The following is a 268,688-nucleotide window of genomic DNA, read 5'->3' as shown; positions in this document are numbered from 1 at the left end:
AAACACAACAGCATTTCTATTTGATGACCAACAAAAAAATCTGTACTTACTCCATGCCCCAGCTGGTACCCCAGGAATTCTTCACGATCCAGTAGTCGCCACCTGTAGTATCCGTCCCATACCCCACAATCAGCACGGCCGTGTTAGGACTGTCCGAACTGCAGGTGGGATCGTAGAAGACCCCGGAAGAATACTGCAGGAAAGCCGCTTTGGCATCGATGAGTGCCGTAACTGGTCCGATATTGGCCACTGCAGCTTTCAGTTCCGTCTCCGTTGCACCAATCATCTGGTAGCCACTGATGATAGCCGCCTGCTTGGAAGGATCGTATTGGCATTTACCGGTGCCTCCATCGTCAGGATAGTCCTGCAGGCTCTCAATGCCGTTTTTGACGATGTAGTTGTATGCTTCATCTATAGAGCAAGAGCTTCCACCTTCGCATCCAGTTTGGGCTGAAATTGATGGCATATTATTATGATAACCAAGAAATAAGCGCGCGAATACCTAGTACTTCTATTTAAAAGGGACACACTTGGATTCCTACCCGGTGCTAGATTAGGGTAAAGCAGTGACCTTAAAACTAATGTAATTTCAACACCTTCCAAAGTCATCTTTGGAAGGTGTTGCTGTAACTGTAAATTTTGTAAATAACAACAGCTGTAAATTTTATGGGTGTTATCAGACGAAATAAGATCTGGATTCGCACAAACAAGTAACGTAACACGCTTCAACGTGTCATAATTTGATAACGAGGCAATTATTTCGTCCAGCACGTCTTAACTAATTCGTCCAGCACGTGCGAAACACTTACGTAAACCAACTAATCACACTAGCCAGATAAAGCCCATAATTATACTTACGTGTTCCACAGCAATCCATAAGATTCTGCTCGCTTAATGGAATCAGGTTTTTGGTTTTCTTAAACCACTGTCCTTCCACTGCTCCGGTTATTGTGAAATATAGCGAGGGGGCACATTGTCCCTGATTTTTCACCGGTGTGACGTAGCCCTTCTGCCGCCAGTCAACCGAATCCGGTAGCGTGGTTAGGTTGAACGACTGGCACAGTTGTACGTTATTTTTATGGTGCCGAGTGTGGGCCTTCCTGTTCGTTTTACCGGAAATTTGTGGTTCCTTGGTTAATTCATTGGCTTTCTACACAACTGTTAGGTTAATCAAACGTATGCTGCATCACTCTGCAGCAATTACTGTACTTGCCAGATCGGAAAATCCGTTTACGGCTGTTCTATATGTGGTCTTTCCCACATCAAACTGTAGATTATGGTGGGTAACCTTCTGCACGTTCTGTTCCCAAATAGCTCTTCGAATGCTTCTTCGTCCGAATCCTCATAATTTTTGTCTGTCAGCAAAAGCCGTATGCAATAAGCTTTCTAAACTAGGGATTCCACAGTAATCAATTTCCAAATGTTTACCAAATCGTTCTTTCCATGCTTCCCATTCTTCTTCAAATTCGCGATTCAGCGCGAACGACGCAGAAAGAAATACTGCAACGATGACGAGTATACCGAAGTGGCGCTGCATTTTAGAAAACTGCTTTTGCAGTATTATTGGAAACCATTTCGACAGCAAAAATTTCCGGCGTATATGTAAACCTGATTTATTTTGACAAACAAACGTCTGCGCCCGATAAAGCTTGTGCTCAACTGATAAGCCGCTGATAACGACCACGTGAAAGTTACCGCCGGTGTCACATGCAGTCAGACGATGGAAGCAAAGGTAATTGCACTCGGAAGAGGATCTCGGTTTTCGAAAATCCTTATCTACATTGTCAGCTTCTAGAAATAAATCACTAACAGAAACAACTTTTTTAATTGGCATCCAGTTTAAAATAAAATAATAAATAAATAAATAAATAAATTAAGTGTTGCCGGAAGTGCTCGAAATTGCATGCGAAAGAATTTCGATACCAATTCCGAGTACTCGGAATTCAAATACTGGTATTTCCAATTCCAAGTAATCTAAATGAATTTTTTTAGATTTTCGAATACAATATTCGAAATTTGAAAGACCGTAATTTGAATTCCGATTACTCGGAATTCAAAATGCGGTAGTTTGAATTTCGAATACTCGAAATTCAAATAGCGATGAAATAAAATCCGAATATTCATAATTTAAACATGACTGTTTTGGATTTTGATTATTGTAGTATGCTACATACCGTAATTATCGAATTATTGCCCCCCCCCACCTTAACGTTGTTCGAAAATTATAAGCTCACCTAAAATAGATGCCCATGGGATATGAAATGAACGGAAAAATCAAATTTCTGAGCACCGGCATCAGCATGTACCGGTACCTAGCATCTATCATGCAATTTTGATTTTTACCCTATGACTGCGAGTGCGAACCGATAATTCATTCTTCACAAACACCTATTTCCATTATTACTATTGCCCAACTTGGCTGCCTAAGGCTATATTAAAAACAAAATCTGCTCGCATGTTTGCAGGCTGTACGGTGTAAGGAGCTAAGGGGTAATTCAATGGATGCAGTAGCGGTCATTTTTAGGGGGCTTATTAATGCACCTTTCATAGTAACTAATGAGCTCTTACTGCTACTGGCGCGAGCCGAGACGAGCCGAGCGGTCGTTTATCGATGGGTGAGCGAGCCGAGCGAGCGGCAATCGGAGGTCACGAGCGAGCTGCGCACTGCTTTCTGTCCCGTACTATTTTTTTTATAGAATTTATAGCGACTTTCTTGCAACAATGCGCGTAGGCTTCGCGCTTCGCACGAAATAAATTTGCTTAAATTCATACAGCGGTGCTGCCATAAAAAAAATCACAGTACGTTTTTACAATCAATTCGCATATAACTTTGCTCGCGAGCGGTCTGAGCAAAGAAGCTTGAAATTGTCTACGAGCCGAGCGATTCGAGCAATAAGAAATCTCGACACGTGCCTAGCGAGCGAGCAGACGATTCAGCACGAGTGAGCTGAGAAAAATTTCACAATAGTTAAATTAATAGTTTAATTTGACACGAGCGAGGGTGAACGAAACATTTGACGCTCGCGCAGGGCTCTACTTGAATGTTACAGTTATGCAGTTTATGAGAAGTCTTGATCCAAGAAGGAAGTTGCTTGACGCACCAGACGCTTTGGGCAAGATGTGAGTGATCAAACGGAAGAAAGAAAGGGACCATTAGTAAACCGCGATACTACTTTACCCTGTCTCAAATTTAAACAGTTTTTAAAGAATTATCGAATGAACATGATTACGTTTTGATTAGTATCGCGAATTTTGCGATAAAAATTAAACCAAACTTTAGCTCTCATCTCTTGACCTTTAACTTCTGCATAGAAACACAGTTATCAAAGGTGCATTAGACCAAGAACTCTCGCGCGAAACAGAACAAATAAGTTGAACTAGATACAGATACAATGGTAAAGTTGAGGAGTTTTTGTTACTGCCCCAACTTGGCTGTGTTCTTGTACTATCTAAGTCTAATATAAGACTGAGACGATACAAAGCGCGCATAGGTTCTGATGGTGCTTTGTCTAAACAAATTTTGCCTTCATCTAGACAGCTTTCGTTTTATACAGCCTTTCGTTTTTTTTTCGCTTTCGTTTTTATATTTGCGAACGGTGAATGCCAAAGTAGGGGTAACCTCAAACGGAAACCTATCTTTTGTTGTTATTTTCGCTCATGTATAGAGCTGTGCGCCGAACTGAAAAATGCATATCAAACGCTTAATGGTCACGCCCTAGAATTTTCGGAGCGCTAAAATTTTAAAAACTCTACTGTCATTCAATTATTAAAGTTAATTCGCTCATAAATGTTCAGTAATACTATATTATAATGTATCGCAGTAATACTATATAATGTATCGCAGAACAACACCAGTTTCCGTAGTGTTAAATTTGATGATAAGTACGTTATAATGGAAATTTAAATAAAAATTTTTATAAAAAACCGATTATTTAAAACGGAATGGCCCCGATAAACCGGGCGCATAGAATTTAGTTGTGCGCCCGAGTGTTCGGCGCACAGAATTCGTGCGCCCCGAATGTCCGGGCGCAGAAAAATCAAAAATTTTCATGTTTTTCCGGCAGTTGAATGTCTTAACCTAATTTTTTTACTCGATTTATCCTTAAGGTTGCAGCCTTGCAGGGAGCAGAAGCTGAGAGAGAATTGCAGAATTTGAGAGCCCTTAATAGCTAACTTTTTGTTTTGTTTATCTCCTTTTTATCGCCTGGTTTATTGGAAAGGTTGTTCAAAACATCACGGAATCAGTCTGAGAAATCCTGATTTTCAGCTTTACAGCAAGCTGATAACGCTGGTTTATCAAATTCTGTGAGTTAAATTGTTATAGGTCATCTAGAGCGGCACGGAAGTTCACTCCATGCAGAAAACTGTAGCAAACTAGAATTAGCAACGCTAATTCCGGTTATCCCAGTGGAGTAAGCTGCAAGGCTAGACGACTTGGTTAACCAGTGTCCAGCCGAGAAAAGCCATTAGGGTGTGTTGTTGGGATGTACATCCCGATACCGGAGAAGCAATGCAACTCTGATTGACGATTTCGCATAGCGAATGCACATCTGTGTTTAGTACATTTTTGTTGCTATTGTGTCGAAGTAAAGTTGATTTACATGTATCAAGTCGTTCTTCCCTGCTGACCACCCTCTTTTGCGAGGACACGGGGTTGTTTCAGGTAGGACGACGCGGACGGTTGCGCCGGTGACCCGTGTTCCGGTGCTAGTGTCTTCACCCAATGCTCAAATACCGATAAAGCCTAATCATTACGCTTCGTCGCTGTTGTTGCCGTAGCTGTGCTAACGCTAATAAATTCCCAGGTTGAGGCATATGCAAGCTGTCCTGCTTTCATGCCTGCTACAACCTTTACGGCTGTACTGTACTGAACTGCTACTTCAGGACAGACACGATAAAGTTAGCAACTTTCCTATTGCTTCTCCAGATTTTTTATGGAAAGCGCATACTACCCAAAGTTTGGGTATGGGGTGTGCATTCTGGTATCATACCTCTTCAAGTAGTCTAGCGTATTCGACAATACAACAGGAAAAATGAGCGGTTAAATTAATAAAAGAAGCCAAATAAAATATAAATAACCTTCGAAAAACACGCAAATCGCCCATATTTCCGCGATCGGAAATTCGGGGGCAAAGCAAAATTCTGTGCGCCCAGACATCGGGGCGCATAGCCAAATTCTATGCGCCCGGTTTGTCGGGACGCAAAGCAGTCGCCAGTCACCTATTTAAAATTCATATTATATGCGTTGCAATTCCGAATACTCGGAATTGGAATGTCGGAAATTAGATTTCAAATACTCGCAATTAAAACAGCGCCCTTCTAAATTGCGATTACTCGGAATTGGAATGCATGCAATTGCAATTCCGATTACTCGGAATTCAAACGGTAGTGTACTTGAATTTCGAATATTCGAAATTCATTTTTCATGCAGGGGAAACAAGGAAAAGTGCTTCGACTTCCTGGACATCACTAGCCTGTGTGCAACGAAATTAACATTCACAAACATTAGAACGCAGCAGGCTACTACAACACTGCAGTAAACAGAGCAGCGACAGAGTTAAAATATAGTTTCTGGATATCAATGTTTAGCAAGTGTAGTAAGGAAATGTTGTTGAAGATGCAATACCGCAGTTGTTGTTCTTGTTGCGCGCCATAAGGATGTATCCCCTGAAAAGACAATGCAGTAATTCGGCATTCCATTTTCCGGTAGGTACATATTATGTCACACTAGTACACTTACTCCATGCCCCAGTTCGCACCCCATGAGTTCTTAACAATCCAGTAATCGCCACCCGTCGGATCCGTTCCATATCCCACAATCAGCACATACGTATCGGGATCATCGGGATAACAGGTGGGATCGTAGAACACTCCGGAAGAATACTGTTGGAAATCCCCTTCGGCATCGATAGCCGCCGTAACTGGCCCGATATTGGCAACGGCCGCTTTCAGTTCCGTCTCCGTGGCACCAATTATCTGGTAGCCGCTGATGAAAGCTGCTTGCTTGGAGGGATCGTACTGGCATTTTCCGGTGCTGCCCTCGTCGGGATAGTCCTGGAGGCTCTCAATGCCGTTGGTGACAATGTAGTTGTATGCGTCGGCTACTGAGCACGATGGTCCGCCTTCACACCCTCCTGGGGCTGCAATAAAGAAAGTGTCAGTTTATGTACATATGTTCGAAATATTGTACGAGTTTGTGTATATACTCTCGTAGCCGTTTGTGTGTACTCGTATTTATGAGAGACACGTCTGTTGTACAGGTGTACAACAAAGCGTCGGAATACACTGTAGTTCTTTCAAAGTTACGAAGTAGATTGGATTTGAAGCAAAGTATAGTCAGTCCACTAAGCAACTGCTCCCAGAAGAGTCATCACGGAATTTTGACTGCGAAGAAATTAGCGCTGAACTTGGCATACGTTTATTATATTCTTCTTACTCACGCGTGCCGCAGCAGTCCATCAGGTTCTGCTCGCTTAACGGAATGAGGTTCCTGGTCTTACTAAACCACTGCCCTTCGACTGCTCCGGTTATGGCATAATAAATTGAGCCGGCACACTCTCCCTGATCCTTCACCGGCGTGACGTAGCCTTTCTGCCGCCAATCAACGAAATCCGGCAGTGTGGTCAAATTAAAAGCGTGACACAGCTGCAATCCGTTTCTGTGGTGGCGTAAATGGTTCTTCGAACGCGGGTTCCCGATAGTGCGAGATTTCTTGAATAGTCCTCCAGGTTTCTGTGTATAAACCACTGTGTTCCTCATTTAATCTGGTTTACTGTGAAATGTGCTGTAATGTTTCCTTACAAGGTCGGAAAATGCGTTCAAAGCCATTCTGAAAGAACTTTCTCCCGCATCAAACTTCAGGTTGTGATGCGTGACCTTCTGAACATTCTGCTCCCAGATAGCTCTTCGAAATGTGTCAGCATCGGCATCCTCATAGTTTTTTCCTGTCAGATGCAAAAAAGCATACTTTACCCAAGATTAACAATTCACAAAAGTATTGTGCAACATACGGATGAATTCGTGTTAGGTGCTACTGCTGCCTACCAAACTGCCTTTTCCATGCCTCCCATTCATCGTCAGGCTCGCGTTTCAGCGCAAGGGCCACAGAAGTCGAAAGTATGACTATAATCAATAGTTTGAAATGCAAATCCATTTTTGGGAAACGTTTTTCTGGTGTTGTGAACCTCACTGCTAGTAACGTTTGTGGCTTTGTGCAGTATACGAGCATCAAGACCTGATTTGTTGTAATCAAGGCATACGCCATACAGTAAGTACATGTAGGTACAATACTTGCACCTGATAAAAGCATAACATTTACTGGGGCGTAGATGATAAGCATTACACATGTAGAATAATTTAGTAGGACATTTGATATCACCGGCACTTTAAAACACACTAAAAATAGATGGAGACAGTGCTGTGCTTCTTTTCCATGTTACAATCTGTACTTTGCCCATTACAACGTTAATTCATTTTGCTTGTTGCATGCTAAAAGAAAATTTCTAACTGATCTTTTCCGGAGCGGACTGACACCAGTTGGCAGTCGGTTAAACTAGAATAATTACAAAGACTACCCGTATGGTCGCTTAAGTGAAACACTATGATAAGTGAATGGGCGATGGTCGTTTAAGTGAAACACCCGAAATAACATTTTCCACAAAACGATTTTCGTTTGGATTTTTTTCTCATACGATTAAACAAGATGAACCCTTTACAGAGTACTTGAAATTTTTAAAAAAGCTTGAACCGTTTTCTTGCAAATGTCTCGTAAAGAAATCAGTGACGAAAGCGTTTTAGCCACGCCACGACTGCCACTGCACTACGCTCAAATATTTGCCATCACCGCCATACATGGGTGGCTGTACCATCGCCGTGTAAGAAGTTTATCTAAACCAAAATAAATTTAGTTTGAAGACACCAGCTTCAAAGAACGAAAAAAAAATTCCGTTGAACATAAATTTACCTGAATCGAATTAACAGCCGCAAATGCGGTGATGGTACAGCCCGCAAATGCGGTGATGGTACAGCCCGCAAATGCGGTGATGGTACAGCCACCGCAAATGCGGTGATGGTACAGCCACCCGGAAATGCGGTGATGGTACAGCCACCCTTGTATGGCAGTGATTGCACATGTTTGAGCGTAGTGCAGTGGCAGTCGTGGCGTGGCTAAAACGCTTTCGTCACTGATTTCTTTGCGAGACATTTGCAAGAAAACGGTTCAAGCTTTTTTAAAAATTTCAAGTACTCTGTAAAGGGTACATTCTGTTTAATCGTATGAGAGTGAAATCCAAACGAAAATCGGTTTGTGGAAAATGCTATTTCGGGTGTTTCACTTAAACGACCATCGCCCATTCACTCATCATAGTGTTTCACTTAAACGACCATACGGGTAGTCTTTGTACACTATTTAGTTTACGGCTTGTTTTCGTCCGGTCTATGGAAAGTCTGCAACAAAAATGTTACACGATTCTGATTCGCACATTTTAGGGGGGTGGTTTAGCACAGCACAAGCATCAAGTTACACAAAGGGAGATACTGTAAGGGACTATCTATAATCTACGTTCCGAAAATTCGTTCTGTACATAGTTTGTGTATGGTCCCTAACTATACCGTTAATTACAAATTTATAGTACACGAATAATAATACGTAATTTGCACAGCGAGTCCGCGACGGAATGTTTTCGCTGACTGCGAAGCAGACAAGAAAACGCCACTTCGTGTTTTCTTCATATAGATGGATATCATATATATACGTAGTTTAAAATGGGTAACAATTATACCAATTTCTTGGTCATGGTCATCTGTCTTTAAAAGCGAGCGAAGCAGCAAATGCAGTAAATATAAAAAAAATTGTGATTTCAAAGTCCCCTTATGAAAACAAAAATTTAACCCAATTAATATCACGCATTTGGCAGAGATTCGTTGCATAAAAGGCCGGATTAGATATTCGTGTTACCGCAAAATGCTACTTTTGTAGAAAGTTTCAATGTTTTGATCAAACAAACTTCTAAAAATAATATTTTTGAAATACGATATACTTAACTGACTTGATCGAACGTTATACAGTCCTCAGGTAACGGAGTTTAAGAAGAATTTCTCGAGACTGGAACACTTGTATACTTTCACACATGATACCACAATCATTCAGCAAGCAAAGAGTGGCATAATATAAGGCGTTTTTTTCGTTTTGTCGGAAACCAGTCCTAATTATAACACGTTTTGTAATCAAAACCCACGTACTGCATATCTACATATAAAATTTTTACACGCATCATAATATCGATAACTCTGTTATTCCATCACCGTGCATTGTTTGCTTAACAAATACCGCGGTACATGGTACCGAATTTATGCACATTTACGAACATTTTCGCTTTTGCGCACTGTTCTTTGCATAGTTGTACACGTATTACTCTATTCTTCGTGCAGCACAGGAATTTTTTGTTCTGTGTGTTATGGAAACGGGGTAAATAAAAAAACGTCATGAAGTTTCGAACGAACATGCACAGCATATAGTGTGATAGGGATTAAGGATGTCACTAATGTCATCACACTGGCCACTTTGATAAAAGACCGACTAACACTCGAATGTTTAAAATTTTGAACTTTCTCAAATAAAAAAAAACTTTTATATGAAAATAAGAAGGGAAATTCATACAACACCCTGCCAAAAAATGTCTAAATTTCACTTGAACGGAGATCAGGCATCAAGCATGTCGTTTTTGAAAATTAGACAACAGCTGAAAAGATTTGGGGACTGTACGGATTGTGATGCATGCGTACAGCTGTTATGGGTCGCATTTTTTATGCACCCCGGTCCTGGTAACTGACTAACATTTGGTTCAGGGACTGTCCGCAAAGCCACTAATCCCTGATTACATGCAGAAACCGTTGCTTAACAGCTTTGGTATAAGCGTGAAACTAGTGTTAAAGTAAAATCCAAAAATTTATCCATGGTTCTAACAGGACCGCAAACAAATAAAAGACATTCGAGTAAACGGAAAGATGGCTTCGGTGGCGGAGGTCACGGATACCGCCTATTTGGCAGCGCAAAATACAGATTTAGATGATCCAACCGCCAACGTGTTACTTAAGTATTTAAGTTTTTACTTTTAATCATTACTTAATTTTATTTTGATACAGCAAACCGAATATTGGTTTTGCCATGAATGAAATTCCTAAATATAATAAATAAGCCCAACACAAAATTATTAATTCATGATATTCGCGTTGACACGCTAATCACCGTGAACGTTACAACCAATTTAAAACAGCTGCAACAAAGCAGAAAAAATCTAGCAACGCATCCTGGGATGCTGGAACAGCAGTCGTTTATCTTGATATTCCGACGACACCAGCGGACTTCTCAGCCATATCCGCCCAATAATCTCCTCTCGGCTGTTCTCCGTCGCCTTTGCCGCTACCGTATACAACAGCGACTCCGGTCGAATCCGGTTCAAATTCAACCGGAAATCCGCCTGACTACTGGGATCCGATCCCACCGCGGGATTGGGAATAAACTTCAGTACCGTCGGCGCGTTGACCCGGCGCCCGGCATACGCCGCCGCCACATCATACACCGGAAGACGGTTTTCATCCAGCGGCCGCTGGCACTCTCCGCCGGACAATTTCGTCAGCAGCGCATCATGGAAGATCTTCCCGAATTTGATATTATTCGCATCCATCGGTGCCGGGCGGAAATTGGTGAAGGTCTTGGAGAAGAAGTTCCGGTCAGTTCCCTGTCCATCCGGATTATTCATCGCCACGATGTTCACGGAGGGTCGATGATCGACAAACAACTTCAGCGCAAACGACGGTCCGAAACTCGCCGCGGTGATATCGCCCAGGGAGAACCGGATGATCCCGGGGTTCATCGAACCGGCGGCGAACATCCCGCTGTACGAGGAGTTGCGGAAGATCTCGAGGGTGACCTTTCCGGTGCTCCCGTAGGTGTGGATCAGTTTGGGCCTGTCCACTGGGAATTCGTCGCCGGTCAGGGTGAAGGCTTGGATGATGAAGCTCTGGTTAAGCAGCTGATTGGTCACCGGCACCTGGAAGTTGATCGTGGGCATGGCGTTGGTCGGATAGGGTTTGGCGGCGATGTTCCTCCAGAGAATATCCTGTTTCACGACACAATCTAACGATTCGTAGTCGCGGGGAAGTGGTGCCGGGAATTGGGAGGGTCCGGGTGGGCCGGGACGGTTGAAGGAGTAACCCTGGATTTCCGGTTCGAAGTCAGTGTGTTGACTGGCCGCCAAATTGACAAAGCAGGCAATGACACATAAAAATGAAAACATTTTTGACATTCTATTTACCGAAACGGTACAAGTATGTCACAATTAAAATAGAGAGGAGATTCAGAGGAAAGCGATTGTTCTCGGAATTGTGTGATAACTGAAACATCTGCGCTTTGTTTATATACAACGTGCATAAGAAGGGAGCCGTACAGTTGTCTATGTAAATTAAATAATTGCGCATGACTTGGGAGAAATGCGCCGACAATGCAGAAACCGCTGAGTGCCTGCTGAGACACAGGTTAACAGTATATATGAAGTGATCTCATTGAAGGTTGCGGTTTTGATTATTCGGTACAATTAAAGGTCTGTACTGTCGTCACTCCACAGGGATCGACACTTGTCGCCGGTACAGCGAGCCCACTTTACCTCTTTGATAAGGAAGCAAATGACGCACTCTGCTGCATTTTAACGTGGCATTTATGCAAAATTTGTTACTGCGCAAAGAATTTCTGTTCACCGTTCCCGAGATAATGCTGGGTACCACGTCGTACTGGTAAAAATGAGTCTGTACATATTTCGCGCAATACTATAGTTACTTTACAGCTCACGATTCTTCTCGTTATCCCTATATTAGAATACAAAGATGATCAATTTGCTTCCGTGCGTGAATTTTCTGATCTTTTTATGCCCTTTAATATCATGTCATCTTGAATGCATATGAACAATGATTTATCGACAAAAATGTGTTTTGGATTAATAATTCTGCAGAAAATACCACGTACGCTTAAATTATGCTTTAAAATACCAAGACATTTAGTTATTACGTGAGTATGAGTAAGTTAGCGACTTTACAGAGTAAGCCACATGCAGTCAGCGGTGTCCATATGTGTGCACAATTTTTTTATTCAATTTGCTGCCGGTGTTCGTCTAGACAGGAATAAAGGCCGCTAACACGCCCACAGTGGATTTTATTGCTCATCATCCAAAATCATTGTCATCATTTTGTTTATCATCCAAAATCACCTACTGTAATGTACCTCCGATCTATAGATATGTACTAACATATCGGATATCCCGCATCCGAAAATCTGTCCCTGAGAAGTACGAGATAATACAACTATATTATTGATTAACTATGTATGTAATTCAGAAAGAAGGCACAGGTTGGCTGTTGCAGGCACAAGTTATACAAGTATACTGTAATTGCATATTATTATATATGCTGACGGATCAGTATTTCAGGCCGCATACTCATAATGATCCGTTATCGAAGAGCACATCGAACTATTCGCAATCCCAGCCGTATCCTTTATTAGTTTGCGGTCCTGTTAGAACCATGGAGAAAATTTTTTGGCTTTGCCTTTCACAATTTCATGCATTGTTTAGAGCTGTGAAGCCCCCCAACTTTGCATGTGTGTATTTGGATAACCGTCAGCTTACGTCCAGTGGAGCAGTCGCAGAACCGAATATTTGGTCGGTGTCTGGACCGGGGTGTACCATGATACGACCCATAACGCAGTCTAACTTATATTAGAAGCCATACATGCAACGAATCTTTTCAGTTTGGGCGTTATACACGAAAATGAAGTACTTGCTGCTTGACTCAGACTCCAATTAAATACTGGCATTTTTTATTAAAGAGCTCAGCAAATTTGTCTCCTTTTTCTCTAGTGAAGAATTTTTATGTTGGAAAAAAACTGAAAATTCTAGCGTGGATCCGAGTTTCTTGAAATGCCGTGTATCCAAGTGTTTTATTTTGCGACATGATTTTTTCCAACGGAAAAGGCATTTGCATAAGCGCAATAGAAAACAAAATTTAAGAGTAAAACAACCCCATAATATAACAATCGGAAACGCTGACAACAGTATTCTTGGAAATAAAAATGTACCCGACACTTATGAAAATCTGTGAATACACCCCACAATCGAACAAAATAATCACAGCAATAGAAAATTAAATCGCATTTTCAAATTCCTTACACAATATATAGCTTTATTATCAATATAAATTAATCTCCAACATGTTTCACGGAAATTACAGAACTAACGATGCTTCACCGTTACAAAAATTCCATCTGATACATAAACCCCGGTACCACCCAATCAAAATAATTAGATGACTGCACAGTTATAGTAAATCAAAGTAACTGTTTTATGCTCCGCACTGTTGAATTCGGGGATGTTGGAAGAACAGTCTGGTATCTTGATAGGACGACGCCACCAAATTGCTGCGCAATATCAACTTGCCGACCGTGATGTCCTGCGATGTCTCGGTATCGCGCAACGCCACCAGATAGATCGGCTGGCCGACCTTGTTATTAAGGGTATTAGCCAAATCCACCCGGAAGTCGTTGGTACTGGCCGCGTCGGTAGACACCAGCGGGATAAAACGAACCTCCAAGGGATTCTTTACCAGGTTCTTGGGGGTATCCACCGCCGAGGCCGTGTACAACGGCAGCCGGTTCTCATCCAACGGCTGTGTGCAAACCCCGGCCGGCGCCTTATTGGTGCCGGGCAAATCCAGGATGGCGGCGTGGAAGATCTTCAGGAAGTCGATATTCGCTTGTACCAGCGGTGCCGGGCGGAAGTTGGAGAAGGTCTTGAGGAAGAAGTTACGGTTGGTGCCCTGGCCGTCCGGATTGTCCATGGCCAAGATGTTGACGGAGCGTTCGAAGTCTTGCAGCAGTTTAATGGCGATGGACGGACCGAAGGCGGTGCTCTGGCTGGCGATGCTGCCCAGGGAGAAGCGCATCAAACCCGGGCTGACCTCTCCGGCTTGGAAGACACCGGTGTAAGTGGAATTGCAGAAGATTTCTAAGGACACCAGCGCAGTGGTGCCGTAAGTGTGGAGGAGTTTAGGGCGGAGCGGCGGTTGTAGTTCATCCCCGGAAATCAGGAAGCTGCCCTCGTCGAAGGTGATATTGACCAGTTGGTTGACCACGGGAGCGCCGGTTAAATTCGTCGGGTAGGGGGAGGTATACGGGCAATAGTTAACATTACCCCACAAATATCTAAGTTTGTCCACCGCCAAAATATTTTCGGGATAGATCTGGTTAGGGGGCGCTGGAGCATTACAGGGAATGGGGTTGGAGTTGAACGGGAAGCTCATGGGGATGCCGCCGTTCTGGAGCGATTGCGGGCATGGTCTGGGGCTTGCCCCACCGCCGCCTCCACCCCCTGAGGGTGGCGGCGATGCCGTTGCCGGTGGAGGTGATGCGGTCGGCGGTGGCGGTCCCGGTGGTGGTGGTGGTGGTGCGCCGCCTTGCGGCGGCGGTTGCGCGTGAGTGTTCACAAGAACCCAGGAAGCTAAGAAAATGCTTAATAAAGGCAACATTGTTTCCGGCTTGATGATGTTCTTCTGACAATTATATACTTATATACACGCGTCGTAAAGTTCGTCTACGAGTCGTATATATATGTTGTAATAAATGCAAATTACAATTTTTGTCCATGTAAATGTTCGGCTATATATAGTAGTGGGTTGCCGGTCAAGTGCAGCCGGGTTGTAATGAGTGGCACGTGAACATATTTCGGCATTTCTGCAGATTAAGTTGCTTTTCGAGTTGGACAGTTTTGCTGGTCAGCATTTCCGGATGGCTTCTGTGGAAATGTAGGCCTGGATCGACCGACCTGAAACCGGATGGGTGTCCACTTAAGAACTGGAACGATCGCTGTAGCCTGTAAGATGGCACAGATTTCCTGTAAGTTCCCTTTATGGGAATGGACTTTTGACGTAACATTATGACACTGGTGCATCCATTTTTGCAGTTTCATGTTTTGGTACATATTTTGAATGTAGACGGAAGTGGGATGTCGCACAGGATACCGGTACATGGAGCGTGACCGGGCAAATACAGATATACCGTACATATGCCACGGCCCACGGTATGTAGATTGCAGATTGTTTACTGTGTTATAATGCTAAGCCAGTTTAAACATCCAAACACACACAAGCGTCACACAGCATCAAAAGACAGCGGAGACATGCGGCCGAATCACAGAGAACATTTGATCTAAATTAGCCGAGGCTGGCGTCGTTCCCAGGATGGATGCCGTTATAATGTGATATTGTACCGATCTGTACAAACTATTTGCTGCGTCAATGATGCACTTCATGTCTTCGTTCACACCGGACTTTTATTGTACCTTATCAGTATTTTACCGCTCTTTTTTGTTTTACAATATTATACAGTACTGTAAATCATTCAGTTAAACTTACTGCAGTATTTATATACTATAATACTGTGCATTGTAATGGTACGCACGAATTTCGCTTTAGCAATTACGATTGCAGGTATTGCAGTGAAAGATCCCTAGACTTAGAGTAGTACATACAGTATTATAGTTTCATATTAATTATATGGTTAATCAAAACACAAAGCTCACACACATTATTAATCGCTATTTTGTTAAAAATTATATACTTCTTTGTACTTTGTACCAATATTGATATCGTACCGTACCAATACCCATGATATCGTTCCAGATGCCCAAAGTTTTTCCAAAGGTCTCTATAATGTTACGAACATTTGCACTTCTCATCCACAATCAGTATGGTACAGTATTTGTGCCATTTATCTGGTAAAAAGTGTGCATTTATTTAGTCTGATACATCTGAACCTGTACAGGTACAACACATCGATATTGCATTTTCACGGCAGTATCAACAAGCTGGTACAATAATACAATAACTATCATTGTAACACAATAAAATCCGATATACCGATCAGTGACAGCATCGCTCCTTCAAATAATAGCAAACATTTCTCCTATTCGATTATCGGAATAATAAAAACATTTCCAACAAATCGGCTTCCCCGCGCACGATCAACGGCCTCCCGCTCAGCGCCGCTCCAGCGGCTCGGCTTCCTTGACCTTTACATATCGACTCTGGGTGGCCTGGAAATAACACACGGCACACATCCATTCTGTCACGCACAGCAGGATCAGCGCCACGAACGACGCCCCGCCAAACACATTGATAATCACGACCCGGTCGTCCTCCGTCGTGCCCAGCGCGCGGGCGGTGACCTCGGCGTCCGAGTGCGTGGCCACCGTGTCGCGCTCGGCGAAGGGCCCGAAGCTGACGATGCGGCGGGTGATGGAGGACACGTGGGACGGCGTGAACTGGTACAGGTAGAAGAAGATGATGATGGTGTCGAAGGCCACGCCCAGGGTGTGGTCGCGCAGGACGCGCAGCATGTGGCTGACGCGGGCCGGTTTGCCGGGGGAGGGCAGGCGGAAGAAGGTGGTGATCTCGGTGAAGGCGATCAGGCCCCACATGGTGGCGTTGAAGAACAGCATCCAGAAGTAGTTGTCCACTTTCCACATGGCGACGGCTGAAAGGGCCGGATGTATTACGGTCAGTTACACATGTTGTAACATTGAATTTAATATTGCAACGGATGAACAGTGAATACTACAGTTTGTATTATTTTTGTATACACAAGGCGTACGATGAACAATTCAAATAAGCAAATGATAGGTCACATTTGCACTTTCTTTGATCCGGTTTTTATATCAGAAAATAAAAACACTGTGTCTGATATAGATAGATGTTCGGGTGTATCTTTTTACGAATTGTGGGGACGATTTTGGCAAACGTCTGTGCTTATTAAAAACAAGGGTACGTTGCTGTTATCGGCAAAAGTGTTCTGAAAACGATAACCGGAAACACTCACACCAGCAAATGGAGGATCTAGTATAACGCGGGGCCGTATGGGCGCCACGCGTATCCTCGACAGCGAACAGCGGTGAACCCGGATGAGGCTTTATTGCCGAATCTAATGCGCACCGTGGCGCAGCAACACCAGACTAACAAGGAAGGAATCTGCAGCCAGTGCAACTGTGCTGCAGATCCGTCAAAACAGCGCAGCAATGTGCGGGGTGGAAATCCCCAGAAACAGCGAATAGCTACTCAGGAGGGCGGAGCGCCCCGCCCTTACACTAGGAAACAAATTAAGAACTAACCGGTAAGTGCATATTATTTGAACTTAATAAGATTTCGGTAAGCAAACCTGTGTCAATACATTTTAACACTGACAACCGTTGTATTACAACAACATAAAATGATGATACAATATTTATACTACAGTATATACAGGACCCTCTGCGTCATTCGTGCACTACATTTTTTTGAGTTTCGTTAATTAGTGTTTGGGCATGATGTTTATCATTAATATCAATCGATAATACGTGTTACTTACGATTAACAGATTTTAAGCTTTCTTTGCTTCGTATAGATCATCTAGCCTCTAGGCTTTAATTTGTTAATTTGGTTTGCGTAAAAGGTAAAACCTTGCTCGACATCCAAAAGTTTTATAGCATAATAATATTATGTACCTAGCAAACTGCTGAGGGTGGCGAAAACCACCCCAACGGATCCAATTAGATGCGTCAGCGCCCGGAAGGCTTCCAGACTTCGCGCATCCAGTCCGCTGTGCGTTTTGGAACGACATAGACTAGCCCACGCGTCCGGATCAAATAAGGTTTTCAGAAATGATAACCGTAACGGCATTACTGGAAAAACACTAATGGACGCGTCGAGTAAGCATCACAAACTCTTATGGGAATCACGGGAACATAGTCTAAAGAACCTTCATAACACTGAGTGCGATGTATCTGCAGTGGTACATTTGCTTTAGCAAAGAACAATCCACACGCATCTTCAAGCAGACGTGTGATTCGAAAGCCTGGAATTTACGGACATTATTAATAAAAATGCTCTAAAATTTTCGAGAAATACACAGTACTAAACTCTAGAAGGTTTTTCTTAACAATTTAGCAATATTCGATGCAGCACGACAAGAGCGATCTTGGCGTGCTATAGTGCTACCGTGGATGCGATTGCGGTAGCATCATCGCGTACACATTTGCTAATCGATGCCGGCGACAGATCTTCCTATGCAAACCATATAAATAACTGGTACAGCTGGCGCGTGTCCAGCTCTTCCACATGGCACGCATACCGGCTTGCTGCCGTTGCGCTTCCAGACCGTGACAACACATCCGGCGCTACGCTGTATATCTTGAACATTATAAAGAATGATTGAAAGAACATGTATGTAACGTTAGACACCGACAGTGGGACTTTGTGCATACAACAGTACAAAAATTATTTGATATAGGATAATTACCTTGCACGAATTTAACTAGAAATTTAATATAGATGTCGACTCGGTTGATACTTTACTTGTATACAGTACTGTACTCAATAAATTTCTTCCGATATATAACGTACGGGTATATGGTACAATTTAATTACGCACTGCACGTTTTCTTAAGTAATGGGCTATCCAGTTTCCGCAACGGTTATTACAGTAGTTTTACCAAAAATGGCTAAAGATGCCAAATATGAGAATATCAGATATTAAATAAAAAGCACACATTTGTTCGCGTGTGTTGGTCTAAGTTCTAAAATGGGTAAAATTATAAGGGGTAATTAATGTACAAACGTCCTTAACATGTGATTAATAATTACTTAACAACACCCACATTACTTAATTATACGTCAAAATCTGAATGCTAAAAAGACACGAAATTGATCTCTTGCTCGCGTGTTTCCAATTCCTAGAGTAATCTTACTAGATAGCGTTTTACGAATTAATTACTCAGTATTGTAATAGGCAGATACCGAAAGCACGGAAAGCACTCTGCCCATTCTGTGGATTGATTCACTTCCGGGAAACATGATCGCGCAATAATGTTTTTTTAATTTCAGTTTTGAAATTAAAATCGCTTATTAATTTTTTGTCTCTGTGATGTATCACAATCACACGAGCAAAATGCACACGTGAGGGAGAATCAATAAGTTCCGCGCAAAGGTCATTTAAAGCGTTGGTGTAATACGCGCCTGGAATAACTGCACAATATTTCCGTAATTTTCACCCGTCCAGAGATTAGCTTCATAAATCCGTGATTAAAAGGAACGTAACATTGTATGTAGTCACATTTTTTAAGCGGAAATGCCATTATTTGTCGGTGTCTTTCCCATTTCGTATTCCGTTACAATCTTAATCGTGTCGTCTCGTATTAACAGCGACGGCCGGCATAGGCGCAAAATGCGGTACAGTACGCGTTTAGCGGCACTTCGATATTCGGCGTTCATTGTTAAATAGATGACCTGGAATGAAAAAGCGTTGTTGTATTACATAAGCACGTGTCGAAGTCATGCTATCATGATTACAAAAAGCAGGAAAATGCATTACAACGTAAAATAATAAAAATCAATCTAGGTAAAAAAATTGATTGAGCTTGTTTGGTTGGTTGTACGTCACATCATGATTAGCAGAAATCAAGTCCGACAAAAGAGATTTCGGCTTACATATTATTTTGCGTAATGCATCGTGCGGAAAACGTTTCGGTTGACTAAACAATACGTGGTACTGTGCAGGGGAAAACCGAACCACCTACCGGGCTGGTTGCATAGCCGATCTCCAGGAGCATCCGCAGGAACAGCGACACCAGCGGACTGGTGCCATAGAGCACCGGCGCCACACTGGCCGTCACCGGGGCCGGCATGTAGCAGACCGTAAACCAGATGTAGGAGACGAAGAGCATACGGGCCATCTTCAGGCGCTTTTGCGTCATGGCCTGCGCCCGTTGATTCCGCGCCACGGCCGCCTTGTCGGTGGTGTCGATCTTCCGGCGAAAGATCAGCGCCCGAATGATGACCAGGGTAAAGATGCTGACGTAGATGACTCCCAGTGCGACGGCCGGCGCGGTGGTCCCCACGGTTACCAGGAAGTTGTATAAGTAGCCGGGCTTCTCTTGGCGTGCGCCACAGGCATACCAGGGTTTCGTCGCCTGAAAGTGGTACGAATTCTTTTTATTAGGGTAATTTTCTTGGCTCTGCTAACAATCAACACGTGGGGCGCAGTGAATAACGACCTTTTTCGTGTAATTATTATACATATATATCGCTACCAAAACCAGGTTTGTATATATTGAACAATGTTTGTATGTATGTTTGCATTTATACAAAGTTTGTAAATATTGAAGGTCACGTGTATGTATGGGCACCATAAGTTACAACTTAATGTACACCATAAGTTACCACAGTGAGCGCTGCTTAATCGCTGATATTAAGATTATCAGAAACGTTTAAATGAGCGTAAAAATTGATGTTTATTTTGTCTTACTAACGATTGCATTACAAGCGCCTATCATTTGTACGAAGACAACAGTACTGTCGATCAAAGCGTATATGTGGCGTAAAACGATTAACGGTGTGGGTGCAAATACACAAAGGTCATTCAGAAATATTATGTGGGTGTGAATCTAGCGGTCATTGACGGGTGTTAACAGTTGGATTACGTAGTATTAGCATTAAAAGAATACCACTTTCTAGCATTGTACATAGTGTAAATTAGCACTTTATAACACCTTTTGAAACAAGTGCAATAGTCGCAACATACACTTCATTCCATAATGCATACTGCGCGGATTATATAAACTGGTACAGTGTACAGTATATCTAAGCATACTTCTGTAAAAAGTGAAGTACTATTTGACATTGCATTCTCGTTATTATTACCAAACAGTGGTGTGCGGAGAGAAGCCCATCCCAGTATTATTTGCAAAATTGTACCAACGGTATGCAGCGTGTTATATACTCAAGTGGGGATACAAAAGGCTCAACCAGTAATTAAATTAAAAATTCTGCTGCGCTTCCTCTGTCTAACAACAAAAGAACGTTAAATCTACGCGTACTAAAACTAACGCCTCCACTGTATTGTTTTCGGATTGTTAAGGAGTCAAACAATACCGCGTACTGCAAAATACCATTTTTTTTAAATAACAAAATTGTAAACGGATCTCTTGACGCTTAAGCCCAAAACGGTGAATAGCAAAACTCAATTCAGTAAAATAAATGTATTTCATATAATTAACCATACGATGATAATATATTAACAATCATATATCATAATTATATTATATCCATATATTATGTAACAATTGTATATACTGTATTAATATATTAAGTCTGTCATTTTTCTAACGTTCCTGTTTTTGTTAAGCTTTGAAGAGTTTACGATAAAAGATAATTTTCTCGAATTCGGTGTTTTGAGAACCACCGCACTCCGATCACCGGCGGAGATTATTGCAGTGACGTGCGTGGCAGATTAGTGTTACCGCAAGCCGCATTAAAGGTAATAATGACGTTGATTTGTTGTTTGCTCCATAGGCGACACAAGCGCTTCGCTGCATTAGGCACATTTACGCTACTTGTGCAGGTGAAATTGATAGCTAGCATACGTCACCAAGAAATGATTACAAGTAAATCGAAGCAAGATGTTTGAGGAAAAGTCTGTTATCGTAGCTGTTTTGCAAAAAACGTCAGTTGCTAATGTACAAGTATTTCCCATCGATCTGCTTACGAAAGTGGCAGAATGCAATATTTATTTATGACCATAAAAATATTATATGGAGCAAAACAAATGGATATTTGTCGTTATGATCGGCCTTGCTTTGCTGTTTCGATCATAGTATCAATAATCTTTCAACAAACCCTAATTTGTGGCACATATTTATATTTCGATTTTTAAGAAACACGACACTCCTATCAAATATTTCACGAGAATGTGAATGAAGTGAAAATTGTTCAAAAATACGCTTCATCTCACTGCCGGTGCGATTACTTCCGTAAACTGCTTTATGACGCCGATCATGGTGACGATAAGGCGAAGCCTTACGGTAATGCTATGCAGATTCCCGGTAATACTATATTGCTAATACGTGTTATCGACGCTGCAGGTGCCAATTGTTGCATTACTGCAGAAGCTTTATACGGCAAGTCTACATATTTTAATTAAAGGGCATATTGTTTGCCGACTGGCGGTATTCCTGTGGATAGTATGAATACAAAAGCCGCGCCACCGAAATTCCGTAGCTGACAATTATAACTTTTGTCTGACCGTGCTTAGTACACAAGATTCCTTTAAACATTAAAGCTGTATTATGTACATAGAATAATCATGATAATCGCGTAATTACCGGTACGTACTAAAAAGTACAAGGAATGTGTAACGTAGATACACTATCGTGTATTGTAATATGGTGTTGTACATCATCGTGCATGCCTACGCAAGTAGGAGCGGCGGGTTACAATAAAAACATTAACCCTTCGCTCGGAAATTAATAGTAATTTGCACTGACAGCATAAAATAATTATGTAGTAACGAGAAACCAACGGAACAATTGCAGATAAATGAACGAATTTACAAAATGTGTAACAAATTACCCCAACAGATATTCCGCCGGCTTCGAAGAACATGGGCACCGAACTGGCCAGCGCCACCGCCCAGCCCAGGGCAATAACCAGCGCCAACAGCGGCGGTGTCGTCAGTTTGGAGTACACGTGCGGGAAGAATATCGCCACGAAGCGATTAATGGCGATCAGCACCGACGCCCACGTCCCGGCAAAAATCGGTCCATAGAACAGCAGCATCGTCCACTTGCACATGGTCTTCGAAGGCCAACCAAACTGCGGCATATACGTGGACGCCATGATCAGCGGCACGCCGATGACACATAGAAACGCCTCAATCAGAATGGAATGCGCAATCAACGTCCCCGACCCTTTGCGCAGCTTCCGCGAGGTCACGATCGCCATAAACAACAACGAATTGGAAAAGGCGCCCAGAATGCATAAGAAAATCATCACAATAAACCAAAAGGTCAACCAGCCGGGGTACGTTATGTACGCCTTGATGTCGGTTGTGTTGGGCCCAATCCGTGTAAAATTCGTCGCATTACCGGCATCCATGTCGCAAAACTATAATAAAATTCCCCCGAGTGGTGATAAAAACCGTGGATTCTAGAACAAGTAGTAAATAACGGCTTGACGGGACATATTGCGGGAAGTAATAGCCGGTGAGTGTTTGCGGATGGAGTGACTCGGGCCGGAGCCTTGTCGCGCGGTGCAATATTCAGCACTTTGATTGAATAAATGCTGCCTTATATCAACAACTTATGCGGGGACACGCGTTGAGCTGTACCTGCCCCAGAATCGACCCACTGGATCCATTGTGTATTGATTCTCATTCAGTGATCGGATCAAAGGGAAGGAAAAACAGACTTCCGCCTAATTGAAACAGTCCCAAGTGCCGGTATAGGTGTACACCGCATATACGGTCACAGGATCGATATATATGGGCACCAGAAGGTCAATCACAACCGTAGTAGATAATTACTCGAAAATGTCGGTCGCTGCTTATTGGATGAAGGTTGAATAAGTCGATATAAACGTGCTCGAAGGATTTTGTATACAGATCGAAGATTGTAAATTAATGACCACAAAAAATCCAACGATTAAATCGAATATTTAGGATCAGTAATAGTGCGCTTGCGCGTGTACCATTAGGAAGTCAAACGGCAAAACCGGCAAATGTTTCTAAATAATATTATATAAAAGCACAAGAAAACCTGTAGCACTTTGTTAACAGTACTTTTTATGGACACTTCGTCTAGACAGCTATAAAATCAACTGACAGAAATTAATGTACGGTTTCTATACTGATGAAAACCTGCGTCCAACGTACAGTAATTAGAAGAAAGATCATACAGTAAAAAAGACATCACCGGCAAGTACATATTACGTATTAGTCGCTACGGCCGTTAATTTGATGAAAACCGCTGCAGTTTATACTGAAGCTTTATGTGTATAGTTACGCAGTTATAAACACAGCTTACATGTAATACTGGGCTGAATCCCGCAAACATGGGATCCGGGTAAAAAGACCACATCAATCAGATGATTCGGATGCACGCGACAAATCGTTAATTAACGTACGACACGTTAATATCTGCTTTGAGTGCGCCGCGCACGAGCGTGCCGGCTGATCAATGCCTTGGCGATTCTTCAGTCTTCAAATCAGCCGACAAGGTAAAAAAAGCTGAATTACAAGCGTGTTCTGTATAGTTTCTTCCCTAACAATAAATTGACAGGGCATGTACACGACCGACTAAGAAATTCATTTTCTTAGATGAATGTACCCAGGTAAAAGCTCCGCACATGGCCGTGTGTATTAGGTGTAGTGCGCCACGATAGTATTCCACAGGGATGATAATTTCCGCGCTATCGTCTCTTCAAATGGTCTGCCTTTCTTATCATGATGGATAACAAGGTGAACATGTAGCAGGAAACCATTAAGGCGAAGTTAAAAACAGTTATGCGCGGGCGACGATGACGGAGATGTCTTGCTTCGAAAGGGCACAATTTTATAAGCTAAAATTGGCTCCAGTTATGGCCCTAAATATTTATGGGCATCGGCCCGCGCAGGTCATTTATTGGATGCCCGTTAAGAAGCACACAGAGAAACAACTTAATTTAATATTCCGTGGAAACTAAATTTGGTTAGGGTGACCTTTTTTTAATCGGTAGGCTGCAATCTGGTGGAAACTTCCGTACTAAATTGCTGCCTAAAGTTTAGGAAAAGGTCATTCTGATTACATAAATGAAGGTGAAAGGGTTGTACGCACTACGAATATTTTCTTATAATTTCCGTTGCCCTATGTGTTGTTAATTATTCTGAACGTTCTTCGCAGTAATTTTGATAAAACCTGATTGACCGAATAAGAGCAGCAGTTACAAAACCGGTTTGATTTCTTAGATTAAAAATTTCCTGTACGTAAGAATAAACAGGTTCTTTTCGATTCTGGTTTTAGTATAAAGCTGGTGCGTTTCAGTATGTGCTTTTCTTATAACTTTGTGTTCGGTTCTTTTGCACTTCGTCTTTCTGATAGTACATTTACATAGATTTTATTTTTTATATTTCTTCTTTTTGGTATTCATTTACACGTACCTAGGTACAGTACAATACAGTACAGTATGTATATACAGATACTAGTACTACGTACTGTACTGTACCTAAGTATGTGTACACAGTACAATTCCTGAATGCGATACAATTTTGTTTTTTGTTCTATAATGTTAAGCTGCAAATTTTCGCTTTACCCAACAATGCTGTACGCAATTACCTCGTACTCATTTGACCCGTCGCGTTTCGGGCAAACAGTTGCCAACTCAGAATTTTACGCTTACCGGTAAGAAATCCGACCTTTGTATCAACATGCCAGAATCAGTGTGGTGCAGTGGTTCCGCTGTTCATAGTACTGTAATTATTTAACGTCAATATATGCGTAGTCCCACGACCTGTCTGTCTGTATACGCTGCTCACAGGACGTGGATGGCGTTTCGATTTCCTTCGCGGTATGCCATTTTTTCGATCTCTTATATGGTAAATAAATTTATGAGTACTTGTAACGTAATACGCCGCTCTTGACTCTCTTCGCCGATTAAACCGTTCCTGAAATTTGTGCTTTCGCCAAAATTCTGCATGCGCATATACCTGGATACATCAGAGACGGAATCGGCTAACCGTTTTTTTGCTATTTCCAGGTTGGACGGTATCCGTATAACAGAGTGCTCGGCGCCAGATTTTTTTGCGGCAAATGATTCTGGAAAAGTACCACATACAAGGCATATGTAATCTTCCGATTCGACATCCGACACCAGGCTACTGTATGTCGATCTGTTTGGTTAATCCTTTGATGAGTTGCCAGGTGTTGGTAAAATGCAAGCATACCTGCTCACTTGTGAATTAAAGGCCGCAATAAATTGTCATAAATTTACAACTGCTACCGAGAAATCATAAAAATCATACAACTTTGTAATTCAATACGCAGTTTTGCAGATTCCACTTTTTTCAGTAAATCGTAGGCGGTAGAGTGCTCTTCAAATTTTCAAAATAAAAATACATGAAAAATAAATACAGTAATTTAAAGCAGGCACAGAAATAAAAATACTGTACCTATGCGTACAAAGCATTCTGTGTAAAATAGCGGCGACAGCTGCACCACCTCCAGTCGGCGGTTTAAATCATTTCCGGTCTTGTTTCAGCATGACCGAGCGCAAAAAATAACTTTGACTGAATCTTGTGATTTCCACTGTTGAAGTCCTGTTTTTTTCCGGTTCTCCGTTTTATCTTCTGTTTTCTCCTTATCGATATTAATTTATTTATCGAACTCGCTGCTAAGCATCAGTCCTCTGAAATTCCCTGCGTACCCAGTTTATTCCACGTTAACGTAGCGCTTGTTTACTGTGATTTCGAAACGTCGATTTCCTTATACAGCATAACAGGCTTACACTGCCTTACAGCACACACATGTTTCGAAACGATATCTGGCGCTACGGCGCCGTCGACGTGAAAGACGCCAATGGACTGGTGCGCCACGGCATGGTCATCGACGTTCACCGCCCCCACGGCCTCATCGTCGATTTCGGCTACCCCGCGCACCACGCCGACCTCATCCCCTTCGCCAGCTTCGTCCAGGGCCGTCTGCCCGCGGGGCAGCCGCCCCCGGGGGTGGGCGGCCCGGCGCAGGTCCTCTACCAGTTGAGTGCCCACCACCCCTGGTGCTGGCACCCCGCCACCCTCCTGGCGGGGGGCGCGGAGTACGCCTACGCCTTTGTGGAGATCCGTCTGGAAGAGGGGAGCACGGTGCGGGATGTGGTGGGGTGGGGGCGGGTGCAGGCCCCGGGGGGTATGCCGGCGTGGGGCTGGGAGAAGGACAGCAGTACGATGCCGTTTAAGAGGTGCTGCGTGGATCTGGGCCGGGCGGGGGATCCGCATCCGGCTATGGACGCGCTGATGCGGCGGGCGGATTTCGCGCAGGAATGGCAGCGGGTGACGGAGACGATCGTGGTGCGGGTGGTGGGGCGGCAGGTGACGTGTTTGGCTACTTCGGTGGAAATACCGCGATTAATTACAGAGGTAATGGAATTATTTAAAAAATATTTAATTGATTAGTGTTTTATTAATAAATATTTATAGCAGGTAATAAATAAAATATTTATTATTGTTTAATGTTTATTAATGATTTATTTGTAATTTATTCATCTTGGGAACTTAATACTGGAAATAAAAATAAGTAAAACAGAATGAAATATAAGGATTTAGATAAATAACGTATTGTGTATTTTTATGGATTTTTATTATAAGAAAAGTTAGAGTGCTGTCTAAAATTTATTTATTATATTTGTGAATTACGATTATATTGTTTTATCATGTATACCGTAAGTTTAACCAGTCATGTGTGTTAACGCTCTCGGGCTGGTGCCAGGTATTGTTGAAATTTTGCTGATAAATCGTTTTGATTTCAGGAGACATTTCTCACGCGTATGGGGATTTTGAACCTGGAGCGTGGACGAAAGCGTGGTCGGAATGGAGAATGTGATTGTCGCAGTAAACGACGGAAGGGTGCATCATCTCCACGTGTTGTGGTAAGATCAACTACAGTAACTGTAAGATTGGTCGCATGGTCTGATTGTGCAGATTCTGTGAAGATGCACTGTCGTTACAAAGCCTTGCAGGGATTATCTGTACATTCGCATGTTTTTCTGCTTTGCCTACAGTAGGAAAATTTAAAAATATTTCGTATGTTAAGCGGATTTTTAATGCCTGATACGGTAATAAATTTGAAAATACTGTATATTCAAATTTATTCCCGTGAGCGGGGGGATTTGTTTTTTCGAACGTTATTCGAAACTTGTGAACCGGCAAAACTAATTTTACAAAATACGAGGAGTATTTGTTGTGCTAATTGTTATTATTTTCTGCCCTTCGTTCGGTTAAAAGACGTTGAAGTCGAAGAGCTGTTTAAGCATAAAGAGAGTTTAAAAATTAAAAAAAAATATTCTAATATTGTCATTGCATTAAAAAATAATAGTTGCATTTAATAGGTGCAGTAATTATATTCGGTTTTCAGCGACACAGTACCACCTGCCTGCCGACGACGGAACCGACTCAGGAGCAAACTACGGCCACACCGGCCGACACAACCGGGAAATGCTACATCCGCCGGCTCCCGGTGGAGCTGTTGTCCCGCATCTTCACCTTCCTGGACGTCAACGAACGCGCCGCTGCCAGCGCCACCTGCTACACCTGGAACAGCGTCATTAAGTCGCCGCAGTTGGCCCGGCGTCTGGAGATCGACGCCAACAAATGCAGCGGCGCGATGCTGGCCCACGTGATGCATGCCCTAGTGACGCCTTCCACGAAGACTCTGGTCGTCACCAATCTGCACACGGAGCGGGGATGGTTCTCCTGTCCGCTGCATATCATGGCGGATATCCTGCACGCCAAGAAGATGAAACTACCCCGAATTATTGTGGCCCGTTCGCGGATTTACCTGCGTTTTGCGCTGGGCTCGGAGCGCTGGCGTCCGGAGATGGCGACGCGGTGGGCGGCGGTCTGTGATAACTTGGTCCTGGAGGATGTGACGGTGGCGCTGTCGTGGCTGGACAGTAAGAGTCTGTTGACGGTGGATATGCTGGATGATTTTCAGTGGATGATGGATCTCTGGGTGATCACGAACCACCGCATCCGCCACAAAATTATCAACACGCAAACGAAGAATCGCCTGGCCGTGGCGGACATTGTCGACACTGCGAAGTGAGCTGTTGCTTTTTTGTACACTGTACAAGCCACTCAAACGGTAACTGTTCGTTCTCAGTGCTCGTGAATCTGGTGTGTATATTTTTCTGTATGGTTCAGATTTAGTTTATTAAGATAATTCAAAATTTATTTAGTCGCGAACATAGCTTTATGAATTTCTTCAGTTTTCGTTCCTTTTTTTGTGGTGGTATTACTGGTCTACAGTATTGGCTATTATTGTTCGCAATTGTGCGAATACGCCGGAGAAGTGGAACTTCCTCGAATAATTCGGTCGTTTCTTCGCTTTTCGTTCCTTTTTTTGTGGTGTTATCACTGGTCGTACAGTATTTGCTGTTAACTCACTGGTTCGTCGAAATGTGTGAATACGCCAAGACGTGGAATGGAAACGGCTGTGATTTTTTTTAAAAACGGTTCTTGTAATTCTTATTCAGACTTTCTGGAATTAAAAACGATAACGGTATTTTGCAAGGTTTTTTTAGCGGTATTTTTATTGTTCGTACACGGTGTACGGGTCTAACTACTCACCTCCTTTACGAACTCGATTATAACATAATTTAGCTAACTTCCTAGATAACTTTCACTGAATGTTTTTTACATGACGCTGTTATTTTAAGAATATTGTGAATATTTTAAAGGCTCTTTTATACCGCATGAAAATACCAAGAAATTTATACAAAACCTGTGATTATTTTAATGAAGGTTAACTCCGAATTCCGCTTTTGCACAGCACATCTGATAAATAATGCAACGACACCAATATAATAATCAAGATTCACAGAATTCGAGAGAAATCCCCATAGAAACCTTGTAAAGCGTCAAACCAAAAAGCTGAAACGTACCAACAAATCTAAGGACATCATGGAACGTCTGTGATTCATATCAAGCGCGATGAAAACCGTCATTTAAACAAGGAAAACCGCAAACCCATCAACACACATACACATTCCAGTTTCCACAATCTACACACACACAACAAACAGGGCGATAAGGGCCACGAGCGCTGCCTGCATTCCGAGACCCGCCGCGGCGCTCGGCTGTATTTCCACGTTGACTCCCGGGACAGTCGGCACGAGACCGGTCTGGCCAGCGGGCGGGTGGACGGCGTCCATGCTGGTAGCCGTTCTGACGCCTACAGAAATGACAAATGATGTACCAGATTTTAATTCATTTCCTGTTATGTCGGCATTAAAAATTCCGATTTCTTACAATCATCAGGAAAAATAATCTCGTAAAAATATTAATTAAATTTCGAATTATTTGCATGCTTACGGTACAAATTAAATTATTAATTACTTTACTAATCAAAGAAGTTAAAATCAAGACATTCTTATCAGCACGATGGACTCGCCGTAATGTGATACCGAATTCTTTATGCAATAAGTAAGAAAAATTCTCATAATTAGTAATAATGTGTTAAAAACTGAGCTTAAAATTATCATTCAACAAATTTGGCTTACCATCGATGATTCTGAAGGCTTTGGACGCTTCACCAAAAGCATTCGTGGCTGTGCAGCGGATATCGTCAAACAGCGAATGGTCCTCATTGAACGGAATGGGGCAGCTGCGGTGTGTGCAGGGCGGCGCGTTCTTGTCGTCCAGTTCGCGCAGTTCCGTTCCGTTGCGGGACCAGGTAAATACGGGATCCACCGCGCCGCCTGTGACGGCGTCGCACGTCAGATTGACCATATTGTCGGCACCACGCTGTACTTTGGTCAGGGATTCAAAAAACTCAGGAGCACCTGCGATAAACACTCCAATCACCATGAATTTCTCGAAAAACAACTAAGTAAAATAATCAATAACTGTAATAAATAGAAATAACCAGCTAAATTAATAAATTATATAAGTGTGTAAAATTGAATTTTTAAATTCTTTCAGATTAGAAGCGCAACCACTGACAACAAATCTGCACACAGAACAACGAAGAAAAATTAAAACTAAAAATGGATAAGCGAGTATTTCACCACGTACGTTCGACGGCCAACGTAATCATCCGCGACGCCACATCGATGTGATCGCTGCCGTCGTCGCTGGCGTTGGGCACCACCTGGTAGGCGATACACTTGTACGCTCCAGCGTCGGTCCGCGACACGTTGGTGATGGTCAGCGTCAAACCGTTAGCGGCATATTTGGGGACCAGTTCATGAGCTGCAAATTAAAATTTCAAAATCACTTCTCCATCTTTCAACGAGCACAAGAGACAACAACAGAGAGCGAAAACTAACAGAAAATGCAAAGACAACGTACTCGTGGTGATGTTGGTCCCGTTGGGAAACTGCCAGTACACGGTGACCCCGCCCGACGCCCAGTGGGGCACCGTCGGCGTGCTGCACACCAGCTCCACCATGTCGGCTCCGAGATGACTAGACACGACTTCCGGTGTTCCAGATAAATTCAGGCTGGCTGTAAAAACACCGCGGTATTTTTTAAATTATTTTTCATGCATCTTTTCAATTAATTACTGACGATAACATCAATCTTATAATATTATTTTACGTTAAAACAGGCGTAACGTACGGAAGTAATTGATGAAGACACTTCGGTGGCCCTCGACTTTCCCGGCAATCGTCACCAAGCAGGTATAATTACCCACATTCTCCGCGCCAAAATGTTCAATCTTGGCGGAGGCCATCGGCGAGCAGCGGTGCGTTTTCCCGTCATCACCCGGCAGCTCCATTGAAGGCGCATCAAATCTGTAAAACAAATCGGCGGATATTTTCGCGCAAAGGAATTCGATACTATTATTCAAAAAATAATACGGTAACTAATTTTACAAATAAATAAATTAAATCATTCTTAAGCATAATAAGACCAGAAAATAGCTTACCGGAACTTAGCGGTGCTATTACTTTCCAGAGTACTATTGGCGACAAATAACATCCGATTGCTCATGGCTGAACATTTGACTTCCACGGTGGAATTCTGCTGGACATATTTTATGCCGGTCGGTGTCCAGGGTGTGAATACGATGTCGGTATCCGGATTAAATACCGCGGACACTGCAAGAATTGACAACTCATCTGACGAAAATACGAGTTCCTCAATCTAACGAAAGTAAATCACTTAAAAATTAATAGTTATTAATTTCTACGTCATTGATGCAACATCAAGGTCAGAGAAAAAATAAGTCGCCCAAAAAGTGACAAAATGGAAATTCATTTTTATTTTTCAGTACGAAACTCCCACATTTCATTTTCTTTTCCTTATTACGGAACGTCCAAGGTAGTGGCGTAACTTAACGATTTTTTAAGAATTGAAGGCATTTATCATTTAATATTAAATTGGGTTAATTTAATATTACTCTGGGTTAATATTCTAGTGAATTAAAATCATATTATCTGTGAAATTTTAATCGGATGCGGCTGTAGAGAAAATTATTCGCATATTTTTGCAGCAATTGTCCTGCACTCCAAATCATCAACATCGAACTCGTTTGCTACGTGATTCCGCATAAAGACTCAAACGCAGCCACTCCCTTTCAACTAGGATGCGCTCGATAAAAATTTACATATTTTAGACGAGCGCCCTAACACGCGTGTTTACCAACAAATCTCGAAATTAGATCAGATAACTGCAGAATTCGAAATTACGGTCGCGCAGCAAAATTTATTGCCCGTCTGGTTAAAGAACGATTTATCGGTCAGAAATTTAACACACACACTATTCTCAATCGTGCAAAATACGCTTCGCTCCAACGGAACGGACGAAAACACGCAAACAACAATTTAAAATTTCCAAGAACGACAATTCGACCGCAATTTTCCACACAACTAATTTGCAGGGAATTTATTTTATCAAATTTCAATCGGGAAAATGGCCGATTTACGACTAGGCTGGGTAATTTCTGGAATTTTTCCTGCCTTATCGTGCAGTGTAATCTGCGGTCATGCTTTATTGCCGGCCACAGGACCGGTAATAATCAAACTGACCGTTCACGCTACGCTGCACCGCAGCTGGGCTGTGTCGCTGTGTGACTGACACACGGCTCAGAAAATTCGCCGTACATGCTGCCTGTCTGTCTGCGCTCTGCTACACTGGTCAGTTAATTAAGCCGGACGCGATCCAGTGATTCACGTGCGAATGAATGGGCCAAGACCGCGCAGACAGGCTTTTTGGCTAAAGCCGATTGCATAATAGAGAACAATCAACGGCTCCGAGCGTTCGAGGAACCGCGCATGGAAGTCACAGTAAACAGGCATTTCTGACGATTTTCGGCTCGGAATAGTTTAACAGCCTGTTACAACCGCAAAAAGTTTCATAAAAATAAATTAATATTATTCATCTTCAGAACAAGGGTAAAAGATAACTGCTGCAGGAAAAATACTTTTATATTACAGGAAATTAATTCTTCGTTTTATTTGATAAATTATGAATTACTTCTCGATAAAAATCTCAAGTGAGTTTAATTCAAAACCATCCTGATCATGACTTGTCTGCCTAATGATAAATTTTCCCTCAATTTAATGCTCACGGAGATTATTTCCATTTAAAAATCAAAATCAATAAAAAATCAGAAAAAGTCGACACCAATACACCATACACATTTTATGCCTTGCAAAAGTTTTTACATTACAAGAATATTATCATTTCTGCATTTTTCAGCCATCGGTTTCCACAGATGAACGACTCGCGATTAACAATACGAAACGAATGATTCCAATTAATTTCAAATTTCCGCGTTGGTCCCACACGCTTAAGAAAACCAGGAAGTTCAGGCAGGAGTTTTCAAAAATTCTGATTTTAAATCAACCCTTCAGCTCTTTGCGCACCAGACAGACAGGAAAAATCCATGATTATTAAAAATAACTCACCTGTTGATAGGAGGAATCCACCGACTAGGATCTTTACCAGATCATTCATCTTTAAACCGGAGAACGACGGACGGGATGGATAAAAACGACAACGCAAACTCTTTTGAGATTCCAGGAGAATGGACGAATTTCGCCGACACACTTTATCTCAAACCAAAAGGTTTAGAGATCTAATCAAGCGAGCGAGCGAAGTGAGCGAGCGTTTTTAATTTTAATTCTACTAGGATCAACAAATCATGACCAACTCAGTCTCAGCGAATAAACCTAACTGAAGCGATGGAAGTCGCTAAACTGGCTGACACTTTAATTTCAAGAACCCACAAAAGGATCGACTGATTAAAATGCGGCGTCACGGCGGTCTCGATGTGCCAGTGTGAATTCAATGGACTTGGGCTAATACCCAATGGTCACAGCTGCCTACCGAAGTCCCGCCTACTGCGAGGTTTTGCTGTCTTAACGGGACAGCGGGGGCGCTGCAAGCATTGATTAAATTCCCATTATAAATTTCCATTATTTTCCATTGATCAAATTTCCATATTGTGCTCCCATTATAATTCCGATGTCCCACAGTACAAGTACACGCACAAATTAATTTATTACTTTTTCGTAAGTTTGTCTTTAATCTCCTTATCGAGTTTTACTGTGTACTGACTGGCGTCTACTTCGACGAAGGTATACTGCATATTGAAACAGATTTTGATGTGCAAGAGTTTGATGTTATTTTACATTAATTGTAACGCCAACTGTATGATATCAGTCTATAATGATTATCAATAAAGAAGGATAGTCATTCTTCCCATTATCCTGTAAGTTTACTAAATTAAAATAGATATGTCAAAAAATATAAAAAAATTAAGCGCTTATCGTACGATTACTTAATGGTGCTCGTTGATTATCTTTTTTTTATCTCCGGACTCCGGCATACTTCTTTCTACATATACGAGTACGGAAACTGCTCATTTGACAAAGCTTGATTATGTTAACTTATAAAACTATTTGATATTCAACGTCATTAATATCTATACTTGTATTTATGGAAATGTGCAGACGATGGCACTTTGGCTACGAATACAATACACTTAATACTTTTACAGTTATACATAATACGAGTACGTACTTCACTTAGTCTTTATATGGAGATTATGGTCTGCATGTGCCTTTTAAATTTTCAATCGTTTTAATTAGTTTCTACCAGCGCAAGCTTATTCTTATATGAACTGGCTGCTGCCGAAATAAAGGAAAAAAGGTTATGGTTTATTTAATGCGAGTGCATATATGATATATCTACATACAAAGTAGTATGCATATGACTGACTCTGGCTGACGACTATAATTCCCGTGAGCTGCATGAACTGATTTATACTGTATATTATACACTTGTTACAGGCTGTATGTACTGTACACATTATTCTAAGATCGGTCCGCTTACAAGGCTATGTATGGAAAATGGAACTTTTTCAGAAACTCTCATATTTATATGCATGAGCGTTTTCTTTGCAGTCTAACTACGAAGTAAATACTACCTGGTTAGATACACGGCAACACGGTGTATATTCCTGAGTTTCCGGCATGTTGCTGAATCATGAAGGTTAGAACCTTACCGCGTTCAGCAGTTTCACCCACTTCACACTTCTGCTGCGACGGCAAAGAAAATTTCGGGAAAAACGTGAATCCATTGATTATGAGAAGTTCAATAACGAATAGGACATTTTCTTTAGTTGAGTGTTTCTGTAGTACACGTTTCTCGATACTGGCCGGAAGTAACTGAGTGACAATATGGTGCGCAGTACCGGAGTGACCTTTGTATTTGCTCTGACTTTAGCTGGTTTTGTGCCAGTGGCTTCACCGGCATGTACAGATCCCACTGTTGTTATCAAGCCACTCAAAGTCGTCACCGTAGCGGTACGCAAGCGTAATTATAATGTTAATAATTTTAATGTTAATTATTATTACAGTTAAATTACAAAATAATTATAATTGTAATTGAAGTTGTAACTAATGTATAATAACTGCAACTATTTTAATTAAAGTTATCAGTTTTACTTTGACAGAAAAACTCAGACGGTATTGAACCGCCAACCTGAGTAAATAAATCAGTATAATGTTTTATTCAAAATTGTCAGTGTCTGGATCGTGATTACAGATCGATGATTTATACAACAATGTGGGTATGCCTCCCGGATACTTCCAAAATATTTTACTGAAAATCGCAGGCCCGGATAATCCCATTGATCCAGTTCCCATTTATGCCAGCAATTTTGACGATGCCGTGAATGCTTTGGAAAACGGCGTAAGGCACACATTTCATTTAAAAATTTGTGCATTGCAGATGCAAACTTTGATTCGAAGGGCAATTCAAGACCATATAAAAACATAAATTATTTGTAATGTACTGATACTTACGGTAATTATTTATTTTATAATATCGGGTTTGTTTGGCGGTTCTTAGTGGAAGACTCTCACAATAATACATAAATAAAAAAACATTATATGTTAACAAGATTCTGTTACGGTACAGTCATTACATAAACACAAATAAGTCATAATTTTGTCGTTACTTATATATATAACTTATATATATATATATATATATATATATATATATATTAAACGATACTTAACGGTGTGATGTCAATGTGTAATAGGAAATAACTATATACTATATAGTTATTTGGGACCAATTTTTCATTTGATTCTGCTTAATGAGTGGTGTTCGCTGACATTGTGAATAAAGAAAAAAATACGATCCGTATTATAGGAGTATAGTGAGAACTTTTAGTATTTTGACTACAGCCCTGTAAAAACTGTCTGTTTATTAACTCCATTTTGGCGTAGACGGCGGATGTCATGGCGTGTGCCGTGGAAAGCGACGGAGTGTACAAGGACCGGAATGTTCTGTTTAGCGTCCCGTTCTTCACTCAGAACGTCACACAAATATCCAGCCTGAATAAAGCGCTGACGCCCAAAGGAGTTAGTACATGGTCCATCACACCGCAGCTGCAGAGCATCAAGGTATATCTATATTTATGTAAAAAAATTAATTAACCACCGATCTACCGAAATTAATTTAGATCATTTATTATTAGCAAAATCTGGACCAATATACGTCCAAATCGGACATGATCAGCTCCGCTTCATCCGACATCCGGGATGCGGGAGCGACAGGGGCGGCATTGACATCGGCGATTGGGAAACTGTTCCCGAAATCCGCACTGGACGACGCACTAGCACAGGCTTTCGATGGGACCACGGTCTTCATTGGACGCACACCGGTGACCGATAACAAACTGACCAAGAATCTCCAGTACAATAATCCTCTGACCGGCCTCAAGCAGACCGTCCTGAAAACGGTCACACCGTCCTGGGCTGTCCGAAACAGTAAGGTCACCTTTATGGTACACATATACGCCTCGTATTTGTGGGCATAAATTTAGCAGCCGAAAGCGTACATTAATAGGTTATTATAGTTATTCTAATAATTATTATATAAATACAGTGTATAATAAGTATATATTGTACAATAATATGGTAGTAATGCACAGTGTAGGCTACAATATACAATTGTAGATATGCACATATAATATGTACAAACGTTACATACACCGCAGTCAAATGTACACTGTATATCTATCTGTCTATATGAAAAGTATCAAATTTTTTGCTTAATAATAACAGCGTATTGTGTACATGTACATGTACTAGGTAGTGGTACTGTTAACTGGACATCGAAAATTAACCAGAATTACCTCTTTGCCTTTTTATAGATGTTATTATTCAGCTACGAATTAATGCCGGTCTCCTGAAACTCCGCGGTGATCAGATGAAGCAGATCTTTAAAGCCACATTCCCGCTTTCCACATTTGAAGAGCCGGCCATCACAATCACTTTGCAAGATGTCGTCACGGAACTCAACAAACTGATGCAGGAATGCACCGCCTCATCCACGACGACTTCCACTACACAGTCGTCCACCTCGGTTGACACAACCACCGGATCCGCCAACATATCACCACAAACCACCGCCGATGGTCTGACAACACCGGCATTGACGTCCGGCGCGACCACCGCGACGGGTGCACCGGCGTCGTCCACTTCGGCACCTACGACAGCATCTGGCACAACCGCTAATGTAACGCCAACCTCCGCTTCGGCCACTACTGCAACATCCACCGATACCACTACTGACACCGGTTCTGGCACATCACTGGCGCCGACCGGTAGTGTTACTTCGGCAACAACATTGACTGGCTCATCCGGAACGAGTTCGGCACCAACCGGAAGTTCGGCACAAAGCGGCACATCCACGGCATCCACCACAACTTCCGGCCAAGTAACTTCGTCCCCTTCGACTGCATCTTCGACATCCGGCACAACCGGTACCGGAACATCGGCTTCTTCGGCAACTACTGGAGCTTCCCAATCGACTACCGGTTCTGGCACCTCATCAGGGTCGACTGCTACTTCGGTAACAACATCAGCGGGTTCCTCCGGAACCGGCACGACGTCCACCGGAATTTCGGCACAAAGCGTTACGTCGACAGCAACCAGCACCACTTCCGGTCAAGGTAGTTCACCCACTTTGGCCGCATCTTCGGCGACAGCGGGTACAACCGCTACCGGCACACCAGCGCCCTCAACGGCAGCTACTGTAACGTCCGCCGGTTCCACGATAGCTGCGCAATCGACTACCGCTTCAGGTACATCAACAGCATCGACTGTGACTTCGGCAACAACATTAACGGGTCCTTCCGGGACAGGTTCCACACAGAGCGGCGCATCAGCCATCACCACTTCCGGTCAAGGTAGTTCGCCTACTTCAACTGCATCATCGACTGCGTCCGGCGGAACCGCCGCGGTAACATCAACGTCTCCATTGGGAGTTACTACGACGTCCCCAGGTGTCACTGGAAATACCGCTCAGTCGACCACGATTGCTGGAACATCTTCGACGTCGAGCGGTGCTAGTGTTGGCACTTCGGCGACGGCATCAACGGGTTCATCTGGAGCGAGCGTGACGCCGACAGGCAGTTCGCCACAAAGCAGCGTATTGACCACGCCCACTGGTACCACGCCAACGTCCGCAACCACTACCGCCTCATCCACGACGTCCGGAGCTGGCGCATCTTCACCAGGAAGTACAGCCGGCAGTTCGGCGTCGACCACTTCCGGAACATCGTCGACCACTCCCGCACCGTCCACCACTTCCGGAACATCGCTGACAACTCCCGGAGCACTGTCGACCGAATCCTCTGGAACCAGATCCACATCTTCCGGGAGCACGTCCGCCGTTACCGGGACGACATCAGCCATCAGTACAACGGGAGGATCAGGATCCACGGGGATCAGTGCGGGCACTTCCGGAAGCACTACGGCTGGCCCGATGTCCGTTGCTCCCACTGGTTCTGTAACAAACCCAACATCGACAACCGATAACGAAGAAACAACCACCTCCCTGGCAAATAGTGGATCAACCGGTAATTCCGATTCCGACATCACGCCGGTGGCCGGCGGAACTTTCGTCACAACGGGCGATGACGCAGTATCCACGGTGTCTTCTGGAACAGGGGCCACTTCCTCCGGAAGTACATCGAATACCGGCGCCTCGAGCTCGGTGACCGATTCAGCGTCGACCGTCGCCGACGGTGACGCAACTTCCGGAACAGGTTTCACCACTGAAAGTCCTTCCGAGGGTGCTTCAACGGTGGTTTCAACCGGTAACACAGGTGATAATGAAAACACACCGGTTGTGTCCATCACAACGATGTCGTCAACCGGTAGTACATCCGAGGACGGCGTTTCCGGTTCGTCGACAAATGACAACGATGGTGCGGTAACACCGACGAGCAGCGGTGGTGTGACCTTTTCAAGCGGCACCACTGGAACCGGCGCTACGACGTCCAACCTACCGAGTGGTTTGACAACGGACGGTTCGGACATTCTGGACTTCGACCCGACCAACCAACCCAGTCAGTCCGGTGGCACTGTACCACCGGCATCAACGGTTACGGGTGGCACAATTACCACACGATCAGGGGTTCCGGTCACTGGCCAGTCGGATAACCAAGACGAAACAACGACTGCTCCCATAATGTCAACGACTGGTGGTAACGATGATGGTGCAACAAGTGCCGGAGCCGTTACTGGTTTCACCATAATCACGTCTGATGGTGGCGATAACGATGTAACCAGTAGCGGAGCCGTCACCGCCATCGTTACTACTTCCGACGGTAACGATAACGACGTAACCAGTGTCGGAACTGTTACAACTGGTGATAACGATGTAACCAGTACCGGAAGCGTTACATCCAATGGCAACGATGTAACCAATGCTGGTACCGTTACTGGCTCCACCGTTACCACAAGTGCCAGCCTACCATTTACTGGCCAGTCCGATAACCAAGACGGCACAACTGTTGTTTCACCAACCGCAACATCGGACAGTAACGATAACGATGTAACCGGCACCGGGTCGACACTGACCACTTCCGGCTCCGATCAAACAGATAACAGCGCCACCAACAGCGCAACCGATAAACCGGACGGTGGCGGCTCAAGCGGATCACCGCAGCCATCGACGGGCGATTCCGAGTCATCCACATCCGGTTCCAGCACAAACGGAAATAGCGATGACCCAACCCCGTCATCTGTCCCCGTAACCGGGCAGTCTGATAGCGACGGGTCCAGCGTATCACCACAATCGTCTACACCCGACGATTCAGATTCGTCCACTTCCGGTTTAAGCACAACGGCGGACAGCGATGGCTCGTCCTCCACTTCCGGTTCCAGCACAACCGAGGATAACGACGGTTCTTCCACGTCCGCAACCGATAAACCCGACGGTTCCGACTCTAATTCATCTTCCCAGTCATCAGTTACCGGAGATACCAATGCGTCCGGGGGGTCCACCACTTACGGTGCTAGTACAGCGGGAGGTGACGACGGTTCGTCGACCACATCCGGAACCGGTAAACCTGACGGTTCCGACTCGAGTGCATCGTTTCAAACGACATCTACCGATGACTCCGATTCTTCTAGTAAATCAACGACTTCCGGTTTTACTACTACCGCGGGCAACAACGACTCGCCGACGACCTCTGGAAGTGACCAACCCGATGGTCAAGAATCCGGTTCTTCACCACAGACATCGACGGTTGATGCGGATTCCAATGAATCCACGACACCCGGCTCAACTACTTCCGGGGATACGAATGACCTTTCAACACAACAGTCGTCCAATCCACAGACCGATCAAAATGAAACCGGCGACCCAACCGGACCCAGCACGACATCCGTTACCGGTTCCGAGACGCAGGACGTCTCCACCACGGAATCCTCCGACGCCGGCTCCACGTCGCAAGTTCCATTCACACCGAGTACGAACGGCGAGTCGACCAGTGCCGCTACGGGAAGCTCATTCGGGATCTCCGAAGCTAACGGTAACCCGGCAACAGGCTCTGGAGACTCGTCCGCAACATCGTCAACGCCATCATCCGACCAGAACGAAACCGGCGAAACGACCGGGTTCAGCGTGTCACACAGCGGCTCGGAAACACCGGACGCCACTGCAACTACCGGTGCCGGTCAGTCCAGCGAGCCTTCCGGTGAGCAAACCGACTCACTGACTTCGGTGACGACAACGAGTTCGAACGAAAATGATGGAACAAGTGCCAGCGGGAACACCGAGTCGGAAGACAGCATAACTTCTCCAAATCCAGCGTCAACGTCCAGCGCCGGTGATACTGATGGGCCAGACGGCACTTTCACCACAACCGGAAGTGGATCCTCGACTACCGGTCAGGAGACTTCCGATGAACCAAGCACCGGATCACCGGTGTCCTCTGCTACGTCAGAACCAAATGAAGTATCAGAATCGACTTCCAGCGGTAACAGTGAAGGCCCGGAGCAAACCACCCAACCAGCGGAAACTTCCGGTACGGATCCAACCGATTCGCCAAACGAACAAACTGACGCACCGATTTCCGCTACCACAGGTGGTTCCCCTACTACCGCATCCACGGTGCAATCCACTTCCGGCACCATCGGGAAGACCGCCGCCCCCACTTCTGCACCGGCTTTGACAACCGGGTCCCAGGCTGCGTCCACTACGCGCGCCTCGTCGGTCGCCTTCACTGCACCGGCCTCATCGGCCCCTTCCACCGCGTCGCACCGACCGTCCCGCACCCGCCGCACCACCACGACCACCACCCGTCGGCCGCGCCGCACCCGCTCAACGACCACCACCACCCAGCGCACCACGACGCCGACCCGCCCGACCACACGGCCACACCCACCGCGCCCCACAACGCGTCCGACACCGCCGCCGCATCCGGCGTTCCCGTTCTACCGGCCGACGACGCACGCCACGACCCGTCCACCGAATCATAACAACCAGGTGCTGAATCAGCTACTGCAGTATCTGATGCTCATGCAACAGTTTATGGGGGGACGCGGCGGCTAAACGTAGAAATTATATAATTTTAAGAGCAGATATCTGTGCAGTCGTCAGTGACGCTTTATTCAAAAAACAGAACCATTGATCTTATAGTTGTGTATGAGAATTATATTGAGAAACTTCCTACCGGTAGAAAATCAAAAGAATACTGAAAGCTGTTTACGTCAGTGCTGTAATCTTATACTCAATACATATTGAAAAAAATTGATTTTGGAGCTCTCCCATGTTCCTCTGTGCACGTTCGTATAAGCTAAGGAACGACCGTCCAAGGAAAATGGAATTCCACGGAGGGAATCCAATTTCCAAATCCGTGCTCCTCGCGGGCGGCTCGGATTTGAAATTGGATTCCGTGAATTCAATGAATTCCAATTCCTGTATTTGGAATTCCAAGCGCATAGAAATGTCAGGGAAAAACAATGAAAACAAAACATTTTCGTGTTGTTTTCGACAGGCGGCTGCAAATTTTACATTACCTCGTCTTCCGGTCTCAAACGATTTATTTTGAAAATAGCGTAATCGCCAGTATAGTAGCCGCGAACGTTACTGTTTCTATTTTGTTTCTTTTGTATTCTCAATAGATCAGGAAGTCTGCTTGATCTATCCGAGAGAAAACAATGTTCTTCTTCAAAAATTTGCATATTTCGGTCACCCGGTGTTCAGATTTCCTGGCAAAACAAATATACTAGAAAAACTTAGCTCATATAATATTTCGAAGCATGAACTTAAAAAAATCCATAAAAGAGCAAACAGAGAACAGAAATTCGACCGGCTGCAACGTAAAGGAACCGCTCTTCAACATTTGCAGAGTTCAGAAATTTCGAGTTCAATCATTTTTAATTTTTCTATCAAAGTAAGTCAAAATATGAAACCGTATACTTAAATTGACCAAAACAAGAGAAAAATCAAAGTCATCCTCTTGGAAAGGATGATACGGAGATATCTAAGGGCAGCGCTCAGTAGCTAACAATCTACAATCTGCCGACTTTTGATGTTGTTTTTCGCTTTCTTCAACTTGCGTATGCATGGCCGACAGTATTCGTAAATCGTACCGGTACTATACTTAGTATACTATACACTGTATAGTATACAGTCTATACTACAGCAGCATATTACTGCCAGTCTGCCTTGGTTTATGATAGGCAGATAGTAAATGTTTAGGTTTCTTTAATCCGTTTAGAGTTTCAAATGAAGTTTTTAATGACGAATGCGCAGAAATTAAGCAGCTGAAGTTAATCAAAATGATTTTTTGTTCATAGTTATGTAAAGAGATAGTTCAATAACGGTATTCCAACGAAAACTAAGAAATCCTTGGAATTACGGAAATCCGTTTGGATTTCCGTAAATCCACGGATTCCATGGAATTCCATGGCAATTTCCTTTCCAAATCCTTTCCACGGGCTCGCGCCCGTGGATTTGTCCTCCTTAGTATAAGCAGATCGATGGGAAATATATTAGCAACCTACGTTTTCTGCAAAACTGCTACGATAACCGACTTTTTCTCAAGCATCTTGCTTCGATTTACTTGTAATCATTTCTTGGTGATGTATGCTAGCTATCAGTTTCACCTGCACCTGTAGCACGGTACAAAATAATCTGTGTAGTACGCGTATTCTTAGCCGGCCCTGCCTGCCACTCTCAACAACCTGTGGTTGAGTTGTAATGAATTGTGTAAAAAAACTACCTTTAATGCGGCTTGCGGTGACACTAATCTGCCACGCACCTCACTGTAACAATCTCCGACGGTGATCGGAGTACGGTGATTCTCAAAACAGAGAATTCGAGAAAATTATCTTTTTATCGTAATCTCTTCAAAGCCAAACCAAAACAGGAACGCTAGAAAAATGACAGATTTTAATATATTAATACAATATGTTATATGTACAATTGTTACGTAATACAATAATACATATTGATGCTATATGATTACTAATATATTGTATCGTCGCCTGGTTAATTATATGAAATATATTTATTTTACTGAACTAAGTTTTACTATTCACCGTTTCGGCTTAAGCGTCAAGAGATTCGGTTACAATTTTGTTAAAAAAATGGTATTTGGCAGTACGCGGTATTGTTAGAGTCCTTGGCAATCCGGAAACAGTACAGTGGAGGCGTTAGTTTTGGTACGCGTAGATTTAACGTTTGTTAAAAGCCAGCGAGGCAAGACCAACGAGTTTCAGGTTTTTGGTCCCAGAACAAGCGGTAGTAATATATTTAATTACGCAGAAATAATGTCGATACCACGTTTTGGTCATAGAATTTTATGGTTTTCAATTTATACGTTTTATTTATGTTGCTTATTTTTTTGGAAACCGTTATAGGCACCCCCTAAAACCCCCGTTTATTATAGGCACCCCTTTTCACACCCCGTTTATTATAGGCACCCTTTTTAATTTAATTTTAATTGTATATATAACAGATTTTGTATTCTCAAAATTAATAGTAATCCAGTTTTATTCGGGTAATTCGGAGAATAGTACAGCAGTTTTTTTTGGCGTCGAGTTATGCACATCAGGCTTTCCAGCCTATAATAGGACGGTTAGGCAAATCAGCCAGCCTAGAACGAATTAGTATCGCGTCTTCTACTGTGACTAGAAGGTCATCTTTCGCGGTAGTCAGCTCATTCACTGCCTTCCTCCCAAGCCGTTTAGGACACCGTGTGATTTTCTCAGCCTGTAACACTCCGGCCAACCATTCCCTTTGAGCTGACGCTTTCGCGAATACAGTGCTCGCCGGCGATACTCCAGAGATCAGTTCAGCAATGTAGGAACACACCATCGGGCCGCACTGATTGGACCCCGGCAACTGAAGCTGGACAATCGGAAATACTGCGGTGACCGGATTCTGTTCGCCACCGTACAGCATGGACAGTTGCAGTTGGACGTGCGGCGACAGCGGAGCATTCATACTGTTGTACAAGCGAACTGTGTTCTCGGATGGCCTTTTGTGTGACAGTACAAAATGGTTTGAGCCATACAGGGCCTGGATGCATTCCATTCCTGCCGCCAGATCATTCTGTATGCGTCTGACCTCCTCCGCGTCGGGATTGCAGATGGCAAGGTCGCCTGGATCTGCGAGGCCGGTAAATCGTCCTGGATTTCCTTTTTGGCACAGATATGAGAAGATGCCGATGACTCTGTCATAGAGCATCCTCCCAACCGCCAGGACATCAGCCAAGTCGCTGTCGTAAAGGTTCAGCGGCACTCCTGTGCCGTTTTCACCCGGGCCCACAGTTTTGAGTTTTACTTGCTCCGTCACAGTCTCTTTTACGGTCATAGCAACTGTATAAAATGATAAAATAAATTTTTGGAATATGTGAATTATATTCCTTTCACATAATATTATTATAACTTTCAAATTCAAAAAAGGGTGCCTAAGATTTGTATAATCCATCTTGGCACAATTTACATAGCTTAATCAATGAAAGCAGCAAAATGTCGAGATCGGCAAACGTTGGAGAAGTGTGCGCATAATAATTAACAATGCTGGGTCTCTTAAGTGGGGGATCCGTTGCAGACGGTCCTTTGCTGGAAAACTTTAAATTGCGCCGTAGAAAGATCGCTTGCCAATGCGCAGTGGGAAGCAACACAACACAACACAAAAAACCGGGTTGTTCTGTTCGTTATCGGGTACGAGTACAGGTGATCCCCACGATAAAAAGTATTTTCTAAATTACATCAAAATACTGCAACATATCGGCACTCTATAACAACATATATCCACGGCAAAATTCGGGCAGCCGTTTAGAAACCAGATTTTATATCAGCACAAATTTGTGTCGAAGTTACATCCATTTGCTGGCAAAAGCAAAAGTTTCGTAAAAACCGTTTATACGTTGTAAATTTATCTGCCTTGTCACAAAATATTAATTACATTTAAGTGATTTAACTGGTAAGTATATAAAAACAGAAACTTTGCTAGTCGATTGGCATAAACTGTCTACAAAGTGGAAATGCCAGAAAATTGATTCAGTTTATGTATCGTAATCACTGCGCGCTAAATTTTCGCATGGTATTGTATAGCCATGATATGCAATCAGTAACGAAAGTATAGTTTCGGTGCAAAATCAAATGTCGGTCGACCGACATAAAGTATCAGACATTCCGAAAATATTCGTATAAATGCAATTTTTCTAAAGACTTATCTGTTCACTTTGCTTCTGAGTGCACTGCATACAAATATTTAGCGTGTAAAAGCCCGCGTGACAATAAAACTTTTGCTGCAAAGTTCAGTCAGTGAAAGCTGCTGTTATGCCTTCTCTGATTGGTCGAGCGGCATTCAGTGTTCACTGTTCACAGCACGTTCACGTTCAGCGCCGTTGTGCCGTCCAGGCTTATGGAAAGTAAGAAACTAACTTTAAAATCCACAATTATTGACTTTCTAAAAGCCAGGCTTTTCAATTAAGATTCTTCATAACCATCTCCAAGTTTTCCGTTTTATGGCTGTCGACAGCCAGATCCCTTTTCAGCATTTGCGTGAAAAGTGATGGTGCTGGCATTCTGTAGCGTAAAGCTGCTAGACGCAGCACGTCTATGGAAGACACGCAAGAGCGCGTTCTTGTCTGCGATGCTGCAAGGACCCCACAAGTTTTGAACTGATTCTACGGTGAGAATTTCAATGAAATCTCAAATGTTAAACGCTGGATTAATAAAAAATCATTTTTTATTTTGGGTCAATGTTTTCAGGTCGTTGCAACATGTTGCACAGCGGGAAGATTGTGCATGACGACATGCAGTAGGACTGCAGGTATATGTTTGATGAATGATCGTAAAAAGCCCGCATTTTAGTGGTGGTTTTATTTGAGATGGGATCGCTTCACGAAACAGATGACTAGTTTAATCGCCAGCACTACAGTGAAGTACAGCCTTGATTTGCTAAAAACGAATTTTCAGCTAGAATCCTGTTTTGCCTTGGTGCATGTCGACATGCAAGCGTTTAAATAATTGGAGGTTTCCAATAAATAATAAACAAAAATTTTATCTGGATGGTAAATAAAAATTGTATCTGCGTATCACTTTAAGCTCGTATTTTTTTCTTTTATTTTTCAAAAAATTAAACTACAAATCGCATAGATTTGTTGCTTGTAGTATGACCGATAATAAAATGATAATCGTAGAAACGTTTCCTTTTCCAAAAAACTTTAAATAAAGCCATATGTTTTTAATTTTGAATTTTTTTATCCTTTAACTGATTTTTTTTACCTGCAACAGTATTCTTAATTTTTAATTTTTTCAAATGCAACTGCATGTCAACATGCATGGGCTACACGAAATAATCTAAAATTTGCCATTTTATGAAAATTTATTGAGAAGAAAAGTTGTCGCGTCACTTGACCGTAGTGAATGCATATCCAGAGATATTTAAACTAACTGCAGTTAAAATGCGCTGAATAAATTTTTTGCAGGATTGATGAATGAAGGCTCTGTTTCATCGGTTTCCGGAAAGCAGTATCGCCGTGAGACGCATGGATGTCGACATCCAAAATTTATATCTGAATGCCACATGTTTCCTTTTATTGATTTTATGCTGAGCCGTACTTTTTCATGAAATAATGGTTTTTGTTAGCGGATTGTGTTTTTATTGTTAATGGCATCGCCGCTGCGCTTTAAAAGAAGATCGCTGTTATATACCTGAATAAATATATTTTACATCGATTACGCATATCGAAATCGGTCATTTTAGTATGAATCTAAGGGTTATTACATGGTCTCTAATATCTACATTTGATTCAAAAGCTGACAATAAACTATATCACAATTCTGACGAGGGATCGACACCATGTAACTGTCACCACACGTAAATGAATATGAGATACTATTTGTGGTATAGGCCAGTTGGAGCTGGACGATCGGAAGCTTTACAAAATATCCCTCGAGTTTCAGGTTTATTGTTTAGTATCAGGTTTATCTATATACTAGAAGTATTTTTGTTTATTGAAGGCCACATCTGCTTGTGTTTTACTCCGCATGTAACAAATAAATTTTATTAGCATGTGCGTTACCGTACCATGTGCAATAAAAGGTTACTAGGTACCCTACACGTACAGTGCAAGGATCATAATAATAAAGATTTAATTAACCATAGCGTAATGTTAGTTGGTTACTTGACGTTAGCGCGGCAACATTATCAGCTGGCACAATAATTAGCATGATAATAAATCTCAACATTTGATGGATGAACGGTTATTCACTTGTTTTCGGTTCAATATTATCCGTTTTAGTGCGGGAAGTGAAGTGGAAGCGGAGCGGTTTTAAAAGAAAGAAAATTGATGGAATGCTAAGTAGCTCGCCGGGTTACCAGAATACTCATACTTCAACAATATTGCTGATTCTCGTTGATGTCTTCTGGTTTTCAGGCTTTAATACGGGTGCGCGAACTATAGATTTGAATCTGAATATCAGCTGGAATGGCGCACATTTGTAAATTTATACTTTGTATACACCCTGTACGTAATACACGCATACAGTTAATAATAATTATTATAAGTTTGTACTTCTTACTCGAAGTTGATTATGAATACCGTATACTTCGTATCAAACGGTTAGCAATGTGGCTGTCAATGTTGGAAAATTTGAAGTATAGATCAGCACATCCTTTTTTCTTGAATAAATTAATGCAACTCTTAACTGTTGTTAGTACAACTGTTTAATTTACAAAAGGGAGACATGCACTACCATCCATATCCGATCCCAGTCTGATTTTGATTTTTATTAGTAAAGCGTGCAACATCTTGTTATCATGTTATGGTGTCGGATCCGTGCAGGCTGTCGTGAATTTGATGAATATCTACTGTACAGTAAATAACGACATCAAGAACATTATTCTTATGAACCGATACAAAGGTGTGCAAATACACACTATACTGCACTTGTTACCTTCTTCGAAATTAACATGAATTCAGAAAACTGTTAAGTACGTATGTGTATCAGTGATCTCTTCAACTTTCTAACTTCGGGCAGGATTACTTAATTTGTTAGCAGCTTAAAGCAGTGCTCTGTACATGGGCCAAAAGGTAAAGAATTGTAATTAAAAAATTCACTACAGCAAATTTTACTTACGAGGGACATAATAAGGGGGGCAATAATTACTTACGAGGGACATTCCCGGACATGTCCGCATGAGATCAGCATACACCTGGTAACATAAAAAACCTTAGAAACTCAGCTATTTTCTCCGAAAATTAAGACACCCCCAGATAAAGAACTCGGGTTCTGGGATCTCCGAGTCCGAGAAGCCAACACGGATATAATGGCTGATTTCCATCGAAACGGCAGCAGGCGCCATACAGACCACAGTACGCTATACGGCGCCATTGTAAGGATACGTGATTTACGGTAATGCAACCGTCGTGCAGCGAGAGTGTAATCGGTAATCATCCCAAAGCGATTCCAACCGTACTTTCTGGCCAGGTTAAAGTACACATTAGTGTACGTTAAGTAAGAATTCGTCGTGATTACAATCCAGGTAGGATCGTAGGAGTCAGGGTTTTGTCTCGAATTGCCGGTAAGCTACCCACGCTGCAATGTGCTACAACATCTGTACTATATTATATACACCACTGTAGCTAATAAGTTAATGCTCGAGTGACCTTTGGTCGAAAACTTTGTATCGAAGTGACAACAAGATGCAAACAGTTAACAGGCAAAGTTGTAGCACTAACTTTGTCATCATTAATATATCCATCTCCCTTGCAACTGGATAAATTTCATTGACCTCCATGCCACATCCTAAAGTTCGTAATCACAAGTTTAATAATGACAGCTTTTATCAGTACAAGAAACAGCCTCGGCTTCGCCTCCGCGTTTCTTGTGGTCCATGTCCATTTTAATTGAATTTGAATGAATATTTATTAGAATAACATGAAACGAAACGAAACATGATCGGTATATGCAATAGGGCTAACACGACTTTTATATGAAAAAATTGAAAGCCAGTTCATGATTCTCTCAACCATGAAAACATTCCCTCTGGCTGTACATACAGATAATTTTTACGATATAGATATCCCCTACCCGAAAAGAAAGCCGAAATATCAGTCTATAAAGTATGAAATTCGAAACAGTGATAGTGCACTGGATCACTAGTTCGGTGACTCGTCACTTCACTGGCTCTTTTCACTGGAAAGTGGTGTATGTCCGGTCAGTAGTGGTACCCGGATTACTTGCTTACTTAAAGGTTCTGCTCGACGGACAGTAGTGACAGCGCGGTCACCCGCTCACCTACCGGGCTCTGTGCACGGACAGTAGTGATAGCTCGGTCACTAGTTCACCTAACGGGGTTTCTGCGCCGGACAGTAGTGGTAACTCGGCCACCCGCTCACCTACCGGGCTCTGTGCTCGGACAGTATTCGTAGCTCGGTTACCAGTTCACCTAACGGACTTTCTGCGCTGGACAGTAGTGGAGCTCGGTCACTCGTTTCACCTAACGGGGTTCTCCGCCGGACGGCAGTGGTAGCTCGGCCACCCGCTCACCTACCGGGCTCTGTGCACGGACAGTAGTGGTAGCTCGGTCACTAGTTCACCTTACGGGGTTTCTGCGCCGGACAACGGTGGTAGCTAGGTCACCCGCTCATCTACCGGGCTCTGTGCACCCGTTTACGTACTGGGCTCTGTGCGCGGGATAGTAGTGGTAGCTCGGTCACCTCGGCTTCGCCTCCGCATTTCTTGTTGTCTACGGGCGGTCGATTCGAATTTCTGTTTTAATCGTTTTTATTCGTACCTTTTGGCTTTGTCAACTGGACTACAGTGGTAGACTGGTAGATCGGTTACTCGGGTGCACTGTACAATAATGACAGCTCGGTCACTCGTTCCCTAACGGCTTTGTACACTGGACAGTAATGACAGCTCGGTAAAACGCTCACATAGCTATCCATAGTGGTAGTTCAGTCGCTCACTGTCTTAGCGGGCTATTCTAACTAGAATATAGTGGTATTTTGGTCACCCCCTGAAATAACGCTTTGTGCACTGAACAGTGGCGGTAGTTCGGTCTATCACTGATTGAACAGACAGACGTTAGATATGTACTTAGTCGTTCTTGTCGTAATAACTGTCTCCTAATTGAATTCATTCTGATATTTTAATTAGTGGGTAATACTTTAGTATATTTTAGTTGGTTTACGTGGCAACTGTCTGGGTAAAAATACCACGATGACAATTATTATTATAATAATTTAAGCTACATTTGGTGAAGGTAGTCAAAGCTCTTCCGCTTTGGCGTTCGAAGCGGGAGAGGTTTTGAAAGAAATGAATACTATCTGGCCGGGTTTTCGACTACGGGCTTTCAGAATATAATATTGGTTTTGGTCAGTCTTTTCTGGTTTGCCGGCTCTGGTGTATCCCATTCGTGGCCATATAGATCTGAATCTTGATATCCGCTCAGAGCGTATATCTTTTCGTCTAAACAGTCCTGGATACGTATATCTGGATACAATGGCGGCATACAAAACGTTTTTACAAAAGAAAAAACTTTAAAAAGCCTAAAGCACGGTATATAGGAATTTTCTGGTACTGAATCACACTGTGGAAAAATTCAGTACTTTTTTGCCGTCACACCTCATTAACATGGTATGTTTTTGGAATGCAAAGTTCCCTGAAGCACCAAAACCCGTAATTAAAGGTAATTCTACCCAGTTCAGCGTGTATAAGTGTAAAGACATTACGGCTACCTTACCGGCCCACCGCGGTATCCGGATTAAATACCGCGGATACTGCAAGAATTGAACACGTATGCATAAAATATAGTTAATTCGCATATTTTTAGATAAAATTATTCGCATATTTTGCAGCAATTGTCCTGCACTCTAATCGTCAACATCGAACTCGTTTAGATAACTGCAGAATTACGTTTGCATTGCCCGCGTGGTTTAGGAGCAAATTTATTGGTCACATTTCGGTCAAAAATCAAACACACACTTATGTACTCGTATTTTCTTATCTTCATATGCTCCTCGCTTCAATGGAGGAAAACAAGCAAACAACAAATTAACATTCCAAAGGACGACAATTCGACCGCAATTTTCCACACCACTAATTTGCAGGGAATTTATTTTATCAAATTTCAATCGGGAAAATGGCCGATTTACGACTAGGCTGGGTAATTTCTGGAATTTTTCGGCCTTATCGTGCTATGTAGTCTGCGGTCATGCTTTATTGCCGGCCACAGGACGGGTAATAAATAACAATCAAACTGACCGTTCACGCTACGCTGCACCGCAGCTGGCCTGTGCCGCTGTGTGGCTGACACTTAATCAATAACGGCGCGAAAACTGATAATGCTGCAAAAAACTAAATAAGATTGTAACAATAGCCTCTCAAACGGTACTGTTCGTTTTCAGTGCTCGTTAATCTGGTGTGTACGTTTTCTGTATGGTTCAGATTTAGCTTATTGAAATAATTCAAAATTTATTTAGTCTCGAACATAGCTTTATGAATTTCTTCCGTTTTCGTTCCTGTTTTTGTAGTGGTTTTACTGTACTTTTGCTGTTAACTCACTGGTCCGTCATGAAAATACCACGGAATTTATACAAAACCTGCGATTATTTTAATGAAGGTTAACTCCGAATTCCGCTTTTGCACAACACAGAACAGCTGATCAAATATAACGAATAAAATAAAAAGTCTCGAACATAGCTTTATGAATCTAAGACATCTAAAACCGTCATTTAAACAAGCAAAACCGCAAACCCATCAACACACATACACACATACACACACATTCTGACATATCTTTGTATTTACACAACTCAAAACGATATTGTAAAAACGTCCAGTTTTCACAATCTACACACACAACAAACAGGGCAATAAGGGCCACGAGCGCTGCCTGCATTCCGAGACCCGCCGCGGCGCTCGGCTGTGTTTCCACGTTGACTCCGGGGACGGTGGGCACGAGACCGGTCTGGCCAGCGGGCGGATGGACGGCGTCCATGCTGGTGGCCGTTCTGACGCCTACAGAAATGACAAATGATTTACCAGACTTAGATTCATTTCCTGTTATGTCGGCATTGAAAATTCCGATTTCTTGCCATCAGGAAAAATAATCTCGTAAAAATAATACCAATTAAATTTCGAATTATTTGCATGATTACGGTACAAAGTACAAACTAGATTAGTAATTACTTTACTAATCAAAGAAGTCAAAATCTTTGTGCAATACGTAAAAGATTCTCATAATTAGTAATAATGTGCCAAAACTAGAGCACAGTTACTAAAACTAGAGCACAGTTACAGTTACTAATTATTACAAAATTACCATTCATCAAATTTGGCTTATCATCGATGATTCTGAAGGCTTTGGACGCTTCACCAAAAGCATTCGTGGCTGTGCAGCGGATATCGTCAAACAGCGAATGGTCCTCGTTGAAGGGAATGGGGCAAATGCGGTGCGTGCAGGGCGGCGCGTTCTTGTCGTCCAGTTCGCGCAATTCCGTGCCGTTGCGGGACCAGGTAAATACGGGATCCACCGCGCCGCGCGTGACGGCGTCACACGTCAGATTGACCATATTATCTGCACCACGCTGCACTTTGGTCAGGGATTCAAAAAACTCCGGAGCACCTGCGATAAACATACAAATGAATTTCTCCGAAAGCAGTTAACCTAAAATAATCAACAGCAGTAATAAATAAAAATGATCATCCAAATTAATAAATTATAAGTGTGCAAAATCGAATTATTAAATTCTTTTCAATAAGGACTAGTAACCCATATAACAAAAATCAGAAGCGCGGGCACATTACATAAAAACTGACTGCAAATCTGTTTCACCCCGTACGTTCGACGGCCAGCGTAATCATCCGCGATGCCACATCGATGTGATCGCTGCCGTCATTGCTGGCGTTGGGCATCACCTGGTAGGCGATACACTTGTACGCTCCAGCGTCGCTCCGGGAAACGTTCGTGATGGTCAGCGTTAGTCCGTTGACGGCATACTTGGGGATAAGTTCACGAGCTGCAAATTAAAATTTCACAATCTCTTCTCCATTTTTCACCGAGCACAAGAGGCAAAAATAGAGAGCAAAAACTAGCAGAAAATACGTAGGTACTCGTGGTGATGTTGGTCCCGTTGGGAAACTGCCAGTACGCGGTGACCCCGCCCAACGCTCAGTGGGGCACCGTCGGCGTGCTGCACACCAGCTCCACCGCCTCGGCTCCGAGATGACTAGACACGACTTCCAGTGTTCCAGACAAATTCAGGCTGGCTGTAAAAACAACGCGGCATTTTTGAATTTGTTTTCATCAGCGTAATTACTGTCAATTAACTACCAACAATGTTATTATCTTATAATATTATTTTTTAATATTATTTTACGTTAATTTTGGCAAAACTTACGAAGACACTGCGGTGACCCTCGACTTTCCCGCCAATCGTCGCCAAGCAGGTATTGAGCATTTCGGAGCCGAGCACGTGGGCAACGTGGGCAATTGCCCACGTGCTCAGCTCCGAAATACTCAATCTTGGCGGAGGTCACCGGCGAGCAGTGGTGTGGCGAGCAGCGGTCGTCCCCCAGCAGCTTCACTGAAGGCGCTTCCAATCTGCAAAAAAATTCTGCGGGTAACTTTTCGCGCGAGGGCCGGAATTTAATACTATCATTATTATTCAAAAAAACACGACATTTATATTTTACAGTTAAAAAAGTAACTAAATCATCCTTATGCATAATAGAACCAGAAAATAGCTTACCGCAATTTAGCGGTGCTATTACTTTCCACAGTCACATTGGCAGCAAGTAGCATCCAATTGCTCATGGCCGAACATCCGACTACCACGGTGGAATTCTGTTGGACGTACTTTATGCCGGTCGGTCACCGACCGGCACGAAATACGTCCAGAATTCCACCGTGGTAGTCACCGACCGACCGTCGGTGTCCAGGGTTCGAATACGATATCGGTATCCGGATTAAATACCGCGGACACTACAAAAATTGAACACGTATGCAGTTTCTGTTGGCATAAATTATAGTTAATTCACATATTTTTTTTCATATTTAATTCAAAAATGTTCTGCATTCAAGTCATCTAAAGGCTAAAAGTGACGAAATTAAATTCAATTTATTTTCATTACGGAACGCTGTTATATTAGTTTTAATTATGCTCAAGCTTAATTAAAAACGCGCAATTTTAATAATGCTCAGCATACTTAATCAAAATCGCCATAATTTTAATTGAATCAATCATAATGTTTAATTCGCAGCATAATTAAGAGTTTAATTGTCACTACTAGGCTGGGTAATTTCTGGAATTTTTCGGCCTTATCGTGCAATGTAATCTGCGGTCATGCTTTATTGCCGGCCACAGGACGGGTAATAAATAATAATCAAACTGACCGTTCACGCTACGCTGCACCGCAGCTGGCCTGTGTCGCTGACACTTAATTAATGATCATATTCTTGATAATGGGCTGCCTGCCTAAATGAATATTTAACCGATATCATTTTCAATCAAAATCAAGAACAAAATTAGGAAAAATCTACACCATATAAATTTTATGATTTTTCAAAGTTTTAATTTATTACCATGATATTATTATTTCTGCATTTTACAGCCATCGATTTCCATACATAAACGGCTCGTTTATTTTTTTAAAAATTTCCAGTTGGTCCCACACGTTCAAGACAACCAGGAAGTTCAGGCAGGATTATTTCCAAAATTTTCATTTCAAATCAATCATCCAGCTCTTTGAGTTTTAAACAGACAGGAGAAATCCATGATTATTTTAAAAATAACTCACCTGTTGACAGAAGGAATCCACCGACTAGGATCTTTACCAGATCATTCATCTTCAAACCGGAGAACGACGGACGGGATGGATAAAAACGACAACGCAAACTCTTTTGAGATTCCAGGAGACTGGACGGATTTCGCCGACACACTTTATCAAAAACCAAAATTTTAGGGTTCTAATTCTACTAGAATCAACAAATCATGACCAACCCAGTCTCAGCGAATAAACCTAACTGAAGTGATGGAAGGCGCTAAACTGGCTGATACTTTCAACTTTCAAGAACCCACAAAAGGATCGACTGATTAAAAGGCGGCGTCACGGCGGTCTCGATGTGCCAGAGTGAATTCAATGGACTTGGGCTGACACCCAATGGTCACAGCTGCGCACAGAAGCCCCTCCTACTGCGAGGTGGTGCTGGCCCATTGGGAAAGCGGGGGCGCTGCAAGCATTGATTAAATCAGATTGATAAGTCAGTTTTCATTTTTGCACTTTTCCGGCGACTAATTTTTTCTCGGACCTTAATGTTGTAAATTTGCTGGAAAGTCAGAAAGCAATAGTTCCCAGCATCCGTGACGCTCAAAATTCACGTACTTTGGTTAGTTTTTTTTTCGGGTTGACTCTGTGAAACTACTGGTGCTCTCCCATTATCCGGAAGTACGTCGAATACCGGCGTCTCAAGCTCAGTGACCAGTTCAGTGTCGACCGTCGCCAGTGGCGCAACTCCCGGAACAGGTTCCACCACCGAAAGTGTATCCGAGGGCGCTTCAACGGTGGTTCCAACCGGTAACACAGATGATAACGAAAGCACACTCGGTGTACTCATCACAACGATGCCGTCAACCGGAACGTCCGACGACGGCATTTCCGGTTCGTCGACAAATGACAACGATGGTGCGGCAACAACGACGAGCAGCGGGGGCGTGACCTCTTCAAGTGGCACCCTTGGAACCGGCGCTACGGCGTCCAACCTACGGAGTAGTTTAACGACAGAGGGTTCGGACATTCTGGATTTTGACCCGACCAACCAACCCAGCCAGTCCGGTGGCACTGTACCACCGGCATCAACGGTTACCGGTGGCACACTTACCACAGGATCAGGGGTTCCGGTCACTGGCCAGTCGGATAACCAAGACGAAGCAACGACTGTTCCCATAATGTCAACGACTGGTGGTAACGATGATGGTGCAACAAGCGCCGGAGCCGCTACTGGTTTCACCATAACTACGTCTGATGGAGGCGATAATGATGTAACTAGTAGCGGAGCCGTCACCGCCACCGTTACTACTTCCGACGGTAACGATAACGACGTAACCAGCACTGGAGCCGTTACTGGCGCCCCCGTTATCACATCCGGTCCTAACGATAACGATATAACCAGTGGCGGAACTGTTACAACAACTGGTGATAACGATATAACCAGTACCGGAAGCATTACATCCAATGGCAACGATAACGACGTAACCACTGCTGGAACCGTTACTGGCAGCACCGTTATCACAACTGCCGGCTCATCATTTACTGGCCAGTCTGATAACCAAGATGGCACAACTCTTGTTTCGCCAATGACACCATCGGACAGTAACGATAACGATATAACCAGCGCCGGGTCGACACCGACCACTTCCGGCTCCGATCAAACAGATAACAGCGCCACCAACAGCGCAACCGATAAACCGGACGGTGGCGACTCAATCGGATCATCGCAGCCATCGACGGGCGATTCCGAATCGTCCACATCCGGGTTCAGCACAACTGCCAGTGGCGAAGACTCATCCCCGATATCTGTCCCTGTAACCGGGCAGTCTGATGGCGATGCGACCAGCATATCACCACAACCATCGACAGCCGATGATTCAGATTCATCCACTTCCGGTTTCAGCACAACGGCGGATAACGACGGTCCGTCCTCCATTTCCGGTTCCAGCACAACCAGGGATAACAACGGCTCATTGTCCACATCCGCAACCGATAAACCTGACGGTTCCGACTCGAATTCATCTTCCCAATCACCAGTTACCGGAGATTCCAATGCGTCCGGGGGGTCCACCACTTCCGGTTCCAGCACAACGGGTGGTGACGACGGTCCGTCGACCACATCCGGAACCGTTAAACCTGACGGTTCCGACTCGAGTGCATCGTTTCAAACGACAACTACCGATGACTCCGATTCTTCTAGTAAATCAATGACTTCCGGTTTTACTACTACCGCGGGCAACGACGACTCGCCGACTACCTCTGGAAGTGACCAACCCGATGGTCAAGAATCCGGTTCTTCAACACAGACATCGACGGTTGATGTGGATTCCGATGAATCCACGACACCCGGCTCAACTACTTCCGGGGATACGAATGACCTTTCAACACAACAGTCGTCCAATCCACAGACCGATCAAAATGAAACCGGCGACCCAACCGGACCCAGCACGACATCCGTTACCGGTTCCGAGACGCAGGACGTCTCCACCACGGAATCCTCCGACGTCGGTTCCACGTCGCAAGTTCCATTCACGCCGAGCACGAATGGCGAGTCGACCAGTACCGCTACGGGAACCTCATCCGGGATCTCCGAAGCTAACGGTGACCCGGCAACAGGCTCTGGAGACTCGTCCGCATCATCGTCAACGCCATCATCCGACCAGAACGAAACCGGCGAAACGACCGGGTTCAGCGTGTCACACAGCGGCTCGGAAACACCGGACGCCACTGCAACAACTACCGGTGCCGGTCAGTCCAGCGAGCCTTCCGGTGAGCAAACCGACTCGCTGACTTCGGTGACGACAACGAGTTCGAACGAAAATGATGGAACCAGTGCCAGCGGGAACACCGAGTCGGAAGACAGTATAACTTCTCCAAATCCAGCGTCGACGTCCAGCACCGGTGATACTGATGGGCCAGACGGCACTTCCACCACAACCGGAAGTGGTTCCTCGACTGCCGGTCAGGAGACTCCCGATGAACCAAGCACCGGATCGTCGGCGTTTTCAACTACACCGGAAATAAATGAAGCTTCGGACTCAACTTCCAGTGGAAACAGCGAAGGTCCCGAGCCGACCGGAAGTGACACCGACGCCACATCGCAAACCAATCAACCCGCGGAAACTTTCGGTACGGATCCAACCGATTCGCCAAACGAGCAAACCGACGCACCGACTTCCGCTACCACAGGTGGTTCCCCTACTACCGCATCCACGGTGCAATCCACTTCCGGCACCATCGGGAAGACCGACGCCCCCACTTCACCGGCACCGGCTTCAACAACCGGGTCCCAGGCTGCGTCCACTACACGTGCCTCGTCGGTCGCCTCCTCTGCACCGGCCTCGTCGGCCCCCTCCACCGCGTCGCACCGACCGTCCCGCACCCGCCGCACCACGACGACCACCACCCGCCCACCAAGCCAGAACAACCAGGTGCTGAATCAGCTGCTGCAGTATCTGATGCTGATGCAAGTTGCAACAGTTTATGGGGGGACGCGGCGGCTAAACGTGGAAATAAATCTTTTTAAGAGCAGATATCTGTTCAGCCGTCTGTGACGTCTTCTTCAAAAAACAGAACCATTGATCTTATAGTTGTTTATGAGAATTATGTTGAGAAACTTCTTACCGGTAGAAAATTAAAAAAATACTAGAAGCTATTTGCGACAGTGCTGTAATCTTATCTTTAATATTGAAAAAAATTGATTTTGGAGCTCTCACATGTCCTCTGTGGTTGTGAAGTTTTTAAGCGGGTTTCGTGTTTCACTATAGGCGAAAAAGGTTTCGTTGCTCTTCGTAAAAACCTATACTTCGGTGATCTGCAGTAGGTACGAGTACTACTTGTACTACATAATATTGCAGCGTATGTATTTTCGTATCGGTGCCATCGGAACTGAGAAACGTATTGTAGCTGGTAAGGGCGGCACAAAAAACCCGCAACCGTGACCTACAAATTAATGTCCTCTCATCTGCACCAGAATATACTGCATAATATTTTATCACGTTCGAACTAAAAGTTCCGAAGTACGAGAAGTAGTTATTTTATGCGTCCGGGAAGGATGCAGTCCCGTTGTTTTCTCCATAAAAAATCAGCCACTAGATCGTCCTGAAGGAGCGAAAAATGATATTGTGTTGAACACATAAGCTTTCTTGAATTACTGAAAATCTGTACGTTTCCGTTTGTTGGATTATGGATAAAATTCTTCGTGGGTTCTTCTGCCTACCGGTAAGACGATTTAAAGTTTTATGGTTTTTCATATACGTATACAGATGCATGCACTTTAAAGACGTGATTTTACGTGACTGCCACCGTTTTGTGTTTTTCTCAGCAGATCATTGTACCAGTTGTGTTACTTGCATGCATAAATTCAGTCGGATGTTCGTCACATGAAGAGCACAGTAATGGGGTGCAGCGTTACCGGCGACAGGCTCCCATCCGCTATTCATCATCAGAATATGATGACAACTATTTTGAGAAGAATGTTCGCGCTGTGTATGCACCGGGCGGAAATGCGTGCGCTTACGGAAATTTACGAGGTTGCAATATTATTATTATCTGTATAATATATCTAATTATATTATAATTATTATATATTGAATTATCTTGATGGTTGATACTAATAGGTGGTTTATTTCATATACTGTACAGATGAAATTTTCTGTATATCTTCACCTTTAGATATACTCTACGGTCATACTATCTATGTATCATGTCTGTAATCATCGTCTTTGGCTTTAAACCGGCACGATATATGCTTCCGTGTTTACAGGATCATATCAAAATCGGATGAACTACAAAGCGCGTACCGGTGGCTACCTGAACCGGATAAACAACCGGCAGTACGACTACGGTAACACCAGGGATCGCTCCAAATACAATTCCGGACGTTATGCTGACTACCCATCGCTCTACGGCAACAATACGCACAACGGGAATTACGACGACCAGTACTCATATAGAAATCTCACCAAGGATTACCCGCAACGCTCTTCTTATAAGAAAAATGACTACTATGATTCATCCGACCGATCCCCATACAAGCCACGTGAATACGGAAGACAGTCCTCGCCCCGATACCGGTATGACGACTACACCTACCCGGATACGTGTCCACAATGTCCGCAGTGTCCGGCGACATGTCCCTCCACGAGCACCATGGCCAGTAGTAGTGCGGCTACACCGGCACCGGATGATGATGACCAGTCCAGCTCGCCGGCGCCCATATCCGGCGTTGACTCCAACGGGCTACTGGTGCTGCCGTCCGATTGCGATTTACAATCGCCAACGAATGACTGCTACCTGAAGAAACAGTCAACGCCATTCCGCTGTACACAGGATCAGTGCGCCCAGACGAAAGCCGGTATATTAATTAATAAGCCGGTATACTAATTAATAAGCCGGTGTACTAAAAAGCCCTTAAACTAATTAAAAACAGCAACAACAAGCTAGGTATAACGTTTAAAATTGTAGCCATGATAGAGTAATAAGTAGTAATTTCATTGTTTTGGATCGCGTATACACGCCCGTGGATGCATTACTCGTGTTCAAGATCACGTTTTGTTACAGCGCAACAGAATTCTGGCGTCAAAATATTCGCTCCCAGCAGTGTGACGGTATCACAATGTGTTTTCCGGAAATATGATACTTTACTCTTTACATATAACGTACGTTTTGCCAATGTTGTACGCGTAATTTGCGCACATGCATATTATTAACTCCAAAGCGCACACTCCTGCTTACATTAAGTTGATAAAAGATTTCAAACTAAACTATGCTTATTTTTGTCTTATAAGTGCCGTACATACTCTCTTACATAAGCATAGATAATTAATTTACATTAGCCTTAGTTACGAGTATAAATGGATAACTTATTTCGAACGAGAGCGCAGGACGGCTTTGTATAGTTCTGGGATAAGTCGCAACATAAACAGATCCCATGACCCGCTATTTAAAGGTCTGTCAAATCCCGCAAGCCAAGCCCTTTAATCTGAACGATGTCAGCAAAGGCTTTGCATGTGGTGGAGTGGACACCGATTGCTTCAAACCCAGACCGACCTCTGTGTCCATTTCCGAAGTGAAAAAATGCGGAGTCAACCTATCATCCGCCACGGCACCTTTTACACTGCAGTGTACACTGTCGCTTTCGGATGGCTCCAATGTCTTGGATGCCGCTGTTATCAACGTACGCGCCCTTTTACTATTTGTTTAATCAATAATAGTTCCCGCTTAAGTTTAATCAATATCATCATACTACGGTTATATTGTTGTAAATGTGTATACCGAATAAAAATTCGTAATGCAAATACTGTATTCGTAATGCAAATATTATATACAACATCGTATGTATCTGTATAACGCTATCATATTGCTGCAGATAACGGTGCTTCCAGATTGCCGATGCTGAGCAGTTTCATGGCTTCTGAAAGACGGACAACAAAAACGGACGGACGGCAAAAACGTTTTCTTGCAATATCGCTGTCTGATGTAACAATTTTGAAGAAGGTTTTAATTATGGTAGCGCGTATATAACAAAGTCTACCCAGCATTATCAACAGGTTTTACTAAAATTGGTGTGTGGAAAAAATTGAATAATGTCGAGTCTACGTCATTTTAACACGCCCACGGAATCACATATACTGTATCTACTTATAAATTTAAGATTGCAGATAAATGCTCGGTTTCACCTTTGCATCGTTTCCACTGTACTTGTGTTTGCAAACTTATATTACATACTCGGAGTTATCAATGGGAATTCGGTACAGCTTTTATTTTTGGTGGTATAAAGGATGGGTATATATCTGTCATTATTTATGTATGCTGATCTGATTCCCTAGATACTTCTATAGATACACACAAATATACAGTACATTAATTATGCACAATATATACAGTATCATAAAATTGTTAGACACCCGTTTAGTGATTATTATTTATGGCAGTATACTGTATACATAACCTATCTGTTTAGTGAGAATATAACAATACTTATACAGTATACATAATCCACAGTATAGATATACTGTACTCATATGTCTAAACAACATACAAAAAGGCTTCTAATTTTGCGTAAAAAGATGGTAACCACCGTGGTCCATCATGTTGAACGTGATGTCGAACACTGACTTCGAAAAACAGGTAAGAAAAAATTTAAAATACAAAATCTTAGCAAGAATATACCATGAACAGGCAAAATGCAAGATTTTCCACCCTAGTAGCGGGTTTTTCCCACGTTACAACCGATATGGTTTCGTAACCAGGACTATTTCGTCTGGCACTATCTGGAACGTAGCGCTAGCCAAACTGGGGCATCTGCTCATCTGCAAGCGCACAACTTTTTTGGGAAAGGTTTCTGGAGCATCGCTTCAGACACGAAACAATCATGATAGTGATTCAGCAAGTCATCGGCACGCGACTGGGAAAAACCTTCTACGCTTTCTGCTTTTGAATTACCGGCATTTTATTCTTGTTATTGCAGGTCCGTAGTACCTTAGGCATAATCAACCATGCTGGACCATCGTGCTTGGTGCTTCGTCTCTTCCAATGCAAGGCTTGCAGCGGTAAATGATACAATATGTTGTATGATTTTCGTAAACTCCACACGAAGTCGTTAAATAGTATTAAAAACGCATAATTATTTGAGAAAGCTGGCGTTTCGTAGACGGCTAGCATAACAATGTTTCTAGTTACACAAATGCTTTCGTTTTTTTACGGCACGCAGTTTTTTTAAATGTTGCTTCGTTTTGCGCTACGCTATACCGTTACACTACCGTGCAGTATTTCATGGAAACTTAACAGGCTAATGTTTTAGCTGATAATACAGTGTGGTAAAGCCAAGTTGATACTGTCGGTTTTATCATTTTTCACATTTTCTGTTTGAATTCTTACTCTTGCAAATTTACCTGAAACGATAGCTATATGATTCAAAAGACAAAATAAAATTTGCTATAACGCATTTCAGTTTTTACCTTTTTTTGAGATCTGGTCGGTGGCGAATAAACCACTGACCAGTTGCGTAATTTGTCACGGGGCGAGCCACTTTAAAATTTGACAAAAATTTGGTATCTTCTTCTAATTTTCAGTTGTTCATCGTGAGACACTCAGAAAAGATTGAACTTTCAGAAGAACTATTACTTTGTCGGGTTTGAGCTACGAATGTGACCCCCATGGCTTACCAAAAAAAGGGGCGGGGCTATGAAACATCGAAGATTATTATGGCTCCGCCCCCACAGCATCGCAAACGTCTTTTCTCTCAAAAATGACCTTAAATGACAGAGGAGGCTTTGACAAAGAAGTTTTGTGCTGCTCACAACGCGGTAAAATGCAGTTGAACGACGCCACAGATTTTACAGTGGATGAACATTTTTCCATGTCCGGTTTTTAAAATCCCTGTTTTTTTACTCACGAAAAATCGGACAACCCTCACTGATTTCAAGCCACAGATTTTTTGATCTGTAGTTCTGTCTGGTAGGAGTAAGAAAATTCTAATTTGAAGTTATCCATGGCTCTGATGATTCTCCAGTAAATTTTTGAGCGGGAAATCAGGTGGTACGTAGAAAATTCACCACTAATTTTGTTTTAAAATCTGTACAAAAAACAGTTTTACACCTTTTTTTAAAGAAAAAAGCAGGATTCCCTGTAGAAATAAATTGTGAATCCTGTAGAAGACGAATGGTGAGGAGAAGTTCAAAATGCAATTTTAAAACGAATTTATTGTGGAGCAGTATCAACTTGGCTTTACCACACTGTATTCTTCTTATGCGCGGCGACGGCGGATTATTATTATCCGCAGCGGAGTGATTATGATCGCCCGTGGCCTTCCTATTCGAAACCGGCGAAAACATGTCCGGCATGCCCGACCTGTGCGCCGCCGTGTGCCGTCACACCGCCATCCGTTTCGCCGACACCCGCGTGTCCGACAGCGCCCTCATCCAACTGCACGGATAATCCATGCTACTTTCAATCGCTGCCTTATACCTGCACGGCGGAACAGTGCGCCACCTTACCGGATAATGCACTGGGTGCGTTATGAGTATTAATATTATGTATGTAATGTACAGAGTGAAATCGAAAAATGTTTTATTTTGAAAAATCTCCGGATTCCGGCCGGTACAAGCAAGGCCTTCTAAGATAAATAAACACTATATAATATATATATACACGTATATGTGACCATAGTTTTCGATTCAGGCACAAAGGCGATTATTTTCGGCGTCCCGGACCGAGTTTGCATTACGTCCTGCCAGCTGCAGACAAGTGGAGACGCTGGATTTATCTTGTTCCAGTTCGGCGTAAGACTTAGAAAAAGCATAGAAGAGACTATCGCACTTACCCTCTTCAGAAAGTCCATGCGAAAATTGCGTCTTTTGTAATTTTCATGTTAACACAGATTTGTTAAAATACTGTAACGTATTGTAAACTGGCAGGGCCGCGGTGATTATACTTCTGCGATATTTCATGGTGATTGGTAAATCTACACAGTAATAATGCAAAATCCGCTGCCCCCTCTAGGCTTGTACCCTCACTGATGACCTTTCGACCCAAAATTTAGCCGGAACTGGCCCAAATGTCGCTTCTTCGTTAAGCTGTACAAGTCCGACTTCCGGTACCGGCTGCTTCAAAGCAGATATAGATCGGATCGTAACCAGATCGGACACTAACTGCAACACCGCGACCTTTTCGCAGGATACAACGCTGAGCTGTAAGCTGTCCCTGGGCAGACCTAGCCAGCCGGAAATAGCCGAAGCAACCTTTGATGTGAGAATATAATTCCGCTAACGAGGACATTCGCGAACACGTCCGCGTCAGCTCAGCATACACTTGGTCACATTAGAATCCTCAGAAATTTAGCTATCTTCAACACCCCCAGATAAAGAATTCGAGTTAAGGGATCTCTGAGAAACCAGCACAGTTATGATGGCTGACTTTCATCGAAACGTCAGCCCAATGTCCAGCCTAGCGACAATACACCATGTGTTACGAATAGTCTGGCTGAAATCTGTAGATTCTGCATTGGTTTATTGACAGCTATCTCACCCATTTTGCCCTATCGCGCGCACCAGCATCCGCGGTTGCATTGATCTCTATGCAGCCAGGTGATGCTGTTGCACGTATAGTGAGATAAAAAGCTGCTATAGCTATCGAGATTACACTTCTTCGCACTTTTCGCTGCACGACGGTTGCATTAAATCACGTATCCTTACAATAGCGAATTTTAGATTTCACAAAACAAGTTACGTCCAGTTCGACGTTCGGGTAGAAGTTGGCGTTACGGGTTGATTTACGTCCGTTCGCGACGTAAGGCGCCGTAACCCAACGTCGTTGCCTGACGCGTAAAAACTGTCTGCCTTACGTGGATCTGTGCAACGGCTCAGCCATCTGTTAGAGCGACAAGCCAGCGTATGCTGCCTGTGGATCTTTTTTGTATGCTCTAACCGCCTCCCCGAGAGCAGGTTGGTCACGCTCTCGGCACTCTCGATTCGATTTATTTTTCAGCTGTACGTCACTGCAAGTGTCCATCCGTACAAGCATTTTAAACGCTGTTAAGTCTGCTAACTAGGGTTGTTAACGGTGCGGTGCGGTGTACACCGGTGTGCCGTCGGTGCGGTTTTTTACAAGAAATCGCACTTACCTTACCGGTGTAAAGCGAAAATCGCACCGGACGGTGCGGTGAAAAATAAAAATCGCACCGCAATTTTTCACATCGCACGCACGACGGTTGCATTAAATCACGTATCCTTACAATAGCGAATTTTAGATTTCACAAAACAAGTTACGTCCAGTTCGACGTTCGGGTAGAAGTTGGCGTTACGGGTTGATTTACGTCCGTTCGCGACGTAAGGCGCCGTAACCCAACGTCGTTGCCTGACGCGTAAAAACTGTCTGCCTTACGTGGATCTGTGCAACGGCTCAGCCATCTGTTAGAGCGACAAGCCAGCGTATGCTGCCTGTGGATCTTTTTTGTATGCTCTAACCGCCTCCCCGAGAGCAGGTTGGTCACGCTCTCGGCACTCTCGATTCGATTTATTTTTCAGCTGTACGTCACTGCAAGTGTCCATCCGTACAAGCATTTTAAACGCTGTTAAGTCTGCTAACTAGGGTTGTTAACGGTGCGGTGCGGTGTACACCGGTGTGCCGTCGGTGCGGTTTTTTACAAGAAATCGCACTTACCTTACCGGTGTAAAGCGAAAATCGCACCGGACGGTGCGGTGAAAAATAAAAATCGCACCGCAATTTTTCACATCGCACCGCACCGGTGTGCACCGGTGTAGCACACGTTAGTAGAAGAAAAAGCAACAATTAGCAATTTTATCACTTATCAATCGCCAGAACTTCTTAGCACTGCTAGCTTTCAGCCTTCTAAAGGCATCACCAGCAGGATGTATCCAATCGTAGCAAAACTGTAATGAAGACGTGAAATATCGAAAACAGTTTCCCTAAGAATATTTGTGACGAAACCAAATCAACGTAGAGCGTGGAAAATCAAGCCGCCAATATTATTACGCAGCAATGTTACACATTTTCTTTAATCTTATGGCAGCCCGGTTGTTGCAGCAGCTACAAGTTGAAACTTGTGATTGTGAGTCTGTGAGTGAGCAACAGCATTGAGTACTTACCTACTTTGTCATACCGACTGATACGGTACTGACTTACAAGCGCCACAGCCCGTGCTCCCCGTGGGCATGTGCCCATCCAGCAGCGTCATCGCATAAAATGTTTTAAATTTTTAAAACACTACAGATTTAGATATCTTCGGTTAACCGGTGGTTAACCGGTGTACGTCAACGCGGTTACCCAACCACACCGGTGTGCGCCGGTGTGGTTTTTCTCAAAAACCGCACCGCCTGTACCAATTTTGTTTCGAAATCGCACCGCAATTTTTTCAAATTGCACCGGTGCACTGGTAAAAAACCGCACCGTTAACAACCTTACTGCTAACGTACTGTTTATCTGACGCGGTAGTTTCTAGTGAACGGAGCCTAAACCATTTGAAATCTAAAATTCCCTAATGACGCCGTATAGCGTACTGTGGTCTTTATGGCGCCTGTTGACGTTTCGGTGGAAATCAGCCATTATATCTGTGTTGTCTCAGAGATCCCTAAACTGGAGTTCTTTATCTGGGGTTTTTTGATTTTCGGAGAAAATAGCTGAATTTCTATGGATTTTAATGTTACCATTGTATGCCGATCTGATGCGGACGTGTCCGGGAATATGTCCCTCGTAAGTAATTATTGCGTGGGTAAAATTTGCTGTAGTGAATTTATTAATTACAATTCTTCACCTCTTGGTTCATGTAGAGGGCACTGCTTTACGCTGCTCACAAATTAAGTAATTCTGCCCGAAGTTAGGAAGTTGAAGAGATCACTGGTACACATACGTACATAACAGTTTCTGAATTAATGTTAATTTCGAAGAAGGTAACAAGTGCAGTTTGATGTGTACTTGTACACCTTTGTGTCGGTTCATAAGAATAATGTTCTTGATGTCGTTATTTACTGTAGATATTCATCAAATACACGACAGCCTGCACGGATCCGACTCCATAACAAGATGTTGCACGCTTTATTAATAAACATCAAGATCAGTCTGGGACCGGATATGGATGATAGTGCTGCAGTGCATATCTTCGTTTTATAAATTAAACAGTTGTAGTGACAACAGTTAAGAGCTGCATTAACTTATGCAAGAAAAAAAGATGTGCTGATCTAAACTTCAAATTTTCCAACATTGACAGCCACATTGTTAACCGTTTGATACTAAGTAATTAATTAATAAAAATAAATAGTTGTCGACTGTTTGTATACGGTATTCATAAATCATAATCAACTTCGAGTAAGAAAGAGAAACTCATAATTATTAATTGTATGCGTGTATAACGTTTACAGGGTATATACAAAGTATAAATTTATAAATGTGCGCCATCCCAGCTAATATTCAGACACAAATCTATAGTTCGCGCACCGCACATTAAAGCTTGAAAACCAGAAGACATCAACGAGAACCAGCAATGTTGTTGAAGTATGAATATTCTGGGAACCCGGCGAGCTAGCATTCTAATAAATTTTTTTCTTTTAAAAGCGCTTCCACTTCACTTCACGCACAGAAACGGATAATATTGAACCGAAAACAAGTGAAATAACCGTTCGTCCATCGCATGTTGAGATTTATTACCATGGTAATTATTGTGCCAGCTGATAATGTTGCAGCGCTAACTAATTAACATTACGCTATGGTTAAAGTAAATAAATCCTCATTATTACAAGGAAAATCGCCCGGATGTAGCGTCAAAAATGGGATGCGTGCTCCAAAACTTTCGCTTTCGGGCACTTAGAATCACTTTCTGTAATACTTTATGTCAAATGGTTTGTATACAATGTTCTGAGAACCGTGAACCAGTTCAAGGTTCATAGCATTTTCCCATAATTTTAAAATGAATTTTAAAATGTTTGAAATTCATTTTAAAATCGAAAAAAATTGCTATGGATCTGATATTGGTTCACTTTCGATTTTATGGCCATGTGTCTTATATAGTAAAGTTTCAAGAAGATCGGGTAATAACCAGACTTTTGGTACACAGCAGTGCATTTAAACTTTTAGCCCATTTTAGTGCGCCATATCTCGGCAACCGAATGTTGCGCGCGCAAACAGTTTTCAGAACAATGAATACAAATCATTTGCTTTAGAATGACATAAAGTATTACAAAGTAGTGATTTGGGGTGCGCGAAAGCGAAAGTTTTATTGTATGTATCTCATTTTTGACACAATGTACCGGGCCATTTCCCTTCAGTCCTTATTATTATGATCTTTGCACTCTGTACCTAGTAGCCCTTTTATGCACATTGTACGGTAACGCACATGCTACTGATGCTAGTACAATTTATTTGTCACATGCGAAGTATAAAACACAAGCAAATATAGCCTTCAATAAATAAAAAATACTTCTAGTATTTTAATAAACCTGATACTAATCAATAAACCTGAAACTCGAGGGATGCATTGTCAAGCTTCCGATCGTCCAGATCCAACTGGCCTGTACCACAAATAGTATGTGATATCATTAACGTGTGGTGACAGTTACATGGTGTCGATCACTTCTACTGGTACCCGATAACGAACAGAACAACCCGGTTTTTTTGTGTTGTGTTGCTTACCGCTGCGCGTTGGAAAGCGATCTTCCGACGGCGCAATTTGAAGTTTTCCAGCAAAGAACCGTCTACACGGATCCCACACTTATGAGACAGCAGCATTATTAATTATTATGCGCACAATTCTCCGACGTTTGCCGATCTCGACTTTTATTGATTACGCTATGTAAATTATACCAAGATGGGTTATACAAATCTCACTCGTTTTACTTTAACTTGTATACAGGTAAAATAAGTATGTTGTGATGTCAGTGTTCATTGGCCAACTGTATCAAAAATCCAAAAGTATTCGTACATGCCGGTGGTGAATAATATGTACATGCTTGCATATTCCAGATTTTATTTTTATATGTAAATGGGTATTGGACTGAGCGTGCTGAAAGTATTCAGGATGAAGTACTGCTCCATCGTTATCGACGGCAGGCGGACAGCTACAACATCGGGGCTGGATCGTACAGATACAGTTCCGCACCGATCGGATATCCCGGTATACTTGTACTTCACCCGTTTTCCTAGTGGTACATTTTTCCAGCAAAGCAGCATGATTACGCTGTTTGAAGTATTAAAAATATCAGAACTAGCCTAGATATTAGATATATACATTTCGAAAAAACGTTTACATGCTCATAATTCTAACGCTGATAAGAAGATTAGTACATTAATACAATATAATAACTGGTACAATGTAGGAATGCGTACGTTTAACTTTTAACAAACAAGAAAACTATCAAGCATATCATGAAAGACCGAATGAACTGTTATTAATTTCAACCTCTATGTATTTTGCCGCGCAGATACACGTTACCAAGACCGGTCGGCGTATAATTCCGCTGCCAGCAGCCGGCGCTCTTCCTACACGTACGATTATTCTCAAACGTCGTACTCCAGAAATGCTTCAATGAATTACGGAAGTGATAGTTATTACGAAGCTGAGCGTGGATATGCCGACTCAAGGAATACTTATTCCAATTACCAATACCGCAACTCGTCGTACACCCAGGGATACAATCGCGGACGTTACCGGAAGCCGGAATTAACTTGTCCAAAGTGTCCGGACTGCCCACCGCAGTGTCCATCCACTCCGGCGCCGGCACCGGCCCTTCCACCATCGCCGATCCAAGACTACCAAAATCTGGCCAGTGCATGCGATGATGAACTGATTAATGAATGCTCCTACTCATCAGCACCGTTTCGTTGTACGGATGACCAATGCACCGCAACCGGTATAATTAATCTGTATATAAACATGGCTACCTAGCACTTTACATACGGCTGTCCAGTAATTTCAAATGATTATTTGCAGCGGAAGCCGGTGTTAAAATACAGATATTCGCGCCCCAGAATCTCAATGTCTCCCAGTGTCTGTTCCACAAATTCAATACTGAGGTCTTTGCCTTCACCGTAAGCGCTGCACATGCCGATGCTGTCATTAACATTATTAATTTAATTTTCCTGTGAATTCGCCTTAAGATTGATGTTAGAATATTGTTTTTGTACAGGTTTGCCAACGTCCAGCACCTCACTGGCAGCGGTACGATCTCAGCAAGGACTGGCAGCAGATTATTGACTGTCCGGAGTTGACTGACCCTCAGTGCCTGACAATTTCCAATGGGCAAGCCACTGTGTTTGATCCTCGATTCTGTACGAATGTATGGTCCGTCAAACAGACTATAGTGCTACACTGTAGTTTGTATATCAATGATGACAACGGGAACCCGCTGGCTTCCACTGCTCTTGAGGTAAGTAGTAATACTGGACTTAAGTATATATAATGTGCCAATAAGTAATAAAATTTGATGCACCCGTACTTTATGATGCAGTCATGGTATGTTCAAATTTCTTAATCGCAGATTACCGTCAATCCCGATTGTCGCTGCTAACCATACGGATCAGCTACGCTGCGGTGATTATAGGGAAAATATGTTTTTTGTGAACATATGAGTTCCTGCTTTGGATGGTTATGACCTTTTTACTGTGAAATCCGAGAGCGGCTTACATTGTAGGTTGCGTGGAACTACGCCTGATGTTGGACTACGGCAATCGTATTAATTTTATCGTTAAACCATGACATATTAATTTTGTGCTGAACGGATTTGGTGTTATAATTATATTTTGTTTGTGAGTGAGTGAATATCTATATACTTTTGTGTCGAAAAAGACAAAATGGCTCACAGCATTCTGACTCTTGCATTCTGTGATTTCCGTCAACCTTATAATAATAATTACAGTATTACGCGCGAGAACTATGCAGCTGCGAATGCTATAGCGTACCCTGTAGGAATATTTCAGCATCAAAAAGATTCGCTGCATTTATTTTGTGATGGGATGCATTTGGTTCCATTTTTATACAAAGTAGTATCTCTGGTCACGGTAAAAAAAGCTAGATCCTGTTGCTTTTCCTATCATGCTCGTCAGCCAAGTTAATACGGCGTTAGAGACAAGTTTTCACCAGTAAGTTACGAGTAAGTTTTCACCAGTAAGTTTTCACCAGTAAGTTCGTATTATCCCAAACGTACCTTTTTTGCCGGTTGACCCCAGCAATCTGGTCATAACGGCGGCGGAAATTTTCGTCGCTAGGCCGTATAAAACAATTCCTGCATTAAGGAAGCACAGGTAGCTTCTTCATCGATCGTTAAAAAAAAGCGAGTAGAGCAGCGAACGCCGAACGGCATACGTATTGTACCTCACCCATATTCCACATAGTCCACAATCAGAGATGTTATCTGTGATTGTGGAGCAAAACACAAACTTTTCCATTGACCCGATTCAGCTTATCCAGTCTGCTGCATCGATAATCGAAAAAATTGAAAAATAACAATTTGCCTTAGTCGCCACTCGGCACCTGCGCGATATGCCTTTTTTTAACAGAGTCATCTAAGCTTTTTGGAAACTGGTTCTTGCAAGTTTAGCGCAAACTATCGCAAAGAGACCGCTTTTTAGATGTTGTTGTAACCGGAAACCAGTGGTTTATTTTATTTCGAAAACACTAGGACGAGGGAATATTCGATGGAAGAACTCATGTCTTTTTCATGACTTATTACTGACACATGTTAGCACGTATTCTGTACAATCAAACCGGCTAAAGATTCTTTCTCTTTTTTATGTCTTATGCTAAGTAATTTGCATGGCACTGTTGCATCGATGATGGCGGAGTATGATCTTCATCGTGAACCCCATTTCCGGTCGCTTTTTGTCTTGGTAAGGTGACGTTAGCTCAGGTGCTTTCCGTGCCAGAAGGTGATCGAAATTACTTAATTAAACATCAATGCATCATACAATACATTTCCTTAGATAGTGATTTATCTGCTCATGATCGTCATCCAGACGGAATGTCATCCGTACTCTGCATCATCCAAAAAGACCTGTCCCACGTGCGCAGCCTGTCCGCCACCGTGCGCCGCCACGGCAGCATCAACACCGCCACCCAACACCTGCCAGGATAACCCATGCTACCTTCGTTCGCTGCCGTTTCTCTGTTCAGCCCAGCAATGCCAAGAGTTCATCAACAGTACGAACGGTGAGCTGAGTAATGAGTATGACTAAGGAGTACATTGATTATCCATAATAGAGCAATATTATGTCGTGATTTATGTCCAAGAGACCGCATTGATTAATTCGTAATTTGGTACTATATATTGTTAATACTGTAATATTCGGTCGCCATCAAAATAATAAAGTGCAAGCGCAAACACACTATGTCATAGCTCAAATTCAAATATACAGTATATTATATCGATCATGCTGTTTAATTGATTTGCTTAGTTAGTTTAGAAGAAAAACAGTTACTGTAGTTTCCCGGCAATAAAATACTTATTCACGCACAAGCTTATTAACACATGTGTAACGCAGGGAACGGAAAAGCGATTATTGTCGACCTTCCCGATAAACTGTGCATAACAACGTGCCAAATGCAGTGGTACAATAACAACGGCTTCATGATCCATCGATTTGGGGTAGAAGATTTTGTATCCCACAATCAGTACCTCGGTGGTTACTTATGAACTAGGAATGATAATATATTCTTATTATTAAAATAAATTATATTAAATATGAATTAAAACAAATTACTGTAATTTTTTGTATTTAATATTAACTGGTATTCAAACAAAACAACATATATATAAGTATTAATTCACTACTTACATTGTTCCTTGTACATACCCGAATTATGTGGTGGAAACTCCGTAATCCACCATAAATTTTATATATTTTTTATTTTCCGGATCGGACTGACACGCAGCTGGCATTCGGTTCAAATTGTTCTGTGTAGGCTTGCACACGCTACAAAGATCTGGCGGTGCTGGTAGGACAGTTTCCTAGCGGTGCCCAGTCCACGGTTTCCTCGTACCTAACGTGCGGATCGGACTATGGATTCTCAGCCATCGCCGATCAAATCTTCTACGCACGAGCCAGTGGCAGCCCGTATTATCACGAAGACACCATTTTGCAGTGCACACTGGCATTGTATAACACGCCGGTGAATGAACTGTATGCCGCGACAGATTTCAAGGTGGGTACGGGGGATGTTGCAATATGACCTTCGACCTTTGAGCGTACCTATACATTTAGGCTATATTTTAATTAATTAAGAGCGGCGACATCTACATTGTAAAATGTGCGTGTTTGACGTTTTTCGTTCTTGTCATGCACTAAGCCTTTATCCATTCTGGGTTCTTTTATTTCCAGATGAACATCAGATACGTACCTGAGGACCAGTGCGGGAAAGTCTCCAGCTGGTAGAATTACCAGCAACCCACCGACCAGTATATTTGATTGAACTTTCAGTTACCCTAATTTTGATACATGGTCTGAATTACGTTTCGGCATTGCTATGTACTAGTACTTGGATTCCAGGGATGCAATACGTGCGCGAACAGATCTGCAGGGCGGAGCTCGAATCATGATTGTTCTTAATTTAATGTAACTGTAAGCTTTCATTGTGTGGTAATGCAATTGTTTTGGAAAAGAAAAGTTTTTCTGCCTGAGATTGTACCGCTAAAATACTAGCACTTTGCTAACTGGTCCACATTAGTAATATATTATCGTACGTACTAGTAATTTTGTTCCAGATGACTTTGCCCCGTGAATGATCAAATCAACAAAAATAACACTTTTATTTTAGAAGTCTTATCATGATAGCCCTATGACTGGGAATTTTAAATTATTACAACCGACTTATAGACATTGTATAGAATATCTGTATCGATAAAAATTAATCCGCATCAGTGTTTCCTCCTCATAGCATACTTTATGGCGATGCAGATGATGGAATTATTTATATGTAACAAATGTACTTATTCATGACATACGTAGAACACTACATTTTTAGTCATCGTAAAAAAATTCAAAATAAAACAATTAGCAATTTTAAAACTGGATGGATATGAAGCTTACGATCGTTTGACTAAAGCTGACTACTTATCCAATATGCAGTACCACAAGCACCGTTTTGCCGGGACTGCCAGTGTCGATCACATCTAACTGATAAATTATGCAGAACAACCTGGTTTTTTCTTTGTATTGTTTGCTCCTTATTGTGCGCTGGGACGTGAACTTTCAATTGCGCAATTCGAAAATTTCCTGCTGAGGGCTTCCGTGCGGATTCCATACTTGGAGAAGGCACTATTATCAATCATTATGAGCCTGGGTATAGTGAACTACTCAGGTTATTACACTATTGTTGAATATTGATGATCAAGTTACAGTTGCTCCAAGATGAATTACACTAATTTTATTTTGACGTGCATCGAGGTAAAATAAATTTTATATATATTAAATTATATAAATACAGTACGTTTACCACCGGCTTCAGACGGCGGCATCGTTTAAGATACGTCAGAGTTCTAATTCTGAAAGTAATCTAGGATAGTAGTGTGTGTCTGCATGGCAAATAATTACCTGCTTGCACTACAGATTTTAATTCTGTGCATTAATGAATACTGGACAGAACGTACAGAAAGTTTTCGGGATGAAACTTTGCTCCATCGTTTTCAAAGGCAAACGAACAGCTACAACAACGCGGCTGGATCGTACCGATACAATCCCTTATCCATTGGTTATCCCGGTACGCCGTGTACGGCACACATTTTTAAGTAACACAATTTTCCGGAAATTCCATAATTAAGCAAATAATAAAAGTTCTAAAACGTTCAAAGCTATTAACGTGTAAGTATACGTATGTCGAATCACTGTGTGTGAAGCAGTGGTGTCACAATGAATAATGTTTATACATACTTACTTATGATCATAATATTGACTAAAAGAAAATTGACTGATGGTACTTAATTACGTTACATACGCGAAACAAACAAGAAACTAACTCGGTATACGCATACCACATGAAGTACCTATGGAAATTCTGACTTTCTTAATCTTCTCTTGACTTGTTGTGTAGAAACACGTTACCAAGACCGGTCGGCGTATAATTCCGCTGCCAACATCCGGCGCTTTTTCTACCCATACGATTATTCTCAAACGTCGTACTCCAAAAATTCTTCCGTGAATTACGGAAGTGATAATTACTACAAAGCCGAGCGGGGATATGCCGACTCAGGGAATGCTTATTCCAGCAACCAATACCGCGACTCGTCGTACGCCCAGGGATACAATCGGGGGCGTTACCGGAAGCCGGAATTAACGTGCCCAAAGTGTCCGGACTGTCCACCGCAGTGTCCATCCACTCCGGCGCCGGCACCGGCCATCCCACCATCACCGATCCAAGACTACCAAAATCTGGCCAGTGTCTGCGATGATGAACTGATTAACGAATGCACCTATGCCTCGGCACCGTTTCGCTGTTCGGATGACCAGTGCGCCGCCACCGGTATTTTACACACACGACTGCATAATATGATATTATGCGATACGCACACGGTCAATAACTCCGAATAATTGCTTGTTAGCCGACACCGGTGTTAAAGTGCAGATTTTTGCACCCCAGAATCTCAACGTCTCCCAGTGTGTCTTTCGCAAATTCTTCGGTGATCTTATTGCATTTGACGTAAGCCCTGCACCTGATGACATTGTGTCATAATAAATACCAAAATTAAAATATATAAGGTTTTGTTCATGGTCTGTTGCATGGGAGTGCAAATGTATGGCTACCCGTAGTGTTACTTGCAATTGTTTTCGTAGGCTTGTCAGCGTCCAGCGTCAAAATGGCAGTTAAACGACCTCAGCACTCGCGGGAGTATCGACTGCCCGGAGATGGCCGATTCTCAGTGCCTTTCTGTAATGGGCACTACGGTCTTTGTCCGGGATCCCCGTTCCTGCACCAATCTGTGGTCTGTTAGCCAGCCGACAGTACTGCACTGTAGTTTGTCCCTTGCGGACTCCAACGGGAATCTGCTCGCTTCGACCGGAATTCAGGTAAATAGTAAAATAATACTATTTGCATAATATTACGTACTGGGCGGTTTCGGTCCCATGCTATTAATGCAGAACTAAATGTTGCTAGTTGAATTTTTAGAAAAAATATTCTTTTCCATGTTTAACTGTTGTGCAGTTGCACTATATGCATTGCAGTGTATTATAACGCCAATTCAGACAATGTAAAGCAGTTTTCGTGCAGTCATAGGCGAGCTTCGCTCAATAAAAACACTCCAATGAAAAATTTGTCCCAATTAGCATGACGTGGGACCGTGATGAAAATCTGTTTTATTGTAGATTACCGTCAATCCCGATTGTCGCTGCTGACCATACGGATTAGAAAATTCAAATTCATCTTCTGCAAACGTGGAGATTTCTTAATTTGGATATGTCTGCTCCTCTAATTTTTAGGTGCATACACATAATTATTTTGATTGTTGTACACGTGTACTTGTACCTGGTAATTATGACGTCTGGCTTCGGCAATCATTCTTGCACAGCAAAGTTACGCATGTTTAATGCAACATGTTATTTTGTTTGATAGTACGAGTAATTCAGTAATTACTCGTAGCGAGTACTTTTGTACTGAAATATCGCTATAAAAAACAGGATGGCTCACAATGCTTATCGTATGCATTTTGTTCACTTCTCGCACTACTTAGTATTCAGCTGTAGCATTCTAAAAATATTTCAGGTAGGGAATTCATTGATCTCTCGCTGCAGTACCTTAAAATTGTTAGTTAAGATGCTTTCTGTTTTGATACTGATAGTCTGACTGGTGAAAAAAAATATAAACAAAACAAATAAAACATTATAAATAAAACGTGGAATCGACATCATATCGGCGTTATTAAATAGATTAGTACCGCTGGTTCTGGGACTGAAAACCTGAAACTCGTTGGTCTTGCCTCGCTGGCTGAGGTGAACGCACAAACGGCATTCTCACAAAACAGCGCATCTATTTTTTGTCCAGTAAATTGTCGGCTTTTATAGTGACCTTTAGTCGCTTATAACTGTATCGCACAAACGGCTGCATCGCGGAAGTACAGTACCGGGAATTTTTTCAAATCAACGAGCGATCATTGCTGCCCATCGACACAACTAGTTAACCACAAAAGACGTTATGCAAAGGGCTGCGATACTCAATATGCAAACACAAGCACAATATCGCCCATCGATGAGTTGTGTAGTTTCCAACTGTTAATCTCCAAATGCCGACTGCACGTACTCTTTTCAATCATAGCTTCATGTTTATACTTTTGTTGTTAACACTGTATATGCTAGACTGGCTACATTATGGCTGATTGTGAACACAACTGTATGCGGCATTTCCGGTCACTTGCCACCATGGTAAGATGCAGCTAGCTAAAAGTTATCCGTGTCATACAAACGTTTAAGGCTCACCCTTGGTACAAAATGAATTGTGTATTCATGTTCATCAATGGATACACAATTCATTCTGTAAGGCTACGTCGTTGTACGTTAGATAGCGGTCTTTCTGCTCATGATCGTCATCCAGACGGGATCTCATCCGTACTCTTCCTCATCCAAAAAGACCTGTCATACGTGCGCAGTCTGTCCACCACCGTGCTCTGTCACAGCACCATCAACACCGCCACCGAATACCTGTCAAGATAATCCATGCTACTTCCGTTCGCTGCCGTTTGCCTGCTCAGCCCAGCAGTGCCAAGAGTTTGTCAACAGTACAAACGGTCAGTCAGTACAGTCGCTATACTTGATACAATTTTAATTATCATGTTGTGAATTATCTATATTTCCCAGGTACCGCTGTTTTTTTTACTATATGGTCTAAGCTGTTTATCTAAATAATCAACAAACAACAGCAAAAATCCTGGATGCTTATCGCTGCTAAATTTTGCATGCTAGCTATATATACGAAGTTAATAACGTACATGTGTACTTGTACTACAGGAATTGGCAAAGCAATTATCATCGACCTTCCTGATGAACTGTGCATAACAACGTGCCAAATGCAGTCGTACACCAACTATGGCTTCGTGATCCATCGATTTGGGGTAGCGATTTTCCGTAGCTCCTCACGTAACAGATAAACATTCAGTTTACACTCTCCCATAGTCTGCCCGCGCTTCCAAATATCATTACTTAGACGGTTATTACCTACCTAATTACAAATGTACTATAGCTCCGTACTTACGACTATTTTACGTAATTTCACAAAAATATATGCAGTATGTACAATACTAGAATAAACAGTCTTACTATAGCTGTAAGAACTGGAAAAACACAACGTCATCACGCTCGCATACAGCAAGCACTGCTGTGCATTGTGCACTATTAAGCTTATCACCGTTATAGCTATTAAGAATGTAACAAGAAGTGCAAGCGCAGGCACACTACGTTACTGTTAAAATTTCAAACATTGAAAAAACAACCAAAATCTCTATCCACCCGTGGGTTAAATGGTAGCGTACTTAACATGCAGCCGTAGCGTTTCCTTAATAACAGCCAAACTGAAACGTTGTTTAAGAAAAGCAGTAGGTGCGCTTCTCCAGTCAGGTCACAGAATTTTCCGGCCCATAAAGTGCAACAATTCGCTTAAGCTGGACCGAAAACGCATAAACGTTTCAACCACTAAAGGATAGAAGGGTATCGGTTTCTAAACTTACCCGTATCGCTTCGCGCTTTCTGCTAGGTGGGCCACCTGCCAGCTTTTCAGGCTCCTTGGATAAGTCGATAAAGTGCACCGTCTCCCACTATTGGCATTCCTTGCTGGACAGGAATCAGCGTCATACCATCAGGTCTTGTCCCGTCGTTTGATAAGCCCACAGGTTCAACTATTTTGGAAAACCTGCTTTCGCAACAACTTTTAGCGATGCTGTTCATTTCCTGTGTCGCCCAGCGTCCTTTTGTTGATTTAAGCTTATCATAGTTCCACAGATTTTGTTGTCCTTTTTATGAGATATTATCAAGTTTTTCTCATCATAAGATTTGTGATATTCCAAGAGATCATACTGAATATAGACATTCGTATTTGTGGGGCTAGAAATAGAAGAGATGCTGAGAAAACAGAGTTAACAGACAAAAACGCGCATCTGTCACCATGGCAGCCGCCCTCCCGTGCATGACATCAAACGATAGGTTACCATTCTTTTCTAGAGTTGAGTTATTTTATGTCCACAAAAGTCATAATGCATATTTTTTCAAGTTTGTCTTTATCATGCATGAATACTTAAATATTTTTGCTTTCCAATTCCAGAGTAGAAAAAAGCGTTTGTTGTGTAGGCTTGTACACGCTACGAAGATCTGACGGCGGTAGTGGCGCAGGGAACGTCTGCCACTCCCCAACCAGTGATTAACTCTCTTATTCGGTGCGGATCGGACATCAGTTTTGGTGCATTCATAGATCAGATCCTCTACTCGCGTATCAGTATGGGCAGCCTGCATTATTACGAGGACACCGTTCTTCAGTGCACGCTTGAACTGCATAATAATCAGCTGAATAATGAATTGCTCGCCACGGCAGATTTCAAGGTTCGTGCACGCCAAGGATAAACCCTGATCTTTAAGCAGTATAAAATAAGTACTATAGGATAAACTCTGAACCTTTCAGAAAGTATGTTTGAACGTAATAATCTATTGGCAAATGACCTGCAGAACACCAAACAATAAACATATATAAGTTGACCTTTACTTATAATTAAGAGCTGCGGCATCGAGGACTTCATATTTACTTTTTGGCATCCGTGCCGGATATTATCCCTTTCACGTTTTGTAATACCTAAATTTCCAGTATCTGACATGAACAATTTTGCCGGGTTGGTTTCTTTCCAGATGATCATCAAATACGTACCCGAAGACCAGTGTGGAAAAGTCTCCAGATGGTAGAATTATCAGCCATCGACCAGCCTAAATGTTTTTGCCTCCTTTTAAATTGCCATTGTTAACATTTGGTGCGATTGGCATGCCGCCTGCCGGTGAGGCCTATTATAGGATTTATGTAATTCCAGTAATGGACGAAAAGATCTGATGGGCCAATCATAATTCTTGATGTAACTTATGGTTAATTTAATTTAAATATAACTATTTGCTGGAAGGTGTCTTAATTTAGTCCTTATTGTGTTATTATTCAGTCAGTCTTTATTTCATTTTGAAGCAGGAGATTTCTGTTAAGTGAAACTGCACCGCTAAAACAGGAACCGCTTTGTTCGATGTCAAAAATACAGTACCCACACTAATAACGAGCAAACAATCAGCTTATTGTAACTATCGCTGAATCGCCATTTTGCCATCGATATCTTACCGTGTAAATATCAATTATAGCATCAGCACATACAGCTCTGTCGTATAAAGTTTGTTCGTGCTACGCAAATACAGGGTATTTTCAAGCAGCAAGGCACAATAAGGAACCTGACTGACATTAATTAGAAATATACTAATAAATGCCTTAAAAGGTTCGTCAATGTACGAACTATAAAAAACACGTACAAGTATCTCCATATTGCAATCTAGCCTTTGTTTTAGCTGAATTTACATTAAAGAGATATTTAAGAAGCAGCACTTTAGTTGGCGTTTTATGGTTACAATGATCAAATGATCGAAACAATACAGACATAATTATGTTATACACTTCGAAAATGCATGACCAGTTTCTGGTAAATCTGAAAAGTCACCACACTATTAGTCACCATACAAAAATTGCTCGGATGTCATGATGGCAGTGCGGTTTTAAGCTTCCGTTGAGCTTATCTAATGAATTCGCTCAAAAAATCACTGATTGCAAGGATTTCGTACTGTGTTCTGTATCTGTATAATACACCGGATCGATTCCCTTTTATGCGGTTGCCGAAATATGGCGATGTAAAATGGACGCTATGAAATGTTTGGGAGTGCGTGAAAGCGAAAGTTTTGGTGGTTGTCACGACACTGGCAGTATTCCTCAAATCCTTAATTATAGACACCCGTGCTACCCTCTAATTAATTGGTCAAAATTATGCGTTGGAAGGTCTAATTACATTTACAACTATATACAGAGTAGTTACAAATTGTAAGGAACAAACTGAAAATCAGCAGCTCTTGTGAGGAACATCGACGAACAACTTCGCAACCAGCAGCGCCGTTAATACTGGTATTATTAAGTGTTACCGACTTTATTTTCCGCTTTAACTAGGTCTTGGATTGCGATGTGTTTTCCTTTCCATGCACACTTTGCGATGATGCAGCTTTTAAAAACGATACCTACAATATGCGGAGACAACAAGCAGGCCGTTAACAAATGCAAAATATACTAATCACACAATTCTAGAGTAGAGCACGATGAATGTACTCTGTCAAGCACGACTACAAGTTAAAACTAAGAATGAGCAAACATTTTGTTCAAATACGAGTACTCGTACTATCGTTGAATCCGTTGCCTTTTCGCTATCGATATTCTACAGGATAATATACTGTAGAATACCAGCAAATACAGTCCTGCACTCCTGCCCTACATGTAGAATTTTGGTAACGCTTAATAAATATGTAGAAATCACAAACTAAGCGAACCTATGTACAGTATGTTTCCGAAATCAATTGCATGTTGAATGCAGAATTCTATAATAAATCTGCAAATTTTGCGCATCTCGGTGCACTTTGTTGCCGGAATCCGATTTTCTTACATACGAGTATGTGCGAATACAGCTATTTCGCAGCAAATTTGCTGGATAGTATAGCTGGTATAGCCTACGTACACGCATTTGTGACGTGCAGTAACATGCAGTAACGATCCAACTACTACAGCCAATTAATCCAAACTTTCGTAATGCCAAGGTCATGATGAAAGTGTAAGGATATAGACTGATGTTATAGCGGCAGCTATTTTTTGGGTTGATCATATTAACTTTTTATCCTTCACGCAACACCATAAAATATATCACGATGTTATCAAGAAAAACATCACGAGGCGCTTTTTTTGCAAAAAGACGGTGTTATGTATGTGCGAAACATTAACTGCTTCCGGTTGCGCAAGATTTAGTAGTTAGAAATTCAAACTACTATTCTGAAGTACTAACAAACTTTATGAACGCCTTGAGAAACTGGGCGCTAATTTATTGTGCATTTTAAATGAGAACTGAGTTGAATTGAAGTCTGTATATTTTGGAGCAAGACTTCAGCATCGGGAATTGTTATCTAATTATTTGCGTGGAAAATGCATAACGGCATATGCTACTCTACTCTCCTTAGGATACAGGTAAAATGCAATAACGGGTTAATGTCAACCTAAAATTGTTTAGCAGCTACTGGATTTGCCTTATAGAATATGAAACAATGGACTTAAAAGGCGACATTTTTCAAACACAATCTGTTTAATTTTTTATAGATTTTACTAACTATATTCAGTGGATATTTGGCGGAGAATGACCAGAGTGATTCCCTATCGAGCCGTTATCGGCGGCAAGCCGGAGCCTACAATTATCCGGGATCCTACCAACCACCACGGGCACCGTATGCCGGTGAGGCATCTATAGTTACTTATGAATTCTTTAGCCTTGAATACCACCATATCAAATAAAATTTCAGGGTCAGAGTACCGTAGCCGTATGAACTACAAAGTCCGCACCAGTAACGACTACGGTCCTGACCCCGATTATAATTCCGATCGTGACAACTACGACACCGGACGGTACAGCTCAAAGGTCAACTACTATGAATCACCGGCGTCCGGCGCATACAGTTCTTACGACGGTTCTTACGATCGCAGTAACGCCGACTACAGCAGTTCATCGCGTTACGACAATACCGGCAGCATCAGTTATCCACGCGGAAACCGGACATTGAACTACGACCGGAATGACAATTCGTATAATGGCTACGGAAACCGAAATGATTACTCCTATAACGACAACCGCAACTACGGTCAACGCCTGTCCTATTCCAATAACACGTACGGGTACAACGATGCGTATAATAACTATAATTCGAAGGATTATTCTCGCTCGGATTACGGACGGCAGGGATCGACAGCGTACACATCAGGAAGATCTTCATATGGCCGTAACGACTACAACCAGTATACATCCAATTATCGCAACCGGAGTTATGATAACAAGTACAACTATAAGTACGACAACACCTGTCCCAAGTGCCCGGATTGTCCGCCGGCCTGTAACGCAACCAACGTAACTACGACCACCCCGGTGAATTCCACAATCCAGGATTTTACGCAGCTATCGGATCTCTGTGATGAGACTTACATCAACCAGTGTGCCATACCGTCGGCTCCGTTTCGCTGCACAGCTGCCGAGTGCGAACAGGCCGGTACGCACGCAATACTAAATAGACGTACGTCTCAATTTTGTCTGATTGGTCACTGGTGCTTTTGCAGCATCGGAAGGGTTACCCATAAAAATCTTCTCCCCGGGACAGGTCAATGTCTCCCAGTGCGTATTCCGGAAATTTCAGACCGAGCTTTTTACCTATGACGTAAGCAACTAGCAATAAAGTCTATAAAATTTTAGCCACTTTTTATTTATGATGTAAGCAACAAAAAGTGTATGAACGTTTAGCCGCTATTTAGTTATGACATAAGTAATAAACATGCGGAAAGCTTCTAGCCGATAATAAGTTAGTTTCATATCTTTTCTTTGAATGATGCAGGTGTGCCAGCAGACTGGTTCCAGCGCTAACGTTCTAAACTTGACACCGGACAACCGGCAGAATATCGACTGCGTCGAAACAACCCAGGTGGAGTGTTTATGGGCCCAGAAAGGATCCGTCTATGTCCGCGATCCGCAGCTGTGTTTCAATCTCTGGTCGCTGACGCAACCCGTCACACTGCACTGCTCTTTGTACATTTGGAACGATTCGGGACAAGTTCAGGCCTCGGAAGATGTCGAAGTAAGCTACTGAAAATAATGATGGCTTTCCATTAAGCATGAAGCACCCTTAATTACTGTCGTTGAAAAAATTCATTCAGATATCTGTGTATCCGAATCCGGAATTAATCAAAATAATTTGCAGATCAATGTCTTTCCCGATTGCCGGTGCTGATACACTACGAGGAGTCACCATAAACCAGAACCCCGGAAATTAGCGTACCGGTTGCGCCGGTTATGTGTACACGATGTAGATTTTGCTGCACAAAAGTTTTTCTGTTTACTATGTACCATAGCAATAATTGTCTGCTTTGCCCGTAATTTTGTACAATGCGCTGGTTGATCTTATCTGCATTTATCGAAATAAAGATAATGCCGTACATGCAGCGTTTGCGGTGGTACACTTATACTGTGGATCACAAAATCAGAGCAGCAAAACGCAGTACTACGTATCAAGAAATCACGTGGAAAACGACGGTTTAGTTACAGCACAACATGTACGATAAAATTGCACCTAATGTAATTTTCTTTATTCCCTGGTTACGGTTACGAAAAATCAAAAAACTAATATAAACACACGATTAACTGCCTTATTTCTTCATAAAAGCACAATATTGTAAACAAATACAGAGTACTTCGTATATAAGACAAAATTTATCCAAGGCCTATTCCGCGATAGTCTCTGATAGAAAGTATTACTCAGCTGTTCTTTAACAGATAAAGAGGCGACAAAATTATTTTAAAGAGTGAGTATTACTGAAATGCGATCCTTGTATAATAAAGGGTATATTATAATAATAGACGCATTAATCAAACAATATCAATATGAAAACAAATTAACTGGACGTTGCATGTACGATCAAAACGATACGACGAAGCCACCTACAAAATATGTCGAGTAAAATTACAGAGCACTAAGAGTATAGATACAAAGATAGCGTGGTAATGAGAATCAAACTTATGAGATTGACCTTTGCTCATTTTTTTACTTTTGCATATATGCGTTAACTTCCTGCACAAGCGTTACGTCTTACGCACATATGGTCTTCATCTTGATAATCCAAGACGTAACAAAAATATACTTTTTTTAAATTTTTTGTAGACTTTTGTTGCACAATTCACGACACAATTTTTAGGTCAACTTTAACTATCCTTTCGGCGGGTGCGAATGTATTAAGCGGTGCAAGAAGTACCTGCATGTTTCGATTGGACTTATTAATTGAATTTTGTGCAGAATCACAGCAATAGTATTTTAGTTTATACGGCATTTCCCTGTTACGAATAAGCAAACGATCTCAGTGATACGATTCCATCAGTTGCCCACCATGGAGAAAAATTTGTGGATGAAAGTGCTCTCTGTGCAACCGGTAAGTACTAGTGTAACAACGGATGCAGAATTTGTTTAAAGCAGAAAAAGGTTATGGCTTACTAGTTTTTCTAAACTAAAACGATACACTGCGCATTTTAACTGTGTGTGTGCTGCGTAGTGTAACTTTAAATATATTGCATTTTCTAATTGGCATTGTTTCGTTAAATTACAAAAACTGGCAATCTAACACAAAGTTTTTTTTTTAAATTGTGGAATTAAGCAAAATATTTGCAGATATTTTGCCTAGTGATTGCCTTGGCCTCCTTCGCTGCCGCAGACGAGCCAGTAGCCCGCGTCCGTCGATCGTATTACAATAACTACAACTACAAAAACTACACAAAAACCAGCTCCAAGACCTGCCCGACATGCGCCGCCTGTGCTCCGCCCTGTCCGGCCTCCACTCCGGCGCCCCCTCCCTCAACGTGCACGGATAATCCCTGCTATTTCAATTCATTGCCCTATGCTTGTTCGGCAGAGCAGTGCGCCGACTTCATCAAAAGCGCGGGCGGTACGTTATAGTAGACTGCAAAATTTCCGGCAAAGTTAGTTTAATCGTGTACACACTTTGTGTATGCACCGTGTTATACTGTATATGTTCCTATAAAAAATTGGCCGTTGTAGACAAGGCTGACCTTGGCAGAGCTGTTATTGTAAACCTTCCCGAAGAGGTCTGTATTACGACGTGCCAGCTGCAACAATACGGCACCGCGACTACGGACAGCGCGTTCCTGCTTTACCGTTACGGGGTACGCTCTGCTTCGACATGTGCGGTTTGAATTTACTATCAATTTTATATGACATTACTCACTGCGCTTAAATCCCGGAATCATGTGTATAAGCAGTTAGCTGTCTATTACTGCATGATTAATCCGGATATAAATAATTAAACAGTTAAAAATTAATCTGATAGGCATGTACCAAAACCGGTGACCTTTCTCCTGTGGTTAGAGATAACCTCAATACCGGCACAGCCCCTTCGGATAACGTGGTGTCATCGTTGAACTGCGGGACTGAAACGTGTTTGGCCGCCTATGTCGATACTATCTATGTTAAATCTAACTGTGCGACACAAACATATACAGCCGATACCACGCTCCAGTGCACACTGCAGCTTAAAAAGGGCACCGATTTACTAGCCACGTCAGATCTTACGGTGAGTTTCGGCACGGAATCGGATGTTTGTTAAATGTCCAGTCATGATACAGCTGTACATAGTTGTGGGATTTGCTTTATAGGTGAAAGTCCAATATGTTAACCCCGCTGACTGCGGAATACCCACGGCGTAAATGCTGTTAACCAGCCAACTAAGTCCACCAAAAGTAATCAGTCCAGTCGTTTTCCAACAAAATCTCCCTCATTTCTGCATGCCTTATGTTACTTTTATTTTTTATTTTTGTACAAATAACGAGTTTTTAAGTAGTATGTGAAATCGATTATTTTTCCAGGTTGCAAAATTAACTGGTCTAACGGTAAACTAAATGGCAAACTAGCTCAAATGCAATAAACTGAATGGCAGTCGCTGATTTCTGACAGAAAACAATTCCGCGGGCGTTTTCGACGCTTTCATGGATTAGAGACCTTTATGTTGATTGCAACCTTTCATATATTCATATCGTCATAAGATACACGAAACAACAGCATTGCCATTTAGCTAATTTATGTATTGAAGGCAAAAATGAGTTAAAAAAGTTGTACAAGAACATAGAAAGTGGTGCGCAACGTGCAAAAACAGTATAGCGATTGTATAACAGAATTTTGTTTATTTTAACGAGGGCGGTGCAGGTGTTTCGTAAGTTCGTAACTGATAATGGTGGTTACTAATTACAGTCAGCATGCCGACAATGTGTATAGACATGTTTAGTCACAGTGTACCTGTGTGAGTTGGTACCGGCTATGCCACGGTTTCACGTATAAAAACATTGTGATAATTATAAAAGAAAAACCCGTACATTTCCGGCTGTCGCATCCATCACAATAATTCAATGTACAGCAAAAGTACAGACCAAACTTCCGTGAATAAACTCCGGACGGTACCGCCGGCAAGACATCGTTCCTGTGCACACAGAGTACTGCGATTTCACAAATCGAACGACTAGATACTATATTTAAAATGTTAGCAGAACATTCACAAATTCACAACTATCAAAAATTAATGGTAAGTCAATAATCCGCATATCGAGTACAGATACACACGGAATGCGAGCTGGCAGGTGATTGAGGATAATATTCACTCTGACTAGTCTGATTGCATAATTATGTAATAAATCCATGTACAGTATGTTACACAGGCGAAGGTATTGTGCAATACGTGTTATACATAATTATTCCGGTGTACTAGATCCATTATTACTGGTCCACAGTCCCTCTGGTCAACGTACTGGATTTTTAACTGCAAAGAGAACCAATTTAATATCAGTCAAACTCTCACAGTTATTGTATGTCGATGGCGTTGCAAATAATGACGAATAATGTAGTAACATAATGATTCTAAACACGATCGCAGTAAAACTTTACCCGAAATTGCGCTGTGGCATATAATTCACCATTCATGGTTTGTGCATTAATCAGCGATAAAGTGCACTGCAGCACGGTATCTTGGCTGTACATGACGGGATTGCAGTTGTCGGTGGAGTAAAACAGTCCGTAACCACTAGCTTGAAAGCATTGATCAGCGCCGCATTTCAGCACGGACACCACGTTGGGCTCCTGACCGTTGACCGTGATGTCCAAACGTTCGTACCGTGTACACGCCTTAAAACAGGTTCCTCTCTTGTTAATATTCTGATTCCATAAAAGAATAATATAGAGAACCTTAGGAGTTGCCCCTTACACCAAATGCATACAGGCCGGCAACGGGTTCTGTCCCCGACAGATCTTGCAGTTGACACGTGGTGACGCACAGCTCTTCCGGAAGATTGACGATCACTGCCTTTCCATACTCTACATTGACAAAGAAAATTTTACTTTGCGATGCACTGCAGAACAGCACCAGTGGAAACTGCTTTTGTACGCGTAACTAATTATAAGATCGTTTACGGATAAGTATGCCTCTGTATACCTTGCTTTGTGCCGTACGTGGCGCGATGTTATTGTGTAAACATTATTTACAAGCTTCTCTCCAAATTCGTATGATATCATCATTATCCTGAGAGTATATTTACCGCCAGTTTTCGCCATGAAATCAGCGCACTGTTCAGCCGAGCAAGCGTATGGTAAGGAGGAAAAATAGCAGGGATTATCGGAGCAGGACGACGTCGAAGGTACGGTCGCCGGCGTCGCTGGACACGGCGGTGGGCAGGTCGCACATGTAGGACAGGTCTTGGGAAGGGATTTGGTGTTGTTGCTACTGTAGTAAGTAGACAACGAGCGGCGCATGCGGGCACGCAGTGCTGCGCGGTCCTCTTCCATCGAGCCAGCGCCACATACCGTACTGATTGAGAAAAGGCAAAGGATTATTACCTGCAAATTACGATTTATGTGAGTAGTTGTGGGAGGTAAAACAGCAACTGTGCACATACAGGGCACACTATGCAATGTCTACTACAATAACTGCAGAAAATACTATGACTGACAACGACTGTACTGTACCGGCATCCGGCCATAAGAAAGGCAGTTAATCCTACGGAAATTCCCTTCCATTCGCGAAAAGTTTAAAACAGTTTTAAAACCGCGAAATTTTTAAATTATCATAGAAACAAATGGTTTTCTGGATTCAGTAATATGCAAGAACCGGCATCTTATCTTAAGGTAAAAATCAAACTGGATGGTTTACTCAAGATGAATGGGATTGTATAAGTAATAAATTCTGAAGGGTATCGACTGACGACCATGCGACACATGGTTATTTTCGAATTTTCAAGGATACCGATCGAACAGACTTTGCGAGCGGGAGCGAGTCAAATAAAAAAATCGTGTTTCCTTCACAGATGACATGCAGCTAGCGCGACCAAGTGGAATACGGGTAAGGTGCGTATCCGTTCGGCGTTCGCTGCCCTTTGTTTTTTTCTTCCGACCAATTCTTTTATTGCTACGTTAGCTCTTGTTAGCCTTATGCAGGGAGTGCTGAGGACATTGCATGGTGTAAGCAGAAGAAACACACCGCAAAATGTACCTGAATTTCCACCATTATAATGCGACAATTCTATTGCAAGGTTACCAACGTTCCCTTACTGAATTGGCAGTTTTGCTGGATTCTCGTAACCGAAAAACCTGACCGCTTGGTGTTGCGGCTTGCTTTCGTTCACTGTTTCCACAAGCTAATATGTGTCGACGTAGTAGAAGTTTGCTGATAGTGTTATACTGTGCGTTAAATTTATGGTAACCTTAAAAACGTTTGATTCTCTATTATTTAAGTATAATAAAGAAATATATATGAACACATGCAAAGCTGGAAAAGGTTATCTTCCAACTACTCGTAATTATCAAACTCTGCATTAATAATGTCGGCTGAGTCTACGGATTTCTTAGTCATGATCTTTCGATGCTGGTGGTGATTGCGATGCCAAATAAAACACACGATTGAATACAAAAGTATTATCAATTCCACAGTTCTCGCACATCATAAAATATTACTATTATTAGCTAGTGCATACATATGTAACAAATTCATGAACGTACGATAACTAGTGGTTGTACCAGGTGCAGCGCAACGCGAAATTGACGACTGACTTATTTTTTGCTTATGTTTAATAAACATTTTACAGAAGCAATTTGTCCATTTTGTATCTTTTACGAACAAGTCGGAACGACATGAAGTACTACTTACATAGATCTCCTATTTTGAATAATTATAAATAATGACAAGTAACATTAATTTTAAATTGTGAGATATAAATAATACTGTATAAATAACAGAGTTCCTGTTCTATCAGAAAACATTATAATAAGGACAGTAATTTTCGCCCATAGGAAATTAGCTGTAGGAACTAGGAACATCCGGGGAAACAAAATTGCTAAGTAGCGCTTCATCCCACTTAACAACGGCAGTCAGGATTGACTGTTATCTGTAAAATATAAAAATTATATACAATAACAGCTAATATGGAGGATATGCAAAATAATTAACATTAGAGGAACTCCATCCCATAAGCCCGGTGTATTAGATCATCATGATGATCGAACGGTCGAACCCATGAATTCTTACATTGATATTTGCCGTGGCCAGCACATTCGTCTGTCCATTGTCATGATTCCACAGGTACAAAATGCAGTAGAGTACCACTGGCTCTGAGACGGACCACAGATTACTGCAGAGGAGTGGATCCCGAACGGTAATCGATCCAGCAGCGGCCCATAGACACTCCGGATCAGCTGTCTCCGAGCAGTCAATGTTCTGAACGTAGTCGGGCGTCAAATCCACTTGTGTCTCGCTACCAACCTGACACACCTAAAAATGAATTTGTGTTATAGTGGCAGTTTTCCCTCGTCATAGTTGTGCGTTTTACAGCTACTGATTTTAGCGTCTGTATCCAGTAGGACTGTAATTACTAAGTCTTACGTTGTAAGAATACAATACAGCTCCGACGTATTTTCGAAATATACATTGTGAAACGGACACTTCACCAGGCGCAAAGATCTGTACACCGAGACCGGCTTCTCCTAAAAATCAAAGCACTTTAAAAAGCCGCAAACGTTGATAAAATACGGACAGATATTACGAAGAGTATCGCACAATATTTGTACATTACGAAATATTTGTATATTATATACATTTGTATATATGTAATTTAAATAGTTGCATATTCAAATAATAGTTGCATATTCAAAGTATTTGAATATTACGTATACATGTATATCTGTATATATATAAATATGTGTACGGTATATTGTATATTTGAATATTTGTGTATACAAAAGATTTGAATATCAAACAATAATGAATAAAATAGTGCCCGTATGTCTGCACTACCTGTTGCTATACACTGCTCCGTAGTGCATCGAAAGGGTAGCGACGGTGTTGTGCATTCGTTGATCAGAGTGGGATCACACAGATCCGGCAACTGTTGAAAATCCTGAATAGTCGAATTCGTCGGTGGCGGTATAACGCTGGCATTACACGATGGCGGGCAATCCGGACACTTCGGACAGGTGGTATTGGTGTAGTCGGTGTAGCCGTAATTGCGGCTGCCATAATCATCCGATAAACGAAAACTGTAGTCGTTGCGGGTATATTTTACGTTGCGGTATTTATCCTTGCTTCCACTCTGTGCGTAATTCGATGGCGAATAATTACTGCTGCTGCGAGAATAACTCTGGCCGTATGTGTTGCTGCCATATGTCAGCCGCTGGTTATAATTTCCGCTGTTGGTGAAATTTCTTCGGGTATACGGGAAATAATCGCCCAGGTTGAATGTCGTGTTCCTTGTTCGCTGTGGAGAGCTGCCGGTGTTCCGGTAGTCGTTAGGCGCATTGTCATATTCAACGTTTACTCGTCCGGAATCGTAATAACCGGAAGTGTCCGGATAGTTGTCGGTGTTTTGATTGTACGTGCCACTGGTGCGGACTTTGTAGTTTACACGGTTTTGATACGATGACCCTGAAAAGAAGATTGATCAATTAAATTATTATGACATCTTACAAACTTTGTATAGATATTTGTGTGGATGCTTGAATACGTACCACTGTAAGCCGGTGATCGTGGTTGGTATAAAGCAGCATAGTAAGGACCAGATTGCCGTCGATATCGAGATGGTGAAAGTCCTTCACTGTGTGGTACGAAATACGCACCTAAGATCCATAACCCTAGCTACAAGACGAAGGATAGCAAATGGTCATCTTAACATATATAAAACTTTTTAACTATATAAGTATCGTAATGCCTTTACATTTAAGATTGTGGCGCACTTGCAAAAGCTGTCCATAACTGCCAAACATGGGATATATTATATAATAAGTTCCAATATAACCTGGGAAAACCGGATGCTCAGTATTTCTGCTTAATTAATGTGTTACGTTGACGTTGGGTTGCCAAAGTTAAACGACTCAAAACGCGCATTATTAATTCTAATGCGGGGTACCACGAGTCGCAATGATCGATCTGCAGTGTGTGCAATCAGAACGAAACAATGGGCGGTAATACGAAACAAAATGTTTTTCCTTCTCCGTGGATCTAGACGGTGGTAAGCCCATTCAAAACGTTCTAATAGCTCTGCAGATCGCTCGTCCGATGTTACCGTAGACAAATACGCAATGGTCATTTTTTTTCAACTGGAAAATAGATGCGCGTATTTGAATGTTTAGCATGAGTAATTTTATTGGCAAGTGTAGCCAGTTTCTGAAACAGCGCGCTACCGGATGCCGGTAGCGTATCCATACAAAGATACTAAGGAGCAACGGCAATGCGTAAGGACGACCTTTGCCCAATATCTGCATTGTTCGAATATAAGTGTTTTGCATTTCTGTTACATGAACTGGCCGACTGGGTAAAAATTTTCTTAACAAAATCCAAGTAAACGTATGAAATTATGCAGAGTAGCCGGCACGAATTGTACCTTTTGACTTTGCGAAAGGGCATGGTGTTAAAAGTGAAGAACATTCCATCGACAAATAAAAACAGACCAAGTGACTGCAGAGTACATGAAAGTGCAAGACTATCCGATTTTACTGAATAGATTTAGAATAATTTAATTTAAATTGTTATGTACTCGTATCTAAGCAGAGTATTCAGCAGTCGTTAGGGACTTAGGAGTACTGGCAATCGAGGAGCTAAAAGGGTGGTGGATATAAATAAACAAAAAGTCGATAAGGGAGCAGCTATTACGGAAACAAAAGGGCTAAGGAAATAGTTCACGTTTGCAGTCAGATACAAAATAATATTATAGTCGTAATTCATGCTTGAAGTAATTAAGTGGTTAGTACTGGTAGTATCAGTCCAGGAAAGGAAAGTTTCCCCGGCATGACAATAAAGTACGCCGGTACAGCTCCATGATGTGCTACTGTCCCCGCACAGATAATTCACAGATGACGTTCGTCTAAATGCAAAATGCAGTTTCAAGCGTTCGCGGGGAAAGGTGATACTCACACTAACCGGGAAAGGTCGTGGAGTGCGGCGCCAGTCACGCATGAAGCCCATGCACCTGCATCGACGGACAGCGTCGATGGACATTTTACGGCATGTCACACACTGGATTTAGCATTACTTCCTGCCGATCCCTGCATTTTGTAACGATAACTCACTTCTACAGATTACACTACCATTTTTTATTTTTTGCGCCGTAAAAATTTAGCCGTTTCCGGATTGCTCGCATTGGCACATAGATAAGACTGCGTTAATTACCTCCTACAAAAGTACATCGTACCACATCGAACCTCTTGCTCACATAGATTCAGGTCTAGGACCGAAAGGCCTGTTAGCTGACAACAATTTTTCAGCAGCCGGCTATTAAGCTTGACGCACCCCTTTTGCCGGTTGACCCTTACCATCTGATCATAAATACGGTGAAAATAGTCGCTGGGCCTTACTACCGTACACCGCTCCTGCATGAGCGGGACACGGTTAGCGTAGCATCAATTGTTAGAAAATTAAACAATAATAAAATTACGAGTAGAGCAGCGAACGCAAAACGGCATACGTACCTCATCAATATATATCCCACACGCTATCGGTGAGATGTTATCAGTAAGGCAAAACGAAACGTTTTTGATTGACCCGATTTAGCTCGTCAGGTCTGTTTACTGTATTCCTAGCCGACACTCGACACCGGTGCGATGCCCTTTTTTCCGAGTCATCTAAGCTCCTTGGTAGCTGCATCTTGAATGTTCAGCGCAAGCCATCCAGTGTTTTGTCTCGTGCAGTAAGAAGGCCATTTTTAGATAATATTGTTGTAACCGGGAACTAATGGTTTGTCTTATTTCGAGTACATCCAGATTTTAATTATACATTCTTCACGAATGGAAGGAAATATTCAATGGAAGAGCAGACGTTTTTATGGCATAATACTGGTACAGTATAAAACGCGCAGTACTTGTCACGATCTGTAGTTTTTCCTTTTGGTCCACGGTTGCGCCGGTAAAGTATTCCCTTAATTAAATGATTTCGCAGGTAGTGCTTGGCCTTTTCGGTTTGAGCATGGTATGTGACGCTGGTTCCATGGAAGAGGATCGCGCAGCACCGCGTGCCGGCATGCGCCGCTCGTTGTCTAATTACTACAGCAGCAACAGCACAAAATCCCTTCCCAAGACCTGTCCTACGTGTGCGACCTGCCCACCGCCGTGTCCGGCGGCGCAGGCAACCGTATCCTCGACGTCAACCTGCTCCGATAATCCCTGCTATTTTCCTTCCTTGCCTTTTGCGTGCTCGGCAGAACAATGCGCTGATTTCTTGGCGAAAACTGCCGGTACACAAATTCTACTGATATATGCGACTTTTGCTAGAAGCTTATAATTGTTAACGCAGTAACGGTGCGCCATTTCTGCCAAAAAGAAGGTTTATTTTAATCATATACTTGTAAACGATGTTATAAGAGCAGTTAGTTAGCACTTAGCAGTAGTATTAATCTGCAATGCGTCGCAAATAAAACTGTTTTTACAGAATACGGAAAGGCAGTGATTGTCAATCTGCCCGAAGAGCTGTGCGTCACCACATGCCAACTGCAAAATACTAAGGACTATCCCAATGCCATGCTTTATACATTTGGTGTAAGTTACGTACAATGATCGAATTTTGTTCTTGACATATATTTTTTCATATTCTGTATTATTACGTGAATACTAAATATGGACGAAAAAGAAACATATTCTGTAGGCTTGCACACGGTATGAAAGTCTGGATGTCGGCATTTACAACAACGATCCGGAGCCCAAAATTGTGTCCACACTGAAATGCGGAGATAACAAGTGTTTTTATGCTCAGGCTTACTATTTGTTCTATGGTCACACCGAATGCGGTTGCTGTGAACCCGTCATCTACACCCAGGACACCGTGCTGCAGTGCACATTAACGCTGACGAATAGTCAGCAAAATAACGAGCTGTATGCCACAGCGCAGTTTCGGGTAAGTTAACGTCAGAACGATTATTTTAATATTTATTATATTTTCATATACATAGTCCAATCACAGCGCCATATCGTCCGTATATATATGCAACGCGATGAACATAGCTCGAGTACTCGTAGTTACTGAAGCATAAAATAAATAAGAGTTTATGGGGCTGTTTTTGCAGCTAAAAATCCAGTACGTTGACCAGAGCGAGTGTGGTCCAACGACAACCACAGAGTGACCGCAGTCAATATTCCGTCAACAAACCCAGCGCCAAGTTGATTCACTGTCATAAATACCGCACATCCTTCGCCTGGCTCGGGCTATTTGCATCGTTCCAACTACCGATGCTTGAATCGGCGAACACACAATAAATTTCTGCAGTTTTCTTTTATCCACACTTGCCAGTACCAATTCTGTTAACCGGTAACAACGAGCAAAACGTAAGCGGATATTTTAAATTATTTATGCACATTCCAACCGGCCCGAGATTTATTATTTTTTGAAGCGCACTCGTCCGACAGTTAAAGAAACGAAGGTGTGCGAAGCTGCAACTGAGCAAATTGTACAGTGGCTATTTTTAATTTTCGTGGTAATGAACGCGTTAAGTACTCGTAGTCATTAGCTTAGCTTATTGGAGTGTATTTAAGGAACAAATTAAAAGCGCATGGCGAATAAAAATAATCAAAGAACTGTTGAAGGAACACAATGTGTTGTAGCAAAAGAGCCAAGGAAAAGAGTTCCTGTCTACAGTTGCGTAAATAATGCATCAGCACTGGCAAGTACTCTGTACTAGGTGCATCATTCCAGAAAGGCATTCCACGGCACAGCGATAAAGTACGCCGGTAGCTCCGTGATGTGCGTTCCAGCACAGGTTCGCATATGACGCTCGGCTAAGTGCAGCGTCAGGTGCTCGCGTGTATTCTGATCCCAAGAGCGTCCTGTACTCACTGGAAAAGGTCGCGGGGTGCGCCGCCGATCCCGCATGTATTCCACCAGCATCGACGGACAGCGTGGACATTTTACGGCGTACTGATTTAACATCACCTCTGCAAATACTCTAATTTTACAACGACAACAAACTGTAATACAGCATACATACCCCGAACCGAACCACACTTCAGTCATTTTGAAATTTCGAAATCAATTCGAAAACTTTAAAGAATTATTTCAAATTGAAGAAAATGGTGCAACTAGTCTGGTTCGGCGTAAAAAAACGATTATTATACTTACGTGCGTTGTTTAGCAACATTTGAAGAAGTTTGGTACATATTGAAACTTTTGATAGACCTGCATGTGTATAGATATAAACTTTTTGGATTTTTCGTGCATTTTTGGATTTTTCGTCCGTAACTCTCCAACCGGATGCAGTTGCGCACAGAAACGGTTATACACCAATGTATACAAATCGTGAACTACAGATTGTCACAATAAAAATGCAAAAACTGTTTGGAAATATATGAAAGTTAAAGTTTGCGTATATGTACACGAATTTGGTACCATGTACCGGGTCGTTTCTCTTAATTCCGCTGTGAATATTTAAATTTTAACCGTTTCCGGATTAAAGCATTCGCATGAATGTCGAACTTTATTACCGCAATCACATTTAGATTACCTTGCGTCCAGTCGTAGAGGTTCAACCACTCATCCAGCACCTGAAAGGTCTGCTCATTGACGATTTCTGGATACCGACTATGGAGGAAATTCTTGAGAAGCAGATTGGTGTGGTTAACGTAGCCTTCTTGCCGGTTGACCCCGACAATCTGATCCTGACTGCGGCGGATAATTGTCACCGGGCCGTGATAATTTGACAGCAGTTCAACGAGATTGATATTCAGGTCTTCCTTCAGGATTTTTCGTAGGATATCTTCCATTTTATTCTCTGTATGCAGCAGCACTAACGGCAGCGCTTGGTCAAAGGAAGCGTCCAGGATCAGGCCGCGAATGGAGGGATACTGGCTGGCTGCCCAGGCGGCTGGATAACCACCTACGTATTACAACATGTAAGAACTTTACACAAACCCCTGCAAGCAGAATAAAAGTGAACGTACATGTCCATATACATTTACATACAGACAGCTACAGTTTTCATCAAAAATAACACATTGCAAGTTTGTAAAACCATGCATTGTGAGCACATTTTGATATTCAAGTTGTAGCTAACACACTTTCAGTTCGAGTACAGTCTCATATGAAAGCATTTATCATGTAAAAAACTAAAATAATAACACAACGGCTACAATGAAAGTTTCAAATAGTAAAATTATTTCCACGGTATGAATTACAGTTGCCAAATTTTACGTGTTCAGTTGCATTTCCGAAAATGTTATCGTTTAATTTTGATGAAGCACGTTACTGTTCAAAACGCACCGTTTGTTAGAAAACTGGTGCACTGCTTGAACAATTATAATTCTGATGAATTTACCTATGGAATAGCCGAGAATCAGTATATTCTTCTCGGGAAATTTCAAGCAGGAAATGGCATACTGCATCACCGCATCGACCGCGTAGCGGATCTGGCTGGGCTCCGGATGTCCGGTGGACCGGCAGAATCCCGGCAGATTGTAGCCGACGGCAGAGAAGCCGGCGGCAATGGCCGTGAACATATTCCCCACTTCGTAGAAGCCGCAGTTTCCTTCGCAGCACACGACCAGGATCTCGCCCTGCTCACTCTCCGAGCGCCGGTCGGCACACATCGTGTCCAGCAGGTTCCCATCGGCGGTAGCGATTTTGGCGCGTTTGGCGTCGAACTACAATTGGGTACAACCGTGAACACAACCAGGGTAAAATGCAAGGTTCATCGATATTTACACTATCACCACATTATACAAGTACAGATAATACCAGAAGCTGTATAAGTTACCAGTCAAATGGCACACGTGACGGATGCACTTTAATTACAGTTCGAGCAGCGGTTGCTCGCATTAATTGATTCTGAGTGACAATTAGAATCATTTTCCTTGTTTCCAGATTTTAGTACAAACTGGTTTATCCATCACGGAAAATGTCGTGCATAAAGAAGTTCAAAAAGCTTTTTATAATATTTCCGTATTGCTAATATTTTTTCCGTATTGCCAACTTTTATGAATTCCGTTTATACTTGTACAGCATACGGTATCCGCTAATTTGCAACGTTTACAACTTTACATTCTGAATTTCTTCTAGTTTACTGTATAAACTGTGAAGTACACATTATTACATATTTTGAATAAATTAGGATATTATATACTTTACGTCTCGAATGGGCTTTCTTTATTTCAAGGAAGTGCAATTAAATGTTCTTATGGTTAAATAATTGTGCATATTTAAGAGCTACGCGTAGAGTGGATAATGTACTAGCACCACAGCATAATAATTATTATTAGAAAAAAATAAGTATAAATATGTCTGTATAACTTACTTCCGTGGCTAGCTTGAAACGGCCATTATTGAGATGTTCCGTCAGTATTCGCTGCATACGCTTCCATGATCCCGGATACATGGCGCGACTGACGATTTTCTGCAGGGGATTGACGCTGACGGCAATATTATCGAGGAAGCTGCCCACTGGATCATCCTGTCGTTTCGCGGCCTTCTGTGCCGCCGACGGACTCCTGTCCTTGGCACGAAAGGCCACATCCAGATCCTCGAACTTGGCTTGATAATCGAAAAAGTGCGCCGTTCTGTTGTCCATATTCACAAAATGTGCGAAATCCCATCAATCAGAGACTGGTTTTGTCAATTCTCCTAATCACCGTCAGATAAGTCCATCCCACACTGTAATTCCTTGGATAAGCGCATACAAATTTGTAAAAAGGTGACGAAAATTATATAAGACGTTGAAGTAAGTATCAAACAGAGTCTGTTCCTTACAATGAGCAAATATTATGGTAATCGGTGTAAGCAATAAAATGCCCGAACTTGATTACAGCAACCAAAAGACTGGTGTTGTACGTGAACAGGTCGAAATTTGCTCGTAAATAAGGCAGGAGCGATCACATTCTACAGGTTTCTTGAAAACTCAATCCGCAGTAGTGCGTGCTGTATACTGTATAGTTACCTGTACGTGTCTGCGAGCCCTTCGGACATGCAGTGCTATGTACCGGTAAATTGTTCGGTGACTTCGAGTGTTATCGAGATTCGAGAATGCCCTAAAGGTGACTTGTAGATCAACTTCACTTTAGTTTTATTTCGGTTTAATTTTTAAAAATATTTTCGAAAGCGCATAAAAAATGCCGATAATACAGTTTTCACCACCCTATAAACTGCGTACCGCACATTAAAAACGACTAGAATTTTTTCCGATATGTGAAGCTTAAAAGGTTCGATACGGATTAAGCACAGGGATCGTAAAAACCATTTACATCGTTTTTGACATATCCATTATTCCACCTTGCACTCTGCGAAACTCAGAGGCGTTCTAATTACTCCGGCACATTAACTTTGGACTAAATTCGTCGCGCCGACTTATCACGTACATTATTTTCGTTGCGACTTATTACATCGCCGAATTCGCTCATTTTCGCTGATCTCTTCACTAAAGTGCATTCCTCTACCTATAAGTAGAGTCAGGATATAGCTTCGCGGATGAAAGGCCTCTTCATCCATAGCTACGGGAAAAAACTAAAACAACATAAATTTAAAAAGAAATGTAAACAAATATCCTTAAGTACGAATAATTTTGATTTTTAACCGTCAGCTCTGTACGCGTACTTTACAGTATTTGTACTCGGAGCCAGTATACGTACTGTACACAGTCATCGCGTCTTACGGTTTTACTCGTCCAATTAGTTGGCTGGCTTAGTCCGAATTTACGATCTGGGCATCGGTAAACCGAAACAATACGTAAGTTCCTGAAACTGTACCTATTATCTCACGATTCCTATTACATAAGTAATTCTCACGGTTAATCGGAACAGGTACAACTTGGAAACTTTGGGATTTCCGGATGGTTCCCTGTTACTGGTCCAGATTTGGCTGTCGTCGTGAGCTTGATGACCGGTAGCTGCTTCAGAGCCCAGAGGGCCGAGAGGAGGACAGAAAAAGCGAAGAATGACTTCTGTCTAAATGGTAAGCTCACAGTCAGGCAAAGGTCTTTCTTCTCCTTTCCTTTTCCGCCTGTAGGGACGCGTTGCAGCTGGAGGCTCGGCGTAACGACTTTCCCTGCTGACACTGCAAGGCGTCTGGCAAGTACTTGCTTCTCCCTTCTTGGGTATGGTCGCCCAGGATTCCCTGACGTCGGACAGGCCGAGAGGGGTGCCATCAAACGCCAGAACGGAGGACTTTGCTGTCCGGGGTTGTCCCGAGTCCTTAGTGCATGCGGGAATCGGGATGCTAGGAACGGAGGAGGGACGGCATCTTTACGACTGCGGTGGATGAAAACCGTGAGGGATCAAGAGCCAAGTGACCAGGATGTACATCCAGATCATTTTGCTGTTCGACCCGCAGGGTTCCGAAGCTCTGTAGGTTGCAAAGTTTCAAATACATCGATTCGGGTGTTGGGGAGAAATCGGCGGATAGAGTAATCCATATGTGCATGAAACTGGATGCCAGTTTTCGCAGTCGCAGATTCGAAGAGGCAATAATAAAATATCCAAAATCACAATACGGTGCTCCGTATTATCGTTTAGTATATATTTAAGCTATACTGTTGTGATAATCCCGCCACAAGTCTGACGCAAATAACTAACAAAAAATCCAATATTATGATGGCATTAGTAAGTGCCACCATAATTTGGGGTTTCTTGTTAGCCCGCATCATTTGAATGCGTTTCGCCGCATGATGGAATTATCCATGGTATCACGCAGACCATCACTGGCATTCACGGCTCAGTGCTCGTTCCAAAGAAGAACCATTTCAAAGATAAGGATGGCATCATTTCCATTTTAGACGAATAAAAAAATCTTGTCTCCAAATTCCAGAAGTAAGTACATTAGTTTTCAAAAACACACCAGAAGAAAACTGTAGGCAACTAGGCAGCAAGCTTGTTAAAAAGTCAAAGCACAGGTTAAAGTATTACGTACAGAAAGATTATGAGGTGAATTTGAAATTTGAACTGACTTGTGAGAGTTTACGGTATTTATAACTCTGCGCAGTAAGTACGGAACCTTGTAAACGTCATCCTTCCGTCTACTCTAAAGTCTGAACAGTCATGCTGTGCTGAGAAAAAACACCACACAAACTGATAAACACGTCAAATGTAGTAAATCAAACTTGTCTACTTCCGCGACCATCCACAATCCCCCCTTTGTGCTATATCCCCATCCAGCGATTATTTGTACACCTCCTTGTGGACAAATTATTTTGTTCTTCGACAGCGCTAATCAGTTAACCATGGGTGATGTGCGTAAGGGCCTGCGTACCGTCCGCAACGTGGTGCACAACTACAACGACGCACAGGTGAAGGTGCGCGAAGCCACCTCCAACGACCCCTGGGGTCCGGCGGCCTCCCTCATGTCCGACATCAGCGATATGACCTACAATCATCTGGCCTTCTCCGACATTATGCAGATGCTGTGGAAGCGGATGAACGACAGTGGGAAGGACTGGCGTCATGTGTACAAGGCGCTGGTGGTGCTGGATTACATTATCAAGTCGGGCACGGAGAAAGTGGCGCAGCACTGCAAGGAGAACCTGTACTTCATCCAGACCCTGACGAATTTCCAGCATATGGAGGAAAATAAGGATCTGGGCATGAATGTCAGGGAAAAAGCCAAACAGGTACGATACCTTCGATTTTTTTCATTTTGTTCAGCTTTTTCGTGTTTCTAACGTTTGCTAGGTTTTCTACAATTTTTGCTTTATTTTAGTTTAGGTAGTTAGCTCCAGTATTGTTTTATCCGGAAATTTTTATCTATTTTTTTGCCAAAAAAATGTAGAGAAACTAGAAATGGCGCGTGAGTGTTTCAACTGTGAAACAAGCAGTGATGAAGACGTAAAAATACAATACGTAAGACGTTCTGTCAATTTATTTTTTATTTCTCTTCGATTTTGGCTTTGATTGTGGAGATCTTATTTTTAAAATATACTGATAGGTTTTAGGCACGCTTTAGGGAAAGTAGTATCCAGAATCTTGAGAGTTAAAGAAAAGAATCTTTCGCGGACAAGCTTTGACTTTCGGTGATTTTTTTCCTTGTTTATCGCGCTTGATTCTTGTGTATCGAATGAATTCTTTTTTGATATTTCAGAATGGCTTCTTTAAAATTTTCTCAGCAGAACTTTTTGAATGAGATTACCATGGGGTAGGTTAGAGTAAACGGGATGTGGATTCTGTAATGTTTTGTGCGGGGTCGTCGACCTTGACACGCTGAATGAGCGGATTTCGCTCGATGAGTTGCGGGATGCTGTAGCGTGCTTGTTGAGTTCTTTACCGTTATACAATGTTGTTGAATAGGATATCTTCCCTCAAGTGCTTTCAACGTTTTGTAGCCACTTATGCTTGCGATCTTTAAAGTACCAGAAGGTCGCCATTCTTCAGTTTTATAGAATTTTGATTTTGAACTTTACACCCGAATCCATTTCTCTGCTTTATTAAATCCGTACTAAATACCGTAGTAAATTACTGTAGTAAATCGCCAGTATTAGAACACAGTTTAAATATCAGAAATGTACTTACTTACTTTGTCGGGCATCTTGTGTACCCGTCTGGTTGATCAGCGGATAACGGATTTAAAATAACGGATTTTTTGCTTTTCATCTGCTGTAATTTATACTAGGGATTTGCTTGCCGAACCCGTCTTTTGAATTTCATCATGCCAGTTTTCTGCGTTTCATTAAGTGCTTTTATTGAAGTGTTTTACCGAAGAAATGTGATAGTCGATTATATAAATGTGTGTATAAACCGGAGTGAAGATTTTTTTGATTTGCTTCTTCGATAAGAATAAGGAAACCTCAGTCTGTCGGCCGGAAATGTTGAAATCCCTTGTCAGTCTTATCTGTGACTGTGAGCATTGTGAATGTTCCTGGGGAGATAACACGTTGCATGATTTTATATAGCAGTCGGCCAGGCTTATTGATATATCAGCGATCGACCTGGGTTTTATGTGTTTATTCGTTCTTTATTGTCGGTTTACTCATCCTTTTATTGAGCACGTGGAAGGTCTCGGTGTGGTCTTTTGTTGTGTTGATTCACGGCACATATTTGGTGATTTGATTGTGCGTTACTCAGACAAAAATCTGACAGACGTTTGTGTTGGCGTATTCCTAAAGAAAAACATGCGTAATACAAACAATTGTTTTACCTACGCAGTGTAATGAAGTTCGCACACACCTTACTCCAATTAAAAACCCTAATTTTAAATTTAAATAATTTGAACGTGAGTTGTACTTATGTTAAATCTTTTGAATGTTAGAACAAGCTAATTTACCACGGCGCGTAAGATACCAAAAAATTCAAAACTGATAAGAGATATGGGATAGTTTGTAATAAAAGTACAAGTAGTAAAAAATATATAGATATACTTATTGTAAGCAATCAGATATACAGCAGTATGTCGTTTTCGTAGTTGCATTGCTGGTTATAATTTAACAAGTAGAATGAACTGTCGCTCACATGCGATTAGGGAAATACGTAACTTGAACACTGTTGATATTTGCACTATTTTAACTGGAGGAAAAATAATTAATTTAATAAATAGAAAATTATTAGGGTTGGTATGTTTCCTAATATCTACCATGTATGTAAAATTCTAGAATTATCTTTGGCGTATGAACCCATAAGTTTTACATGTTTCCACGTTTGTAATAATTCACGCACGCATTCACTTATTTCAGGTTGTTGCTCTGCTAACCGACGAAGAGCGCCTGAAGAACGAGCGCGTGAAAGCCTCCAAGACCCGTGAGCGTTTCCAGTACTCGGGCAACGCCGGCGTCCGCGACCAGTACCCAGCCGACGAGCCCTTCACCGGGACGGTGGACCCCACCCGCTTCGCATCCTTGGACGGCGGCGGCAGCAGTCCCGGGGCGAACAAACTCAACGCCGAGCTGGAGCAGGTCCGTCCGCAGAACATGACCGAGGAGGAGATCCAGCTGCAGATCGCGCTGGCCATGAGTAAGGAGGAGGCCGACGAGGAGGAGCGCCGTCGGCAGCGGGATGATATGCGGCTGCAGCTGGCCCTGCAGGAGTCGCAGACGGACTTCCAGAAGCAGCGCCCGGTGCAGGTCAGCAGTCAGGATGAGCTGTTCGACGTCTTTCATCAGCCGGCGGCGGAGCATAAGCGGCCGGGTGGAGGGGATCCCTGGGGCGCCAGTGATGGGGGCTTCGGAGGGGGAGGCTTCGATGACGGGTTCGGCGGGAATGGGTTCGTGGAGAGCAGCAGCCGCAGTGACCCGTGGGGCGCCCCGCCGGTGCCGGCACAGTCAGCGTTCGGGAATGGCTTTTCGCCGGCGAATTCACCTCCCAAACCGAGTAAGAATAAGTATTGGACTGAGAGATTATTCTCCGCGCTAGCGTTATGAGCATTTTTGAATCCCTGGGATAACTTGTACGCAGTCCGCTAATCATTAGGTATCACGTACCAGGAACGCTTTGCTGAATTATTCGCCTGCTACAGACGCTCCCCTGTGCATTTTTTTTGTCATTAACAAACAGCTTTACATCCTTATGAACTTTCCGTTTTCGGATATTATTAAATTTTGGGTTATTGATTAATATAGTAGCGTTGATAAGGGGTTCTGTGCTTTCGAAATAATAATAGGGTAATTATGATTCCATTCTAATTACGTATTGGTTTTTCGTACGTAGCAGTACATACGATTGTAACAGTAAGCCACATAGTAGCGATACTTGTAGTACAGTCGGCTGGGAATATTTAATTTGATGTGTATAAGTTGTATACCGGTAACTAATAATTCCACGTTGCTCTGCAGCCTTCACCCACCCATCGCCTCCCGTAGCGGCCAGCCTGGACCCCTGGTCGCAGCTGACGCCCACCAGCGCCTCCAACCCCCTTTCCATCTCCCCAACGACCATGGCGCAGCCGAAGAAACCCACCAGCACCAGTCCGGCCGTGGACTTCCTGGGCCAGAACTCCAACCTGGTCAATCTGGACTCCCTGGTCACCCTCCCATCACGCCCGCAGCCCCCGGTGCCCACCTCCGCCTTCGCCTTGAATCCCTTTGGCGGCCCGCTGACGGCGCCCACCGGCAACAACGCCCCCAGCGTACCCAACCCCTTCCACGCCGCGGCCGCGCCCCCGCCCACCATCAACCAGCTGCGCCAGGGCGGCCAGCCCCCCAACCCCTACGACCCCCTCAGCACCTTGCCGGCGCCCCTGGTCCCGTCGTCCGGCGGCGGGATGGGCATGGGCAGTAGTAGCCGGGTAGGGCAGAATAACAACAATAATTATAACCCGTTTTTGTAAAACGACTAACCCGCGGCGGTGTGTTGAAGCGTGTAATTTAATTATTCATCGTGTTTTCTTTCGCCATGTCTGGATTATCAGATTGACCCGTATCGCGTTTATGCTTTCCACTGGTTTTTCTTTATATGGATTTTCTTCGGTTTTTCTACACGTTGATTCTATTTTCGGGGATTTGATTGGCTCATGTTGCTCTCCGCCCCCCGCAGCCCGGGGGACGGTTGCGTGTTGGATTTGCCTGGCTTTGTTTAATTTTTAGCTAAAGATTTTTTGTCCAGTGTTCTTGTCGTGTTTTACTGATCGTGTGACGATGATTTCTCTGTTCTTGTTTGTAGTAAAAGCAGATACTCGTTCAAAATTAGCGTTCCCGATTGAAACCAAATACGTATTTGTAGGTTATTTAAAAACATTTACAGATTACTTTTGTATTCCGTGATTATTTATTAAATTTAAGAGACATACTCGTACAGATATAATATTTAAAAAAATGTTTGCCTACTGGATCGCATATCTGTACAGTCCTGAAAATGTAAAATAATTAGGAGATACACGTCTGGCGTTGATAGTCGCTAGTCAGTAAGAGGTTACTAGGCACACCGAAACAAAGATGAATAAAGCTTACTAACTAGAAAAAAAAATCAGAAAAACCAGTACCATAATTGGTTTTGTGAAACATTCGTCGTCAGCTGACCTTGAAAGCTTAAAAAAATGCGGAAGTTAAAAGTTGCGGGCGGCGCCATCCACGCGGATGATTTCCCCGTTGACCGCTCGGTTCTCGATAACCGCCGTAACCATATGGGCCACTTCCTCCGCGGTTACCAGGCGTTTCGGCACGGCTGCCAGGGACGCCCACTTTTTCTTGGCGCCTTCCTGTGCCGCGGCGGGATTCACTCGGAACATGGGCGTATCGGTTAATCCTAATAAAATAATGTATTCGTTATTAAAATGAAACTGGTTAGGGATCATCTACATTATACTATATCCGGTAACTCTAACAAGCGACAGAAGCCCTATCATACACAACGGTACAAGAGTATATGCCGACTTAAAAACGCAGTATAGTACACGTACCGAATAACATGCACACGTGCTGTCCTGGTTCACATGCAATAATATTTCATTACGTGATTTTCTTTCCGGTATTTATCGTTTATCAATTTAAATGCGTACTATAGAAATCTGTTGTAATGTGTTCTCAGAAATTAATGTGCAGATTCTACGCACCGGGAGCGACGGTAACGACGCGGATGCCCACAGATGCGAATTCCCTGGCTAATGGTAAGGTCATACTGTGGATGGCCGCTTTACTGGCCGAATACGCCACCAAACCCATTTCTGCTTCGATGCCGGTGGTGCTGCCGATAATCACAATGACACCGCGGAGACCGTCGGCATCCGGCGCATTCAGGCCGATCAGTCCGGCCGTCAGACGGATGGTATTGAATGTACCTAATGTGTTGACCTACGACGGGAAATGCAGTAAAAAGCTAGAATGATATGTGACACATTATTACGGCATCTTATGGTAACCGCCCAAAAGAAATACCACTGCACTTGCAAAAAATCTGGATCCTCGATCTGGATCCTTATCATTTCAAACTTATAATAACCGATGGCATACTTGTATTGTATCACATCCGTACCTACATACGTAACACAGCATCGAGTTGGGTTAATGTGACCACGCGCTTATCATTAACTTGCTGGAATTAGAGGCCTAGCCGGCGATCAATCGAGTTTCCTATACTGTATCCGCTCGCACATCTTGAACCACAGAGTTTGTGTACAGGAAAAACACGCATTCAATATACACACTCTAACCGGGCAAAATGCACGACTACGAAATATTGCTCATTTGGTTTCAAGATGAACAGTTCTTCTTGTGAATTTGTCCAATAAACCAAGAATTTTCATTTAAATGGCAGTTCACTCTGGAAAAAAGGTTCTGCAGCTGAAAGCTCGAATTGTTCTGTGGCTCATCGCCATCAAGAATGTTAACGCTGAACGTACCCATCCCCCTCCAGGGGTACCCCAAAAACCACAACAAATCAGTTTGTAACTCGTGCTTACGGCAAAGCTGTATGTTAATGGCTGCTATCGAGCATAAACAAGTTTAAAATTGTTAGAGCTCCAATTGTTTTTAATATTCAAGAAGTTCTCCAGACCAGATTTTGCAAAGACATCAGAAATTTATCAAATCGCGAATCGCGCGTTTGGCCCGGTTAGAGTGTGTATATTGAATGCGCGTTTTTCCCGTACACACACTCTGTGGTTCAAGATGTGCGAGCGGATACAGTAGTTTCACGATTGGCTTACCGTTAAAATTTTTTGGAATGTATCGAGTTTATGTGGCTCGTTATTGTCGAAATTGAAGGTTGGCTGAAATTCGCAGATGCCGGCGGATGTAATAACAATATCCAGACGCCTATACTTTCCTCTGATGTACTCCACAACCGACAACATTTGCGACTCATTGGTTACCTAACCACAAATGCGAGTACATAATAACAATATTACGTGTGTGGACATCTGGACATAATGGGAGAATGATTTTCATATAAAGTAAGTATTGTGGAGAACAAGACATATAGTGCAGGAAAAAACACTACGTTAGATTTTCACTTGTCAGATACAGCTCTGACATAATATTGACGGTCAAGGGAAACACTACATGGCTTACATCAGCAACAACAAATTCCACATGGTTCTTGTGTTTTGTAGCGATGCTGCTGTGACCGGGAGAGGAGTGGACATCCACGATGACGACGCGGGCTCCCTGATCGGCTAGCCGGGCGGCGCAAGCCTGTCCAATTCCCGATGCACCTCCCGTTACCAGAGCGATGGCATCCTGATTTGGAAGAAGCATGTACAAATGTAAAATACGCAAAGATTCAGTACTGTTTAAACGGCATACTTGCACTATACCTACAAGCCGAAAACAGATAAGCGGACATCATAAGCCGTCTTTTTATAAATTACTCCGGAAACGCTCTGTAGAGTTTGCTGTTATAGGAAACCAGTCTCGATAATAAATAACATTAAAATGCGAATGCTAACACAAAACATTTCTCCTCGAAAGCAGCATAGTGTTATACAAAATAATTATTATCCTCGAGTGTTATACGGTACAAAGTATTATCCTCTTAAATTATTATAAAATTTTATAACCAGGCTTGCTGACGAATTGTAGAGGAAACACCGATCCCATCATGTGATTTTTTACTGATCATCAAGGGAACAGCCATAATTTTTTAGCATCCTACATCTTAAGCATTGCCCAGAAAACTGGTTTTTTATACGGTTATACTTGTACTGAAACATTGCCCAATTGTATAACAAAGCGCTCATGCAGCATTTTGGTATCTTGGCGGGCGCTTCCATATATATTAAGCTGGAAATACGGCAAGACTGTATTATTATGATAATAATTCTGTAAATTGAGCACGTAGCGTTCCATGAATTCCAGGATTGCGAAAGATATTACCGCTGCAATAACTCATAAACAGAATTAAAAGCTAGTTATGAAATAGCTAACAAGTAAATATTCTAACCGCTTCAAACGTACCTGCATCGATGTGAACATTTTATGTCCGGGTTTTGCGGCTTCGTCCGTCATGATTAGCGCTTCCGTTAACAGGCCTGCGCAGCTTTATTACCGTGTTGCTTATCCCAGGCAGAGGTAATAAAACAAGTCCCTCTATTAAGATGCGCACTCGCACTCCGTAAAATTGACAAGAACGTACACCAACGGGATTCTTGGATGTAATTCACTGGGCTTCTTTACCCGCTGTTACGCTGTATAAGCTGCTTTGCAAACCAAAATACAGCGTTTCCGGCGCAGCATCGATCAATGCAAACCATAAGCAGAGACCGATCGATGTATCCAGACAGCGGCAGACGCAGCACCTTTAAATTTCGTCTAGGTGTGCCTGTCGGTTGAATATACAAATACACACACATACTTACTATAGACCCGCAGAACCAGCGGAAAGCCGGTAGACATGACACCTAATGAGTCAGCAATTTTTGGCCGGATGCCGGTTGGTTTAGTTTCTTTTAGCGACGTTGGAGCTTTTTGTTGATTTTCCATACTCACCAATGCGCACACTTTCCATACTACTAGTTTAGCGCATGTCATTCTAATGCAGAAGAGATTTAACATTCCGTAGTAAAAATTATTAGTATTTATTTTTCGAATAAGTACACATGAATTGTACGTATATATGTATTTATTACGTCTAAATGTTGTTCCAATTTCTGCGGATGCCGTGAAAAGCAAACAACTGCTACAGACATGGCACGAGTGGCATTGTACAGAGTACATGTAAAGTTCCGAGAATTTTCTTGACGACATAATTATATAAGTCAACTTTTCAGAGTGCAGGTCAGAGAAATTAAACAGTCGTTTCAAGGGCGCAGAATAATACAATTGTAATTACTGTTACACTATTTATGCGACGCATATGTTAAGCGGTCGTAATACTGACAAACACGACTGCCATCTTGAAAGACTTTTCAGTCGCACACAACATGATCACAGTAAATAATGGCAGCCGGATTTACAAGACAGCTGTAATACTAAGCAATGGTAACTAACTATTTAACTATTTCTTGTATATTATATAATTTCATTAATTTTAACTGCGTTGCTAAATTGATTGTAAATGAACCTGGCACCTAGCGTAACCGCTGCAGCAGTTATCATTTGGTATGGACTTTCTGGATTAGCGCAGTGTAGCCGGGATTTCGATGATCAGCTAGTGGAAGAATGCATCCTGCCGCCATATATTCGCAATCAGTATTACAGCCGGGAAAACGGTCTCAACACGTTGACCGTTGTGGCGGCTTCGTCTTTTGAGCGGAAAACAGTGGTGTCCATTGCCAGTGCCATTGTTGACACGTCGGCCATGGAAGACACGACTACCAGCGAAGTCTGCATGAAGATGACCTGCAATCGGCCCAGCAAAGCCACACGCAAATGCCAGATACTGGCGGAAAATGGTCAAACCGTTTACGACAGCGACATGTATCGCCTTCTTATAAAAGACACGTAAGTTATAAGATTTAACAGTTAATTTTATTAACAGATTTTTCTCGTCGGTTGTAATTATGTACAGTACTGTACAGTACTGAATTATTGAATAAATAGCAACTTGCTCACCTACTCTGTAGTTTGTGCCCTTTCTATCGTGTATATCTTATTCTTGCGCAGTACCAAAAATTGCTTCCGGTGCCGTGAGCTGGCTATCCGAACAATTAACGTCCTGGAATTTCGTCAGAGTGCGTACAAGTGAGCCCAATATTTTCAAGCGCTATTAGAAATTTTAAGTATTTATTCAAAAGTAAATTAATTATGCTTACAAAAATTTGCTATGGAGCTTTAGAAATATCCGTGGCATTAAAACCATTAATCAAGATTATACTGTAATTATAATTAAATTTGATCACAGTTGCAATAATGTCTACCTATGAAAAAAGTGAGAATGCTTTGCACAGCGGAATGCTATTCCGCCGATGTGGTCGAATCCTTACCGCTGCTGTGCCGGACCTTACGCGATCGGCTCATTCGTTATGCAGTGCCGTGGGTGACACTGTTCTCCGTCAATCCCACACCGGTATCCTGTCGGTCCAGCATCGAAGGGGTGTGGAAATTTCAGTATCATTTAGAACAGTTTTCTGGGCATCACTGCAAACATCCGAAGAACAACCTGACTTCCTGTCCCGATCCCGGAAATCGATATTCTACCGAAAATAGATTCTACATTTCCTACGGTGCTTGTTCGGAACTGTCTTGGAGGAAGGAAGATCCGGGAATTGTACCCTTTCGTGATTCTTGTACGTGATATACTTTTGTATCAGATTTGATCACCACCAGATAGATATACTAACTGTACAATATGAATGAGAATCACCAAGTTCAGTGTGCAAAAAAAAATTACAATTATTATGTACATAGCACAACACAGGCAGTTACGGTTATTACCGCATGAATTTTTATTATCACCACCAGTTAGCTGGCTATAATTTATCGAATTAATATCATAACCTGCTAAAATCAGAAAACTGATTTAAGAAACCTTGCAAATTTGCTGTCAATATGTACGCATTTGAAACGTGTTATAATAATTCTCCAACTGAATGATGCTTTCACAGCTATGACTTTCACGTGTTTGGGTGACTGGTACGTCGGAAAGGACCATTATTTCGCTGCTGCCAATTTGGGCGAAAACCGACCGGAAGAGAAATATCGTTGCTTCGTAAGGGCAAATGAAAATACTTTCTGTTCTGAAAATGTGGATTAATTATTGGGAAGTTCCATAAATTTAAGGACAGTCGTTTGTCATATATTTAAGTACAGTCGTTTATCATGCATGTTGTGTGCATCGTTGCAAACTTGCAAGGTATATTGAATGGTGTGTAACTGAATTCCAGATCGAAAACCGCGACGATGACCAATATCTTGGTCAGTCCTTAACCGCAACCTGTGCTAATTTAAAGACTCCTCGTCGATCACCGGTGATAATACGCTTAGAACGCGGTATGTAAAAGCACTAAAAACCTTTAATGCAAGCGACGGTACTAATATTTGGTTGCAACGACTGAATTTTGGAATGGCTACCGGTTAGCATAGGATAAACGATGATAAACGATATTAACTACAGGCGGCATGGATCACCAAGCGCAAGTTTATGTTCTAAATGTTGCAGTTAAGCCAGTGGTAATTAACGCAACATGTTACCTACCGAAAAATTTTACGGGAAAATGGATAAATACTGCGCACGCTGCTGTGGATTCAAAGGTCAAATCAGCTGTCCAATTGTGCAAAGTGGCTAATGACTGCTGAGATCTAGTTGATAGAATAAATGTATAACAGCCTGAAGAATAACGTTATGTTTAATTTTGAATCATTCTCATGAATCCTGCAGTTTTTTTCTGTGTAATATCATGCATAATTCGTTACACGTTAAATATGTAAAGTGTAACAATTCACTTTACTGCAACCGGCTTGTACAGGTAGAAATGAATGCAACACACTTGATCGACATTCGGAAACCAGACCAAGGAGTGGCGGTGTTGACCACGTATGTCTGTCAGGAGCAGAAAAAGAACCGCTTCATGATGGCCCGGGTCGGTGTCGGCGGGTGTCAAGTGTTTTACGTCTGCTGGCATTTCCTTCCGCGACATCACAACATTATTCGCTATCGTGTTGGAATTGCCTACGCACAGAAAGACTTTCGTCTGGTCTGCTCATGGACGTCTTTCCTGCAACAGCGCGAATGGAAATTTGATTTGCTCATTGGTCAGTGAAAAAGCATATATGCGCACTTTTTGCCTTAAACGTTCAGATTATAATATAGATACTTATCTCGACAAAATCACGTCTTTATTTGCGTAACACTTATGTATGTCGCGAATTACCATAATAATTGATAATATGTATATATGTTTATCTAAATTACGCATCGACCCCAGCGCGATCGTCTGAGGTCTCCCTCCCTTTTTCCACATTGGTAAAAACAACTTTTCAAAACCGCAGTAAAAGTACTCACTTCCTTTCTGCCTGTTCATGTGCTAATGGCCAACGCGTGTTACTTTGCTTGTTTTGTTTCCTGCTTGTTTTAAAAGACCTTCATGTTTTCATGTTTATATTTCTGGATGTTGTTGCTACACTTTGTTTTCTTTCTGCTGTCTGAAGCCTGGAGGGGGCAACCGCCTCGTTGCAAGGACAATAAACTTCACTTCACTTTCACTTCACTTCACTACGAGGACATTTGGGTGCTGTGAACATACCCTGCACGATTAGGCTGCGATGAACAGCCGGCTAAATTTATAGGCGTTTGCATTCAGACTGTGATATCAGTAGCGTTGCGAGCTACGGTTAACCAGCTGTTCATCGCAGCCTAATCGTGCAGGGTATGTTCACAGCACCCAAATGTCCTCGTACATGACATTGCAAGACATATGCAATTTTACTGTACATATTTGCATGGTGCTTTTTTCCAGCTTCCAACCCATTTCCGGTTGAGTGCCCAATTGGTGGAAAATTCATTTTCGCACAGGCCGGTGACATTCCCTTACAAACACGTGTACGCGGCGGAGTGACGAAATCACCTCGCGATCAAGTCGAATGCAAAGAATACGAAACCGATTTTTCCGTGTGTCCTCAGCAATGGTACAAACAGTACACGACTAAGCAAATCCTTATCGATCTGGATAAATGCATGACACTGGACTGGCAAGCGAAACCAATTGGCGAATACGGTAAACAAATCTATGTACCGAAAGGTTTTTCTACATATGCGAGAACCCACATGCCGTTTTATATGTACTAACGCACTTATAAATTCTTTAACAATTCTTTTATTTCGATAATTTTTTCTTACCAATTTCTATATACTTCTGCGCATATGTCAGACGAACCCGATTACATTCTGCATTGCATCGGATACTGGAGGGAAAATGCCCGATCGTTTTGGTGACTTATGAGAAGGAAGACGCCCTAAGTCCATTCCGCTGCTGGGTACATCACAACAGCAAAACTATCTGGTTGCAATACAAATTATTGTATTACATTCCGGTTGCGTTTAATTACATTCTAACGCGGTTTTTACCATGTTTTAGCTACTGTACACCAATCCAAAAAACCAGACCAAGTCACATTTGTTTTATGCAGGTTTATAACCGCATCAGCTACAATCGTATCCTTTTATCAAGGGGAGCCGCATCCTTTTGTGGCATCCACCAGGAGCCCGATAGTCAAAATTTTTCGTACGGTGCATCGTTAGCGCTGGATCTCAGGGAGAACGAGCGTTTATGTAAGATTTGAGGTTTGCCGGCAATGGTACACATAGACATGGTCAGCTGCTAATTTGGTAACTGAATTTAGAAACACGTACTTGAGTTATTTAACTACGTAATTACGCCAGTAAATGCGTAGAAGACTGTTTTCTTTGCAGTTGACGATTGTCCGTTGCGTTTTATCGACGGATCCGATCCATGGGCAGTGGTGGGGCAATACGGACTGCTCAATTTTGGCTGGCGTCTTCGGCAGATATATACGTTTTGTCTGACCCTGATACTGATAACTGCTTTATTATTCCAAGATTGATGTTGTTTTTGCTTGTTTTTGATGCCTTTCTTAATTGTTTTGTTAATTCGTTTAATACCCATCGTGTGTATACGTAAGCCTATGTATGTCGCACACTTTTACGTTAAAAACCTTTTGTTTTGCATTGCCTAATCGTGACAGCTCGACTCATAATGTTATATCTGTACAGCATATTTTATTACTGTATTGTCAATGGTCCTTCATTAAGTACTCCGGTGCAGTAACATTTGCGAATAATTCATAGTTTTCAACCATTTGTTGGATCTGATCTACAGTTTAGATCAAGCGCCTACCAAAAAATTTTTAAGTACAGCATTCTCTGATTACAGAAATATGTAAGTTCCTTGTTTTTTATAAATTCCTGTGTTTAATTAAGCAGGCAAGCATCGCTCAAATTATGGGCTACCATTAAAATGTTCCTCAATCCCAATTAACGTAACATATCGCACACAACGTCCATTATCCCGCATTATTTCTAAATTTAGACGTTCAAACAAATGACAAATAAAAGGGCTCTCTCCCGCGTTCACAAGCAGCTTTCCAGTTATTAATGTATAATACTAATACAACACAGTACGTACCTGCTTTTCTTTTGATCCGGTTTTTTTTAAAGGCACTTATCTTTAAATGCCAGAGCCTCCAGCAAAATTAATATGGTCTATAGTCTGTACCTCTTGATAGCGTCGCAAAGACGCAAACAAGAATAAATGTTTCCGCTTCCAGTACTAATTGTAAATTATGTAGCGCATGATTTTTTTTTTTTTTTTTTTTTTTTAAACAGCATCTTTTTTTATTCGCGTCAGTAGCAACAAAATTTTTCGCACTTTTTACGTAAATCGTGAGAAACTAAAACACAAGCGAGTTACACAACATCTACAAACACAGGCGGGCGGATGACAGAGAATATTTCGTCTAAATTCGCCGCCGGTGGTGCTGTTCCCATTATAGATGCTGTGTTTCCCCGCTGTATTTCGATGCTGATCCGTTGACGCAGAAACTCTAGTGCTCGCGGTTCGCCTGACTGCTGCTGGATCATCTTTCCTAGCACGTTCAGTAGCTGGGTGGTTTCTGGTCCGAATGTTCCGTAGGTCTCAAAAGCCAGGGCTTGAACCAGTAATCCTGGGTGATGTTGCGGTATTTCTCGGTCTTGCTCCGCTCGGCTAGCGCTGCTGCCGCTCCGGCTTGAGTGGATGTGGCTGCGATGTATGACAATGCCATGGTGCTGCGGCAGGTTACATCCCAGGCCAGCGCCTTTCCTCTTTCCCACGGGGTAATTGTCACTCCGTCTGGTCGTTTGCCATCTGTACGGGAGATTCCGGGAGGTTCCAGCTCAGTTTCGATTCCGGCCGATGCAAAGGCGCGCTTTATTACCGCTTTGAGGCTTTCGTGGGTCGGTTTCCGTCCGGCACTGAACTTGCAACTTGAACCATGATATCCATGCTCATCCGCTTGGTCACCGCAAATGCACTGGTGTGGTGTGCATACCGGTGCACCAAGGCGCAGCGCTGCAGCCGTCCTTAGGCTGGAGTCGTTTAGTAAGTTCCCGAGGATGCTGCCGGTAGTGCTTGGAGCCATGCGCCCGCCTCTTTGGTGCTGACTGCCAGCATCCGCGCCTGACTGGCGATATCGTTTTCAAAAGCCCGCTCCAACAGTCTCAGTTGTGACCTTATGATAGGTTCGTCCCACGCTTTCTGCACTCCCCGAACTTCAGATGGTGGCGCGCTTTGATTCGCCATCTGCTGCCATTTGGTGGTCGCTTCACTGCAATACGTCTCCGGCTGGAAATTCGTAATGGCGCAGGCTAAGGGAGCTATTGAATAAGCCGAGGCCAGAAAGGCCGGCAGTGCTAGCTTTACAATGCTCCTAATGCCCAAACCGCCTCTTGAAATCGGAAGTGACGCCTGCGCCCAGATAACGTCGGTGATAGCAGTGTTAGTTATTTTGGACAGGCTATCGCGTATCATGGTGTCAAATTCAGCCAGCAAGGGTTCCTGCAAGTAACATCGACCGGTACGCAGTTTGTAAAGCAGCCTTACCGGTCCCATACTGCATCGCAGTAGATAGAGTGCCTGGTGGGCTGGTACAATTAGCAGACGTTCAGTCATTCGGGCGACTACCTCCGTTGCACTGACGAGCGCCCCGGTAACGGCATCATCATGAAGTGGTGCGCCAAGGTACTGCAAATCCTTCAACGACGGGCACTTCAGGTCAGGAAATGACTGGAGAAAGGCAGCCGTAACCGAGTTGCGGTCTGCTTCGCTTCCCAACCACCACTAGCTCACATTTAGCAATGTTTAGTACCAGTCCACGTTTTCCAAGTCTTCTTTCAGCGTACACAAGTCGTCGAAGACATCGTCCGCTCTCCACCCAGAGCGTCATCATCCAGAAAGCTTTCACGGAAAGCGGATTTAAGATGTTTATACGATCCAAAGGTTGACAGACAATACAGTAGCGGGCCGAGGGGGTCGCCCTGTTGGATACCCGCCTGGGACGATATACGGTTAGCACCATGGATCAACACAGACGGCGCGCCATAACACTGCCATATATATGGATAATAGTCTGGTAGAAATTCTTTAGTGGATTCAAGGATGCAGTTTCTGTCGAGAGAATTAAACGCATTTTTTACGTCTAATTTGAGGAATACCTGGGGCCTGTCGCATTTCAAACCGTCTTCAATGAAGGATCTGGCGCCATGGACTGCTGCTTCAACACCTCCTTTGGTCGCAAAACCTAGCTGAACTGGTTGCAGAATGTCTGATAAATGGCGTGAGCGGAACGACACAATGCGGGACATGATGCGGCGTAGAGCTAGACCGACGGCGATAGGCCGAATTCCACCGTCTTTCTTCCTAAAGGCAAAAAGGCAAGCGCCGTAGAGCATGGGCCTGATTTCCGAGGGCACTTCTCCCTCAACATGATGTTCGTTACGCTGGCCAGCGACGCACCAAGCTTTCTTGCTGTTTCACGGTTTTTTATCCCGACCAACTCTTTCAGGTATTGTGGCCTCAGGCCATCGGGACCTGCTGCAGATCCATTAGGGAAAGCTTTAATAGCGTCGACGATCTCTTTGGAGGTAATCTCAGGAGCTGACTGAAGTGCGGCTCCCGGGGGCGGGTGTGTGATCGGGGGGTTGGGAGGGTGTTTTTCGTTCAGGGCAACGAGGGTCTCTGGGGACGGTGGCAGTACTGTTTCCTGGCTGATCAACTGCTGCACCGCCCCCGAGATGTTCCCGTCCTGAAATTTGCGACTGACACGTTTACATGATTGTACTCTGTACAGATATGTGCACGCCGCAGCTGATTGTAAGCCATTTACTTTACTTCGCCTTATTTCTCACGGCTCAGGCAAAGTACTGTATCTTTATAATATAATATACGAAGCATGTCTGCCAACCAAATTTAAAATGGCCATGCAACTTTGAACGCAGTATCAAGGATTACGGGATCCGCCATCGAAACGGATTACTTCGGCGTTGATCATCGGTGTTTCGACGACAGACTGGACAAATCTGGCCAACTCTTCCGCTCTACCGGCTCTTTTGGGAAAAGCGGCAATATTGGTAAATCGCTCAAACAGTGCGTCTTTCAACTGCGGTGGAAAATTTGTGGTCATTGGCGTTTCCATTAATCCTGTAAAATAAGGAAAACCATAGACACATTACTCTACAAGTTTGCTTTAAACTTAGGTTGTTACGCGAAAACAGTTAAGTTGTATGCACTATAATTGTGCAATTTGAATCGTTTGCTTCTCTAACTTTTAAGTGAAAATATTTGTAATTTGGTATATTTATTTTAGCTTATGAAACGCATACGTATTTTGTGTGCATGAATTTGTGTACAATACATACGCAATCGAAGAAGTTATAAATCAAACGAATTTTACAGTCCACATTTTTTTATGTTGCAAAGGCTTTTCTTTTGTAACTTTATACAACATCTACATTTTGAAACTGTCTTTTGCAGCACAAATATTTGGCGAGATGTGAAAGCAAGTACCTGGCGCAATGGCGACCACCCGGATGCCCATTGGTCCGAATTCCCTGGCCAACGGCAATGTCATCCCGTTGATGGCCGCCTTACTTGCCGCATAGGCCGAAAATCCCGCGGATCCTTCGAAACCCAGGGAGCTGGATAGATTGATAACCACGCCCCGTTCACCGTCCTCGTTGGGCGTGTTTTTGGCCATCAGTCCCACAGCTAAACACAGGACATTGAATGTTCCCATGGTGTTTACCTGTTGCAAGAATTGATACGAAATGCGTTCATTTTCGTACAACATAAGAGTATCTGTCGTGGTATACTGTGCTTTTCTACGAACCGTTAAAACTTTGGTCCATAATTGGAGATCATGAGGCTTTTGTTTCTGGAAATCGTATGCCAGCTGCCGCACCTGGATGCCAGCCGAATTAATGCACACGTCCAGATGTCCATACTGCTTTTCAATATGGTCGATAATTTGACTAATATCTTGTTCGCTGGTAACCTGCAGCATGAGAACATTACCAAGGAACCAGATCTATAACATAACTATTAACCACAAAAAAATCTGGGACATCCAGATGGGAAAAACCAATTAAATCGGAAAACCAGTTTTTAGTAATGTAGAACAGCGAAAATATAACAAATATATACAATTTTATTATATTTGACATATAATAATATATATGTATATACTTCTTTATTTTTATTGTTCATGTAAATTAAAATTTGCTGCGAGTTTGCACTTTACGGTGTACGTAGATGAAACAAAGTATGTACAGTATAATAAGCCATAATGTACAGTATAATAAGCCTTATTCCTCGTTTCCGTATCAACATTCGTAATAAATCAACTATATTTATTTAAAAATTTGAGTGTTTTAACGGCTGTTGTTCATGATCTGTTGCTATTTTAACGGCTGTTGCGGCATTCTGTTGAACATGCACGGATGATTGGTGTTTTGATATAGTCGTAATGATAATACAAGTATTGGTCGCGCTAGCGCGCGACCAGTTGTGTTCGAGGTATGGAAGAATTAAAAAAAACACAAAATACACATCGTACAGCAATAAAAATGATTTTGAGAAATATATCTATATTTCAATTATGAAACCCCCAGCGAGGCCAGCTACGAAAATATTTTAACATGTAGAAATGAGGACAGTTTTCAAGCTTTCCGGTCAAATTCGACCAGTGGTATAAAAACTGTGAAAGCCTCCGCAGTTTTTCTTTTTGTTTGCATTTTTCACGGTTCTTATTCACGTTTTTAATAGTTTTTAATATTGAAAATTCCATTGAAAAAATGGGCGTAAATCAAATTAATGGCGCATTTTGTATTTTGTCACGAGCGGCAGATTGTCATCGCACGCACTCTAATGTAACTTTGTATTGCCGATCTAACGAACTGAAAACTTGAATTTTTTTGCACGACCGATAATAATTATTTAAACGGCCGTTTAAATAATTATTATCGATTAAATGAATGGAGTGGGATCATTTACACGATGCCCACAAAAACCATTCAACCGATATTTTAGCGCAGAATAACGGTTGCCCAAGGTGACCTGGGAGGCTGCATCTTCAGCTGCTAATTGTAAGATTTTCAGCCATTCAGTCAAGCTCTGGAGTATTTATAAAAATAAAATAAATACATATTTATTAAATTTTGAGGTTAGTGAATACCCAAGCTACCGCCAGTATTACAGAGCAACGTAGGACTTAGTGAATACCCAAGCTACAATACCAGTATCACAGAGCCGCTATGTGAGTGAATACGGTGAACGGGCCGCGGGCTGGCTTTTAGATATTTAGAAATTACATATAAATCAGACAATTTAGACCGTGAGATATTGAGGTACTTAGATTTCTAGATAATTTTAAATTTCGAAACTTTGGAGGCTCAAAAAATTCGAGGTAACGGCCCCGCTGCGCGGGGCCGAGTCGAAATATTTAGAAATATTTAGAAATTCTTGAAATGTAAAAGCTTTGGAGCCGACTTTCAAAACATTTATAGTTATTTTGAGGTATTCAAACAGATTTAAAAACATCTTAAAGGTTTCAAGAATTTAAAAAAATTATAAGTTTGATAGGATTGTCAATTTCAAATAACTATAGTTTAGGTTGCTAAGTTGCGAAACTTGTATTTGCTCATTCGAGACGTTTGTAGAATTTACTGGAAATTTCTATGAACTTTAAACGCTAAGTACGGAAAGTTTGAAAGGGTTTTTGAAAACGTTCCGGAAACCAAAATTTTTTTCGAAGCAGCAGATAGGAAGCTTTAGAAGATGCTGGGTTTTATAAAATAATCAAAAGCTTCACCAATGGAATCTCGAATTAGTAGATAATTTCCAAAACTAACAACCTTTAAGTACTAACAACCTTTAAGTACTACAGCTTCTAAAAATTTTGTTAGACCTTCTCCAAAACTTGAGATTTTTTTAAATATAAAGGTAGGAACGTTTGCGCGATGCTCTATTTTACAAAATTATCACCTTATTAAAAAAATCAATCTTGATTTAGAAGATAATTTCCAAAAAACAAGGACGTAAGGATATATGAATCTATTGATATATAACGTTGATACAACAGCAAACTCAGACTGCCTAAAAAGCTACATCGTGTTAGTACCAGTTTCGGTGCATCTTCCTAGGGTATGGTTATTAGGTATCACTTGTAAAAAAATACTAAACATAACAATGCAGTCCGCATAGATTCAATTCAAAACTCACATCGGCAGGCATAAACTGAACCGCATCGCCAAATTTTGCCAGTTCTGTTGCTTTTCCATCTCCCGGAAGGTCTACTGCGATCACTTTGACGCCAAGCTTACAAAAGTGTTCCACGCATGCCAAACCCAATCCGGAAGCACCACCGGTAACCAGTGCAACCTGAGCTTAAATAAAAAATCCACTGTTCGTACGATCTGCACCATACATAAAGGACCGAGAATATAAGTAGTATATTAGCGGTAGCGCATCAGCTTCACTTATCTTCATAGTGATTATCCGATCGGTGCGAAAGCAAGAGCGGGTTTAACTTCTAAAATTATTCCGTTTTTATTTGTGGATTATAGTATCTGTAGATGAATATCATAACAGTACTGGTAAGTACTTTTGTGCACTACATTTAGAAGTCGCGCGACTTTTCTAATCTGTTTTCGATAGCGGTGCAGCCGCCGCAACCGCAGTGACTTTTGATGGATTCCTTTGATTATAAATGCATATACGGATACTTGCACACCAAACATGCTCCACTTATGCCTGCAATCGCAGCACATAAAGCCGTTTTGAAAAGTTTGAAAGCATGCCACCGGAAATGTGGAGCGGTACCTCGACGGCCTGCACGTTTCGCAAAAGTGTCAACCGGCTCCTGGTAACCACATGCCGCTTCTAGCCAACCATGTGCGCTACGCTATAATGTACGTACTCGTACTTTATAACGTTTAATGGGCCTAACACGCAGTCAAAGAAAGCAAACACAGCTGCAAATTGCAATACAAGCAGCGCTATCAGCGGACGCATACGTACATAATATATTTGTACATATGAAACAATTATTATGCAATGCCGCCGCCGCAACAAATTCACCAGTACCTACAGTCACATATATTCTATTTATAGATATCTACAATATATACTCAAATTCGCTCGAACTTCAATACTACGCAGTACACACCAGTGACACCACGCACGCTACGATGGCAATGAAAAATATTTGCGTGTAAATTTTTAGGTGTATCCATATACAAGCAATACAGACTACGGTAGCCTGGAAATTATTTGATATAGCTGCTTTCATGCTTACGATACCCGGTTTTGAAAAATGACTGTGACAGTGTGGCAACGACGATCGTTATGCCGATAAAATCGTTATGATAATAATTAGTTAACTAAAAATAATCGTGACCGTGGTCCGTGTGTACTGTTACTGCGGCCACTAAATTCTAATGCACTTATCAATGCCATGGAATCCATGTTTACTGTACTTGTAGTTGTACCTACGTTACAATACTGCTACTCGCGTGGAAACTATTAAGACAAACCGTCAGTGCGGCGGTATTTGGGAAAACACTACACTTAATGCAGGTAAATTCCTACGTATAGAATGCTCTTTGATCGCGCAGTTTACCGAGCTTCAACGCGAAAATCCAGACGAGCACATGCTATAGTAAAGAATCAGAACGAAATGTTATAGCCGTAAGCGACTTTTCTGGGTAATTGTCTTTTATTTAAAAACTTTTATAGAGCTAATTAAAAGGCTAATTGCATGTTTACAGATAATTGTACGCGTTCTGTGAAAAACTAATTACTGAATTTCCATGACTTGCATTATACATAATCGCTTGCGGCATGTTTGTACATAGCGCATTCGCATACATAGTTGAACGCAAAACTAGCATGCATTTTCCCCTTGTATTATTTCCCACAGTTTTGATTAATTTGATCAACGGATATCCCATTCCCATGCCGAAGACACCGGCACGTATCGACGTCCATCACCACTATCTTCCGACTTCTACCGGGATGCGCTGGTCGCCAACGGCGGCGATACCGGCAACTTCGGAACCCCGGAATGGTCACTCGAAAGCGATGACGAATTCTGTAAAAACAACAGCATCACCACGGCCATGTTTTCCATCTCCTCCCCCGGCACGGACGCCATGCCGGACGCCCAGGCTATCCAGCTGGTCCGGCGGGTTAACGAGTACGGCGCATCCATCCGCAGCCAAAACCCCTCGAAATACGGATTCTTCGCGGCGCTACCGTCCTTATTCTTAAAAGACGCGACACTAGCCGAGATTGCGTACGCCCTGGACACCCTCCACGCGGACGGTGTGACCTTTTTTCCAGCTACGGCAATGCGACGAAATATCTCGGGCACCCGGATTTTCGGGAGATCTGGGCGGCGCTGAATGACCGCAACGCAACGGTGTTCATCCACCCGACGTACGGATGCAGTCTGACGCCGGTCTCCGCGAATTTGAGTATTTCCACGATTGATTTCCCCAGGAGACCACCAGGACCATCGTTGACATGGTGGCGGCCAATGTTCTGCGGGATTTTCCAAAGGTCAGTGTGATTGTTTCGCATGCCGGTGGAACGCTGCCGTATATTGCCGGACGGCTGGAGAATTCGTTGTACGACGCCAAGAGGATTAATAAATCGCCGGAAGAATTTACGAAGGATGTGCAGATGCTGTACTATGATACGGCCACGTCGAAGTACGATTTAACGCTGGATTTGTTAACGCAGTTTGCCAAAACGGATCGAATATTGTTTGGGAGTGACTTTCCTTATCATCCAATTCATGCAGTCGAAGCGGAAACGCAAAGATTTAATGAATATATCAAGAAAAAAAACCGACCGGAAATTGACGCTATTAATGCGCAAAACGCTTTGAAATTGTTTCCTAGATTAACCGGCAATTAGAAATAGCGTTGACGGGATATGTTATAAAGATGTGCTTTCGGTTGTAAATAACCGTCTCCAGTCCGCCAGATGTTCGAGCTTCTTTTCTCTACGTGGTATATCTCTACTTTTAATATATCCGCAAATTAATAGAGACCGGGACAATAAAACTTTTCATTCTTACATTTGGCTGTTTATTTTTCACAGTTTTTATGTCGTATTAGTTGTGCACTCGTGCACTCGTGGGCGTGGCAATTACATTCCGCAGGTTCGAATGTGTTGTTAATGGAATAAAGTATGTAGATTTTTATCTACATGATGGATGGTGACAGGCCATTCCAGTTTCGCTGAAAATCTCAGAATATTGTTTTTTCCGATCCTTACCAGAGATTAATGTTTCCAGTTTCCACTGTACTCTGTAAGTGTATACTGACTGTAGGCAAGCGTTCTATCTGTACACTCCCATGATGTGTCCAAACGTTGATCTGTATTTTTGTAAAATACAGGATTGTACAGACACCGACGGAGCTGGGTCGTTGAGCAGGCTTTTTGCAACAAGTTAAATATGCGATAAAAATTTTTTACTTACACCTATTAGCCAAAAGGAGAATTAATTAAAAGCAGTTTTTCCGCATTTCGTCAGTCATATTCGACGGTTTCAAAACAAGTCGGTTTGAATTAATTTTTCCTCATACAGCAGCATAACACCGGACCAATATTTTTAGTTTTGGTGCAAGGGCGGCCGAAATGACGAACAACCTTCGGTCAAAGAGTTGCTTGTTGTAGCTGTAATTTATATTAAATTCGGCCAAGCAGTTCCTTGCACGGGATTCTGAAAATGAATGGTACTTTAACTGGTGCAGTGGCCATTGTTACCGGTGGAGCTTCCGGTCTGGGAAAGGCCTGTGTGGATCTGCTGGCAGCGCGGGATGTACGGGTGATCTCCGTTGATTTTTCCTACACCGAAAGGGCAGTTGCTACCGATGCCCCCATAGTGTTGTACCCGGCAGATGTAAGTTCAAAAGAATCACCCGGTTTTAATGTTGGTGTGAAATAATTAATCTTAGTCAGAAATTACAGTATTGTTATGATTTTTTTATGTGCATATTGGCTGTTTATTATACCGCATTTCATAATATTTATATACAGAATCGGGATTTTGTCTAGGTTAGTTCAGAAGGGGATATTCAGAATCTCATTGCGTACGTAGCCGAAACATATGGAAGACTCGATATCATCGTGAACTGTGCCGGTATGCCCATTGCAGTATGGAGAAAGTAGTGTGTTTTCTACGATTATTACAGCCTGATTTTTTTACAGGGATATGTTTGACGCAGCCAGTTTATGATTTCACCACCGATACACCCCATAGTCTGTCAGACTTCGCTAAAATGCTTCAGGTTGTGAAATGCGTAAATACGTAATAACTTATTGCAACAACTTTATTTCTATTGTGCCACACCCAGACCATACCATTCACACATTATTAGGCATTATTGCATTAAATGGTTGAAGATGGTCAGAAACCTTTCAAAAATGTGTCGCTGTGTCGTGTAGGTTAATACAATCGGTACATTCAACGTGATTCGGTTGGGAGTCGGTTTGATGTCGCGCAATCAGCCCAACACCGATGGCGCCCGAGGAGTCATTATTAATGTCGCCAGTTCGCTGGGTCTGGAGTCGGGACCGGGTGTCGTCGGCTACGGTGGAAGTAAGGCAGCCATAATTGGGATGACCCTTGGGTATGCCAGAGAATTCAGTCCCGTGGGAATACGCGTGGCGACCATTTCACCCGGTACGCTGGACTTTTGGAATGCCGGTCTCTAGGTCACTAACTATTCTACTCCTTTAGTAATTAACCTACTAAACGAGTACGATACTCTGTAGAATCATCTTTACATGCTATTAGTGTAAATGCGAACACTAGTGATATCAATGTGTATTTAAAATATGTATTTTAACTGCTACGATGTTCATTTTCACACAATTTACTTGCTCGTGCACCGTACGTGCATATTGACCTTGAAGTACAATGCACCGTACGTGCATACTGACCTTTAAGTACAATGCATATAACGAAGCATACACTGCATATGAATCGCAAGTACCGAACTACATACGCAGGAATTTTGTAGATATGGCTTATATCGATTAGTTCATCATCATCATTAAGGTCATCAACCTATATTATAATGACTCCTTATTGATTCACTGCTATACTGTTTCTTATTGATATACTGCTTCTTATTGATATTATTTTTTTTATAAGGTATGATGCGAACCCCGATGCTTAAAGAACAGTACTTAGCACGTGCTACGGAAATAGCACTATTTCCGCGCCGGCCTGGACATCCGGATGAGTTCGCCCACTTGGTGCAGGCAATCATTGAAAATCCCTTAATTAACGGTGAAGTTATACGGCTCGATACCGGTAGTAGATATCCACAAGGCCTGTAATTGATTTGTTTGTTGTTACTTTTACTCAGAAAACAAAATACGCTATATAATTACAGGCATTTAAATGCACATCGCTCCATGGTTTTGCCGTATTATGTTACACTGCTTCAGAGACTTTGCGATTTCAGTAACTGAACCTTAGCAGCCTATGAGCGGCTTTTTAGTTTTGTTTTCATTGGCAGTTGTCGGTGTAACATTTGAACGTTAACAAAAATTGCCGAATAAAAATAACATATACAGATATGTCGGTTGCGCGCATTTTTTGGACAAAATACAGAATGATAGAAGAACTAATTATACGCAGATTGCCATTCGAAATGTGGCGACCTGCCCTCAACTGAAAATCATTCCTGGGGAAGTGGCTTAATGTAAACAGTGCAATAGCAGGTGTGCGATCACGCATTTTTGAAACCCAAATTTGAGCGCAGATTTAACGATATACTGTGTACGATACAATTTTTTAATGCATAACCATAACCGTTACCGGTTTGGCTGTTGTTCTAGTGGGTTGGTTAATCAACCTTACCACAATCTGTCGGTTGTTAGTGTGAAAAAGACGTGCACAGTCGGCGGTGGTGAGTTTACACATGTGACAGCAGTGGGCTGCGCGATCATCCCATTGCGGTCAAGCAACACAACGGCACTGGCAAGACGCTTATTAGCAAGTACGCAAAGCAAGATTCAGCAAGCAAAGCATATGAGGATCTATGAGAAGGCTATAACAGGCTATGAGAAAGAAGGCATAAACGTGGGCGAGCAATGCAGAAGGCGCGGAGCAGGATAACGACAGTACGAAATAATTAGCAAAACTCTGACCAAACCACAGCAAGACTAATTGCAGGATGATTCTCACCGTGAGGTGCGGTAGGTAAAATGTAGTAACACAGCAACCAATAAACAGGAATGGAAGGCAGTTAAGTCTCCTACTGGTGGTATGATCGCTACAGTGTTCGTTCAGAGTTTCGGCAGGATCAGAACGAGGCCTGTATCATTCGCACCGGATCAGTTCATCTGTTGCTTGAAATCCTGGAAACGGTAGCCGTATGTATTGCCGTGTCTGTGTTTTGTTGTGAATGTCTTGCCAATTAAAGAATTGTTGCAGAATGCCATTACGGAATGAAAGGATCTATTTTTTTTTAATCCAGCACTGCGTCCGGTCATAAGTGCTAACGTAGATATTAAAGCAGCCATTTGAGGATCCCGCGGTTTTAGTTACAAGTCAGCTCTACTTTTCAGGCATAAAAAGCCCAATGTTCCAGCTGTATAATATACTACTTTGCAGTGCGTTGTATTGTGTAGTGCTTTGCGGTAGGTCTTATTTATAGTGACCTAGGGGAAGTGACGCAATCGTCCGTGTTTCCATCAAAAGAGAAAACGGTCTGAAATAGAAGCGCCAGCAGGCCTTTTCTCATGAATGAAATGATTCATGCTGTGCGGTGAATCTGGTAATGGAGATCCGACTGCGCCTTTTCAAACGAAATAATTACATTGATACGGAAAAACAAACGCGGCCGCCGCTGCTGAAGCGCGGGTGTAATGCTACTAATTCCAATTACCATTTTCTAACGGTCGTACCTCACTTCCGGCCTGGAGTAACGAGCATATAATATATAAACTTCTTTAGAGCTGCTTGAATCAAGTATCCAATTAGTCTAGTCACGTCTAAGGAAGAGCTGGGTTGCAAGACCATTTTTCGTTTTCCACCGTGCTTTATTCTCATTGATAAGGCTACCATATAGTGTACGCAAAGTCACCAATCGGGATGAATGAAACACACTACAATGATAGTGCGCTTACGAATCCGTCTACACAGCCGCACTGGACATTCTTACTGGTGGTGAAAACGATCATTATGGTGCTGTCCATTGGTCTGAACGTCGGAATGGCCGTATACTACTGGTTCTCATTACGGATTACTCCCTTCAGTGTGTACTTGATTGTCCTTTTCATCACTAACGCCCTGTATAGTGCCGTGTGTCCGCCTTTAGAAATCGCCCGTGACCTGTACGGTGGTTGGTGGATGGGACACTGGGTGTGCAACTTCTACAACTATTTCGAATTTGTCATCAGCCTGGGTCCGCTGATGCTGCACGCTCTGATCGCGGTCAGCCGAATCTGGGCGGTGGCCCATCCGCTGTCCTACAAATGCCGTCATACGTACAAAATGGCGTTTTTATTGTCAGGACTCGGATTCTGTTATGCGCACTTGGTGGATGTACCTGGTTATGCTTTGGATATGTTGTATTATCACATTCCCGAGAAGGAGTTCGGCTGCCAGATGCATACGGCGGCAGTCAGAGAGTGGAGTCGCGCCGAAGTTATCGTGGGCCGGCTTTCTCCGCTCTTGTTTATATTGCTCTCTTATGTGTACGTCAATGTGACGATTTGGCTGAGAAAGCGAAGACGCACCGGTATTTTCTCGACGAGGAGCTATGAGATGAATAGCGTCCCAGGGAAATCCCTAACAGACACCAACCCGAAAGAAGCGGCTGCTGGACCGGTAAAGGAAGTAAAGGCATCGCTGATTTTAACATTAACAACCATTAGCGTAACGATTTGCTGGTTACCAGCTGATCTAATGTATACGGTTTACTTGTTTTTTGATGTACCTTTATCAGAACTAGCTTTTACATTAGTTATGCTCTTGTATTCTATACAAGGTGTGTTCGATCCGTTGATGCTGGTGATTAGCATGAGACAAGTGAAGTGGTTCTGATACCTCCCAACCGTAATCTGAACGAGAACCTTGTACGTACAGTAAATTACATTGTTAATAGATTAATTGGCGGTCTGCTGTATGCTATGTATTCTGAAGCTTTCATAAATACCTGAACTGCACAGATCCATCCGCTAAACGGAAGTGACACACTTCCTTTACGAGAAGACAGTGTCACGTTCTATTGGAAATTCTTCGTTATTCCCCAGAATCAGCAAAGTAATAAACAAGAGTGTGCCGCACGTTCCTGCTTGTGGTTAAATGTGCTTGCATTAAATCGGTAACTAATCCACACTGCGGTAGTTGGATTAATTTTCTTCTTGAGAACACCTTTTGGATATCAACGTCGCTAACATTAAACTGCGAATCATTTGTATGACTGCAAAATTATGCGCACAAGTGTCATCATCAGTGGACAAACATCCTGCTGTATAAATGTCAAGAAACTGTTTTACTCTCCAAAAATTAAATTTAATTTAAACTCACTTCCTTTAGTACATCTAAACCTCGGAACTGAATTCGACTACTTGAAGTACTGCATCTTTTCTTCTCTCACCGTCAATCATTTCAGGATTTCAAAACAGTTTTCGGTGTAATTGTTTTGCGGGGACGTCTTTTTTTTTAGACAAGCGTAGCACCATTTTTATAGACTCCTTTTATGGATAATTGTTTCGGAGCACTAATTCTGCCTAGTAAGTACTGATTATAAAATTTTCATACGGATTGCTTTCATGGATAAATATTTTGGAATACTAATTCTGAATAGTAAGTACTGATTATAAAATTTAAATGTACAGCATCGAGGTCTAATCTTCAGAGTGTTTTCATCAATTGCTGTGAGTGAACGCCCTACGTTATAAATGCTAGAATGTCTTATGTCTGTATCACGAATCTGCCCAAGTGAAGATTTAATTATCCAATTTACCACCTGGGATTAGATTTAGTAAATTGTTAGGCTGTATTTCACAACCGATAATTTTCCCCGAAAAGTCTGGACAGCGGGTGAATGAATAGCTGCCTTACCATTTGAGAGTCAAGCCACTATGAACCATAATCAACAAGGCTTCCCCCAAGTTATCTATTACGTTTCCGAGCTACAGTCTATCTCCATACCACGAACAAACGGAGGCAAAGCTTAACCATGAACTTAGTATAAAACTTCGGATAATGCTTATTACAACGTATTCGGTTTATTGTGATGAAGTGTTTATGTCCAGTTACAGTATTTAGCAAGACTCCAGCTGCAGTCTACGTAATAAGGAGTTGTAGTGCGGGTATACGGATCAGTTTACTGAAATTAGGCAATGAGTCTCAATAAGATATCCCCTACGTCACAGTGAAATACCGGAAATCGAAAACCGTACAGAGAATACATTTGGTCATGGTTGACAGTTCCAGATAACCCCGGACAGCTGTTGTACATGTTCCGTATCACTGTCGCGATTATTAATTCTCTAGTTCTTCCCTTTACGACGAATTAATTATTGTGAAACGCAGATGTTTCCGCTGTTAGCTGAACACGTGTGAACATAATCCTCCTAACGGTTGCATATGTAACATGTCAGTATTGTCGCGCTGAACAATGAGTATATTCCTTATAGCTGCCTCAATCTATCCAAACTACTACTGTATCTATGCACCCGCGGAAGCAAAACTTCTAGAATATACTCTTTCCATCTGCTCACCAGTAGCGTGAGCGAGGAAAGAGATACCTGGTACCTACGGTACCTGTTACAAGCAATGCATCAAACCAAAGCTTTATTATACCCTTCTGGAAAGCCGATTGAATGTTTATGTTAACATGCGCCCGCTCATACAGGAATAAGCCATCACAAAAGCTAAGCAATCTACCATGATGAACACAACGCACGAAAACGACACTTCGGTAATATCCCCATTTTCAAAGACGAACTGGACGTTCTTGCTTGTGGTCAAAACCTTTATCATGACGCTGTACATTTGTCTCAACATCGGAATAATCGCTTATCACCGGTTGGCGCCATTACGGATCAACCCGTTCAGCGTCTACCTGATCGGTCTTTTTGTCACCAACATCATTTATTGCTCCGTATGTCCACCGTTAGAAATCGCTAGTGATCTGTACGGTGGCTGGTGGATGGGACACTGGGTGTGTGATTTCTACAACTATTTCGAATTTGTCATCAGTCTGGGGCAGTTGATGATGCATGTGTTGATTGCGGTCAGTCGCACTTGGGCGGTTGCCCGTCCGCACACGTATAAACGGCGCCACACGTACATCAGGGCAATTGTGATATCCGTACTTGGATTCTGCTACGCACACGTGGTGGAGTTACCGGGTTATACCATGGATATGTTGTACTATCATCTTCCCGAAAAGCAGTTTGGCTGCGTTCTGCATACGCCGGCAATCCGGCAGTGGAGCCGCACCGAAGTTGTCGTGGGCCGGCTTTTTCCGCTGATGCTCATCTTGTTGTTGTACGTATACGTTAACGTGACGATATGGCTGAGAAGGCGACGACGAACGGATGCGGTCTCGGCATACCATCATGAAATGAGCATTATTTCAGCCAAATTTAAGAAAACTAATGCTACGAAAAAGTCGGCTGTTCGACCCGTCAAGAAAGTAAAGGCATCGTTGATATTAACGCTAACGATCATCAGCGTGACAATCTGCTGGCTGCCAGCTGATTTCATGTATACTGCGTACCTGTTCTTTGATGTACCATTCTCGGATACGGCCTTTACGGTAGTCATGCTCCTGTATTCTGTTCAAGGTGTGTTCGACCCTCTGATAGTTATGTTTAGCGTAAGAAAAGTTAAGCGGCATTGATGACCTGACGGGCTGTGAGAGTACGGTCCTGCTTGTAATGCGTTGACCGTGATGTCAACGGAATACTCTGTAGGTCGAAATTTTAAATAAACAGTTATGCGAAGCCTGTGGCGTTGGAGCAGAACTAACTCCGTTGGGATATGATACTCCGTGCTCTGCCAAAATCTTTAGTTATTCGTTTGTGTTACTGATTTGCAAGATTTATAAATCACGACAACGTATCGCATCTCGCTTTAACAGACCGGAAAGCGGAAGAACGGTTTCACCTTGTAATTATAATCAAACCTTCGGTTTTATGCTTAATTGGATACCAAAATGCAACAGCGTTGCGATTTCTTTTATTGAACACGGTGCGCGGTTTCACGAGCGTAATGCGGATAATAAAGTTTCTTATGCCTATATTGATCTTGACCGAAGTGAGTACGCATTGTTCACACGTTCAAATAATAATATTATAACAATGCGCTGATGAGATATCGGCAATCATTCATAATTTTCATTTAAGAAGCAAAAATTTTGTTTGCTTTTAATAGTGATCAGCAGACGATGATTAGGTACTACAGGTACACTTTGATTTGTTTACTTATACGCTGCGAGATACATAACCAGCAGTTAAAACATGTCCTGTTATCGTATTTGACGCTTTTGTATCTGACGGCCCTCATTGTTTGCAGCCAGAGCAAACATGTTTTTAATGTTTGTAATTTCCGGACTACACACCGCAACGATAATAGATTATTAGGACGAGTAAAACGTTGATCGAAAATGCTGTATTGTGGAACCCTTACAGTATATTTCCTTACATATCTAAGGCAAAAAAATTATACCAATGGGAATTTTCGATTACAGTGGGTGCCGCTGACAGTTACCTCTGCGGCAAGTTAGCGCCTTTAGGCACCTTTAACTGCTCGCGTAGTCAAAACGAAAACCACCATGACCTTTTCCAAAACTTTACTGCTTTATTGTGGAATTTTTGGAGCGGTCCTGCTTACGTTGACGAATTGCGACGACATTGTACCTTACTGTACTTCTGACCTTTACATGTATCGTATCAAGCAGATGAGCACAGCTTACTGTCAGTTTTATTGCGATGGTGGTCAAAGATTCCGATTGGTTTGTAACAATTCTGGCCTACATGCTACGATGATGAATGATCATATTCGCACTGTTCTAAATAACTATTACCGCAAGGGAGCACACAACGGCAGAAGAGTTGGTCTGTATCTTCATCTTACCGGCGCGCTAATCCAGGGTTTGTATGATCCGTTCGTAGTGGATCTTAACCTTTTGGGAGACGGAGTGCGAGTAATCTACCGCCTGACAATAGAAGTGCACCGTCTCCCGAGCATCATCAGCGACATCTAGAGCAAAATGCCATTTCTGAGAATCTTGGAAATTAAAGTGAAGAACATTACGAACGTGTTGTCGATCTTGGAAGAAAACTTCTATGTCGGAGCTTTATCCATAGAAAGCTTGAGTTTAGATCTCGGAAATGATGCAGATTACCATTTTCTCCCTAAATCGCTCCAGCATCTCCAGTATCTCAAATGTTTTAACTTGCGAGGCAGTCGTTTTGTGTGTGACTGTGCACTGATGGAATTTATGCACCGGTCGCCTCTCTAAACAACTAAGAGGCTTTTCATCGATCCTCTGTTCAATGGCGATGTTTGGGAGTGTGGTACATTTACGGCAGCGACTTGCGGAAGTTCGTACGACAGAATGCCCTTTCATAACGGGAAGCCGTTACATGCGTTCCGCTTTCCTGACTGCCCAAACATGGAAGAATATGCTGAAAGTCAGCTACAAATCCAAAGCACAGAATCAAATTGCACTAATGCCATCACAGGATTTGCTGCATTTAATACCGCCACTTCCACGTTTTATTACTGCACAGGGGGGAAACAGGTCAAGCTGGTTTTCGATTACCATTCGGAAGTCATGTTACCCAACCCGTGGCCGTACGAGTGGTATCCAGATGATACGTCGCTGCAGAGGGCCCTTGGGAAGTACCTGATACATACCAATCTGTTTGGTCAAAATTCAACGCGTCCCTTGCTGTTCCTTGAGTTGCATTATGGAATAAACGGGGACGACTATGGTGAGCTAGCACCGTTTATAGTTGAAGAAAACCTTCTGAAAAATGCGATCGGTTTGATCCATAGATTAAATATTCATGCTTATCAGTTGTCAAGCATTCGACCAGATATCTGGAGAAAAATGGTCAGTTTAAAAATTTTGGAAATTCATGTTAAGATATTAGACCCAGCGTGGCAATCGGTTCCACTGCATTTTTTTGCCGGGGCGAATTCAGTCGAAAGGCTCAACTTGGATTTCGGAAGCATACAGGATTATTTATTTGCGAGTGACCTCAGTCGCCTGCCGTCTCTCCGGTGTTTGACTCTGCGCGGCCAGCGATTTTTCTGCAACTGCACCGTGCAGCAGTTTATGCATAAATTTCCCGCTAATCAGGAAATAAGCTATTATGAAAATCCTTTGCTAAAGGGCGAATTATGGGAATGCGGGAACCACTCAGAAGCCACATGCGGCACGGCAGTAGCGGAATATTCTGGACTGCCCCTGGACAGTCTAACTATTCCAGATTGCCCCCTTCCAAGCACCACTCATAGGCCAAGCACGCACGCGGAAATCACTGCAAAATCTACAGCGTATACCGTAACTGCAACTACGGAAGAAGAATATTTCAACATCACAGGGAGCTCTGGAACATCAGAAGATCTTTTGACAACAGCGGAATTTGAATCCGACACCTCTACCTGGTACACGTCGAAAGCAGAAACAACCACAGAATTTAGTACAGGCACTTCTGAAACTGGGCTGTACGGGGTAACAGCAGATAACACAGCGCCGTCAACAATAACAACCGCTATCTTAATGGTAAATACGCCTGCTTCTACCGATGGTAAGGTGTTCATTATTCCAACCTGCAGTTAGAAATTCCCTGCACTTTATGATTTGCGTATTATTTTCTGGATTCCAGTTACAGACGACCATCTAGATGGAATACTGGGTGGGATCGCTGTGGGCTTTGTCATATTCCTTCTTTTAGCAGCAATGCTGCTGTACACATGCTACAAGAGAAGACGAGTAAAACAGGTGCATTCAGTTGCAAAACATTTACGTTATCGCCATATATAAGACTCAATGGAAGACGCGATTTTAGATGCGATCGGACTTCCGGACTGGACTCGCAAAGCTAGTGCCACCCATTGTTGTTCAACAACACGAGCTGCCTCACTGGTCGATCAGTTTACGTAAAATAACTTATCACTGCCGATATATTTTTCAACGATAATTCAACAGACTGTTGTTTTTGCAGTTTACCTTTTAAGTAGTGGCGTGCAAGGTCATGTTTATAAAGCGTCACTAGCAGAAAAGAATATTCGGGATCTGGGCAAGCCGAAGCAAAGTCGTCGCCATCGGCAGCATGTGGCAGTAAAGATACCACGTAACAGCAAAGAGATTCCTGCTTTCCTGAAAGAAGCAAGTATCTTAATGACACTGGGAAAGCATTCCAACATTGTCAATCTTATTGGCATCGTTCTTACCGGTATGTGACCTTATTGCTTCCATTTAAACAACCAGCATTTTTGTTGATAACTGAAAAAAACCTGCAGCTACACGGTACTACTTCTATGCGTTTTCTTATGCAGGTCGTATGATGATTGTTCTGGAGTACTGCGAACACGGTTCCTTGCATACTGTAGCGTAGTGACATGGCAACAGAGTTGCCATGTCTGAGTCTGTCAGTAATTGTTCAGTTCAGTCTGCGTTTGAGCAGCTCCCTGGCTGCTAATAAATATGCGCCAGGTCGTGACAGTGGCGTGAAGTCTGTAGTAAACTTATGCTGTAATATTATTCTTGAGACTGTGGCAGAGTTGTGGTACTGCATGGGAGAGTGTATTCACGGAGGTAGTAGTGAATCCGTGGGAGAGAGAGTGTGGGCGTGGTCGCAGAAGGAAAGTTGTGAGAAGGGCGGACGAGGGCAGCAGCGAATACCCGTGACCGGAGGAAGCCGTGGCGCGAGCCACGCAGCTGTTGCAGTGGATGGGATCCACGGCAGCAAAAGGGACGGAAAGGCCGATCCCTTGGCAGAAAGGGGAAGCCATTCCGTGAGACGGATGGAGCACCCAGGCCAGTGTGACGACCTGTGGGAAGGTCAGTGGAGCCGGTCAGTGGGCGGAGGTGCCAGTGGTATGAACTGTGGCTACGCCCGTCCCGCCGAGAATTTCTGTGCATGAAGAGCGAGCGCCCTGCCCAGCGGGAGTGTCCTGCGGTGAGAACAGGATGGAACCCCGCGAACTGCGTGTGTGGACCAGTGTGGTGAATGGTGAGCGAGGACGGCGAGCGCCGTCTGAGTGAAAGCGAAGCACAGAGTGACGCTGACGGTGGATGTTGTACCATGTGCCCCACGTGTGGTGTGAGTGAAGGTGAGAATGAGCGAGACCCGGCCGAGTGAGAAAGCGTCCGAGTGTGGCCCAGAGAGAGTGCACGAGCGGATTGACGCCGAACCGAAGGTCGTGGAATTAAGTACGATCGGAACGTTCGAAAAGGTCATGGAGCGTGTTGTCGTCGCTCTGCAAGTCATGGTGTATGTGGATTCAGAAACCGTTGCTACGCGAAGCAGCTTAATATAGCGTTCCGTGAACTGTGAATGAATTTGAATTTTGCCGAGTATTGTGATAACATTGTGGTTATTCAACCTATTCCTGTGAATTTTTCATGGCGAGTTCAGAACGTTTTTTTTGTTGTTTTTTTTATAAGATGGAAAGGTGTAGCGTAGTGACATGGCAACAGAGTTGCCATGTCTGAGTCTGTCAGTAATTGTTCAGTTCAGTCTGCGTTTGAGCAGCTCCCTGGCTGCTAATAAATATGCGCCAGGTCGTGACACATACCTATCTACGAGATTTAAGTGCCAAAAGCGTCTCTTGCGGAACGGCAGCTGTTGCTGGTTACTATGTGATGGTACTCAACAAATCCAACAAGTCAAGTGAAAACCTGTTGATGGAGCTGACTCGCTTTGCCTATCAGATCAGCCGTGGAATGGAGTTTCTATCATCCATGAATGTAATTCACCGGGATTTAGCCGCTAGGAATATTTTGCTGAACTCGCGGAAAACAGCGAAAGTTGCTGATTTTGGAATGGCCAAAACCCAACCGGAATATATACTGGAACGGCAGCTGGTAGTTGCATTTTTACTAAACTAGCACTTTCAGCTAGCCCATAGTGCCAATAGTTTCGACCAGCCTAACATAAGATTGTACCTAGCCGCTTATGCAGGTTCCTCTACCGGTTTGTTGGATGGCTCCTGAAGCCATAATTCCCGGCCGCGGAGTATTTACCACAGCCGGCGATGTGTGGTCCTTCGGTGTCGTACTGTGGGAAATTTTTACTCTGGCACAAACGCCCTATGTATCTGAGTTCCCGAAAGGAGTACTTTTTGAACAGCTGTGTAATTTTCTTCGAGAAGGTCACAGACTGGAATTACCAGCTATTTGTCCGCATCCAGTGTAAGTAGTGCCTGTTTAATTCAATTTTTTATGAAATATTGAAAGACAAAGGTTATACTATAAACAGCAATATTATTTTTGCGATTACGTTGAACTTTGAAGCACGATACCGTGTACCGTATTATACTTTCAGACGTTCTGTTGCGAAGGAATGCTGGAATTTTAAACCAGAAGATCGACCAGATTTTGCTGAAATCAGTCGGATTCTTGAACATCTGATGCGGCGGAAGGACGAGATCAATATGTTTCTTTCGCTATGGAGAACACCGAGCGGAATATGATGGAAAAATAGTGGCCGCAAGATCAAACCTTTAAAATCCGAATTCTGTACAGATTTCATCAAGCGATTATTATGGCGTTCTACAAGCGTCACATCGACCACCTTCAAATGGGTTTCTTCCAGTCATTTTAAGGAACAGCTGCGTTCTAGCACAATTTTTTGACGCTTGAATGGTCTATGTATAGCGCATAGTGCTAAATTTTATTTATCTTAATTTATCACTGTTTACGGTGTAACAGTGCTACTTGCACGTGTTTTAAAAGGCAATAATAATTATAACAAATATTATTATTTTCAGTGGATTCAATCACCTTTTTGTTTGAGTCTTGACCAACCACTTATAAAAAATCAAACTGGCACAAAAATGAGAAATTCTACTCGTAGTGTTTTACTTCTACTCTGAAATCTGAATTACCCTAACTCGTAGTTCTCGTCCAATAATAACAGCAGTCGGTGCTGTTTTAAGGCGACCACTATGAGATGACTTTTCGTTTAAATATGTTTTGAACTTTACATCAGCCTGTAGGAAATTTTTCGGGCTTCCAGAGAGTGTGCCCCGATACGGCACAGTACACTGTGATCACAAGTTATAAGTAAAAAAACAAGGCTGGGTCAACAGCGGCGCAATAAATGCAGTGATGTTATCGGCTAGCCATGGCCAGCCTCATGGCAGATATGCCACAGAAGATCTCAGACAGAACACCTGATGCTGTCCTGTGGCCGGAGCATACCCATTCTTCCCTCTCAAGCTATGTCCTGTCTGATCTCTTTCTGCAAAGCGCGGGCATGGGTAGCCGGCTCTGGCACACATTGCTGCCGGTCAGTCAACAAGCCCTCCATTCAGCTGCCGTTTTTCAAAAACTAGTTAAAGGGCTTTAAAAATCAATAACTTCATTGTAAAACTTGCTACACTTTCCAAAAGGGCATCAGATAATGTGTTATTTTCTAGAAAGCTTATATACCGACACTCCGCTATAGTCCAACAAAGCATGTTTGAATAAACTCCAAAAAACACTTTTTGAAAAGTGTTTTTCTCAATTGTTTTGTAAGTTAACAACATTTTTTATTAGCATGTTGGAGAATATAAGCTTTTCAGGCTAAAACACATCCAGTGATGTGTATTGCATCTAATTCGAGAAAACTTTCTCATTCAACTTTTGATTCCAAAGTTTTTTCTTTGTTTCTTGAATAGCCCTGTCTAGAGAGAGCGTAGACAAGATCGCAGCACACCATTGTATAGCCAAACCCTTTGCGCATGCAGACAGAACAATGGCAACAGTGATCTTTCAACTGTTTCAAACTTATTCATGTTTTCCCAGACCCACTTTCATCTCATAGGGATCCCCTTAAATATTGGACTGACCATTCTTCGTACAACAAAGACACATTTCAGTAAGAGGCGCAGTATTTGATAGCTGTTGTTATCGTTCTTTGTGAATCACACAAAACAGCGGATGCGTCGGGCAAGGTTATTTCATGTTATCCGTTGCCGGCGAACGCCGAAAGACGTTGAACAATCACCATACGATTAATCGTTTAAAGAGTCGACCGAAAGTAAGTAGAATGGCACAACGTGGCACATTATCTGTTAGACCGATAACAGCACAATTGGATATAAAAGTCAGAACGGTAGCGAAATTATCATAATAATCACATTCCATTTAACTCGCAGTCTATTTCCGACTTATATATGGTCGCGCCGGGTGTTTTTGCATGCGAATGATATTTTACAAAAATCAAATTCCATAATGCTGAAACTCGTACTCGCTCTGACGATTGTGGCAGCGGCGCTGGCCGACACCAAAAATTTCAAACCCAACTGCAACCACGAAACTACCGGTTTCGCCGAATTCAACACCGCATACTGCAAATTTTACAGCTGTGATGGCGGTCAACAACTGCGCCTGGAGTGCCGAAACGCAGGGGTCACCGATGGCAACAGCATGAATAATCACGTCCGTGATGTCCTGGCTAACTATTACCGGCGAGCCACGCAGCCGGGGGGAACACAGCCGCTGTTGCACCTGCAACTGTATGGCCGGTTATACAACAACGGCCGGAACGAACCGTTTACGGTCAACAGTGGTCTCCTCGGACTCTCCGCGGCACTCATTCACCGCATGTCCATCGACACCCACTTTCTTACTTCTATTTCATCCGGCAGCACATTCTGGTCCACCATGCCGAACCTGAAAATTGTGGAGATTACGGTGCAAGATACGAATGGAAATCCCCCGCCGACGTTTTTCGCCGGCGCGGACGCCCTGGAAAGCCTGCACCTGGATCTCGGCGCAGCGCGGGATTATAATTTCACCAGCCAGGTCATCGATCTGAAATCCCTGCAGTGTTTTAATCTGCGAGGGACCCGCTTTGTTTGTGATTGTCATATGATGGAATTTATGCGCCGGTCGCCGGCTTGGAGAATGACCACTGACTACGAGAATCCGCTGCTGGACGACGATATCTGGCAGTGCGGAACCCATACCGGCGCGAAGTGCGGCGCCACGATTCCCTCCCATAACGGTAAAGCGTTGAACAACTTCAACTTCCCCGATTGTCCGCATATTCCCTTCGTATCCACCATCCTTGGGGCGGCACCGCTGGCCGGATCGCAAGTCTCCTGTGATTACGAGAATTTGCGTATTAAGCTACGTAATATGGGAATTGTGAATCATCTGAGTTTCCGGTTAAACGGTGACGCTGATCCGCGTTGCGGAGGCACACTTAAAGCCGGGGTCATCCATTTCGACGTACCGGCATCGGAATGCGGAACCAATGTGACTATCAACCGTCAGGCCAAGTCAGTGTTGTATCAAAATAAGGTGGTGATAACGCGCAAGACAAGCGGGACGGTGATAACGAACCCCAGCGCACAGACGGTATCCGGGAAAGTAGTGCCCATTGAATGCCGGTTGAATCAGTATGGTGATTTGTCGCAGCAGTTCCAAGCTCCGTACCAGATTTATCCCAAACAACATTGGGACGGTCGTGTGAGAATCAAGTGGGTGGTGAAATTTTGTATGGTGAAGTGTATTTCGTAGAAAATTCGATTATGGAATAAGAAAACCTCAAACTCCACAGAATAATCATTTAGTGTCGAAAGAGTTTCTAATTAGTAACTATTATTATACACGCATTTCACAAGCCAGTATTCGATATGCTACTGTTCATAACGTAATTTTTTGTACAGAATGGATGTTCTGCCTTCAACATCAATCTGGGGTGGATTTGCTTTTGACCTTACGCTGGACACGACGGCTGCCGGCAACTGGTCCATGTCCGTAGAAGACTGTTGGGCCACACCCACTAATAACCCATCTGATGCCCTTCGCTACGATATTATTAAAAGCGGGTGAGCGCTCTATACTGTCATATTTATTGTCTTCTGCCCCATAAAAAGATAACCTTTACTTCACCAAAACCTTGACAACCGAATCATCTGCCCAATAATGCCGCGTTCTGGCTGTTTTAGCTGTTTCGTGGATCCGACTGTCCACATGGAATCCCAATCCGGCGACCAGTACATCCGTCAAACCTACACACTGGATGAATTCCAGTTTTCTTCAACCCTAAACGCCCAGGTGTTCATCCACTGCGAGGTGGAACCCTGCCAGAAGGGCAACGGCTACTGCAAGTTAACCCAGGAAGAACGCTGTGCTGCGCTGCATACCACGCCCATCGCACCATCCACCGTCGCAACCACCACCACCAGCGAACCAGCGACCTTTACCGTATTGACTACCATAGAAACTACTACCGTACTAGAATATACATCAACTGAGCACCAGACCGATCCCACGACAACAGAAAAGCTTACAGAACCCACCGCGACCGTCGAGCATCTTAACGATTCCACAGGCAAAGACCAACCTGCTGAACTACTCACTGTTCCAACGCTTGAACCCGTACCACGTACCGAAGATACTGCCGTAGATCAGTGGGAACTGCTTGGGCGTGGTCATCGTTTTCGGCCAGGTAAGAGTGGAAAGTTTTTGTTTTGCTTATTGGGAGTACATGTCCCTTACTTAATACCGAAGAACTGCCTAAATTACTCAGATTTTATCGATTGAATACTAAATAAATTTATTCTGAAATTTAGTATACGTAATATTAAATCGCGGCACTGACCATTTTGCCAAAGAAGGCTTAAATGACGATAACAGTAACAGTCATTTTTAATATTTTCCGCGTATGTTGTAAACTTGCCAACTACGCCGCTCAAGATAACCGACGTACTGTATTGTTGTAGATCCCTATGTTCGACCTTATCTCGCTACTAAGCATCGTTTGGTGGGCCACATAATTCCTGGATCAGTGACAACCAAGCGCCGATAATGGATGTTCTGCGGTATATGCCTTCCTGGTTATGAAAAACGGAAAGTTTTATTACGCGCTCTGTTGTTGAATAAAAATCTTTTGTTTTTTTACATACTTCTACAAGTTTTACTCAATCAAAGGCGAAAGCCGGCAAGGCATGCAACAGCAGTACGTTGCATATTAATTTGATACTGACATTACGCTTATGTTTCAGCGCATAAATTACAAATAATGATACAATTACGTATAGAAAACCAAGGTCATTCAAATGCACGAAGGGCTGTGTCGCAAAATAATTCGCCATTGTGCAATATTGCAGAATGCCAGCAACAAACCGTTAAAAGTCCATAATACGCTAAAGCTGACTCAGGCATGCTAATTAACTATTACTGAACATCTCGTTGGAACACAAACGCATGCGTGCGGACCAGCAATAAAACTTCCATTCAACAAACAATAAACATTTTCTCCCCCATGACTACATCCATACACCGTAGCGCATATATTATCAACAACACGGTTGAACACAACCCATACCCGTTTTGTATCATATATAAACAAATGTAAGCATCAATGTCATACACTTCCACCGTCGTTTTCGATCGTCCGCTAATGTAAATGATGAAAATGCTTGTCCCCGTCATTCTCCTCGTGTTTCTTATTGCCCAATCATCTTTGGCGCGTCCCTCTCCCAGGAAGGCCGAACACGAAGATTCCCGTCCGTCGCAATGCAATCACCCGGATACCGCCTTCGCTGAATACAACTCCCACCGTTGCCGTTTCTTCCGCTGTGATGGAGGTCAACAAGTCCACCTACACTGCCACCACGTGCAACCCACGGAACTGCGCTCCGCCCTAGACAGCTACTACCTCACCGGCTCCAAAGTCCCGCTCTCCCTGGAAGTGAGCAGTGAGAAACCTTTACCCGACCTACTGATCAGCGAGCAGTCACTGGGCAACTCCGCCTCTTTGATCCACAAGCTTGTCATTAACACCCTCAGTTTGTTCGAGATTGATAAGAATATCTGGAGATTTATGCCGAACCTGAAGATCCTCAATCTAACCGCCGCCCACGATGGTAGCCACCTGACCAGCGACTTTTTCAACGGCGCCACCGCATTGGAGAGTTTGTCTCTGGATATCGGTGGGCGTGTCAACTTATCCCGCTCCGTTGTCACCCTGAGGGCGCTACAGTGCTTCAATCTTCGCGGTAAGGCTTTCGTCTGTGATTGTGCCATGTTGGATATTATGCGGCGAGCACCCATCTGGAGGCAGAATGGAGCATACGAGAACCCGCTGGTCGAAGGGGATACCTGGGAATGTGGGACCCATCACGGAGCGACGTGCGGGGACTTTCCCCAGAAAGGTGTATCCCTTTCCAAATTCACCTTACCGGATTGCCCGATGGTGCCGTTTGCGCCGGTGGGAGCGGGCGTGGCGCCGCTGTCCGGCTCGCAGATCTCCTGTGACTACAAGAATCTCAAGGTGCGTCTGCGCAATGTCGGTGTGACGACGAATCTGGCGTTTCGCCTGAATGGAAGTCTGGAGGAACGGTGTGAGGGACGACTGCATGCCGGGACCGTGCATTTCGATGTTCCGCTGAACCAATGCGGAACCACTATTAATCATCCCCGAGGGACGAAGTTGATGGTGATACAAAATAAAATTGTGGTCACCAAGAAGGAAGCCGATAATCGTAAGGCGGCTGGTCGGTCAGTCAAGGTAGCTGGTGGAAAAGAGATCCCGGTTGAATGTCGGCTAAATCAGCTGGGCGATCTCAGCCAGCAGTTTCAGACACCGGCGCCGGCATACCCGATCCAACAAGGAGATGGACAAGTTCGTGTCAAGTAAGCGAAGGTTTTTATCTCGTTACTTCTTCTAGTGTAATTAGTTTTGTTGTTTTTCTATACGTGTGTAGTTAAAAAATGATTTATCCGCTGCTTTTTTATTAGAGCAGACCTGTAGGAAATCATTATTAGCTAGGATTCGCTAAAGGTCACTTCATCTGTCAGCTTTTTTATTTTTTCTTGTTGTTCATTGAAAAGTTTTAGAGTAATGGTTCGATAGAAAATTTTTATAAAGGATAATTTGGAAATTGTCAACTTATCTTGCACAGAATGGATGTTCAACCGACAACATCGCTTGGCGGTGGATACGCTTTTGACATCACACTGGACACTACAGCAGACGGACAATGGCCCCTGTCCGTGGAGAAGTGTTGGGCAACGCCGACTAACAATGCATCAGACGATAATCAACACGTCATCATTTCTAACGGGTACAATACTATACTTTTAATGTACGTATGTTCACTGTTCATACGATTTTTATTCGGCAGGTGCTACGTTGATCCATCCGTGGAAATGACCTTGGAGACCAGCGAACGCTACATCCGTCAGAGCTTCACCATGGATGAATTCCAGTTTCCTCACGCCGGCAACGCGCAAGTGTATATTCACTGTGAAGTGGAACCCTGTGGTTACGAGAACGGCTACTGCAAGTGGTCACAGGAACAGCGTTGCGAGCAGATTGGCATTACTACGGAACGACCACCCAGCGAAACCACGCTGCACGCCATTCTAAAGCAATCCACTGAAAAACCGACAGAACAACCTGTTACCGATGACATCACCACAGAAGTTACGACCGAAATAACAACTAGCGAAGATGCAACGTCAGAACCATCAACAGCAGAAAGCGGTGACGTGACTACAGAAGTTGCTACTACCCCGGAAAGCGAGCCAACGACCATGGAAGCTGATGTTGCTACGGTAAATGTAGAGGATACAACGGTTGCTACCGATATTCCTACCGATGATACCGATGTTACCACAACCACGGAGGACATTGTGCAGACGACCCAAACCGCGGATGTCACTGACGAGACAACAGACAGCACCGATGACACACTAGGAGAAACCGTTACCGACACACCAGCGGATACTGAGGATGCACAAACCACCGAGCCACCGGCAACCGACTCGGAATCGGCAACAACAGAAGCACAAAGCGGATCTGAATCAACACAAGAAAATACCGATATCTCCGTGGTAACCGGCGAACCTGTAACCACGGTAGCGTCTGACTCGTCGTCGGACACAAGTACACCGGAAGAGGAGACAACGACTGAGGGAAACACTGAAGCGCCCGCCAATAACAACACGCCAGCCGATACCACAGATCAGACCGAGAACACCGAGGGTACCATTGAATTACACCAGGCTGATGGTGTACCGGAAGGCATATCATCATCAACGGATGATACAACGAATTCTCAAGACAGCGAGTCCACCTTAATAACCGAACCTCCTACCACAACTCCAGAAGCGTCCACGGACGATACCGAGAACACCGAAGTCACAACCGAAGCCTCTGTGGAACCGGTGACCGACAGAGAGCCAACTACTCCCCCTTGGTACCACACTGTCCTGGAGGATCGAGAGAAACGCGACACACGCTTCGTTCTCAACTCCATGACACTGTCGGAACTGTCCGGTCGGCTATCCAAGGATGAGCCGGACCGCCCCCATCACCAGGGACATCACCATACCAATACAGTGGTTTCCGATGCAGATGACGAGGAACAGACTACCGTTGCGGATGATCAAAGTGAAACGAAGCCAGATCACCATCTCCACGAACATCATCACACGGGTACAGTAGTTTCCGATGGAGATGACAAAGAGCAAACCACCGCTGCGGATGATCAGAACGAAACAGAGACTACCACCGAGGCTGGCGGTTCTGATGGGGAAGATAATACGTATGGGGAAGATTCCGTAACGGAAGCCAGCACTGAGGCATCAGAGTCCACTGATGCGCCAGCCAATGACGAAATGCCTACCGACGCCACAGAACAGACAGAGTCTACCGAACTTACTACCACGCCGGAAGGTGTATCGTCGTCGACGGACGACGCAGAGAATCAGTACAGCGAGTCGACCTTAATAACCGAACCTACTGCTACAACTGAAGAAGTGTCCACAGATGGCGCCACAGTCACCGACTCCACAACCGACGGAGAGCCAACCACTTCACCTTCGGGTTGGTGGACGACCGAAGACAATAGCGACCCGAACATATGGATGTTCAAACGTGACACAAATTTTGTTTTAAACTCTATTACGCTGTCGGAACTATCCGGTCGGCTCTCCAAAGATAAGCCTGATCATCACCACCAGGAACATCACCACACCGGTACAGTAGTATCCGATGCCGATAGCGAAGAACAAACTACCGATGCGGACGATCAAAGTGACACGGACGGTACCACAGAGGCTGGCAGTTCTGATGGGGAAGAGACCACGGAAGCTCCCGAGTCTGATACGACCAACAGCGACAATATGGAGGAGACCACAACTGTATATGTGCCTATTATCCTCAAAGCGCTCCACGGTTTACACGGAAAGCATCCTGCACAAGAAAAAGAGACCGAAACCGAAAAATAGCCGATAATACACGTGGCTGTCGGTTTTAAGCTATTAATATTAATATTTATTTCCTGTGAAAGAAAGTAGTAATGCTAATTTATTGCTTATTGCTTTCGTAATAACTGCGCTTGAGTAATGGCTGGTAAGATGATTAATGTATTACCGATGGGATTAAATAATTAGTGCCTATCCCATACCAACGCTGTGTGCTGACATATGCCTGCCATACAAACATATAGTCTGCGCAAGGATGGCGGCGTCACGGCGCGCATAAGGAATTAAAAATTTATCCCAAAGCTGCACAAACAAATCATCTGACATGGGTGATAACGGCTGGTAATCAAATTGTCATGACGCGCGTTTGTAATGCACTTAACGCAAGGTCACATGAGTCACCACGATCCAGCGTATACTCTCTTGTTGCGGTTTATTAATTTTAATCAGCGTAATGTCGCGCCACCTACACGCGGATATGGTAGATTGCTCATCTTTTAAGGTAGCGAATTCCTCTTGACCACCATGAGAGGGCGTACCCCCGCACTTCCGTCAGTATGGATGAACTGTCTGTATTTCACGAAAATACTACCCACTGCCGGATTAGTAGCCGGTAATTTTGTTATTCGCAAGAAAAAAGGTTGTTGTCAATATTAACTGCTTTTTGGTCGCTACCGCAACGTAATACCTGGTAATTATACCCGCCATTATGAACATGACCGGCAGCTCGGATAATATTACGTACGTTGCACACGCTTCGGTACCGACCTGGTCAAACAATCAGACAAACTTATCAGCTGTTATTTTAAACCGTGATCCCGTGGCCATCGGTTTGACATGGTACACCGCGGTTTCCAGTATCGCTACATTGTTTGGCAACAGCGCTATCGTCCACATCTACCTGACCACGCGGTCCATTTATACTGTGCCCTTTCATGTGTATCTAGCTAATCTAGCCGTCGCTGAAATTCTCCTAGCTGCATTTGGAATGTCCAGTCAGTTTATTAGCCAATACTGGTACGGCCTGCGATTCGACAACGGTTTTTGCGGCTTTCTGTCAACGTCCAATCAGATCTTTGGATCGGCCGTACATTATGGTCACGTTCTTATCACCCTCAGTCGGCTCTGGGCGGTTGCGTTCCCGTTAAATTTTAAAAAGTATAACACAAGATGTTTTGCGTTTTTTCTGACTGCGATGACTTGGTGTTTTTTGTGCGTGCTGAATCTGCCAGTTCTAATACGCGGAATGATGATACCGCAGCGTAATCCAAGACAGTGTACTATTAATACATCATTCCAGCTGGAGGCCGCTGTGGTCGTTGAATTTATCGGCTTCAGCTTACCAGAAATAATTATAGTAATGGCGTACGCGTATATCACCTACAAACTGAAACACCGCTTCGCTATAACGAAATCAAATCGGGTTGGTCAGAGTGGTAAGTACAATAGCCATACACAAACTGTATATGCTTCATAATTAAAAAAATTAATTTTATTGCACGGTTATCCTTGTTTCCGACTTATAGGTAGTTCGGACAGTTTAATATGGCAAAATTAATATCATTGTATACATTAAACAACTGAATGTCGATTTAACAGGCGGAATCAATAAATAAAATTATGAAACGTGCATTTTGCATATTGCAGTTGCAGCCCATTCGGCCACAAGGACATCGAATGCACAAGACGTTACGAAAGAACACGTTGACCTGGAGGAAATTCGCAGTGGTGCCCATGTATCAAAGAGAGACACTGCCGAGCAGCACAGTGTTGAGGCAAACATGACCCCTGCCGGCAGCGACCACCGACAGGATCCAGATCGCATGGTGCAGTACCTGGTGGCCGCTGTGATCATTTGCTGGACCCCTAACTGTGTCTACTGGTTAATGGTTGATCTCAGCAGTTACTGGAATTCAAAATTCTACACAGTACAGTATCTGCTGGTGTATACCAATTCCTGGATCAATCCTGTTCTTTGCTTTTCTGCCATGCACAAATTTAGGGCGGAACTTTACAAGCGAATGACTCGCTCGTGTCGCTTACCATAATGTATTAATTTCTATTACGGTTATCTGCTAATGCAAAAAAGGTAAAAGTACTCAAACCAGGTTTAAACTACTGTTTTAGTGTCATCTCACTTACTTCTTATATGATTCATAAATTAAAGCTCACTTCATTTTCAAGGTTTTTGCAGTAGTCTGTATCTGCATAAAGCTTTGCTTTTCTTGTACTCAGCTGTTTGTTGTAATTCCACTTCGCTCGGTGGCTGCGGAGCGAAGGATAAGTACAAAGTGTATTGATGGTATTGTGCTGCCTTGCGCAAAGCGCCATTGGGTGCTTCTTGAGAAGAGATCAAATGCCGCTGAGATTCGCCTTCTGCCAAAAAAAAGCAAACTGGGTATTGCAACGGCAACTTCTAAGCTGCCATTAGTGGAGTGGTTACACACCCGTACTACAATAAAAAGCAAACCTCCTTTATGATTCGTCGGTAGGTCCGTCTGCGATTGTGAACCTAACGAATTACTCAAAAAATAATTATACAACTACAGGTATGAACATGGTAACCAAATGTCGACGCAATCTTCAAAGTGAACGCACATTTTTAATCAGTTGAAAAGTCATTGAGAAAGAGCAAGGACAGGGGCAACTGCAAGAATTATTTCAGGACATTTAGAGATTCTCAAATGTCTAGAAAATCGGCATTAGAGCTAGACAGTTCGTGCAAGTATGCACTCAAATGTTTCCGGTTGAACTGGTACCAATGAGACGCACTTTACTGCAGATAATATTTTTACGGCAACAGTGTGAACGTTTCCGCCGGCATCTAACCAGATGGGTCTTGGAACGGGTTGACCGCTTGTCTGTGTCTGGTGACCTTTTTATTTGTCCCTCTACTCTTATACTGTACACTGTATGAATTGCGGACTCGGAAGATTCACTGTGCACGAGCACTGGGAATTCTCGAATAAACTCACTAATCACCCTTCGGTCATACCATTATTAGATGGAAAATAAAAACGCCTTGGCGGTGTACGGCAAAATACCATGACACGTTTTCTCGTACGCATATTACCATAACACGTTTTCTCGTACGTCATAATAATTTTGTATTATGCTGCTTTAATTGGGGGGAAACAACCTAGATTCCCGTGAATTTTAATAAGACCGATCATTAAGAGCCGCAAATACAGAGAATCCGCAAATGATCTACGCAGATGTCCAGGTAGATAATTTACAGAGACAAATTTGTTATTGGAACCGTTAATTGCCGAACTGAAAAATACGCTTATAGCGATAAACAGCATGTATGTATGCAGGCCCGATAAATGTACTAATTCAACATCTAAACGGGTGTCAGAAAGGTGAGCGATATTAACTCGATATGGCTAACCACACGGTGACTTCCAACCAGACAGTTGCCATTCCTACGAATGCATCTGCTTTCGTGAGTGACCCCATAACTAGCGTTATTCCATCGTTCGCTTTATTCTCCTGCTTAGCGACCCTGTGTCTTAATGGTCTTATTGTGTACATCTATCTACGATGGCGCGCCATTCGATCCGTTCCTTTCCACACTTACCTCGTCAACTTAGCCGTTGCGGAGCTGCTACTGGCTGGTCTGGGAATGACCGGCTATTTCGTCAATTACTACTTCAGTTTATGGAAAACCTGGCCCAGTTATTGCACATTGACCGCTCTGTCCAATCAGATATTCGGAGCAGCCGTACACTACGGACACGTCCTCATCACCCTGAACCGCTTCTGCGCTCTGGCATTCCCGCTGGCTTTTAAAAAATATAATACTCATCGCACGGCGTTGGTGACTATTGGGGTAACCTGGTGTTTCTTGTTGATTTTAAATCTGCCGGTCATTGTTCTGGGTAGAAAGTACCCCAATCCAAACGCTAAACAGTGCACTATTAATATCTCTTTCCAACTCGGAGCGGCCGTGGCGGTGGAATTTTTTGGGTTTAGTCTGCCGGAGATTATTATCGTGGGGGCATACGTTTACATTTCTTACCAACTCCGACAACGCATAAAAGCTAGAAAACGAGTTTCAGTTATAACATTAGGTATGCAGCATATGAACACTGGATATACAGATACAAAACTAATAAGCACGGTCATTATAAACCTCATAAATTTTGCTGTTTACTTTTGTTATGTCAACGATACAAAAAATTTTTGTTACTACTCCGAATCTTGTGCAGAAACATGTGGTCAAATCTTCGCTTAACTTTCCGGTTGTTTTTACATTTGTGCACTGATTTCAGTAAACGGCTATTTATTTGCTGTCCTTAAAGCAACCCACTAAAAATTTCTACAAAACATTGCAGCAGTTACTATGACCTTTTTATCCCACATTCTGATGTTTATTAATTTTTAGATAAGATGATGACCATATCCACGATTGTTGTGAGTAGCGCAAAGAACAATCGGGACTCAGAGGATGCTAAAGATCAGAGCAACAGCAAAGCTGATCCCCAACGACCAATCAACTCCATGGTCGATCACAGTTCACCTCGAGACAGATTCGGTGTCAAACGGGATCATGATCGCATGGTGCAATACCTCGTGGTGGCGGTCATTGTGTGTTGGACACCCAACTGCATCTACTGGCTGCTGGTAGATATCACTGGTTACTGGAATATTAAATTCTACGCAATTCAGTATTTCCTGGTGTATTCCAATTCCTGGATTAATCCGATCCTGTGCTTTGTAGCCATGAAGACGTTCCGTGCAGCGCTTAGAAGAACCTGATTTTTTGTTATTCTCACGTACATAGTAATGAAAGCACGTTTTAAGATTGATACTATTTACCTGTAGTCTTGGTTTCGTATTTTACAATAGAAGACATTGATATTGAAATATTTTGATATGTTCTGCTTCTACGTGCAGAAGTACTGGGATTAATTACTGAAACTTGAGATAACAACGTAAAGAAATTCTGTTTAGCGTTCTGCTGCCGTCCTGTTTCCGATTAAAGATCCGTGTTATATCGCTTACGGCTGTAATGAAAGATCTTAATATTCGCTGGTCGACCAAATAATTACGGGTCTTACTCTTATCTAAAATTCAGATTACTTCTCACGTTTTGGATTCAGGAGGCAATCACGAGTGTTCCATATTTCGAGTTGTCCTAACGCATCAACACGCAGATCACGTGCTTTGTGCAAAAACAGATGTTAAAAACGTTTTGTAAGAGCAGTTAATTGTGGGCGCTTAAACGAACAAACATAGCGTGGTGTTGCCGGAACTGGAAGACATCTGGGCAAAGGCCCGTCAGCCCCCAACAACCAACCCCCAACGAACCGGCAACAACAGCACGAACGACATCAGCGACCAGTAAAAACATCAAAAAAGAGCAGGATTCACGTGCACATCACGGATATAACGCTGGTAACAATCGGACTTCCATCTCCCAGCCTCCTTGATCCGATAAGCAGGAACATTTCTCCTGGCGGCCGTAGTCGCAGCACCAATTCGAAAACTGTGTGTATTGAACCGACTAACATTCGGGTGATTCCTAAGGCAATACTTGAGGACCGACAGAAACATGGAACGGGAGATTATGCGATGAGCACTGTCCACAAATAATCGACCACAATGTGCACCTGACGCAAACCGAACACGCAGACATTTCTGTACAGCCCGAACAGGGCAAATGCAGCCAGAGGCGCGAACACAGTGAACCCAATGTCCACGGCGAAGCTGATCCGTTTTGGAATGAGATAATCGAAAAGAGACCAGGGATGAATCCTTAGCAACACAAATATCTTCAAAATTCAATGCCAGCAGTTCGCCAATTCGCAAGAAACCACAAAAAATCATAACAAACGCACACCAATATATGATTTTATCGAACTCACACAATGATGACACAACCAGCTGATTTTTAATCAGCACAAGGATATTTGGCGTAATAGGAAGTCTAGAATCAACAATTTGCTGATGCAGTCGCGCATATCCTTTAAATGCGTATGTACAAGAAGGATTATCCACAGGATTAGGCAAATTATTCACACAATGCAGATCAGAAATGGCAGCAAGATAAACCCGAACGGTGGACAACGCACGTTTTTTAGCAAACTGGAAAGCTATGAAAGCTAATACCGTAGAAACAGAAGCAGGACAAAAAGCAACTTTCTTACAACGACAAAACTTGATGAACTGATTCAAAGCAGAGTTATAAGCGCGGCGGGTAGCAGGAGAGACATGGTTTAGGATAAGATGATTAACTAACGTATTAGTAGATCGCTGTACAAATCGGGAATAGGATCTGGATCGAGTGATGCACATGGTACCAGCGACCTAAAACGATCAAATTGAAACCGTGACAAAGCGTCAGCAATACAATTATCAAAACCATCAATATGTTCGATTTTAACAGTAAAATTTTCAACAGCTGCAGACATAAGCAGCTTGCGCATCAAATGCAACATCGTCAGATTTTTCGAACCAAGACATTTCCACGCATCAACGACGGAACGATTATCACAGTGAAAAATTAAACGACGACATCTAAAGTGAGATCCCCAAATCGTACAAGCAATCAAAATTGGGAATAATTCCAAAAGCTGGATGCACAGATTATTTTTCAAAACAGACTCCGGCCCTCGGGAGCAGAACCATCGGCCGTCAAAATATCCACCAAAGCCCGTAACCGCAGAAGCGTCGGTATAAAAGTTCAAAACATCTGATGTTAACCAATCAGAACAGATAAACGATGATGTGCCGTTCCATTTAGGAAGATACTCTCTCCACCAATTCAAATCAGCATGAAACTCAGCGCAAAGATTAATAGATCCAGTAACCGACCCACTAGACAGCAGATTGATCATTCTACGAGTAAATAACCGACCAGCTGGCACGCAACGTGCAGCAAACTGCAAACTGCCTATTAAACTTTGCAGCTCTTTACGAGTGCACGAAGAACGAGCAGACCAAGAATTTAAGAGACCAACAATTTCAAACAACTTCCCATCTGGAAGACTCACAGTTTGAGATGCAGTATCAACAGTAATACCCAAAAATGGTAATTTAGTGGATGGACCTTCGGCTTTATCAAGAGCAAGAGGAATACCAAGCTCTGCAGTTAATGCAACAAACAAATCGATATACTTCGAGGCTAACGACGGGGATTTAAAAACAAACAGATAGTCATCGCAATAATGTACAAAATCTTCAAAACTGTACAGATTATTAAAGATCCAATGAAGAGCATAAGAAAACATGCAAAACAAATAAGGAGAAGAGCGGGAACCGAAAGGCAAAACACAATCAAAATAATAGTATTTACCAACCTTAAAACCCAAAAGATGATAATCTTCAGGACGGACGGGAACTAAACGAAAGGCATGCTTAATGTCTTGTTTACATAATAGACATCCAGGCCCGAGTGAAATGATAATCCGAATCGCATCATCAATAGAACAATAAGTCGGTGAATAATCTTCTTTACTGATGCCATCATTAACACTATCACCTACAGGCCGACTAAGATCGAGAATTATACGATGCCCACCAGTGCGTTTCTCACGCACACCTAACGAACTGCAGACAAAATTAATAAAGGGAGGATGAGAAAATGGGCCCACTGTGTGGCCCAACATAACTTCTTTATGAATGGCTCCAGTTAGAACATCTGCATGAGAACGGGCAGACTGTGCGTTAGGTGTAATACGAGAACGGTGTGCTGCACGAAAACCAATATCCGCACCGCAGTCGAGAATTTGTAATAAATCATTTACAAAATGCCGATCCGGGTGGCTGGCAAGGTACTTACGGAAGACATCAGGCTTTAACGGCGTCTGAGGCGCCATTGGAATGGCTGGATTTAATGGCGCGGCGCCTTGGACAATTCCACTTCCCGTGACGCTGCTCATCACAGATGAGGCAGATGTGCTGTCGTCCACTGGGGCAGATGGCGTATCGACAGTTGCCGTTATTGAAGGCAAAGCAGACCTGGTCAGCCCCACCCGAGGTGGGGCCGCCACGAAAGGGCCCGTCATTACGAACAGTATCCTGGCGTGATGTAGAAGGGCCAGCAAAGCGGTTATCCGCACGGTTAAAACGATGCTGCGCAGCGGAGCGACTCTTAATCAGCACAAATTCATGGAACAAGGAGTTGTGCAACTCACCCCACATTAGAAAATTGTCCGGGCGAGTAGACATCAACAGCCGAAACTGCGAGTCATACTCAAGCCACAGAACCGAATCAAAATTCTTCGAGAGATTTCTGATGACATCTATGTATCGAAACAGGTGTGGCGCCAGATGGGGAAAGTAATGGGAACGATAAGCGGCAAACACGTTGAAACCAGACAACCAAGAATCAAAATCAAAAATGGACACCTTCCGAGCTGTGTAACATTGCAGCAACTGCCCAGTGCGATTATCAAATTGTCGTGTGATGGGCTTCACATTAGAAGTGCAATTTTCAGAAAAACACTCATAAAAACAAAGTCAATGCAAAGGGAAAGGGCGGGAGGGAGAAAAATTCACTGCCAAACTACAGAAATGATTTCAAATGAACACACCAACACTTCAGCAGCGCAGAAACCGCTCAGAATCTCAATCTCTCAAGAAACAAAGCAACCAATGAAAGCTGACGAACAGCCATAAACAAGAAATGGGATGGATATTGGCCCACAATTAACTATGATTAACTACATTAATCATTCATTAACAGCGTTTTAATGACTTTTATGTAGCACATGAGTTTGCGCCTAATCTTACAAGTAACAGGCTTGAACAAATTAATTTGTTTGATGAGAGCCTTGGCTCCTCGCAACCTGCATGCTAGTGGCCTTGCTGGTTCGGTAATGTGTCCCGCTCACGGTACCCACAACCTCGTGGCGGATGCCTGAAAAGTCTCGACAACCATGTAGAATCCATATAACCATAGATTTGGTCGATCGTCGGTATCCATCATTCATGGCAAGGTAGATCATCTACAACACCACATTTATTTCCCCACAGCACCAACAATATTAAACTTCTCCTACCGGGCTCGTTGTTGCCGAACACACTAGCAGTAATCTCAGGAACAAGGAGATCAGCGGTTGCGAGGCATACGCCACGGGGGCGGCACTGGCGACAATCGGTGCCGGCAGATAGCAGATGGAATACCAGATATAGGAGATGAAGAGCATCTGTGCGCTGCGTAAACGCTTTCGCAGTGGTCCGGCCGTGCCTGGGTTGTGAGTGGGATTTTGTGGAGATGTTTGTCGTCCGATAAACCAACTTCGTACGAATACCGTGATGAAGATAGTGATGTAGATGGCGCCGCTGATAGCGATGGGTACCGGTGTGTTGATAGTGGTAATCACAGCGTAAGCGAAACCGGTAGGGCGTGCGCCACACGCTCGCCACGGCATGGAGACCTGCGACGATATTATTAACTTGTTAATACGTAATACCGCAGTGTTTAGTATAAAGTACATAAGAACATTATCAGCAATATACTTTGCTAAATTAGTATTATTTTTTATCACTAATTCGCACTTACTGCCGGGAAAAGATATCAGTTTTTTTTATATAAGTACTTAGACATTCCGATGTACAGGAGATTAATAAAAGGTTATCAAGTCTTCTAATATGGAACAACGCAGAGTACCCTATCTCTGGTGACCTATGCACACGAATTCATATAGTGCAAATGTCTGCAGTGTGAAAAAAGTCTTAGAAACTGAAAAACGGCTCCAACTTCAAAGAACAGCAGCAGCACAGTGCACAGCGGAACAATCCAGCCAACCAGTATCGCTACAGCCAGAGCTTTTGACGTTCGTGTTTTCTTGTAACCATGCGGAAAAAATATGGCGATGAAGCGATTAACAGAAATCAAAACACTGGCCCAGTTTTCAGCCCACATCACCCCGTAATACAGCAGCATTGTGTACCGGCAGAATGTGTTGGACGACATGTGAAACTGTGGAGTGTATGTCGATACAGTCACCAGAGGAAACGCTATAGCACATAAAATAATTTCTAAAAAGATAGTATGAGCGATCAACATGCCCGATCCCTGGCGGAGTGTCGGTGAGGCGACTATGGCCGAAACGAGTAATACGTTCAAAAGCAATCCGACGGCACACAGTATAAAGGTCAACGCACACCATAAGGTCAACCAGTGCGAATACGTTATTCACGCTGGAATAACCAGAATCGAAGATAAATTGGTAGCGTTGCTCATTGCGCGGTACTGGCCACAAAGATTTGGTGACAAGTGTCGCTCTTAATCAATGTCACCGAATGTCGGTAACAATCAAAGTTCCTTATAATCTTTACCGAAAAGAGCCCAGTACTGCAATATTTTTCTGATGGGGCACTCTACAAGACTAATCAAAAAAGACGAGCGGGTCTATAAACGGAAGTGCTCACTGACAAGGAGATCTAAGATCAAAATCTCACGTGTCTATCAAGCTGTCGATCACTCCGGGAGGAAGCCATTCATGTTGTATCTCATAAGTATCCTGTTTCAACGATATTGGTTCTGCAGTTTCAGTTGCTGCTCATCAACCTAAATCATGACTCAGGCTCATTGTATTAAAAAGCGCCACTGAAGCGAGTGGTTTCTACCATTAGCATGAATTGATACGAGCACATAAATTCCCAGTGCATTCCAGCTCTTGTTTCCTTGATATCGTTTGATTGGCGAATCTGTATGCAGGGATATTCGTTACCTTCTGACACTGACTCTCTTTCCCAGCTCCAGATCTACTGCATGCGTATGTGCTTGACGCTGATCGCGTTTGTGTGGCAACATGAATTACATGGATTCCGAGTCAAGATGGGAGAGATGATTAAGTTTTGGTGATACTCCGTTCACAAGCATTCTCTACCTTTTACTCGGATCGCAACCTTTCACACACCTTTAAATACCACGGCGCCATTTATGGCTGCATTTTCTTAGAAAACAAAAATTGTTCTTCGAGTCGAACAAGAAAAAATGTCAAAAGAATTACAATGCGCAGTGAAAAGTTATAAAAGGACATGCGTATAATACACACAAATTAGCTCAAACTGGATGACGCTTCATTATGTGTTGCTGCGCGCCCGGCAATCTATTACGAGTAGATGCTAACTCTTGGAAGAAGAGCTGGAGGAGGAGCTGCCAGTCTTTTCTGGCATCACGCAATCGCAGCTATTGCAAGCCTGGATTCCTGTAAAAATCATGCTCAAATCATGAAACAGGTTAATCTAATGCTAATCTTAACACGTGTTAATATTTAAAACTGAAATATTTGATGGCGCATTAGTTCGACTTCCACGGCTACCAAGTCGCTAACCGTTCCTGCATTTTGCATCATCAAATTTACACGTATTAAACATGAAATCGAAATAAAAAAGGTTTTAAATTCTTCAGATATCGGCTGTCTCATTTGCGGCAGGCAGTGACTCACGAGGGGGACGGCAAGGCGGCGTCTTGCAGTTTTGGATATGATGACAAACCTTGCCGTTGCCGGACGCCTTGGAATCTGTAGCAGATGCACCTGTAAGTTGCAGTTTATCCTTGAAAAGTAATGGCGAAAAGAAATTCAGACTTAAGTGGGACTTACTAGAAACCAAAGAGCTCAGCAGTAAAACCGCAGTGGAAACGTATAAGAACATGATAGTTATACAAGTTGATGGGCGGATGATGCAGAAAATTTTCTAACTGGAAAACCAGCTCTGTGGCAAACAAAAGCATCCAAAACAAGCTTTGAACTGATACTTGTAGCGATTTTTCTGCCGCCTTTTATACTCTTTAGTGGCAGTTGATTAGGTTGCTGTTTTCGGAAGAAAGACCTAACACACTATTTTGACCGTTGCTTCAAAAGAACAACATTTCAGCTACCCAGCTTGGCTTCACCCACAATTTCTTCACGACGTTCACGCTAAAGTTATTACACTGTCCGTATTTTGTTTCTGCCGTGTTGGAAGTTTAACTGCAAATTGCAATAAACACTGGCATGTACGTAGCAATTAACCTTATTTATGCGTATACCGATTGTGCACTATCATAGCAGATATTTACGAATTACGCTTGCATAATAATATTGTAAGCATACAAGGTAAGCCTCGCGCTTTCGCGCTCGGCGCGTGTGTGCTGGACTGGTCAGGTTTGAATTTTTGGACTGTTTCGGCAGTCGTGTATGACAGTTTTCCCGCAGTTCAAAAACTGAATTACTACTTCTAAAGCCGTTCCCACTTAATTACTGTACTTTCAGAACTATCCATGGTTACAGTATCCACGTATGTGCTTACTTTTTACAAACTGTACTTCACACTACTAAAGCCTACTAAAGTATTCTTAGTACTGCACTTGCGTTTTGCCATACTTAAGACCAACTCCCAAAATTTTCTGACCAGAACGTTTTAAAAAAAATCAAAATTCAGGATAAGTTGGACTGGAAAATATGGACTTTTTTAAGACTAAGCTTGACTTCATCTGACCACGAGATGCCGAATCCATAAAAAACAAACTTAATTACGTTTTGGACGGTAAGATTGTATGAATATAAAGATATCGTTCCAGCACGGCAACCGGTTCGATATTTTTGGTGGCGCTGCAAATATTCCGAACTGCGCGGAACTGTGCATAGTTCGGGAAATACATATTCCGTATTTGAATTTTTAATTAATTTTAAGTGCTGCAGTGTTTTTCGTATTATGTTCGCGTACTGTAGAAGAAATTATACAACTCAACCATTTCCGCGGAAGTGCAAAAGCAAAGTAGAAAAATGGCATCGTTCCACAATTTCGCCGACGCTTGATACGATAAGTTCAAAATAATTACAAACCAAAACCACATCGTTCAGGCGCATAGCGGTAAAATCTGGTCAGCAACCATTCTGCATCAGAATTTCGGAACCCTCGTTTACCAGCGCTCGACAGGCAGAGGACTGAGGCTGCGCGCCATTCGCATACTAGCCGCTCGGCTACGACTACGAAGCTTCGTGACACTGATACTTTCTGCCGGTTCTTGGTTGAACCTTCTGGATCGTCGGCAGCAGTGCGTCCAGAAGAATATAACCCACTTCATGGAGCGCCTGTATCCCGCATTCATAGCAAGATAAATCATCTAAAAATATTATAATTATCGACTGCGCAAAGAAGACAGGATTTCGATGCACTTACTGGGCTCGTAGTAGCCGAGCAGACCAGGAGTAACCGTAGAAACAAAGAGATGAGCGGTTGGGAGGCATACGCTGCCGGTGCAGCACTGGCCGCAATGGGCGCCGGCAGGTAACAGATGGAGTACCAGATGTACGTGGTAAACAGCATCCGCGCCGTGCGTAAACGCTTCTTTAGGATTCCCGAGGAGCCATTGTTTAAGGATGTGTTCTCCGGTTGAATTCGTCGTCCAAATAATAGATGCTTAATAAACACCGTGCCAAAAATTGTGAGGTAGATGAACCCGTTTACGGCAGCGGGAACGGAGGTGTTGATAGTGATGATCACGGCGTAGGCGTAGCTCGTTGGACGCGCGCCACAGGCACGCCATGGCATCGTAACCTGCGTTCGTAAATGTGTCAAGGTAATTGTAACCCATCTATGAAACCAGTATCAAGCGCTCTTTATTAGTGCTGGATTTTCTGCTGTAGTTGTGTAATTGAGTATTATAAACTTATATTGCACGAATCTGGTCTTCATGACCTTTATTTTAAATCCACGAGTATATCTGAGCTCCATCATGCAATCATCACTTCCGTTTGTTTTATAATACACTCCTGGACTAACCATAAGCCCAGATGTAAAATTTCGCCCGCTAGCACAAAGAAACTTAAATCCCAGTATGCGGAATGGGAAACCCTCGCTAATGCGGCATTCTGCGAGTTGCCTTAGCAGAATTAATAAGCACAAATTCTGCTGATTTGTGGTAGATAGGTTGGATAAATTCTTAAATGACCATGTGGCTGAGTACATACAATCTGCTGGTTTGCGTTGCCCAACCCACTGGTACCGGTAGCAATGTTTATGCTTCAGCTTTATTTAAGGAAATCTTAACCCCCACCGCAACCTCACACATATCTCGAATATATAGGTATCACCAGATTGTTCAATAAATAATAGTACAGTACACTACTGCAGTATCATTGCAGCTTATTTAGTGTACCTCGAAAACAGCTCCGATCTGAAAGAACAGCGTCAGAACACTTCCGAGAGGGATAGTCCAGCCTATGAATATAACCAAAGAAAGTGCCAGGGGCGTTCGCGTCTTCCGGTATCCGTGTGGGAAGAAGATGGCAATGAATCGGTTGATCGCGATGAGGACGCTAGCCCAATGACCCGCCCACATACACCCATAGTACACCAGCATCACGTATCGGCAGAACAGGCTGGATGCCAGATGAAATTGCGGGGTGTATGTTGAGACGGTAATCAGAGGATGTGCAGCTGAGCAGAGGATAATTTCCAAGAAAACTGAATGAGCAATCAGCACCCCAGATCCCTGGCGAAACCGGGGGGATGTGACAATAGCGGCAAAGAGCGAAACGTTGAGAAACAGACCCGTCACGCATAACAAGAGTGATAGAATAAACCATACGGTTAGCCAATGCCAATACGCTATCCAGATTGGAACAATCACGGCGGCATCTGCTGAAGCGTTCGAAATATTGCCTGCCACCATTTCAATCTTGATGGAATGACAAAAAATTAGTAAAAATTTTTCATTTTGCGTTTTTTAGTTGAATAACTTGGATGCAAGCGCATCCAGTATGAGATAAGGGGTACGAAACTTTCGACGGGTGAAGCGGTTGCGATCAAATTTGTTTCTACATGTAGGTGGCTTATTTACCGGGGTTTCTTGATTTTATAAATAGCTTTTTAAAATTACTGTATGCTGTTATACAGTGGAAGCGAACGGCAACCACGATGAAAACAATCGCGAACATGAAGTTCAACGTAATCCATCGCTCGGCAGATTTCAAAGAACGATAGCATAAAGCAGAGCTTTTGGTGCATATGACCTTCTCGTCTCTGAAGCGTTAACGACTTAACGTGTCCGTATACTTTTTTCTCTCAATCTATCCGGCCATGTTTGCAAATTTGCTTGATTAAAAAATTTCCACTTCGCTGCACCCTTTCTCTTGATCCGATTACGGTGCAAGCGTAAAAATTAATCAAGACTAAGAGCGACAGTGTATTCAACGGAGCATCAAAGTGCTGTGCTGTATGGCGGAATTAAAGTTGGTCTGTTTGGTTCTGTATGAAAAGTGATCAATTAATTCGTAGGAAGGTCACATTTTGTTAATCTTCTTTGCATTACCTAGAGGATAGCCAAGAAAAACAGTACGTCACATTTATCAATCTAATTCGCTCTGTTGACTTTTATTATTAATCTGCAAACCTACAGTTGCAATTTACTGTCATTCATGCAACGCTGTAATAGGTTTTTATCTATACACATCCCAAGGGATATATAAACAAAACAATGAGAAGTGTGTTGGCACTTGAAGGTAGGAGTGCGTTCACAATGATTTCATCACGCACTGCAAAATTATGAGAATATCCTGCACAACTGTACCGGTCGCTGTCGGCGACCACACAGGGACCACTGACGACAATTACCGGCACACAATCCACCGATCAGTGCGTGGTAATCCGGCGAGCGGTGCCTCTGCAAAAGATTAACCGGCATATGTTCGTGTCAATCTTTACCGAAAACTGCCGTTCGTTCTACGTGGCAAATATATGGAAGTCACTTTTCGCTGTAGGTAGCCATTAATTTAACTTACAAAAGGTTTGCTGCGAGTCACTTTGTGAGTGGCACATCAGAAATTCTATTTTAAAATTCACAGTTTATTATGCTACTGTCTGTAAGAATGCTTCTGTTCGATAATACCACAAAAAACGCAACCATCAGTTTAAATCTTGTCAACGGGACTACTTCACAGTATGACCCCGTCGCGGCATCGTTGACCTGGTTCACACTATTCTGCTGCATTGCTGCATTAAGTTTGAACGCGCTAATCACGGTGGTGTACCTTAAAGATCGCGCAGTCCGCTCTGTCCCATTCCATGCATATTTGATGAATTTAGCCTTCGCGGAAATTCTGTTAGCCGCTGCCGGTATGACTGGTCAGTTTGTCAACGGATATTTAGGCGGCTGGCAGTCTAACTTGGTGTACTGCTCATTTGTCACGCTGTCCAATCAGATCCTTGGCTCGGCAGTGCGTTATGCGCATTTACAAATTACGGTCAGCCGGTTTTGGGCGGCTACCTTTCCACTGGGTTTTAAAAAGCACAACACCCAGAAGCTGGTCTTCGCTGTGATTGCTACGACGTGGTGTTGTGTATTGTTGCTGCATTTGCCGCTGTTTGCGTGGGGCAGACAGTGGGCACTGCCCAACGAAAAGCGCTGCACGACAAAATTAGCAGACGCTTTTTTGACAATGATCACCATCGAAATTCTTGGGTTTACTACACCGGAAGTGTGGACGCTGGTGATGTATATTTTTATTGTCTACAAACTACGTCAAGGAGCTACAGGGATACAGCACTCACTAGCTTCAATTGAACTTCGTAAGTGTTGATAACAAGATCTTTTCTGCAAGAGCTCGCTAAAATTTTTTGTAGAATTCACTGTACGTTTTCAATTGCAGCGCAAATTCCCAATTCTGCAAATGGCAAACGCTTATTTGATGCACAAGCAAATCGTGTAGTTGTCAGTATGGTACGCAATCCGGACACCGCAACACTAGATCAGTTTAGTTGCGAAGGTAGCGGGAAACGCTCTGAGGTCCGGCATAAAAAGAAGCGTGATGCTGACCGGGTGCTGCAGTATCTCGTGGGAGCAATGATCGTGTGCTGGATGCCGAATGCAGTGTATTTCTTACTGGCGGATTTTACCGGTTATTGGAATACAGCCTTTTATGCCGTGCAATATGTTCTGGTTTATTCGAATTCCTGGATTAATCCGCTGTTGTGCTTTTTAGCCATTAGAAAATTTAGATTAGCGCTTCGGAGGCTAATTTACAAGTAAACGTAGCGTTGTAACTTGTACCTGTTGAATGGTTGATTAATTTATGGAATAAACAATTTCGACATCTTTAGAACAAATCGGAATACGTTTGCTTACTGACAGAAAGCTGTGCTTTTAAATTTTGGATACAAATCACAACAAAAGAAAATTTTAGCTGCATATTATTCCATTGCTTGTAGTTCCACGGGATGCAGTGCGGGTACTTACACATAGAGATGGGCAAACTAAAATTGGTCGACTAATTAACGGTTAACATCGGTTAACCTGACCAAAACTAAAAAAATTAGTTTAGCCAACATTAGTGACTAAAAAATTTAGTCAAATGCCTGTTAGTGACTAAACTTATTAACCAAGTCAATTTTAGCTACTAGAACTACTCGGTTAACCGGTTAACCAAAACAATTATTAATATTTTAAATAATTTTGGTGATATTCGGTATACGCACTGACCGCATCGGGAAACGGTTAATTTTGCCACTGCAGTCAGCAGTACACACAGTATACCTATAGGCTACATAGATAACAGCCACCGGGGGCCAGCTTAGTTGTGATTTCCCACTCTTGCAGTCTTGCAAGCAGTGAATATTAATGCACAAATGCAAAATTACGCGCCTTATATGCTGTATAACATTAACACACATTCAACATACTGCAAGAGTGCAAGTTTCCGAATGTGCTCTCCCGTGATCTCGTGATTCTCCTTGCGGAGTCCTGTTGAGTGTTGACGGATTTTATTAGTGGATTTACGAGTTTTTTATAATTGCATCACTTGTTTTTCTCACGCCTGAAATGTCGTTCGCGTCGCGCAACGACGAGCATAGACGGCAACGACTGGAAGACGAAGAATTTGAACGCGATTATCAGGAGCGAGTTGCAGCTGAAAATGAAGAGCTTCTTGATGTTGGCGACCCGTACATTCAACCGAACACTCCAGCAGCACAATCCGACATTTCTGTTCCGGAAGTTGTAGAACCTTCGAAGGGGAAAAAGAAAACGACGGCGGCCAAGGTACGGACGTATTTCACTGAGAGACCTGACAAGACCCTCAAGTGCAACCACTGCGCCAATACGTATTCGGAAAAAAGTTCCGCAACCACACTTTCGTATCATCTCCAAGCTGAACACCAATCGAAATGGAAGGAAATTAAGCCCGATGCCGACAAGCCTAAGCAGATTCCAGCCTGTTTTCGACCAGCAGAGACGTCATCCCCTTCGTTGGCTAAAAACATACAGAAAGCAGGGAAGATCATCTCGTCCGGCTGCTGACTTCATGTTCTCTGCCGTTTAGCATTGTCGAAGAGCAAGACTTCCGCGAATTTTCCGCCTTCCTTAATCCCAGTTTTAAGGTAAGTGTTTACTCAGAAATAGACTACATAACGCTTATTAAAATTCGTAAACACATCAAAGATTTTTGGTTTTGCTTACGTTTTTGTTGACATTCATTTCATAATCGGGTTTTACTGTTCTGCAATAATTTTATTATTTAGATGCCATCTCGCAAAACAGTTAGACAGCGTATTCTCACCCAGTATGCGTCTACGAAATCCGAAATTATCAAACTGCTGAAAAATGCACCCGGCCGCATCAGCATTACTCTGGATTCCTGGACATCTATTGCTAGGTACGCATACATAAAAATTTATTTATGCTACAATTTATAGTATGTGTCTATGGCATTTTTAAATAAAGACAACTTTCTGACGTATAAATGTTTGACTGGATAAGCGCACCCGTATAATGTGTAATAATATGAGTACAGTAACTATCGAAATGCAATTATTTTGTTATTAGTGAGTCTTACTTTCCAATCACTGCCCACTGGGTCGATAAGGACTGGAATGTTGTATCTGTTCTCCTGGATTTTATTTACATTCAAGAGCGACACACGGCGGAAAACATAATGGCTCTCATTTTGGCAGTAGTCAAGGAATATCAGATTCAAGATAAGATTATGGCGATCGTTACAGATGGAGCAAGTAATATGAAGGCAGCCTGTGAGAAGCCTAATTTTCTTCTGGATGCTCTCAGAAGTCAGCGTCAGATTCGTGGAAAGGGAAACTCGGGTAAAAACGAGTTATTTTTATTTTTTTCGGTATATCAAAATTGATGAAATATTTATTACAATTTATTTTCTACTGCAGCTTATATAATTATAATGGTAAAATTAACTACACCGTTAGTTGAGTGATGACCGTTACTGTGCTTTGCGATTTGCAGTGCCCGAAGTATGGCTGCGCTGCCTAGCACATGCTTTGCATTTGTCAGTAACCGCCGGGCTGAAGAAGAAGTCAGAGGTGATCGGACAGTTGCGGCAGATCGTGGTCACACTGAAACGTCCACGCGCGATGGAGGATTTCCGAATAGCAGCGCAGCGAAAAGATATCGGCCTGAAGTTGGACTGCATCACCCGCTGGAACAGCACGTATGATATGTGCCAAAGGGGACTGTCCATTCGTTCGGAACTTGACGAATATTTTGCAAGCGCGGCTGGTTTTGAAAATTTGGTAATGAACGAAGAGGACTGAGGTGCTATCAAGGAACTGACGGAACTGTTGGAGCCCTTTGAGAAAATCAGCAGGGAATTCTCTTCGGCAACTGAGCCGACTCTGCACTTGGCAGTTACTTATTTAACAGAGATTAAGCGACATCTGGATGAAATGCGTATTAATACTCAGGTAATGCAGTTATACGTGTATGTTTGATACTCGTACGCTATAATATTGTATGAAGTTACTAGTTACTTAATGTATGTAGGCATTGTGGATACAAGAAGTTGCGGCGGCAGTGACTGCGCCAATCGACAAAGCGCTGGCAGACTGGAAAAAAGATATCGTGTATGTTGGCCAAGTACTTGATCCCGCCTTTAAAGATACCCTTTTTGGAGAAGCGGAAAAAGGAGTGGTCAGAGGGCAGCTTAAAAATATGCTGGCAAAGTATAGCCCTGGCACCGGATGTGTACAGAGCACTCCACATCGCGAGGACGAGCCAAAGACGATTCGGGAAAAATTGTTGGCACAACGTACGGGCACCCACCCAGCGGCTATTGACGAAGTGGAAGAATACCTGAACACAGCCACAGTTCACGACTTGGGTATTATGGATTATTGGAAAATCGCCAAAAAGTATCCCCGACTGCAGAAATTGGCAATGGATTTGTTAGGGATACCCGTGACTTCCGTGCAGTCAGAGAGAGAAAACTCTAGAGCCAAGCATTTGATAACTGATAAACGTAATCGGTTGTCCACTTCATCTGTGCAAGCAACATTGTGCCTTAAGTCATGGAATGGATTTTTGAAGAAGGAACGTGTTGTGATTTTGGATTAAAGTTGTAGTTCTCTTTTCTCTATCAAATTTACTATGATCAGTACAAACTGTACAATGTTTAGTAAGCTGACGTTAGGCATTCGCCGTACCAAGAAAACAACTTAAAATTTTAATTGTTAGTCTAGCTGACTAAAACTTTTAACCGAGTCAGTTTTGGCAGCTAATATTTTTGACCAAGTTTTAGTTTAGTTTAGTTTAGTCTGTTTTAGTTTGCCCATCTCTATGCGTGCGTGCGTGCTAAACTTTTTACCGCCACGGCGCAAAAAAAATTATTATTATGCTACTAAGCCGCATTTTTTTATCTGGCTGTGATGTTGCTGTTTTTTATAACGGAAATATACCGTCAGTCGCACAAAAAACCTTTTCCGAGCGAGCTCCGAGCCAAACCTAATTTAATTCAATTTAATTTAATTCGAATCAGAGCAGGTAGCCGATTTCTGGCTAGGGTGACAGTCTAGCTTGGGATTTTAAACCTGGCTGAAGAATTCTAAGACAAAAAAACATCGAAATAATGTATAAGTCAACTGAAGCCCTCTGAAGGCAGTAATGCACCAAATAACAGGAAACGATACACCAATAGTGGTTTAATAAAGACCAGAATTGTATAGCGCACTTCTAAAACAGCCCAGAGAACGTAGTTCAAGAATATCACTGCCAAAACGATTGATCTTATCCAGCAGTTTCCTCAGTCATCATGCTAATGTCGTTTCCCCGCATTTTGTCGCCGCCTTTGTTTTGATGGTGCAGTTATCGGCGTTGCGCAAGTTGTATGGTTCCCGTTTGTCGTCAATCACGACCATGTCCAGGATGTACGTCGGTACGTTGAACGGAACAGGATGTTTAATCTTGTAGAGCCAAATAGCCTCCTGGTGCTGCCAACGGGTGAAAAGGGGAACGATTCCGAAGCGGTCCATCAACAATTTCACTAGCGCGCGTCGTCGGATAGTTCGCGATTGCCCGAATCGCATTGCGCTGTGCAACGTTTAACTTCTCTCGCAGGGACACAGACTTCTGCTCCACACAGTGGAACAATAGTCCAGATGAGACTGGACAAACGCGTAGAAAAGTCCCACACGCTGAAAATCGCATTACACGAAAACAGCATCCTGCGGGTGGGCATCCGTCGCTCTAACCAACTGATTTAAGTATAACAGCTCCTTTAATATGCAAATTACAAAGCGTTTATATAAAAATGAATATAAGCGGTTTAAAATAAAACCGTTTAAACAAATTACAACATTATCTCCAATCGCTAACAGTGGCTGCGAAAACCGAAATGAACGTAACGCAGTAATTTAAAGTTTAGTTTGACAAGAGACTTTTCATACGGTCGCCGATGTATCTAAATATGTATCTGCAGTCCTACTAAATGTTTCCTCTCAAGGCTCTCATCTTTCATCTAACAGCACCGGCCAAGAAATCCACCAGTGACAACGCTTTCACATGCGGAATTCTGGCTTGGTTGTAAACCTGGCCGAGTTTTCTGTGATAAAATATTGGCGAAAATTTGGCATTTAAGATTTTTGCATTGTAATACCAAAAGAAACCATCAAGAAAAGTTCTGTTTTTTTATTTAATCCATGTCTGCGTTCCATCATGCCGTAATAACTTTTGTTTGTTCCATTTTTTTCTGCTTTATTAAGGGGCACATGTGTTGCGTTGTACAACTTCGCCCACCTGCATAAAGAAATTAAATTCCCAGTACGCGGACTGGGAAATCCGCGCTAATGCAGCATTCTACCATGCAGTTGCCCTCTGACTGCGAGGAAAATTAATTAAAACTAAGAACTGTGTCGCTTCGTTGGATCCTGAAGATAAGTTGCACAAATTCCGAGATGACCTTTCCTGCTTGTTTGATGCGATCCTTGTGTTCTTGCTCGTGTTGCTCAACCCACTGGTAAAAAAACTATTCCATGAGCAGTGCGAGAGTCGGGATCGAGATCTGCTATCCTGCTCGGGGATTATATCCATCACACATACCGCGTTTCCTCGTTGCGTTTGAATAGATAGCATTAGCCACTGTCCAAAAAACTCTTTTGTCCGCTTCTGACCTGTGGCGGTGTAAGGTCTCAGAGTGGTCAGGGGAAGTGATATACTATCTGTCTAAACTACTGCACGTACATGTAAACGAGGCGTCTGTGTCTGACTGGATACCGGTATCTTTACTCATCGTGATCTTCTGATACACAGATCCAAATCATGCAACTCCTAAGGTCTAATAGCAGCCTTGAACTGCTTATGTACCTGCCCATCAGAATGTTCCAGAACAGCGTGCATGCGACAGCATGTACCGGAAATGGACGATGCTAGATATGTACTATGTAGATCGCAGAACGCGACTCTTTTCCACTATCGTTTTAGTTCCGCCTCCCCAGGATCCGCAGATTTTAAAGGCGGCAGCTATGAAATGGTACCCTAGTTGTAGCCATGTTTCGACAGTATCCTCTTTCCGCGTGTTCCGCTGCACCGACGGTCGCGAAAGTGCGGTCGGTGTATGAGGCAGCGAGTGTGTCCACGCAAGTTACAGCTGCTTCAAAAGGTCACTGTACCAGCGGGACGAGACCGCGGCTTCAGGGATCCCGTACGACCTAAAGTTTCTTTAATTGCCTTTCCTTGACTTGATTGTTTTCTTTGCAGCACTCTATTTTCAGAAGCAAGGTCACGGCACTGGAAGCCAAACCGAAGCCGTTGGCGTAGGCTCGTCACTCGTGATCCTCCAAATAATAATCATACATTTAATAATATGTGAATTGCCTATAGCCTGGTGATAAAACTCTGCGTCAGGCTTTAGGATTGTGTACCATGGGTTCGATTTTTAGATAGATAATTTTATCTCATAAAATCAAACAAAAAATTGTACAATTTTTTAATCTAACTAAAAAAATCCAATAGCCTAGGATATCTCCATTAAAAGGAGCTGGCTACTGTAGTGCGACAATAACAATAAACGGAATGTGTTGCTCTGAACTGCATATGATAAAATTTTATTTCTAACGGAATGATATTACACAGGAAAACAATCCAGAACTTCGTACATCTCCGACCATTGTACGAATCTCTTTATACGGTGGATCTCATAAAATAGCGGGCTAACGATAAATAATTATTTTTTTCTGATAATGATAGCAGGCTACACATTGTAACAGCAACGATTGGGCTAGAATTGATCCTACGGAGCTTGCGTTAAGAAAGATGTCACTTTTGTTGTATCCGTTTCCAGATTCCAGGCTTTGTAGATTCGTATATTTATATTTTTCTGGAAATTTTATAAAAGTTATGTAAACAAAATAGCTTTTTAAACAATTTCTACACATGTAGCGATCCGTATAAATATACTCGTTTCAGGTAACAAACCTGAAGCTTGATTAAAATGCAACGATATATTGTATGTAGACACATACGCATACAGTGGGTTCATCTCAGACCCCTGTGTTGAAGGTCAAAGGTGGCTTTTGCTTACGCATGGACGCCACCCATGGAAGTGATTTTCATCACTTAACGGTTGTCTAAGAAAATGCAATATTTTAATATTGTCATTTTGATGATATCAAAGATGGAACGACGCTTCCTGCGTTTAGTGGGCACTGTGCTATGAGTGCATCAAGATAAAGAAACTCGCTGACGAAATTTTCAGACGGGCTGGCCCTCATTGAACGGAACCCTTTCACAGTTTTCTAGTCTTACTACGTCACAGGAAGCAGATCATACTTAACTTTTGCCGAACAAAGTTCTTCCAATTTCACATCATTTCCGTCAATAAAATTCTCTGAAAATTAATATAAAAGCAGTGGAGGAAACACATTTTTCCCGAATGTTTTCAATACAGTAGTCTTATCACCGAAACGACACGATAGTTGACAGGTCACAATTCACATCAAAGTTTCAACATGACGAATAATGCACTATGGTTTTTGCTGCTTCTAGTTGGAGTTGGAGTTACTTTTGCTTTTGCGTTTCCAAACGCTCATCAAAACGCTGAGGAAGCATCAAAGGTCAGATAATTCGTTTGTATAGAATTATGTATTTTAATATGTCGCACATAATAATTGAAATCTAAAATATTAGGAGTTTCAAACTGAACTTATGTTTTTTTTCTACAGAATGCAGTGGAAAGTACTCAGAAAATTCGTGCAAAGCGGGCTTTGAAAGGTAAGATCACTCCTGCATTGAACCAAAAATCAATAAAACCGTACAACTGAACCGTACTTACGTCCTGCACAAACCAGCGTAAAGCATGTTCTTTGTTTGCGCAGCATTTGTTAAAAACTCAAGTAGCGATAAAATAACATAGATATTGTTCCGATTTTGCTTACAAACTATCACGGTACTTTTTCGTTTGACATGAAAGCGCGGTACTTTTTCTCAACTTAAATTACAAAATGTTGTAAGGATAATTTATTAAACGTGAGTAAATGTGGTGTGAATTATGTCATGATGCAGTTATGCATTTTTTAGTACCTGTGTGTACGAGCATATCAATGTGACAGTATAGTTGCGTATGATAGTTTCATAAACCTATGATGTTACAACATGCGCACTTCTGTTAATGTATTGTATGTAATGCAGATTCCAGTACAGAATCAGATGCACCGGTTGTGGATACTGAGTGGACAGATATGGATGCTCAAACGTTGAAGAAATGTAATGCCACAGTAGCCTATATCAACAGTCGGCGTTTTGGTAATGCCCGTCGGGATATCTCGACGTACATAAATGACCAGCTGACAAAGAGCTTTCCTGGATACGCCTGGCAAGTTGTTGTCGTGTCGGAAGATACAGACGGCTATTTAAATTTCCATGTAAGCTCCGTGTGACTTCGGGATATTTATAATCTTAGTGAATCATGAATTCCTGTATATAATCATTATAATGGTTGTTTCTAGTTTACTCGCACCACCGGAACAAAGTACAAAGCAACGTGTAACGGAAACATCATTTACATCTGGGCAGTTGCAACCAAGGTTTGATCACCGGTTAAAAGTTTTCCAATACATCCGCTGGATTTGATTCGCGAATCAACTATGCTAGCAGTGCACGCAGAACCAAGAGAAAATAGTTTTTCTTAATGTACCTCGAATTTGCAAACTAAATGAATCTACTATAACCTATCGTTTTGCTGTTACTCGAAATTAGAATGATTTACCAATATTAACGAACAAAGGTCCTTAGTTTGCAGCTTGCTGGAGCTCTCGCTACGTACATTTTTCGCGCTCTAATAGTTGATTACTGGTTTTAAATAAAGAAACGCGGAGTTCATATTGATCTTACATATATGTTGAACGGTGCACAGTTCCATTCCGTAACTACATATAAAAATAAAAATTAAAGATTGCCAATTAGTGAGATACAGGCATAGTCTACTCCGACGTTCATGGATCATATTTATGCAGATATCGTTTAGTTGTATACTAGCACAACGATTTTTATCATGTCAATTTGTTTCTCCGCAATGGAAAGCGCAAAAAAAACCGTGCAGAAATCAGTTTCAACGTAATCTTTCGTTCGACACATTTCGAATAACAGTACAATAAAGCAAAGCTTTCGGTCCATCTGACCTTTTCATCTTCGAGGTGGTAACGCATCCGTATACATTTCTTCTCCCATGCATCAATATTTGCTTGGTTAAAAACTTTCCATTTCGTTACTCCCTTTCTTTTAATCAGCTTGACGCGCCGGAGTAAAATTTAACCACGAGCGACGGCGTTCGGTATTAAATGGATCGTCAGCATGCTGTGCGGTGTCTGTAAAACGAGGGCACTGGATAGGAAACCGTTTGTTTCGCTTGGCATGGAAAATAAGCAATTAATTCACAGTAAAGGTCATTCGCGAATTCTTCTTACAGAAAAGCTAAAGAGGACAGAAGAGAGAGAAGGTGTTAGCGTGAAACGCAATCTGGACACCGTAACACAGACACTGGATCAGTTTAGGTAGTTCCGAAGGTAGCGGGAAACATTCCGAAGCGCGACATACAAAGAAACGTGATGCCGATAGGGTGCTGCAGTACCTGGTGGGTGCCATGACTGTGTGCTGGATGCCGAATGCGGTGTATTTCTTACTGGCGGAATTTACCGGTTACTGGAACAACGCCTTTTGTGCCGTGCAATATGTTCTGGTTATTCGAATTCCTGGATTAATCCGCTTTTATGCTTTTTAGCCATAAAAAATTTCGATTAGCGCTTCGGAGACTAATTTACAAATAAATGTGGCGTTGTAACTTGTAACTGTTGACTAAATAAATAATTTTGACATTGGCTAAGCAGAATTATCATTTAAGCGAACACTTACCTATTGATAAAAAGTTATCTGTGCTTTAAAATTTAAGATGCAACTCAAACAGGAAAAAATACTGCGGGGTGTAATGCGAATAATTATGAAATAAGCAAACCAAGGAAAACGAAAATTGTTAATAAAACTGGAATAATGGGTTTCCGAGTTATAGTCCAGCTAATGGTCCCACTGCTCATCGTGGAAGATGATTCGAGGACTGCATGGGGTTCAGGGGCATGAGCATGGCCGCCATGTGCTTTCTCCTCGTCATCGTGGTCGCCACTGGAGCGCGGTCTGGAGTTGTACTCACTGTTGTACGAAGATGCTGCAATCATTCGCGCAAACATTCAATTCCCGCACTTATGAAAGGAGGTTGCACCGGGCAATGGGAATCACAACAATATTTAGCAGAAGGAAAGAATAATAACTCTTGTAAGGGTACAGACAAAGGTCGAAAACTGGCGCTCGTATAATTCATACAGATGTTTGTAACTTTTACTTTAATCAAGTGGGAGAAAGATACTACTGTCCAGCGGCTGCATCCACTTACGCATCGGAGGTCTCTCGAGCAACTCATACGTTCGCGGGGGCGGAATCCGAATGGGGGCTTCAAAATGAACTGCAAAAAAGCCTTAAACTGTAAAAAAAATGCCGCTTAATAACTAGAGCAAAAAAAGCTGCATCATGGTCTGATTGATCGCGGTCCATAAAAACGTTTGAACTTCCGGGCAACGTTAAGGTCACGAACACCGCGCCACTCGGATAGAAAGCGGAAGAAATACCGGATTAAACTAGCGCACAAATTTAAATATTATCCTGTGGCTAATTTTCAGCGCTACAAATTTTCAGTATGCATGTAGATCAGCAACAGCACAACTGTAAACCGAAACAACTTACCGCTGCGTGGAATGTAGATTGCACTTATTCCGCTAACTAGAAACAGTACCACAGCTATCTGTAAAATACCGCTCGACATTGCGTCAGCTAAGATGCACTAGAGTAGGTAAGTAAAGAAGCTCAGTCAGTGCGTGCTAAATGTCTATACCGCCACGGCGCAAAAAAACATTATGGTGTTACTAAGCCGCGTTTTTTATCTGGCTGTCATGATGTTGTTGTTTATAACGGAAATAGTACGTCAGTCGCACAAAAAATGTTCAGCTTCGAGCCAATTCTAGCCTCATTTCACCAAAGGAGCACTCATGCGGGTGGCGCATCCGTCGCTCTAACAAACTGATTTAAGTATATCAGCTGTAATATGCAGACTGCACAGTGTGTATATAAAAATGTACATAAGCTGTTTGATGCAAAACCTAAATGGTAAAATACCTCAATGGCATAACACCTAAATTAACTAAATAAATATATTATTTTTAAGTAGCACAGAAATTGCGGCGGCCCATATTCTGCAAATGTTTGGACTAGACGTACGAGCTAATAGTAAGCACGTGAAGCTTTACGAAAACGGTTGCAGAAATGGCAATTTGAAGTAAGAAGATGAACTGCATTAAAATAGGTGAAAATCCAATTTCGGATGCACAGTAACTTCGCGCACATCATTAACGTTCTTATTGTCGCAGTAATTTTCGTGCACGTTGATGTCTATTGTCTTCCATGGTTGCAACCTTCGGTTTGGGTTGGCTAATCAATGGCATTGGCCGTGGTTTCTTTCGTTCTGTTGTCGGATTTGAATGTGGTGAGCTCGGATTCCTTTCGCAGCTGTGGACTCCAAATGCCGCCAATCTTCATGAGGATTTTCTTTGCACGTCTTCGGTACTCCTCGTTCATACTCAGATAAATAATCTGCATACGTAAAGCACTCGTAAGCAAAACTGTTGACAACGAATTATCACAGGAAGTGGCAGATGTGAGCCTGTTTGTGCTGGGTGTTAGTGAACGTGATCGTAGCTTATTTAAAGGTCACGTTTCTCAACACTATACATCCGTAATCCTATACAGTTAGAAAATGATAATAAGAGAAAATGTATTCAGTAAGCAGATGCTTTGGGTAGCTAAAATAAAAGGGCGATTTCCGACAAGCGCAATGTCATCCTTCATAAATAATTTTATTTGTAGCAAAAACAGTAATTATAAGGTTTTAATAAATTGTTACAATATGAATATTGTCGTTTTGCATGAAACACATGTATTTCGTGTCTTAACACTTCGTTTTACGGTTTACCGGACTAGTAGCGTAGCCGCAGAGTAACAGTAGCCTCAGAAACAACGAGATCAGCGGGCTGGAACTGTACGCCACCGGCGCTACACTGGACGCAACGGGTGCCGGTAAGTAGCATAAGGAAAACCAGATGTACGAAGTGAACATCATCCGCGCTGTTTTCAACCGTTTGTGAATGATTCCGTGGGGCTTTTTATTACCAGGTGCTCCACCAGGATCGGTTTTCCGACGAGACATCGCATTGCGAATAAATATAGCGCTGAATATGGACACATACAGGAAGCCAAGTGTCGCCACTGGCAAAGGTGTGGTTAGAATGGTGACGATGCCGTATACCGCACTGATTGGTCGCGCTCCACAAGCACCCCATGGCATTGTGGTCTACAATGAAAAACATGGCTTAAGCAAAAAAACCAAAATTATTGAGGCCTTAAGACATTTAACAACTTAGCACTGAAAATGTATAATCGGATATAATTTATGCGTCGCAAAACGTCGGAATACAAAATCAGATAATGTAAGAAAAATAACTTAACAACAGGGAACAGGGACTTATACAAACACCTTAAACGGAAAAATTTAATGCTATGTACAAAGATAATAACAAGTAATGAATCTGTTTAAAACAATATTTAATTTTGCACCAACGGTTACTTATTTTATACGCGAAGGGTTTTTTTGTATAAAAGGGTTTGCAAATTCCGTTCCAATTGAAAGGTCACCTGAAGAATAGCGCCAATATCGAAGCAAAACAGCGCAATACAACAAATGGAAATGATCCATGCCGACGCTATCATCACACACACCGCCTGCTTTTTTCTGATCAGGTTGTAGCCATGCGGGAAGAAAATGGCCACAAATCTGTTGATGCCGATAATCACACTGGCCCAGTTCTCCGTCCACATGACCCCGTAAAACACCAGCATCGTGAAGCGACACATTGGTACGGAGGTCATGGAATTTTGCGGTCTATACGTAGAGGCTACAATCAGCGGGAACGCGATAGCGCAGAGAACGGTCTCTAGGAAAATGGAATGCGCTATCAAAACACCGGATCCCTGGCGAAGTTTGCCCGATGTCACAATGGCAGCAAAAAGCAGAGCGTTTAACAGTGTTCCCATAACGCATAAGCATACCGTGATGATGAACCACAGGCTCAACCACTGGGAATACAGCACCCAAGCGGGAACGCTTACCGTTACATTAGTCACTAGAGAGACGTTGCTCGATACCGTTGACATTGTGATCAGTTTTAGTATTATGTAGTTTACCAGGATAATAACTATTTTACTTGGAAAACCTGCTGCTATTTATACGCGAAATGTGACAAGCAGCAATGTCCGTGTATGTTACGCGTGGATACAATGAACTGTGAAATTAATATGGTATCAAATATGGACTCTTGAAAAATATGCAACTGAACACTGTTCAGAAATTGCTCAATGCTAACAGCGGAAATAGCGTGATGATGCGTAGTATGGTTTTCCGAGTTGAAAATCTAAAACAAACGTGGGAGGATTTCAAGGACATCAAATATTACTGAAAAACAAAGCAGTGGTGGCTGTGGTGCCGTGGCGGAATACAGGAACAGTTCGAGTTGGATATTATTGATGAAGAGCATAAGCTGGGTACTGTTTCTGTCGGTAAACACCCCCATATCCAAACAGGCTTTTCTATCTGTATATCAAGTGAACACATTGTTAACTAAATGTTCCGTGTTACTATTAGTTTTCTAATAAGCGAACCATGACTCCACAAAAAACCATGCTCTGAAAAAAGCATACTTAACAGAATTAAATTTTTATTGATCAGTCATGCTACACTAACATAAAGACCCATGTCGGACGGACATTAAACTCCTATTTAGAATGCAAGAGCGTCAACTGAATGATTGTGGGAGAACTGTAATATTTGTGAAATCTTGTTATGACATGCATTATTCAGATTGAGTCACTGCCACTTCTTGATCAACGGGCGTACGAAAAGTGGTAATCTTCCATGCGCTATCGCTAGTGTGATGTTAAGCGGAACGGGTGCGTTCGTAATTTACTGCACCAGTAATCCGTGTATCGCTGCTATGTTAATGTGTGTAGGCATTTTTCTATACGATTGTTCACGAATATCTCAGATATGTTTAGCGCGCTGTTATCCTGCCTTAGATATTTCCGGTTTCAAAAAAAAAGATTTCTGACTCTGCTCGTACATCGTATGCAAATCGGATAGGGTTCGTTTTGTGGCGGATGAAGGTCTACTGTAAAAAGGCTTAAACGAGGTTTATTATAAACCGCCAACCGCCGTCGACCGCGGTTCGGTATACATTACAATATACAATATGTATACATTATGTACTATACAATATGTTAGTATACATTACAGTATGCAATATGGTAGTATGATGCTGTACTTCGTACTCGTACTTTCTGTTTTTTTAGTTAGGAATAAATTTTCTACTTGGAGTTCTCTCTGACACCCGTTATAAGCCCGCCGATTGCAACATACCGTGCAGTATTAGCCTATTAGGAGCATTCTTTTTGGCATAATTTGCCAGTTCTGACATTTTGGGGAGCAATCCGACTTTAATAAATTTGTCGTTGAATACCTAAGCAGATTTCCTACTTTGCATAGATTCTTAGACTATAGTGCTACAATGCCACACTGAGAATCTGGGCTCACACTCGGTACACCTACCCGTAGATAGTTTACTGTGATCTGCCAGAGGGCGCGTAACTGAGACAACCCACATTCAACTTTAAGCGGATGTACGAATGTGACAAATGAAATCCTTTCTAAAAGATTTCACTGTCATAACAAATATAATAAAATATGAAAAATATTCATCATAATCACACGCAAAGCATACATAATGAAACTTATTGCGCTTTGGTAGACTGCAGCTGTGCGCAGTTCACCGCGTACGTGTGTTGACTTTCGATGTACTGTACAATGTAACAAAAATGACCTTGAAAACTGAGCAAGAAGAGCACAAGCTAATCTGAACTGCCAACAAAACACCATTTAAAAGGCATGACCAAGCTAACTTGTAAGCCAGCTCAGTCAGTTCAATCGATGCAATATTGGATGTGTGTTTTTCAGATGTAAAGATCAATTTTGCAATCCCACATGAGGTTTCCCCATCACGTACACAATCAGGGTAAAATTATCGCTACCGGCAAATTGGCAGCATACATGACGTACACGAATGACTGCCGACTGGAACGTGCTTTTCCTAACAAAGCGGTATTATGGACGCTTAGCAGGATGCAGCATTGAGAATATGACGCCACTGATCTTGATCGCCAACGAAACAAAAAACACCTACATGCGCCGATTGTTCTGCGTAATACACGCTACTATGGAGCGCGGTAGGGAGCGTCCCTCCCGTTATACATGCGCTGGATTATAAAGCATGCTATACGGCTTAATCCAAGGGAAAAGCGGAAGCCGGCCAGATGCTTTTTACGCAAACAGTCGGCGTGGTCTTGCGTGTACATACCGGATCAGAACCATCCTTACCGGGCGACCACTTCACATACAAATTGAGCGCCTCTTCAACTATCAAGCAGTGCAATTATTTTGCAGCATGTGGTTTCTATGTACACTGCAGAGCGAAAGTACCATCTGGATTTATTGGCGTTTTTGCCGTGATCAGGATGTGGATCAATCGCCGATTTTCTGTGGATTATTTAAAAGCGGAAAGGTTTCTCGCCATACTGTTTATAATCTGTCTGTCTTTTTCTTGTGTTTCGGTTAGCGGTTTTATTCTTTACCATTCTGCACCAAAATATATGCAGTTATTGTTGCCGGTATACACATATGTATATCGATTTAGTAGTTGTATGATGACGCTAATATATCTCCACCGGAAAACAGTTTTCGCTGGTTTAAGCACGATTTCCAGCGCAACGTGTTATATTGGACTGTTTACTTAACGCAATTATTATGTCGCCAAGTGCTTAATAAGTCGTTAACGCGACAGGAATAACCTGATGATCGTCAGCACCGTGGGACTGCATAAGTTATCAAACCCATCGATTTGTGATAATTTGCGTGGTTACTCTTATTCCATGCTGCCTACGCCATTGTTTCCCCGATCTTTTGGGACATGCCATTTAAACCATCGCACATTTGCATGAAAGCGTCACTTCCCCAGCCACACGATGAACATCACCAACGCCACGATAAACATCACCACCACACCGCTCTTCATCACCTACCGGATCGGTTTCGCCGTATGGTTCTGGGTGATGCTGTCACTCTGTATTGTAGGAACCATCCTTAACCTTTTGATGATCTACATTATCCTCAGTTCCGCTAAACTGCGCGTCGGTTCCGGTATCCTCATCGTGCACCTCCTGGCCGTCCTGACGTCATTATGCGCCGTACACATGCTGCTGCTCAGCGTGTCCACGTACTTTTACGCGCCCTACCAGACGCTCAGTTCGAATTTCTGCGTCTACTCCACGTGGCTGTATTACGCTTGCCTGGATTCGGTTAACTGGTCATCGCTGCTAATCGGGATCAACCGGTTTGTGGCCATCTTCTTCCCGACGAAATACCCGCTGATGATTCGCAACAACGTCATCGCGACGATGATCATCTTGAGCTGGATGATTTGTTTTGCCTGTTGCAGCCAGATTTTGGCCGGACATGGTGGGTGGTACGGGTCAACGAAGCCCTGGGGAACGTGCGGTATGGTTAACCCGAATTCGGATTTCGCTATCATTACCGCATTTGCGGTAACGATCCCGTTGACGATTCTGGGGATACTGTATTTGGCTATATTCATCGGCGTAGCGGTAAAAAATTATTTTGATCGGAAAAAGATTCTGGATGGGGAACATACGAAGACCAAGGATGGGAAAGGGCAAGCACATAAATTATTCGAGAGGCGGTACCACAGCGCAAAAGTCTTGTTTGTGTCGTATCTATGGTATATTGCCTGCCTACTGCCGGCGCCGATTGCCCTGAGTGTGTATCCGGCATCTTATTCCAGGATTCCGCTTTTATCGCCAATTATGCGGGCTGTGCTGCTTTGTGGATACGCTACCATTCCGGTGAGAGTTTCGTCTCGTAATTCGTTACTGTTTATTTTGTTACTTATTTGTTTGTACTTAAATTATGATATGTCATACTTTTTCCGTTTCCCATTAAAGCTGAACATTCACTCTTTAAATCGGAGAAAGCTTGTTCACTTCCAAACAAAAGTAGACTGCGCTGCTGTATAATTTAATGACTACATATGACGGTCAGCGCCAACAAACCCGCACGCCGTCACGCACAACTGCGATCGGTTAACGCCTGATCAACATAAATAGTGTTTATTGATTAAAAATCCATGCCCAGCCCATTTTTCTCTTTGTTACAGTTGATCTTTCTGATGATGAATATGGAATATCGAAGACGATTAAGCAACATGGCCAGACTACTGGGAAGACAGCTGGGCATCCGGCCGGAAGTCACACACGAGCGAACTGCCGAGTTTGCCACCGTTGCACCTGGCGTTCATAGCACTATGCGGGCACACTCGGAGGATTAAATTGAAAGTGATAGATCAATTTGCCGATGCAAATCAGGCAATTTAGAGTGGAACTCGTATTAACATCAAGAATTTGATGTCGGCTGGGCTAAAATTTCAAGACGTTAAAGTTTTTTTCGCTGGTACAGTATATTCACAAATCACAATCAGTTATACTGAATTACTGTACGAATACTGATACTTCTTTACACTGCGTACTTCGTATACTGATACTTCGTATAATTGTACGGACGTTAAATTAGCGATAGAGCATAAACTAACTCAAAATGTTACTGTGTATTTGCCGGTGACATCCTAGGCTTAAAGGATTTCACTATCCGAGCGTTAAGTTGCACGTTACAAAAAGCTGATTATGTAGTAGACCACAGACTTAAGGTGGTATTGGCTGGAACGATAATAATTAATACGAGGAACCGAGACGGTACGTATAATTCATGGTCACATGCGCATTTATTATGCTACACACTTTTTTCTGATTGAAAATTTTGCTTCAAAAATGAAAATTTTGCTTCAACAGCGGTGTCAGATATGGAAAACGAAAGTAATCCGTTAAGTCATGGTTTTATTTTACAAAGGTGCGAGAATGACATAGTTAATCCACATTTCGTTCGGTAATGTACATTCAAACAAGCCAGTTCAAACAAGTGTACACGATAAAATTAATTTAGGTGAAATTCATTTGAATTGCGTCCAAAACTTACGAAAACCAAGTAGTCAGTATTCGCCTCAGAGATCGATCAGTTGCGATGGCCAAGTTGAACGAGTTTACCGGCGACGAACTGGCTTTGCCGTGGCTTATTGGCAGCACGCTTTCGGCGGGCTCCAGTGTATGATGGCTCGTCATCCAAGAGCGCGACATTCTGGTACAGGCGACTATTACTGTACTCATAGAAATCGGTAGATTTGCTGCAGTCCACATCCCAGAACCAGTGGCAAACCAGCGTGATTTGGTTGAACACCTAATGTAAAATTGTAATGCCTTAAGTATATTACGTATGATGGCGCATATAATCGTAGCAAAGACATACTTGTATTGATGTTAAACACGAAGGAGTAAATTATTAAAATGCATTAAACTGATATAAAATAATTCTGTGCGTCACATAATAATAATACAGAGTAGTGTCCCGCATAACAACCTTTTTAAATTATTTAACTTCAAAAACAAAGCTCCGAAAATGAATAAGAAGAACTGTCAAGGTCTGTTTGTAAACAAAGCACGGCCTTAATTATTATAATTATTTAAATCACTACATATACTAGTTACACAATTACTGAATGTATTTTATGTTCAGTAATAATTCATACCGTCATGTTGGGGCAGAGATATGCCGTCTGGTTGCCGTTGACGTCGCATCGGCGCACCACCTGACACCGGGTATCAACATCCGCATAAAAGCCCGGCGCGTGCTGCGAGCAGTCAAAGTTGCCGGGAGGGATCTCGGACAGGTTAGGATAATCCTGACCGGCTTTGGAATTGACAAACATCTGCAGAATATCGTCGTTGCTCAACTTCGATTTCCCACGCAGTTGGTCTAGAGCGGAATACACTCCCGGATTTTGGGCGGCACGCTTGCGACGGGCGCCGGTGTACGAGGGCTCATCGTCCAAGAGCGGGACGTTCTGGTACAGGCGGCTGTTGCTGTAGTCATAGAAATCCGTTGATTTGCTGCAGTCCACATCCCAGAACCAGTGGCAGGTCAGGGTGATTTGGTTAAACACCTGAAAGCTCATCAGAAGGTCATAACAAGCTTACAAACCGTGGCATTGGACGATGCATATTTAATCTGATGTTACGAATAAAGCGAGCAAGAAATGTCTTGGCATCAGTTATTAATAATAATCATATAAAGTATTTAGTTTTTTATCTGTGCATTATACATAGTATGTAGTATTTAGTACCGTCATGTTGGGACAGAGATAGGCGGTTTGATTGCCGTTGACATCGCACCGGCGAACAACCTGGCAGCGAGATTCAACGTCGGCATAAAACCCGGGAGAATGCTGCGTGCAGTCAAAGCTTCCGGCAGGAATTTCCGACAGGTCAGGGTAGTCTTGACCGGGTTTTGCAGTCAGGACCATCTGGAGAATATCGTCGTTGCCCAGCTTGGATTTCCCCCGCAGTTGATCCAGAGCGGTAAACACTCCTGGGTTCTGGGCGGCACGTTTGCGACGGGCGCCGGTGTACGAGGGCTCGTCGTCCAAGAGCGGGACGTTCTGATACAGGCGGCTGTTGCTGTAGTCATAGAAATCGGTGGATTTGCTGCAGTCTACGTCCCAGAACCAGTGGCAGGTCAGCGTGATTTGGTTAAACACCTGAAAGATCATCGTAGGGTTATAACTGTTATATTAAATAGGTTGACAACTGTGGCTAGTTACTGGTCGCGCCATTTTATGCAGGTTTAATCCAATGTTGCGAATAAAGTAAGCAAATAGTCTGGATATGATTAATATTAATAATCGTGTCGTCACTTTCGTATCCGTATACCGTACCGTCATGTTAGGGCAAAGATAAGCGGTTTGATTTCCATTGACATCGCACCGACGATAAACCTGGCAGCGAGAATCGACGTCGGCGTAAAAGCCGGGAGAATGCTGCGTGCAGTCGAAGCTTCCGGCGGGAATTTCCGACAGGTCGGGGTAGTCTTGACCGGCTTTGGCAGTTAAAACCATCTGGAGAATATCATCGTTGCCCAGCTTGGACTTCCCGCGCAGGCTGTCCAGAGCCGACCACACACCGGGATTCTGCGCTGCACGTTTAGACTACGGAGAGGATTTTGATCAATTTACAGTATCATAAAAACATAACTCACACAATACATTATAGTATAAATGTCACGGTTCGCGTTTCCAGTAGTTATCCACAAAAAAAACTTTTTTATCGTACAGCAAAATAATATTCAAAATTTCTAAAGGAGTAGAAGCATTAATATTCCGAAACTTACCAGTTTAGCAGAAGTCAGTCCCACAACCGCAGCAATTATGAGGGATGCAAAAAGCTTCATTTTGGAAGTACCAGAATAATTAGTTAACTTAATAAAGCCAGTGCAATATTTCTGATTTTTCTGAGACGCTATTTGCATGGAAAAAAATGAACTCTTCGGTCAGTTTTATACCGTTGTACGTTTTTGGTTCGCACTTATTGCCGACAAGCGCGAACGTACCGACAGACCGACAGTGTTGCGGAAACGCCGGGTTAATTGATTAATGACAATTATGCATTAATTTGTGCCTTGCCCTTGTGCTGATCGCTTCGCACTTTAGTCTGCCTTTTCGTTCACAGTGCTCGGAGTTGATTTGACATGAGCCGACACCCACGATTTAGCCGGGAGAAAAACCGCTCTCGATGATCCTGCGGATAATGATCATTAATTAACGAGCCAATATTGGTTTTATGACAATTTTGCACATTAGCATGTTACCAAAAGACCAGACATACCAAAGATCTGCAATATGAACGATCGCCCCGTTAATTGCTGTATGTAATTGTGTAAGAGAATTTGCAAATATTACTGAGCAGTGTTACTCTAGTTATTTAAACTACGGATTATACTGAGGCATCGGTTCATAGTGCGCTAAAGAACTATGGCGAAAATTTTCGAGCATAATTATGTAACTCGACATATGTTCAATATGTCGGCCTTGTTAATGAACCTTGTTAAGTAAGTACATCTTCAGAATTTCCACACCAAAGATGATCACAGTTATCAGTTTGCGCACAGCAAAAGCAGAAGAAGTAACACAAGTTTCGCTGTTAGTGTTCTTCACTTTAGAAAATTTCAAAATTTGAGAAATAAAAATTACTGTTGCATTAAAATTTTAAAAAAAGCGAGTTTCGGTAGTGACAAGATGGGCGGATTTGCTGGCAATATGTGTGTAAAGTGCGTTTTACAGCCCCCGCTTCGCTTCGGCAAGGCTGGTACAGCACGTACAACTCTAAGTGGGACATCGAGCCTTTCCGTGCACGCAGAAGACTTACAATGATCGCGCTTATGCCGTAATTCGTCTGGCGTTTCAAGGTCACATAACTGCTCTACGGAAATAAGCAGACAAGGTTTAGAATCGTTTAGAAATGTCGATGGATTTTCCCAATCAAATTCAAGACAGCTACTTGCGCATGACGGAAGAATTCCCATAATAAATATTGTATTCTAACGTTGCATGCGTCTTTGCAACGCGAGCAAACTAATATTCCCAAATTACATCACACACCTTGCGGTAACGTTTAGCACAGGGGAAGGATATGTCGTACTGAGTGACAAGTTGTGATTGGTTACTTGAAAGCCGAAACGGCGTTTTCCATTCGCACGATCTAGTGAGATTGGTTTGATAACGGGACTAGAGAAATTCGAGCCTCATGAAGCGGACTCGTATAGGCAAAATAGCCCATGCTAATTCGACCTGCGATATGACGATGTACTTTAAATTCTCCGTTTAATAGGAAACTGAGACACTAACAGTAAACCGAGCTATCCATGACCGATCTCGTAACGTTAAACGGAAAGGTCGAAACAAGTTGAATTCGAACAGATTCTAAACAAGTCAGCGTACATTTACAAGAACACCTAAATTAAACTGTGATCATTTTGTAGGTCGTACCAGCTTGTGAAATAGTGTTCATCGGTAAATTAGCGTCGAATTTTCCGCAGACTAACAAGTAACATTAACGGATCCAATACTGTCTGAACAGAATAAAGAAGCATAACCGCGCTAAACGCGGTGCTGGAGAAAGGCATTCCACAGTACAGGTATCCAAAAAAGAGCACATCCGCCGGCAACCAGCAAACAACCACACTGACTACCGTTACGGTCATCAGCGCCGAGGCCTTGATCTCTCGTCGGTGAGTCACCGCTACCACTGCATTGCTCGGCATTTTTGCCAGTTTATCACTCTCCACCGATCTTACGTTGACAATCCGCGCGGGATTGAATTCGCCAGCGTCCCCCGACTTTCCCGATGATGCATCGGCACGTTTTCGATGTCTTTGCCAAATCTTAACGGTCGTGTACACGTACGCCGCAATGACTGCTACAAGCGGAATGATTCGACCGAGAAAAATTTCAACCCGGCTTAAATTTCTCCGCGCTGGTGTATTAAGGATTCCGCCGTTTTCTGATTGGTGGTAATGATAAAATACGATATCCATTACCGTACCCGGCATTTCGATGATATGAGCGTACAAAAACATTACGCAACATAGGAATGCTGCGGTCCTCTTTGTATGACGCTGTTTATACGACACCCGATACGCTACCGCCCAGATTCGGTTGACAGCGATCAGCGTGTGCAGCATCACCAAAACTAAGCTTAACACCGAGTAAGCGTAGTAGTATAGGGCATAGGCGGGGAAGCCCATCCACCAGTATCCGTAGAGTTCCTTAGCAATCTGGAAGGGCGTCGCCAGTAAGCAGTACACGATGTTGAAGCCAAACAGCGCGATGAGGTAGACACACAGTGGTGTCATGGTCAGCTGGGAGTGGAATACCAGATGGTACATGAAGACGCCGGCGTTGAGACATACGGAGACAATCAGGATGACCATCTTGGTACCGAGTAAAAATGTCCAGTGCGGACCACGGTCCACTACAGCGGGATTGCTGAGGTTGGCGTATGTGGCATTCATATTACGCAGGTCTACGTGAATTTCAACACAGGACCAAGAAATTAAGATCAGTCGATCCGCTGTTTGGAAATTTTATGATCAAAAGCAACAAACGTTGTGAAAGAGGAACAACACATCTATTGCGCATAAATAAGTTTTCGTGCACTCGAGCAGAGAAGCGCTTATTCGCGCAATAAGCGGTAAAACGAAGCCTCCACCTTTTAAAATCTGACGTTATGTCCAAGCTGCATAATCAAAGCCATATTCAACCACGCATACGCAAGGCTTTAGTTAACTTAACAGTTATCTTGCCGGTCCATAAAACAGATTAGAATGTGGAGCCCCATAAGAAAAGTTTAATTAAAATAGTCCGTCTTTTCTTCTCAGTTGCAAGACCGGCATACATATGCATTGTACGAGTACCAAGTCATCCGGACACGGAGGCATTTGGAGCGGATGCAAGTGTCCACGTCACATTCTTGTCGAACAAGCAGACCAAGCGCTGCATTTGCACCGGTCTCGCGTAAGGTTTCCTTTATCCTACACGTGACGTATATCTTGATCTGAGCAGCTATGGTGAACGGAAATTAAAATTCAGTAATTTCCTTATACAGAAGAAAATGGAAATCTTGGGAAGAAAACGCCACAAATAGCCCGTTGGTACTGACAACGTATACGTGAAATGGGAACATCCAGGACAATGTAATCTGATCGAATGTAGTAGATTTCAAACAGAGCGGTGATTACTGTACTTAAGTGTGCCTGAAACAACAACACTTATAGCTTTTTAGGATGCAGCGGGTGCTCTTACTGATGCCAAATGCGCAAGCAGGAATGCTTCGTCTGAGTCTTTTTGCTAACGAAGTAATCAGAATTTGGGCGAAGTCAAACCATTAAAACCGGTGTCCTAGTGAACCGAAATTTATCAGTGCAGATGTGTTCAGGGTGGTCGTATGAGTCAAATGCTCTCACTGGAAACAAATTATTTACTCTGCCCATATAATTCGAAACTGAGCTGAGTGATTGTAGAAAATCCACCCAAGCAGAAGATTATCTTATTGTAATTACGAAAACATGTTGACTTTCCACGCCAGCCGTGCCCGAGAAGTCGTGTAACAATTTACAAAGAAAGGGCTATGGATTTCGATAGCAACCGCGGTCATCCGTAAAGTCTGATCCTATACTTACACAGTAATTGCGCGTTTTCAAGAATGTACATCTGATCCAGCGGAAGTGTCCTACTAACGTACGGACGCTGATGACGTACAGTCAAGGTCTCCCAAGGACTTTAGAAGCCACAGCCACAAGCTGTATTAGTGCAAATACGAAATCAAAATATGAATCAGTTTATATGGTTATTATGCACGCTCGGGTTAGTAAGACAGACATCGTGACTTCTGCGAACACAGTCACCATCACGACGCACAAGCATCATTTTGCTTCCTTTTACGTCTGGTTGCCAGTTTCATGCTGTTTAGTGCTGTTAGCGTTTTCTTGTGTTTATTGAACCTTTTTCGGTTGTCAGATATTTACTTAATTGATTTCAAAACTTCAAACAGAGATTTCGTATAAGAACGTTACGTACTCTGCTACTATGTACATCGGCACAGCAAAATTCCCGGTAACGGTACTTATCCCCATTCCCCGGAAAAAACGAGAATCCCGAGTACTTGCACTGCCAGTAATAATATCTATATCTATTAACAAAGACTAACGATAAGTACGATCGTGCAAAGGTTATGCATTATGTGTGTGTACAGTACAGAAGTTCACCTTGTCTGGTCATGATCGGAGGTCTGTAATTTGGTAATTCTAAAGTCTGATCCACAATTTCTGTTTCTAGAATCTCTGCCTTCGCTCCTAATCAGCAGCGCCTTCAGCTAGGTTGCTGAACGCATTAGCAGTAACAGCCGTACTGACTACTGAGTACGAAACGTTTAGTTTAGTGATGTTTTAAACGCCAAACGGGGAACTACTTCGCAGAGCGAATAAAAAGATCTAAGTACACAGGAAATGTAAACTGAATGCATACAACTACAGTTATTTACGTTAATGGATTGGTGCCTGTAAAGGTCACATTAACTGTCCACAAACTGGGATGTGCAGAGTGAAGGTATAAAAGTGTTGATCGTGTAGCATTTGTATTTACTACGCCGTATTTACATAAACCTTTTTACTTACACACAATTCAGCGCTACATAAAACACAGTACTGTCCTTCAGACGTGTGGCAAAGTTGTACAACGTTCGGGCTCACGCCCTGTTGACTCTGTCGATCGTGAGAAGATGAGAACCATTGTTCAACGACCACCTGAAGCTTATCACAATTCAAAACCGATCTCTGTGTCAGAGCCAAAAAGTGTCGTTTATGCTATGTGTGTCAAGTCTGTCAAGACCCAGGCGGGTACCTCAGCACAAACCGTTCAGTCCCAGTATTTCCATCGAGTTCCTTATTATTGCCGATTTGCTGCTGCAGGCTCACATTTTAAAAAATCGTAAGAAGAGCAGCAGTTTGTGCCTGCGTAATGTTCTTGTAACGAAACCAGTGAATATTTTGCTCGAACCTTTGCGAAATCCACGAACACGTGCAAAATGTGAACTGCTTTCAGAATATTAGCATTAGAAAGCTCTTTCTAATCTTATTATAGTTTTGCTTTCTTCTTTCTTATGCATAAAACGATTTTATCGTCTGGTAAATTAACCTTGTGATCCGGAGTTTTCTCGATTTTTTCGATCACAAATCATACAGTTATCACAACGAGCGCTTTACATACGTTTTCAAGTTGGATGCATAGTCTAAAAGCTCCCTAGAAGCGCTGCGAGTAAAGGTGCCCTGGCAGCTGCGATACATTTTTAGTAAGATTTAACAGGGCGCGTAACGGAAGAAGTTGGCTTTTGAATGTTGCCTGCGCGAACACTTTGGCGTATAAGCCGCATATTCATCTTGAAAGGGTCTGCCTAACCTACCAGACCCGCGGCCCGTCAAGAAAAGCACCGAATGCGGCAAAATTCCCGCAAATTTGGATATCAATATTTGTTCTACCGGTTATAAGCACTGGGAGTGGTTGGAAGGCGTCGGTTTAGCAGAAAATTACTACGGAATCACCATATGTCAGTTTCACTCGGCACCGGATTCGGGAGAAGTTTGAAGAACGTTGATCTACGAAATTTCTGGAACAGTGAATTGGTTTAGCTGTGACGAAGGGAAACGTAGCCGCTTTTTGTTTTTACCATTTATGTCTATATGGTATATTTTGTAACCGTAGGAGTAGTGAAGAGATGCTGTTAGTGCACAAAGCATAATTTCCAAGATCCAACTAGAAAAAATCTTTGTACTTATGCCGCGTCGTCAGTCTGTAAATTTGCTTAGTAATCCGACTACCACCGTAACTGAATGTGTTATACGTTGTATCTTGGGAAAGTTGTATAGTATAATTATATTCTACGAATGCTTACATCCTGAGCTGTATGACATCAAGTGGTGCGCCCGACAGAGAAAGTGAAAACCGATGAAGAGAAAAAAATAAAAGCTGCACAATTGTCTGCCACTTTTGCTCAATCTGCATTCATCAAGTACCGTATTCGCATAACTATGTACCGCCGTAACGATTGCCTGCGTTGTTGAAATTAATTGCCAGCAAAGCAAAAACCATTTGAGTATGGCGAGACAAACTACAACTGCCTAAGGCACTTCATCCCAGCATCCCAGACTGATCGATGCAAATGCACTTGACAGATGAAAACCTTTAACCATTTAACACGGTTGTACCATGTACTTTTAGCGCTGTTACGCAGTCCTAATATTATACGACGATTTGTGTAACGATTGCTCCTGTTCACTTCCAATACGTGATCGCTAATTGAATATGAAAGAAGTAGTGCATAATTGCAGAAAAAGGAATCTTCCCTGTTATGTAAAGTGCCACCCAATGATCCGTGTTCTACGCAGACATATATCAACAAATACCAATATCGACGAGATTTTGTCTCATTCGACTGTTTATAACCGGATAATCGTTGAATTATGCAAAGATTTACCGGCACATGATCGAGCAGTTTGTGCCTATCCTGGCACGCGTCACCCTAACGTGTTTCATGCTACTTGAATTCATTAATGTTTATCCAGAGAGATATCCCCAAGGTATCGACAGGCGGATCCAATTATTCGGCTGCGCTTTTTCATCCATATAATGCTTCCACAACAAATCGACGCAGACTCAACATAAATCTCCAACCATTTCATTACACCGCTTTCGTCTGACGTTATTAAATCATGAACGCATCGGATAACGCAACAATTACACCGTTATGGATAACCTACGGATACTGGCTGAGCGTTTGGTTCTGGATTATGATCATCATTAGCCTGTGCGGAGTGCTGTGCAACATCCTCGTCATGTACATTATCCTGTCACAACGTAAACTCCGCTCCGGGTGCGGTATCCTCATTGCGCACTTGCTGTTTATCAACGTGACACTCTGCTTAGTACACATGCCGATCCTCAGTATCTCCACGTATTTCTACGCACCGTACGTACGGCTCGGGAAGACGTTCTGTAATTACACCATCTTGTTTTACTACTCATCTTTATACACCGTTGATTGGGCAGCGTGCCTGATTTCTGTTAACCGGTATGTGGCTATCTTTCTCCCGCATCATTACCGCAAATGCGCCGGACGATACGGTGTTATTTCGATGATAGTCACTGGATGGATAATTGCGTTTAGTTGTAACTTGGTACTTTTTTACGGGGTCGGTGGCGCCTATCAGTCGACGAAACCGTGGGGAGCGTGCGGCATCACCGTGTCCGATGCTGTTACTTATCCCACCGTTACTGTGATCTGTGTGACGCTGCCCGTTTGTCTAGAGGGCGTTGTGTATCTAAGCATCTTTGCGGTGGTGGGATTACGGAAGTTGATCAATCGGCGACGGGTGTCGGTGGCGGATGTGAATGCCGATGTGGCCCATCAGCACCAGTTTAAGAAACGGTTTAGAGTGGCCAGAATGTTGTTTTGCTCGTATGTGTGGTATTCTATCTGTTTTCTACCGGCACCCATCGCGTCCAGTCTGTATCCGGTCCAGTATGCTTCCTTACCGCTTTTGCAGTTGTTTCTGAGGGTGCTGCTGGTGCTGGGATACGCCACCATCCCGGTACGGTATATTTCGCGTGATGTGGTAACAGTAGTCAATAATTTTGCATGATGCTGTAAAGGTATTTACCATACTTAATCCGACGATACTTTTTTTTATTGTAATTATTATCGTACTACAGTAGCCAAACTCCATTACGGAGACTTATTACCCTCAGGTGAAAACCGTTGGGCAAACCAGGCTATTGGAAAATTTTTTTTGTTAAGTTTGAAAATTTTATACTTTTTTTGGTTTGATTTTATGAGATAAAAGTTACCCACCTAGGAATCCAACCCAGGACATACAATCTTAAAGCCAGACGTACTACCACCAGGCTATGGGCAATCAACATTAAATGTATGATTATTATTATCGTATAAAGATTTTAATAAAGATAAAGACTTCAATAAAGATTTTAAAAAATCAATATCGGATGGCAGTTTTGCTCCCTACATGAGGTTACATTTTCAGCCTAATCAGACTGGCGAGTGACCTTTTATATTTAGAATCACGTAACGCTCTCTGTGCCAAGAATTTACTATTAAAAGCTGTAGTGAAGTTAAATCCAGGCTGCGTGCTTCGAATTGCCCAGTTTGCGACATATTTATGCAGGCGTTTAGCAAGAGCTCCAAAAACCAAAGACATCTGATTTGTTTTATTCCGCGATTTACAAATTATTCTACTTCTGTTTTCTTTAACGCTCTCAAAACGGTACTTGTATAGCATTCTGGAACACGTTACAATGTAGACTCGTATTGACACTGCCATATTGGTTCGACACAACACTCTGCATGTTAACGTTTTGCGCTGACGTTCAAATTTTTACCTTCGGTTATGTTTACCTTTTTACCACGGGTATCCCAGTATTAACACAAAGCGTGGTCAGAGTTGGGCTGTTACAGTGCACCCGTGAATGGTTAAATACTTGGTCTTTAGTGAGTTTCTGTTTCTAACGGTTCGTAAATGGAGGGTGTACCCAACTTTAACTGAAAAACATTCCAAAATGTACACTCTACATATTTTAACCGATATTATTTGGTGTTTTTCAGTTGATCTACCTAATCATGAATAATGATTACCGTAGTGGACTGAAGATTGTGGGAAAGCGTCTCCGAAGACTTCTGGGCCAACAGTCATTCATGGTTTCTGTTGACGCCACCAAGTCGGGAGGTGGATCGCGAACTGGATCCTAGGCAATTTTGCACTGCGGAATTCAAACAACCGTACTGACTTTCTATAGTACTCTGCAGATGTGATGGAAACCAGATCTTCTTAATAACTGCCGCCTGATCTTTCAGTCCTGGTTCATTAAACGCTTTGAGTTTCCTGTTGGTTATAAATCTTTTGCTAATCAAGATTTTAAGTTTGTACTGTAAAACTTTTTGCACTTTCGGCAAACAACGGCCATGAAAACCTGGTGTGTTTGCACCTTATAATTAGCTGATACAGAAAATTAGATGCCCTATTGCGCTGTTTCCCGGGAAGTACAGTCGAAACCAAAGTGCAGCAGACTTGCGAATAAGTGTTCCGTTACCCCTTGATGTCCCCATCTATCCAAACGAAATATGCCACGATTTCGAGAAATGGGTAGTTACGCAGAACAGTTTGGGACAGTTATAGAGTTGGGCAACAATTCCGACAGAGGTCATCGTTCTCTAAGTTTGTGCATTTTCTCCATACCGATGTCAATATCAGCGAGGCAATTTTTATGCAAGAAAAAGATAAAAGTTAGCACACTAATTTCTGTATGTGCATGTATGATTGAAAACTCAGAAAACATACAGCTACAATATATTCCTACAAGCAGCACAAAAATTGTGAACACGCACAGAATTTAATTTTTTATCTACTCAGTACGAATACAGGACTAGCGTGAAGCCAATGTGCAACACTTACAACTGAAATAGAAAGTTGTGAGAGTTTCTTAATATTAATATAGAAAAGAAGTTAAAACGTGACTTTGGTATTCCACGGCGAAGGGCAACATTCTTCTATGGAGGTATTATTATGTCCTCGTCGGCAAACCACACAGAAGTATTGTAAGTGAACAGAACGCGCCACAACGTGACAGACATTACATATGTCACGCTCGCTTATTTCGGTAATTATATATCTGCACGAGTAGTACATTTAAATGATTATTTCAGCGGAAACTGAGATGTTTCCCTCTTGGTAGATGAACCGCGTCCATCATCCTTTGTGGATTCTGAAGTTTTTCGCAGTCGCTCGCTTTCCAGTCCCATTAAGCTACCCAAATTCCTCCGGGCTTTCCTCCAGAATTCCCTGATGCCGTTGCGATAGTCATTGTTGAAAGCCACGTATATTAACTGTAACACAGTTAAAATTTGTACTCGTACTGTCCTACATTTATTGGCTATTAGGCGGCATTTAACTAATTATCAAAACATGTGCGGCACGATACAAGTGCCCACGCTATGGCGATGCGCACGTGATGCATGGCGCTAGCTATACAGGGTCACATTACATTTTGACATTTATTTACACCGATTACGGAAGATCTGGCGGTTAAATACAGTAGTTTGCTAATGTAGATGATAACCTACTGCAGTAAGTAAGTTTTACATGTAATTTTGTAAATAAGCTTTAAGTTGTAAGTTTTTAAGCAAAAAGCTGCAAATACAGTGTAACAATCGATATACAGTATGTTGTTTTACTAATGAGTGCGTATGCAGATAACATAGAGTTGAACATAACACGACCCAGACTGGAAAAAACCTATGTGGTACCTACCGGTATCGTTGCATAACCCATCGCCAATAATGATCGAAAATACAGCTGCAGCAGCGGTTGCGATATGTACTGCTTCGGGTATAAACTAGATGAAATAGGCGCCGGCAAAAAGCATACCATGTACCATACATTCGATAGAAACAGCATCCTGGTGACCTTTACCCTCCGCACAAACACTTCGCGTCTGAATGCTGACATTTCCGAATCGGAAGCAACCACCGAAATCCGTCGCACCTTCCTGACCTTTCGCCACGTAAGAATCGCAAAAATACAAAGATATATGACCCCTTCCAGACCGACGGGAAATGCCACACAGATAACGGTCATTAGAGGAAAAATAATCCGGTTATTCACTTTCACCCCGCAGGCACCCCACGGCTCAGTTAACTGAAAGGTTGCACCGATGCGAAAGGACACCAATACATTACAGACAGCGGGGATCATCCAACTAATCAGGATCATGGTGATAATCGTCCGCTTCCGCGCCCAGTAACGGTAGCTGTAGGGGAACAATATAGCCACCACCCGGTTGATGGCGATCATCAGCGATATCCAGTTTACGGTATAGATAACGGAGAGGCAGAAGAACATGGTTATCGTGCAGAACATTTCCGTCGGTTCCGGATAGATGGAGGTCTGCGTGGTCAGCAGCGGCATAATAATCAAACACATACTGAGATTAATGCACAGAAGATGGACAATGAGAATACCACATCCGTAGCGCAATTTTTCCTGGCTTAATATGACGTGTATCAACAAACCATTGAGAATCACTCCCCCAACGCTTAGGCACAGCATGACAAACAGCCAAACATGGAGCCATTGCGAGTAGGCTAGCCATAACGGAACGGGCGCGGTGAAATTTGTTGCATTCATGCTGACAACGATATCGTTTATTACTGAGTACGTTTGTAAATCGCGATGGTCACTGTCTACCGCGTATTATCATAGTTTTCTTTGCATTAAACTTAGCTACTTATATTCACAGGGAAACGGAAAAGTGTGAATGTATGCCAGATTATTCTGGATACTGCTGCGCACTAATGGATCCAGGCATGCGAACGGGTGCAGTGATTTTGTCAAAGCTGGTAAAGGCTCCCCATTTGGACGAAAACTGACCCACTAATAACACCAATTAATGGTTAAAGTGGCATCTCCTGGCTAATCCCGGTACTTGAATTTCCAGTATCCTTATTCTCAAGAAATATTTACTATAATACAATCATGGAATAAGCAGTTTATTAGTGCACTAATTTCACCTTGAGGCAGTCAAACAAGGTGACGGAAGCGCATGTTTCCGCAATTCGGAATTATGCAAACATTAATCTGATTCCGTTCCCGCTCCGCACGTGTTTACGAACATTTTAAGCAAGACAAGTAAGTAAAACCGTCTTCAGTAATTGTTTCCATATTATCTCATCCGACGTCATCATCCGGAGATGCGGCATGGTATAAAACTACTTGTAACAGATGCAGATAACAGTTCGGAATTTTTTCAACCGTCTAGCTGCAACCGCATCAGCACTTGGCCGGCATTATCCAAACAATATTGTAGTTTACGACTGCATATTCGCTATTCATATAAAGAAACACTATTAACAGGAATAATATCTCAGACAGTCACATAATACTGAAATACTGCATTGTGCACGCATATACAAGGATGTGAAATCACGAGCGAACATGTGCGCCGGCATCTTTGCGGTAATTTGATTATCTCGCACTCGGAAATTGTATAATGAGGGTAAGGCTTCGTTTCGGGTAGTTCACCGTAGTTGGTACAGCATAAAAGCTAGTTCTAGATCTTTACCAAATTGATAGAGTCTGGAAATTGGTGTGCAGGAGGTATAAGCAAATGCTCTGCAGCTGTTTTGCCAGAGTATTACTGATGTAGAGGTATGGCAGTTTCACGGAATATGTACTTACTTATACTGATCTTTCTGCCATTTTGATTAATTAATCTTTAATAGTGCCAGTAATAGTCAGGATTAAATTTGCTGTGGCTACATATTTGCACAGATCTATGAATCATGCAGAATGGATTGTCCTGTCGAAGAATTACACCCTTATGAAAAAGAAAAAGCACTGCTCATGATTCGTTCCCGAGATGAGAAGACGTTTATCATATCCAATTACTCCAGATTTGTTGGAAGAGTGCAGGAGATTATATACGAGTACTGCACAATGTCTGATTCAGCTATTTAAATACCGTACCTGCAAGTTAAAAGAAATTCAAAATCGGAAAGGTTTTAAGTATAATAAAATTCTAAAAAAATTGTGAGAAAATTGAATCTCCTTACGGATTAGGGAACAATTTATTCTCAACATATGATCAGTTGCTAATCATCAGTGATCCCCACAATAAGTAGCCCAAGACAATCCAAATTAATAATGCTGTAAGACGAGGTACTTGTACGGTTTTATCTACCCAAGCATTGTTGTATCATTAAAAATAGCGCTTCGGCTGTAATTACAAATAAATTACGACCGCTTAAAAAAGCTCAAAAGTGCGTTCTGTTTCCTCAATTAACGGTTTTCAGTTGGGGCTCTTATGGCAGCCTTTTTGCATCCCATAAATTTGTAACACCGCATGCCTTTGCTGCTCCTCCAGATTTCGTATAATCCATTCCGGTAATCATTATTCATGACCAGGTAGATTACCTATAGCAAATTAAATAAGTGAAACTTTAAGAATCGGTTGGTTAGTTTTACCGTCTACCCGGACTGTATTTAATTTTATGATGCATATAAGTACATACAACAAAAAACACATACCGGCACAGTGGCATAGCCAACAGCTAACAAACTCCGAAAATAGAGCTGCATCAACGGCGCCATATTATACAGCTGCGGATTCAAACCGGAGGTCATGGGCGCCGGAAGAAAGCAGGCCATATACCAGATATTCGAGCAAAACAACATTCTGGCAACTTTAAGTCTTTTCTGCCGCTGTTGCGATCCTGGCTGGGAAGTTGCAGCATGCGACGGGGCAACCAGATTCTTCCCGGCAACAAATTTACGTAGTAAAATCGTAGTAAAAATGCATAGATAAATGGAACCTTCGAGAGCCAGAGGAAACACCACGCTGATGAAGACAATGAGCGGCTGCACCACGGCACTGGTGACCTTTGCTCCACACGTGCCCCAGGGCTCCGTGGCCTCGTACGAACCACCAATCCCGGCGGTCACCAGCGAATTGCAGACTAACGCGATGGACCAGCCAATCAGGATCATCCACAGCACAGCCGTCTTATCGGCTGCAACCAGAACGTTGTCGTGTGTATGATAAACTGATATGGATAACCAGACTGTTGGACAACACTCCGAAAACATTAATCACCATCATTATATTGAACCACATGCTGAACCAGGGGGCATACGATTGCCAGAGTGGAACAGCTGATTTGGTGATATTCGAACAATTCATAGCGCTTGCAAGTTATTATTAGAATTATAAGGGTCTCTAAATATCTTGATGGAAAATAATTACGTAAAATCACAAACAAACGCTTTCGGTTAGGCTGTCGTGCTGATTCGACTAGTCCGGGTTCGAGGATTGTGTCATGAAGAAGGGGCTTGGGATAACTGGCTTACCATAAAACTTCAAAAGCATTAACACACTATGGTATAGCACAACGATATTTTCGTATAATTTACCGAGTAGTGTTACAAGGCACAAAGCGTCAGTTAATTGCATTTAGGTAATTACATGCACGTGAATTTTCAGTCACTGTACTAGGTACGCAAAGGTGAAACCCGAAACTGATTGGACTACTCGCATTACTATAGCATGCTCCTGCCAATGCGCCTCGTTCCTGGATGAACGTCACCTGTTGTCTTAGTTGTTTGTGTAGATCGAAGCACAGATTCAAGAAACCTTAATTAACCAATGAGCCAGACAAATCAATATTAATGCAATTACACGTCGTGCCATTGCATTATACATTACTGATTACATTCCATGGATTCCAGACAACAAACGGAATTTTGGTCATAATAAAAATAAAGTCTTCGTGAATTTGCGATATTATTTCGCCGAGAGCAAAACACTAACTTATAACAAGTAAAAAACGGTTTTACTTGTTTTACAAGTTTTTTACTTGGATTTTTGTAATCAAGTAAAACATAAATTTACAAGTTTAGACAAAATATGGAGGTTTGTCGCCGTTTTCCGCGACGTACATACGCAGTTAAGCTGTAATGTTTTTAGACTCTGATTTGGTGTTATGGCAGTTCGAACTTCGACAGCTGTTTGTCGACATATTAATCGTATAACGAATCTTTTGAGCCATGAACTTAAGTATAAAGCGATCTTGGTGTTGTTAGAGGTTGCGGGCATCGTTAGTCTTCTACTTTACACATTTATTTCATGGTCGTTGCCGATGAGAGAAGTGTACTTACCGGTCTACACCCAACGCAAAAACCTTTTTTGGTAGCGACAGCTGGCTAACTTGTAAAGCGTTGATATAGCATAACAGTTTATACATTAGCGGAAATGCGGCTTTTCCTCGGAAACCATTTTATCTGTAGTAGCAATCGAAAAATCAATAGTGCTCGTATGCGCTAGTAAATTTATCAGAGGCCGAAAGAAACTATTCCCGCAGTATCACGTTATACAGACTGTACATGTAACATTGTACGTTTGATGTATTCCTTTATTTCCACTGCTTCAACGCTTTTATACTCAGTCAACGATTTCTAAAATGTCTAAAAACCTTATTCTTCTGTCGGGTGGTAGCGTAATACTACATGCACTTTACATATCAACAGGTACTTTGCAGCATTTGGTATCACGCTTGGTGAGAGCAGAGAAAACAGGATTAATGAAAGTTTTTTGTAAGACGCATTAAACGATGCATGTTGTGTAGAGAAACGAATATTCGATCGTACCAGTTAAAACATTTTGCCGAAGCCTCATGGCATGGCAAAGGTTTCTTTTAATGAAAATCGGAAAATGTAGGGATATCACTTTTGCGTTGGTGTACCACATCTCTGTCTATTCGATGAAAGCACCACTGATGGCTGTTCGTAGTTGTGCAACATAGTGCTCGTGTCTGTGCTGAGCAATCCGCTCTGGATCCAAATGCTACCGAAAGTCCAACCTGTGGCTGTCCCATGAAACTGGAACCGGTATGTGGCACGGACGGCAAAACCTACCGAAATAACTGTTCGGCTTTGGAATGTCGAGGCAAGTATCGTGACACCATCGCATCTACCACAGATCAATACAGAAATTCTGAGGCAGTGCCGATTTCTGACTACAGCAATAAGTGGTGCCTAGTACAACTGGATCTGTTTCATAGGAACCAAAATAGCGTATTCTGGCGAGTGTACTCAAAGGAGAATTGGTCCAGCGTGTGCCTGCTCACACCAATACGATCCGGTATGCGGAAGCGATGGGAAAACCCACAGAAACATATGCGAACTACAGTGCGCAGGTTTGTACAAATACCATAACTATTTGGAAAAAACTGGATTGCGTAGTTGTGACTTGACTCACTCGAGAGCAGGAAAGCATTGTTGTAGTATGACAGTTTATACGATATCTCGACAGATGTCAATACATAAAGTAAAAGTATGTTGCCGATGTACCTAAGAAATACTCGTTAACTGATGAGATCGATGTGTTGTTCTAGGCGTTCAGTTGGTGACATCTGATCACTGCCGTTCGGAAATCATCGATTCAAAGGATTCGCCATTGTACACCGGATGAATACAAAATCCAATTAGTTCAGACACGCATTGCTTTATCAGAGCAAAAGTATAAGCTGATATGACGCGCGCCAGTTTTCTTTCGCGTTGCGCTTTCGGGTTTGTTTCTTTTTAAGCTACAGTTTGTAGGTGGCAGGTACGTACAGAGTACTTGTACTGGTGTACCGCTGTTCCATATTATATTATTTAAAGGTACAGATGTGCGTAGACGACGAACCATCCAGATTAATGTGTACAGCTGATTAATTCTGCGGACGCTCTCTGGCGGCCTTCGCGCTTGTATGGACAAGATGAAAACGACATTGCGCTCGTGTCTGATTGTATTTGAATACACGGTTGCCGGCACGAAAACTACTTACATGTCATAAACAAAAAGTAAATCGGGAACAATAAGAACGTGCTTAATCCCAAATCCTTGATGCGAGCACATATAGGCAACCCAGTCCAAGAAAAATTGAAATGCTGTACTGGTCTACTGGATTTTGGTTTTCAGTACGTCAGTACGGTATTCAAAAAGTCGCCGTTGTCAGTATATCTGTACACTGCGCTTTTGCCTTCGTCGATTCACAAGAACATGAAATTTATTCCTGCGATATTAATTTCCTGGATATTTGACGAAGAGCCAAATAATGGAGATCGGGCAAAATAATTCTAATCTGACGTTATATGACCGCTCCATGTGGATTGAGTACCATTTCTTTGTCACGTTGTGGTTCGCTGTTATGATGGGACTAAGCGCTGTCGGTGCCGTAGCTAACATCACTCTAACTATCACCATTCTGTCGTCGGAGAAATTACGCTCAGGATGCGGCGTTTTAATCGCTCATTTACTATTGGTCAGTGCCACGTTATGCGCTGTCCATCTTCCGCTTTTAACTGTGACAACGTACTATATGGCTCCTAAGCAGCCACTAGGCATAACCTTCTGCCGGGTAACAGTACTGTTCTACTTCTCCACCCTGTACGTCGTTAATTGGACGGCCATGTTAATCAGTATTAATCGCTTTGTGGCGATTGTGTATCCGTACAAGTACAACGCCCATTTCGCCTCGTACAAAGTGGGATTCTCGCTGATTGCGTTGAGCTGGACGGTGGTGTTATGCTGCAACTTTTTAGTGTTTTTTAATCATGGAGGGCGCTTCGAAGCGACCCGCCCCTGGGGCGCCTGTGGCATCACCGTGATTAGGAATTCCATGATCTATCCGATGATCACGGTGATCTGTGTGACCTTCCCCACGGCTCTCGAAGGCGTGATGTACGTGGCAATTTTTGCGACGGTAGGATGGCGCGCGCTTCTGCGTCGGCGGAAGATTCGGCATGTCGTGGAAAGGGCCATTGAACGGCGAAATAGTTTGGTGCAGAAGCGGTACCGCAGTGTCAAGATGTTGTCGGTGTCATATCTGTGGTATTCCGTGTGCTTTATGCCGGCTCCCATTGCCTCCAGTATCTTCCCCCACGTGTACAGCTCATCACCGCTGCTGCAGCTGTTCCTGAGGGTGCTTTTATTGTGCGGATACACAACCATACCGGTACATACTTTCTCATTTCTGTAGCATGCACACCGAATACAGTATCTCTACTTGTACTAGGTATGCAGTGTGCAATAACGTTTTGTGTTTACAGTTTATTTATCTGGCTTTAAGCAATGATTATCGATCAAGATTTGTGCAGCTGTACCATTCCATATCCCACTTCCGGTCTCCACAGCCACCAACTTTCCCGTGCACACAAGAAATTTTTACAATTTCAAAACATGTTCATGCCAAAAACCAGCCAAATGAAATGTTTTATTGAGATTAATTGAGTTACATTTGTTGAATGCGTAAAGGACATAACATGCGAAAGCTGGCCTTTTTACGCATGAATGCTACATTACTTCGGTGAATAAACATCTTACGAGTTGACTATGCATAGAATTTTATGTACTTCTAGCTAGCGCCGTGTTGCTTGGTAATGTATAATCGGGTGTGTTGTTATTACCCGCAGTATTTATGCAGCTAACTATATTTATTATTAATTTTGGTATTTTGTACGTACTTTATACAGGTTTATAACAATTATTAGAGATTTCATAACTTCGTAGTGTGATACAGTAGTTTGTACACTACGACGCTTCTGCAGAGTTTAAAATAAACTGGGTAATCTGCGGCAGTGCAGTACTCATTGCGTAAGTTAGCGCGACGGGGGTAAGAGCACGAATACACTGATAAACAGCTGAATCACCGATTGCCACAGCTTGTTTGTTCAATAGGCAATCGAACATCAGTTAAGACGATGTGGCCGAGCGGTCTAAGGCGCTGGTTTCAGGTACCAGTCTACTTCGGTAGGCGTGGGTTCAAATCCCACCGTCGTCAACTTTTTTTCTTTTTTGGTTTCTAATAATTGTTTTTTCGGTTCATATTCTTATTAAGCCAGAGTAAAAGTAAATAACAAAACTCTTTTTGAACGAAAACCAGTCAAAAACCCATCAAAAACCAGTCAGTGGCTGCTTAGGACAACATCACCCGGCTAACGAACATTAGTATCGAAAATTCAATAACAGCGTGCTTCGTCACGTTCAACATATTAATGAGCTCCAGTCAGTTTCTGACCGGCTTGATAAGATTGGCCACTATTGTCACATTAAAATAAAAGAAACAAAATCACCAAATCGGTTACCGATTAGCAAAACGATAAATCACTCTTATCTGGGATATTTTTGTCAGAGTCCACAAGAAAACTTGATTTTGTTAACGTCCAGTTGTTTACTAGCACAGTAAACTGACGGATGGGATTCTGCCATCCGTTTTCGTGTTTACAGTACTATCACAGCTTTGTGGCTTCTTTATACTAATATTTATTTTTCCTGCTAATCATGGATCGCCTTGTTGTCGTATTGTTTTGCGGTTTATTGGCTGGCACACGCGCCCATGCGGAGCTGAAGCAGGCACGAATCGCTCCAGTTCCGGATTATACGGTCAATTTTGCTGCCAACGGTATTCCCGATCAGCAGATGATGCTATCGGCTCTGCAAATTTCATATAAAGATGCGTATGAAGAGTTAAATGGTGGTCCACCCATTAACGCATGTAAGAAGTTTTTGTTGTACAAAGCGTTAGATCAAGCTGTGAACTGTAATGACCAAATCGCGGTCTGAAGAAACGAACGGATAACAGCTAAGCAAAAATTTTCGATTGGTCTGCTTTATATTAAACGCAAGGGTCAATAAATGTAATTTCTTTTTCCAATATTTAATTTTTAGCTAGCATGCTTCCGGCCTTCAGTAAACCAAATGAAGAGAGCATGAAAACGTCCCTGACCGGCCTCCGGAACAGTTTCGCGTTGGAAACTACACGAAACTGGTACGAAGATGAAACTGTCTTATTACATTTTGTCGTCATCTTTTCTGGGCTTGCTGTTATTCGAGGGCGATTTATTTGTTTAGGCTTGCTAACGGGAATACGCTAACAACGGACGAAAAGGGTCACTGCATACCGCTGGCCGGGTTCTGCAAACCCAGTAAAGTTTGCCCCGCTATCGAAGCACACCCCAATGCGAAATGCAGCAAAACTAAAGCTTTCCGCAATGAAGACGGATCGTGCAATGATCTGGGCGTGCCGAATCTGGGAATGGCCGGCACGACACAGCAGCGATTGGTCGCTAACAGATATGCAGACGGTAACAACTAACCAGAAACGGAGCATAGACTTGTCGTTCCTTATACTTTGTGGAACACTACTTAGTTCACTAAAGTTAGTGTAACTTATCTCTTTATCCCAGGCTGCGACTTGGCCAGACGGTACAGTCTCCGAGAAACCAGCAAATGCTCACCGCTGCCCAGTGCGCGGGCCGTTAGCAGCACACTGAGCCAGTCGGTGCGGACAGCCGACAAAACCATCTCGCTGCTGCTGACAACATTCGGACAGTTTCTTGACCATGATTTGACCCTAAGTAAATGATACCTATTATGTATAGAAGTATAGTGATTTCTTTGCAACTGAATGAAAAGTATTCCGACACTACATAGATTTGTTATGCAGCACCGATGTTTATGCGAAAAAACTACGGCAAGCCGGCATTGCCATTATGCTGTCCGTTCCATACGTCTCGGGAGTGTCTGGCCATTGCGGTTTCCGATTATGATCCATTTTATTCGGATTATGGTGTGACATGCCTGAATTTTGCTCGATCAGTCGGAACTACAACTGATCCTGCATGCGGTAAACAATCTTCTGATCAGTGACAGAAGTTTATTACAAAATCATATTTCATAATATGTACAGTCAGAAAAGTGTCGCTTCGTATTTCTGGTAGGTACCGCTCTAAAATTAAATTATTAAAAGACAATGCGTAACACATTCTTAGTAACCCCGCGTATTTCGGTTCAGGTCTGGGCGTGCGTTTACAAATAAATCAAAATTCCCACTGGCTGGACGGATCCAATATCTATGGTTCCGGTGGCAAGGAATCGACCATGTTGCGAAAGTTTGACAGTGGAGAGATGCTGATTAGCTATCCGTACGATGCTAGTCGCAAGCGGCGGTCTCTCAAGGATACACCCGACACGTTTCTGCCCATGCAGGACGACGACGCCTGCCAGGAAAACCCCCACACCACCAACGCCCCGTGCGAGGACGGCCAGTGCTGTGTTATGGCAGGAGACCCGCGAGCCGGGGAACAACCAGCGCTTTCCGCGATGCACACTGTAACGCTTCAACTTTCCATTTCTTACACAGAATATTCTTATTCAACTTGTAGACGATACAAATCTAAATTACGTAAACATAAAACTCGTTAAACGACTATGGCCGTTGCAGCTGTGGATACGTCATCATAACAGAATCGCAGATCTTATTTCGGAGCAGTATGCAGATTTTGATGATGAAAAGGTGTTTCAGGTAAAAAGCTGTAAATACAGGTTAACAGCCTAATGCTAAATAGCGCAACAGTCTAATGCGAGTTTTAAAAAGCGCAATTTTAGGCAGCGCGGCGAATTGTCACCGCACAATACCAGCATATTGTGTTTAATGAATTCCTTCCGCTAATCCTGGGAAAACGTCGAATGGCCTTATACGAGCTGTCAGTATTAAACGGAACTCATTACCTTCCGGCAAAACAGTATCATCCCGGATTTGGCAAGGTTATCCTGGAATATTCAACTGCCGCGGGCCGGTAAACGTGTAACTGTTGCACATCGCCCTCGTTTTCCAGTTCAGTGATGATGACTCAACTTTGTAGATTTGGACACTCACTGCTGCACGATAATATCTACAAACAAAGCTCATCGGGCGATGTCAGCAGCGACCCATTGTCCGACAACTTAAATAACATCGGTTTAGCCATATCCGACAGCGACGACGTTGGCGCTCTGCTGAAAGGTCACTGTACGCATGCAGCTTTGAAAATGGATCAGCAGATAACCGGCGAAGTGCAGAATAAACTGTTCAAGAAGCCTAGTGCGCCATACGGTGGAGATCTATTTGCGACGAATATCCAACGCGGGCGCGATCATGGTGAGTCGGTTACAGCATGGACTTGTCCAGAGAATCGACTGAGTAGTGGAAATTCTTTTAGGCATAGGAACGTACTACGATCTCCGCTCATACTGTTTGGGAGATATCAGCGTGGATCCTTCATGGGATTCTCCGGTGTGGGATGGCGTCTTTAACGGAGATTCACTGAAAACTATAAAGTCTCTGTACATTTCTCCAATGGATGTGGTAAGCAAATAGTTGTATCGGTGTGTATGAAACCGTTGGGCCAGGTGGGGTTCTAGCAAACTTCGATGCTGTTTAGGACCTTTTTGCTGGAGGCATTTCTGAGAAGCCTGATCCAGAATATGGTGGACTGCTCGGACCAACATTTTCCTGCATCATAGCGAAGCAGTTTCAGCATACCAAATTTGGTGACAGATTCTGGTATGAGTTTGAAAATACCGTCAATGGAAAATCACAATTTACGGGAGGTAAGTAAGTACAGGCGTAGTACAATACCGGCGACAAGTTAGAATGTTTCCGTTGTGCGAGTATATGCGTAACTTTTGGTATGTTTTTGTAGCTCAATTAGCCCAGATTCGTAAGACATCTTTGGCTAGACTAATGTGCGATTTGACTGCCGTTGACACAATTCAGAGGGAAGTCCTGAAACTGAGGTAAACACAGAGCCTTAAACCTAGCTACTGTAGATATCTCTCCAGTCTTATTCTGTTTCCTTGTTTAACGCTGGATAATTTTTATTTTGCAGCAAAGAGTCAGTTGAATGTGATGATCCAGATTTTATGAAAGAGACTGACGTAAATTATGCCTTACTCATAAAGAACTTAACTGAAGAATAACTATACCTAAGCGGCACCAGAATGCCGACAAAAATCTTTGTTGCAACGGAAAAGCAAAATCCGAATCTGAACTGGTAGGAAATTATGTTGCACTATTTGAAACACTTTATGGTCCTTCGCTTGATTAGAGAAAAATTTAAAAAAACCATCGTCTGTTGGGCTGATCTGTATAAGCATCCGTTAAGCGTAAATCGTCTTTCTGGGCCGGCTTAGATAACTTCCCTGGATCGATATCGATTAGTACTGTACGTATTATACATATCGATCAAAATAACAAAAAAATCGATTATTCTGGTTAGAAGAATCTAATACAATAATTATCAGCTCAGCAATATATGAAGGTTTTGACTGTCGACCGTTAGAGGAGACACTAGAAACGTTACTAATTCATGGTCATACTTCGTGGCTTCTGATTTACAAAGCCTCCGCTTTTGTCGGGGATCCTGGCGATCCGCACACGCACCAAGTTCATTTCCGGCCTTCTCAACACTCTACGAGTAGACTTACTGTCTATACCCTAGACAATTTGATAAATAAAACCAGATAATGCCGTTGTAAAAAAAACGCTAAATCACGATGCAGACCTGCGGTAAAAATGCGTTTAATGCAAACTGCGTTTAATTTCATTTCGATTCACTGTTTATTGACGTGGGTAGGAGGATGTACCCACATCGTACGTCCAGATGCCTCTAAGATGTCCGCCTTTCACCTGTAAATACGAGCCGCCATGTTATTATCTAGTCATCCCTCTACCTGTGATTGGTCGTACGATAAATCCCTAGCGATGTATGCCGTGTACTTCTACTAGTCTATATAAGCTCGAGTGATGCCTAATATCGGAGGCAGTCAGGAATTAGTCTCTCGATTTCTGACATTCTTACTTTTCTGACTCCTATGTGTCGAGGAAATACTTGTGAATTAAAATAAAGGGCAGTATGTTCTAAAGGCTACGACTGGCGTTCATAATCGACCTTTCGGATTATAGCGTAGTCAGCCGCAGTATACTCGCGTCACAATTGACTTTCACCTTGATCTGATCCTTGTATTACCCGAGACCAGAAGTGAGAAGTAAGGTATTCGTTCGTCTGTTCGTGTGGCTCGCAGGGCTCCTGATAGGGATTCCTGGTTCCTGTGTTCCGGTTCTTATCTCCATAGTTCCTCCAAGTTGTTTTCGCCATACCAGTTTGAGAGAGAAGAGTGCTCATACCGCTCAGCGTGGCAGGGAAGTGGTTACTCGACGTATCGATCATGTAACACGACATTATCATGGTGAAAAATTTATAAAAAATTCATTTAAACGATGCCGGTTGCTGCGTTAAAGAAAAGGAGTGTTGCACAAATGTCCAGCATTGGATAATCTTTCGCCGCCGACTTAATATTTACTAAATAAATCACTGGGGAGCCTGCTTTGATTTATCGAGAGCTGTGCGGATGTTTACTCTGCGTTTGCCAGCGGAATTGGCTGCATACCGTCTTGTGTAGATTATGCAAAACATCACACACTCCAGTGGTGTTATACGATACGGTACCATCCTTTCTGACAGTTTCTGTTACCTAATATTGTTTGAACCCGGCAAGCGCATAGGAGGAGGATGACGTCACACTGTTCGCTCAAGATGTTTTCTATTGATTATAGCTTAAAATCAAAGATTAAACTGTTTTCCCTTTGGAAATGAAAGCGAAAGGAGGATCTTTGCCGTAGGACAATCGCGAGCATACCAAAATGAAACCACTTACAGTATACTGGTTGTCGCTGAGAGTCTCCGTAATCGCGTAAAAGGTGAAATGTCGCACCAGTGTACAGACTGTACGGCTGAGAATCCGACAAATTGTTAAATTTAGCTATGATGGGGCATTTTTACCGTATGCCGTTATACACTTTCTCCGCTGAATTTATTTTCAGTTATTTCTTCAATTCTTTATACTGCCGTCATTTATATAAGTCTCAATAATATATTTTGCCTATTTTACAGTTTGTTGGCAGTTTTCATTCCGAGAAATTATTCAGCGCAATTTATAGGCATATTAAATGAATGTGTAGAACAAGGAAAGTGTAGCATGAAAGCAGCAATTTTTTCGTAAAATTGTGAGTGGAATCCACATCTTTCCAGTATGAATTCCTCCAATCTCACCACGTTCAATACGACCGCAACACCGTCCTTATACACCACCTACCGTGTCGGTCTGGCGGTGTGGTTCGGGGCCATGATGACCTTCTGCATCGGTGGCACCATTCTCAATCTGCTGGTCATGTCCATCATTCTCTCAACAGCCAAATTACGCATCGGTTCCGGGATTCTGATCGCCCACCTCCTGGCAGTCCTCACCTCGCACTGTGCCGTCCATCTCTTCCTTATCACCGTCTCCACCTACTGCTACGCACCTTATTATCCACTAAGTACACCTTTCTGTGTCTATACAACGTGGATGTACTACACCTGTATTAACGCGGTCAACTGGTCATCGCTGTTAATCGGCATTAACCGATTCATTGCCATATTCTTCCCCATGAAATATTCAGTCTTGATCCAGAATAAAGTGATTGTTGTGATGATTCTGAGCATCTGGGCAGTGTGTTTCGGCTGCTCCACGCAGATTGTTTACGGTCGTGCCGGTACCTACGGGGTCACGGCGCCATGGGGGACGTGCGGAATTACCAAACCGGATGTGAATTTCGCCATTGTCACCAACGTCAATGTCACGCTGCCGCTGACTATTTTGGGATTATTGTACTTGGGGATTTTTATCGGAGTAGCCGTTAAAAACCGCCTGGATCAGAGGCAAATCCGTGCGGAGCAGAAAACAGTGGTTAAAAAAGGAGATAATGTCCAGACGCGAAGGTTATTTGAGCGGCGATACCGAAGCGCCAAGATTCTCTTTGTGTCGTATCTGTGGTATGTGGCCACGTTAATGCCGGCGCCGATTGCTTTGAGCTTGTATCCCGTTGCTTATGTCAAACTTCCGCTGTTATCACTAATTATTCGAGCTGTGTTCCTGGTTGGATATGCTACAATTCCGGTAGGTTGAGTTACTTCTATTTCAAGTGATTGCGGGTTCGATAAAATCGTCATTTTCGCTAGTCAATATTGTAATTCATTAATTCATATTCATTAATTCATATTGTATCGGTATGTATGAACACTGCTTTGCTACAATATTTGATGATCAAGAATAATAAATACGGTAAATATTATTAATCTGCAACCTGGGCTTCTTATAGCTGATTTTTCTGATGATGAACGCGGAGTACCGTCGCAGATTAAGAAGCATATGCAAAATATTCAACAAATTCCTTGCGAAAGATAAACAGCTCCCGGCTATCAACCAAGAACGATCCGCTGAGTTTGCTACCGTTGTGGCTTTAAGAAGTTCTGTTAAATCTGGCATGAAGTATTAGTATGTGCTTACTACTCTGTATGTCAGAAAAAAACGAGTAGCGTTTGTAATATATTCATTCATGTCTGATCGATAAAATTCATCGAAACTAGATATTATACGGTGAATATTAGCTCCGATCCAAAGCGCATTGCACTTAATAACTATAATTAGGACAAAAATAACCAACTAACCTCATTGAGTTTTCTGTTAGGCGCGATTCAAGTATTACGTAACGCGATTTTTCGTGATTTTGGACCACCCCCCACCCCTTGTAACACCGCATAACAAAATTTTCGACCCCCTAACTGCATACGTAACAGAGAGCCCGACCACCCCCCTATTAAATTTCAATTAAAATATATTAATTTTTTTCGTTTTTTTATGGGGTGTCGGCCCGCAAGTAACAAAAATTTTTGGACCCCCTACCCCATGTAACAAGGCGTAACAAAAACCCATGACCACCCCCCCACCCCTTAGCGTTACGTAATACTTGAATCGCGCCTTATTGCTTAAAAAACAGCTGTAACGTACAGTCAGTCGCTGATACATCTTGCCGCGAATTGCGACCATTGCCGCGCTGGAGATACATGTTACAGCGAAAGCAGTGGCTAGCCGCTAGGATGATCTGAGCGCTCGATTGTAGCGATTTTGCGGGTAGGTACGTCATCCGTGCACTCGTATCGAATGATACTGTATGCATGTACCTTCAGAAACCATGCGTTTTCTGTATATATCGTATACTACAGTCATTGTTTTACAACATGGTTGAAATTGTTTGCCGCAAAACCGACAACAAGCCTTGAAACCGTATATTTTACATGCACGTACAGGTTTTTACTAGGCAGACACATCAGTTATTTCGATTAAAAGAAATTTAATATTAACTGTAGATGGATAAATTCGTGATATGGATGGTCGTGTGTTATGGCACTCTCCTTCTGACAATCCGAGCTCAGAACAATACCTCTCCACCACCCAGCTGCTTTCCGACAACGCCCAACCACTCCGATCTGACTGGAGAAGGTGATCAGCGATTCAGCACATACGGTTTTATTTATTTCTTATAATAGTATTTTTAATACAACAGCAATCTTTAAACGCGATACCAAGAAGGTGGAACCGAACTATCGATAACAATTTGCGTAACTGAGTTCTTGGTACCGCTTTGTAGCGCTGTACAAGCAAGAGCAGAAAGACTATGCCACCTGGATTCAGGCGCTATCTGTTGTGGCTGCAGCGCATCCCAACACCACCATTGGTAACAGCACCGGGGTCTATCTGAGCCGTATACTGCAGTTACAGCAGGGCAGTAGCCTTGTGGTTGCCGTTGCCGCCGGGAATCTGTCTATCACACCGGGAAACTGTCCGGATGTCGCTCTCAACATCGTTAACGCCATCGACACCATTCTGCAGTCTGCCTCCATAAATCCGATTATTGGCTGGAATTGCACATCGCCGTTCACGTGCTGCGACCACTTAGAAGGCGAAGGTATAACGTTACGTCATTTCAGCACCGCTTCTCTCGTTTTACTAATATTAGGCACTGAGCGGTAACAATACGCAAACTAATTGCAGCAAAATATCAGTATATTCTCAACGAGCTGGGACTGACACTGCAAGTTACTTTAGTGGAGGGGAAGAACCACGCATCGGCCGGGAATACTGAGAAATGGCTGCAGAACCTGATCGACTTTTACCATGGATTAACTATTCTACAGACGCTGCTTGGCCAGAAGGACTTTACGACTGCTAACTGGACCATGTCCTGTGTGGCGACCGTTAAAGACGTCGCTCGGACGTTTTCTACAGCGCTAAGTTCATTACAAGATACAAACCCTTACCGGTAATTACTGGCTTTGGTGTTTTGACCGGTCGAATTAGCTAAGTTTGTTTATATACTGTAGTGCGTTTTCACGAAACAAAACTGCGTGATGTGGTGGCCGTTTTAATACATCTTTCAAATCCCATACCAGTATTTGGTCTTTCTACGCGGTGATTAATTATCTGCAATAAATGTCGAAGAATGTTATACATTACAAAAACTTATAATATGTATCTGCTAAAAAGAGATGATCTGCGAAAGTTAATTCGTATAACAAAACTTAATAACCGCGCCATTAGCGCTTAGAAAAATAATCGTTATTAAAAAGATACTGCAAAACAGTAAGAACGAATTCGTAAGCCTAGAAAAAGCATACACTTACAACGTTACAAGTCCTGCATCAACCCTTGTAAATGCGGTTTCGGATAAAGAAACCTCACAGAGCAGTAGGTGCGATACAGATTTTACAGAGCGGTACAGATCGTACATAAGATTTTATAAAATTCAGCAAACTGCCAGAGATATTCACTCACACTCACGGTCAGGCTTGAAAATACGGAAGGTCAAAGGTACAGTAAGCGTGCAGGTCCTCATAGAGCGTGGAACTGTGTCAGCTTGGGATGTACCGAGTGTCAGGCAATTTCGTAGATGGGTAACTCGATCCATCCCGTTTCATACAACGGCTCCCCGACATTTCGTCGACAAACACTTCGTCGACCGACACAAGAAACCTAAGAAACTTAAGAAACCTAAGAAACCTAAGAAACCTAAGAAACCTAAGAAACCTAAGAAACCTAAGAAACCTAAGAAAACCTAAGAAACCTAAGAAACCTAAGAAACCTAAGAAACCTAAAAACCTAAGAAACCTAAGAAACCTAAGAAACCTAAGAAACCTAAGAAACCTAAGAAACCTAAGAAACCTAAGAAACCTAGGAAAACCTAAGAAACCTAAGAAACCTAAAAAACCTAAGAAAACTGAAATGGTTTAGTTAAGCGTTAGTTCGACGTCGTGACGGGTCGACATTGTGTCCATTCGACGTAGTGACGGTCGACGAATTTTCGTCAACGAAATGGCGGGTCACCACGGCTCTCATACAACCATGTGATCTTGTAAAGTGTACTTTAACAAATTTTTACAAAGGCTGTGTGCGTATCCTGCAAACATGAATTAACTATGCCGTAGTCATATTGGTGAGGCTGGGCCATAATTCACGATCCAAAACACTCGTACATCCGTCCTAATCAGCAATTCTTCTCAGACTGAAAAGCAGCATCAGCGGATCAAACACGCCCTGGATAGAGTACAGGAGCATAACGACAGTAAATGTAGTTGTAGAGAAGGGAATTCCAAAGAACAAATAAGCCACAAACATGGCATCAGCTGGCAACCAGCAAATCATCACGCTGATTGCCGTTAGCGTTAGTATCAACGAAGCCTTTACTTCCTTCACCGGGTGCTTACACACAGTTGTGACACTTTGTGCCTCTTGTACTACGGCTGTTTCCGTAGAGTTCACAGGAAGCGTGTTCAGTTCGTAGTTACGCGCGTAGGTCGCTGCTGTTCGTCTGCGCTTTCTCCGCCATATGGCCGCGGTCACATAAACATACGCGAGCATAATCAACAGCAGAGGAGACAGTCGACACATGACGCTTTCCGCACGACTCCATTCTCGCATCACCGCCGTATGCAATCGGCAGCCGTATTCCTTCTCGGGAAGATGATAATACAGCATATCAATGACATAACCAGGTACATCCACAATATGTGCATAGCCGAATCCTAATGCCGATAGCAGAATGGCAATTTTGTATGTGTGCTTCTCTCTATAAGATACCGGATAGGCGACCGCCCAGATTCGGCTGACAGCAATCAGCGCATGTAACATCACTGGTCCGAGACTGATGACAAATTCGAAATAGTTGTAGAAATTACACGCCCAATGTCCCATCCACCAATCGCCGTACAGTTCACTGGCGATTTCCAGTGGCGTGCACATGGAACAGTAAATGACATTCATGATAAACAGACCGACCAGGTAAACACTGAACGGAGTGACCTGCGATGGTGATGTTAAATGGTAGAATCCGACTCCGACGTTAAGGCAGATGGAGAGCAGCATAACGCCGGTTTTTATCACCAGCAAGGGCGTCCAGTTTGCATGGGGGAACTGATCTGTAATGAAACTTCCATTCTCATGTGTAGCATTCATAACGGTTTAATTGCGCCTCTGACCTCCTGAGAAGTTAAGAGTTTATTGTAATACCAGTTTCGGGGTGGTATAATAAGGCTCTGTCTTTACTAGCACAGCAAGCAGATAGAAGTGGAAAGTCTGGTAATACACCAACAAGCCAGTGCAAAATTAATAACGGTGTAAATACTTAATATTTCTTATTAAAGGGCGGAAGCGAAAGAGGGTTTCCTGCAACCCTAAGAAAACGGATGTAACGCAACAGCCTGGCTTCCGCAGTCTCCCACAGAGATGACGGAAGAAACCGGGTACAGCAAAGCAGATTTAATTGATTATTCATGTGAATACTGTCTTTCCACGGCAGTATTTAATACGCTTAAGAAATACAAGCGTCATGGGTAATTATCTCGCAGGATTACTGGTTTTACCATTGCAACAGCAACTACTGTAGGTGGTGGCAATTTTTGTCCTGACGGAAATGTATATCGGAAACTTCCTGAAGGGAACATACTGGAAACATTATTGTATACGTCTCTTCAACACGCGTTAACAACGTAAGAAAATTTTGTTATAATTACGTAATATCCTAATGAGCAAGTGTATTACGTGACAGTGTCACGAGCGTTAAAATTCGCGATAATAATGTACTTGCAGATGGACTGAAATTGTTCGCATGATAAGCTTAGGTACAGATACATGGCGTTAATAATTTACTTACCTACTGAGCTGCCGATACTTTCCAAAATGTTTTTGGAAATTAAAAAAATAATAAAAAAATGTGTTCCCGTTAGCGTGTACGTACAGATCCAGATACATTCGGCGTCATATAGGCGTGTCCGTTGCTCTCAGTCTAAAATTATTGGTAAACCCTACTGTCGGCTTGCCGTTGACCTTTTCAAAAGGTAGTGGTCGTATCGGCATTATACTACTGGTTAACCATGCGACGGGCGTTAATCAAGATTAGGTGTTTTGCTAACTGCTTATAACTCTAATACTGCTTCAGGCTTGTCGCTCATCAGAAAAGCTCTCCAGCGCGAGGTGACATGTAATGAATAACTACTTAGGATCTTTGTATATCTGATTTGCGCGGTATTTCTGTATGATGCATTGTAAGAATTACCAGTATTATACTAGTATTACTGGAATTTTATAGCTTAAGGTTGGCTTAATAATTTAATTGTTATTGCGGTATATAGTTATCTCTCCGGAAAGGTTTCGCGTTTTCATGAAACAATTATAGCGTACCTGGAGCATATTTGCTAATGCGCACATGGTACTCCGACATTGCACAATTTGATACTGCAATATTCATATTGCAGTATTATGATATCCTCTCACAATATGTATAATTAGAGTCGGTTTCGAGAGATACGGCACCTGTGGTAAAGAAAGAATTACCGCTTATACAGTTATATGTAATTTTTTCTCCACTACTGGAGCCCAGGGATGGCTATGTGTAGAATACCGATAGTTACTAACCATAAGTAATGTGAATTCATAACGTGCGCGCTGCACCTCTAGCCCTAGGCGGTTAGGCTGTCTGGTAAATCTGGAATTACATAACGTTGCTACAGCTCACAAAATGCCCTTCCTATTGACCTTCACCTTGTGATCTTTTTTCTAGAATTCACGGGATTTACCGATTGTACCAGAGATACTGGGTAATTTTAAAAAAAACAGATCAGACAAATGCATAATACCTTTAACTATTGTATCAAGATGCTGGTTCAATCAATCAGTCAAAAACAATTTACGCTTTCTCCTTATTGCGTGTCTTTTCCGGTACGTGTCACCGCCACTGCAGCTGTGAATCGTCGTCCGATCTGGCCAGAAGACGATACCATGACGGCATTCTGAAAGAACTGGAATTCACGGTGATGGTGTTATTGGGGGCGGGGCTGATTGCCGCTTTAGGGCGAAGTATGGTCAGAATATCGGATGTTACAGTTAGTGTCATCACTTCGTCTCCATCACGGTACACTCTGGGTGTTTCGACAACAATCAACCGATTGTATTGAGCACCTGCACAGTTCAAGCCACAAGACAAAGTGAGAATCAAATTAACTTACCGTTGTTAAAAAATAATCTTAGAAGTTAGAACTAACACAGTATAGTTGCTACTGACTCATTTTTTGACACTTCTATGTTGATTTCCATAAAAATCTGTTACCGCACCTTACCAGACCGCGAACACGTGTGGCATGCGCGCGAAACGACACGTTAAGCAATAAGTTTGTGACACTAATCAAGAGCGTTTACCTGTTGAGCGTACATCCAAAACCAGCAAAGCCATTACAAGCAACGGAGTGTAGACGGCTTCCATCGCACAACTAACAAATCTTCTGCTTACTACTCAGTCATCCTTGAATTTTCCTGACAATACTAATACTAATTTCATACGCACTGAATGAACTTGTTATTAACTGGGTACTCCTCTAGGTATCTCAAGTTTACTTGTGGCGTGTTGAACCTGCTGATTGTTTGGGTGAAAATGTGGAGGACGATTGCGCCGGCTATGGGAAGAACCAATGAAATTGTGGCAACACTAACCTAGAGCGATTAAGTTACTCGTCCTGCATGTACAAGCACAATGTAGGCATACGTTAAGTGAGGTGTAGCAGCAAATATGCTAGCCGAAGGTTTATATGCAGGCTCTATGGTTGTTCGTTGTAACACATTGTAAAACAACCCGTGAATAATCTAAGGAACGCACTACTATCGGCTACTATACATAGGTCGGTCCAGGTTTCGTTACGAGAAAGGGAAATTTTCATGCCAAACCAGACATTCCTAATATATATCGGGCTGTGTATGGTCGGTCGAAAACGAGGTGCCGAGTTCTCTAAACCTCTTCTTGAGGGTTGACCTTTTTCGGATAGATCCAGCTTTAAGGTTGTGCATTAAATTTGTAGTAGGGTAGTACTAATGTGCGGTTTACTTGGTTAACCTAGAACCTGCTAGCACAATGCCTTCTCCATAATTCCGTTTGTTTGCTTTAATGCGTAATCTGGTTTGAGATTCTGTGAATGAGCGAAATGTAACTGAAAGGGCGTACTCGTGCAATTGCCTTGACACAACCGTGCCCATCCAGATCAAGACATGTCATAACCCATCACGTCGTTAAAATTCTGCAACAGCCGATACCATGTTGGCATCTCGCGAAAGTAGCGCTTCTCGATGGTCAGTTTCATAGGATCAGAATTGGTGTGCATCTTTACCGGTGCTAGGGGACGAAAAGGACGGCATCCGATTCAACAACCGTGCTGAAGACTTCATCTCCTTCGTGATATGCGTTTATACCGCTGAATACCGGCAATATGAGGTTGCTTTCCTGGGCCACTGTAGAGGAAAATGGAAGAGTTGTATGTAAACAACCAAAATAATAAAAAGTGTTATTTGGAAAGCATATGGTTCTTATGCCTACATATACTGTAGCGGTATAGTCCTACTCTGTAGTGAAAAATTAAGAAAATTACTGAATCATCATTATATCAATAAGCCACAATTGTTACAGCTCAATGGTAAATTAAATCATACTAAATATTTACGCAGTGGCGGCAGTGCGTCGCAATATCTTCCGATGTGTTCTAATTTATGCTGCTTCATGCAGCGGTTTTTGTGCGCTTCACAAGGATCCAGGAAGAAAATTAAATAAGCAAATTAACTTTAATAATGGCCCACCCGTTGTAAAAACAATTAGTAAGTATAAGATTAAAACTCACAGGCTGCCGGTATGAATCCGCTCCCAATAATGAATGCGAATATGCAAATCATAATGTAGCCGACGTGAAGAATACTGTCATCAGCTTTATTCATGATGGTAATTAGGTGAGTCAATTTAATGCTCTCATGCAAATCAGTGCCGTTTAATAGGCGCTGTAAACAATTACAAGAACAAGCCGAATTTACAGTTGCAGGTATATCACCGAGTGCTGTTTACGCGGAGAATTACATTTTACTCGCAACATACTACTTTCCATCCCATAACATATGCGTTCTCACCAGCTTACATCATTCCTTATCGTTCTGAGTTTGGCAACCATGCCTAGCAGGCGCACCATGTGCAAATTTGCATTTATAATCACACCTAATTACGACAAACAAAAGCTTTTAAGCAGTTTTCGTAATAAACCCATGGCCCTTGGTCTTCTAGACCGGTAACCATTATTATGGATGCAGCGGTTCACAAGTGCGACTACGTTTACGCTTTACACTGCCGCCATTCAGATTTATTTCAGAACACGTTTCTGGTTGTGTTTTGCGGTTAACGGTTGTCAAATGTCGATTAGGACCTTATGTAAAATCTGCACTAACGCGCGGCAAACTGGTCACACCTTGTACGCGTAGTGTAACTTAAGGTGCAACGTCCAACGACAACCACATTGTTTAGTTTAACGAATTCAAACTTGAAGTGTAATCCGACTTCATATATAAAAAGTCTGTTCCTTACACTCTATACTGTCCTTAAATCTTAATTATATGTACATCGGAGAATATGCAGTATCGAAGCCATGTTTGTAATGCCATAACTTCTTTACACACTTTTATGGTTCGAACAAGCAAATATTTGTACGGTCGCGAATCGGATTGCAGCTGTGATTCACCCCATTACCATTGCTGCGCATGATTAATACTTTTTGTATACGTATAACATACCACACGCATAATGTATTTGTAGTCTGTACAAACTATACATCAGCATATGCACAATAATGATTATAGTGTTTACAATATGTATACGTATAACATGTACACACATCAACTTGTCATCAAGGTTGTCGGCGTTGTGCTGCTTGTGCATCGTCGGAATCCGATAAAAGCCGGAACCATGACGGCATTTTGTTCAAAACTTTCGGATTCATGGTCACATGTTTTGTGAGTGCATGGGTGTTGGCGGTGGTTGCCGATAAGGAATGCCGAAGACGGAGTATGCCGGAAGTGACCATCAAAGACATGACTTCTCCTCCATCTTTAAGCGCTGCAGATCCGGGGACATTCGATTGGTTTGGTGGCAGCAAAACTACCAACAAGAAAAAAATTACTTTTCTTTGTTGCAGCGCCGCATAACTGTTCTATTCCCAGCGAACAAAAAAAACGAGCTACACTAGCATAAATTGCGGAAACCTAGGGTAGTGTAAACTTGAACGAATAAATGATAATCGCTGATCAAAGTAATTTAAGCTCGATATTTAATTATGGCTCGATATTTAATTATGATACCTTCCGCTGACACCGTCCAGAGAAACATGACCGGGAAAATCAGTCTGGCGATGAGACCACATCCCATGGTCAATCACAATTTCAGGTAAACCCAACAAAACTATTAGCTGGTGTTAAGCCGTACAAGATTTTGCATTTTTTCAAGCAGTGTGAGTGCTATCACAAACCTGAGAGCCGGTCATGAATCTGGTAGTTTTAGAAGAAAACCGGATATGAATAGAAGGACCGGGCAGGAAGAAACAATGGCATAATGCGTGCGCCTGGCGATAACTTTCTAATCGTTTAATTTCACGCTTGGCAAATTACCGGCGTACAGGTATTACGTGGATGATTAATATGAGATTAATTGGTGGTCATCAATAAATTAATGGTACTCATTAAAATTCAGTAGCGATGACAGACCGGCAAATTGCCGGTTTCACGACAATAGCCGAATCATTATCCAACTGTCAAATGTCAAGAGCAATTAACACTTTGTATTTTGTCATAATGTGGAATATTACGGCAACTACCGCAAGCTTTAGCTGGTCAATACTTTGCGCAATATCAAGTTTGTGCATTAAGCACTTTTTCTTAACTTCCGGCATATTTATTCGTCGATGGTTTTCTGTTATTTTTAAAAATCAGACGTTCTGTACTTAATGGCCGGAAAAAAATAGTGGCTGTGATAGCGACAAATTTCTCTCTGTAAGCAGCAAATTTATGCCTGCTTACAGTAAGGAAGCAATACAAAAGCACAGGTTTAACTAACGCAGAATTGCATTTTGTTTTGGCTACCGAAATAAATAGATTTCATGATACACGGTTCCCGGTGCCGGTGTTGGTGCCCAGTTGTGAATGGAAAATGCATTTTCCTCTTGCTTGCTCGCAAAGCGTTGTCCGTTTTTTCTTGCTGCAGACAAAACTGTGTATTAGTAAACCGCCATAGCGATTTATAGCAAGTATTACTTGCCTGCAAAACTTAATTGGAGTCTGCGATTACGTTATGCTGTTATCGTACACTATTTACAGTCTTAACCTATACAGCATTGTACCTTCGTTAACGAAAAATGTGCCAAAATAGTTGCCAGCCTGTACAGCATGGGTGGAATAGGAACCAGGCTCAAATCCCGGCTTTTCCGGATGAAACTGGACGCCATAGAAAGGATACCGCATATCTGAGAAAATCAATATATTTATTAACAAGACCTTTAATTTTGGTTCATATCTCTGCGTTGAGTACATGTACCTATCAATAATTTCTGAATCCCATAATCAACCGCAAGATTACAACCTGCGCAAGGCGTTAACGTACCTTCAAATACCGCTGAGAAGACAATTCCGTCTCGCGAAACCGAATTACCCAAATTTCTCAGACGGGAGCTCAAACCGGAAAGGGTCATGTTAGTCGGCGTGAGACATTTATGGTGGCTGTTGACCGTTATGGGTTCATTTGCCAGCATGCTGATGATTTCCTTAGGAGCAGCCGAAAATATTTTTGAGGTCTCATAACCTGAACAAGATATTTTCAATCATTGGTATATTCAATGAGAAGAAAGCCATGTAGGTTGTCTACTAGTAGGCAATCGGTACTTATGATATCCTAATACAAACCTGTATTATATGTTTACATTCTGTGTGTTAATTTGCCAGATATTAATATTTTCAGTTTTCAGTTGTCACCATACAAAATCCACATGCAGGATTAGCATAAATATTAGCTGCAGCTCATAATAGTCGCACAATAGTGCACGCAATTAAACGTACCACTCTGAAAACTTATTGGAAGATGGAGTTTCTTTGCGCTGCACGACGCCAGCACATTGCGATTGGCCATTACCACCGTCAGCAGCTCAAATCCCAAGCATGTTCCCCAAATCGGGAAATATGTTGCCAGTTGGTTCATCTAATAAGGTCATCGTATAAGTGTTTATGGCATTTTAATATTGTAATAACGCATGCACAGACTACAGAGTAATTCATTTTGCCGCTCTAATTGACGACTGGTGTTTTCATTAGAACATTAGAACTCAATGCAATGCCCAGTCTACTAAGCTGGGTTCATTTATGTGAAAATAATACTCGAATTATGTGCAGACAGATGCATGTAAAATTGTATATAGATATGACTGGGCTGATATCTTGTGCAAGTACCTTTTCTGCAAGTTCAAAAATTGTTCGACCAGCTGTTGCATATCCTCCCCGGCTCAACGAAACCGCTCCTCCCGGGAATATCACCCTATAGTGCAACGTTGTCGAATTAGCTGCTACTCAAGTACTGAGTAGTGCAAATTGCATTCAAATGTATAGAAGTATAGCAAGTTATAGTTACCCATTGATTTTGCTCATGAGATTTGCATAATAGCTCTCAGGTTGATTTAGTCTGTAAAACAAACCCAACAGTTTACTGGTTGATATTGATGCTAATAAGTGACCTGAATCAAGATCGCACGTAAGTAAATTGTAAATTTGTGTTAATACCATATCACTGCTCGTAATAAATTTCTCAGTCAAATGTTCATGTTTTGTTTTAGGGAAGGAAATAACCAATTCATATATTTTACAGTATTGGCACAACGCGCGCTCCTGCCGTTTCCGCCCATTTCACGTAGGATGCCGCTATAAAGGACGCTGTCCGCTTCACGCCCAGTGTCGACTGCATCTTCTTCGAAACAACCGATTCGGCCAATATTCCTGTTGACAAGGTTGCATAATCAGTAAAACAATATTCGGAGACCATGGTAAATTACAGATTCAAATAAGAAAATCAAAGAACAAACGCCCGAGATACAGGTTTCCGACGTAGTATGTACACGTACGCAACTACTGTATATGCCGCAAAGACACGGTTGCAGAGATAAACACACACGCGTAATGCATTTGATGTGTATAATCCTAATCCTTTTTTTTATCGTTTGCACTTGAAAAGCCGAACAAATAATACGAAAATTGCGGCTACACTATAATTAACCGTACTTCTAGCCATTTCTGGTTGCATGGCATATCAATTAAATACAAAAGTTAAACGGTATTAAAAAATTAATAGAATAGTCATTCTTTAAATTTAAGCCGAATACCGTTCCATAAAAATGTCTAACCGTTTCAAAAACTTTAGTTACATAAAAAACTACGTATTCTATTAACACTCTTAGCTCTTGTCGTACCGATAACAGGAGCGTCACGGGATGCTTGGGATACAGCGGATCCTGAAAAGGAGTGCATTCAAGAATTATTCAGTAACAAGTAAAATCAAACTGATCACAGTCACGTGCCGTTCTAGCGATTGCACTTACTTTCGTCGGGAGTGACATCTGCATGACCTCGATGTAAGATAGTAATAAGAACTATCGCGACAATAGCGATTACTTCCGCAATATTTGAATATGGACGCTGACCAATTTTTAGAAACATGGTTAACTTTAACCAACCGGAAGTAAACTCCCGAATTTCGACGGCCGAGAAAACCACAGACAGCTTGCTTAGAAGTGGTCCGGGATTCTACACGGAACCCGTTCTGCTTTAAGCAAAATGACCGGTCGGAATAAAAGTTTTCCGTTTCACGAAAACCGACATCCGGGAAACTTAACAAAGTGTTCGGCGGTTCCATATTTGCCATAACTGATGATGTTTTCACATTTAGTCGCGTGTCTCTGTTTAGCAATATGCTAAGCTGTCAGCTAAAACTACTCATTGCAAAGGAGATTTCAGGGACATCTTCACTGAGAAACTGGTTTCCTAAGCCAGACTTTCGTGCACATAAGCAAAATTTGTAAAGGGCGATCAAGTTGCGTACTCGTATAATTGTCTCAGTGAGTCTTATATCTACAGATATTTTTCTTTTCCCCAGCGCGAACATTTCCACGCAGCATGCTGCAGAAAGAAGCTGACATTCATACCTATCAATCTCTTTTAAATGACAAATGTAAAACATCACGCTAAGATGTAATAAGTAGTTTTTATCTACCGCGAATTTGTATCGCGAATTTTCAATATACCAGCATTAGAAGACTGCATTTTAAAAGATTTAAATATGTATTAAAGAAAACAACAATTAAATTTCCTCATTAGAGTTGTACATTAATCGCATTGTTATTAGCTGTGCATTATTAATTTTGTTCGTACGATTTGTATGTTATTAGGGTATGTCGTTATACATTATATTTTGAAAACTGCAGAACCGGATGGATACGGAAAGTGTTTCTGCGATTGCCGCACTGATTATTTATAAACGCAGCCAAACGTATATCTTTAGATACGTAAAAAATTGTAACTAATCAAGCACCCAAGACATCGTAAAATCTTCTCGCTAACGTTCAAAATACTAGAACAGTTCAGTTGAAAACATAGATTTCATCGTAGATGGTTCCTCTGGCGGGAATTGGTTTATAGCTGTGGATAGAATATTTATCCTCTTCTTCCTTATTGGCGAAGCGCTGCTTGTTCTTCTTTGCTGTAAAGTAAGGCCCAAGTTCATATATAACGGAAAGTGATTAACTGACTTCCTTACTTACTTAAGTCACTCGATATATGAGCCATTTCTTTACAAAATCGAGTTAAGTAAAGCGTTAATGTTCTGGAACGATATACATATCTACAGAGTATATGCACATGTATCTAAAGGTTACCTTCAGAAACCAGGAAATTTGCAAAATATTGGCCGGCCTGGACAGCATGCGCTGCAAAGGCTCCCGCTGATGGATGATGACTTTCAAACTGGGGCTTCTCCGAATGAAACTGAACGCCATAGAAAGGATATCGAGAATCTGGAAAGTATTTTCAGTAAATTTTTAACAGTACGGCACAGTAAGATACCGCATATCCTGTTTTCTGCAGATTTTAGAAAGCAGGCCAGTGGTTTCGTACCTTCCACCATTGCCACGAAAACAACGTTATCCTGGGAAACTGAAGTCGCTAAGATGTTCATCTTGGTGTTAAGACCATTGGCCGTGAAATTAGTCGGAGCCAGGCATTTCTTGTGGTTGTTGGCGGTGATGGGCTCTTTGGCCAACATACTGAGGATGTCGGTCGAGGCACTGGCCAACATTTTTGAGGTTTTATATCCTGGAAAATCCATTAAATAACACTGCGCATTGTACACTGTAGAAATTAGCATTCTTTCCGCAGTAGTTAATTACACGTACGTACCATTTTGAAAGGACACCGGTAAACTGATATTTTCTGCACTGCATGAGCCCAGAATATTCCCCCGATCAGCTGTGAACGTACTGAGCAGTTCGAATCCTAAACAGGTGCCCCAAATGGGAAAATAATTGCCTTGCTGGTTCATCTGAAAAACAACTACGTTTAAGGCTTTAAGGCAATCTTCAGGAGACAAATGAAAAAATCCAGTTTCTGCAGATCTTACCGTCTGTGCAGTGCCATAGAGAACCTTTCCCGCTTTCGCATATCCACCCAGATGTAACGATGCCGCACCTCCAGGAAACACGAGGCTGCATACACAAAGTGCCGATTACTTCGTAGTCTTATAGAAAAGAACATGTGCCAGTATCTTTGCATGCCGCACTGTCAAAAATACTAACAAGTACGCTTTGCAATAGTAAAAATATAAAACATACGTACCCGTTCAATTTAGAGATCAGGTTATTGTAATAACTATCCGGTTGATTGAGACTGAAAAGTAAATTATGATTAACGATTCCTTCGCTTCATTAGTACCGTTTCATCATGCTGTCCTTAATGTCTTGTATACAATTTATGTGCGGTATTTACAGAGTTTATAAAGTGGCATACAATGCACCCGACATTCGGGTAATATCTATATTCGTAGTGAAAGAACGTACGAAACATCTACGGTGCAGTACGGTATTTTTACTGTTTTAAGTAAAAGCAAGTACGAGTATACAAATTTCCACTGACGTAATGGGTACTGCACGACCTCCGCCACTTTCAATCCATTTTATGTACGAAGCGGTTATGAAAGACGATGTATTGGATGTAGCAAATTTTTGCATAGACTCCGACGTTATTTCTTCCGCCAGGACTCCTGTAATAAGGAAGTAAGAACTTTTATCAATATGCTATAATAAGAGAAGTGTCCGATTGAGTCAGCATAGCCGAAATATTTATATCTATACCAGTATTGTACAATACTTTACATATCTATATAGATATAGGATACGTAGATGCATATTGCGTACTCTATACAGCGCGAATACAGCGTTCGGGTTTGTACGAGAGTAATGAATTAAGGTTACTGCGCATTTTGAGAAAATAAAATATTTGTATATATCCTTAAAATACATGTGAAAATATCTTTGCAGTTCGTTTTTGACAGGACAGTCCACTTACCAATAATGGGCCCGGAAGTGGGAACCGGAACGGAACCTGATAAGAAACGAATGTCATTTCGGTTTTATGACACAACTCACAAATTACAAAATATGCGGATTGTCACATTACGTACTTCCGGTGGTTGTGGCAGCCGCGCCGAGGCCCGAAACCATCAACAAAATCAATGCAAAAAGTATATAAAACGGTGAAAATGATGATGTGCTTCCAGGCGACATTTTGCAAGCTTTAAAATTCAAGGTTTCTGAAAACCAGATTAAACTGCTCAGATAAAAACATCAACGCCAAAACCGCACTGCAAGAGTTGCGATGCTGGAACGAGCTCTTATACTAACAAAAAATCTAGCACCTCTAATAATGTTTTTAATCTCCACAATGCGAAGGAGTGAATGATCGAGCGGTGAACCAGACGCAATTCTGCTGCGAAAAGAATCCAGAATGCCGATATTTCCCTGACTAATCAAAAAACGAAGCAGCAAAACGCTGCCATTAAGTGGGCAATTTGCATTGTCATGAATAACGATATGAATACTTCGAAGTACCATTATTTCAGCCGAAGCAGCAACTATACAAATCACGCAAGTACAGCGAGTGTCTTCGTTTTTTTGTCGGTCGACGAGAATTTCAACGGGAGCCCACTGACGAATGCCGTCAACACAATTTCATCACATGTTCAAATTATTTAATTTCCGTCTGTACACCACCGCGATTCCGTTCCAAGTTAACATAAAAAATTCCCATTATACCCATCACATTCATGCAGCAGATCTATAAGAATCCCATCAACCGGACAGTGTCCGAATAAATAATTTTAAAAAATTCCTTTTCAGTAATTTCCAGCCTTGTTAACCCGCTTCCAGATGATAACGATCCCATTGGCGTCACAACTGGCCAGCAGACTCTCATCCAGATTAAAACACACATCCAGCACGGCGGCCGAGTGTCCCTGCAGTTCATTGACGCAGGCCTTACTCACCGGCTTATCCGCATCGTACACCATCACCCGTCCGTCCTCACTCCCGCTGACCACCACCCCCTGCCCGGCCGCCGAGCCCCGCGCGCAAAACGACGAGCGAATCCGGAACTTCTTCTGTCGAATGATAAACCTCCGTTTCAAGATCAACTGCTGCCTCCTTAAATCCGCTTCCTTAATCTGAAAGAGCAGCAGCGCATTCCCGGAACAATTCAACAACAGCAGCGGGGTCTTCCCGGGGAGTTTCTCATCCCCGCGATCCAGGGGACCTCGCTGGGCGGCGGTCGTCAGCGCGCTGATGCTGGTGATGGCCACGTTCTTTGAGGATAGGTGGATCTGTTTGATGAGGATGAATTTGGAGGAGAGAACGTCGAAGAGGAAGGAGAAGAGCGTGGCGTTGTCGTTGCCGATCCACAGGATGCTGGAGACGGCGTCGAAGCACATACACAGAACCCGGCCGTTGGTCTTCACCAGCGACTCGGAGAGGAACTTCCCCGTGGACACGTTGAGCACCTGCAGGAAACCGCGCTCGTTGCCGGTGACGACAAAGTTGTTATTGCGCGGATGAAAGGTGCAGGAGAGGATGCCGCAGCGGAAGTGGTCGTGCACGGTGCGCAGACAGGTAGCGTTGTAGGTGTCCCATAAACGAACTACAAAGGATGAAAAATCATCCAGCTCCAATGATCAGCATTTGCTACGAGAGAGAGAGAAATGTGCAGTACCTGAACCGTCCAAACTACAGGAAACGATGAGATCACCGGATGTACCCCATGAGAAATCAGTCACCTAAAAACGTTTTTAAGAATTACCAAAAATGCGATGCGAATGCGAGCGAAAATGCCAAAAATGAGAATCACCAAAAATGCGAGTCATTATGTTTAAGTTTTTTAATTTTATAAAAATCGCTAAGGCGTAAGTTTAGGCATTCGTGGTATGTACAGTAAAACGGCTATGTACGAGTACATTCAAATCCGCAGCTAATAACTTTCAGTTTGAGATTGGTTTCGGTTTCAGACTTTCAGATTTTTCATTGCACAAAAATTAAACTGCAATAAGTATGTGTCCTAAAACAGTAAGTACTCTTATAACTTACAGTGTATCAGCAAAATGGCCTTTGTATTAGCGAATTTCGAAATCACCGTTGTAATTTTCTACCTCATCGGTGTGGCCTTTTAGCAGCTGGATGGAGTATGGAGATTCTCCCTCGGCGTAACTGGGTAATAGCATAATTACAGACAACATGCCATCAGCCGAACAGCAAGCCAAACGGTGTTTATCGTCCCCGGCGAATCGCACGGAACCAACGGCCTTCTTGTGCTGATCGAAGATGTGCTGCACACCGGAAAACGCATAGGTTTCCGCGGACTTCTTCGGAGCAGCAACTATAAAAGCATAAAAAAAATGCAATAATCTGAGTTATGCGATGCCAGAATAAACGAACGATAACTACAGTTGCAATTGTGCAATAACTCAATGCATTCTTGTGTTAGTACTCATTACAGTACATTTGCAGCAAACAATTTCAATTTTTCGTGCAAACGAAAAACGACCGCTTCGCTTTAACAACAGCAGAAACGAAAATCGGCAAACCATTGGTTAAATTATACACTGTACAACCAAAAAAATTCTTATTAGCTGTATTTCGCATAAACTGATTGCACCTCCAGTAAACGTAAACAAATTGCCAAACTTTGGCAAATATGTACATAATACTTACATACTACGATCAAAATTAATATCAACGAGCACCGATGTGAGTGAAATTGTGTATCACACCGACCATGGAAAAAAAAGAACGATTTAAAATTAACCAACCACAATCTACGAGTCCACTATACCCACATGGCACATCTGGCCCACTGGTTACAAAACTTTGACTAATTTACAAGTACAAAATCTTACCAGCAGCCGTGGTAAAATTGGCCGAATGCACGGTGTTCTCCTCATCGGACCCGTCCTCCGGCAGACGACTGTTGATGGTGGAGCGACTGATACTGCGACAGCGACTGTTCTTCCCCGACGAGCCAAACACACTGCGGTTGTCCATCTGCGATCCGTACTTTTTCGCCAGCAGGGCCAGCCGTGTGTGCAGGTAGGTTTTGCGACTGTCCCGCACTTCGTCGGGTGTCAGACTGCTGGCCGCAGCGCCCGACACCATCTGGCCATCGCTCTTGAACACCTGCCGCAGCAGTTGACTGCGCCGTCGAATGTATAAGGTGCGAAACTGCGGATCCTGTGGGAGACGATGCAGGCTGTAGCGGGCATCGACGGCCACGATCTGCTGGAAGGAGATCGACATGGCGCCAGTCAATTCATCGGTGAGCTATCCCAAAGTTATAGCAACATCCAGAGTCCAGACACAGATTCACGACTAAAAGCTTAAAAAGCCCTCAAATGTGACGAGATTCACTTTTCTCGGCATTCTTTACGATCATTCTACTGAAGTAGTTATAAAACTGATACACCACATTTTACAAAACGTTACTGATGAAAGTTGAAAGGTGGGGTGCTAAGGAGTCAAGGATAAGGAAGCAAAATCACATAAAATACCACAAACTGTTTGAAAAATCTAAAAAATGCGATAAAAGCAAACGCAGCACGTCGTTGCAACTTGCAAGCAAATCATAGAAATCAGCTGCCACAGCGGTGGACGGAGCGTGTAGCGGTGACGTCAGTACAATAAGATCAAAATACTGCATACATAGAAGTTTATGGAATTCCGAATGGCCGGGAGTTTTGTTGATGTTTGCTGTTTGATTTAGAAAGTTTGATCAAAGATCAATGATTACAAGACAATGAATTTGGATAGTTTGATTTAAAACCATTGATTTTCAGATCAGTGATTTTCAGTCAATGATTATGAATCAATGATTTTCGGACACCACGATTTAAAATCAGTGATTTTCAGATCAGTGATTTTCAGTCAATGATTATGAATCAATGATTTTCGAACACCATGATTTGAAATCAGTGAATTTCAGAACAGTGATTGAAAATGACTGACTTAAATGTCTTGATTTTGGATCACTGAATACAATTCACTGGCGATTCACTGGCGATTGTATTAAATCAATAATTAGTTAAAGACTGACCTGCAATCATTGATTGCCATTCATTGGCTTGCCATCAGTGATTTTCAATACGTAACCGTCCCCGCGTGCAATGGAAACCCGCTATTCAGACTTGGAAAAGTTTTCACGCTTTACAAGTTCCAATTCCTATCTACCGATTCCAGTAAATATACTCCAGTAAAAAGGTTTAGAAATCATTTAGAGTGATGTACACAAATAATGATAAGTTGCAGTACTTCAGATTTTTAATTATTCGATGAAAAATGCGAAAAACAAGTAAAAACAAAGTTCTGTATATCATCATAAATTCTGTTATGCTGTAAAAGAAGATAAGGATGGCATTCTATGCAAGCGAGATAAGATATGGGCTCCAGTGATCCGGTCACGAAAAACATAAAGCTTTTACTCCAGGCAACACATTAACGGGTACTCCAGGATGTACATTAAGTAATACTGACCAGTGATAGCTGAACATTAAGCTGTACTACAGTCTTTCCCACTAACTAAACTTACAAGCTAAATACTTCCACTGAGTTATTCGCACACATACAAGACGCATATCGTTTTATAGAGAAAAATTAGCTTTGTTAAGCAGTATTTTTTATAGCGGGGTGGTTTTTATTCTTATCGTTTAAAAAAATGTGAAGTTAGTATTGCAAATCGTCCAGTGACGCGTCTGTGCGCACTTCAAAGACGCCACCCATCACGCATCCGAAATACTGACATTCGGTGAAAACTGAGCGCTGGCCTGCCTGTACGACATTTGGCAATAAAGAATCTTTTATTTGCTTTAGTTTTGAGTTTACAAAGAGTTCACAAAATAGATTGTTGATATTGTCATGTGCATTTAAGGTTCAAAATCGTCGAATCTAGATTTGGAACCTTCAGAACACAAACAAAAATTACATCGCGTTCAAGTATTTAGTGCTCAGAATCTGCAGCGTACTCTGTACCAGCTCCCACTGAATCCGGATATGATCAGACGAGCTAATAACCACGCGATGCAGCATGCCCGCAATCAGCGCTGCAGAAGATCGGTATCTCCGATGCGTGATGGGCGGCATCTTTGAAGTGCGCACAGACACGTCACTGGACGAAATGCTATACTTACTTAACATGTTTTTTAAACGATAAAAATAGAAACCAACCCACTACAAAAAATCCTACTTAACAAAGCTAATTTTTTTCTATAAAACGATATGCGTCTGGTATGTGTGAGAATAACTCAATGGAGTATTTAGCTTGTTAGTGCAGCACAGGTAGAACTACAGGCCTTACATAAGGTCATACTACAGGCTATACTACGAGCTGTACTACAGGCGGTTCATTAGGCAAACTAGTTCTGTACACGCCGGAGTATAGTTAAAATGCAGAAGATATTAGTTAAGCATATTGAATATTTTTGTAATTATAGTTAATCACATCAGAAGTAATTTGAGGCGTAAAAATTAAACCCGGTAAACTGGAAGCATGGATATATATTTGATACGCAAGACAAAGTTATTAATGAATTTTAGCAGTGCATCGAGCCGAATTAACAAATTCAAAAAAGCAGAGACGCGGACAATCTGCAGCTTTCAGTTAAAAAAAAACACTTTTGTCTTTAGTTTTGCAAACAAAATGTTAATAGGGTGACTTATATTTCACTCAAAAAAGTATTTAAGAATTCAGATGCATTACGTTAAACAAATCAACAATCATTGCGATGTGCTGCCTAAATTTTTTAATATCTTAAATTCTGTGTGCTATTACGCTATAATTATTTTTCTGATGTGATAAAGTACAATTAAGAAAAATATTCGGGATGCTTAGCTGATATCTTGTGTCTTTAGCAATACCATTAGCATTATTTATCGTACTGCCAGCAGTACATCTCAATGTACGACCTGTAGTAAAATGTTTGTTTTCTATGATTCGGATACATGTGTTGCTTTCGTATTTGTCTAGAATGTTGTCAAATTTTCTTGCACAGCATAACAAAATTTATCAATATATACTGAACGGAGTTTTTCTTCGTTTTTCAAAAAATAAGTAAAAATCTATGTGCACGTATAGTCATCATTTCTTATGTACATTACTACAAAAGGATTTATAAGCCTTCTAAGTTAAGATGTTCAACTGATATACTTATTGTTTTTCGTCGATTTTCAGTTTGCCAGTTAATGGAAAATGTAAAAGCAATTGTGGCTGTAATTTCATCTCTGCTAATGAAATGTCAAGTTCTTATCCAGAAGAAAATGTATTATTTCGATATTATTTTAGTTGAATGTCACACGTAATACATCATTATAAATGCTAGAATTAAAGCTGCCCTAGCAATTAGTAATCTGGACTCAGTACTGAGTACTGAGTAGCTGTGCGCAATTCGGATTGGTTGGGTGGTAGTGAACAGGAGTGGGCAGCCACGTTTTAAGACGGTTTTCTTTGGCCGCAGAGTCTACGGTGCACTGGATACCAAACATTTTCGTGTTTTCCAAGTCCGAATAGCGGCCTCCAGTGCACGCGGCGACAGTTGCGTATTGAAAATCACTGATGGCAGGTCAGTGAAAGGCAGTCTATGATTGCAAATCAATCTTTAATGAACAATTGATTTTAATTCAATCGCCTGTGAAATGTATTCACTAATCCAAAATCAAGACATTTAAGTCAGTCATTTACAATCACTGATCTGAAAATCACTGATTTCAAATTCATGGTTTTCGAAAATCATAGATTCGTAATCATTGGCTGAAAATCACTGATCTGAAAATCACTGATTTCAAATCATGGTGTCCGAAAATCATTGATTCATAATCATTGACTGAAAATCACTGATCTGAAAATCAATGGTTTTAAATCAAACTATCCAAATTCATTGTCCTGTAATCATTGATCTTTGATCAAACTTTGTAAATCAAACAGCAAACATCAACAAAACTCCCGGCCATTCGGAATTCCATAGAAGTTCGCCTCCGATGCCTCATTACAACTGACGTGGACGTATCGTGGCGAAATTTCTACAAATCGATTAGGATTGCTACTCGTACAGTAGTAAGTGCCTGTTTTTTTGTGATTGTGTTTGCAGTAAGTACCTTATCAGCGTCTTGTTTTGTAGGTCTACTTTTGATTTGATTTTCAAATCTTTAACTTACAGTTTGTCGAACGAGGAAAGTGTGAAGAACAAGTTTTACGATCTGACAGCCGCCATGTGGCCGTAGACGGGACGACGTCTTTTGCACTGACAGTGGCAGTTTTTGGCTTTTCTGTTGAGCGACTTTATCTTTATTAGACTTTATAGCTTATCCTTTTCGAGGGACTGAATCATTCTTCATATCCCGGAAAATGCCGTACATTTCTGGAGGTAAGATTAGAGCACTAGAGACCTGTTTTTTCTGCTACAATTCCGAATTCGGGATTATACGACCAACATACATACACGAAGTTTACGTTGTTACTTAACGTTCTTCGCAGGCGAGATCTCCAACGGAAGACCATGGTCGTTAAGCAAGATCTCCGATACCTTTTGGTCTTTTATATTTGGCGTCATCTTCTTGTAAGAGACTGTTCATATTTGCCTTCCTGAACCATGAGTTCGTTATCAGCGTTGTTGTTGATTTCAGTTTACCAGTGTTGTTTTTTTTTGCGTTTCAGCTTCAAGACATTGCTCCCAGTAAGTTAAAATAGTTTTCAATTACGACTCGATAACTGAAGTAAAATGTCATGTACCATGTACTTACCTTTCAAGTAGAAATATAATTTTAAAAGTTTTTAATTTCTTGAGTGGTTTTAACATGTCTTGAACAACTTATAAATTCGAGCTTCAGAAAATTATTATTTGTGAATTCACAAGTCAGTACACTGTTGTACAATACGTACTGTACACTTTCTTGTAAACAGATGATAGCGTAAGAAATTGTATTTCCTTTCTTTATACCGATTACCGACCGATAAGTTTACTATTGGTTTACTAGTGTATGTTTTAGTTTTTAAATTCCGGTGGTAGCAGCCGTTCCTCATCGTCCGCTGCTGGTCGTACAACAAGGTAAATCAATCCGTAAAGCGGTTCTGCTGAAGCTTTAACTTTCTCAGCTTTACTGCTTGCGTTTGTCATAAATTTTTCATACATACTTACAATTAATAAGATTTTTTATTGACAGGACGCCCGGTCCAGGCAGGCGGATGGGCGGTTTACCGAAAACGAGCGGTGCGTAATTAATGTTTTGCTCCTGAACGTTTTCGTTAAATGCTCAACGATAAAATTGTGTTGAAGCTTTTTGTAATTTTTTAATTAAGTGTAACGGGTTTATCCTCGTCGTTCTGAGTTTTGATTTAATAGAATATTCGACTTTTCAAATAATTAGTTTACTAGAATTAGAATCTGTTGCAGTGCAGACTTTATAGATTAATTTTTCCAGTTGTATGGCTGTTATTACTGTTTGGTATACTGTATACTTGTACTACATTATTTATTTCAGTATCCGTGTTTTTCCCGGAGCGCGTGCATTTAACAGTACTGAATCTACTGATACAATATGTGTGCATTTATTTGATGTTATTGATACATTTGCAAAAATTTGTAAGTACCATAATAACGTCGGTAGCAGGAAGCATAAATTTGTCTAAAATGTATACATAGTATTTATTGTATTAGCTGCCATGCGCAGAAAAGCCAATAATACGAATATCGTGACTTGTGTTGTTGTAACAACCGAAATACCATGTCTATAGAATGTTTTTCGGTAGGAATGTCCGCACCGCCGTGTGGTGCTGGTGGATGAGGATAGTGGAACCCGGTCGCCCGCATCTGGAGCCTCTCAAGATTTTGTCTGCGATTGCGGTACCGCAGAAAAATCTACTATGAAGCGCGGATTCAAAACCAATACGTTTGGCGATTCCGAGCGGATGGAAAGGCTGCAGATGTTCCTTTTATCCGTAGTGTGCTCACTGTGCTGCACGGCCATTTGTGAGAACCACATTGATTTACCGCAATTCGGAATGTGGATTCAGCTTACTGTTTAGTTTTTCAGTCTTGGTTCTGTCGATGATTGTCTTTTAAATTTAAAGATTTTCAAAAGTTTTTATGATCTGGTTTGTGCACAAGTATGAGTTTACCTGCCCTTTTACTGCCATGCAGGAGATTGTTCATACACAGTGTCACAGATGGGCTGCAGAAACAAAGTTGTACGATTCGTTTTACTAAAATCTGATTTAATCGTTTGTGAGTTTAGGTATTCTGTGGGGTATGCGAGATGAGCTGCGCCGTTGGAGAATTAAAAGCAGCAAAGCGCTTTATTCAGTTTATCGTGCATCTGCCATACGGTTGCGGTTTAATTTTTTATTCCGGTTCGAGCTTGGTTTTTGTAAGTACTTTACCATACGCTGGCTGCAAAGGTATTTTTTCCCTTGATTGCCTTTACATAACATGTTAAAAAAAATGTTTGGAATTTTGGAAGCCATTTAGAGGCGTTCACAAATCAAAACCATGCACGCTTCAGATTACTAGTACTTAAGTAATTTCAGCTTTGCTCGTTGCATCGCATTCGCCTCCGTACGGCGGTTACGCTGCCAACTTACAAAACTGTAAGTAAGCTGTAAGTACTTGTATTAATTTCCGTATACGAATACTGTACTTTTGAAGTCATTATTTTCGGTTTCATAATTACTTTGTCTCATTTTCACTTTAATTAGAAGATTGTTGCTGTCAGTTTTTTTTATCATATCGTGTTGCTCTTCTTCGCTGCAGATCTTGTAGACAAACTAGTGAAACAACGATTCTTCAGCATAGGTAGCTGCCTTCCAGGATTTCGTTAACTGGATGAGATCTTGAGGAACCCAGCAACCATGTTAGGCATAGCGGGACGATGCATGCGCGCTTGCCAATCCGCAGTGAAGTCCCTCTTTCATCCCGCGACCCCTCTCAAGGCTCTGCCTGGATCCTTCGTTCCGACGCGCAACATCGAGCTGATGACGGCAGCCGATCAGATCCCGTTCTGGCGGCATTCCAAGCCGTACAAGTTCATGAAGTTCAAGCCCTTCCGTCTTCCGGATAATCGGCCCGTCGAGTACGTGGATGATCCATTCTGCCCGCCTTCGCATCCGCAGTTCAAGCAACTTCACGATATGGTACGAATTTATGGTCCACCTTCGGGTTCGTGCTCAGCGCTCAGGTTATGAGTGCTCAGGCGGAGTGCAAGACTTACAGAATCCAAGCACGCGTGAGCGATGCAACTGAGCCAGAAAGTATTTTACGCTTAATTTCAGTTAACAAGTAAATCAAGATGACAATTTTTGGCCTAATAAATCAAAATTACATTTATTTATTATTATTTAGGATTTAAATATTAAAACCATTTAAATCGCGTAATTGACGTGGTTTGCACCAAGTCACAGGCTTCGACTGGTTTCTGCAAACAGATTTTTAAGTTGCATAACTGATAACTTGTAGTATTATATATACAGTGGTATAACATTTTATTGTCCTGTATCCAGTTAATATTATGAATTTCATCATCAGGATATTGTTTTTTTATGGCTGGGTTTTTTTTTCCTGGACTGTTTTTGCATTGGCATAATTCTAACAATTAACAGTTGTTTTCTGTGTTTTGCTCAGCTGCAAATTGAAAGTGGTTATACAACTTATTCAACATCTTTTTCTCCAGTCCAGCAGAAGTCGTTCCAATCGGTAGCGCGATCGACTACTTTTGCATTGGCATCTAATAATTAACTAATTAAGTTTTCTGTAATTTGCGCGGTTGCGAACTGAGCGTGGTTACACTACATACCTATTTTTCTGCCAGCCAGTGGTCCAGTCCGCCGCGCTGCGCTAAATTCATTTTCAATTATTGAGGATTAAAGCTGTTATTTAAGTATCACCACTCTCTGTTGCAGCGGATACAGGATTACCGACGCCTCTACAAAGGCCACATCCAGCTGCCCATCCCCAAGCAGAAGCGCAAATGGTGGCTGGCCGGCCGGCCGTGCGCCAAGGCCGTGGTGATTAAGACGCTGATCAAGAAGCCGAAGAAGCCCAACTCCGCCAACCGGCGGTGTGTCCGCGTGCGGCTCAGCGTCACCGGCAAGGAGCGCATCGCCCATGTCCCGGGTGAAGGGCACAATCTGCAGGAGCACAGTATCGTCATGGTGCGCAATGGGCGCTGTCAGGACCTGATCGGAGTGCGGCTGAAAGTGGTGCGCGGGAAGTACGATTGCGCGCCCGTCAAGAAGAAGACCACCGGTGAACGATGAGAAAGCGGCGCGTTTTATGTTTACCTCCGTTTATTGTGTACGGTACCCGTTGGAATTGTTTCCGCATTGTAGATCCATCTGAACGGCAGCAAGTTATGTTCAACCCGAATTTTTTCAGCTGATTGTGACGTGCTTCTCATCCACTAATGGTTGTGGAGTGTGCAATGTGCATGCTGTCGGTGTTCGTGTTGTGTGGCTTTCCCGCTGTCTCGGGTGTGAACGCGACGTCGTATTTCGACTTTCTTGATGTACAGATGGATTTCTTAATGAATTATAACGCCTGTATGGTGACTGGGTCCGCAGATCATTAAATGGTGTTTGTTGGTTGATACTCTAGGCTTTCGATAGCAGGGAAGTTTTAAAATACCGTTTAGCTTTACGGTTTAATTATTGGGCACGTAATCATTAATTTTAAGTACGAAACTGTACTCGCTCACATTTAGGTGAAGGCTCACTGTTATTTGGCTCGTAATACCTACCGTCTTTGCGAAACCACGTTTGACTCTCCATACCATCATTTCGTTTCTTTTAAAATTACAGTGTATAATAAATGTGCATGGTACATGTTGAAATTGCCGGTAAAATTCATCTTCGAAAGCTCAAAGTTTGCCTGCAAATCATTCATTTACTCGTCCTATATGACTAATATGTTTTGAAAAAGGAAGTGCAGCGAATTGAAGCCGACCAGACAAGTACTCCTGTAGTGTTAACAAGACAGTTTCGAAAGTTCGAAACTTTTTGCACTTTCTTCCAGCAGCATTATATGCAGCGCAGCACTACACAGAACTGAACTTGAACGGTGCTAACTTTTATAATGCTCAATTTTACTACACATCCAATTTCACAAAGAATTAACAATGCAGCAAAAAGATTCAAAAACTTAACTTAATAAATGCACTAGCAGACCGGCAATCATGAAAGCTGGCAACATCGAGAGCGGACACGTATAAAGTATAAACTATATTAAAATTACACATTATTATACATTTAAAATTATAAAAAAATTTGTTTTTGTGCTAAACAACAACACGAAGCCTGGTCACCGAGGGAAATGGTCAGCTCGTCAGTTTCTGAATCACCCGATCCACATTGACAACCACTTGTTCCACATGCGCCAATCCGCGCTCGTCACCGACCCACGACCACCACAACCAATCATTCAGCACTTCCTTCCGCCGGTGAAAGACTAGAGCTTCGCTATCCGCATCGGCCGTCCGCGTTCCCGTGAAGCGAATCCCCGGGAGGACATAGTGCGGCCAGTGAATCCCGGCGGCCAGCACCTTCCGGCCATGACAGATTGTCTTGGAGCGCGAGTCCCATGGGTAGATGAAAGACTGACGGAGGGAATATTTGAGCAAGGTGGACGGCGGTCGGTGGAGAGCGAACGTAGTGTTGGACGAAGAGGCAGCTGGAAGTTTCACGATGGCGGAGCGGATCACGGTGCAGTCGTCCTCGCCCTTGCGGACAAGCGTGGACAGGGAGAGTCCGTCGTTGAGGACAAGATACTCATCCAAATCAACTATAAAAATCAAAAATTGATATAAAAATAAAACTCCAGTCTTAGGTAATTATAAGTGAAAAGAAATTACACATTAAAAAGATTATTTCGATTGCAGGCATTTGAGACTGCCAGCTTCTCGCCGAAGTTTCACCATAATATTTCGACAAGATTGGAATGCAAACCGTTCGCCACGCTTACTAATCCAAAAACATGCAAAGGGAAAAAGAGCAAATTAATTAATTAATATTCTTACCAATAAAAGTATAATCCCATGTATAACCCGTCCTTTCTGTGCAATCATTTAAAGCACCGGCTTGCGCAAAATACCACACATCCTTCGACGTCTCCGACATATTCAGACCGGGAACAATCCACGTATACAAATCCAAAACTCCTTCCTGTCGGTAGTACTCTAACACGCGCTGCACATCTGCCGGCACGTCGTGTTTATAGAACAGGAATTTGTCGAATCCGAGCAACCGGTAATACTCGATGAACTCCACAACACCGTTGGCGGAGATTTCTCCAAATAATACCGCAACACACAGGGCGAATGTCAGCGGTTTGGGGGGATGTGGTGGAAGCTGGTGGACCGGAAGTTGTACTGCGCCACAGGCAGTGCGCGATTGGCATCGGGCGACGACAGACGATGTAATGGCATTTTGTGGGATATCACAGATCAAACGCACGTGACCGTACTTTCTCTACAAATGCATAACAAATTTCAGCCCGATATATTAATATGTAGTAGACAACTCGAAGGCGAGAGAAACAGAAAAGCCCGCAGAAAAAGAGAACTACAAAGTACAATACAAAATCACATTCGCAGTTCAGATGTTTTCTATTCGCTACTGGCTAAGCGCGTGCTAAGCAATTTCTAAAGTCCAGTTACAGAAATGTTTCCTAGGTTTTCACTTTTTACGATTATAGAGCATTAGGCCATTAGCGAATGTATTCAAGTGACATGACAGGCATCACTCACACCAGAACAGCGCACATATGTACTGTACATATGTAGATTTACAGTTAGTAATCCCGAAAGTGACAAGACTTACCGAAATCCAAAACATCAGTGTTATTGCTAAATTTATTTTATTTTACTTCAACGATTACGTCAAAGCCTGTACGCACTAACAAATAACAGTCATTGACGTAAAGATAAAGCAGTAATATTATTCATAAAAATGTTATTACATTTTATTTTACAATCATTATAAATTCCGAAAGAAGCTCGCTTGAATAATAATTTCAAAAAATAACTACTGCAGCTTTACCTATAAGCTATACATTTTAATGATTTTCTTAATTATTATTTTATTTATTACTTTATCTATAAGGTGCATTAAAGGCGATATAAAAAGTCCTAAAATGCGCTGCTGATTTTCGTACCCTATGTCTGTCCAGGCGTCGCTCGTTTTCAATCCGCATCGACGAAGAAACCGATTCTCCATCAGCAGCTTCGCTCTCTCGTTGAAACTGACACCAACAAACTTCCCTCTCCAGAAACCTATCCTGCCAGATCTCCGCCAGCGCCATTATTTCCACGGTACGCTGCGGCGGATACTTATCGGTCATAAATGCAGAATATACAAAAACGTTGTCAATCACGCTGTGCCACTGTGGATCAGTCAGGGAACCGTGGACAACTGACGACAACATAGGATCACACTGCTTCCATTGAGCAGATAAGGCCAGATCGAAATGCTGAATCCGCGGGAAGGAATCATCGTAGCACAGGGAAAAGAGATTGTACACTCCGATAACAAGGAGCAGCGATGCTGCGGCGATGAGATAAATCCGTGCCTGACGCAGTTGTGGTTTACGGAGATCGGGCGCCATCAGTCAGGATCGAAGGTGGTCGGAACCAGCGTGACTGCCATCACCAGTGATGACAGCCTCAATGAAACAGATGGAAGACTTTCGCAAAAAAAATCAGGGTGAAGGAATGCGGAAGAGGTTTCACTTTCACGTTTTGCAGAAACTACTGAATCGAAACTTCTGATTACTTCGAAAACGGAAAACATCAGGAGCACGAAGATTTAAAACGGAGAAAATCAGGAAAAACATTTCTTTCGAAGCTATGGTCCTGACAACGCGGTGCGGTTAGTTGTACGACACCCATCACAAGTGTCAACCGGCACCGGCTGGCCGGCGGTTTACTCACCGGCCAAATGCTCGTTACGCTATGAGCATCGTTACGCTATGAGCTTTTGATTATTTATAATTTACTTATCATGATATTTTCTGCATGTTTTCACTTTTCATTTTCATTTTTCATTTTAAATTATATCAGGATTTTCAGTATCCGAAGAAAATTACTTAACGTTCCATGATCCCATCATTCACAGCTCCTGGCATATGAATTATGAACCTCAACGTGGTGCAGTGTTGCACTGTTGTGTTGTTGCGTGACTGAACATAAACCCTAAACGATGATAAATCATCACTTTGAAGTTTGGAACAGTTGCATAACTTAAATTGTTGGAGTCTGGATACTCCCTGGAGTTATGATCCAATATTCATCCAAACTCTCTGAATCTGTGCCGGCCCGTGGATGGATCCCGACTCGAGTGCAACCGCAAACTCTCCAGCGCGACGTAATTCTTTTGCGGATGCTTCCCAGTACGATGTTGGCCGTTCTGCATTTTTCGCCTCGGGATTCGGTGGGTACTGGGATGGGGCTCACTGGATACACAGTATCTGCGGAGCAAAACCTTTAGCTGCAGAAATCTCTTCAAGTGTATCATATTCTATTTCTATGTGCCAAAAGTTTTATCCGGCTCGAATGTGTGGTAGCTATAGCATATAGCTAAGAATGTGCTGCTCGCAACTTTTGGGATAGAACTTAGAACATAAAAATCGTTTTGCTGTACGTTTTGCTGGCTGTTAGGATAAAAATTGTTTTGCTGTACTCGTATTGATAATTGATGCAGCGTCCGTAGTTGTGCTCTTATATGGGGATTTTTACACAAAAGCTATCATAATCTGTTTCATTCAGATTCGGGGAATTCATCGCCACAGTCGGATGCGCGATCAACCAGCCGTGAGGTGCAATATGCATTTCCAGATACCTTGTCGTCGACATCCGCCAGCGACACTTCTGATTCGGTCCTCGCACAAGGATCCTTCGGCCGTTTTCGGGTGTCAACGGGTGTGTCCCGCGCACTAGTGCCGCTGTCATCACTGGGTAAGCCTCTAGATGTGCAGTTCGTACACGTTGACGATGAGTGTGAATAAAATAAATCAGATAATTACTAACGATAAGTAAAAATAACAGTTGGTTATAGAAAATTAGGAAACGGTTACATTAATCAGTTCTGGTCTAGGTTATTGTACTGGCACGATAGCATTTTTGTACGTGGGATTTTTAAGCGCAGATAGGCATTTGCTGAAGAAATTAATATCTTTTATGCTTGCTTTTGACGCTTGATTGTGGCGAATTGTATTTAATTTGAACATTTGCTGAAATGCTGTTGCTGTTGTTTAGATACTTCCAAAAATCATACCAGCATTTCTGCTTTTAATTTTGCCAAAATTCGAAGCGACTTCGAAACTCGTTAAGTTTTTATATATTTTCAAAAGCTGTGCCTATCCCGTGCACTCCCAAGATTTCTTTATATTTCCGGAAGTATTTCTTTATATTTCCGGAAACAAAATTAACCCAGCAGAATACTGTTTTCAGCAACTCGTTTTGACGCTTTACCAGGATACGATACCAGGCTTTACCAACATAATTGATATTGCAGATTCTTGGGATCGTGAACGGCAGCGTGCCTTTCCCAACTTATTGAAGCATTCCGGTTACATTCCGTCGTATATTGACCGCTATTTTGATCTCGCCAAGTCACGGAGCATTATGCTGCGACAGGCTGCGGAAGCGGTGCGGACGGCGTACGAAACAGCATATGGCGACCAAATTGAAATGTATTCGTCTTTGATGATTTGTGCGCTCAAACACGGTCTGATACCGGTACGGGAAGGTGTTGTTCCGAGATGTTGTTACCTATTTGCAATATATTTCAGATAATTACAGTACAGTTTCTTTTTGTCAGGAATTGTGTTTCTTCTTCGGTAATCAGTATTATTTTCCTTGATCCTATTTGAGCAGCGCACTCCTTGTCGGTTCCATGTGGGACTTTTTGTTTGAATGAAAATTTTACGTGTAACTAATTATTGTTACTTTTTTCTTGTTGTTTTTAAATTGACGCGCGAATCATGAGTGATGAACTTCCTGTTTTAATTCCACTGTATTTTAGATATTTTTTGATATCTCAATTTTAGAATTATATAGTGCACGTGCTCCTTTTTCGAATTTTCGTTTCATCAGAATTCTGATTTGTACACACGTTATTAATCGTAAATTTTTTGTAATGTATATATGATTATTGCAGCATCAACCGCAAGTCACTCCATCTCGAGCGCTTCGCCTGCTCAGTGTATCTCTCGAAGACGACATCTGCCGGATGACGCGCTTTGCGTCCATGCTGCCTGGATTTAATGATTTCTGCTATGCCGACCAGAAAATCTTGCTGACCGAAAAATATATGGTGCTCAAAATGGTAAACATGTGCCGAAAGGCTCGAAGCCACGCAAAAGTTGCTCGGATTGTTTCTGTGAGGTGAATATGTATCTTATAATGCTGATGTGGCTTTTTCAGATACATGTTGCCCGGTATTATTGTAAGGGAGAATTCTATTATTACCTATCGTGCCCGGAGAAGGTGCATTTTCCGGTCTCCTTGGTGGAGATCATGGGATTCGATATGAGCGTGCTGCGCTTCTGCACGACATTCTACATGGCATGCAATGATATTTGTTTGACATTGAACGAGGCGTATTTGTTGGCGGCTGTTGCGATGTTCGCGCCGGGTGAGAAATATGCCTATACAGAGTTAATAGATTGCGTTTTAAACTAAAGTTTCGAGATTGATATCAAGTTCAAAATTCAAATTAATATCAAGTTTCAATAACTTTTTTGAATTTGCAGACTTAACAGACTTTTTTCATAAGTATAAGTACTTATGACGAATCTACGTGTATCACCCTATTTTTAATTAACAAATATCTCTACGACTTCAGAAGTTGAATCTCGAATTAGGAGTTTAATTCCTTGGCAAAAAGCGATTTATTAATTCATATATAGATAATTATTGTATTATTTTATTTATTTAACAATGTATTTGTGTACAGATATGTTCGGTATCAAAAACATGAATGTACATTGTATTCATGTACTGCTTTCCTGCATCGACTATTGCTCGTTTTGACACGAAATTTGCAATTATCCAGATGTATCCAATGTGAGCAACAAAGCGTTGATGGTACAACAGCACGCATTTTACCTCGATGCCTTGTTTTATTCACTGGGATGTCGTCTGGAAATTGCCGATCGTACCGTTGCGTATGAGAGGGTGGAATGGGTGATGAAATTTTTCCCGCCCATTGACAAAGTATCCATGGGCTACATCGCCAGTCTGGATTATTCGTCCTATCCGGTGCGGTCGCGTTCACTGCAGTGAAGTCCGAAACTTCCGCTAATTGTTGTGTTCGGCATAGATAAACGCAGATTGTGTTTCCCAAAGTTGATCTCTGTCATGTTCGGATCTTTTGATAATTTTAATGGTATCTGCGATATCGGATTTGTATGAATCTCTACAGTCATTTCGAGATGGGTCGTGTAATCCAAATTTATTGTGATTTGTTCTAATTTTGTTACTGATTATTTTTGTGAAAGTTAACCATGCAGTGTCGATCGATTAATTCGATTTGAAGCCCTCCAGTGAACAGTATTAAATCGGTAACTGGACTGTGCTGTGACCTATACTCGTACATATGCAATCGTTTAAGCGATACAGAATCGGCACTGTTGAACATCCCCGGAGGCCGGAAGTTCCTGAGCCCTGGAATTTTATTATCATAACTCCAAGACATGTTATTGACGTAACAGGATGTTTTCGAATAATTTCTTGGATAGTGACGGTTTCTCTGTGTTGCATAACCGATAATGTCGGCGAAAACAGCATGACCCAGAACACAGACACAGAAACATTTGAGTATCATCCTAATCGGAAATAGGCTAACTGCGAGTTAAACTAAATAGATTGGAGATTAAACAGCGAATACCGATAAGTTTTTTAGGCGCGAGCAGACGTTGCCACTCGCCCATTTAAATTTTATTTGGCAGTCAAAATCCTAATACATATTATAATCCACATAAATCGCTATAAATCCAAATAAATTTGTCGTAGCCAAACTGACGAAATCAGACGTATGCGTCCTGAACCACGACCAGAATCTTTTGTCAAACCATTTAAAATGCAGTTTACGAGGAAATTTTCATAAGAGATTCGGGTCGCTTGATATATCACAACAATCAGCGTTTGGGAATTCGATCCATCTCATATTCTCAATCGATAACTACAACGCAATATTTGGTAACATTCAAAATTTAATACTTATCAAAATGCAGTTTTTTATCCAACAAAATAGATACCACCAAACTTTCAACATGGATAACGGTCCATCAAAAAATCACAATCTTGCGCAGCAAGCGAGGAACACTAAAAACAACAACAACGACAAGTCACACAAATCATCCCAGCGCCTGTACGACCCTCTCCACATGCGCCGCCACTCGTTCAGCATACACGGATCCCCGCTCATCCACCACCCACCGCACCCACGGCCAGGTGCCTTCAAACAGCAGCTCCTCACGCATATGCAATATCACGGCCTCCTCATCGGGATCGGCGTAGCGCATCGAATGTCCAGCCGTCAGGAAATGCGGAAAATGGATGCCGGCGTTCAGCACCTTCCGGTTGCGACACAATCCCTTGGTGCGATCGTACCAGGGATAGATGTATGACTGGTGGGTGGAGGAGCGCAGAAGAAGATCCGCGGGAGAGTAGGGGCTCAGGCGTTTGGAAGAGGCCGTGGCCGGGGGCAACTTCATATTGGTCGAGCGGATAATTACGCAGTCGTCCAGGCCGTTGCGGACCACCGCGGATAACGGACGGCGGTCGGTGATGGCCACGAATTCGTCCAAATCAACTACAAATCCGCGACAAATATATTTCAGTAATGAAAGAGACCGAAGAGTACGTAAAAATAAAGCGGTTCAGTCAAAATGAACACAATTAAGAGTACTCAAATAAATCTGCTTCCATAAAACGTTAAAATGAACCAAAACAATTAAACAATCCACTGGAGATGAAACAGTATTCATGCATTACAGGCTTTACAGCTAAGGCAGCAAAATATAAAACAGAGCAATACTAAATATACAACACAATTCTTCAGAATAAAAAAAATCATAAAACGAAGAAAAATTTAGTACCCGTCCTCCAGAATCATGAAAAATTCAATAACCAACATTTGCTAAAAACGATTAACACGACCTTTCGATAAGAACAGAAGTATAAGTCACTAATAAGAAGTTTCTCGCGTTATGTACATATATGAACGCTCAACAGATGCACTGAAAAATGAATAAATTGATTGTCAAATGTCTAATTTAAGGTAAAGTACATACAATTAAAAAAAACAATAAAATCAGTGTTGTGAGCTATACAATTCTGTAAAGACACACAAGAAAGCATGTAAAACACGCACAACAGTCATCAATAAATTCTCCAAAGGAAACTCAAATATTCACCTTCTAACGTGTAATCCCACAAATATCCCGTCCTCTCGGCGCAGTCGTTATACGCGGCCGTTTGTCCATAATACCAGATTTCTTCATAATCCGTTAGATTGATACCGGGAATTTTCCAGTTGAGAAAATCAACTTTCCCCAGCGCGTGATAGTAGTCCAGAGTTTTCTGCAGGTCCGAATGCGGATTATCCACGTAGAAGATGAACTTCTCGATCCCGATCAGCTGGTAATACTCGATAAACTCAATCAGCCGGTTGACGGAGACATTGCCGTACAGCACCGGACCACACACGGCCATGGAGAGTTTCCGTGGCCATTCGTCGGGCAGCGGATGCACGGGGAGAGCAACAGTATCACAGGCGGAGCGGGAACGGCACTGTACGCCGACGGAAGCGGTGTTCACGTCGGGAGGAATATCACAGATAAATCGCACGTCACCGTACTGTGTCTGCAATTTAAAACAGCAAATAATTTCACTGTAAAATAAACCCACAACAAAATCTCATGCTTGCGCTCACTGCCACGAAACACAACACAGAAATTTCAACGCAAGTACGGTAATTTATTTATATCTGCTTCGAATACAATAACAACGGCGCAGCGCTGCTTCATATAATAATTTTTTACATGAGCAATAGCCCTAACGCAATAATTATTTATCATTAAAGTACTACTCACGTGTTACTGATATCGAAAGTGCATATCAGTAACACGTGAGTTTTCTGCAGTCAAAGCTGTTTTAGCGGAAAAATAAAATCAATTATTTGGTCGTGATTTGGGGCAAAATACCTAAAATTAGCCGATTTTCTAAAGACGTTTTCCGTCATTTACGGTTACAAAGTAAAAGTAATTAAAAATACGCAACTAACGCAAGTAAACCTAAATTTCAATGAGTTTAAAATTTGAGTAAATCTCGTTACCCCGTGCCTGTCACGACGGGCTTCGTTATGGACGCGCATCTCCGCCTTCACCGCCCCTTTATCCCCGCCAAACACACACTGGCACTCGGCATCGTCCAAAAATCGATTCTCCGCCAGCTCCACGATGGCAATAACCTCCACCGTGAGCTGCGGTGGATGCTTATCCGTCACGAAGGCCGAGTACACCCACACCTTCTCGAGAATCCTCTGCCAACGGGGGTCCGGCAGAGAATTCTTGGGTTCGGGCAGAACGGAGGAGACGGCGCACTCCTTCCATCCGGAAGAGCGGAAACGCTGGATGCGCGGGAAGGAGTCATAATACAGAATCGTCAGGTAGGTACTCAGCGCGATAAACCCGGTGACGGCGATCAGGAAGAGCGTCGCCTGGATATGGGTGCGTCCGATGCCGCGTTTCAGTGCCAACTAGATGCAACAGTATACAGGACATGAATCAAGTGCATGTTTGAGAGGAGAGTCAAAAGACCGCTTACCAGTTCTAGTCTTCGGTAGATTTGATGGGCTGCGTGAAGCATGCGCATCGTGATGTCCCAGGGAAGTTTGTCTTCACCTGTATCTGTATGCGATTACATTGCCGTTAAGTATGCAGTGGCGCTGATCAACACGCAAGTACAAGACTTAAGTGAATAATAATTACATTTCAGAATCATAGAATCAGATAAATCCAAATTCTACAAAATCAAAAAGGTTATAAAAATTAAAAATCCAGAAAATGTTCGCATACGCAGAGAGTCGAGGGGTAACGAGCCGAGCTGGCCCAGAAAAGGGCGGCTGCTGCACACGCCACACCATTGCACCGGACTGTTTGCGTTTGGCACTTCGCGCAATCGTAAGTCACGGGTCAGTGAGTAGCGTCAGTTTTTTTCTTATTTTTGCGGTTTGTAACGTTTGTTGTGTGAACTTCACAGCCACTGTGAAGTTTCTTCATTACATTGTGTAGCAGCTGCACTGTAGCTCAACATTTTACGTCAGTTTTTAATCTTTTCGGAGCTACCCGCTGAAATATCTGAATGGTAACCCGTAACAGCATCCAAAAGTCGCAAGTTTTGCTGTAGTACCATCAACGGTGCAACGGACCAGCACTGTCGTTTGTCAGCGAAATTAATTCATCTCCGCAATGGCCTACGTCAGCCTGCGTCCCGCATCCAACCGCGTCCTCACACCGACCACCACCCGCCCTCCCGCGGCCAAACCCCAGCCCGTGGCCCCCGCGTCAGCCGCCAAGCGCAAGATGCGCCGCTACGATCCCGAGGAGGAGATCACGGTGCTGCGCAAACAACTGGATCAGGAGCGCTGCAAACGCCGCGAACTGGAGGCCGACATCTTGAAGCTGAAGCAGGAGCGCTCGGAGATGTGCATCACGATGAGCCGCCTGGAGCAGACGAAGCGGGCCTCCAATATCCCGCAGTCGCTGGTCCCCATGCTGGCTGATGCGATGGCGAGTGGCCTGAATCCAGCGGCGTTGAGTACTCCCAACCGCCCACCGGTGGCGGTTAATAAAGTCCCCTTGCGTCCAAATCGTCCAGATCTAGTGACCCCCGTCGTTAAAATCGCTCCGGGGCCTTCGGTGGCGCTGGTCGTCAATGCCACTCCAACTCAGGTGATTAACACTACCCCCGATCCGATTCCAAAGGCGGTTGGCAGTGCGGCACCCGACCAATCGTCCACTCCAAAACTGCCCGTTACGGCGGCTGTTATTGCGACACCCAGCCCATCGCCCGCACCGCTGAAATTGCCCGTTACGGCGGCTGTCGGACAGAAATTCCTCATCCAGCAGAAAACCGCCGATGGAAAAATGGTGAGCTTCCTGGCATCTGTCGCGCCGAATGACGGCAGCGCCCCTATCGCTGCGGTTCCCATCACCGCTGCATCTGAAGCGAGCAATCCACCGTCATCAAGTATCGTTACTGGAGAGGTTGCTCTTGTTCAACCGGCAACGACGCCTCCGGATGTCCAGCCGATCTCATCGGAAAGCGCCACCGTGACTGCGGCGTTGTGATTGGCGCAGCAAATCCAAGTGTCCGCACTCTGCACCACTAGTGTAAATACTCGAGGTATTGCTGATTCTCTGAACGACTTTTTTTTCTAAAAAGACTTGTGACAATGCGGATGTGATGGGTTCCACATTCTTATAGTTAATCACTTGTTGTCCTACGGCTAGATTTTACAATAATTATTGTATGTACAGTACGAAGTTATGAGTATTTCTTATGAATTTGATGATGGCTTAGAAATTTTAGGAGTGCTGGTTGCACAGGTCCCTGCACTTTTATTCTGCAATAAAAATTTTTTTCTTGATGCATACACAAATCTCGCAGTACGGTATTGACTGGTGAGCGATATTACTGAACTAATTAAACAATTGGGCATTAGACGCAAACGCATTTCGATGACAAGACCGACTTAGACACCATCGAAAACATTTGTCACAAAATTTTTGAAAATACTTCAAAATGCTTAATTTTGGATGTGTGACAGTAATGTGTCCATAATTAACGTCGCCGTGCGAATGCCGCATAATTATATAGAACTACTACATAGTATAAATGCGCAGTACTGTATGTTCTACCGTGAAAACTGAAGGTTTCTTCGGTGCCTGGTTGGTGCTTCATGAACGACACTTGCCACCTGCTAATCATCATATGCCAAATTAAGTTAATTACTTATCTAGGGTATTGAAACTTAAAATCGCAACATACATGATATATTGAATACAATGCTGATTATGCCTTTAATTATGTCAAATGTCTCTCAGTCTCTGTTATGTCTGTTCGTTCGGTTCGTCTGTACGAACTACGAACTGCAATCCATCAGCCGTGACTCAACTTATGGAATCTGGCGGGTTTTCACATTCGATTGATCGCTTTGCCAAATTTTGTTCCTCGTTGCTTAATGACTGACTGGTGCATTGTTATTTGTTAAAACCCTTGTTAATGAATTCTGACCAAGATCATTGCTATCGAGAAGTAACTAAACTGATTAATTCAATTAAATAACACACGCCCAGAGCAGTCTGCTCTCTCATAGCAAGCATACTGTGATCGCGCTGTGCATATAAAACGCTCCCATCATGATAGGGAATGGTACGTACCACCTTCTCAGTAGCACTTCAGCAGTGTTTAGCCGGCGCGTTCAACTTAATCCCACGGAAAACTCTAAAAAATGATGAAAGCCGTCGTCTTGGTGTGCCTGGCTGCGTGTGTGGCTGCCCAGCAGCAGTTCGTGTGGGACCTGTTGAAGCCGGCGCTGAACGCGGCGGAAGTGCAGGCCATCCTGGCCAACCGGGACGCCAACCAGTACCCCAACTACAACACCATCCCGCAGACGGGATTCAGCTGTCAGAGCAAGAAGCAGCCGGGATTCTACGCCGACACGGAGGCCCAGTGCCAAGTCTTCCACCGCTGCGACATCAACGGCAACCAGACCAGTTACCTCTGCGTCAACAGCACCGTCTTCAACCAGGTCACCCTCATCTGCGACTACTTCTTCAACGTCGACTGCCAAAAGTAAGCCCAACACTTATTCAACCAGTTTTGGAACATAGAACAGTTTTTTTGGCAGCATGAAACTAGTATTGATGAAACTAGTTTTAAATAACCTTGTCATCTAGTATACTTTTCTGTGCAGGCGGCACTCCGCTGAACCGCTATTCCTTTTGCAGGTTCGCCCAGTACGAGAACTTCGCCAACTCCCGCTTGTACACTGACCAGCCCCTCTTTGACACTCCCCCTGCTGACTACGTTCCCCCCGGTGTTGGAGCTCCCCAAATCCTGGCCGCGCAGCCTGTTGCTCCCAAAAGGGCGGCAGCTGGGAAGAAGGGCGCCAACGGCCGCAAATAAATGCCGAAGGATAGACAACTAGAGATTCTGTAATACAACTCGAATTACATCTCGAAAACAACAATAACACAACTCGAAATGTTCCTAACCAAAGCGCCGCACTGTCTGTTGGCTGACAATTCATAACCCAACCAAAACAATTCTCGGGAATTAAAGCAATTTTGAGACTCGAATAAACCAAATTAATGTCTTATTATGATTCAACTTTAAATAGACAAAATCACAAACAAATGTAAATATAAATTCAAGTTAATAATTCAACACACCTTCAATAAAAAAAATTCAAAAAATTCTTCGGTGCTAGACATAACCAAATCGGAGTGACCTTTTGCTATCATTATTATTATTATTATTATTATTACATCAAGAGCAGACAACCCGTTTAACGGGACTTCAACGTCTGGTCGCTACAAAAACAACGTTAAGATTACGACAGATCCACCATTCGGAGAGCAAATTTGAAAAAACCAACACCATCAACGCTGAGTATCTGCATATTAACGTTTTGTATGCGCTCGAAAATGTCCCTCAAACGCATGGCCAACGTGCCTTCCCCGATCTTCTTCTTCGCCTTGGCTTCGATTCTTTTTGGCTTCCGGAGGTTATACCGCGCTGTAACATCCGTGAAGTCATCCGTGAAGTCAATCATGATTCATTATCATGTCAGGTAACCCTGCCTCGACTTTTGAGTTCACTCATTGATTTACGTGCGAGGCTTTTTGTACAGTGAACATGCAAACAAGCTTACTTATGGATACTTACAAGTTACAATTAACACAAGCTACATCTCGCGGTCCGTACATTCGCCATTTTACCAGAAACTTCAAATAATTTTTAAGAGAACCCGTTGTGCGTGAAGTAATCTTTGTCCGAATGAAAAGAATTGGACTAAGCGCTTTATTGAATAGCCAGTCAGGGGAACTCGTAAGTACTAAATCGCAACTGAGTATCTAAATCGTACCTATTACACCAATGATATTTAAAGCTGTATTATGTACAATACAAGCACAGTACTGCCGTTGAGTCATGGTTTTCAGCGTGTCTCTGCACTCTGCAGATGTCACGGAACGGTATCGCCCATGTCGTCGAAGTAATAAACATCGTAAATTATTCATCAAAATACAAAATTTATAATTCTGTACAGCAGCGCGTCAGCAAATAATGTATTGATGGAAGAATGAGGGCAGGTTCGAAATGGGAAGTCTGAAAATATCGAAGTGCGGGTGATCGCGTTCGGCGTAATCATAGTTCAAAAAAGCAGGCAATTCATTGAGTGCAAACCAGCAGAAACCCAATAATTAAAAGGAAGGCGCTGGCTGACGGCCGATCGCAATCGGATCGTGACTGTTTCGCGATGACCGGCTTCCGTTTAATGGGACGACTTTTCGAATGTGTTCCATCTAAAAATGACATATCAATCCTGTACTTACGATATCAACGATAGACGAATACTAAACATGATGGATCAACCCAGTATTCACGGTCCCATTGTCAATAATCTGGCTGCAGCGTGTGAAACCTACTGTCGGTCTTCAAGTCGAACGGTCTATCGTCCAAGCCGTAAAAACTGTTAGTAAATACCCCATCCGAGCCGTCGTCGAGAACAGTGTCGTCTTCATCAAAGTCAAACGGGAGACTGAAGTCTTTGTCAAATATGCCGTAGAACGGGTTACGTGTCGTTGTGGCTGCAAAGAGTTGGCTTTATATCCGCTGTGCGTTCGCTTTATATGCTACGTATGTGGTACGTACTTCGTGAAATGTATAATTATAGTATCGTACTAGTACATATTACTACATAGTAACAGTTGTTAACATTTTGCATGTAGCATACCTGGTTTATATGGGTCTCTGTAAAGAGCTTGAATTCCGGCAATATCATCCTCATGTAAGGTCAGATACTCGAACTCAGCCCGGTAACCAGGATAGTGGGGAAACATGAGGGAGTTTTCATAATCGGAATGATCCAACCCAAGCGTGTGACCGAATTCATGGGCAGCAACGTACCGAAAATGAGTGTCTAGGCGTAGCAGTTTCCGTTCACGTTTTAGTACAATTGCAACTGTACACAGACGCACAGCAACAAATGCTACTCTAGGAGTACTCCGTATATACTATATACAGTAAGTACCTCCATATGCCGTTTTCCAGCTGGTATCGTCATTGAAGTGCACTTGTCCTCGCTTGTCTGCACTGGAAAATTTAGATTACGAACTTAAAACAAATATACGAAATGTTTTACTATTATCGGAACTGCAGGAGACAGAAGCAGCAAGACGCAAGCTATCGGCATTGCCGCGCTGGCACTCATGCCACAAATTTTTATTCTGGATGACAACAACAGGCGCCCAAAATTTCGGTGCGTAAAATCATGTGCCTTACTGTGGAAAAAAAGCGTGCGCCAGAGTAATTGAGTCAAAGGGATTGTCGTCGTGGTGATTGCCTTCTTCGAATCGGATATCGATGTCACCTTTACTTCCTCTGCTGGCTTTTGTGAATACGAAATTTGTGTGATCCGACCACACCTGAAAAGTAAACGGTTACTGTAATGGAAAGCTACCAAACAACTCAAATAAAGCACAAGGCAAAAGTGACCTTTTTTTTGCAGTCTACAGTATACGCCGGTACCTGCAGCGCCTTGTCGACTTCGGCTTCTACTTGAAACCGGTACAACTGGTTGGTCATTTTGGATACGGTCCATGTAAGATGACGATTGCGCCAGCGACCTCCTCTCTGGGAAAACGCGTATCGCTTTGCTCGCGCTACCTGTTCGTCTGCAAAGACGTCGGGAACACCGCAACGGGGTGTTGCCATCATTTTTGCAGTGGCGTCGTCAATTACACCTAATGAATGATCACAACTGCTAGAGAACATTTGCACTCGTAAACGCATTATCAGTAGTTGATTCAATAAGTGTAGAAGTACCGAATTGTACGGTCGTACTAACTGCAAGTTGGGCAGTTCTACTGAAGTTGGTATTAAAGCGCAATTCGCTTGACATGCTGTGTGCAAATTTGCAAAGATAAACAACTGAAATACGTAAAGACAAAATAATTAAATACTAAAACTACTCAATATACAGACTACAGACTAATAAAACCCGGTTTTCGATAACGTGCAAATGTGGTATTATTACGGATATCTGGAACCAGTTTATCATAGAGCAAAACTTTACCGGTCACTGGCAGCTTCATGAACGCCTGATACTTCCGAATTGCTGTCTCAACGTGTGACCGATGCACCAAACGTCCCATTTCTGGATGACCTTTATGCAAATAGCCGTACTTTTGCAGGAATGATTGGGTCTGTAGTGAAAACCAGATCTATTTAAACTGGAGGAATTTGGGAAGCGTCTAAAGTGCACTCACTGATGCTGCTCCCGTAGGTAAGGGAGCGGAATGGACAACACTTTCTCTGATTACAACGCAGACCATAAATAAAACATGAAAATAAATTCGAGTCATGTTCTGTGCGTTACTGGGATGTGAGAACCGTGGAATGTGTATGGCTATGATTTATGAACCAAATTCTGAAATCTGGAAATAATTTGGAAATAATTCTTATATATACAAGTAAACTACTGCCATGCATTCGCGCAGGTAATAATATTACCGGCATTATCACTTGATACTGGGTGGCGTCGTAAAATTGTATTTATGGGCGGCGTGAGTTTGTTGTGCGTCAGTTACTACAGATACGTATCTTTCTCGTCCTACAAAATAGCGATGTGACTAAGCGGGCACAAGTACATTTAATTACGGCTTTCCCATGCTGTATCAATTGTTCAAATACAAAATCTTATGACAACCGCGTGACCGGCGTGAATTTGAAACGTGGCTTATATAAAGATTTACTACCATATACGGTAATACGGTTGCTTACATCGTCAATTAGTCAGCGGCTCAAAAATCTGTCCTAAATCTGCTTAGAATCAGTAAATGATTCAGAAATTCCGGCGTACTACTGCGCTGTTTGATTTGATCAGGAGTTCATCGTGAAGCAATGATGACGGTTTCGCTTGTTTGTTGTACGAAGAAGTTTCGTGAGCCGGCAAACGGCTTGATTTTCTAATATCAAACACTAAGCGACCCAGATTAAGTATAAGTTTACAACGTCGTGACATTACAAAAGGTGAATTCTGGATTTTTGAAACACAATACTGTTGCACTGTATATTGAGTGCATATATAGAATAAGTGTAAATGCATTTTCCCCAATTAACGCCAACTCCATTGATTTTGCTTCTTTTCAGATGAAGCAGGTACCAGCACGAACACTACCTGCATACGTACGAGTACATACGCTTACCGTTAGGATCGATTATCTATAGGCCAATGTCAAAAGTAAGAAAGAAATTTTGGAAGAAAGAACTTTTATGTGGCCAAAAGTAAGAAAGAAGTTTTCTTAGGTCAATAGTAAGAAAGAAATTTCTCCAGTCAAAAGTAAGAAAGAAATTTTGTTGATGCTAATTTATTATGTACCTATCCGCCAAGGAAAACCGCTTCATTATGATTCCTATCCGCCAAGGAAAACCGCTGGTCTGGGATGTAACCAGTTGGTGCACGGTCGCAGACTCGCATGTCACCGGCAGTTCGAAGAAACCTGGACACGTGGCTCAGCTTGCAGAAAATTCTAAACGGCGGACATATTCGTTTTTGGGAAGTGGATACTTTTTTTACCCTTTAGCGATTGAGACGTTGGGAGTATTTAGCCCCGCTCTGAGTGAACTGTTGCATTTCATGGGCCGTAAAATTCGTGATTTAACTGGAGAAGCGCGTTCTACTGCTTTTCTTAAGCAGCGCTTCAGTCTCGCTGTTGTAAAAGGAAATGCCACGGCTGTCTTGAGCACGTTGCCTTTTAATCCAAGAGAAGATAGAGATTTTGGTTGTTTTTTAATGTTTAAATTTTAACTAGCAAGTAGTGTACCGGCGCTTTGCAATCATTGTTATCTTGGTGGCTATTGCCCATTAAAATAAAATTATGTACAGTACAACACAAATTAACTTTATTAACTATGTTATGCACAATACAGCGCAATACATTACGCGCTTTTCGTGAAACGTGTGCTGCTGGCTGGCTCACTGGAACTATGAACTGGATACAACCACAATAGTATGCACTGTGCACCGAAGAGCGGGAAGCAAGGCCATATCTATAAAGATATCTCGGTATAAAGATATTTATCTCTTATATACCTTGGCCATATCAAAGCGGCAAATAACATGCTGAGTAAAGCATTGTTGCGGTGACACTCTGGTCTGATTCTGGTCTGATTTCTTATGATCATCCTCAAAACAACAAATTTTCCCAGTCTAGACCAGTACAGCTGACGGGCACGCGGGCATAAGTCTGCCCTCTCCCGGCGTAGATAGCACAATCGTTACGTAAAGATGCGATGCACCTGTGTGTACAGTGTAAGCAACGCAATCCATAAAGTCTGCAGATGCAAAGCCATTAATTTTCTTGTGTTCAGCGCATTGCCGCTGCTTCTTTGATATAAACATGGGTACGATGTACATGTTTTTATAAAATTATAAATTGCACTAACCACTTCTTTCTTACTTTTGGCCACATAAAAGTTCTTTCTTCCAAAATTTCTTTCTTACTTTTGACATTGGCCTTATCTATAGGCTACGAGTACAGAAAGTACTGTACCAATATAAGTCACAAAGAAACAGTGAAAAGAAACGGTTTTTCAATGTTTGTTATATTGCTCCCGTGTTCGTAGTTTTTTGCACGTCCCGGAATATGCATCAGGGAGAAATTTAGGTATGTCGGTAGGTATGATCCGCGGCGTTATCCTCGTCCATCGGCATTTCAAAATATAAATATACAGCAACACATGTAATTCTATCACACTTTGTATGTCATGCTCATTGCGTTAGCAAGGTAAGAATTAATGAACATCCGCGTCGTTCTTGGAGAACAGGTCATCTTCATCAGACAAACTGAAGTCTTTACCGAATATGCCATAGAAGGAGTCCCGTGTCCCTATAGCTGCAAAGGAGAACACGGCTATTCAAACAGTTATTAAAATTTGAAACTTGTATTTTACAGAATCTTAATAAAGCGAAAGTGAGCGGTTTGTACGCTACTTTCTCAAATGTACAGATAGGACTGTATCATACAGTCTGTACGACGTAAAACACCTGGCTTATCCGGGCGTCCGTAAAGAGCCTGGATGCCGGCAATATCATCCTCATGTAAGACGAAATACTCGAATTGAGCTTGGTAGCCTGGATATGTGGGGAACATGATGGAATTTTCGTGATCGGAATGACGCAGTCCAAGCGTGTGTCCGAACTCGTGAGCAGCAACGTAACCGAAATGAGTATCTACAGGTAAGCAGCTTTTTTAAGTGGTATCTACAGCACAGACGGAAAGCACACAAGCAGCTAATACCTCCAAAAGCCACTTTCCATATTTGATCATCATTGAAATGTACCTGTCCTCGGCGGTCCCGTGCACTGCAAAAATTGTATCTTAGTTAACGGAAACCTAGACAGTATTTGCCAGAATTTTTCTTACAAACGGACTCGAACGAGCAAAAAGGAATAACAGGCATCTACTTCGCACTCCTTCTATTACTGATCTTGATGGTAAAGTTTAATTTGCGCGCGCACGTTTTTCGTACGTACCGTTGTTTGCAAAGCTTCTGCGTTCTATGTACATGAAAAAATAACACAAGACGTAACATCAAATGCCTTACTTAGGATAAAAGGCGGTGCGCCAGGACTTTGGGATCGAAAGGAAATTCATCCTGGTGATCGCGTTCCTCGAATCTGATATCGATGTCAGCTTTACTTCCTTCAGTGGCTTTAGTGAATATGAGATTGGTGTGGCCCGACCACACCTGGAAGAAACCTGCTAGTCATGTATCATCCTAATGGGACAAAGCTGGCAAATAAACACACAGTAGGATGTGAGTATACTGTGTGCCGGTACCTGCAGCGCCTTGTCGATTTCAGGTTCGACTTGAAATCGGTATAATCGGTCAGTCATCTTGGACACCGTCCATGTCAGGTGTCTAGTGAGCCAGCGATCTTGACTTGGCAAAAGTGCATAACGTTTCGTCCGTGCTCCTGGCTCGTCGGCTACGAAGTCGGGAACACCGCAACGTGGTGATATCATCTTTTTTGCAGTGGCTTGGTCAAGTATACCTAGTTTCGTAACAGCATGAAAACGTTAGTAACTTTTTAACGAGTGCTTCTACTGTTCTACATATTGATACGAGTATGTGTACGTACTTAAAGAAGATGAAAACGAACGACCTATAGCACAAAAGAAAAAGCAAAATAATTCTGATATTTACGATGCTTAATGGATGTGTAACTGATAGCTAAAATTTTAAGAAACGGTTTCCGAGTATATCAGTATTACATATTTGAATACAACGGTTGCTTGGTAGAAATCGACCGTTAAATTTGCTTTGCATGCTGAGATTGCTGACTCGATCTAGTGTGCAAAGTTTCTAGGGCAGCAATCATAAGAAATCGGTGTTTAACAAGCGAAAAACTTAAAATTTTTGCTTTTTCGTCAGAGCTACAGAACACTGGTTTTTAAAGGACGATCAACCGAAAAAAATCTAGCAGCCTATGGTCTATGGAGTCTGGTTTGAACCTACGAGCCCTAAAGCGTTGCGCTAGCGCGCTACTTAGCCACTTGCCTGACTGTGACCTCAACAGTGGCGCTACGTTGCCTTATGTTTAGGAGACCGCTGCTATATATGACATCAATATTTTATGCAATTTATTTGTTAAAAATGAAATTTTACCCGTCACTGGCAGTTTCATGAACCCTTGGTACTTTCGGATTGCTGCTTCCATGTGTGACCGGTGCACCAAACTGCCCATTTCTGAATGACCTTTATGCAGATATCCGTATTTTTGCAGAAACAATTCGGTCTATATTGAACAACAACCAGGCCGCGTTGTTGACTTTATAAAACACAATGCAGTTTGTAAAACGCCGGAACTGTACTTACTGATGCTATTCCAGTTGGTAAAGAAGATGGTTCAACGACAGTGCTCCTTAACACAGCAAAAATGATAAATGAAATAATAAAATCTATTCGGGACATATTGTGCATGATGCTGGTAATCATTCAACGTACACATGTGCAAAAGTTTGCTGTTATGTTGAAAATCCTTGTGTGAGAGGAAGCGTTTGTTATATGTGCAGGTGTATGAATTACTGTCATGCACTTGCGCAAATACGCGTAACATTATTGTTACCGACATTGGGCATTTGATATAACTAGTATTGTATAGTGACATTTAAATTGCCGTTTTAACTATGGACAACGTGAATTTATTATTCGTTAATTGTTAAGCACAGATATGATTATTCATACACAGTCTTTTTCGTCTGACAAAATGCCGGTGTGAGTAAATTGATCAGTGCCGCTCTGAAGCAGTGCTTTACAGTTGATTTGTGCTCATTCTTCAATGGATACAATTCACAGTAAAGAAAGCATACAGTGCGTTCAGTACTGCTTAAGCGCGGCATTGTTTTGATCGTGCTTTTTAATGTTGCTCCTTTGTACAAAGCTTGTAATTTGCAATATTACGAGATTGTCTGACAGGCACATGACCGGTGGTGATTAATGGTACTAACGTATATCTAATTTTAGTGGCTCACGTAGAAAATTTATTGCAAAATATAGATACGACATTTCTAGTACGAGTACTTACCTGTATTGTGCAATTTGGGCAGCAATTTTAAAATCTGTTGCTCTCAATCCTGACAAATTGTTCAAAATTTTCCACGCAACATCATGTTATTTATTGAATTGAAATTCATCGTGAGGCAATTCTGACTGCTTTCTCTGATAATTTATGTATTTTCTAAGTTTTTTAAGCACGACACCTACTTAAGCACTTTTTTAAGCACTACACCTACACCGTTTTTAAGCGTTTTTTAAGCCTTTTAAGCGTTCTGAGAAGAGGGATTACACGTTAGAGTTTACACGGTTCAGCGTCAGGTTCTTCCTAAACTTAACCAATCCCGCCCATTGAAAAGCGCAGTGAATCCAGTTTTGAACAGCTCGGTTTGCGAACGAAATCGTTTGCGAATTTACGGATCCCTCTCGCAAAACATTAGTGTTGGACCAACACCAATGTTCGTTCTACTACTTTAGTAATTTAAACCAACACTGTTGATTTAAAATACTAGCAGGTTTATGGGAGATATTCAGAACGTAAATTAAGATTTTCTACACCCAATTACGCTAATGATCTGAAAAATGTTTTTCGAGCTGTCGTAACATAATTACAGAAGCAATTCATGTGCGTGCATGTGCTTGGCCTTTATTGGTCGGGTCACTATCATTAAATAAATTAATCCCTTAGTAAAATAGATCCCATCATGTGCCCGCTGCCCACAGGTCATGTCGTCATATCAAATCATATCGGTCACGTTAGGAAAGCGGCCTGCCTTGATGAAAAATCGGCTCTAAAAAAATTAAAAATAAAAGAAAAAACTTAAAATTTTTTGTTTAATTTTGTAACTCTTGAGCTCACGACCATATTACTTATTCTACAAAGTACTACTCAGGTACTAGTAAAACAAAGGGTCTGCAGTCATCGCATTAATAGCGTAGACTCAATTTGCTTGGCCTTTTATTTACGGACGAACGGTTATGCCTGGGTTAGATTCTCTCAGAGTGCTTCCGTATTCTGAGGCTCCGTCACGCCTAAAAATATCTCTGAGATCTTACGTTAATCTCTGAACCTCATTCGCTATTCCTACTAACCGGAAATAAACATTTACCTCAAAATGCACGAATCCAGCTAATAAGTGATACTCGTAGTTCCGGTTTCAACATCCAGCAGCATAAGTAGCCTTAAGCCAAGTACACCGATCACAATTTGTTCCCTGCGTTTTTTACTAAAACCCTCGCTGCAACTAATTATACTTTATATCGAAACGCCCATTGAAATCCTGGTTTTTTCTGGGATGCATGCGATTGGATCACGAATGCAAATCACGCATGTATTATTAATACTTTTATTGTAAGGGAGAGACGCGACTGCGCATCTTGTGTGTCTGCTAATAGTGATAAATCATTGTAAGACAACACGCAAGTCGTAATAAAAACATTCGCTTCAGTTCTAACTCGACGGAAAAACGCTAGAGGGTAAAACATTAAAACGCCATTTCTTCACATGTTTTCGCCAGGATAATACAACGTATCTATGCAGATTGCTAACGCTGAGACAGAAGAACACTGGATCCAGAATCGGCTGCAAAGAATACAGAAGTATCAACGATGTCTCCAACGTCGCCGACCGGGTGGACCGCAGAATATCCGCTAATATGTAGTAAACCGTAATGGGTATCCAGCAAATGCAGGCAGTCAGTGTAAAAAGCATGAGAAGGAGGAATGGGTTAATGGTCGCGGTCCGTTTACGCTTCTCGATATGTTGGGCTTGTTGGACGCCGGTTCGCAGGTCTGTCGGTCCGGTTCTCTGGCGAAAGCGTATAAATTTCCAAAGGAGAAAAGGATAGCAGAGCGGAATGAAGACTTTTGGCACATCAAATACCCAGATCAAGGAAAACGCATACCATGTCTGCACAGCTTGAATATTTAGGCGGCATTCTCTTTTGGACGGCATACGGTAATACAAGCTATCTAAAAAACAGAGAACCTTTTACGATTCTTATCTGTAAGACAACTATATACGAATACCTGTCTATACCAGCATAACACAATATGAACAGAACAAAAACAACAATGCAGTTTTAAGAGGTTATAACAAGAATATTTCCTCTAGTTTCTCGTGATCCGGTATTGTCCCCATCACGCACATGGCATTTCCTCTTTGAATCTGTATAGAGATCCGCTGCCGGAAAAATTCTTTCGCGCGTGGTTGTTCGGTAGCGGCCACTAAGAGGTGTCCGATTTTATCGACCAGCTTCATCGCTCCGCCGCCCAAAGGTCCATATACTTCGAAGGCTGCTGGGGTGAAGTTATACCTTGGCTGCAGCCACGCATGTTTTGCGAGTTTCTTTGTTTCGGCCATTTCTGCTGCGGCACCGACGTTGACGGATGTGCGGTCAATATATGAAGTTGCCAGAGTGTCCACACACGTCACGTCTATTGCTAGTGGCTTACCACGCTCCCATGGGATAAGCGTAACAACGTCTGGTCTTTTACTGCCTACTATGGCCAGTCCCTTCGGTTCCATTCTGGCAGGGAAACCCCTCGTCGTTAGCGCGCGAGCGAACTCTCTGCTGATGACTCTTTACGATTCTTGGAAAAGCTATTAGAAAATCATTTCGATGTTAGTTTATTATCCATAGCATACATCGCTTGTACCAACTGATCATGGGTCATGGGCCTCATGGCTACGAAAGCGGTTTTCTAATGTGAACACCACCGAGAATACCTTGTCTCTGGTGTCCGTTTCGCGAATTCATATTGTAAAAGTGCCCGAAACAAAAATGGTAAAATACAGGATTAGCCTGTATTATCAGATACAGAAGTGTTCAGTAAAAGAAGGACGTAAAAATCACAAAAATGAATACGAGATCACAATTGTTACGTAATTTGACGTTCTTCGCATTCCCGAACATTTTCGCAATACAGGTTCGCGCACCGGACATCAGAGACTCGGTCTTCTTCGCGTTGTTCGCATGACAATACCTCAAAAATCGATTACATGATAATTATTGTTTTATACAAGCTTGTACATGATATTAATGAAAAATTATCAATCCATAATGTGTCCGTACCAGCTGATCGTGACTGTAGAAGCATGCATTAGAAAACGGTTTAAAAGGCACAGTTTCTAGAAGTACATGTTGATCCTACTTTTTTACATCAACACTGTTCCTCACCGAGAACAACTCCAGGTAGTTGGCATAAGTGGACATAAACCACCATTCCGAGGCAAAGAATCCATGCCACCGTCGCTGTATGGCGCGCCTTGTAGGATATGGGCAAAAACAGAGACCAGGCGCGATTGGTGCTAATCAGTAAGTGACTATAGAGCGTTATGGCGACAATAACATTTCGACAATAAACTAGCAACGTACACACCGGATCGCCTAACCACCAATTACCGTATGGCGCAACGATCATTAGTACATTATTAAAACCGACGTACAGAATGTTGCTTATGCAAAGTACGATAACGTAGACATTGAATGGCGTTCGGAGGTGTTTTTCTAGAAGAAGAGCAAGGAGTACCCCGATGTTTAATAAGAGCGTCACCGCTGTCATACCGGTGAGCGTTGCCGTTGAGACAAAATTAGAAACGGAAGCAGACCGCAGTACTGAAGCATTCTTCGTCGTTGACAGCAGCGTTGTATTGTAATAAATGTAACGGACAGGTGAAGAAATGTCTGCGTACTTAATTTCCATGTTTAGACATGCAGTTCCACAAGGTAATACCAGACATCCACATAAGCTTAGAACAGCCTGCGCATTACCGGGAACAAGCAGTACATACTGTATCATCAATTCATCAAATCTTCAGCAGTTTGTCCAAGATCAAGAGAAATGCAACGATTAAAAACACTCGCAATGTTATTCAATGTTTCTTAAAAAGTTAAAAGTCTGATAACAAAATGAGCGAGTAGGCTTAGAAATTCCACGTATAACCGTATAACGGTGGACAACTAACATGGAAAAGGAAATTGTAAAGCGCATCCCATCTGCCTAACCGTCAGTCGAAAACATTGTAACCTTTAGAACTCCCGGTGTCATGAATCCGTACGAGTATTCATGGTACAACACGCCACAACTTCGCATTTCTTAAGAGAAGTCGAAGAAAAGAAATGACGTACTTTGTATCACGCCACAAACACACAGCCATTGGCGGCATAGCAATGTACTGGATGCCCTAAAATTTCCGTTCATTTCCGATGGATATGCCCGGTCATCATTCGCGAGGGACAAAACTCGTTAATTTTTAAGGATTTATGTACAGAATGATTTTATCATTTCTTACACTGTAATACGTGAGGTGGATACGGGGCTGCAATTAGAATCAAGAAGGAGAGATAGGTCAGCAATCCGTGGATGTCCTCTATAGTGAAATTGTCATAAAGTTTTCAGTATGAGTCATAGTCACATGCACGGAGAACCGGGAAAAATCTTGTCTTTTATTTTTCTCATATCATTTGTATCGTATCATCGCGTGCCGCTCTGAAAATTTAATGCTTTGGTGCTTGAGTGTGCACTTGCACAAAATATGACAGAACTCTTATTTGCTTCGCATTTATTTGTTAGAGGCAGTGCCGACTGCCGATACAGCGTACTATAAGACAAAAATATAATAGGCACATGACAAGGAAAACTGTGCAGTGTGCACTAAATCAGCTGTACTCTCAACTGCCATACTCGGATAGGTCAATTGCATCGGCTGCTATACTATTGCCGCGTTCTGTAGTCGCATGATAATAATAAATCTTTGCTGTAATAATAATAACGATCGTCCTGTGCAGTACCATTGTATCAGTTTCCGGATACAATATCATACAAAATTTTTAGAGAGATTTCTGTAGCGGTAATAACTTGATACAGCCATGAGGTCATAAGCCGTGAGGCCGTGAGATCTGTTCAAGCTATTTCCGTGGTGTCGGCTGAATTAAAGTACGCACGGCGCTTGCGTTGGATTTCCTACGCTGGCGGATGCAATTGCTCTAATCTTATTCAAGCTTCCGCCAGATCAGGTGCGTCAACGTAAGAAATCTGGTGTGAAATAATCGGAAACTAACGAAGGGAAGGCGCTGTCGGACAGATTCCTATCCAGTCTCGTCCATAATTTTTAGAGTACGATCACAGGAAGGAGGACATTGTAAAGCTATAAGCTCAGGAGTAGCATCAGGACATCGTTATTTTTGTGTTGGAGCTGGCGAAATAATTGGCTTTATATCGACCATTTTGAGACATCCAGCGATCTATACTACGAGTATGATCTCGATTGTGACCTTTTTTTAATTGCAGTAAGGAAAGCATTGTCGACCCCATCGGTGGCGTGAATTAAGTTTGCTCTGTATAGAACGAGTAGCAGGTACTACAGGTGTTTGTCGGAACATGCAGCGTACATAGTACATACTATGCATCTCCATTAACACAAACTGCCTGGAATACCAAATGCGCATTAGGTATTATCTGTTTAGAATAAGCACCCAAAGCTCTATTAATTGGATTTTTATGATGTTTTTATTTTTTCTTAATTGTGTTCTAATCAAATTTGTGTTTGCAACAATGACAAAACGGAAAGCTCCGAGACTACTCTCGTAGATAGCACTACGCGCATATCGCATATGTAAATCATACCGTATTAAAGACTGCGGGATTTTGTATTTTCAATAATATACGCAGTTGTATTGTATAGTACGTGGTTGATGCAGTATTTCCATAGTAGACGCGTAATACGATATTACTGTGCTTGCAAAAACCGATATCAGAGCTGCTAATGTTTGTCTGTTTACAAAAACACTGTACTCAAAATCTCATCCTTGTGATAGATTACGCTTTCCAATAAACTGAATATCCATTTCGCACTCGCTCCTGGTTTTCCGGAGGTTGGAAGTAGACAGTTTACGGATGCCGAATTTCGTCTGGCAGAATACAACAATGTAATTATGCAGGTTGCTAACGCCGAGGCAGAAGAATACCGGGTCCAGGACGGGCTGAATGGAGTACAGAAGAATCAGTGCTGTCTCCAAGGTGTCGGATTTGTATGATGCTACAAGATCAGCCAAGATGTAGTACACCATGATGGGTATCCAACAGACGGCCGCGCTTGCCGTAAACATGGTCAGCAGAACAAAAGGTCGCACCACGGTGTCCCGCCTTTTTAAAAGATCCATCGATCGTCGAGCGTCAGCCACTCGTTTGTCAGCGGGCACTGGTCGTCGGCGGACATGAATAAATTTCCATAGTAGGAAGGGATAGCATACTAGGATGAACACTTTGGGCATATCGAAAACCCAGACTGTCGAAAACGTGGCCCATGCATTCTGTGCTTTGCTATTAAACCGGCAGTCCTTTTCCGTGGAAACTCGATAATAAAGACCATCTAAAAAATAAGTTTCTAGGTTCTATGTGAACTCCTATAAACTGACTTGAAACCATTCGTAAATTTTTGCTGCTGTCTGTATTATCTTAAAGATCTGCAGGATGGTACTCGTTTTAACGTTTTGATAACGAAGTACTTCATTAGCAATAAATGTCAAGCACATGAGCAAAAAATAGTTCATATAATATGTACGAAGTACGATCGTAATATTACTAAAAAACACTAAACACAGTAGTGAATACCCGCATAGATTACTAACGTTTGTTTAGTAATATTACGGTGTAAGACTGCGGGTACTTAACTTACCCAATATTAATGCAGGAAGCTGGCAAACATGGACGTACATCACCATGCCTAAACTTAAAAGCCATGCGACGGTCGTCGTATGATGGTGTCTGTACGATATCGGCCAGAACAACGCCCACGCACGGTTAATGCTGATTAAAACGTGACTGTGAATCGTTATGGTGACAACAATATATCGGCAGTAAATTCTCAGAGTGCACGCCTGGCCGCCTATCCACCAATGTCCATGGGGGGCCAAAACCATCAGGATGTTATTAAGCCCCACATACAAAATATTACTAGACAAAAGTACAATGATGTACACGTTGAAAGGCGTGCGAAGATGTTTTTCTACGAAGAGAATTATCAGCACGCCGAAGTTAAGGAGAACCGTGGCAGCTGTCAGACTGATTAGACTCACTGATGAACCGACGGGATGGGACAGCGTAATATTCTTCGCCGGTAGGAGCAATAAACCGGCATTATGATTTCTGTTCGTCAGCAGGTATTCAGTGTAATTATTCGTAGTCATTTTGGGTAAAAGGTCAAGCACTACTGGTGAAACGTGCTGACGTTTTTATGCTGCTAACTGATGAAAACTTGTGTACATAAGTATTTTTGCGCAGAAAAACTCTAACAACAGTTTAAATCTGGGGCACAAGAAATAATGGGAATATGTTTACGTATGAAAGATTGTAACCCCTGTAGTGATGAAACGGTCTCCCGTTTTATCCGCTTTGTCTGCAGGCACGTAAGCCTCTTATCCGCGAAACTGGCGATACACTCTGCTGTCAATACCAATTAGCAAAGTGTATAAACACATTTCCCATGGGCCGTTGCACCTGCGTCCAGGAAATTGCCGCCTAAATCTGACCGGGGCTCTAATACAGTCTTACATGTCACTGCTGTTAACTGCATGGCTGCTTTGTGCGTGCTGTTTTCTACCGTAACAAGTTTCAGTTCAACATCCTAATGCAAGCTCACACTGGGTTTGTGCCGGAAACTGAATTAATGTGTTGATATTTTCTTTGCACTGAAATTATGCACCATTTAACCATGCCGTCACGGAAATAGTATGGAATTTCCCGCTACATGGCGTGATCTTTTCTGCTCTCCACACAGAAATATGCGTCTGACGTCTCAGGAGTTTCCTGAAATGTCAGACTGTATCTGGAAAATGGTGTCCGCTCAAATTTACGCATTGGTGCCTTGAGCTGTTTAGCTTAAGTTATTCTTCCTTGAATAATTAGAGGAAATGTGTTATTTTCTTACACCGGAAACGAAATTGCTCACAGCTGATTGTTTACTGACACCACAGCATGCAATTTTAGCTTCATGAAATAGTAGTGCTTTTCCATCCGTAGTGTAGTGACCTGTCGAAACGTAAAAGAATCGCTGCAGCACGCACTGCATTAAGTGTCCGAGTTAAAATACCTCTGTACCTTCGCTGCAAACCACTAACTGTCTCCTATTTCGGTTCAGTACCGCTGTGGCCAACTTTTCTCGTACCAATAGGACTGCACATTCTCTTCTTTTACGTGTAAGAGTATGATTACCATATGCGGTGTATCCTAATGTAATTTTTTCCCGTTTACAGGCTTTATCTGTAATACAAACCGCAATTTTCTGCGCAGGTCTTTACAGTATGGTAGGATGCGGATTTTCATCATTTTACCCAAATGATTTGAACACCCTGAAAATTATCGGGGAAGAATGACGTCACTATTGCCACTTTAAAACGGTGCGACCATTAAACATCTGGTAAAAGTTCTGAGCATGTA

At 42.5% G+C, this 268,688-nt stretch overlaps 59 protein-coding genes, 1 long non-coding RNA gene and 1 other non-coding gene across 78 annotated transcripts in view; 35 read left to right on the top strand and 26 right to left on the bottom strand.

Moving 5' to 3' along the window:
- Nucleotides 1-1,537, bottom strand: part of LOC129589766 (procathepsin L-like) — a 2,038-nt gene extending 501 nt beyond the window's left edge. The window contains exons 1-3 of the mRNA XM_055484619.1: nt 1,502-1,537; nt 859-1,150; nt 51-450 (exon numbers count right to left, since the gene is read on the bottom strand). Coding sequence (XP_055340594.1) covers nt 51-450; nt 859-1,150; nt 1,502-1,537 — 728 coding nt within the window. The remainder of the gene's footprint in view (nt 1-50; nt 451-858; nt 1,151-1,501) is intronic.
- A 3,886-nt stretch (nt 1,538-5,423) lies between these two features.
- On the bottom strand, nt 5,424-7,263 carry LOC129589823 (procathepsin L-like). Its single transcript, XM_055484704.1, has 5 exons — nt 7,045-7,263; nt 6,802-6,944; nt 6,441-6,732; nt 5,741-6,140; nt 5,424-5,667 (listed from the first exon to the last, which is right to left on the bottom strand). Exons 1-5 carry the CDS (start codon nt 7,226-7,228, stop codon nt 5,586-5,588), a joined length of 1,101 nt encoding a protein of 366 aa, XP_055340679.1. The 5' UTR covers nt 7,229-7,263; the 3' UTR covers nt 5,424-5,585.
- Nucleotides 7,264-10,175: 2,912 nt separating this feature from the next.
- Nucleotides 10,176-11,371, bottom strand: LOC129589860 (uncharacterized). Its single transcript, XM_055484754.1, has one exon. It carries the CDS (start codon nt 11,304-11,306, stop codon nt 10,296-10,298), a length of 1,011 nt encoding a protein of 336 aa, XP_055340729.1. The 5' UTR covers nt 11,307-11,371; the 3' UTR covers nt 10,176-10,295.
- Nucleotides 11,372-12,971: 1,600 nt separating this feature from the next.
- On the bottom strand, nt 12,972-14,672 carry LOC129589794 (uncharacterized). Its single transcript, XM_055484665.1, has one exon. It carries the CDS (start codon nt 14,569-14,571, stop codon nt 13,390-13,392), a length of 1,182 nt encoding a protein of 393 aa, XP_055340640.1. The 5' UTR covers nt 14,572-14,672; the 3' UTR covers nt 12,972-13,389.
- Nucleotides 14,673-15,822: 1,150 nt separating this feature from the next.
- Nucleotides 15,823-18,015, bottom strand: LOC129589849 (uncharacterized). 2 transcript variants are annotated; one of them, XM_055484743.1, is made up of 2 exons: nt 17,580-18,015; nt 15,823-16,576 (listed from the first exon to the last, which is right to left on the bottom strand). In XM_055484743.1, exons 1-2 carry the CDS (start codon nt 17,752-17,754, stop codon nt 16,080-16,082), a joined length of 672 nt encoding a protein of 223 aa, XP_055340718.1. In that variant the 5' UTR covers nt 17,755-18,015; the 3' UTR covers nt 15,823-16,079. The 2 variants fall into 2 exon arrangements, with proteins under 2 accessions (XP_055340718.1, XP_055340719.1); XM_055484744.1 differs by lacking the exon at nt 17,580-18,015 and adding an exon at nt 16,919-17,555.
- A 962-nt stretch (nt 18,016-18,977) lies between these two features.
- On the bottom strand, nt 18,978-23,150 carry LOC129589854 (protein trapped in endoderm-1-like). Its single transcript, XM_055484749.1, has 3 exons — nt 22,480-23,150; nt 19,650-20,042; nt 18,978-19,359 (listed from the first exon to the last, which is right to left on the bottom strand). Exons 1-3 carry the CDS (start codon nt 23,002-23,004, stop codon nt 19,192-19,194), a joined length of 1,086 nt encoding a protein of 361 aa, XP_055340724.1. The 5' UTR covers nt 23,005-23,150; the 3' UTR covers nt 18,978-19,191.
- A 2,985-nt stretch (nt 23,151-26,135) lies between these two features.
- LOC129589900 (uncharacterized) lies at nt 26,136-30,691 on the top strand. Its single transcript, XM_055484804.1, has 4 exons — nt 26,136-27,013; nt 27,403-27,522; nt 28,008-28,693; nt 30,575-30,691. Exons 1-4 carry the CDS (start codon nt 26,405-26,407, stop codon nt 30,645-30,647), a joined length of 1,488 nt encoding a protein of 495 aa, XP_055340779.1. The 5' UTR covers nt 26,136-26,404; the 3' UTR covers nt 30,648-30,691.
- On the bottom strand, nt 29,381-33,866 carry LOC129589901 (titin-like). Its single transcript, XM_055484805.1, has 7 exons — nt 33,508-33,866; nt 31,524-31,695; nt 31,214-31,389; nt 30,944-31,099; nt 30,668-30,844; nt 30,154-30,435; nt 29,381-29,825 (listed from the first exon to the last, which is right to left on the bottom strand). The coding sequence occupies exons 1-7, from the start codon at nt 33,554-33,556 to the stop codon at nt 29,656-29,658; spliced, it is 1,182 nt and encodes a 393-aa protein (XP_055340780.1). The 5' UTR covers nt 33,557-33,866; the 3' UTR covers nt 29,381-29,655.
- Nucleotides 33,867-35,216: 1,350 nt separating this feature from the next.
- LOC129589898 (mucin-19-like) lies at nt 35,217-42,178 on the top strand. Of its 3 annotated transcripts, none has more exons than XM_055484803.1 (6): nt 35,217-35,409; nt 35,651-35,797; nt 36,343-36,519; nt 36,594-36,885; nt 37,272-41,438; nt 41,499-42,178. In XM_055484803.1, exons 1-6 carry the CDS (start codon nt 35,284-35,286, stop codon nt 41,963-41,965), a joined length of 5,376 nt encoding a protein of 1,791 aa, XP_055340778.1. In that variant the 5' UTR covers nt 35,217-35,283; the 3' UTR covers nt 41,966-42,178. The 3 variants fall into 3 exon arrangements, with proteins under 3 accessions (XP_055340778.1, XP_055340777.1, XP_055340776.1); XM_055484802.1 differs by having other exon boundaries at nt 37,272-38,204; nt 38,265-42,177; XM_055484801.1 differs by having other exon boundaries at nt 37,272-42,177.
- Nucleotides 42,179-56,510: 14,332 nt separating this feature from the next.
- LOC129589765 (mucin-19-like) lies at nt 56,511-59,210 on the top strand. The gene has a single exon (XM_055484618.1). The coding sequence runs from the start codon at nt 56,511-56,513 to the stop codon at nt 59,208-59,210; it is 2,700 nt and encodes an 899-aa protein (XP_055340593.1).
- A 465-nt stretch (nt 59,211-59,675) lies between these two features.
- LOC129589879 (uncharacterized) lies at nt 59,676-62,362 on the top strand. Of its 2 annotated transcripts, none has more exons than XM_055484780.1 (6): nt 59,676-59,877; nt 59,984-60,188; nt 60,422-61,012; nt 61,219-61,316; nt 61,607-61,834; nt 62,027-62,362. In XM_055484780.1, exons 1-6 carry the CDS (start codon nt 59,842-59,844, stop codon nt 62,054-62,056), a joined length of 1,188 nt encoding a protein of 395 aa, XP_055340755.1. In that variant the 5' UTR covers nt 59,676-59,841; the 3' UTR covers nt 62,057-62,362. The 2 variants fall into 2 exon arrangements, with proteins under 2 accessions (XP_055340755.1, XP_055340754.1); XM_055484779.1 differs by having other exon boundaries at nt 59,981-60,188.
- A 2,101-nt stretch (nt 62,363-64,463) lies between these two features.
- Nucleotides 64,464-68,435, top strand: LOC129589904 (uncharacterized). The gene is made up of 4 exons (XR_008690664.1): nt 64,464-64,670; nt 64,840-64,940; nt 65,161-65,406; nt 68,151-68,435. It is a non-coding gene; the product is annotated as an uncharacterized LOC129589904 (long non-coding RNA).
- A 1,473-nt stretch (nt 68,436-69,908) lies between these two features.
- LOC129589903 (uncharacterized) lies at nt 69,909-71,824 on the top strand. The gene is made up of 6 exons (XM_055484808.1): nt 69,909-70,021; nt 70,132-70,282; nt 70,590-71,018; nt 71,099-71,196; nt 71,295-71,534; nt 71,646-71,824. The coding sequence occupies exons 1-6, from the start codon at nt 69,977-69,979 to the stop codon at nt 71,673-71,675; spliced, it is 993 nt and encodes a 330-aa protein (XP_055340783.1). The 5' UTR covers nt 69,909-69,976; the 3' UTR covers nt 71,676-71,824.
- Nucleotides 71,825-72,641: 817 nt separating this feature from the next.
- LOC129589867 (uncharacterized) lies at nt 72,642-74,811 on the top strand. Its single transcript, XM_055484765.1, has 5 exons — nt 72,642-72,993; nt 73,087-73,312; nt 73,645-73,748; nt 74,066-74,305; nt 74,482-74,811. The coding sequence occupies exons 1-5, from the start codon at nt 72,904-72,906 to the stop codon at nt 74,533-74,535; spliced, it is 714 nt and encodes a 237-aa protein (XP_055340740.1). The 5' UTR covers nt 72,642-72,903; the 3' UTR covers nt 74,536-74,811.
- A 630-nt stretch (nt 74,812-75,441) lies between these two features.
- Nucleotides 75,442-77,518, top strand: LOC129589902 (uncharacterized). The gene is made up of 6 exons (XM_055484806.1): nt 75,442-75,546; nt 75,709-75,859; nt 76,190-76,618; nt 76,698-76,795; nt 76,930-77,163; nt 77,461-77,518. The coding sequence occupies exons 1-6, from the start codon at nt 75,511-75,513 to the stop codon at nt 77,488-77,490; spliced, it is 978 nt and encodes a 325-aa protein (XP_055340781.1). The 5' UTR covers nt 75,442-75,510; the 3' UTR covers nt 77,491-77,518.
- An 819-nt stretch (nt 77,519-78,337) lies between these two features.
- On the top strand, nt 78,338-81,398 carry LOC129589876 (uncharacterized). 2 transcript variants are annotated; one of them, XM_055484775.1, is made up of 5 exons: nt 78,338-78,513; nt 78,683-78,875; nt 79,096-79,199; nt 80,428-80,676; nt 80,977-81,398. In XM_055484775.1, the coding sequence occupies exons 1-5, from the start codon at nt 78,460-78,462 to the stop codon at nt 81,028-81,030; spliced, it is 654 nt and encodes a 217-aa protein (XP_055340750.1). In that variant the 5' UTR covers nt 78,338-78,459; the 3' UTR covers nt 81,031-81,398. The 2 variants fall into 2 exon arrangements, with proteins under 2 accessions (XP_055340750.1, XP_055340749.1); XM_055484774.1 differs by having other exon boundaries at nt 78,650-78,875.
- A 1,773-nt stretch (nt 81,399-83,171) lies between these two features.
- Nucleotides 83,172-85,375, top strand: LOC129589814 (probable serine/threonine-protein kinase clkA). Its single transcript, XM_055484694.1, has 6 exons — nt 83,172-83,371; nt 83,501-83,633; nt 83,701-84,438; nt 84,506-84,603; nt 84,778-85,017; nt 85,141-85,375. The coding sequence occupies exons 1-6, from the start codon at nt 83,330-83,332 to the stop codon at nt 85,168-85,170; spliced, it is 1,281 nt and encodes a 426-aa protein (XP_055340669.1). The 5' UTR covers nt 83,172-83,329; the 3' UTR covers nt 85,171-85,375.
- Nucleotides 85,376-86,077: 702 nt separating this feature from the next.
- On the top strand, nt 86,078-87,883 carry LOC129589873 (uncharacterized). The gene is made up of 5 exons (XM_055484772.1): nt 86,078-86,362; nt 86,599-86,872; nt 86,986-87,110; nt 87,275-87,517; nt 87,600-87,883. The coding sequence occupies exons 1-5, from the start codon at nt 86,321-86,323 to the stop codon at nt 87,648-87,650; spliced, it is 735 nt and encodes a 244-aa protein (XP_055340747.1). The 5' UTR covers nt 86,078-86,320; the 3' UTR covers nt 87,651-87,883.
- A 498-nt stretch (nt 87,884-88,381) lies between these two features.
- Nucleotides 88,382-90,135, bottom strand: LOC129589891 (uncharacterized). The gene is made up of 5 exons (XM_055484793.1): nt 89,953-90,135; nt 89,526-89,823; nt 89,195-89,304; nt 88,879-89,115; nt 88,382-88,753 (listed from the first exon to the last, which is right to left on the bottom strand). The coding sequence occupies exons 1-5, from the start codon at nt 90,001-90,003 to the stop codon at nt 88,676-88,678; spliced, it is 774 nt and encodes a 257-aa protein (XP_055340768.1). The 5' UTR covers nt 90,004-90,135; the 3' UTR covers nt 88,382-88,675.
- A 973-nt stretch (nt 90,136-91,108) lies between these two features.
- LOC129589882 (uncharacterized) lies at nt 91,109-93,444 on the bottom strand. Its single transcript, XM_055484783.1, has 6 exons — nt 93,189-93,444; nt 92,983-93,109; nt 92,273-92,899; nt 91,862-91,962; nt 91,508-91,750; nt 91,109-91,367 (listed from the first exon to the last, which is right to left on the bottom strand). The coding sequence occupies exons 1-6, from the start codon at nt 93,222-93,224 to the stop codon at nt 91,338-91,340; spliced, it is 1,164 nt and encodes a 387-aa protein (XP_055340758.1). The 5' UTR covers nt 93,225-93,444; the 3' UTR covers nt 91,109-91,337.
- Nucleotides 93,445-95,074: 1,630 nt separating this feature from the next.
- Nucleotides 95,075-96,988, top strand: LOC129589793 (uncharacterized). Of its 2 annotated transcripts, XM_055484664.1 has the most exons (6): nt 95,120-95,156; nt 95,230-95,304; nt 95,405-95,699; nt 95,894-96,000; nt 96,107-96,355; nt 96,525-96,988. In XM_055484664.1, exons 2-6 carry the CDS (start codon nt 95,254-95,256, stop codon nt 96,579-96,581), a joined length of 759 nt encoding a protein of 252 aa, XP_055340639.1. In that variant the 5' UTR covers nt 95,120-95,156; nt 95,230-95,253; the 3' UTR covers nt 96,582-96,988. The 2 variants fall into 2 exon arrangements, with proteins under 2 accessions (XP_055340638.1, XP_055340639.1); XM_055484663.1 differs by having other exon boundaries at nt 95,075-95,304.
- LOC129589792 (phosphatidylserine lipase ABHD16A-like) lies at nt 96,604-102,099 on the bottom strand. 3 transcript variants are annotated; one of them, XM_055484660.1, is made up of 5 exons: nt 101,224-102,099; nt 99,741-100,096; nt 98,766-99,090; nt 97,956-98,327; nt 96,604-97,389 (listed from the first exon to the last, which is right to left on the bottom strand). In XM_055484660.1, exons 2-5 carry the CDS (start codon nt 100,011-100,013, stop codon nt 97,142-97,144), a joined length of 1,218 nt encoding a protein of 405 aa, XP_055340635.1. In that variant the 5' UTR covers nt 100,014-100,096; nt 101,224-102,099; the 3' UTR covers nt 96,604-97,141. The 3 variants fall into 3 exon arrangements, with proteins under 3 accessions (XP_055340635.1, XP_055340636.1, XP_055340634.1); XM_055484661.1 differs by lacking the exon at nt 101,224-102,099 and adding an exon at nt 100,798-101,191; XM_055484659.1 differs by lacking the exon at nt 101,224-102,099 and having other exon boundaries at nt 99,741-100,393.
- Nucleotides 102,100-102,487: 388 nt separating this feature from the next.
- Nucleotides 102,488-107,030, top strand: LOC129589735 (epsin-2-like). The gene is made up of 3 exons (XM_055484585.1): nt 102,488-103,040; nt 105,093-105,726; nt 106,188-107,030. The coding sequence occupies exons 1-3, from the start codon at nt 102,654-102,656 to the stop codon at nt 106,679-106,681; spliced, it is 1,515 nt and encodes a 504-aa protein (XP_055340560.1). The 5' UTR covers nt 102,488-102,653; the 3' UTR covers nt 106,682-107,030.
- Nucleotides 107,031-107,105: 75 nt separating this feature from the next.
- Nucleotides 107,106-110,596, bottom strand: LOC129589810 (3-hydroxyacyl-CoA dehydrogenase type-2-like). Its single transcript, XM_055484690.1, has 5 exons — nt 110,244-110,596; nt 109,359-109,526; nt 108,995-109,159; nt 107,903-108,140; nt 107,106-107,595 (listed from the first exon to the last, which is right to left on the bottom strand). The coding sequence occupies exons 1-5, from the start codon at nt 110,292-110,294 to the stop codon at nt 107,396-107,398; spliced, it is 822 nt and encodes a 273-aa protein (XP_055340665.1). The 5' UTR covers nt 110,295-110,596; the 3' UTR covers nt 107,106-107,395.
- A 659-nt stretch (nt 110,597-111,255) lies between these two features.
- Nucleotides 111,256-115,375, top strand: LOC129589859 (uncharacterized). The gene is made up of 10 exons (XM_055484753.1): nt 111,256-111,728; nt 111,891-111,958; nt 112,175-112,513; nt 112,832-112,935; nt 113,111-113,216; nt 113,386-113,477; nt 113,693-113,978; nt 114,683-114,940; nt 115,094-115,199; nt 115,353-115,375. The coding sequence occupies exons 1-9, from the start codon at nt 111,343-111,345 to the stop codon at nt 115,156-115,158; spliced, it is 1,704 nt and encodes a 567-aa protein (XP_055340728.1). The 5' UTR covers nt 111,256-111,342; the 3' UTR covers nt 115,159-115,199; nt 115,353-115,375.
- A 2,776-nt stretch (nt 115,376-118,151) lies between these two features.
- On the bottom strand, nt 118,152-123,063 carry LOC129589791 (3-hydroxyacyl-CoA dehydrogenase type-2-like). Its single transcript, XM_055484658.1, has 5 exons — nt 122,759-123,063; nt 122,498-122,662; nt 120,108-120,272; nt 119,786-120,023; nt 118,152-119,419 (listed from the first exon to the last, which is right to left on the bottom strand). The coding sequence occupies exons 1-5, from the start codon at nt 122,762-122,764 to the stop codon at nt 119,220-119,222; spliced, it is 774 nt and encodes a 257-aa protein (XP_055340633.1). The 5' UTR covers nt 122,765-123,063; the 3' UTR covers nt 118,152-119,219.
- Nucleotides 123,064-123,891: 828 nt separating this feature from the next.
- On the top strand, nt 123,892-125,365 carry LOC129589806 (uncharacterized). Its single transcript, XM_055484684.1, is given in 4 exon segments — nt 123,892-124,277; nt 124,280-124,603; nt 124,606-124,773; nt 124,776-125,365. Coding segments are annotated over 4 exon segments (1,074 nt in total). The 5' UTR covers nt 123,892-124,117; the 3' UTR covers nt 125,198-125,365.
- A 290-nt stretch (nt 125,366-125,655) lies between these two features.
- Nucleotides 125,656-127,870, top strand: LOC129589832 (3-hydroxyacyl-CoA dehydrogenase type-2-like). The gene is made up of 5 exons (XM_055484719.1): nt 125,656-126,188; nt 126,344-126,428; nt 126,497-126,576; nt 126,734-126,971; nt 127,446-127,870. Exons 1-5 carry the CDS (start codon nt 126,015-126,017, stop codon nt 127,631-127,633), a joined length of 765 nt encoding a protein of 254 aa, XP_055340694.1. The 5' UTR covers nt 125,656-126,014; the 3' UTR covers nt 127,634-127,870.
- Nucleotides 127,871-129,485: 1,615 nt separating this feature from the next.
- LOC129589764 (5-hydroxytryptamine receptor 1B-like) lies at nt 129,486-130,212 on the top strand. The gene is made up of 2 exons (XM_055484617.1): nt 129,486-130,133; nt 130,204-130,212. The coding sequence occupies exons 1-2, from the start codon at nt 129,486-129,488 to the stop codon at nt 130,210-130,212; spliced, it is 657 nt and encodes a 218-aa protein (XP_055340592.1).
- A 6,720-nt stretch (nt 130,213-136,932) lies between these two features.
- Nucleotides 136,933-139,316, top strand: LOC129589786 (tyrosine-protein kinase receptor Tie-1-like). Its single transcript, XM_055484649.1, has 3 exons — nt 136,933-138,363; nt 138,461-138,690; nt 138,824-139,316. The coding sequence occupies exons 1-3, from the start codon at nt 138,052-138,054 to the stop codon at nt 138,969-138,971; spliced, it is 690 nt and encodes a 229-aa protein (XP_055340624.1). The 5' UTR covers nt 136,933-138,051; the 3' UTR covers nt 138,972-139,316.
- Nucleotides 139,317-140,631: 1,315 nt separating this feature from the next.
- LOC129589773 (uncharacterized) lies at nt 140,632-143,484 on the top strand. Its single transcript, XM_055484628.1, has 4 exons — nt 140,632-141,971; nt 142,161-142,322; nt 142,443-142,945; nt 143,220-143,484. Exons 1-4 carry the CDS (start codon nt 140,719-140,721, stop codon nt 143,303-143,305), a joined length of 2,004 nt encoding a protein of 667 aa, XP_055340603.1. The 5' UTR covers nt 140,632-140,718; the 3' UTR covers nt 143,306-143,484.
- A 399-nt stretch (nt 143,485-143,883) lies between these two features.
- On the top strand, nt 143,884-147,983 carry LOC129589767 (mucin-2-like). Its single transcript, XM_055484620.1, has 3 exons — nt 143,884-145,134; nt 145,404-145,565; nt 145,626-147,983. The coding sequence occupies exons 1-3, from the start codon at nt 143,906-143,908 to the stop codon at nt 147,733-147,735; spliced, it is 3,501 nt and encodes a 1,166-aa protein (XP_055340595.1). The 5' UTR covers nt 143,884-143,905; the 3' UTR covers nt 147,736-147,983.
- A 4,624-nt stretch (nt 147,984-152,607) lies between these two features.
- LOC129589779 (uncharacterized) lies at nt 152,608-156,519 on the bottom strand. 3 transcript variants are annotated; one of them, XM_055484639.1, is made up of 2 exons: nt 156,451-156,519; nt 152,608-154,023 (listed from the first exon to the last, which is right to left on the bottom strand). In XM_055484639.1, exon 2 carries the CDS (start codon nt 154,009-154,011, stop codon nt 153,067-153,069), a length of 945 nt encoding a protein of 314 aa, XP_055340614.1. In that variant the 5' UTR covers nt 154,012-154,023; nt 156,451-156,519; the 3' UTR covers nt 152,608-153,066. The 3 variants fall into 3 exon arrangements, with proteins under 3 accessions (XP_055340614.1, XP_055340613.1, XP_055340612.1); XM_055484638.1 differs by lacking the exon at nt 156,451-156,519 and adding an exon at nt 155,498-155,860; XM_055484637.1 differs by lacking the exon at nt 156,451-156,519 and adding an exon at nt 155,016-155,439.
- A 7,004-nt stretch (nt 156,520-163,523) lies between these two features.
- LOC129589763 (alpha-2C adrenergic receptor-like) lies at nt 163,524-164,657 on the top strand. The gene is made up of 3 exons (XM_055484615.1): nt 163,524-164,223; nt 164,304-164,503; nt 164,637-164,657. Exons 1-3 carry the CDS (start codon nt 163,524-163,526, stop codon nt 164,655-164,657), a joined length of 921 nt encoding a protein of 306 aa, XP_055340590.1.
- A 2,558-nt stretch (nt 164,658-167,215) lies between these two features.
- On the top strand, nt 167,216-168,351 carry LOC129589732 (uncharacterized). The gene is made up of 2 exons (XM_055484582.1): nt 167,216-167,358; nt 167,438-168,351. The coding sequence occupies exons 1-2, from the start codon at nt 167,341-167,343 to the stop codon at nt 168,005-168,007; spliced, it is 588 nt and encodes a 195-aa protein (XP_055340557.1). The 5' UTR covers nt 167,216-167,340; the 3' UTR covers nt 168,008-168,351.
- Nucleotides 168,352-171,800: 3,449 nt separating this feature from the next.
- On the top strand, nt 171,801-173,263 carry LOC129589733 (uncharacterized). Its single transcript, XM_055484583.1, has 4 exons — nt 171,801-171,999; nt 172,108-172,156; nt 172,574-172,806; nt 172,891-173,263. The coding sequence occupies exons 1-4, from the start codon at nt 171,895-171,897 to the stop codon at nt 172,972-172,974; spliced, it is 471 nt and encodes a 156-aa protein (XP_055340558.1). The 5' UTR covers nt 171,801-171,894; the 3' UTR covers nt 172,975-173,263.
- An 870-nt stretch (nt 173,264-174,133) lies between these two features.
- Nucleotides 174,134-175,312, bottom strand: LOC129589734 (uncharacterized). Its single transcript, XM_055484584.1, has 3 exons — nt 175,172-175,312; nt 174,825-174,893; nt 174,134-174,599 (listed from the first exon to the last, which is right to left on the bottom strand). The coding sequence occupies exons 1-3, from the start codon at nt 175,248-175,250 to the stop codon at nt 174,376-174,378; spliced, it is 372 nt and encodes a 123-aa protein (XP_055340559.1). The 5' UTR covers nt 175,251-175,312; the 3' UTR covers nt 174,134-174,375.
- A 462-nt stretch (nt 175,313-175,774) lies between these two features.
- Nucleotides 175,775-177,571, bottom strand: LOC129589762 (proteinase-activated receptor 1-like). Its single transcript, XM_055484614.1, has 3 exons — nt 177,257-177,571; nt 176,454-176,831; nt 175,775-176,074 (listed from the first exon to the last, which is right to left on the bottom strand). The coding sequence occupies exons 1-3, from the start codon at nt 177,569-177,571 to the stop codon at nt 175,913-175,915; spliced, it is 855 nt and encodes a 284-aa protein (XP_055340589.1). The 3' UTR covers nt 175,775-175,912.
- A 2,206-nt stretch (nt 177,572-179,777) lies between these two features.
- Nucleotides 179,778-182,327, top strand: LOC129589730 (octopamine receptor beta-2R-like). The gene is made up of 2 exons (XM_055484579.1): nt 179,778-181,504; nt 181,816-182,327. The coding sequence occupies exons 1-2, from the start codon at nt 180,608-180,610 to the stop codon at nt 181,984-181,986; spliced, it is 1,068 nt and encodes a 355-aa protein (XP_055340554.1). The 5' UTR covers nt 179,778-180,607; the 3' UTR covers nt 181,987-182,327.
- Nucleotides 182,328-182,433: 106 nt separating this feature from the next.
- On the bottom strand, nt 182,434-185,081 carry LOC129589729 (uncharacterized). Its single transcript, XM_055484578.1, has 5 exons — nt 184,932-185,081; nt 184,480-184,749; nt 183,889-184,302; nt 183,295-183,708; nt 182,434-182,945 (listed from the first exon to the last, which is right to left on the bottom strand). Exons 1-5 carry the CDS (start codon nt 185,067-185,069, stop codon nt 182,724-182,726), a joined length of 1,458 nt encoding a protein of 485 aa, XP_055340553.1. The 5' UTR covers nt 185,070-185,081; the 3' UTR covers nt 182,434-182,723.
- Nucleotides 185,082-191,870: 6,789 nt separating this feature from the next.
- On the top strand, nt 191,871-194,023 carry LOC129589731 (trace amine-associated receptor 7a-like). Its single transcript, XM_055484580.1, has 2 exons — nt 191,871-192,740; nt 193,769-194,023. Exons 1-2 carry the CDS (start codon nt 191,940-191,942, stop codon nt 193,910-193,912), a joined length of 945 nt encoding a protein of 314 aa, XP_055340555.1. The 5' UTR covers nt 191,871-191,939; the 3' UTR covers nt 193,913-194,023.
- An 834-nt stretch (nt 194,024-194,857) lies between these two features.
- On the bottom strand, nt 194,858-196,142 carry LOC129589761 (probable G-protein coupled receptor tkr-1). Its single transcript, XM_055484613.1, has 2 exons — nt 195,471-196,142; nt 194,858-195,046 (listed from the first exon to the last, which is right to left on the bottom strand). Exons 1-2 carry the CDS (start codon nt 196,140-196,142, stop codon nt 194,858-194,860), a joined length of 861 nt encoding a protein of 286 aa, XP_055340588.1.
- Nucleotides 196,143-197,783: 1,641 nt separating this feature from the next.
- On the bottom strand, nt 197,784-199,681 carry LOC129589803 (uncharacterized). Of its 3 annotated transcripts, XR_008690658.1 has the most exons (4): nt 199,301-199,681; nt 198,961-199,071; nt 198,246-198,727; nt 197,784-198,131 (listed from the first exon to the last, which is right to left on the bottom strand). XR_008690658.1 is itself a non-coding variant. In XM_055484680.1 (3 exons), the coding sequence occupies exons 2-3, from the start codon at nt 198,702-198,704 to the stop codon at nt 197,997-197,999; spliced, it is 594 nt and encodes a 197-aa protein (XP_055340655.1). In that variant the 5' UTR covers nt 198,705-198,727; nt 198,961-199,681; the 3' UTR covers nt 197,784-197,996. The 3 variants fall into 3 exon arrangements, 2 of the variants coding, with proteins under 2 accessions (XP_055340655.1, XP_055340656.1); XM_055484680.1 differs by having other exon boundaries at nt 198,961-199,681; XM_055484681.1 differs by lacking the exon at nt 198,961-199,071.
- Nucleotides 199,682-200,038: 357 nt separating this feature from the next.
- Nucleotides 200,039-201,489, top strand: LOC129589813 (serine protease inhibitor dipetalogastin-like). Its single transcript, XM_055484693.1, has 4 exons — nt 200,039-200,240; nt 200,503-200,658; nt 200,774-200,908; nt 201,107-201,489. The coding sequence occupies exons 1-4, from the start codon at nt 200,174-200,176 to the stop codon at nt 201,181-201,183; spliced, it is 435 nt and encodes a 144-aa protein (XP_055340668.1). The 5' UTR covers nt 200,039-200,173; the 3' UTR covers nt 201,184-201,489.
- A 150-nt stretch (nt 201,490-201,639) lies between these two features.
- Nucleotides 201,640-202,976, top strand: LOC129589760 (allatostatin-A receptor-like). Its single transcript, XM_055484612.1, has 2 exons — nt 201,640-202,711; nt 202,806-202,976. The coding sequence occupies exons 1-2, from the start codon at nt 201,812-201,814 to the stop codon at nt 202,974-202,976; spliced, it is 1,071 nt and encodes a 356-aa protein (XP_055340587.1). The 5' UTR covers nt 201,640-201,811.
- Nucleotides 202,977-203,452: 476 nt separating this feature from the next.
- Nucleotides 203,453-203,536, top strand: Trnal-cag (transfer RNA leucine (anticodon CAG)). The gene has a single exon. It is a non-coding gene; the product is annotated as a tRNA-Leu (tRNA).
- A 366-nt stretch (nt 203,537-203,902) lies between these two features.
- Nucleotides 203,903-207,701, top strand: LOC129589785 (peroxidase-like). Its single transcript, XM_055484648.1, has 13 exons — nt 203,903-204,250; nt 204,424-204,523; nt 204,607-204,839; nt 204,942-205,112; nt 205,202-205,381; nt 205,550-205,866; nt 205,979-206,059; nt 206,143-206,333; nt 206,400-206,674; nt 206,736-206,881; nt 206,958-207,126; nt 207,219-207,312; nt 207,405-207,701. The coding sequence occupies exons 1-13, from the start codon at nt 204,037-204,039 to the stop codon at nt 207,493-207,495; spliced, it is 2,262 nt and encodes a 753-aa protein (XP_055340623.1). The 5' UTR covers nt 203,903-204,036; the 3' UTR covers nt 207,496-207,701.
- Nucleotides 207,702-209,203: 1,502 nt separating this feature from the next.
- Nucleotides 209,204-212,946, top strand: LOC129589830 (alpha-1A adrenergic receptor-like). 4 transcript variants are annotated; one of them, XM_055484716.1, is made up of 7 exons: nt 209,204-209,275; nt 209,469-210,513; nt 210,716-210,891; nt 211,394-211,527; nt 211,764-211,896; nt 212,045-212,362; nt 212,449-212,946. In XM_055484716.1, the coding sequence occupies exons 2-4, from the start codon at nt 209,608-209,610 to the stop codon at nt 211,500-211,502; spliced, it is 1,191 nt and encodes a 396-aa protein (XP_055340691.1). In that variant the 5' UTR covers nt 209,204-209,275; nt 209,469-209,607; the 3' UTR covers nt 211,503-211,527; nt 211,764-211,896; nt 212,045-212,362; nt 212,449-212,946. The 4 variants fall into 4 exon arrangements, with proteins under 4 accessions (XP_055340691.1, XP_055340689.1, XP_055340690.1 ...); XM_055484714.1 differs by having other exon boundaries at nt 209,223-210,513; XM_055484715.1 differs by having other exon boundaries at nt 209,223-210,513; nt 211,394-211,531.
- Nucleotides 212,947-213,933: 987 nt separating this feature from the next.
- LOC129589759 (alpha-2B adrenergic receptor-like) lies at nt 213,934-216,169 on the bottom strand. Its single transcript, XM_055484611.1, has 2 exons — nt 216,130-216,169; nt 213,934-214,868 (listed from the first exon to the last, which is right to left on the bottom strand). The coding sequence occupies exons 1-2, from the start codon at nt 216,167-216,169 to the stop codon at nt 213,934-213,936; spliced, it is 975 nt and encodes a 324-aa protein (XP_055340586.1).
- Nucleotides 216,170-220,690: 4,521 nt separating this feature from the next.
- On the bottom strand, nt 220,691-223,684 carry LOC129589846 (gamma-glutamyl hydrolase-like). The gene is made up of 9 exons (XM_055484740.1): nt 223,377-223,684; nt 223,248-223,289; nt 222,648-222,777; nt 222,416-222,466; nt 222,238-222,322; nt 221,851-221,989; nt 221,399-221,596; nt 221,139-221,261; nt 220,691-220,996 (listed from the first exon to the last, which is right to left on the bottom strand). Exons 1-9 carry the CDS (start codon nt 223,492-223,494, stop codon nt 220,878-220,880), a joined length of 1,005 nt encoding a protein of 334 aa, XP_055340715.1. The 5' UTR covers nt 223,495-223,684; the 3' UTR covers nt 220,691-220,877.
- Nucleotides 223,685-224,289: 605 nt separating this feature from the next.
- On the bottom strand, nt 224,290-226,794 carry LOC129589855 (gamma-glutamyl hydrolase-like). The gene is made up of 9 exons (XM_055484750.1): nt 226,508-226,794; nt 226,393-226,428; nt 225,961-226,087; nt 225,664-225,714; nt 225,449-225,533; nt 225,229-225,370; nt 224,947-225,144; nt 224,709-224,846; nt 224,290-224,533 (listed from the first exon to the last, which is right to left on the bottom strand). The coding sequence occupies exons 1-9, from the start codon at nt 226,608-226,610 to the stop codon at nt 224,415-224,417; spliced, it is 999 nt and encodes a 332-aa protein (XP_055340725.1). The 5' UTR covers nt 226,611-226,794; the 3' UTR covers nt 224,290-224,414.
- Nucleotides 226,795-227,015: 221 nt separating this feature from the next.
- On the bottom strand, nt 227,016-229,987 carry LOC129589789 (WD repeat-containing protein 13-like). The gene is made up of 4 exons (XM_055484654.1): nt 229,268-229,987; nt 228,521-228,747; nt 228,088-228,151; nt 227,016-228,015 (listed from the first exon to the last, which is right to left on the bottom strand). Exons 1-4 carry the CDS (start codon nt 229,662-229,664, stop codon nt 227,219-227,221), a joined length of 1,485 nt encoding a protein of 494 aa, XP_055340629.1. The 5' UTR covers nt 229,665-229,987; the 3' UTR covers nt 227,016-227,218.
- Nucleotides 229,988-233,393: 3,406 nt separating this feature from the next.
- LOC129589807 (selenoprotein K-like) lies at nt 233,394-235,606 on the top strand. 2 transcript variants are annotated; one of them, XM_055484686.1, is made up of 7 exons: nt 233,394-233,499; nt 233,570-233,776; nt 233,887-233,968; nt 234,067-234,085; nt 234,399-234,457; nt 234,573-234,619; nt 235,159-235,606. In XM_055484686.1, exons 2-7 carry the CDS (start codon nt 233,758-233,760, stop codon nt 235,191-235,193), a joined length of 261 nt encoding a protein of 86 aa, XP_055340661.1. In that variant the 5' UTR covers nt 233,394-233,499; nt 233,570-233,757; the 3' UTR covers nt 235,194-235,606. The 2 variants fall into 2 exon arrangements, with proteins under 2 accessions (XP_055340661.1, XP_055340660.1); XM_055484685.1 differs by having other exon boundaries at nt 233,473-233,776.
- A 433-nt stretch (nt 235,607-236,039) lies between these two features.
- On the top strand, nt 236,040-237,989 carry LOC129589809 (uncharacterized). The gene is made up of 2 exons (XM_055484689.1): nt 236,040-236,538; nt 237,304-237,989. The coding sequence occupies exons 1-2, from the start codon at nt 236,257-236,259 to the stop codon at nt 237,658-237,660; spliced, it is 639 nt and encodes a 212-aa protein (XP_055340664.1). The 5' UTR covers nt 236,040-236,256; the 3' UTR covers nt 237,661-237,989.
- Nucleotides 237,990-238,452: 463 nt separating this feature from the next.
- Nucleotides 238,453-241,177, bottom strand: LOC129589802 (uncharacterized). The gene is made up of 3 exons (XM_055484678.1): nt 240,551-241,177; nt 239,415-239,865; nt 238,453-239,179 (listed from the first exon to the last, which is right to left on the bottom strand). The coding sequence occupies exons 1-3, from the start codon at nt 240,998-241,000 to the stop codon at nt 238,716-238,718; spliced, it is 1,365 nt and encodes a 454-aa protein (XP_055340653.1). The 5' UTR covers nt 241,001-241,177; the 3' UTR covers nt 238,453-238,715.
- A 233-nt stretch (nt 241,178-241,410) lies between these two features.
- LOC129589844 (uncharacterized) lies at nt 241,411-245,148 on the top strand. The gene is made up of 6 exons (XM_055484737.1): nt 241,411-241,824; nt 242,160-242,348; nt 242,908-243,131; nt 243,553-243,720; nt 243,819-244,029; nt 244,450-245,148. Exons 1-6 carry the CDS (start codon nt 241,716-241,718, stop codon nt 244,677-244,679), a joined length of 1,131 nt encoding a protein of 376 aa, XP_055340712.1. The 5' UTR covers nt 241,411-241,715; the 3' UTR covers nt 244,680-245,148.
- A 316-nt stretch (nt 245,149-245,464) lies between these two features.
- Nucleotides 245,465-248,460, bottom strand: LOC129589819 (beta-1,4-galactosyltransferase galt-1-like). Its single transcript, XM_055484698.1, has 4 exons — nt 248,226-248,460; nt 247,735-248,157; nt 246,815-247,262; nt 245,465-246,210 (listed from the first exon to the last, which is right to left on the bottom strand). Exons 1-4 carry the CDS (start codon nt 248,271-248,273, stop codon nt 245,753-245,755), a joined length of 1,377 nt encoding a protein of 458 aa, XP_055340673.1. The 5' UTR covers nt 248,274-248,460; the 3' UTR covers nt 245,465-245,752.
- Nucleotides 248,461-248,584: 124 nt separating this feature from the next.
- On the top strand, nt 248,585-250,033 carry LOC129589822 (calphotin-like). Its single transcript, XM_055484703.1, has one exon. The coding sequence runs from the start codon at nt 248,870-248,872 to the stop codon at nt 249,749-249,751; it is 882 nt and encodes a 293-aa protein (XP_055340678.1). The 5' UTR covers nt 248,585-248,869; the 3' UTR covers nt 249,752-250,033.
- An 801-nt stretch (nt 250,034-250,834) lies between these two features.
- Nucleotides 250,835-251,773, top strand: LOC129589796 (U-scoloptoxin(01)-Er1a-like). Its single transcript, XM_055484668.1, has 2 exons — nt 250,835-251,258; nt 251,414-251,773. Exons 1-2 carry the CDS (start codon nt 250,915-250,917, stop codon nt 251,589-251,591), a joined length of 522 nt encoding a protein of 173 aa, XP_055340643.1. The 5' UTR covers nt 250,835-250,914; the 3' UTR covers nt 251,592-251,773.
- Nucleotides 251,774-252,492: 719 nt separating this feature from the next.
- Nucleotides 252,493-255,169, bottom strand: LOC129589795 (interstitial collagenase-like). Of its 2 annotated transcripts, none has more exons than XM_055484666.1 (8): nt 254,957-255,169; nt 254,764-254,893; nt 254,217-254,431; nt 253,971-254,113; nt 253,720-253,781; nt 253,423-253,650; nt 253,115-253,276; nt 252,493-252,991 (listed from the first exon to the last, which is right to left on the bottom strand). In XM_055484666.1, the coding sequence occupies exons 1-8, from the start codon at nt 255,050-255,052 to the stop codon at nt 252,858-252,860; spliced, it is 1,170 nt and encodes a 389-aa protein (XP_055340641.1). In that variant the 5' UTR covers nt 255,053-255,169; the 3' UTR covers nt 252,493-252,857. The 2 variants fall into 2 exon arrangements, with proteins under 2 accessions (XP_055340641.1, XP_055340642.1); XM_055484667.1 differs by having other exon boundaries at nt 253,423-253,608.
- Nucleotides 255,170-265,968: 10,799 nt separating this feature from the next.
- Nucleotides 265,969-267,592, bottom strand: LOC129589893 (kiSS-1 receptor-like). The gene is made up of 2 exons (XM_055484796.1): nt 266,929-267,592; nt 265,969-266,622 (listed from the first exon to the last, which is right to left on the bottom strand). The coding sequence occupies exons 1-2, from the start codon at nt 267,437-267,439 to the stop codon at nt 266,054-266,056; spliced, it is 1,080 nt and encodes a 359-aa protein (XP_055340771.1). The 5' UTR covers nt 267,440-267,592; the 3' UTR covers nt 265,969-266,053.
- Between the last annotated feature and the right edge of the window lie 1,096 nt (nt 267,593-268,688).

The sequence above is a fragment of the Paramacrobiotus metropolitanus genome, unplaced genomic scaffold (genome assembly GCF_019649055.1).
Source record: "Paramacrobiotus metropolitanus isolate TYO unplaced genomic scaffold, Prichtersi_v1.0 Parri_scaffold0000037, whole genome shotgun sequence".
NCBI classification, from domain to species: domain Eukaryota; kingdom Metazoa; phylum Tardigrada; class Eutardigrada; order Parachela; family Macrobiotidae; genus Paramacrobiotus; species Paramacrobiotus metropolitanus.
The sequence above is the reverse complement of the archived record's forward strand: the minus strand, read 5'-3'. Positions and strand labels throughout refer to the sequence as shown.

Bases quoted from the DNA above. Each gene is read 5' to 3' on its own strand.
- LOC129589823 (XM_055484704.1), bottom strand. From the start codon at position 7,228: ATGCTCGTATACTGCACAAAGCCACAAACGTTACTAGCAGTGAGGTTC. The intron at 6,945-7,044 runs GTAGGCAGCAGT...TGCATCTGACAG, and splicing joins GGCATGGAAAAGGCAGTTTG to GAAAAAACTATGAGGATGCC. The intron at 5,668-5,740 runs GTAAGTGTACTA...TTGTCTTTTCAG, and splicing joins GGTGCGAACTGGGGCATGGA to GGGATACATCCTTATGGCGC.
- LOC129589860 (XM_055484754.1), bottom strand. From the start codon at position 11,306: ATGTCAAAAATGTTTTCATTTTTATGTGTCATTGCCTGCTTTGTCAAT.
- LOC129589794 (XM_055484665.1), bottom strand. From the start codon at position 14,571: ATGTTGCCTTTATTAAGCATTTTCTTAGCTTCCTGGGTTCTTGTGAAC.
- LOC129589849 (XM_055484743.1), bottom strand. From the start codon at position 17,754: ATGCCGTTACGGTTATCATTTCTGAAAACCTTATTTGATCCGGACGCG. The intron at 16,577-17,579 runs GTACATAATATT...CGGCCCTTTCAG, and splicing joins CACCCTCAGCAGTTTGCTAG to CCGTCGCCATGTGGAAAGTG.
- LOC129589854 (XM_055484749.1), bottom strand. From the start codon at position 23,004: ATGGATGCCGGTAATGCGACGAATTTTACACGGATTGGGCCCAACACA. The intron at 20,043-22,479 runs GTAATTTGTTAC...TACCACTTTCAG, and splicing joins CCGGCGGAATATCTGTTGGG to GCGACGAAACCCTGGTATGC. The intron at 19,360-19,649 runs GTAGGTGGTTCG...TTTTCATTCCAG, and splicing joins TCGGCTATGCAACCAGCCCG to GTCATCTATTTAACAATGAA.
- LOC129589900 (XM_055484804.1), top strand. From the start codon at position 26,405: ATGTTTCGAAACGATATCTGGCGCTACGGCGCCGTCGACGTGAAAGAC. The intron at 27,523-28,007 runs GTAAGATCAACT...TTCGGTTTTCAG, and splicing joins CATCATCTCCACGTGTTGTG to CGACACAGTACCACCTGCCT. The intron at 28,694-30,574 runs GTGAGCTGTTGC...AAATTCTTTCAG, and splicing joins GACATTGTCGACACTGCGAA to ATTAGAAGCGCAACCACTGA.
- LOC129589901 (XM_055484805.1), bottom strand. From the start codon at position 33,556: ATGAATGATCTGGTAAAGATCCTAGTCGGTGGATTCCTCCTATCAACA. The intron at 31,696-33,507 runs GTGAGTTATTTT...CAATTCTTGCAG, and splicing joins TGGATTCCTCCTATCAACAG to TGTCCGCGGTATTTAATCCG. The intron at 29,826-30,153 runs GTAAGCCAAATT...TCATTTCTGTAG, and splicing joins AGCCTTCAGAATCATCGATG to GCGTCAGAACGGCTACCAGC.
- LOC129589898 (XM_055484801.1), top strand. From the start codon at position 35,284: ATGGTGCGCAGTACCGGAGTGACCTTTGTATTTGCTCTGACTTTAGCT. The intron at 35,410-35,650 runs GTACGCAAGCGT...TCGTGATTACAG, and splicing joins TCAAAGTCGTCACCGTAGCG to ATCGATGATTTATACAACAA. The intron at 35,798-36,342 runs GTAAGGCACACA...ATTTTGGCGTAG, and splicing joins TGAATGCTTTGGAAAACGGC to ACGGCGGATGTCATGGCGTG.
- LOC129589765 (XM_055484618.1), top strand. From the start codon at position 56,511: ATGCCGTCAACCGGAACGTCCGACGACGGCATTTCCGGTTCGTCGACA.
- LOC129589879 (XM_055484779.1), top strand. From the start codon at position 59,842: ATGGATAAAATTCTTCGTGGGTTCTTCTGCCTACCG. The intron at 61,013-61,218 runs GTATATTAATTA...GTTTTGTTACAG, and splicing joins GTGCGCCCAGACGAAAGCCG to CGCAACAGAATTCTGGCGTC. The intron at 61,317-61,606 runs GTACGTTTTGCC...CGCTATTTAAAG, and splicing joins CTTTACTCTTTACATATAAC to GTCTGTCAAATCCCGCAAGC.
- LOC129589903 (XM_055484808.1), top strand. From the start codon at position 69,977: ATGGGTTATACAAATCTCACTCGTTTTACTTTAACTTGTATACAG. The intron at 70,022-70,131 runs GTAAAATAAGTA...TGCATATTCCAG, and splicing joins TTACTTTAACTTGTATACAG to ATTTTATTTTTATATGTAAA. The intron at 71,197-71,294 runs GTAAGCGCTGCA...GTTTTTGTACAG, and splicing joins CTGAGGTCTTTGCCTTCACC to GTTTGCCAACGTCCAGCACC.
- LOC129589867 (XM_055484765.1), top strand. From the start codon at position 72,904: ATGCTAAGTAATTTGCATGGCACTGTTGCATCGATGATGGCGGAGTAT. The intron at 73,749-74,065 runs GTAGAAGATTTT...TGTTCTGTGTAG, and splicing joins TCATGATCCATCGATTTGGG to GCTTGCACACGCTACAAAGA. The intron at 74,306-74,481 runs GTGGGTACGGGG...TTTTATTTCCAG, and splicing joins ATGCCGCGACAGATTTCAAG to ATGAACATCAGATACGTACC.
- LOC129589902 (XM_055484806.1), top strand. From the start codon at position 75,511: ATGAATTACACTAATTTTATTTTGACGTGCATCGAG. The intron at 75,547-75,708 runs GTAAAATAAATT...CTTGCACTACAG, and splicing joins TTATTTTGACGTGCATCGAG to ATTTTAATTCTGTGCATTAA. The intron at 76,796-76,929 runs GTAAGCCCTGCA...TTGTTTTCGTAG, and splicing joins GTGATCTTATTGCATTTGAC to GCTTGTCAGCGTCCAGCGTC.
- LOC129589876 (XM_055484774.1), top strand. From the start codon at position 78,460: ATGGCTGATTGTGAACACAACTGTATGCGGCATTTCCGGTCACTTGCC. The intron at 78,514-78,649 runs GTAAGATGCAGC...GTTGTACGTTAG, and splicing joins TCCGGTCACTTGCCACCATG to ATAGCGGTCTTTCTGCTCAT. The intron at 80,677-80,976 runs GTTCGTGCACGC...GTTTCTTTCCAG, and splicing joins TCGCCACGGCAGATTTCAAG to ATGATCATCAAATACGTACC.
- LOC129589814 (XM_055484694.1), top strand. From the start codon at position 83,330: ATGCATAACGGCATATGCTACTCTACTCTCCTTAGGATACAG. The intron at 83,372-83,500 runs GTAAAATGCAAT...AATTTTTTATAG, and splicing joins CTACTCTCCTTAGGATACAG to ATTTTACTAACTATATTCAG. The intron at 84,439-84,505 runs GTACGCACGCAA...GTGCTTTTGCAG, and splicing joins TGCCGAGTGCGAACAGGCCG to CATCGGAAGGGTTACCCATA.
- LOC129589873 (XM_055484772.1), top strand. From the start codon at position 86,321: ATGGAGAAAAATTTGTGGATGAAAGTGCTCTCTGTGCAACCG. The intron at 86,873-86,985 runs GTACGTTATAGT...TGGCCGTTGTAG, and splicing joins CTTCATCAAAAGCGCGGGCG to ACAAGGCTGACCTTGGCAGA. The intron at 87,518-87,599 runs GTGAGTTTCGGC...TTTGCTTTATAG, and splicing joins TAGCCACGTCAGATCTTACG to GTGAAAGTCCAATATGTTAA.
- LOC129589891 (XM_055484793.1), bottom strand. From the start codon at position 90,003: ATGGAAGGGAATTTCCGTAGGATTAACTGCCTTTCTTATGGCCGGATG. The intron at 89,824-89,952 runs GTACAGTACAGT...CGTAATTTGCAG, and splicing joins TTTCTTATGGCCGGATGCCG to GTAATAATCCTTTGCCTTTT. The intron at 89,116-89,194 runs GTAAGGGGCAAC...ACCTGTTTTAAG, and splicing joins CCGGCCTGTATGCATTTGGT to GCGTGTACACGGTACGAACG.
- LOC129589882 (XM_055484783.1), bottom strand. From the start codon at position 93,224: ATGGACAGCTTTTGCAAGTGCGCCACAATCTTAAAT. The intron at 92,900-92,982 runs GTACGTATTCAA...TCTTCTTTTCAG, and splicing joins ACGATCACCGGCTTACAGTG to GGTCATCGTATCAAAACCGT. The intron at 91,368-91,507 runs GTAAGAATTCAT...TATATTTTACAG, and splicing joins TGGCCACGGCAAATATCAAT to ATAACAGTCAATCCTGACTG.
- LOC129589793 (XM_055484663.1), top strand. From the start codon at position 95,254: ATGGAAGGAAATATTCAATGGAAGAGCAGACGTTTTTATGGCATAATA. The intron at 95,700-95,893 runs GTACACAAATTC...CTGTTTTTACAG, and splicing joins TTTCTTGGCGAAAACTGCCG to AATACGGAAAGGCAGTGATT. The intron at 96,356-96,524 runs GTAAGTTAACGT...CTGTTTTTGCAG, and splicing joins ATGCCACAGCGCAGTTTCGG to CTAAAAATCCAGTACGTTGA.
- LOC129589792 (XM_055484660.1), bottom strand. From the start codon at position 100,013: ATGGACAACAGAACGGCGCACTTTTTCGATTATCAAGCCAAGTTCGAG. The intron at 99,091-99,740 runs GTAAGTTATACA...ACCCAATTGTAG, and splicing joins GTTTCAAGCTAGCCACGGAA to TTCGACGCCAAACGCGCCAA. The intron at 97,390-97,955 runs GTAATCTAAATG...GAGTATTTGCAG, and splicing joins CCTCTACGACTGGACGCAAG to AGGTGATGTTAAATCAGTAC.
- LOC129589735 (XM_055484585.1), top strand. From the start codon at position 102,654: ATGGGTGATGTGCGTAAGGGCCTGCGTACCGTCCGCAACGTGGTGCAC. The intron at 103,041-105,092 runs GTACGATACCTT...CACTTATTTCAG, and splicing joins TCAGGGAAAAAGCCAAACAG to GTTGTTGCTCTGCTAACCGA. The intron at 105,727-106,187 runs GTAAGAATAAGT...GTTGCTCTGCAG, and splicing joins GAATTCACCTCCCAAACCGA to CCTTCACCCACCCATCGCCT.
- LOC129589810 (XM_055484690.1), bottom strand. From the start codon at position 110,294: ATGACGGACGAAGCCGCAAAACCCGGACATAAAATGTTCACATCGATG. The intron at 109,527-110,243 runs GTACGTTTGAAG...CTTCCAAATCAG, and splicing joins AAATGTTCACATCGATGCAG to GATGCCATCGCTCTGGTAAC. The intron at 108,141-108,994 runs GTAAGCCAATCG...TTCCCGTCGTAG, and splicing joins CATTCCAAAAAATTTTAACG to GTCAACACATTAGGTACATT.
- LOC129589859 (XM_055484753.1), top strand. From the start codon at position 111,343: ATGAACCTGGCACCTAGCGTAACCGCTGCAGCAGTTATCATTTGGTAT. The intron at 113,478-113,692 runs GTCAAATCAGCT...CGGCTTGTACAG, and splicing joins ACGCTGCTGTGGATTCAAAG to GTAGAAATGAATGCAACACA. The intron at 114,941-115,093 runs GTAAACAAATCT...CGCATATGTCAG, and splicing joins GAAACCAATTGGCGAATACG to ACGAACCCGATTACATTCTG.
- LOC129589791 (XM_055484658.1), bottom strand. The intron at 120,273-122,497 runs GTGAGTTTTGAA...CTCATGCTGCAG, and splicing joins TTCAGTTTATGCCTGCCGAT to GTTACCAGCGAACAAGATAT. The intron at 120,024-120,107 runs GTTCGTAGAAAA...TTCTTGCAACAG, and splicing joins TATGGACCAAAGTTTTAACG to GTAAACACCATGGGAACATT.
- LOC129589832 (XM_055484719.1), top strand. From the start codon at position 126,015: ATGAATGGTACTTTAACTGGTGCAGTGGCCATTGTTACCGGTGGAGCT. The intron at 126,189-126,343 runs GTAAGTTCAAAA...GATTTTGTCTAG, and splicing joins TAGTGTTGTACCCGGCAGAT to GTTAGTTCAGAAGGGGATAT. The intron at 126,972-127,445 runs GTACGCTGGACT...TTTTTTTATAAG, and splicing joins CGTGGCGACCATTTCACCCG to GTATGATGCGAACCCCGATG.
- LOC129589764 (XM_055484617.1), top strand. From the start codon at position 129,486: ATGGTGCTGTCCATTGGTCTGAACGTCGGAATGGCCGTATACTACTGG.
- LOC129589786 (XM_055484649.1), top strand. From the start codon at position 138,052: ATGCGCCAGGTCGTGACACATACCTATCTACGAGATTTAAGTGCCAAA. The intron at 138,364-138,460 runs GTAGTTGCATTT...CCGCTTATGCAG, and splicing joins ATATACTGGAACGGCAGCTG to GTTCCTCTACCGGTTTGTTG. The intron at 138,691-138,823 runs GTAAGTAGTGCC...TTATACTTTCAG, and splicing joins GCTATTTGTCCGCATCCAGT to ACGTTCTGTTGCGAAGGAAT.
- LOC129589773 (XM_055484628.1), top strand. From the start codon at position 140,719: ATGCTGAAACTCGTACTCGCTCTGACGATTGTGGCAGCGGCGCTGGCC. The intron at 141,972-142,160 runs GTGGGTGGTGAA...TTTTTTGTACAG, and splicing joins GACGGTCGTGTGAGAATCAA to AATGGATGTTCTGCCTTCAA. The intron at 142,946-143,219 runs GTAAGAGTGGAA...GTATTGTTGTAG, and splicing joins TGGTCATCGTTTTCGGCCAG to ATCCCTATGTTCGACCTTAT.
- LOC129589767 (XM_055484620.1), top strand. From the start codon at position 143,906: ATGATGAAAATGCTTGTCCCCGTCATTCTCCTCGTGTTTCTTATTGCC. The intron at 145,135-145,403 runs GTAAGCGAAGGT...TATCTTGCACAG, and splicing joins GATGGACAAGTTCGTGTCAA to AATGGATGTTCAACCGACAA. The intron at 145,566-145,625 runs GTACAATACTAT...TTTATTCGGCAG, and splicing joins CACGTCATCATTTCTAACGG to GTGCTACGTTGATCCATCCG.
- LOC129589779 (XM_055484637.1), bottom strand. From the start codon at position 155,324: ATGTTGGGCCACACAGTGGGCCCATTTTCTCATCCTCCCTTTATTAAT. The intron at 154,024-155,015 runs GTTGGTAAATAC...TGATCGTTTTAG, and splicing joins ATCATCTTTTGGGTTTTAAG to GTCGCTGGTACCATGTGCAT.
- LOC129589763 (XM_055484615.1), top strand. From the start codon at position 163,524: ATGCTTCTGTTCGATAATACCACAAAAAACGCAACCATCAGTTTAAAT. The intron at 164,224-164,303 runs GTAAGTGTTGAT...TTTCAATTGCAG, and splicing joins ACTAGCTTCAATTGAACTTC to CGCAAATTCCCAATTCTGCA. The intron at 164,504-164,636 runs GTGTGCTGGATG...TGTGCTTTTTAG, and splicing joins ATCTCGTGGGAGCAATGATC to CCATTAGAAAATTTAGATTA.
- LOC129589733 (XM_055484583.1), top strand. From the start codon at position 171,895: ATGACGAATAATGCACTATGGTTTTTGCTGCTTCTAGTTGGAGTTGGA. The intron at 172,157-172,573 runs GTAAGATCACTC...TATGTAATGCAG, and splicing joins TGCAAAGCGGGCTTTGAAAG to ATTCCAGTACAGAATCAGAT. The intron at 172,807-172,890 runs GTAAGCTCCGTG...GGTTGTTTCTAG, and splicing joins ACGGCTATTTAAATTTCCAT to TTTACTCGCACCACCGGAAC.
- LOC129589734 (XM_055484584.1), bottom strand. From the start codon at position 175,250: ATGTCGAGCGGTATTTTACAGATAGCTGTGGTACTGTTTCTAGTTAGC. The intron at 174,894-175,171 runs GTAAGTTGTTTC...GCTTTTTTGCAG, and splicing joins AATCTACATTCCACGCAGCG to TTCATTTTGAAGCCCCCATT. The intron at 174,600-174,824 runs GTAAGTGGATGC...GAATGATTGCAG, and splicing joins GCTCGAGAGACCTCCGATGC to CATCTTCGTACAACAGTGAG.
- LOC129589762 (XM_055484614.1), bottom strand. From the start codon at position 177,571: ATGGGAACACTGTTAAACGCTCTGCTTTTTGCTGCCATTGTGACATCG. The intron at 176,832-177,256 runs GTGTGTGTGATG...TTTTCATTGTAG, and splicing joins TGATCAGAAAAAAGCAGGCG to ACCACAATGCCATGGGGTGC. The intron at 176,075-176,453 runs GTAAACCGTAAA...TTACGTATGCAG, and splicing joins GCGGCTACGCTACTAGTCCG to ATTATTTATCTGAGTATGAA.
- LOC129589730 (XM_055484579.1), top strand. From the start codon at position 180,608: ATGAACATCACCAACGCCACGATAAACATCACCACCACACCGCTCTTC. The intron at 181,505-181,815 runs GTGAGAGTTTCG...TCTTTGTTACAG, and splicing joins GTGGATACGCTACCATTCCG to TTGATCTTTCTGATGATGAA.
- LOC129589729 (XM_055484578.1), bottom strand. From the start codon at position 185,069: ATGCAAATAGCGTCTCAGAAAAATCAGAAATATTGCACTGGCTTTATT. The intron at 184,750-184,931 runs GTAAGTTTCGGA...TCCTCTCCGTAG, and splicing joins GACTGACTTCTGCTAAACTG to TCTAAACGTGCAGCGCAGAA. The intron at 183,709-183,888 runs GTACTAAATACT...ATGAGCTTTCAG, and splicing joins ATCTCTGTCCCAACATGACG to GTGTTTAACCAAATCACCCT.
- LOC129589731 (XM_055484580.1), top strand. From the start codon at position 191,940: ATGATCATCATTAGCCTGTGCGGAGTGCTGTGCAACATCCTCGTCATG. The intron at 192,741-193,768 runs GTACGGTATATT...GGTGTTTTTCAG, and splicing joins TGGGATACGCCACCATCCCG to TTGATCTACCTAATCATGAA.
- LOC129589761 (XM_055484613.1), bottom strand. From the start codon at position 196,142: ATGTGTTTGATTATTATGCCGCTGCTGACCACGCAGACCTCCATCTAT. The intron at 195,047-195,470 runs GTAGGTACCACA...ACTGTGTTACAG, and splicing joins TGGGTTATGCAACGATACCG to TTAATATACGTGGCTTTCAA.
- LOC129589803 (XM_055484680.1), bottom strand. From the start codon at position 198,704: ATGATCCTGATTGGCTGGTCCATCGCGTTAGTCTGCAATTCGCTGGTG. The intron at 198,132-198,245 runs GTATGTGTTTTT...AATTTGCTATAG, and splicing joins TTGGCTATGCCACTGTGCCG to GTAATCTACCTGGTCATGAA.
- LOC129589813 (XM_055484693.1), top strand. From the start codon at position 200,174: ATGTCTAAAAACCTTATTCTTCTGTCGGGTGGTAGCGTAATACTACAT. The intron at 200,241-200,502 runs GTACTTTGCAGC...GGCTGTTCGTAG, and splicing joins TGCACTTTACATATCAACAG to TTGTGCAACATAGTGCTCGT. The intron at 200,909-201,106 runs GTTTGTACAAAT...GTGTTGTTCTAG, and splicing joins ATGCGAACTACAGTGCGCAG to GCGTTCAGTTGGTGACATCT.
- LOC129589760 (XM_055484612.1), top strand. From the start codon at position 201,812: ATGGAGATCGGGCAAAATAATTCTAATCTGACGTTATATGACCGCTCC. The intron at 202,712-202,805 runs GTACATACTTTC...TTGTGTTTACAG, and splicing joins GCGGATACACAACCATACCG to TTTATTTATCTGGCTTTAAG.
- LOC129589785 (XM_055484648.1), top strand. From the start codon at position 204,037: ATGGATCGCCTTGTTGTCGTATTGTTTTGCGGTTTATTGGCTGGCACA. The intron at 204,524-204,606 runs GTACGAAGATGA...TTATTTGTTTAG, and splicing joins TTGGAAACTACACGAAACTG to GCTTGCTAACGGGAATACGC. The intron at 207,313-207,404 runs GTAAACACAGAG...TTTATTTTGCAG, and splicing joins AGGGAAGTCCTGAAACTGAG to CAAAGAGTCAGTTGAATGTG.
- LOC129589830 (XM_055484716.1), top strand. From the start codon at position 209,608: ATGAATTCCTCCAATCTCACCACGTTCAATACGACCGCAACACCGTCC. The intron at 210,514-210,715 runs GTAGGTTGAGTT...GGCTTCTTATAG, and splicing joins TTGGATATGCTACAATTCCG to CTGATTTTTCTGATGATGAA. The intron at 210,892-211,393 runs GTATGTGCTTAC...CTTAAAAAACAG, and splicing joins AAATCTGGCATGAAGTATTA to CTGTAACGTACAGTCAGTCG.
- LOC129589759 (XM_055484611.1), bottom strand. From the start codon at position 216,169: ATGTCGGAGTACCATGTGCGCATTAGCAAATATGCTCCAG. The intron at 214,869-216,129 runs GTACGCTATAAT...GTTTCATTACAG, and splicing joins CATTAGCAAATATGCTCCAG to ATCAGTTCCCCCATGCAAAC.
- LOC129589846 (XM_055484740.1), bottom strand. From the start codon at position 223,494: ATGTTTCTAAAAATTGGTCAGCGTCCATATTCAAATATTGCGGAAGTA. The intron at 223,290-223,376 runs GTAAGTGCAATC...ACTCCTTTTCAG, and splicing joins AGATGTCACTCCCGACGAAA to GATCCGCTGTATCCCAAGCA. The intron at 222,778-223,247 runs GTACGACAAGAG...CCTTGTCAACAG, and splicing joins CCGTGACGCTCCTGTTATCG to GAATATTGGCCGAATCGGTT.
- LOC129589855 (XM_055484750.1), bottom strand. From the start codon at position 226,610: ATGTCGCCTGGAAGCACATCATCATTTTCACCGTTTTATATACTTTTT. The intron at 226,088-226,392 runs GTAAGTGGACTG...TCCTTATTACAG, and splicing joins CACTTCCGGGCCCATTATTG to GAGTCCTGGCGGAAGAAATA. The intron at 225,371-225,448 runs GTAAGATCTGCA...GTTGTTTTTCAG, and splicing joins TCTATGGCACTGCACAGACG to ATGAACCAGCAAGGCAATTA.
- LOC129589789 (XM_055484654.1), bottom strand. From the start codon at position 229,664: ATGTCGATCTCCTTCCAGCAGATCGTGGCCGTCGATGCCCGCTACAGC. The intron at 228,748-229,267 runs GTAAGATTTTGT...ATGCTTTTATAG, and splicing joins CAATTTTACCACGGCTGCTG to TTGCTGCTCCGAAGAAGTCC. The intron at 228,016-228,087 runs GTACTGCACATT...CATCCTTTGTAG, and splicing joins CTGTAGTTTGGACGGTTCAG to TTCGTTTATGGGACACCTAC.
- LOC129589807 (XM_055484686.1), top strand. The intron at 234,458-234,572 runs GTAAATCAATCC...TTTTATTGACAG, and splicing joins GCTGCTGGTCGTACAACAAG to GACGCCCGGTCCAGGCAGGC. The intron at 234,620-235,158 runs GTGCGTAATTAA...GTTTTTCGGTAG, and splicing joins CGGTTTACCGAAAACGAGCG to GAATGTCCGCACCGCCGTGT.
- LOC129589809 (XM_055484689.1), top strand. From the start codon at position 236,257: ATGTTAGGCATAGCGGGACGATGCATGCGCGCTTGCCAATCCGCAGTG. The intron at 236,539-237,303 runs GTACGAATTTAT...TCTCTGTTGCAG, and splicing joins TCAAGCAACTTCACGATATG to CGGATACAGGATTACCGACG.
- LOC129589802 (XM_055484678.1), bottom strand. From the start codon at position 241,000: ATGGCGCCCGATCTCCGTAAACCACAACTGCGTCAGGCACGGATTTAT. The intron at 239,866-240,550 runs GTACGAAAATCA...ATGCATTTGTAG, and splicing joins GACGCCTGGACAGACATAGG to AGAAAGTACGGTCACGTGCG. The intron at 239,180-239,414 runs GTAAGAATATTA...TGATTTTTATAG, and splicing joins ATGGGATTATACTTTTATTG to TTGATTTGGATGAGTATCTT.
- LOC129589844 (XM_055484737.1), top strand. From the start codon at position 241,716: ATGGATCCCGACTCGAGTGCAACCGCAAACTCTCCAGCGCGACGTAAT. The intron at 241,825-242,159 runs GTGGGTACTGGG...TGTTTCATTCAG, and splicing joins ATTTTTCGCCTCGGGATTCG to ATTCGGGGAATTCATCGCCA. The intron at 243,132-243,552 runs GTACGGGAAGGT...TGATTATTGCAG, and splicing joins TCAAACACGGTCTGATACCG to CATCAACCGCAAGTCACTCC.
- LOC129589819 (XM_055484698.1), bottom strand. From the start codon at position 248,273: ATGCGCATGCTTCACGCAGCCCATCAAATCTACCGAAGACTAGAACTG. The intron at 248,158-248,225 runs GTAAGCGGTCTT...TGTTGCATCTAG, and splicing joins TCTACCGAAGACTAGAACTG to TTGGCACTGAAACGCGGCAT. The intron at 247,263-247,734 runs GTAACGAGATTT...TTTAAATTGCAG, and splicing joins CCCGTCGTGACAGGCACGGG to ACACAGTACGGTGACGTGCG.
- LOC129589822 (XM_055484703.1), top strand. From the start codon at position 248,870: ATGGCCTACGTCAGCCTGCGTCCCGCATCCAACCGCGTCCTCACACCG.
- LOC129589796 (XM_055484668.1), top strand. From the start codon at position 250,915: ATGATGAAAGCCGTCGTCTTGGTGTGCCTGGCTGCGTGTGTGGCTGCC. The intron at 251,259-251,413 runs GTAAGCCCAACA...TTCCTTTTGCAG, and splicing joins TTCAACGTCGACTGCCAAAA to GTTCGCCCAGTACGAGAACT.
- LOC129589795 (XM_055484666.1), bottom strand. From the start codon at position 255,052: ATGACTCGAATTTATTTTCATGTTTTATTTATGGTCTGCGTTGTAATC. The intron at 254,114-254,216 runs GTACCGGCGTAT...TTTACTTTTCAG, and splicing joins AAGTCGACAAGGCGCTGCAG to GTGTGGTCGGATCACACAAA. The intron at 253,651-253,719 runs GTACTTACTGTA...GTCTGTGTACAG, and splicing joins CTGGAAAACGGCATATGGAG to TTGCAATTGTACTAAAACGT.
- LOC129589893 (XM_055484796.1), bottom strand. From the start codon at position 267,439: ATGACTACGAATAATTACACTGAATACCTGCTGACGAACAGAAATCAT. The intron at 266,623-266,928 runs GTAAGTTAAGTA...CTTATTTTTTAG, and splicing joins GCTTCCTGCATTAATATTGG to ATGGTCTTTATTATCGAGTT.